This window comes from Equus quagga, chromosome 1 (genome assembly GCF_021613505.1).
Source record: "Equus quagga isolate Etosha38 chromosome 1, UCLA_HA_Equagga_1.0, whole genome shotgun sequence".
NCBI lineage: Eukaryota > Metazoa > Chordata > Mammalia > Perissodactyla > Equidae > Equus > Equus quagga.
This window is the reverse complement of record NC_060267.1, coordinates 65,463,592-65,747,455: the sequence shown is the minus strand read 5'-3', so window position 1 is coordinate 65,747,455 and position 283,864 is coordinate 65,463,592. Positions and strand designations below refer to the sequence as shown.

Here is a 283,864-nt window from a genome sequence, read left to right as displayed (position 1 = left end):
GGGGGTGGGGGGAGGGCACGGAGGGGGAAGTGGTGTACCCACAACATGACTAACAAAAATGTACGACTGAAATCTCACAAGGTTGTAATCTATCATAACATTAATAAAAAAAAATACTAATACTGTATGATTCCAGTTATGAGGTACCTAGAATAGTGAAATTCAGAGACAGAAAGTAAAATGGTTATTGCCAGGGGCTAGGGGCCAGGGGGCATGAGGAGTTGTTTAATGGATATAGTTTCAGTTTTGCAACTTGAAAAGAGTTCTGGGGATTGGTTGCTCAACAATGTGAACATAATTTACAATACTGAATTGGACACTTAAAGATTGTTAAGATGGAGTGGGCCGGCCCTGTGGCCGAGTGGTTAAGTTTGTGCACTTCGCTTTGGCAGCCCAGGGTTCGCAGGTTCAGATCCTGGGTGTGGACCTAGCACCACTCATCAAACCATGCTGAAGCGGGGTCCCACATAGGAGCACTAGAAGAACCCACAACTAGGATATACAACTACATACTAGGGGGCTTTTTTATGTTATGTATATTTTACTGCTATTTTTTTAAAGGAGGAGGGTGGGCCATGTTTCATGTGCAGCATTTCAGGGGAGCTGTAGCCTGGATTCTCACAAAATTCCAAATGAGCAATGATAGAAGAGCTTTCAGAACCTAGTATAGTGTTAGAAGAAATTAACGGTCATATTATGTCTCTTAATTATTTTGAAGTTTTCAGGGATAACACTTATAAGACAGTTACTCCAGACTCTTCTGAAGTCGATACAAATATATTCGTATTTGTATTGATTCATTTATTCAACAAAAATTGATTGCATGCCTCCCGTGCTCTAGGCGTGGTGCTGGTGCTGGGAGACAGTGGGAGCCTTCACCACCCCTGTGCGCATAGGCCTTACAGTCTGATGGGCTAAATCAGTTGGTATGGTGCATAGCCTGGTCATGTAAAAATCCAGACTATCTAGACTTTTCTTTCACATTACTTCAGAGTCTTCCGTGAACACAGCAATAATAACCACCACCACAGCAATCTCTTGGTATTCTTATATACGTTCTCTTATTTGGTTTGATTTGATTCCTGACCTCCACTCTCTCCTCCTGCTTAGATTATAAGTTTCTTGAGAACAGGCCAGTCCTATTCATCTTGTACTCTCTACAAAAGTGTGTCCTGTACAAGACATCTCTGTAGCTAACACAATGCCTTACATACAGAACCTCAATAAAAATTTTGTGAACTATGCTGAAATAACACTAAGCCTATCTCTGTGACCAAAAAAATGACCGCTGGTTGCACAGTCCTAAGACCATCCCAACCCCCAAAGCAGATTGCAATACAATAAGGAAATATCCTACCACAGGTTAGATAAGGTACTTTTAAATGCCACAGTGACCCAACCGTGGTTCTTCCTTGCATTGTGTAAATGTGGCCCCTTTTTATGAAACTTCTTTCTCTATAATATTACTAATCCTACAGTGAGTGTAACTCTACTATACATGCAATTTATTTGCACATACAGTTTGTTTGTGGACTCAGACTTCATACTGTGCATGAATATATTTAACTCATGGCCTGTCGGCTGGCTTATGTAGATCTCATGTTCACATCAGAAGTATCTAGAGTGAGGCAGGGAGTGGAGAATGAATGAGGCAGTTGTTGGAGCTATTGAGAGTCATGATCATGAATGGTATGTTCTTGTTGCCTATTAGAAGAGTCTGCAGTTGGAGGCCTCTAAATCAGAATTACGCATTCAGATCCAGCTATTTAATGCAAACTTACTGTGTGCTAAGTCCTAGTCATATGTTATTTCATTCATGCTCCATAATCAGTTTCTGATGGAGCCCATTTACCAGCCCATTTTACAGATGGTGAAACTGAGGACAAAACAGGTTGGAGGATTTCCCAATATTTCACAGCCTCCAAGTCCCACGGTCTTTCTATGTATCACAATATCTCAATTTTAAACATTTGATAGAGTTAAGAGACTAATAGGAAAAAAAAACTAGCCGGTGGTCTGTGCTGCTCAGGAGTTGCTGTTTCTCTAGCCCAGTAAGCCTTAGCCTTGCTTTCCTGAACTTTGAGTTTCAGTTGCAAACCCTGCAGGTGGCCAAATGCTGATGGCACGGGAGCAGCAGCAGGTGACATCACTCGGGGGCAGGCGTGCTCATGCTCCTCTGACATGCCTGGCTAGTCTGCTGTTCACGTGAAACGATGCCCAGCAGGAGCAGGGCCACCTGGGTCTGCCGACGCATGTGATTCTTCCCTGATTGATGCAGGTTTAAGGTCCAAGGTTGTAAACCACTGGCTGGGGGAGAGAGGAAGAGCTAATCTATGCGGTCTGTGCTCACCAAAGTGTAAACCGCTCTGCTTGAGACCACTGATTGGGAGTGAGACAGACTCTCCGTGTACCTGTCCTGTGATTCTAGGCAAGTTACTTGCCCTCTCTGAACCAGAGATTCCTTATCCAGAAAATGGGGTAATAAATCTTTCCTTGGAGAGGTGCTGAGATTGGAGATCATGTGTCAAAAAACTCAGATGCATCATAGAACCTCACAAAAATCTGTTATTGTTATTGTTGTCATTGTCATAACAAGAATAATGAGTACTAGTGGCATAAGTAAAATTATTTCTACCATGCCTCTCTCAGCAGGTGGAATGTTTTAGTCACAGTAGTGAGCCCCCAAGTCCTGACTCCCAACAACTGTCACTGGCTCCAGTCTCCATTCTTTCATTGCCATCCACCTCTCCTTCCTCCATTCTCCTTTGAACAAAATCAAAGCTGATGAAACTTACATGTCCTCAGATGAGGTCATCTCGGTCTGATGAATGAAGCCCCAGGTTGAGAGGGGGACACCGGAAAGTGTGACTTCGGGTGGCAAGTGGAGTCAAGAGTGCTGATGGCACCTTTACCTAGTCTAGCCTCTGCTATCCTCAGCACGGGCCTTGGTCAAAACTTCCCTAGCCAAATGAGCCTCAATTTTATGTTTCAAACATTTCGATTTCCTTTAATAATCACATCCAATGTCTAACACTACCCACTTTTGGAAGCTATCTGAGCGTAAACTCTATTTAGACAACCTAGTTCTCTCTTTCTTTTTCATCTTATTGACACTTCACTTTTTCACCCATAGATTCTAGCGTTACACTCTATTCCGCTGAGCACTTTGATTTTTGCCCCCCATTTTATGAGTTATTCCAAAAGAATATGTTCCTGGGAATTTATACTTTCCTGTGATCATGGTCATTTCATTACTTTTAGATTTCCCCATAACTTTTATTTGCCTCATTCATTGTTTGCCTCGGGAAGCATGCTATATTTTTATTTATCTTCTCTTGAATTAGATTTTGGTTGAATGCTCAGGAGAAAGCCCTGTAGAGTGAAGCCATCCCCAGACAGTACCATATCTAGGGGAGCTGATGGCTTAGATCAACCACTTTGAGTTTCATTCTGGTTTTTGCCAACTTTGAAGACAAAAATGTAAAGATTGAGAAAGAACGAGAATAGAGTAAAAGACAGTGTGTAAAAGACATCAGGGAGCCCAGCTTGGTTTTGGGACACTGGGGAGGATCTTTTAATGCCTATAGTAGGCGGGTGCTTTACAAACTCATTTAATGCTATTATGAAGTTGAGATCCCACTTTATGGAAGAGAAACTTAAGGCTCAGCGAAATTTAAAAAAAACACCTTTGATAAGGTCAAGTGTCTAGTAAGTGCTGGGGCTAAGTCAACATTCTTCCCTGTTTCTCTTAGTGGACTCCAGAGCTCAGTCACTCACTAGCTGCATGACCTAGGGGAATCCCCTAGTCCCCTGTGCCTCAGTTTCCTCACCTGTGAAACGAAGAGTCTGGATTAAGAACTATGTGGTTTCCAGGTATCCCTTGTAGCTTTAACATTCTGTGAGTGCGATGAGTGTGTGAGCATGATTAGAAGGATTGGCTGTTTATGAGCCAATCAGAGGTATTGGATAAACACCTCCCTACCAGGCCAAGGTGGGGAGGGGAGGGCAAAAGTTAAAAAAAAAACTTTGATGAGAAGTCTATAAAAACTGTGAGTTCCCCAAGGTTCGTCCTACTTGGCAGCTGCTGCCTCATCCACAGCTTCTGACATCTAAGAGCACTCTCCTCTCTGGAGCTGTAAGTAAAAGATCCTCTTTTGTCTATCTGGACTCCCCGGGGAGTAAGTGGTTAACGTAGAGGGGAAAGTTTGTTTGCTTTTGTTTCCAGGAGAGATGTGATGATCTGCTGCAATGATTGCTTTTCTCCCTAAGCATGAATGCTCACTCACCCCTTTCCTGGCTCTGAGTGGCAGCGAAATGCTCAAGATTGCTGCCAGTTACCAGTGTTACCTGTAAGGGTTCGTCTGAGTCTTTGGCCTGGGAAAAACAACTTGAATACTCCTTTTTGGTTAGGTTCCACTCAATTTTTGAGATGGCTGCTCGTTTCTACTTTCTCCATAACAACTGCTTCGTTCCATGGTGTATTTAAATATCAATCACCTTATGTCATTTTCTTCCTTCTCTTCCCACACTGACTGGTACTAGCTCTGAAGTTTCTTTGTCACAGAAATGAACTCTTGGCGCGTGATTTGCCCTTAGCCTTCACCCACAGCTCAAACGAGACAATGGAAACATCATACAGCATACAGTCGTCATTTGATTATGAATTCTCAAGCTGTCCATTTGTTTGGTACTTTCTGTGACATTTTCTACTGGCACTAAACACTTTGAAGACCCTACAGCTTAAGATATTTGCAATTAAAAACTGCTGATGTGTTTTGGCACTTTTGTTCGACCATCTGAAAAATAGGCGTGCTGTGAGGATATGCTGTCTTTTAAAATAAACTTCTCTTGGGGCCACTCTGGTGGTGCAGCACTTAAGTTCGCACATTCTGTCTCGTCAGCCTGGGTTAACTGGTTTGGATCCCAGACACGGAACTGTGCACCACTTGTCAAGCCATGCTGTGGAAGGTGTTCCACATATAAAGTAGAGGAAGATGGGCACGGATGTTAGCTTGGGGCCAGTCTTCCTCAGCAAAAAGAGGAGGATTGGCAGCAGATGTTAGCTCAGGGCTAATCTTCCTCAAAAATAAATAAATAAATAAAATAAAATAAACTTCTCTTTAAATAGTTACCTAGGGCTCCATTAGCCAGTTTGGATCCAGCAGAGGCTCAAATTCCGCTGCCATCATCACTTGAGCACCCTTGGGGTCCACTCAGGCCCAGGCTAGACCAGAGGTCCTGGGGCAGGGAATGGGGTGTAGCTGCTGTAAACCTAAGCGATCCTTTGACTTATTTTCCAGTTTAGACAAAAGAGCAACACTCAGGTCTCTTTCTGGGCTGCTCCACACATGTTCAAAGGCGCCAGGGATCAGGCTGTCCTAAAGCGTCTCACCGCCCTTGTCATTGTGGCATTGGGGTGGGTCATGAAGCTATGGGCATCTTCATGCATCCATATATAGGAGTGCTGCATACAGTGGGTGGCAATCATAGGCTCTCAATGATTAAGACCCTCACGTCTGCCTTCCTGAAAATCCATCTGCCTCGCACATGGAGAAGCACATGGACTCGCCACTGCCTTTCATTTCTCCAGGAGTTAAATGTTCCTATATTACAAATTATCATCTTTTCACAGAACCTCTTCAAGGAAGAGAGAAAGAACCACACTGTAGGGTTCTCTCTATCAATATGCTGAAGAAGGATTGAAAATAGGATTCCAAGTCATAAACCAATAGGACGTGACTTACAATTCTAGCACATCACAACTTAGAAGGGGCATCAGACATATTCTTCCTGGGCCTCAGTTTCCTCATCTCTAAAGTTGGCAGGTTGCTGCAGATCTGTCTGAGGTCATTTGTAGCTCTGCTTTTCTGTGGTTATCTTCTATTTATATATGTTCATACTCACAACCTTCCCCCAGATTTGTACACATATTTCCTGTTAATAGAGTATGTATAATAAACCAGGCAATATATAAACCTGTTCACTAAGAAATAAAACATTATAAAAAATCCATAAAGTGAAAGGTGAGAGTCCCTCCACTCCATCCCATCCCCCAGAGGTGACACATGGTGGTTATTCTCTGCTTATATAGACCCACAAACAGTATATATTTTTAACTTAAAGAATGATATTATATATTGCCTACTTCTCTGAAACTTGCTTTTTCACTCAGTAATATAATGTGAACTTAAAGTCACACTTGAAAAAAAAGTTGACTTGAGAGCTCCGTGAGCAGAGGTCTGGGGGCACAGAAATCATTCTCTCCCATTCCCCACTCCTGCTGGCTTCCTGTCTCCCAATGGTGAACATTGGCCTGTGACCCTGTTTTATGATTAACAGAGGGGCGCTGTTTGTGCTGATGTGGTACAGACCTTTAATCCCTCTGTAGAAGTTTAACTTCCCATAAGCAGTATTGGTTCGATTTGACCTTTCCTCTGTTCTTCTGGTTGAGTCAGCACACTCGGTCTGAAGAAAATAGCTTGGTAGTAAACAGAAACATGGAAGTCCCTTAGGTAATTTTTTTTTAAAACATTAAAAAAATAGTAATACCTTACATTTTCATAATGCGTTATAAAGCATCTTGCTATTTATCATGCGATTCAACAAATAATTAAACTCTCTTACATTCTTTCCTTATTTATTCTATGGGAGGGGGGAAATGCCAGGTTGCTTTCTGGGATTGTTGCGAGGAATAAATTGTGTAGTGCCTGTAAACCAATTAGCAGAGTGCTGGCAATAATTTTGAGCAACTACGATGAGTAGCATGCTCACAGGTCACATTTGACCTATTTGGCAATGAGACAACCAGAGCAGACATCTTCACCATTTAATCCATAGTAGCCTAAGACTCAGAGAAATGACCGACTTGCCCATGGTTCCAGCTACAGGAGGCAGACTGGTCCGTGACCCCAGGCCTGTCTGATCTATTAGCAGCAAACCTCTGTGTGGACGTGTCAGATGGCTATGAATTGGTGATGTCAGTGGTGTGTGGATAATGATCAACAGTCCAAGGATTTGGAGTACTCCGGGGATGTCATCACAAAGTACTCTGGGGGAGGTATCATCAAGGACGTTAGAATCATCCAAAAGTCAATTCCTCCCACCAAGTTTACTCTTTCCTTGACAGAGGAGACTATTGCCCCTTATCCCACTTTTGTGCCTTATTAGCTATTTGTCCACGGACAAGTGATCAAACTCTCTTACCTTCTTTCCTTATTTACTATATGGGAGGGGGGAAACGCCCAGTTACTTTCTGGGATTGTTGTGAGGAATAAATTATATAGTGCCTGTAAAGCAATTAGCAGAGTGCTGGCAATAAATGATAATTTGCTATTATTATTGGGCTATGTTTTCTTTTTGTTTCATTTAAGGAAACATCTTTACTTTTCCATTGCTGACCACACTACAGCAGTGTATGACTTTATGAGGGAGAGGAAACTGAGGAAAGGAGGAGGCTGCAGGATTGGATAGGAGACTACTCAAGATAATCCTTACTATGATTTGATTTCTTTGATAGCTCAACCTATGCAAAATCACTCTTTCTAAAACCCAAGATGTGAGCCTGTGGGCTTGCATTTTCAAGACTAGCCCAAAGCAGGAGCTGAATAGGAGCGATGACGCTCTTCAGAGGACCACTGCTGAGGAGATTGTTTGGGTGGGGGCTCTACGAGCCAGAGTCTCTCCTTGATAAGGCAGTGAAGGCGAGAATTACTGGAGCAGGGATCGCCATACGACTTTGACACCCTTAGAGCCTGTGAGAACCTCCAGCCCAGAGGCATTTAGGAAAAATCTTCCCCATCTGCCTCAAATGGTCTCATAGGTGGTTGACTATAAGAAAAACGACCTTCCCGCCCCCTCCTCATCTCCCCCCAACTCCAGGTTCCAAAGCTGAAGGAAAGTTAACCTCAAGGCCAAGTGGTGGTTTCTCCTCTCAAGCTTGTTGCCTGGAGAATAGTCTGGACTATAGGCTAACAGAGCAAAGTGGAGAACGGCCACAGAGGTCAAAATCCTCACTGTCTTGGCCTCAAGTCATCTAGGGTACCCGATGGCACCAGGAATCCACAGAATAGAGAAACTGTCAATTACTGCAGTGCCGTCTGTTTGTCAGATTTCAGTGGGTCACTAATCAGTTGGTTCAGAAGCAGGATCAGTGATCCCAAAGTTTTCCTAGAAGGCACTCTATTTAGGATCACCATTTGGCATCCTACCCTTCATCTACTATGGCTAATTGCAACTACTCAGGCAAATGAGGAAAAAACCCAGACTTCATTTGTTTATCCAGTTGTGGAAATAGGCCATAAATGTCAGAGGGCTTAAAGGGTTTGTCTCAATACCCTGGCTATCTTGGTCAGGATTCCATCAGGCCACCCACAGTTCTGTTCACGCCTCTCCTGTACTCTTTTCCAGTCCTGCCACCATGGCCCACCGATTTCCAGCCCTCACCTCAGAACAGAAGAAGGAGCTCTCAGAAATTGCCCAGCGCATTGTTGCCAATGGCAAGGGGATCCTGGCTGCAGATGAGTCTGTAGGTGAGTGCAAGAAGCACCAGACAATAGGCATACTCTTGTTTCTACACTTAGCAAAGTCAACTTGATAGTTGTACTCTCTTTCCTCTCAGAAGAAGTAAAGGTTTCTGTATACAGGAGTGGGAGCAGAAGAGTCAGTAAGCGTGGACCTTTGGAGTCCTGTCATTCCAGTAGGCAGATTTCCAAGAACCAAGGGAAGAGGCGCAAACCTTCCATTTTAGGGCCTCTTTCCAGGAGTCATTTGAATCCAGTTGTAGCAAGGCCAGGAGGGACCCAGTAACCAGAATGTGGTCAGATACATAACCTTCTGCTGTTATGTGAAGTCAGTGTAGAGTCAGCCAAGGAAGCGGAGGGAGGGCAGGGAAATGTCCACACGTGGAACAGGGAAGGGCTTGTGGCAGAGAGAAGCCCAGGATGGCATTAGGGAGAGCAGTGGCAGGCCTGTGTGGCCCCATCATAAAATATAGAAGCCAAGGAAGTCAAGAGTCTGTCCCACCTCCCTCCTTTCATGGTATGTATCTCCAGTCAGATTGAGAACTGGACCAGAGGCCTGAGGGTCTTACCTAGCCACTTGGACCCAGTTGGTGGCTTCCACCCTGACCCACACATGCCCAGTCCCTGCACTTACTAACCAGCATCCTGATAGCAACCAAGGCCTTTCGCTGGGGAGACAAAAAAAAAAAGAGGCAGGAGCTTTGAAGATCTGAATGAAGAAGAGAGTCTTGCTGTCCATCCTGGTGAGGGTCACTGAGCTGCTGTGGAGGACAGTGGCAGCAAAGCCCCAGCTTGCTCCTTACACTGCCTCGGCTGCCCACCATAGGCACCATGGGAAACCGCCTGCAAAGGATCAAGGTGGAGAACACAGAAGAGAACCGCCGGCAGTTCCGAGAAATGCTCTTCACTGTGGACAACTCCATCAACCAGAGCATCGGAGGTGTGATCCTTTTCCACGAGACCCTCTACCAGAAGGACAGCGAGGGAAAGCTGTTCAGAAACATCCTCAAGGAAAAGGGGATCGTGGTGGGAATCAAGGTGAATACTTCGGTTCCCATCTCACTCTGCCTCACCCCAGCCAAACTCCCAGCACGGTGTCTGGGGCAAGGCCAACATTCTGAACATTCTCATCATCTTATTTCTGTCCTCACTCCTTTCCGTCGTCATCTCTCCACTGAGAACCAGATCATCTTCTAGACTTTTCATCCAGTGCCCTCTTCTTTCAACCCAAGTTTTCTACAAGGTACTTAATCTCTTAGAGTCTCAATTCCCTCATTTCTAAACTGGGAATGATAGTACCTACCTCATAAGGTTCTTATAAAGATGAAATGAGTTTTTAAAACAGTTCCTGTTGCATGATTGTTATTTAGTTAATGATAGCTATTATCATTAAAGCACTTACTGTTCTATTGTAACTAGATCTTCCAAAATTGCATGAACTTCTCCAGAGTGAGCGATAGTATTCGCTGAGTGCTCACAACTCCAAGCACTCATTTGATCCTCTTCTCTGGAGGTAGATTCAATTATTATCCTTATTTTAGAGATGAGGTGGGAAGGTGGAATTACAAGGGGTAGCATGCCAACAGCAAGGCAAAATTGGAGCCAGTTCAAACCCAGGCTGCTTACCTCTTGGGCTCATGACCTTAGCCTCTGCTTTACTGAGAGCAGAGCTGCGTCTTTATTCTCTTTATCTCCTGTAATAACGCAGTGCCTGGTATGTGCAGGTGCTTAATAAATATTTCTTGAATAAATAGTTTAAGGGAAGCTGCTCTTCTACGGCACCTCTGCATCCCAGGAACTGTCAGATCACTCCTTCCTTCCCAAGCTCCAGGCCTGTGCTTCCCATCCTCTTAGGTTGACACCGTACATGTTCCTTCCGGGTAACTTCCCTTCTGCTATGGACTGGATTGTGTATCCCCCCCCACCCTCACCCCAAATACACCTTCCTAATTCAACTCCTCGGTTTGTGAAACATAAGAACTGTTAGCACCAGGGGCTCTGCTTGTGTTTTACTGGGACATCTGACACCTGCTAATTACGTGTTAATTATTTGTATTCACAGTTAGACCAAGGAGGTGCTCCCCTTGCCGGAACAAACAAAGAAACCACCATTCAAGGTAAGGTGATGACCCACTGATATGTTTCATGCCCATACATGCTAGAAATGAAAGCAAGCCAAGAAGGCGAGCAAGGGAAAACAACATGGGCCTATCACACTGGTTCTAGAGCCACACACCTGGGTTTCAATCCCAGCTCCTCTAGTTAATAACTGCATGACCTCAGGCTACTCACTTAAAGGTTCTGAGGCTCAGTCAAAACGGGATAACAATATCTACTTTGCAGAACAGTGGTGGGGATTAAATCAGGCAATGTACATAAAGTGCTTACCACAGTGCCTTGCACAGAAAAGATACTCTGTACCTGGGAATATTATTTTTAGAGAAAAATCCAGGAAATGTCCCAAGCTTTGGGATCAGACACACCTGGGTTTGAATCCTGGTTCCATCACTTACTACTTAGATAATTTTGCAAGGTACTTCACTGCCAAAGTAGACAAGTATAAACCACAACATTAGGTTAGCAAAGCAGAATTTGCAGCCCAGCTCTGTCACTCTTTAGCTACGCAAACTTGGTAAAGTCACTTGACCTCTGGGAACCTAGTTTCCAAATTTGTAAAATGAGTATACAACTATTAGGGTTGTATGATACAACTGTTAGGTTGCAATAGGATAACAACTATAGTAGTCCCCCCTTATCCATGGCTTCGCTTTCCACAGTTTCAGTTACCCATGGTGAACCCAGTCTGAAAATATTAAATGGAAAATTCCAGAAATAATTCATAAATTTTAAATTGCTCACCATTCTGAGTAGCATGATGAAATCCTGTGCTTCGACCTGCCCAGGACGTGAATCATCCCTTTGTCCAGTGTATCTACACTGTATATGCTACCCACCCATTAGTCACTTAGCAGCCATCTCGATTATCAGATCAACTGTGGTGATACGGCAGTGCTTGTGTACAAGTCACCCTTATTTTACTTAATAATGTCCCCAAAGTGCTAGAGTAGTGATGCTGGCCATTTGGATGTGCCAAAGAGAAGCTGTAAAGTGCTTCCTTTAAATGAAAAGGTGAAAGGTCTTGACTTAATAAGGAAAGAAAAAATTATATACTGAGGTTGCTAAGATCTGCTGTAGCTTGTATGACGGTATATTGTTATAATTGTTCTCTTTTATTATTAGTTATTGTTGTCAATCTCTTACTGTGCCTAACTTATAAATTGAACTTTATCATAGGTATGTATGTATAAGAAAAAACAGTATACAGAGGGTTCAGTACTATCTGTGGTTTCAAGTACCCACTGGGGGTCTTGGAACGTATCCCCCTGGGATGGGGCGGATTACTGTATTAGGGCTATGATAATTAAGTGAAATCAGGTGTACAAAATGCTTAGAACATAGTAAGTACTAGACAAATTTTAGTTCCCTCTATTTGTCTCATGAAGTATCCTCTATACATCAAAACCAGCTTTATTAAATCCAGGCCTTTTGGCTCAGTATTGGGATTTATGTTTATTTGCTTGGATGTTTTTGGTCCTCAAGCTCTGTGACTGAAAGCTAAGCCAAGGGAGAACTTCTTCACTTTATCAGTGGCCCCATGGATGAGGGACAGGGATGCAAAGAAGCCTTTCTGTCTTTTGTGACTTGCAGGGCTCGATGGCCTTTCTGAACGCTGTGCTCAGTATAAGAAAGATGGTGCTGACTTTGGGAAGTGGCGTGCTGTGCTGAGGATTGACAACCAGTGTCCATCCAACCTTGCCATCCAGGAAAACGCCAATGCCCTGGCCCGCTACGCCAGCATCTGTCAGCAGGTGCTCTGCCTTCCCCTTGGGTTAAAAAAAAGTAGGCAAGAACTTTCTTCAGAGCCACTCTTTCCAATTTTTCCATAACTACACACGAGCCTTCTCTCATCAGTGTATCCTGGTGGCATTTATCACCACTTTTGCTATAGTCAAATGTTGTAGAGAAAGATTTGGTTCCACAAGTCAGCCATGAGCCAGAAAGGCCCATGTCATCAACTGCTGCCATCTGCCAAAGCTCTAGAAGCTGAGTCTTAAAAGTGATTAGGTTCTTGAGGCCGGGGTACTTGCTTGTCTATGCTCTACCATGTCTATGCCCCACCATGTCCAAGACATGACCCTCTTAGATCTCCAGCTTGAAGGTGATAATTCTGATCTAGTCCCAATCCAAATAATTTCTTGAAGGATGGTGACTTGATGCTAAGGTTTTCAACGTAAATTGAAGTGTCTCTGGGATCCAAGTAAGTCTGATTTGCTGTGTGGGTGCTATGGTGGGGTTACTTGAGCTGTGGGCACCTGGGAAGTCCCAATTAGAACCGTAAACGCTACTTAATTCCTTAATTAACCCACACAAGAGGCATATTTCTTAGTGATTTAAGCTTGACTGGCCTAAAAGAGTGACTGCTAGGTTCTGAGGTAGCTGAAACAGTCTCCAGAATAAGATAGAGAAATTAAAGGTTTGCATTTATTTTACCTCCTTCCCAGGAATATATATTTCTTCTTTTAACCTCACTGTTATTTTTTGGCTAAGCCACAAATGCTCACTATTCATCCCATTAAATTTCTTTCACTGCCTTTAAGTTACTGATATAGTGTTTCTCCACAACGGCTTCACTTCATACCCATTGCAACTGCTGACTATCCTCCTAAGGAAAGGAGCCCGGTGAGCAGAGCTTCACCTTGTCTCCCCTCGCCTTTTCCTTTTTAGAATGGGCTGGTTCCCATTGTTGAACCAGAGGTAATTCCTGATGGAGACCATGACTTGGAACACTGCCAGTATGTCACTGAGAAGGTGAGTCTTGAACATAAAGGTCCCAATTCCAGTTGAAAAACCTTGTTTTTAAGTAATAGCTGTTACTTAACCCATATCAGCTGTTATATATGAAATATTCTTCAGCTGTAATCATTATGTAGCATTGAGAAGGTTAGGAGGTGTTATGAAACCTTCCAATTTTTTGGCACATAATATGCTCCTTATGGAAAAAGCATAGGATTTACAGTACCAAGACGAGGGTTTGGGAATCCATGTTCCCAGCTGTGTGGCCTTGGGTAAAGTCATATTATCTTTTTGGGCCTCAGTTCCATTAAGTGTAAACTAAGAAATTTTAAAATAAGAGGTGAGACTCCCATGAGAAAATGTAATTAAAAAGTCATTTGTTCCCATGTGACTTTCTAAATTAGCCACAGCATATCTGTAAGAAAGTAAGAGAGTCATAATGTAACCTGACCTCAGTTTCTCCACTTGCAAAATTGGGTGGACTGAAGTGAGATCTGAAAACACTTCTGTCTCTAAAACGTATGTTTTATGACCACTTAGCTTCTATGGGGATGGGGAGTGGAGGCCAATTTAGATGCCCCCAGCTGACTAAATCAAGGCTGTCTCAACTGACCAAGGGGAGGAATGGGAAGGAGTGAAGGGCCTCTAGGAGGCAGAGTCATACCAACAGTCCACGCAGTGAGCGTTTGGAGTAGGCGAGGCAGGGATAGGCCAGCTGGCTGTGCTCAGTGGCTGTGGTTTGCAATGCAGTACCCTGATGAGGCCTAGAGGCTGATTGGGAACCTTTGGCCAAGCAACATATGGGAGTTCCTTTATCCTGTGTCCCTGTGGTATAAAAGGACCAAGGTCAGGTGAGTCTAAGGCTGGCTCTGGGTTTCACCTGTTTGGACCTCTTGTCCTTCAGGTCCTGGCTGCTGTCTACAAGGCCCTGAATGACCATCATGTTTACCTGGAGGGCACCTTGCTGAAGCCCAACATGGTGACTGCTGGACATGCCTGCACCAAGAAGTATACTCCAGAGCAAGTGGCCATGGCCACTGTCACAGCTCTCCACCGGACCGTTCCTGCTGCTGTTCCCGGTAAGGCTTTCTCTCTCCTCTAGTGTGAAGTCTTAGCCCTCGTCCTTTGAAGGAGTGCCACAAGCATTTGTGTTTGTCCAGGAGTCTGCCTCTATCGATGAAACAGACCTCTGCTTTCTCACAGGCAGCCAGCACTTCCCCCTTGCGCTCCGTGATACCATGCATCCTGAGTCTGTCCAAATGCACACAATCCATTGATTTCCTCAATATTTTACCATCCTCCTTATTTATTAAAGCCCTTCTCTCCTTAGCCCAGCTTCAGCAGAGGCGAATTAATTTCTCCGACCCAGTCTCACACAATTAAGTAGAGAAAAGATTGAGCTATTTCTTTTCCTTTAGGCTCCTTGCTTGTTTTCTGAAGCAGGGTGCATATGCTAGGATTAGTAGAGTGGAATGGCTTCTCTCTTTCCAGGCATCTGCTTTTTGTCTGGCGGCATGAGTGAAGAGGATGCGACTCTCAACCTCAATGCAATCAACCTTTGCCCGCTCCCAAAGCCCTGGAAACTGAGTTTCTCTTACGGACGGGCCCTGCAGGCCAGTGCCCTGGCTGCCTGGAGTGGCAAGGCTGCAAACAAGAAGGCTACCCAGGAGGCGTTTATGAAGCGGGCCCTGGTAAGATGCCACTCCTCTTAGCTCCTTGATCAAGTGGATACTTGGGGCCTGGCTCTCTCACCTGGATAAGCACTGCTTTTTCAGGCCATGAAGCTATCTCCAGATAGTGTCTACTGGGTGTTTGAAAATGTGGCAGTCAAGCTGAGCAGGAAGGTTAGGTCTAGAGGGAGTTCTGAATTACCCACACTGGGAGTGTAGTTGACGACAGTAGATTGAAGGACAGTTTCCAGAGAGACACTTAAGAGGGAAGATAAGAGGACCAAGGGCTGAACCCAGCACACCTTCCCTTTTGGGAAGATGAAGAAGAGAAGCCACCAAGACAAGCAGCAATAATATGACAGGAGGAAGCAAGGTTTCTGAAACAAAGAGAAACAAGTTTCAAGGAGTCAACAACAACACACTACACAGAGATTCAGAATAAAGGCTGAGAAATGGCTGAGATTGGCATGTAGGAGCATATCAGTGACCCTCAACAAAACAGTTTCAATAGAGAGAGAAGAGGAAAGGTGCCCACTCAAGATGTTTGTCAGAAGAAGACCCAGAAAAGTTACCAGGAGAAATGAGGACAACAAAGGGTTTTATTCAAGTGGTAACCATTCCTTTTTGAATTACCTACTGTGAGCTGAGGACTGGGGTGATCAAGGGAGATACAGCCACTGCCTTCAGGGGGCTTAGTGTTTAGCCAAATAGGAGAGAGCTTGGCATGTTTCAATGCAAAGCAGAAGGAGCCAGAGGTGAGATTAGAGATGAGGAGAGTGGACATCATTCAGAGGACAAGGACTTGGAGGAAACAGGATTGCATGACACTAAATATCAAATAGAGGTGGCAGAGTTGGTCTTAGAAAGGAGGGAAGAGACAGCAAAGAAGAAAGAGAATGGGTTTGGAATCGGATCTGGAGAAGTGAAGAGATGTAGCGGTTGGAGGGCCTCTGTCAGAGTGGTGAGGGATTGCAGATTTCGGTCTGAACAGTGGGGAAGCCTGGAATCGCTGTTGAAGTGGTCTGCTAGGAAACTGATCAAATGCCATGTCCAAGCACCAGGCAAGCCGAAGCTGAAATGAGAAGGATTTTGTGGTATATTAACTTAGATCCTCAGTTTTCCCAATGGCTCTCTTAAGCATGCAGGAAGATTCAGATCAACCTACATGGGAAAGAGCAGGCTAGAAGAATAAAAGATTAACAGGGAGATGGAAGAGTAAATCTGAGTGATAGCCTTAATCAGCTTGCAGAGCACAGAGGAGGCTGGGCAAGGAACCAAGTGTAGCCAGAAGTTTGGTGACGAGGCGCTAAAGAAAGGGAGGCCCCCGGGAGGCTAAAAAAAATCATCTCAGGGACATAAGTGAAGTGTGAGATTTTAGAGGTAGTTCTTTACCGTGTGATGATGGAGAGCTGGTTGTAGTGGTGGTTCTCAAGCTTGAGCGTGTGTCCAAACCACCTGGCGGCTGTGCTAAGATGAAGATTGCTGGGCCCCAGCCACCAAGTGTGTGATTCAGAAGGTCCAGGGTCAAGCTAGAGAATTTCCATTTCTAACAAGTGCCTAGCGCCATTAACACACTTTGAAAATCACTGTAGATGCAGAAATAAGTCCTGGAGAGAGCAGACAATAGCCACAGTGACTTGAAGATGTGGTACCTCTGAGTGGCATTTGGATATTATTACAGGGTTCATAGTTCTGAACTCATTTTTAATTGGAATTTACACAAGGAATCAAGTGATATAACAACTACATAAAATTACATGTTCTTATGGACAAATATAGGTAGAAAACGGAAAATTTTAAAAAATAAGTTGTGTTTTTGTTACAGCATAGCTTCAGCTGCATCTTGCCTGATGCTTGGCCATGACATCTGGCCAGTTTCCTAGCAGCCCACTTCAACAGCAATTCCCGGTTTCCCCACCGCTAAGACTGGAATCTCCATTCCTCTATCACTATACTAATGAGAAGTTTCTCAACTTTAATTTCTAGTACTGTTGTTGCAATATTGCTCACACTAAAAAGAAACCTTCCCAATAACTGACACAAACCTCAGGCCTGCCAAAGAAATGCTCAGAAAACTGGGATAAAGAAGGAGATAACATATTATATAAGGAAGGGAATGGAATCAGCAGCAATGTTGTGCAACATCACTGTAAGGAGGAAAATACCCAAGTAAAGGTGTAGCTGGTTTCAAAGGAGCAGCAGAGAGGGTCAAGCACAGGGTTGCATGGCTCTAACTCGTTCTCCTCTCTTGTGCTTGTCTTTTAGGCTAACTGCCAGGCAGCCAAAGGCCAGTATCTTCACACGGGCTCTTCTAGTGCCGCTTCCACCCAGTCGCTCTTCACAGCCTGCTACACCTACTAGACCCTGAGGCTGGCCAGCCTGGCTCTCACCCTTCTAGGTGTCTTGGAAGGAAGGCTGAAAGGCAACAACTTCTTGACTGACCCTGGAAATTACACAAAATTAGACTGAAACTGTTGGAAACAAAATGCATGTTAAATTCCTGGAAGTAAGAAAGAAAATCAGTTATTGAAACATAAGTCTGAATATTAAGGATTTCAGGAAATTTCACCTGTTTCCTAGCAACACTTTCATCTTCCCATACCCCTGAGTTTCCACCCAAGGCAAGAACAGACTTTAAAACAAAATCAGCTCTCCAGCTAAGTAACGACCACTGAATGAAACACCTCAGAAGCTGAGTGCAGAGAAGTACATCGTCTTAAACAATCTTAGTGGTAGGTTATGAAGGAGACAGCTGCAACTACAAAAGAAATAAAATGTTCTATGAACCTTCAGTTGGTATCAGATTTTACTTTCTGCTCTTGCTTTCAAACTGTTCAGTATATTTCATTACCTTCAACTCTACTAGACGTGACTGACATTAATGGTCAGGGTCTTCAACGTTGGCTACTCATTGGAATCACCTGGCAAAATTTTAACCACCACCCCCACCTCCACCCTGCCCCCTAGATGGTCAGGCCACACTCCTGCCCAATTAAATCAGAAACTCTCAATGTGGGATCCTCTAAGTATCAGGGTTTCTTAAAGCTCCCTTGATAACCCTGATGTCCAGCCAAGTTTGAAAACTACCAAGCTAGATTTCAATTTTGAGGATATTTAAAATTGAAAGCCAATCATAATGTGAGGCAAGCTAAAACGTAAAAAGATTTCAAGCAACATGTGGAGTGCAACACAAGATTCAGTTGACTTTGATGCTTGGAGCATTCCTCCTCAAGAGTCCGAGGTTTGGTGACACAGGACTACACCTTTCTCCACACATCCAAGTTCACTAATTTTTGCAGTAAATAATATTCCCATAATTATACTTTATTGACTTTCAATTTTCAGAATTACCTGCAGAAAAAACATTAAAGACAACCATAGTTCCAATAGAGAATTTAAACATTATAATTTTGGACAATATAAAAGTAATGATTTTGAGGGCTGGCCCCGTGGCCGAGTGGTTAAGTTCGCATGCTCCGCTTTGGCGGCCCAGAGTTTCACCAGTTTGGATCCTGGGCATGGACATGGCCCGGCTCATTGGGCCACACTGAGGCAGCATCCCACATGCCACAACCAGAAGGACCTACAACTAGAGTGTACAACTATGTACTGGGGGGCTTTGGGGAGAAGAAGAAAAAAAAACAAGAACCATCCCATGGGTGTATTATGCTCAAAAAAAGAAAAAAGTAATGATTTTGGTGAAGAAAAAAGTAACGATTTAACTGACAGAAGCTGAGAAATGGAGGGAAGTAAAGGGAGCACTAATTCACTTAGCGGGAGTCAGCATCTACTTAAAATGGATGGGTTAAGAAACAGTGCTTTGGGGCCGGCTCCGTGGCCAGCGCTGCAGCAGCTCAGGGTTCGGATCCTGGGCGCAGACATGGCACCGCTCGTCAGGCCACGTTGAGGCGGCATCCCACATCCCACAACTAGAAGGACCTGCAACTAAGATATACAACTATGTACCGGGCAGGGGGATGTTGGGAAATAAAGCAGGAAAAAAAAAAAAAGATTGGCAACAGTTGTTAGCCCAGGTGCCAATCCTTAAATTAAAAAAAAAGCAAGATTGGCAACAGTTGTTAGCCCAGGTGCCAATCTTTTAAAAAAAGAAAGAAACAGTGCTTTAAGTCCATTAAAGTAATAAAGGAAATGGATACAAATGATTAAAATATTCATAGCTATATTTCAGATATAGGAGAAGGGAGTAAACTAAATTCCCTCTCTTGAAGAGCGCAAGGATGAACGATATTGCTTAGAGTAGATAAAGTGAGAAATAGAGGAGGCCGGCCCTGTGGCGCAGCAGTTAAGTTCACACCTTCCGCTTTGGGGGCCCAGGGTTCGCCAGTTCGGATCCTGGGTGTGGGGACCTATGCACTGCTTGTCAAGCCATGCTGTGGCAGGTGTCCCACATATAAAGTGGAGGAGGATGGGCACGGATGTTGGCTCAGGGCCAGTCTTCCTCAGCAAAAGGAGAATTGGTGGCAAATGTTAGCTCAGGGCTAATCTTCCAAAAAAGGGAAAACTTGAGAAATAGAGGCCTAAGCATATAAGTTAGAGGAACAAGACAGAATTAGTCCAAAGGAGCTTCTTTTGAGGAGAAAGACCTGGGAGTGGGGCGTGGGGAAGGAGATTCTTGCTTATTATATGCCTCTACAACAGTTGAGTGTTGATTTCCATGCACCCATATTACTTTTCTAAAGACAACTATATTCATACAAGCAATTCAAACCCATCTTAGAGGTTATTCAGCCCAAGATTTTTATTTTACAGACGATAAAACGAAGCCTAGAGCAGTTGAATTACTTCCTAAGTCCACACATTTAGGGGTTTAGGGTAGAGCTGAGAGATTAAAATTCAGGTCTCTTTACCCTATAATGGACACACGGTCAGGAAGTGAAGGGCAGGGGACCAGGCAGCGCTCAATACCTCTCCCCTAGTGTGGTAGGTCCTCGACATTTTGTACTGCATTCACTCATTCCATCAGCAAGTACTTGAGCTCCTATAATGTGCTAAGCTGTCCTAAACGCTGGTAAAATCTGGTGTGACAAAGCTCTTCTGCCAGGAAATTTTTATCTACAGCTTATGCAGCATCACTGACTGACCCTATGTTGTAAAGAAATCTCTTAGATTCTCGTTTACAGGTTGAGCGTGAATTTATAATCAAGGCTGAGTTATTTATGCCTTTTGGTTAAGGTTGAATTACATTTCACTGGGTGTGAGGATCTATATAATGCATTTTCCCTGGCTATCATCTGATATCTTTCCTGAGTAAAGCACTAAAGTTGTCTTTGAAATCTCCATCCCAGTAGTTTCCTTCACTCAGAGTAATTTGAAGACAAGTATTACAAGTCTACAGACTTCAATTTCTATCAACTGTAGGAGGCTACAGACTTCCATTTCCATTAACTGAATGAATATTAGTGGCTTCCTAGGTTTTCTTACTCTGTCAGATTTGTTCTAGTAGTTATTGAATACCTACTAAAAACAAAACCTCGTACTAGGCACTGAAAATAATTGAGAGGTTTCAGCTTTAGGGTAGCCATGACATTTGCAAGCCAGACAATTAAGCTTAAGTAGCTAACCAAGAAACACAAATGCCATTGGCCAGCTTGGGAAGGGGGGAGGAGAGTGGATATGTACAGCTGGGTGCAGAAAAGGAGGAGATGGCACTTAGGTTGGACATCACCAGATGGCAAAGGGGAAGCAACTCTTAGAACGGCCTTTGTGTAAGAAAACCCTTCTATAATTCACTGGGAGAAGATGAGACTTTGAAGGCATAAGTATCAAAAGCCAAGCCACAAAAACATTACTAAATGCTGGGAGGAATAAAAAGAGGAATTTGTTTTTGCTCCGAAGAGGAAAGAGGAGAGGAAGGAGGGAAGGGGCAGGGAAATGAGCGAGGAGAAAGGAAGAAATGAGAAAAGAGGGGAAGACAGAAGGCAGGGAGAAGCTAGGGCAGTATGAAATTGTGGGGAGGTGACTAAAGATCTCTTCAGAAGTGGGAGAATTACCAAGCAATCTAAAGATATTTGTCTTGAGAGGAGGAGCTGAGTTTCACATATGCAACTATATCATGCTTTACAAAAACAAGACACTGATTCATAATGTGAATTAATTTAGCAGAAGCTGACTGTGACAATCAAATTATAAGCCTTTAGAAACTTGCAGAAATCTTGGAGCAGGCTTTAGACAGAGCAGGAATGGGACTTCAAGTCCATCTGACTTAGCTTTCCTGGGGTGAAAGACTCCAGTTGACATCTACATTTCACTCAGAGCGACAGCGGGGTATCTGGGGTCCAGTGCACTGTGGAAGTTGTCCAATGTCACAACCTGTAGGTGAGACTTAGGTTAGTGTGATTTGCAAAGTCGTCTTGGGAGGGAGTACTCGTGGTGGTGAAAAGCACAGGTTCTGGAGTCAGACAGTCTTGATTCAATTGCTGGCTGTGCCACATACTAGCCATGTGACCTTGGACACATTATACAGCCTTTCTGTGTTTCAGTTTCTTCGTCTCCAAGATATAGACAAGTACAGTATTGTAAATTATTGAGAGATTAGATAAGTCAATACATTTCAATAATAGGTTCATAATCCTGAAATCCAAAAAGCTCTGAAAACCAAGTTTTCTCGTGAGTCTGTGGCAGATTATTTGGTGGCAAACCTGACTCAAGGCTGTCATCTTTATTCCACTTGATGGGACACAGAGATATTAATGTGTCTGATTGGAGGTGCTGGCTCAGACCCTGCAGAAGGTACAGCATAAGCAATACATTTACTCTCTAAAATCTGAAAGATTTTGATTTCCAAAACACATATGCCTTCAAGGATCTCAGATAAAGAATTGTGAACCTGTTCTTAGAATAATATCTGCCACAATTCTAGGGTAAAAGATGAATTACCCACGCTCAATAGAGCCTGGAGGCCTTATGTAATGCAACCAATTCCCTAAGCCCATTTTCTAGAGAGGATGAATTAACAGACAGGAGTAATGGCAGACTCAACACAGCCAGTCACAGCTCGTTTTTCATGACTCAAATCAACATGGTTTTCTGGCTGTAGCACAGTCTGGCCTAAGCCTTCTGGAATAGTCTAACAGTACTGGCATCACTATATATAAACGTATATAAAATCAGTCCACAAGTATTCATTCAGCACCTACTGTATGATTGGTGATATAAAGATACTACATGGTCCTTGTATGTTCACAATTGAGATGATGACAAGGATACAGTGAAGAAACAAAATGGACCACAACAATGTGCTACCTTACAGTGGCTTAGGCTGGGAGCTGAGATCAAAAGGGCTTTAGAGACGAGGTTGGGTGAATTGCAGACAGTTTATTGATAGTTATGTGATCTTGGGATCTTGAGCCTCAGTTTCCTCATCTGTAACATATGGTTGCTGCGAGGTTAGCAATATTTAACGTATGCTGCCAGATACGTAAGTCATGAAGAAATATTGGTTATATTTTTTTTCCCCATCATTTGGCTCTTGAAGATTGGTAAAGGCACTGGAGTGGGAGTGAAGATGAATTAACTGGGTCCTGACTGCAGTACAGATCGGGTATGTTGAGGAAATTGTGGGAAATTAGATCAGAATGGTGAGGTCAAACGGAGCAGCACAGTGGAGGGGAAGGGGAGAGTGGGCAGGAATATTATGGAAAGTCTGGCCTTGAAGTAACGAGAAATAGAGACTTGCGATTAATTTTTCAGCAGGGAATAACATGATAAAAGAGTTCTGCTGAAAATTACTTTTTACGATGTAGAGGATTGGGAAGAAACTGGGAGTGAGCTAAGTGTGTATAGTAGCAATCCAACATAGGGCCTAGTCTCTTGTTGGTGGAAGTCAGTGAGTGGACATGACTTTAGACTGGAGAAAACAACAAACTCTCCTTATGTAGCATAGCTATTTACCACCCTAATAAAGTCTCTGTTTTATTGCAACCCGAGAGGCAAGCACTGGGAAAAATGAAAATTCAAAATTCTCCTACATCAAGTTCTCAAAAAGAGGCTTACATACATGCACAGACTCAGCCCTTTGAGTATGGGACACAGTGAAATATAGAGCATCATCTAAACATTGCACTATTTCTTCCAGCAGTTTAGAACAGACGGGGCTAAGCTGTAGTCCGAGGTCTCAGGTGTCAGAGAAATCTACCCTACCCTCTTAAGATAGTCAAAGTCAAGGGATCTTTCTGCAGCCACTTCCGACTTTTCCTTCCCTGTCTTGCGCTGGTTTTACCCCGGGGGAATTTACAGACCAAAGAATTTATGATGCACTTCTTGGTTCCAGGGACACAATGACTGTGACGTGATGTGGAGGTTTACCTTAGCCATTGGACTGACATAAATGTATTCTTGAGAACACAGTTCCTGGGCAGGAAATAGCACAGGTAGAGAGGTACATGCTATTGCATACTCGTGCAAAATGTATCAAAACAGGATTTTGGAAAGTTAGGTGATTTTTCCCGTCTTTACAGTACGGAATACACATGGCTTACTATTCACTCCCAAAAGTCTCCTTGAGGATAAAACACTGCTTGATGTAATTAATACTTACAGTATTAACACAGCACCTGGCAGGTATTTAAAAAATACATAACTGAACTTGTACCATTTGTGCAGTAAAGTAAATGTATGCGTTCTTCTTCTATTTGTCCATGCATCATAGAGATGGCCTTAATTAAAAAGAAACCAACCAACCCACCCCCACCAACCACCCAAAACCACAAAATACTTTTGAAGGAGATAGAGAAGTAAGGTGAAAGGTATCAAATACTGATTAGTAACAGTAACTTTTAAAAATGATTGGAATATCTGGACTAGATTTTTTAAAAAAAGAGTTGGAATTTATTCTCCAAACACGTATCATGCTCAACTGGGTATGCTGTGTACGCCCCTAGGTTTGCTGATGACATCCTCCTTTAGGAAGACTGATGGAAGTGAAAGAGCTCACTCATCAAAATTACATAGAAATAGAGTAATTACAGTGATTTCCAGTTTTGTTTTTGTTTTTTGCCACCAAAGACTCCTTTTACTTGCTCGTTTAAAAATGTTTTCTACTGTGATGACTAATTTTATGTTTCAACTTGACGGGGCTAAGGGATGCTGGTAAAACCTTGTTTCTGGGTGCTCTGTGGGGGTGTTTCTGGAAGACATTTGCATTTGAATCTGTAGACAGAGTAAAGACTGCCTTCACCAAGGCTGGTGGGCATCATCCAATTCGTTGAGGGTCTGAATCAAATAAAAAGGTGGAGAAAGAGCAAATTTTCCCTCTGCCTAAGCTGGGCCATCCATCTTCTCCTGTCCTTGAACATCAGCACTTCTGGTTCTTGGGCCTTTGTACTATGACTCAATTACACCACTAGCTTTCATGGTTCTCCAGCTTGCAGATGGCATATTATGGGACTTCTTGGCCTCCATAATCGCAATAGCCAATTCCTATTGTCTGTCATCTGTGTATGAAACCATCCTATTGGTTTGTTGTTTCTCTGGAAAACCTGAATTCATCTACTAATTAATATTTTGCTTTATCTACTTTAACCCTAATCTTCTTTCAAAATTGTTCCATGTGTTAATTCCCACAAAGAATTTGAGTAACCCCATTATGAGTTCACAGCCTTCTGCTTCAGCTGGGCCCCAAACAAAACCCCATCAGCCCTCCCCAAGTTTTCGTTTGGTTCTCTCATCCATTGCTACTCCAGATCTTTACTATTGCTATTGACAAGGCTTCCAACTCTACGCCTAAGGGTGTCCACCCCTCTTTCTTCCCTGATTCTCAAAATATGAATCTGACTATTTTTTCAAAATGGGTCAGGGCCAGCGCCATGGCTGAGTGCTTAAATTCTCATGTTCCGCTTTGGTGGCCTGGGGTATGCTGATTCAGCTCCTGTGCGCACACCTACACACAGCTTATCATCAAGCCATGCTCTGGGGGTGTCCCACGTAGAAGTAGAACGACTTACAACTAGGATATATGCCTATGTACTGGGGCTTTAGGGAAGGAAAAAAAAAGAGGAAGATTGGCAACAGATGTTAGCTCAGGGCCAATCTTCCGCATCAAAAAGAAATGAGTGGGCTGTTTCTTTAAAACAGAAAAAAGAAAGAAAATGGGTCATCTATAGTGCATTTTATTTCTTCCCCTTCCCCTGACACTAAATCTGTCCTCTTTCCTTTTCTCCCAAATTGGAGGAAGAAAGCCTCCAAAGAAAATCCTTCCCTTAGTGCTAGAATTCATTTTTGCTTATCTAATAATTTAATCAACTTCCACCTGGTCTCCTTTATCTTCACCCTCTCCCTCAACTGTCTATCTTTTCAGAATGGGAAAATACTCACTCCATCTATCTTTATACTCACAGACAAGTAATCTACTTTTTATTCCCTTTTATAGACTAGTAAAATTAAGATGTAAGAATAATTGAAAGAAGGCTGTCCATTTTTTCTTTTCCACTAAAGACATACATTCAACAGATCATTCCCTAAAATTACTATTATTTCATAAAAACTTTTTTATTTAAGAAAGGAGGTGCATAAATTCAGAATAAAGTAAGGTCTTTAATCAATTTAGCTTTTTTAAAAGATACTACATTGTCCTTATTTTTACCATTTGAATGTAGAACAGCAAACTTTGTCATGAATTGCTGGTACTTGGGAACTGATGATCAACACTCTCCAGACACTACTTGACCCCGTGAAAACTGGCTCTTCCAGATTTCAGAGCTGCTCTTACAAAACTCATCTAATTACTTTCTGATGATCAAATCTAAACCCTTCAACCTTTCCTTGACGTCTCTGCAGCACTCCCCCTGGTCACTTTCCTGTAGCAGTTACCACTTTGTATTGGGTTCTGCATACTTCTGGCTGTTCCTCCCTCAGTCTCCTCTGCATCTTGCCCACTCATTACACAATAGTAGGCCTCAGGATTCCATCTCTAGATTTCTTTTCTTAAGCCTTAATTCATTTCCATGTCTAAACACTGGTGAACTCCTAAGTCAATTTCTAGCCCAGATCTCTTCCCTGGGTACCATATCCACATCTCCAATTACCTCTGGACATCTCTACTGTCTCAGATAGATCAAACATTTCAGGTTCAAAAGCTTTAGTAATTTCCTTACTCCACACAAGGTGCACTGACCTCCCCAGCCCATCTTAGTGAATAAGGGCACCAACCACCCAAACGCACCTTGACTCTTTACTCTTCCTCACTTTCCTCATTCAGTTACCAACCCTGACTCTATTTCTCAAATCCATCTTTCTCTCATTCCCACCACCTTACCTGAAAATGCCATAATCTCAACTGTACTACTCTAAGAGCCTCTTGAGGTTAACATGGAAACTACAAGTCCTTGAAACAGTACTTCGTGCAGTTTTCTGAGGATAAGATCCAGAGATCTAAGAAAGGTTAAGAACCAAACTTTTCCCTCCTATTCACTTCCACATTGCCTCTTGATTTAAAGTGGAGGCACCACAAGATGTGTGTTGTGTGAGTAGTATTTGGAAAGGTATGCAAGGGGAATATCTCGGGTACCAGTAACGTTTCTTAAGCCTCGTGCTAGTTTCACAGGTGTTTGTGAAAATTCAGAGCTGCACACATAAAATATGTGCCCTTTTCATGCACATACAATATACTTTTAAATATAAGGAAAATGTTACCACAGAAGTTTAAGCAGAAGAGTAAAGTCCTCTCTCTCTAGCATGACAACTCTCTTCATCTGCCCTTGTTTCCTGGCAGCCTTACCTCCTGCCACAATGCAACTGGGAGTTCACTCTATAGTTACCAGGTCCTCCCACAACTCTCCCGCTTCACACAGTATTCATCTCTCCTGATACTCCTCTTTTAGTCTCATCTTAAACGCCATCTCCCCTCTTGAAATTTTGCTTTCTCCTTCCCTCCTCTTTTAGGCACTTCATATCCCTTTCTAAGGCCCTCTCCATACTTCTATCATTTTCTTGGCAAACAGCAGTGAATACGCCAATGAACTTGCTTTAAAAAAAATTCACCTTTTTGGCTATGCTTTTTATAAGCAAGGAATTGTAAATATAGTCAAGAATTGTTCCACTGCTACTGGTTTTGAGCTCTTGCTCCAGGTTCACATCCAAGGATGTTAAAATTTATGTAATTTTAATAGGAGTATCTCATATGACCATGGCCCCAAATTACAATAACAGCAGCAGCCAGAGCTTCTGCTAAGCAAGATAATCATACATGAAACAGATGCAATTCCAGCAAAAAGCCAAGAAATGTTTTAGTGTGCACGCAGCAAAAACATACACCTTGCATTAGGTTTCTCAAAATACAGAGAACAGGTCTAAGAACCTCATTATTAGTTGAGACCTTGGCGTGGAAACCATGGGTGCAGAGTAAGTAAAACTGGGGAGATTTAGGGCAGGAGAATAATTTGATTGACTAATCAAGTGCATTTTCAGTTACTTCCCCTTTTTTGTACTTTTAATTGGGCTACAAACTCTGTTTTGAAAACTCAGCTGTATGCTGTTGAGTAGCCAACCTAAATACAGCAGTGCATGGAGAGGTGTATTCTGCACGTGTACCGTAACAGCCAGATTGACATGTGCACACACATATTCAGAGATGGAAGGTGAAAGTTTGGAGGTGACGGTTACAATGTCTAAGGTATAGGAGAAAGGGAGGCCTTTTGCTCAATTAAGTTAGAATTACAGAGTTCTGGTTATTTGGATTCTGTACTCACAAACTAAAGAACCTGGACTTAACCTTAATTGAACTATCCCAGAAAATGTAACTAGTCATAGGTAGAACAAGTGAGAGCAATTTCCCTTAAATCCTTGATTCTAATTTTTAAAGGCAGTAATATATCAGAGGATAGATTTTACCTTAAAGTAACAAAGAACGCTTACACAAAGCAAAAAAAAACCCAAACAGGTTTAATTATTAAAACAGATGAATTAATAGGTTTATAACAACCATTAACTAAGGGAAGCCCTAGAGCCAGAAATAAGGATTTTAAAATTGCATGCAAAGTCTAGTTACCATAAAAACCAAAGCAATACCAAAATATCTCAGCTTCCTAGCATAGACTCCAGTTCTTTTTATTTCGAACTCTTGGTAATCAAAATATGTACACTTTTACATGCTACCGGCAGGGGAGGAAAAAGATTATTTCATAGGACTACAAATATCTTTCATAGATGGGAGGGCATAAAAAGAACACTGCCTTCCTCCACCTTTTCCAGCCCATCTTGGGGAAAAAAAAAGGCACTCCCAAAGGTTCCTTGGTAACACCTTTGCTGGGTTTGTTAATTCTTCAATCTTTACATGTAATGGTCCACTCATTTTACAGATCTGGGAACGACAAGGCATTGGAACTGCCTTTCTTTAACTCACACACCAAATGACTGGCTTTCTTAAATAACAAAAACTTTGGATACCAGTTTCAAAAAACAAAAACATTCGGGCTTTGTTTCCTTGAAAATTTAATCATATGCTTAATTACCAGACTTTGGCATGCACAGCCAAACATATCATAGAACTGAAATAACCACCATATAAGATGGTGGCAGAGAACTCTTTGAATAATTAGTTTTCTAACATCAGCTGCTTCCAGCTCCCTTGTACCAATGCAACTTTGTCCTTCTCCTTTTATTAATTACGACCAAGTGCTCTGAACCTGGGTTTAACCTCTCTGCTGAAAGATTTGTTAAAGATACTTAAATTACTGAGTCTTTTTTTATGATCGTCAAAACAAAGAGTAACAGAAGTCTTCAACTGCCTGTGGATAGCTGATCACTATTCACAGAATCTTTAGAAACCATTTGCCTGAGGCCAAGGAGAATTTGCTTTATCACTCAATCTGACTCATGTTGAGCCACACTGAAACTTGGGTACCTAGTCTCAAGTCAAACTAAGCTTAAACATTTCTCTACATTTACTGCATCCATGTAGTGTGCAATTTTTGATGCTGAAGAAGAGAGATGCGGCAATTGAAGGCTTCACCACAAGCATCACATTCATGGGTTTCTTGGGTTTTCACCTCTGCATGGATCTTCTGATGGTTGACAAGGCTGCGCTGTTGACTAAAGCTTTTGTCACACTTCTCACACTTGTAAGGTTTCTCGCCTGTGTGTATTCTCTGATGCTGAATAAGGCCTGAGTTCCGGCTAAAGGCCTTCCCACATTCATCACATTTATGGGGTTTATTCCCTGTGTGAACACCCTGATGTCGAATCAGATTACAAAGTTGACTAAAGCTTTTGCCACACTGTCTGCACAGATAGGGTCTCTCACCAGTGTGGATTCTCTGATGTTCAATAAGAAATGAGCTCCGACTGAAGCTTTTCCCACATACAGTACACAGATAGGGCTTTTCACCAGTGTGGATTCTTTGATGTTGTACAAGATGAGCACTGACACTAAAAGTTTTCCCACATTCATCACATTTATAAGATTTTTCCTTAGGATAGACTTCCTGCTGTATAACAAGACTGCAATTTGGATCAAAACTTTCCTTAGTTTCATTGTATGAATAAGTCTTCTCTCTGGTGTGGATTCTTTGATGCTGAATAAGACCTGAGCTTCTACTAAAGGCTTTTCCGCATTCCTCACATTTATGGGGTTTGTCTCCTGTGTGAATTCTCTGATGACGAGTAAGGTTGCAGAGTTGACTGAAGCTTTTCCCGCACTCTTTGCACTGATAAGGTCTTTCACCTGTATGGATCCTCTGATGTTCGATAAGAAATGAGCTCCGACTGAAACTTTTTCCACATTCAATGCAAAGAAACGGCTTCTCACCAGTGTGGATTTTTTGGTGTTGTATAAGGTATGTACTTAATCTAAAGGCTTTCCCACATTCACCACATTTATGGGGTCTTTCCCCAGTGTGAATTCTCTGATGTTCAACAAGTAATGAATTTCGACTAAAGCTTTTCTTACATTTGGTACAGTGATAGGGTTTCTCACCAGTGTGAGTTCTCTGATGTTCAATGAGGTGTGATTTCCAGCTGAAGGCTTTTCCACAGTCACTACATTTATGGGGTTTCTCACCTGTGTGAATCCTTTGATGTTTAACAAGGCTCCTTCTCTGGCTGAAGCTCTGTTTACACTGATTACACTGATATGGTCTCTCTCCAGTGTGTATTCTCTGATGTCTAATAAGGGTTGAGCTCACACTAAACGTTTTCCCACAGTAATTACACTCATATGGCCTTTCCCCAGTGTGAATTCTCTGGTGTTCAATAACGAATGAACTGCGACTAAAACTTTTCCCACATTCATTGCATTGAAAAGGTTTCTCACCAGTATGGACCCTTTGATGTTGAATGAAATGGGCCTTGCGCACAAAACCCTTTCCACATTCTTCACATTTATGGCATTTCTCTTCTGAAGTTGGTCTCTTACGGATAATGTTAGTGTTTCCTCTGAACATTCTCTGTTCCTGGGTCAAAGATTCCCTTGGAATTTCCCATAAAAAGATTCCTCTCTGTTTATCTAACCTACCAACAAGTTCAAAAGTTTCTCTACCCATGGGATCCTGGTCAATTTCACTTTTGATTCTTGTAACTATTACACCCTGTGGTTCCACTTCTTCCTCAATTTCCTCAATTTCTTGTTTCACAGTTGGCTCCTCATCCTTATCTCTGTTCAAAACATCTGGAATAATACAAAGAAAACAGAAACATGAGCCAAGCTCTTTGCTAGCAAGGAGAAACTGTCAGAAAAATAAGATAAGATAAATTAATCTACTATGTCTATAAAATGTAGTTTACTACCTCACCGTACTGTTGAGAGAATTAAGTTAGTTCATATACATAAAGTACTTAGAACAGTATCTGGCAAAGAGTATAAGCTATATCAATATTATTATTTAGTATTAGTTATCTGATGAAATGAAACGTTTTTCTTGGAGAAGGGGTATGAAAAGAGTGATTACTGGGCAAAGAATGAGTTAGTAGGAACAAGTAGAGTTGGGAGGAAGCGCTGATAAATCAACAGTGAATTATGCGAGGTAAAATGGGCAAACAAAGAAATAAAACAAGTAGTGGTAGGAGGAATGCTATCCAGGAAGAAAGAACAACATAGGAAGAAAATAGTAGGTACTGGAAAACTTAGGATGAGACAGCATTATTGGAATGTGAGTACACCAAATAACTGACATAAAGGAACACATAAAATGATGCTGACAAGGATAAAAGACAAAAACCAAGGGAAGCAACAATTCATTCACTAACAATAACTTATTGCAATCAAAAGCATTCCAGGCATTGTGTAATGATCCCAGATTCAGAGATAAAACATGAAGCCCTCTACCAAATGGAATGGATGACAAGTACAATGGAGAAAGAAAATAACATAACAAAGAAAGAAAATAATATGATAAAGAAAATATTAAGTAAAGTAGTCCTTTATCAAGAGATAAAATGGCTTAAAAAATAATAGGTTGAAGTGACATGGAGTCTATGATAAAGAAAGACGGAAAAAAAATAAAGGAACATGGTCAGAGCTAATGGAAGAAACAAAGACAGAGAACTTTGCAGTAGCTTATGACTTCACCTACCACAAATCATACCACATTCTTGAAGTATACATGATTCTCACTCCTCTAAAGATGTAAGACCCAAATTGGAACCACCCAATTCCAACTGACAAGTCAGCATGACATCTAAGATATGAAAATCCTGCATGTGTTGGAGGAAAGATAACATAACAGTCTATGATGTAAAAGAGTGGCATATAGGACACTTAAGTCTGCCTCTGACTCCTTTCCTGATTTTCTATCTCTTGCCGCCTGTTGGATAACTCCACTAGAAGATTCTATCACTACCAAATTTATATTTGGCCCTAAACAATTCCCTTTATCAGACCTCCTCTTTTCTCTCAATTTTCCAGTCTTGTAACTGTGAAGTCATCTTTGAATTTTCTTTTCACTTACTTCAAACCAGTCATTAAGTTATTCTATTCCAAAGAAAACCTTCTCTCATCCCCTTAAGAAACTAGTAGAAACTTTATTTCTATGTAGGCTACAGTCATGTGTCACTTAATGATGAGGATACATTCTGAGAAATGTGGTGTTAGGTGATTTTGTTGTTGTGTGAACATCATAGAGTGTACTTACACAAACCTAGATGGTAAAGCCTATTACACAGCTAGGCTCTACGGTACCAATCTTACGGAACCACCACCATATATGTGGTCAGTTGACTGAAACATCATTATATGGTGCATGATCGTACTTACAGTGGTCTGTCTCAAATTCACTTTCAGTGGACTGGGTTTTCTTTCACACGATAAAAAAGAGTGAAAGAACTCCCTCAACTTTATGCCCCCTACCTGTAAAATTATCTACAATGGTACACGAAGATATATCCCATTCCTATCCAAGGCTAATCCATCTACCCTCTCTTGATCCCACTTGTTCGTCTGGGTGCTTGTTCAGTTATTACCATTTTTTCCTCTTTCTTCAATCTGTATTCTCCATTGACATGTCCTACCAAAATACAAATATGCTCAACTCTATCTTGAACCTGAAATCCTTCTCTTGATGAAATCCAAGCTTTGAAAGAAACCTTAACACTGTAGCTCTCCATTTCCTAACTGTTTTCCATGCCCAACCTCTTCCCATTCAGTGTATTCTACAACCTACTGTGAAATCTGGTCTCCGTTTCCAGCATCTAGAGAAACTTCTCATTAAGTTACCAATGACTTTCAAATAACAAACACAATGGACATTTTTTCAGTCCTTATTTTACTCAGCAGCCTCTCACACCGTTGACTACTCCCATCTCTTGACACTGTTTTTGGTTTCTATCCTATCATATTCTTCTAGTTCCTTCTCTACTTCTTCTCTGGCCTTTTCTAATACTGCATTTCTCTCATGTATTTCTCTTCCTTGGTCAACTGTTTAAGGATATTGTTACCCATATTTACATCCTTATCTCACTCTCTGAATAGCACCACTTAGAGATGTCTCAAAAAGGGTTCACAATTAACATGATCACCATCATCTGCTGTCATGTCTGTCTCCAGCTCTAATCATCTTCTCTTGAGAGGCATCACCAGCCATTACATTGAAGTCCTAAAGCCACAAATCAACCTGGATTTCTCCCTTTTTCTTACCGTTAATCAATCTCCAAAATCAATGATTCTACTCTCTAGCATCTCCCTTCTTTACATGATTTCCCTGGATGATTGCAAAAGCCATCTAATAATCCTTAGCTCTGGTCTTTAGGCTGCCCCCACACTACATCTACTTCATTGAATTCAGAGATATCTTCATAAAATGGAATTCTAGTCATATTACCACCTGTAGATTCATGAGCACTCCATCATCTCTAAGATCAAAGCTTTGATTTCAAAGCTCTTTATACAATGATAGGCAGCAGTTTCTGACATGGTCTCTAAGCCTCAATTCACTCTCCTACCACTCCCTCACACTTTAAGTGGGCAAATTCCTTGCGTTATATAATCTTTTATGCCATTTCTTTGCATATCTCATTTAGTAAATGTCCCCTAATATTGTTTACCTGGCAAACTCTTGGTTTCTCTTTAAGACTCAATTCAAAGCAACAGTTCCTCTACAAAGCCTTCACCAGATAGATTTAGGTGTTGTTTTTTATCACCAGCCCTTGTCCATAAATGTGTTACAGCTATTATTACACTGCACTTTTAACTGTTTGTGTTTGTCTCCTCCATTGGATTATAAATTCCTGTGACAAGGGCAAGTCTCTTCACAATGTTTACTCAGTGGACCTTGTCGCAGGGCTTTTACTCAAAGGAATAAGACAAAATTATCATTATTTGCAGAAGATATGAATTTCTATCAAAAATTCCTCAAAGAACTAAATGAAACAGCAACAAAAGACTAATATATAAAGTAAATATTGATTCTTAGTACCAAGAATAACCAGTTAGTAAATAGTCCAGAAAAATAAAATATACTCTTCACAATAACAGAAACCATAAAACCTAGGACTAAATCTAACAAGAAACATGCAAGATTCACCAAAATAATCATAAAATTTTTCTGAAGGACATAAGACAGTTAAGTAGAGTCAACCAAATTGCTGAAATGATTCAGTACTATAAGGACCTCAATTCTTCCCAAATCAATCTATGAAGCTAACTGTATTCCAATCAAAATTCTATGAACCAATTAAAAAACCCCAACGAGTCTAAATTTCAATTGGAAGAATGCAGAAATCCAGTTAAGTATTCCTGAAAAAGCATACAGAAGAACGACTTATCTTACCAGACATACAGTGTGATATATTGCTAAAGTAAATAAAGCAGAGGGGCAGTGGCAAGAAAATAAATAGGTCAAACAGTTAGGTAAAGAAAACAAGTGAGTCTGGGCTTCCACACAGAGCAGCCTAGAAATGACTACCCATTATATATCTGGGCCTGACAGCTAGAATCAACTCCTGAGATGTCTGCAATGCTTCTATTACATGTTCCCATCCTATGATCACAGAAAAGTTGCCTAGATAGACAGTTGACTCAAAATGCATCTCTCCCAGGAATCAGGAACTGAAACTGAAATTGCTAGTTATTCTGAATGTGACTAGAATTGTAACCTATCAACTCAGAAGCTAAAAGAACAGCAGCATGTGGACACAAGGAAGAAAGACTAGTGTGCAAAGAAGAAAGAAACAGAGTACAAAGAGTTAATTCCTGATTTCCTGAGAGTGAGCCAATTTTTGATTTTAGTCCTTTTCTGATGTCCTGTTGCAATCCTGCTCATATTTTCCACGAGCCATCTCTGTCCCTATAATAACTTCTCTTACTGGCTTAAGCTAGCTTGAGTTGATTCCTATAATCTTTAATCAGTTTTAATAATACAGTAGCTGAAGGGAGAGAGAGACAGCAAGGAAATGGTAAAGTGCAGGGGCCTGAACTTTAGGACAGAACAGGAACTGGCACATATTTCCTAAAAAGGGGCAGACAATAAATATTTTTCGTTTTGTGGCTTTGGTCTGTGCTGCAACTACTCAACTCCACCACTGAGGCATGTAAGCAGTCACAGATAACACATAAAGGAATGGGCATGTCCATGTTCCAACAAAACCTTATTTACAAAAACAGGCAATGGGCCAGATTCGTCCTGTGAGGACCACAGCTGCCAATCCTGCTATCCAACAGAGTATAAAAAGTTTTCTCGGTAAAAGAATGAGAGAATGGGGAAGAATTTGCATTCCTAGGGCTAGGACAGTGCTTGATAACAATTTATTCAATGGATGAGCAGTGGAACAAATAATTGAAGAGAGACAATAGTTAAAGAAAAGAAACAATGAGTTTAAGGTTTTGTAGGTATACCAATTTCCAATTCTGTCAAGGTCCAACATGGCTCAGGTAGACTGGAGAGAAGTCACTAAAACTGAAGAAGCTGATTTCCATTGAAAGAACTGAAAAATCAAGAACTGAGAGGGCAAGCTGTCAGCTGTATCACCACTGAAGTTATTAAAGTTTTTAAAGAAAAATTAGCATGAAAATGAAAGTTATAAATAAAGAGCCAAAATTTACACAGCTAGAAGAGCGTTGTGTTAAGTAAAGCAACACGATGAAGTGGAGGAAAACACTACAGCGGAACAGTCGAGTAATCATGCTCTCTCATCAAGGAGATGGAGATACAGTCTACAGAGAAGGATGAGAAGATTGTAGAGGAAGAAATAATAACTGATGAAAAGCTGTATTTCGCCAAAATAAAGAAGAGAGCCTGAAAGCAGATCAGAGGTGGGCTCACTGCCACACCTCTGTCCATATGGTACTCACATTTTGCAGTATCAGGGACAGGCAAGGCTGGGCATTTGCCTGGTTCTCTCTACCACGATACCATATGTGTGGATAAAGCTGGCAGTGACTCAGAGACACCACGGCATATTGGAAAAAAAAAATTAGCAGCTGATATGGCTGAAGATGGAAGTACTGTGTGGGAAATAACAGATGAAGCTAGAAAACTAGGCACGAGCTATATAGGGAGGTCCTAGTATGTAGGAGAAGCAATTAAGATTTTTATCCTGTAAGCTATCAAGAATCATCAGAAGCCGTAAGTCGTTAACTAACACAAAATCAGTTTGGTGGCAGTAAAGAGAGTATATTAAAAGAAAGGGAGACTGGTGGCAAAAGGCTAATGCAATAATCTAGTCAAGAGGTAGTGAGTCTTAAGTATATTCACTCAGTCATTCAAATATTTAAGAAGCATATAATACATGCCTGCTCTGTACTAAGTGCTAGAGAAATCAAATGAAAAAGATATAGTTATTGTTCTCGTGGAAATCAGTCTGGTTAGAAAAATAACACAAATGATTGTAGTACAGTGTGATAAATTCAACAATGGAAGTGCACACAGTAGCACAGAGAAAGGAGTGCTTAATTCTGAAGAGGAGGCCCTTGAGATCTTCATGGATTATTTGAGATTTGCCAGGTGTGAGTTACTTACATGGTTTTCAAAAGGAGGTGACTAAGAATTTGGAGTTCAAGAGAGAAGACAATGACAATGACGATGATGATAGCAGTCAACATTTATATTGTACTTACTACATGTTAGTCTGTGTCTTAAGTGCTTTACATATATTAACTCAGTTAACGCTCACAATAGCACTAACAGGCAACTGCTATTATTACTTCATTTTATTAAAAAAGAAACAGGCACAGAAGCGTGAAGTAATTCACCCATTGTCACAAGGCTAAGTGGTGAAACCAGGATTTCACTTAGGCAGTTAGGCTCCATAATGCCTCTCTCAGGTGGAGGTAAAGATTTGGCACTTACCATCACACAGTGGTCGCCGATGCCCCAGGTGTAGATATGGTCCACCAAGCAAAGTATACAGACTGACCAGAAGCCTGAGAATGCAAGACAATGGAAGGCAGCAATAAAGAGTTTCAAGTTATCTATAGAGAGGCGGAATAAAATAAAGTCCCGAAAGAGTCTACTGTATTTGACAACTGGGTTATTACAGATGAATGTTATGCAATTTAAGGGGATGGCAGAGGCAAGAAAAGGGGCTTGGAGATAATGGGAGGTAAAGAAGTAGAGAACACACATTAACTACTCGTATAAACTTTGGCTGGGAAGAGAATGAGTTGCAGGTTACAAGGAATAGCAAGAGGCAGACTGGCTCAACGAAGAGTTTTTTTCCCCCTTCTCCTCTCCCCAAGTGGAAAAACCAGGAATATGCTTATCATCAGAATAAAGGCACCAGGGGAGAAGGAATAGACACTGAAGCTGTAAAGTGAAAAAGAAAAAGATGACTGATGAACAAGTTCTTGGAGAAGTGAGAAGACAGGAGGAGCCTTATGTGTGCAGATGAGGGGCAGAAAAGTTGAGAGTTCATGTCTAGAGGCCTCTGTCTTCTCTGTGAAGCCGAAAGTTAAGGTCCACAACTGAGTGACAGACCCAAGCAAAAAACTTTAAGTTTTTGAAATAGTCACTAAATGGAACAGGGGAATTAGCAAATCAAAGATAAGAAATTTGATGAGATGCAAAAAGCCAGTGGAGACTAGAAGGAAGAAAATCCAGGCATATATACAGGACATGAATCCTTTCAGTTAAAGAATTTCTCCTGCTGTGTTTAGCAACTCAGGTAGGAGAAAAGAAAGGCACAGTTTATAACCAATATAGGATTTGAAGTTTACAGAATGGGCAGAGCATAATGACAAAGCAAGAGAGCATGCTGGTGATAATTCACAGGTCCATGGATTAGATAAAGAGGCAAAGTCAAGAAGAGATGGATAGCCTGGGAAAAAAATCAGAGAAGTGGAGGAACAGGAAACATCATTAAGAATGAAAGTAGGAAAGGAGTAGGAGAGGTAGAAAGGTAAGCAATTATAGTAAGCTCCACAAGAGCAGAGATCATGTCTGCTCCGGTCACCCCTGTTTAGTCAGTCAACAAATACCTATTGTCTGAATAATTGGTCAAAGACCAAAATATTGGGGTTTAAGATTTGCCTTAAACAAAATGATAAAATTGAGGAAGATGACCATTGATGTGAACTGCTGAATAAAAAGGGAAAGCAGGGTCCCTGAAGACAATACGGTTAAGATACAGTGAGGCTTAAGGATTGACTGCATCATCGATGGTGTGGGTTACCCTAGAGAAAACTCTGGAACACACGACAAAGTCTATGTGTGAGGGACCAAAAAAAAAAAGTTGACAGATGATAGTGAAAAGGAATTGAGTGGGTAGAATAAGACTGCTGAGGCCTCAAAGGAGAAAGATTTGGTTTGAAGATGGAAAACTAATGCTTTGAGAATAGCACTGAAAAGCTGGGAGAACAATAACTTCTCCCTTTCAGCCTTGAGACAAAGGATGGGGAAGGAAGAGGAAGTGGGAGAATAAGCAGCCCCTGCCAGAGAAATAGTGTCCTTGGGAAAGTGCCAGGTTTCAGTCAAGGCCAGGAGGGGTAGGGAACATTATGTGAAGAGGAACAGGGGCTCCAGAAGGCAGAGTGAGAAGGGGTGGGAGGAAAGCAGTGGGAGGATGAGCTTGGAGGGAAAGTACAGAGCAATATGGGAATGAGATTATGAAGATAAAAAGCCAAAAAGGCTTGTATTTTGGTCAGTGCAAGGATGTTAGGGATGAGAGTCATGGAAACAATGACTGAAAAGGTTGAATCAGAACTTTGGAACAAAGCAGCTTTGGTACTGGTACTGGTCCAAGTGTCCTCTGAGTCTGGTATCTAATAGCCCCTTAGATATTGGATTCAGAGAAACAGCAGATTCTTACCCAGTGACACCAGGTTTCCATAATTCTCCATCATGACATCTTTATACAGGCTTCTCTGAGCTGGATCCAGATAATCCCACTCCTCCTGGGTAAAAAACACAGCCACATCCTCAAATGTCAGCAACCCCTGAAATAGTATGATTTCTGTAGTCAGTTCTTGTTGTCTCAAGGACAATTCTACCACTGAAAGTAGCAGAAGCAATCACTTATCAGGGCCGAGTAGGCTAGGAGGAACATGGTAACTTCGAGTTCCAAATGGGGCCCAATTCCGGGAACCGACTGTAACAGACAGGCACCTCAAACTACAGGATAAGTGAGCTGGTTCCCTGTCCCCCGTAACGAGGGGCTTAAGGCTAAGGCTTTTCTGGTTCAACAATCATGCCCTAATATTTTCATTTGAAGAAACTGCCCCCAGGCCTCCCCAACCTTCCTGCTCCTCATTGCCCCGCTCCAATTCTCTATTTGCACTGGCTTGAGACCCTGTTTAATTCAATTCCATGAAGTTGTGTAAGCGTCTACCTTGGCTCCAGGCATCGTGAGAGGCACAGAAGACACAGGGGAAGGTCAAAAATGGTGCTTTACCTGGAAGAACTCACAAACGAGAGCACTAGTTGGCAGCATTGCTAATTTTCTCCAGCTGATTTATCAAGTCGCTCTTGAGAAAAAGGAGCCAGTGGGCAGTCTGGAGGCGAACCGCACCCAGAGCACTAGGGGGTACTTCCTCGCACCGCGCTGGCCCTAGAGACCACGGTCGGGGCGCTGGGGGGGCGGTGGCGCGGCCTAGCTCCGGTGGCGGCGAGAACGGGGATACCTGGAGGGGCGACTCACCTTTGGCTCCGGCGGGGGGCTCGGGGAAGCCATCTCCCGGACAGAAAATCAGGGCAGGAACGCGCGGCGGCCGCACGCAAAGTAGCCTCCGGTGAGGCCTACCCGGCCGCGGGAGAATAGGCCCGACGAACGCGAGGCCTCCAGAATGGGTCTGGCCAAGTCCTGCCTCGGTCCCCGAGCGGTCACGACCCCAGCAGCATATCACACGCGCTATTTGGCGTCCCCCTAACTCCCAAACCCCCTCTCCTGCCAGGTTACGCAGCCTTCCAGGCCTTGCTGGCGCCTCCTCCCCGTTGCCAGTTCCTTCTCCTTTCAGCCAAGAAGCGCTATGACCGCCCGCCCCCGGACCAGAAGGCGTCACCCGGAACCTTCCCGGGACCCCCACCAACTACAACTCCCGTCACGCTTTGAGAGAGCGCCTCGGTCCGGCCTCCGCCGGCAATGGCTACTGGACTACATTTCCCGGCATACAAATGGAGAGGGAACCCCTGGTGAGTCAAGAAAAATGGAGCGCCTGCCACTAAGCTTACACTCGATTGGCTAGTCTTGGTGCGTCACTGCCGGCTGGGGGCGGAGCTGTGGTCTGTAACTCCCCTCGGAGATGGCGGCGCTCTGGGTGTCCGGCGTTACCCGAAGAGGCCTCACGTGGATAGTCTCAGGGGCGCCCCGCAGAGAATTTTGGTCTCGATTCAGGTAAAGCGGAAGGGTAGTCGGTGGGTCACATTTACGGAAAGTAAGGAGAGAAAGTAAGCAGGATGAAGGGACGAATTAAAAGGGAGTGTGGTGCTATTAAGACAGGACCCTGGGCTTGCGGCTGAGAAAGTGCGTTAGGATTTTGAGTGTTGAGATCTCTAAGATTCAGGGATGAAGTGCAGCCTCCTCATTTTGTTCGTTTGTTCATTCGTTGAGTCGCTCGACAGAGTTGTTACACGCCTGCTCCGGCCCAGCATTTCCCTAAGTAGGACACAGCAGCGGAAACAAAGTCCCTTCTCAGAGCTTAAGTCCTCTGACTTGTGAGGAAACTGAGGCCCCACAAAGAGGAATATTTTGCTAAAAGCCACGAAACAAGTTAATGGCACAGCTCCATTTAGAACCCAGGTCTCTTAACTCGCCATCCATTGCTTTTCCCACAGCGCTGTGTGGAAGCTTTTGAAGGTAAATCTCTGATTCAGATATGTTAGGATATCAAAATTTGTGGGAACCTCAGGGAACAATGTACACATTCAGATTTCAAACAAGAACTCCTTTAGTCCAGAAGGATTTTTGTTATCAGCTCAGGTATTTTTTAGCTTCCCCCCTTTTTTGGTCAGTGTTTGTTATTATTTCTCAAAGCTCCTTCAAATGTGTTCCATTCATTCATTCCGCAAATATCTGTAGAGAGTCTACTATATGCTTGGTATCTGGGTGTTAGAGATACAGTTATTAATGAGACAGACCAAATCTTTGTCCTCTTAGGGCATATGTTCTGGTGGAGGAAAAAATGAACAAATGTAGAATATAATTTCAGAAAGTGGTAAGTTATGAAGAAAACTAGAGCAGTTTAAGAGATTACTGAGATGGAAGGAATGGATTACATTTCATTCTGACGAGATGTGACTGGAGTAGTTTGAGGAGAAAATGAAAGGTGAGGAAGTAGAGACTATAAGTATACACAACTAACTCTTTTGATAAGTTTTGTTGTAAAGGAAGCTGGAAGGAATATGAGGTCCATGAAGAATTTTTTTCTTTAAAGATGGAAGATATTACAACATATTGTGTACCCCGGGGATCCTCTAGTAGATGGGGAGAAGCTAATAAAGAATCGGTGCAGAAAGAGGGATACATTTCTGGAAGAGTCTTTGGGTAGACAAAGAGGAGTAGCATTACAAACCATATTCTTGTCCAGACATCGTGCATTTCTGGTGCTTCCTCTATCTGTGCAGATGACCAGTCCCAATCCGATGCCAACTCCTTGGAAAACGGGAGTCAGTTCATGAGCAAATATTTCATTAAGCACTGAAATGGTGTATCAGGCAGATTCCCTCACGTTGGCCCATGTACTCAACAATAGTTATTCAAGCACTTTTCAAAGGACCTTACAATCAGTAAAACAGGTCTCTGTATTCAGGACTTCTTAATCTGGCACAGTGGTTCTTAACCGGGGACAGTTTTGCTCACCAAGGAACATTTGACCATGTCTTTTGGTTATCATGACTGGAGGACAGGAGGGCTACTGGCATTTAGTGGGTAGAGGCCAGGGATGCTGCTAAGCATCCTACAATGAACAGGACAGCATCTCGCAACAAAATTATTTGATCCAAAATGTCAGTAATGTTTGGGTTGAGAAACCCTGATCTAGTAAGACAAGTAGAATGTAAATAAAATTAAAACTCAGGTAGAATGCGATATGCTCTAAGAGCAATATAAAGTGCTATAGGAAATCAGAGGAACTTGCAGTTATATTTGGTTGGGGAAATCAAGTAAAGCCTCTTGAAAGAGACTAGTTTTGTCCTGGAACTTAAAGGGGAAGTGAGAAATTGGTGGTGATGGAAGGCATTTCAGACAGGATATAACTTGAACTAACACATGACCTTAGGAAAATGGGAAACAATATAGTCGACGTTAGGAAAATGGGAAACAGTCGTTTAGTTTGGGTAGGGCATAGAGGGTGTATAGATTAGGGGGAGATGAGGTTACTGAGGCGGATTGGGTTTGGATCTTGGAGGACTGAGAATCCTAGACAGACACCTTACTTTCTTCACCCATCCATGGGAATTCTTAGAGCGTGTAGAATCTAATGAGCTTTTGTTTTCTGCCTGTGCCAGTTCAATTCAACTATAAGCTTCCAAGGCCTGGAACCCGTCTTATTCTTTCTTCTCTCCACAGTGCCCAGAAGAGTAGTAAGTGTGCAAATTATTTGTCGATTTAGATTGATGGGCAAGATTAAGTCTGGTGTTTGTCAACTTGTTAACTTCATTAATGCAGTGAACTAAAGATGCACATATTTGTTTGATCATTTCAGGAAAGAGAAGCCAGTGGTGGCTGAGAACACAGAAGAAGTGAAGGAAGAACCTATCTTAGTGTGTCCACCCTTACGAAGCCGAGCGTACATACCACCTGAAGATCTCCAGAGTCGTTTGGAATCTCATGTCAAGGAGGTTTTTGGCTCATCTCTTCCCAGCAGGTGGCAGGACATCTCCCTGGAAGATGCTCGTCTGAAGTTCAATTTCTTGGCGCGTTTAGCTGATGACTTGGGCCATGCAGTGCCTAACTCTAGGCTTCATCAGATGTGCAGGGTCAGAGATGTTCTTGATTTCTATAATGTGCCTGTTCAGGATAGGTCTAAATTTGATGAACTTATTGCCAGTGATCTGCCTCCCAATTTAAAAATCACTTGGGGTTACTGAGCAATTCAGAAGAGGAACACATTGAGATCATTTTTTTTTCCCTCTGAGTGAGGGGGCTGCTTATCAAACCTTTGGATACTTGACCATGTGAAATCCTATCAGAACTGTTCTCTAAACCCACATTTTCTGTAGAAGAAGGCATTGTCTCTTTTTTCCCTCATATTATCATGAATTGACAAATAACAGGATTTTCTTTTTTCACACTTGCTGTACTTGTTTGTTTTTTTATGGAATCAAGTCATTAATATTTTATGAAACCTTTCTTCTCCAGAAGACACTAGTTAACTTGGGTTTAAGATATGAGGCCATTATGTGTTCGGGTGTGGTCTCTATTCTTCATAGGCATAAAAGAGTAGATGCAAGAAAAAGTTTTAATTTTGTTAGAACTCTTAAATCTAAGATGGTATTATATATAGTACATAGACAAAGAAACTGAGATATTTTAAAAGAAACATAAAAATCTATATTGTATATTATAGAAAGTTGTTTCACTGTTGGCTTTACTGCACGAGGAGAAATAGTAGAAAATGATACTGTTCATTCTGGATGAGTCTCTTGGAATTAAAGTAGATTTCTTGAAGTGAGTTGTATGTTTTAATTTTTTTAAAGGTGAAATTTGCTATTCTGCCTTATCATTTCCTTAGTTTAAATATTATAAATAATGAAAAAATTAGAATATATGCCAACTATTAAGTGCTGACTCTTTTAAATAAGAGATATGCCAGATTCTATATCTCAATGAATATTCTCTTCAAAGGAGATGATGTTTATTTCAAACCATTTATCTTTTCTGTAATTTTTTAAAAGTGGCCTTGAGTACCTGTGAGTATCCACTAGGGTAGTAAGTCTTTGCAGACTTTGGTGTACTAATTTTGTGGATATTACTCGAATACCAAGTTACCAGATGGTTCTAAATCACAAAATGATTAAATGAGGAAGTGATTAGGGATTATTTTTTATCAGACTTTAGATACGGCTACAGAGTAATGAGACAAGAAGAAGGAATTTCTTATCTTGGCTCTAATAATTCTGAGAGAAAAGTGATAGGTTTTAAACAAAGGAAAATTTCATTTATTCTCTTTGCCAAGGTGACTGCTTTGACGAGGGCAAAAGTCAGTTAGGTATATAATAATTTATTAGAAAAATTAGGTACAATACAGTCATGCTCTATAAATGTCATCAGCAGGCAGTCAGATTTTCAATAACCTCTACATTTAAGAACTTCAGAAGTCTGGAGTGCCAGAGTAGAGCCCTGGAGTTGAACGCTGGAGCTGTTAGATCTTTTTTGCTTCTGTGCAAAGGGTTCAGCATGGAAACATTTGCATTTTACGTACAGGATTTGGTTATCTCATTTCCCACACAACTTTTACTTCCAACCTGGAGACAGAACAGTGTGCAAAGGGCAAGATGGAAGTAAGGGATGGTAAGGGCAGGATGGAAAAACACTTGGTTTCAGCAGGAGAACTGCAAAACCGGGCTTCACATAAGTGTTAAGTTGGAAGAAGGTACTCCTTTGTAGCCTGGAGCAGTGTTCCTCAAAATTTAATACATAGATGAATCACTTGGGGATCTTTCAAAAATGCGGATTCCGGTTCCACAGTCCAGAGTGGGTCCTGAGTTTCTGCGTGTCTGAAAATTTCCTAGGTGATGCTGATAACGTTTTGAGTAACATGTCCCTTGTTAAAATCAAAGGCAGAGGGAGACCAGCCTTGAAGCTTCCCTGAGCAGACAAAACTAGTTTCAGTCCTGAATTTAGCATAATTTCCAGTCACTTTGGAGACACTGTCTTCTCGCTGTTCTGTTTAAGCTCCTTTGTAACAATATACCCCTGAACCTCATTCCATGTTTTGGTTTGAGTGCTCCTGGTTTACAAACTGCCTTTTTGGTGTGTGGACAATAAATTTTTACTAATTATTTCTTCGCTGGTTCATTGGTTTTATTTTGGCTGTTTCTGATCCTTTGACACCCTGGATTCTGGTATTGAGGTGGGAGATAAATACTGCCCTCTGCAACAGGAGTTAGTCCTGGAGAGTTTAGCTAACAGGTGAGGGAAACTGCACACCCCTCAGGAACTCTAGCGGGCGTCGCTGGTTCACAGTCCAGTACAACAACTAGGTCAGAATAATGACCTCTAGTTTTCCTGAAAAGATTAACTTAGATTTTCTAACTGGTTTACTGAGGTAACCAAACGTGTGATGTTATTATAGAACGTTTACATTTAAAAAAATTAAGTGATTGCTATGTAAAAGTTATCAATAATTTTTACTTAGTTGGGCTTTTGAGTTCAGCAAGTATGCTTACATAAAACCTGCTAACAAAATAGACATTCAGAGTTAGTAGAAATTGGTCTTCTATAAACAGTATATATATTTCCAGCAGCATAAAAAGGGCTTCTCATCTGGTTTTTTTTTATTTTAACGTGATTTTTCTGATTATAAAGGTAGCACATTTTTTTTTAACAATTGGGAAAGACGGAAAGCCAAAAAGTAACATTTCTATCCCAGTGCTCAGATAATCACCTAACATTCTGGTATATTTCTAAATGAAAAAAACCTTTTTTCCTGTATTTTAAAATTTTCTGTGACATCATGTCCCCTTGCCCCATTCACATAACGAACATTTCTGCTTGTCTTTAAATAGTCTTGAGAATAACAAATTTGCTTAATAGCTTATTATTTCAAAACTGGATATTGTATAATTATTCAACCCATATTTCTGTTATTGGATATTTAAATGATCAGTTTTTATGTTCTTTTTTTATCTGGCGTTTCTAGTTCATTGAGTATTGGTCTGCCATAACACTCCCTTCCACTCAGAGATGGAAGTCGTTCCAGTGTAAATTTAGTGACTGTAAAGCTGGGAATGGACAAGTTGGTCCTGCTGCTTTGACTGGTAATCCCACTAGCATAGGTTCTGTGTATCCTAAAGTATAAAGTGACAAGTACCTTGAACTCAATCGTATCTGCATGCTTGAACTTAATCTTACCTATAATTACCTTTTTTCCATTTCACTAGCTTGTTTTGCAGTGCAAAAGTCCTCAAGTTTTTACTTGAACGGTTTCTGGAATCAAAAGTAATCTCTCAAATTAACCTCTGATTCCACAGAATTCCAATGTTATTCCTAGTTGTACAGTAGCAGACTGCAGCTACCGTCACATTTCTGCTTTTTCCATCGTTGAAATGTTAAATTCAAAATATTTAACACTGATGCAACACTAATCATATACTGTTCATATTCAAATGTCACCAATGTTCCAGAAATAACCTTCGTAACAATTTCACCCCAGATCCAGGATTCAATCCTGGTTCATGCTTTGTGTTTTGTCGTTATTTCTACTTAATCTCCTTTACTTTGAAACAATTCTTCAGTAACTTGTATTTTTACAAGGAATTTATTCATTTCATCTAAGTTGTCGAATTACTGGCATAAAGTTGTTCATGGTATTCTCTTATTTTCCTTCTGATGTCTCTTGGATCTGCAGTGATGAGCCCGCCTTCGTTTTGAGTATTTGTTATTTGTATTTTATCTTGTTTCTATTTGATCAGGCTAGCTTGAAGTTTATCAATTTTGTTGCTCTTCTTAACTAACTTGTCTTTGTTAATTTTTTTCTATTGTGTAGTGTCTATTTCATAGATACCTGCTTTTATTTCCTTTCTTCCATTTACTTTGGGTTTACCTTCCTCTTTTTTTTCTAGCTTCTTAAGGTAAAGTCTTAGGCTATTGATTGTAGACCTGCTTTTCTAATGTAAGGCATTAAAATTATAAACGTCCCTTTTTAGCTTTAGCTTCATCCTACAATTTCTTTATATTGTATCCCTATTATCATTCAGTTTGAAATATTTTCTAATTTCTGATGTAATTTCTTCTTGGACCCATGGATTACTAAATTACTAAAAGTGTGTTTGATTTTCACATGTTTGGGGATTTTCTAGCTCTCTTTTTATTAATTTCTAATTCCACTGTGGTCAGAGAAAATATTCTATAATTTCAATATTTTTACACGTATTGAGGCTAGTTTTATGGTGAAGTTTATGGCCTATCTTGTTGAACGTACCATGTGCACTTGAAGTTGTTGGGTTCTACAAATAACAATTAGGTCAAGGTCATTGATAGTATTGTTTAAATCTATGCTTTTACTGATTTGTGTCAAGTTGTTCTATTAATTACTGAGGGAAGGATGTTAAATTCTCCAACCACGATTATGAGATTGTCTATTTCTCCCTTTAATTCTGTCAAATTTTACTCCATATATTTTGAAATTCATGATTAGGATTTATGAATTTTTTTTTTTTCCAAAGAAGATTTGCCCTGAGCTAACATCTGTTGCCAGTCTTCCCCTATTTTGTATGTGGGTTGCCACCACAGCATGGCCATTGACGAGTGGTGTAGGTTCATGCCCAGGAACCGAACCTGGGCTGCTGAAGCAGAGTGTGCCAAACTTAACCACTAGGTCATGGGGCCCGCCCTAGGATTTGTGATTTTTGTAATCTTGTCATCATTATGTTTTATCTCTGATAATATTCTTGATCTTGAAATCTACTTTATCTGACATTAGTATAGCCACTTTGAGTTTCCTATGCTTACTGTTGCATGCTATGTTATTTTTCATCCATTTACTTGCAATCTATCAATGTGAATTATATTGATACTTTTTCACCACAATCCTGACTCTTGGTAATTCCTTCTTTACTTTTGTTCAAAGATTTACTCTAAAAGTATGCCTTATGGTTTTAGTTTAGCACATATAAATTTATAAGATTCATTTATGTGAGTTCATTTATGCCTGTCATCTAACAGTATTGTGTTTGTGAGACTCATCTAGATTGTTGCATGTAGTTGTGATTCATTTATTTTTATTGCTTTATAGTATTCCACTGTATGCATATGCCAAAATTTATTCATTCACTTTATTGTTAATAGATATTTGGTTGTATCTAGTTTTTTAATATCTTGAAAAATGCTGCTGTGAATATTTTTGTACGTATTTCCTGATGTACTTGTGTGCACATTTCTGTTGGGTATATCTCTAGAAATGGAATTGCTGGGTCAAAAGTTATTCATATTGTCACATTTAGTGGATAATGCCAAATTGCCTTCTAAAGTGATTGCATCCATTTACATTCCTTTAGCAGAGCTTGAGTCTTGGTGACCCACTTCCTAACCAACTCTTCTTATTTTCAGAATTTTAAATTTTTGCCATCTTATAGGTATAAATATACCGTATGATTTTAATTTGCATTTTTCTGATGACTAATGAGATTGAGCCTTTTTTCCATATGCTTATACTTGTGTTTCCTCTTCCATAAAGTGTCTGTCTTTTTCTCATATTCAACTGAGAGTTTTATAAATACAATTTTTTAGGAATTCTTTATGTATTCCGCTTAATAATTCTTAATCAGTTTTATGGGTAGCAAAAGTCAATCGCAAGTTAGCTGCTTATGTTTTCAAGTTTTTTATGGAGTATTTGGCTGATCATTTTATGGAGATGGTGCTTTTATTTTCTTGTCGTGTAAAATCTCACTAGCGCTCCATTCTGTAGCTGTCTCAGGAGCCCCTGTGAATTAGTTGAGGAGCAGGAGGGAATCGGGGGAGATTTGGGGTTATCCAAATTCTGAAAATAGAAACTGTGCCCAAGAAAAAGTATTTGTTACCCGTTACTGTGGCCACATTTGTAATTCTCAGCTAGTTCAGAACGCTTGGGTGGTAAATCCAAGCCCTTGACTTTATTTGCAGAGGAAGGATATCCCCAAATGGTACCAACAGAGGTCAAGCAACTTGTTTATAATGAAAACTAATAAAATATATGAGTGAAAGGTAGGGGCTATCACCAAGGGCAGGAGATTTAGAGAACGTAGAGAATGAAAAGAGGGAAAATAGGAGAGGACTCAATAAATTTCTAAAGTTAATAGGAAACTAGAGTAAGAAGTGGGCACTAACTGGTACTTCTCTTACGTTAGCTCGGTTAGACTACAAAAGACATCTTAGAGGTTTTGACCATCAGAACAACTCTAAGTAGTGTCATTCTTCCTTTACTGCTAGAAATGAGGGCTCAAGAGGAAAAATTCAGGTACTTTGGCTTGTTGTCATAGCTCTCTCTTCTCGGTTGATTGGAGATGGTTTAAAATCTCAGCTCCTGAATGAGAGATAAATCGGATTATTAACTCCAGTGTTTGGAATTTAGCAGGTCATGAGGACAAACAGTCTTTCTGCTCATTTTATAATCTCAGAGAGCTGTGGGGTTCCCAGAGTGCTCAGATAAGGGTATGTCTGTTGACTCGGATTTTGTTTAGAAAGGACATCAATAGTGACTTGTGAATATGAGCATATCAAGCCAGAATTTATATTTCTGAGGGAAAATGAAAGGCTATCTGAAGTTACTTGTTAACCTTTCATTATTCTATCTTCCCCATCCCCATTAATATTTCTCCCTCTTTTTAAAGACTATTTCCTAGAAAATTATAGAAGAAACTCTCTTAGTCTGGGAAGCTGAATTATGTTCCTATTTTTATTTTGTTTGAAGGATGATTTTAATTTAATGTAAGTCTAATGACAGGTTAGAGTTACATTCTGTGAAAATATTTCTTGAAAGTTGACTATGTAGGGACCTGGAAATGGCCACCCCAAGATATGTCTCTTTGGCATCAGGATTATTTGAGGCTGATTGCTTTTGATAAACTGGGACAGGCAAGGAGGCTCTGAGGAATGGAACTTGCCCTTCATTAGGACACATTTCCATTTGTAAGGTAAATCTCTATCTGTAAAAGCTACCTCCCTCTCTGTACCAGGAAGAAGAAAGGAGATGACCTTCTCTCTAGAAACTCTTAATCAATACCAAAGGCAAGGACTTAAATCTGCATTTTATTGTGCTTGTCTGGTAACCTCCTGTAACTGACTTCCCTCCCCCTCCCAACGTTGGCATTTCTTTAAGGATTAAGCATCTTTCCTTAGGCTAGGAACTGATTGCTGCGCTCACCTGTGACCGCCCAGCTCCAGACAATCGACTTGCCTTCTGCTATGCCCACCGAGATAGCAGACCACTACCTGCTGTGTCCATCAAGCACTGTGCCGACAGGGCAATCTCGTGACTATTGTGCGAGGGACATTTCAAACATATGTGAAACACCCTGTTTGGGGGTATATAACCACTCTGTGCACCCCACTTCTTCAGTGCCCTTTCTTCCTTCGGGATGAAAGGCCCCGGGCCATGGTTCCTCATAAAGCTTTGTTTAATTTTCTCTTGCTATTCTGTCTCGTGTGAATTTAATTCATTCTCCAGCCAGACAAACCCCCATTTGGGAAGAGGAAATGTCTTCCTCCCCTACAACTACATGTCGTACATATTTGTACAGTTCAGTGATGCTTTCTGGTGGTGAAATGTAATAAACCAGGGATATTAAGGAAAAAGTGATGTCATTTGCAAAGAAGTATAAGTGTGCTGGGGAGAAGGAAATTACCTCCCTCCACCCCTCTTGAGTTTTTATGGCTGGACTAATAATAAAATTGACACAAGACCAGATTAACAGGAGAAAAAACAATTTCATATGTGCACATGGGAGATCATAAAAAATGATGTTCAGAGAGTGAACAAAGTAGGCATTTTACATATCTTTTGTACCTGAAGAAATGATACATTTGTGAGGATTTGACAGGACAAATAAAATTAGGTTTAGGTGCTTAATTAGTAAATAATTTAAACATAGTTTGGGTTTGGGGTAATAAATTAGTAAAAAAGTAACAAGGTTTTTTATACAGGCTTCTTGGTCCTGGATTCCCTGGCTTGGGTGATAAAGGTGTCTCTCTACCTCCTGGTGCAGGGAGGGTGCCTTTCACATGGGAAATTTATTTTCTGATTTTAGAGGGAACAGAGAATGGAGGGTCAAAATGCCCTTTTTGCATCAGCTGTTTCTCACGTAACTTGAATTCAAAATAATCAATATGCCATTATGAGATATTTTGGGGCAGCCTGTCCTAGGCCCCAACAGTTCCCTCCTCTGAAACTTCCCTGGAATTTTCATGCATTGAAAGCTGAGCTGGCAGCTGTGGAGAGAGAAAGCAGGTTAGAAACTGAGTGATAAGAGAACTGCAAAGAGAGAAGAGAACATACATTAGAATGAGGATGAACAAACAGAAGAGAACAAATTGAAGCACATTTCCCCACATCCCATTAACCAGTCCCTCAGCCCTGGGAATAGATCAATCCAACAGAATGTCTGTGCTTCATTTATCTGATGAAAAATATTAATCCTTTCTTTTAACAGATTTAAGTCAGATACTACTCGTCCTGTTTGGTTTACATAGAAGCAACATTTTCCACCAATGATTGCATAAGCTTCTCCTTGCTAGGCAGTCAATGTATCTAGGAACGATGATTTTGGAGTACCACAGAGGCTAAGCTGTTACTTCTGCCTGGAGTATTTCTTTTCAAAGTTTGCATGGTGCTATTGAGCTTTTGTTCCATTACCAGGGAGAGATTTAAGATAGTTTTTTACAATTCACAATCCCTAAAGCTTGGGAATAAGACCCTCAATGCTGAAAAGAACTTGAAGTTGTGATGCACAAGCAGGTTTTCTGCAATTTCTCAACTGACACATTTATGTGGCACAACTTTATGAACAAATGAGCCCAAGTTTGTGATTTGGCTGGTGTTTATGGTGGAGTATTTGTCAGCAGAGGGCACCAGGTATCCAAGTCCACTCCATCCTGACCATTTAGGTGGGAACCCTTTATACACTTGGTCACCATGTAAAACAAAAAGACCAGTGTGACTCAAAGATGGTCAGAGTGGAGGGGGAGGGTGAAAGGGCACATATGTATGGTGATGGATAAAAACTAGACTAGTAAGGGTGAGCACAATGCAGTCTATAGGGAAACTGATATCTAATAAGGTACACCTGAAATTACACAATGTTATAAACTAATATGACCACAGTAAGATAATTAAATTAAAAAAAAAGATAAGGTCAGAGTGGAATCTGTAATTATTTCATGACCTTTGTTAGTTTCCACACACTTCCACTTCCCACGTGCTTCTGTCAATCTGTGAACAGAACAGATTGTGAAATTGCTGGTGTAGGAGACCTGTGGTCTGCTTTTGGCAGCTAGGAGGCTTGGTTCTGTCACCTGGCCAAATAAGTTCACATTTTTGGTTCACTCCCATATCGTTTGTGGTATTAGGCAGCTTAATCAGGGGAACAGCTGTGATACCCCAAGTTGTACAAGGGTGGCTTATGAGCCATCCAAAACATCTGGTGATTTGGCAGATGTTTGTGCCAAAAAGGGTAGTGTTAGAGTCACTTATAATCTCTTTGAAAGATTTGAAGATGCCACCCGTGGAGTCAAACCACCGAGTTCATTGCACTATTCTCTCAGTATATCACCCAGAAAAAGTCCAGTGTCATGTCTATTTTCAATGCGAAATGAAAAAGTTTCACCTATTGTCTTTATCCAGGCAAGGAACAGTCCTCGAGCTTCTATAGCATTTTTCCCAGGCCCAAATGACATACCAAGAGAGGCAGAGTAATGTTTGTCTTGTCGTGGATACCATACCCTGTTACTCATCCATCTTCCATACTGATAAATAAGTGAAAAGCAATAGGATATATCGGAGTATATGAGGAAGCCATTTGGTTTAAAACTAATTCAGCCTGACCTTGTTTTTCCAGAAGGGCCTGATGTGGTCTTTTAAGCAGGCATTGTACATCTGCTTTAAACATTTACACGGTCCCAAAGCCAAGAATGATGCCCTCAAAGATACAGATGTTGGCTCCCCCATATCAATATTTCTTTAAGAATAAGCATTTCTCCTCAGAAACTGAGGATTAATTACTGACCTGCTTTGAGTCATCTCATGACCACTGACCTGCTGACCACTGACTTGCTGTGCTCACCTTGTGACCACTGACCTGCTGTGCTAGCAAAGCATCTTATGACAGCAGTAAAAGAGATATTCCTGTCATATGTGACATATGCTTTTTGTTCCAAGATAGTGTATAACCATTCTGTGCACCCTGCTTCTTTGGAGAACTTCCTTCCTTCGTGGAAAGGTTCTCCTGGGCTATAGTCCTCAAAATTGGCTCACAGTATGGGGCTGGCCCAGTGGTGTAGCAGTTAAGTTTGCATGCTCCACTTTGGCAGCCCGGAGTTCATGGGTTAAGATCTTGGGTGTGGACCTACACACCGCTCATCAAGTCATGCTGTGGTGGCGTCGCACATAGAAAACAGAGGAAGATTAGCAACAGATGTTAGCTCAGGGCCAATCTTCCTCACCAAAAAGAAAAAGAAGAGAAAATTGGGTCATAATTAACTCACCCCAATTTTGATTTATAGATTGATTATGGATTATTTGCATTGACACTTCTTGGCATTATCATGGCAGGATTTCAGAGAAATCCACCAGAGACCACCTGGAGTCTACACTGAACTGGAGTTTGGTACTAGTAGGGGCCCATTGAACCCCCCAATCACTGCATTCTTCAGGTGACCCCAGTGAGTTCTCCTGAAACTCAGACATCCTTATTTTAAGTCAATGGTCCAGAGTTTATATGAGCTGTTTAAAGCCTTAAGACGAGGTGTCTTAAGGTGGTACCCATATGTACCCTAGGTAAGAAGAACCTAGGGAGAATTCCCAGGTAAGAAAAACTTAGGGAGAATTTTCTAGCCCGGGGGAGCACAGGGGGAACTTTGGAGTAAATGGGGCAGGCTGACCTTTTTGATGTGGCTTTAAATTGGAAAGAATTGTGTCTACAAAGTTGGAACAAATTGTTAGACAAATGGGAGTCTGAACTTTTCATCTCTGAAGAGAAAGGACACCAGCTCCTTCCAGCTGAAAGGCAATCTTGGGTGACTGAGAATCTTGTGGAACTGTTGGCAGATCAATCCTTGTGTTGTGCAGTGATCCTACAGGGAACTCTATTTCATGTTAATTAATTAAAGTCTCATCCAGGGATGTGCAATTGAGGAGTGGTCTTCCAAGGCTCCAAGCCTCTAAGGCAATTTTAGACTGCTGGCAGGAGAAACTGACGCACATAAGAGAGTGTTCACTACCTTTCTTTAGGGAGTAACACTCACAAGCAGCACATTTTTGACCTACTACACTGTTCCTAGAAATTGTTCAGATTTTATGATAAAATAAAACTAAAAGAAAAATGGGAAATTGTGCTTCTAAAAGCTTACCAGTTCCCGAATGGGCACCCTCCCCTCAGAATTCTGGCTGACTTCAACCTGACACTTGCAAGGGCTTAACAAAATGAGGATAGCTGTCAACAGCTGGCAAGATAACCCAGGATCATTTAAAATTGCAGTGGCCTCTTTGGGGCTCTTTTTTAAGAGCCGGGTTACAGAGAAATCTTTAAAAGGTCAAGCTCATTACCTTTCAGCATGATTACTCAAAAACTAGAGGTTCCAGAAGCTGTAAATATTTATCCAAATCTTACTAAGCTTGTTTCATGTCTGAGTTCTTGACTTGTTAACCATCAGGTTGCAGTCTCAAAATACAATTGGATAAAAACATAGTTGCACCCTGTTTTGTGGTCAGAGATGGTTGGACAGAAAAGCAGGTTGTACTCCATATATGGCTAAGGGTCCTACCAAACTGCCATCAGCCTCAGGGGAATTACATTGGCTATTAGAAGGAATGTTCTGATTAGATAAGATCATTCAAGATAACAAAGACTTCGAAATTACAAAATAAGCTTATTGAATGTTTTCTTGCTAAAAGCTAATAAAAATCAGCTATAAAATGTACTTAAATGAAAAATATATTAGGTTATGGATTTACAGATGCTCCCATAATCTACCTTCAAGGGAGGGCACAAAATGAGCCCCTCCCAGAGTTAGCAAGACTCAGAGATTTTCTGGGAAACTGCTACGTTAAAGATTAATGGAGCTTTTCAATACTGCCAGGTATAGTTACTGCTTGTCCCAGCTGAAACCTGACAAGATATTTGAACGGATTTAGTAATTTATGATCAGAATTCCAACCAGACTGAAAACTGATATTCAGAGCCAAATAAGAAGGTTTTTTTTTTTCTTCCAGGACTTCTGCCCTAAGTTAAAGTAGAACTAAGAACCTAGAGGGAAATAGCCAAATTAGTGATGATGTAGTTGGACAGGTAGATTAACCTATAATGTCACTTAAGTTACAACTCAAATTTCTGAGGAATTAAGAGCAACTGTCCTCAACTTACCTATTTTTGCAAAACTGGAAATGCAACTCCAGGTGGTTCAGATTCCACTTATTTCCTTTATTTCAAAAGGCTTATAGCCTCTCCAGAAAGTGTTATCTAGCCCATCACCAATTCCTAAGACTGAAGAAAAAAAAGACGGGAAAAGGGAGCTTTGTATTAGTGTACCTGATTCCTGGCAATAATTTTAAAATGATAGCTGTGAAGTTTCTATGCATGTGTGTCTCTCTTTGTGTTATATATATGTGATTTTGTTTTTACCTCTGGATGGTATAATTTCAAAAAAATCTCCTTTCTCTCCTGTTTTTCAAAGGTTTCTTTTATCATCTTCTTTACCAGATTATCAATAAAAAAGTTTAATAATTTAAAAAAAGAGCTCTATTTAATCAGCTTAAAGTAAGCACTTATATAAATGTAATGGAAACTGACCCAAATGGCTTTCAAGATAGTGTGATACAAAACAATCTTTGGTAATTAAAAGCTTGTTTAAGTTTGTAGGTTTGATTAAAATAAACATATTTTCAGAGTTATTGTACTGGATATGATACAGACTCATTATCTCCATTACAAAACTTATCAGAAAAGAAAATAATTTAGAAAAATAGCTGATTTTGCCTAATGTCTCATGAAGTTTTGTAGGCAATCTAAGTAGTTATTGGAAATAGGTAAACTAAATAGCCACGAAAAAGCAAAATTTTTGGATGAACTTTTTAACAATAATTATGTATTAGGTGTATGTACTTAAAATAACTTCAAAACTTTTTTAACTTAAAACCTTAGAGTGTTGCTAAATTAAGTGACAAAATTTACTATCTAGGTTTTTTCACATAAGATAAAATATTAGATATTAATTACTAAACATAGATTTATCTACCTTTGGCTTGTATTACACAGGAACTGGAAAAATACTTGGGTTTTATTGACAAATATGTTTTGTACCATGCTGAGAAATTTTCTATGAGAAAGCACCTGTTTCTAGACAGTATTTGTGGATCTGCCAATCCACAGGATGCCAATATATAAAAGATTAAGGAAAGTAAGATAAGTATTTTCATTAAAGAAGATTTAAGGAATGTAGATTTTTTTTTGTTGTTAAGAAAGTTAAATTTATCCTAAAGTACTAAGAGGGAAGACAGAAGGCATGGGACAAATTCTGAGTATAAAAAGAAAGTCATAGAAGGTTTGTGGAAGAGGAACCCTGAGGAAAGAGTTTTGTGCATGGTCAAGTTGGCTAAGATTAAAGTGAATTTAATTAAGTGAATAAGCTTTAATATCAAAAGTAAGCTTATTACTTTTGTACTTAAGTAAGTACAAAAATTAGAATTTGGTTTTCTCTCTCCTAAAGGATAATTTTCCTGGGCTTTTAGTTTGCTTTCAATAGAGGGATTATAAAAGATTTTTTTTATCTTTGAATAAATTTACCTAAAAGAGAGAAATTCTTTGATTTGTCAAAGTAATTTCCTGCATTCTAAAAGGCTGAAATCTCTCTCTTAAGAGAACTAAGGTGTTTTTTTTTTTAACTGTTTAACGATGTGTGTTTGCCATGATCATCTTCTGTTGTCACTTTGGTTAAATAGATAACTCAGTATTGTTTCACAGTGAGCTATGATTCTATTTCACCTAGTGTTTTAAAACTTTTAGATATTTTTGACAAACTTCCCCCAAAATTCGAATCCTAATGAAGTTTTTCTTTTGCCTTGAAAATTTCTTTGATAATTTCTAGCAGGTCCCTGCAACTTCTCAAAGAATTTGTCCTCTCTTCCTATAAAGAGGGAGATACTAAACTAATTAGGTTTGTTTGGTAGGCTAAATTGCATGGGAAGCATTGTCAAGTAAATGATGATTCTTTGGTTATATTGCATAGACAAATATTATTCACTATCTTAACCCTGCTACCTTTCTTCCAGTACTACAAGAGGAAAACAGCCACAACTGCCTTTTATTATCTAATTTGGTTTACAAATGAATTTTACTTAAAGGATGAGCAACACTATCAAGCTGGATATGCTGTCCAGACTCAAGAATGCCTGCTACTTCCTATTAAGTCTGCTAACCCAGCAAAAAATTTCCTTCTACAGGCTCAAGAAATTACCATGTAAGAAGAGAAAAAAATATGGCAACAAAAGGGGAATTTTTGACACTACCATGCCTATGTGCCTTGGACCTGATAAAAAAAAAAAAAAAACCAATAGTGCTTTTTGGAGCACAATTGCCACTGCTCCAGCATATACACCAATTAACACTGGGCACCTGAAAAGCTGATTTTATAGGGAAAACAATACTTCTGGAAACTTTCTCCCACGTGGCTCATAAAACCTATACTCATTGTGCTATATGCCAAAAAACATGATCTAGAGAAACCATTTCATGGGTCACAAGGCCTCTTTCCCTCTTCTATGGGACCCTTTGAGGTATGGCAATTAGAATTTTTTTCAAATGCCACCATCTCAAGGATATAAATATATCTTAGTAGTGATCTGTATGTTCTCATATTGAGTAGAGGCCTTTCCCTGCAGAAGAGTGATGGCTTTCGTAGTAGGTAAATTATTATTGGAAAGGTTAATTCTTGTTTTTGGAATTCCTACTGAGTTAAATGGTAACAGAGTAACTTGTTCCACTCTGCAAATAATTAAATCTATTTGTGACATTTGGTGAATAATGCACATTTTAGCTAATGACACAATCAAAACTGAATTGGCAAAGTTTTCAGAAGCATTTAGTCTCTCATAGCTCAAAACTCTTCTGCTTGTGCTCCTTAATCTTAGATCTACACCCTTTGGTAAACATTGGCTATCTTCTTCTGGAATAATAACTGATGACCTATGCAATTAGATGAAGAAATGTATGACTTCAACTGCCTATGCAAATCTCTCCAAACCAGGATGAGAAGAAGAAGGCGTCTGTTGTAGACAGCTGTCCCAAGACTCTGGACTGGGCCTGTATTACCAACATTATATCTCCTCATTTAAACCCTTGCAATGCTTAAACCAAATACCCATTTTATAATTATTCCATTTAAGGTTTTCAGAATACTTTCATACTTGAAGAAAGTGATTAGTTTGGAACAGGCTGGTCTTGAAGGCCAGGCATTTATTGGGTGGCTCCTAATGGAACTCAGTGGTTATGTGGAACAAACCTCTGGCTTTGGCTACCACCTGGATGGCTAGGACACTTCATCCTGGGTTTCCCTTGGATGTGGGGTAGGATTCTCCCTGAGCTAATATCTATTGCAAATCTTCCTCTCCTTAAGGACAGATGACTGGTTCAGTGTTCCACTGGTATGGCCACCTAGTGGCTACATTTGTTCCTTTCTTAGTACTAGAAGGTGTTATATCATGTATAGAAGCTCTGACTAGATTTACTTAACAAGTCCTTAACCATAGTCAAGCAAGAATAGCAAAATACTGAAAAGTCTTGAATGAGAAAGTCTGTTCTTCAAAATACAATGGCCTTAAATAGTCTGACAGCATCCCAAGGTGGTACACGTGCAACCATTCAAACTGAATGCTGTGTTTCACTGAATTCAGTTTTCAAACTGAATACCTGTGAATCTTCCAATGTGTCATCTTTGCTAAAGCACATGAAAAAGCAGGTGAATGCCTTAAGCAATCCTACACCCAATCTTGATCTGTTTGGTTGGCTCCATCCAAGTATTTGTTCCCTTTTGTGATCTGGATTGCAGTTCCTGTTTCTATTACTCCTTGAAATCCTTAGTACTGGTTTTTTACTCAGTGTTATAAGACTTGCATGCAGGCTAGAGTAATGATTGCTCAGCAACTTGAGATAGTCAATCAATCTTACAACCCTGGATGAGTTTCCATTTCTGATAAAGACTATGCCTAAGAACTCATTTTAAAACTAATCTTTTCAGATATTGGGTTATTATTATTGTTACTGTACCTGTTCTATAATTGTAAAAATGTAAGCATAAGGAGCTGCATAAAAGCACATGTGCAATGTTTGTGTGACAATCTAAAATTAATTGAAAAATTATGTAACCTATGAAATGCTTCCCCTGTTAATATATACCTCCATGTTTGTCCACTGTATCCTACTATTTCCCCCCAACATGGATAAATGGGTGAATCAATGAGATAAAAGCCTAGCACAGAGGGACACGATGGACCCAGGGTGGGCAGCAATCACCCTGGTGCTGAGGGACAATATTTTGATCATCAGTGCTTTCTATCTAAAGATTATTGATCAAAATGGAGAAAAAGATAAATAAATGACAAGCAATAGGATATATTAGAGTATATGAGGAAGCCATTTGGTTTAAAACTAGTCCACTGACTTTGTTTTTCCAGAAAGGCCTGATGTCACCTGTTAAGCAGGCATTATCATCTGCTTTAAACATTTACATCATGCCAAAGCTAAGAATGATGCCCTTAAAGATAGGAATGTTTCCTCCCCCATACCAGCATTCCTCTTAGGATAAGCATTTCTTCCCAGAAACTAAGGAGTAATTGCCAACCTGCTTTAATTTATCTCGTGACCACTGACCTGCTCACCACTGACTTGCTGTGCTCATCTTGTGACCACTGACCTGTGTGATAACAAAGCATCTTGTGATAGTGGTAAAAGAGATATTCCCATCATATGTGATGTGTGCTTTTTGTTCCAAGACAGTGTATAACCACTCTGTGCACCCTGCTTCTTCGGAGAGCTTCCTTCCTTCGTGGAAAAATTCTCCTGGGTTATAGTCCTCAAAGTTGCCTCATAATAAACTCATGTCAATTTTTGATTTATAGATTGATTATGGATTATTAGTGTTGACAGTATTTAGCCACCAGGTTTCACATGGGCAGGAATGAAGACGAGTTCAGGTTCTTTTGCACTATTTAGATATTCACATAATCAACAGTCAGATTGATTAGTTAACGTGGCCAGGGTTTGGTAAACTGGCATGAGGAGGTGTTTGGTCTGTGCCTGACTTGTTGAAAAAGAGGTTAATAAGAGCAACACGCAAGTTAAAAAAAAAGTCCATAGTGGAGACTTAGAAAGAGGAAGTAGGACAGATAGAGTACTCTGCAGTCAGCCTGCTAATAAATGGTTAATAAATGTGAGAAAATGTTCATTAATAAAAGAAGGTTCTTTTTTTTAATGTGTGCATGAAGGGAGTCTTAAAAAAAGGGAATAGATGAAAGCGAAGTTTCTTGATCGATGATGTTGGGAAGAGCTGTCTACGTCATGGTGCCATCTGCTTCTGGGGCCTGGGAATTGACCCTAGGGACTGTCTCCAAGTTGTCTTGAGAGCAACAATGTGGGTCTATTTTGGCATGGTTTGCATGGATCCATGAGGGTTTTCTTTTATTTTGACAGAGGTGTGGGTGGTTAGCAGAACCTAAGGTCCTTTCTAGTGAGGCAACAGTGTGTGTTTTCTTCTAAAGACCTTGACATACATCCAGTCTCCTGGTTGAAAAGGAAGGCAAAGCTTGTCAGTTGGTAGAGGCCATGATCCTTTTATTTGTTGGTGATATGCTTCAAGTATATTTAGTTAGTTCTTGTATATAGCTAGTCATAGCATCAAATGTTCACTTAAGTTCCTATAATGTTGACTTAATCCAGCAATGGAAGGTTTAGAGTTGCCAGGAGGCACTGGGTGTCCAAACACTATTTTGAAAGGATACAATCCACATCCCCAATCTGAAACATTCTGGATCTTTAAAAGGGCCAGGAGCAAAGCTTCCGGCCGTTTAGATCTGGTTTCTTGGCAGATCTTTCCTAAAGTCCTTTTTATGTCTAGAGTTTTACGTTCCACGCACCCTAACGATTGAGAATGGTATGAGGTATGAAATTTTAACGAGTATCCCAGCATTCCTGCAAGCAGGTGCTTTATCTCTGCTGTAAAATGAGTTCTTTGGTCTCATTACATAAAGAAATGTCAAAATGTGGGGTAATCTCAGTTATTAACTTCTTTACCACGGGCGTGGCATCAGTTCATCTAGACGGATAGCATTCATTCCATCCACTAAACATGTAAATAGTAACCAAACAGTGAGAATAGCCTAAAGCTGGGGGCAAGTCTATCAAGTTCATTTTGAGTGCTGCAAAGGGCAGTGTGGGCCTAGGAGCACTTCCCGGGGCATGTTGATTTCTTCCAGAAGTTTGATGAGATTTGCAAGTAGTGCACTGGGAAATAATTTGGTCAGAAATCTTGTGGATGCCGGTGCAAAACCAATTGTCTTTTAGTTCCTTATCTATCCTGCATCTGCACATATGGCCCATTTGATGAGAGATAAGTACAAGCCAAAAACCAAAAGGAAAAGAGCTACAGGAAGTCCATTTGGCCCAATATGTAATCCATCGGATCATGGATTTGTACCTTTTTGTACTCATTTATCTTTTTCAGATTGTGGGGCATTTGCCTGATGATTAGTAATATCAGTCACGGATAAAGCCAAGTTTAAGAACTGGGTAGAGAAAGGATAATTGGGTCTGTTTTGAGCTACATATTTAGCATCTCTGTCAGCCCTGTCATTTCCTAAAGATATAATATCAGTCTCGTTAGTATGGGCTGACCAGTGAACAAGAGCGATTTTATGAGGGAGGTGAATCACTTGAAATAGGGCAGCAATCATATGTCCATTAACAATAGGAGTACCTGCAGAAGTTGAGTCAACAAGATTTCCACATTGTGCCAACAGCATGGCAGACTCCAAAAGCATATCTGGAGTCTGTGTAAATAGTGGCAGTTTTTCCTTTTGTTAATGTGCAAGCTCTAGTAACAGCTATGAGTTTAGCAGCTTGGGGGGAGTTTACAGTGGGCAAAGAGTATGCCTCAAGTGTTTCATGTGGGAAGACTATGGCATAACTAGTTATCATGTTTTTCCAGAAATTCTATTTACAGGAGCCATCACAAAATAGAGGTAAGTCTGGGTTATCTAAAGGAATGTCTGAATGACCCTTTTGTGGCTTTGAAACCATTTCTATAGTTGCAAGATGGTCTGGGGGAATGGAGTGAGACTCTCCATCATCAGAGAGGGTAGTAATGTAGCTGGATTTAAAGTGCTACAGCAATGTAAGAAGATGGAAGAGTTAGTTAAAAGAGCCTGTTTATAGGTCACCTGTCGCTGTGTAGAGAGTTGCTGCATCTCATGAACTTATAAATTAGCAGACACAGCATGGGGAACGTAGAGGTGAATGGGGGAGTCTAATGTTAGCATTCTGGCTCTGTCAATCAGGTGGCAGATGTCACAGGGTCTAATTGGTATGAGAAATATGCTGTAGGACATATCCGAGAGGCAAAAGACTCCTAGAATGCCTGCAGCAATCTCGTTATTTTCATGGCAGTATGACTGAAAAGGCTTATCAAAATTAGGTAAACCAAGAGCCAGAGATGAAGACAGAGCTAATTTTAAAACTTCAAAGGAGGTTAATGCTCTGAAGGCCAAGAAGCAAGCTTTGGGATGACTTCTGGGAGAAGGGCATACAGAGGTTTAACAAGGGCTGCAAAATGAGGAATCCATTGGCGGTGTTATCCCACGAAGGGCACGATCTGCTCGCTGTGAGGCAAAAGCCAAGTGTCAAGAGGTGAGATGGTGGCAGAGAAAGGGCATTTTATTATAGCTTGCTAGCAAGAGGGAAGATGGCAGACTAAGTCCAAAAGAACCATCTTAAGGGAGCACAGAATCTTGAAGCAGTTACATAGGCCAGTTGGTTATATGGGAGGGGGTTAGGAAAGTTGACCCTCTGGTGTTGCAGACTGGGAGTTGACACACCAGATCTCTATTTCAGTTTTCATTGGTGATGGCTATCAGCATGGACTCTCTGTTCGGGGTGGGAGGGGCGGGGTCATCACATTCCTAAGGAATTCAAAAGAACCAAGTTATCATCTTATCACAGCTGGGAGGTATAAGCACTAGCAGGGGTCATAAAATCCACAGAGAAGGTGGATCTCCTGGAGGGTGCAAATCCAGCTGGCTTAGTTAGTCAGAGGTCATTCAAAGTTACAACATGGTCTCTTTTCTACAATATGGCTTCCCTTATGTCAACCTTGTGTTGTGCTGGTTTCAGTGGCAGCAGAGAGTTGCCCCTAAAAATTTGCATAACTGTTTTTTTGTTTTGGGGAGAGGGATGGACAAAATTGATTCAAGGAGTTTTGGGGTGAGCTTTTGATGCCCTGAGATATGTCATGTCCTAAAGAGGTAACAGTTATTTGTACCTATTGAAGTTTAGATTTCGAGGCTTTATGACCTCATTCAGCCAGTGTCTTTAGGAGGATGAGGGAGTCTATGAGAGCTCCCTACTTGGTTTGCTTAGAGTAAAAGTTCGTCAACATACTGAACTAGTGTGGAGCCTGGGGTAAAGGCTACAGAATCCAAGTTGGCGTTGGGAAAATATTGAGGGAGACTCAAGATATCCCTGAGGTCCTGAGTCTGTGTTAATAGTCTCCTTTTAAATGTAAATGAAGAAATAAATTGGAAGTCAGGGTGCGATGGGATGGAAAAGAAAGCTGAGCAGAACAAGCCTGCATCAGGAGGAAGTGAGGTGAGAATGGCAGCCGGATTGGGGACTATGGGCTGCCAAGGGATTACAAAAGAGTTTACAGTTCTTAGGTTTTTGTACAAATCGATGGATCTGGTTCTCATCTGAGTTAAATTTACCTTCGTTCTTTACTGGCAAGATTAGAGTGTTACAGGGTGAGGCAGTAAAGACAAGGATACCCTGCTGTGAGAGGGAGTCTATTATAGGATTAATTCCTCACCCTGCATCCCTGGAGAGAGGGTATCAGCTACTGATGGAAAAGGATTATTTGTTTTCTAGGCAATGCCTGTGGACGCTGAGCTCAGTAGCAATCCAACTTCATTTGCATGTGTGGCCCAAAGAATAATTGCAACATCTCTTAAAGATCCCTCCTCTTCAGCTGAATTTAAATTGGGATGAGTTTCCAGTAAAGAAGGTAGGAAATTTGGGGCTTGGGCTGAGGGCAAGGAAATAAAACTGCCTTTCTCGTTATAATTTATAGCGGCATTCAGTCTCTGCCAAGTAGGTTTGCTGGTGAGTACTTGGAAACCAGATAGTCATGATGGGTGTTAAGAGAGCCTAAAGGTATTGGAGTGGGCAGAGATATGGGCAATGAAACAGGCTGCCCAGAGACTCCCACAGCTTGAATAGAATCAGAGGTGACAGGTAGAGATAAACTCTCTGCGTGGATAGTAGAGAAAGTTGCACCGGTGTTAATTAAGTAATCCAGCTCCCACTCCTCTATTTTAAGTGTCATGGTAGGCTCTGGGGTATGCCTGAGGATCCGATGACCCTGTCAGTTAAGAGGGAATTGCCCCTCAGGAGGAGAATAATGAAACTTCTGGGGCTGTCAGGGTTTAGAGGGACAGCCTTTTAAATTTTCCTTTTTCTTTAGTGTAGGACAGTTTCTCTTCCAATGTCCTGATTTCTTGCAATATCTGCAACTGTCTGGTGACAAATAGGGAGGGCTTTGAGTGGGTTTTAATTTACTTTTAGAATCATTTTTCTGTCTCCCTAAAGATTCAAGTCACAAAGCAAGAATTGTAGCTTTTACCTCTTTTTTTCCTGCATTCTTGCTAAATTTTTTCAAAGAATTGTGTTGCTGCCTCCATTATTACACTTAATAATGTAATCATGCTCAGGCCAACCTACCACACCATTCTGAATTTGTTTTTTAATAGCAGGGGGAGAATTCCCCACGAGAGCAGACGTTAAGAGATTCCTATGTTCTGGGGCTTCTGGGTCTAATGCAGCGTGCTTTTGGGAAGTTTGTGTAAAATGTTCAAAAAGCTTTGGGATGTTCACCTTCTGCCTTCTTTCTGAGTACTAATTCAACCTTTGACCAGTTTACATTGAGAAGAAAGGCCTCCAGTGTCACTACTATTAACCCTTGAATACCAGCCTCTAGCTGAGCTACTCTCTGGTCGTTTGAAGGAGGGCCTGGGGGAGATTCTGGCCATCTGTTTCCCCTGCGTGTTGGGGGGATGTTCTCCAGAGGGTCATCTGGCCTGTCTGACAACTATAGTATAATTGTGATGGGGAAGCATACCCCTTAGCAGCCAGTCCAGGTCCCTGTAAGCGGGGTTGTGAATAACAGCTAATCTTTCTAATTCCTCTCTGAGTTTTGTAGGATTCTCTGAGAGTGGAGGTGAGAGGGTTTTGTAATTTGAAAGATTGGCTGCTGTCCAGGGACATGAATTCTCTGCAGTGGACGCCCAGGATATGCCTTCAGGGGACATTGCATGAGATATTGCGTAGGAATGTATGAAATTGGCATGGCCTATTTATTGAGCCCTGGAAAATAGGAGGAGTCATAAGCGACAGCAAAGGGAGACTTACTGCCCTTCTCGATCTGCTAATTTTGATTCCTGGCTTTCAGCGTTTACCTAAGTGACCTGGATTCTTATAGCTTGGCAGTCAAACTGCAGTGACCCCTGTAAGTCTTGTAAAGAGAGGTAAGTTAAATTAGGAAGCTGGGAGGTTAAGGGGTTTTCTGGGAAAGTTGGAGAATTTTTAGGAGTTAAGAGAATTGGCTGAGGAGCTGGAGCTGGGTTTTGAACTGGGTTTTGAGGGAGGGTGTTTAGATGAGGGGCCCAGAGATCCCAAAGATCTTCTGGAAGGACACAGGGACAGGAAGCTGTGGATGAAGGGGCGTATAAGAGGGAGGAGTAGGGGGGATTTACATCAGATTTGGTTTTTAATTGTTGTTTTAAGTCTGATTTCTGCTTTTTCATTTTATCAAGGGAATCTCTAAGGCTAGCTGTTATTACGCATTTTTGTGTCCTCCTTTCAACTGGATCCGCCTATTAATATCAGTAAGGCAGCTGCTTATGATGAGAGCTCTCTAAAAAATTTCCAAATATAGAAGTTTTTTCAATTCAAAAGACTCATCATCTGACCATTGACAAATAGGAGCTCCCTTAGTATATTTATTCCAATAGTGACTCAATCCAACAAGCCTTTTGATGGAAAGACCCAGAGGTAGCTTTCCAGGCTTAGAGCAAATCTTTACCATGAACATCTCAATGAGGAAAACTTCACTACAATTCAAACAGCAGGTATTTATTTGGGTAATTAGAATTGCAAATTCAGGAGACACAGATTCAGGTAGAAACCCAAAATGTGTCCTGCTAGGGGGTTAAAGTCAGGGACTTTTAAAAGCAAGGAAGAGAGACTGTATTACAAATAATTTTAATTGGATTTGGAGGCAGAGAGCTAGTCTTGGCTAAACATTGATTGACTACTGATTCTATCTTCAGAAAGTCTCAGTCTTTGTGATCAGAATGTCTGTTTTCCTGCTGACTTCTCAAACAATTGCTTGTAAAACAATTGCCATTTTGGCCCAGTCAAGGGTTCAAGATAGCAAACAATTTCTCTGGAAAAGTGGCTCTGGCTCCATTTAAAATGGCTCCACTGTAGTAAATTTTGATATTTCCCCATTTTGAGAGAAATCTTTCTTGGAAAGCATCGCTGATCAACCATTTGAAAGGATTGTTGATCGACTATTAGAAAGCTTTGCTGATCAACTGTCAGAGCATCTTCAGTCCTTCATCGTAAGGAAGGCTCATTCTTGATATATTATATCCCACATAGGGGAAAAAGTTGTTTCCTTAGGAGCTTAGGCCACATTTGAGCAACAGGAGTACCAGAGCAGAAAAAAACCTTGCTGTCAAGTTCCTTCAAGGGAAAACATTGTAGTTTCCTCTAGGTGTCTCAGGTGAAGGCTCATAAGCCCTAGCAATCATTTTAAAGCACTGAATGACCATTATCCAAGTGATATTTTTATAACATTGAGCTATGCAGATAAGACAAAGTCTTACGACAGTGAGAATTCCTACAATAGTAAAGTTCATATTGGAGAATAGATCTGATGCAGGAGGCCATTCCTGAGGGTAGCCAGCTAAAGAGATCAAAGATCTTTTATGGTGTCGGTGGACACAGCATTTAACCATTTGACCTATGCTCAGATTTTGGCTAGTTCAGTTTTTACGTTGCCAGAGTTATTTACCCAAGTACAGCAAGAGGTGTTTATTACAGAACAAACCCATCTTGTTCAGCTAGGAGGTAATCAAGAGCAATTATATTATCTAATATAGCTTATGTAAGGGAATCCAGATTGATCTTGGGCAGCTATTGCTTTAGTGGCAGATTTAGCAATATTCCCCAGGGTTTTAGATAAATTTCTCATGACATATTCATTCACAGCAGTGCCTACTGAAGGAAAAGCATTTTTCTAAAACTGGTAGCTTCACTGAGGTTGATATCATCAGGCATTAAACACCCTTGACTATGCGTGCAACTAGTTTCACATTTTAGTCTGTGAAGTAGATTCAAAGCTGATGCCTAATGCTGAGTTTCTGATTGACCATACAACAAAATAGGTGAAACCCACAATCCAATTGCATAATAACCTCTAGTACGATAAGAATTTGAACAGTGTGTTCCCCGTAGGCCTTTCTGCCAAGTACAAGTGAAATTAGACCTGAAGGGAGCACAAATTACAGAGTCATTATAATGAAATCGATTAAACCGAGGATTTGGTTGTTTAGGTAAGGAGTTCTAGACACTTAGCACAAGGAATTAGGGGAAGAATGGTGGGGAGACTGGTCATTAAATGTACTAAAGGATCTTTAGATTCATGTACAGAATGAGGATTCTGATGAGAAACCCAATAGTCAGAAAGATTTTCCCCTTTTGTAACAGATTGGGAGATGCGGATAAGAGATTTTTCTTTCCAAGAAAGAGAGGGAGAAAATGAGGTAAGAAGCAACAGTGAGTAAAAGGAATACAGGCCTGGTCTCACCATCTGGGGGAAAGCTGTCTGCCTCAGATGTCGATTGCTTCTCTTCCTAGTCAATTTGATCTGCAGGCCTCCGGCATTTGCACAGCACTAGATGTCAGGTGGGGACTTCTTTAGCTGTGAGATGTATCTCCAAGGTTAAATGCCTTCTGTTTCTGCAGCTGTGTCAGTGGTCATGAGCACTTTCCAATAAGCCTCTTTCCAATCTGGCTTGAGGACTGTCTTCCTCTGATGACATTTACAGAATACCTAGTCACCAGTCTCTAGAGTGTGACTGAAAGGATCCTTTAAATTGGAATCCAAGAAAGCTTTCTTAACTCGTTGATGATAGGCTTGAGTATAAGACATTAGAGATTTACAGTAGCTGGTCATACCAGCCTAAGACGAGAATCTAACATCTGCTAAGGTGCAAACGTAATTTTTCTCTCTACAATTACCCTAATTTTTTTCCAAAAGATAATCACAGTAAAACAAATTTGTTTATATTAAAATCTTGGCCTGATTAAATGAAAATAAGAATCCTCAATGAAAGTTTCCAAATTCTGGAGGAATCAAGTATGGAGAAAAAGCAAATGTTTCCTCTTTGTTCAGAAAGGTATAATTTACCAAATTGTTGACAGCTTAAGAGAAGAGATTTCTTTAAATCTAGAAAAATGAAATATTAGAGTACCCTTTTCAGCTCATGTAGTCCCAGGTAATTAATATTTGTTCTTGATCTTTTGTTAGCCGTTTTCTGAAGCCATCAGTGTCTCCATTAGAGTTCTGTAATTTCTTACCCAGTTCAATATCATAATCTAGAAGTTTATCAGAAAACTGTGTTCTAGAGTAAGTGTCAGAGTCTTTTCCGTGAATCTCTCTGAAGGTGAAATATATTGCAAAGGCATCAGAATAAAACTACAACTATCTGCAAATGACAAAATATTTAAAATAGCATGGTTAAGGATCTGATTACAATACAAACGACTAGTAAATTTGGTTATTTCTGTGCCACACATTTTAAGATAGTGATTAGAAGTATGGCATACTAGGATGTATCAGAATTTTGGGAATTTTATATAACTTTTTAGAATGTAGAATATAAATTAATAACATTTACTCACACAATATAACCTCAAAAGTTTATCATCATTTATTTGACAATGTTTCTCATGCAATTTAACATACCAGATAAGTCTAATTAGTTTAATATCTCCCCTTTTATGGGAAGAGAGAATAAATTCTTTGAGAAGTCCCAGTGGTCTGCTGGAAATTCTGAAAGTTACTTTCAGGTCAAAAGAAAGATTTTATTTGGGATTTGAATTTTGGGAAGTTTGTAAAAAATATCAAAAAGTTTTAAAACACTTGGTCAAATAGGATCATAGGTCACTGTGAAACAATGCTTAGTTATCCACTTAACCAAAGTGACAACAGAAAATGTTAAAGACAACACAGACAGTTAAACAGTTAAAAAGAAAAACTTAACCCTCTTAATAGAGAGACCTCAGCTTTTTGAACAAAGGAAATTATTTTGAAAAAACATAGAACCTCTGCCTTTCAGGTAGACTTACTGAAAAGTAAAGAAAAATTGTTCATAATCTCTTTATTAAGAGCTGACTAAAAGTCCAAGAAAACTGTCCTTCTAAGAGAGAAAACCAAATTCTAATTTTGCACCAGCTTTCTTTTGATATTAAAATTCATTTATTTAATTAAATTCATTTCAATCTTAGCCAACTTGACCATGCACAAAACTCTTTTCTCAGGGTTCCTCTTCTACAAACCTTCTATAACTTTCCTCTTACATTTAGAATTTGTCTCATACCTTCCCCTCTTGTTAGCCTCTCTTAGGACGAAAATTCCTTTCCTCTTTCCCATAACCAGTTTTACTGTAGGACAAATTAATTTCTTAACAAAATAAAAATATCTCCATTCCTCATACCTTTTTTACTGAAAACATATATCTTAATTTCCTTGTATACAGAGATATTTCCTTTATTAATTTTTAGTAGTTTTAGTCACATATATTAATTATAATTCTTAACCCTTAGAAACCTTAATTTTTACTGAAAACTAAGAAGTAAGCAATTATGAGGTAAGAAACTAAAAAGTAAGCAATGGTGCTTTTACCTTAGCATTCTGTGGATTAGCAGGCTTATAAATATTTTCTAGAAATATGTACTTTCTCACAGAAAATTTCTCAGCATGGCATAAAATATGTTTACTAATAAATCTAAATATTTAAAAATTTTCTGTAATAAGAAGCCAAAAGTATATAAACTTATGTTTAGTGATTAATGTCTAATATTTTATCTTATTTGGAAATGATCTAGATACTCAATAAATTTCTATCATTTAACTTAATCTATCAAAACTCAAAGGTTTCAAGTTACCAAAAAGATTTTGGAAGCTGTTTTTAGGTACATATACCATAATACATAATTATTGTTAAAAAGTTCACCCCAAAACTTTTTATCTTTCTTACATCTATTTAGTTTACTTGTTCTTAATAATTATGTTTAGATTACCTACAAAAACTTCTTGAGACATTAGACAAAATTAGCCATCAGTTTTTTTTCCTGCCAACTTTTGTAACAGAGGAAACATGAATTTGTTTAACTTTTGGCAAACCTATTCACAACAAAAGTTTTATATTTAAGGCTGATAACTTTAAAGACATGCCTATTTTAATTAACCCAACAAACTTAACTTAGCTTTAATACTGAATAGTTTCCTAGATCACATGATCCTGAAATTCATTTGGGTTAGTTTCTGGATTTTTTTTTTTTGAGAGTATACTTGATTTTTATTGTGCTTGTTTGTTTTTAAGCCAATTAAACACAGCTCTATTACAAACTAGTCTTGATAGTACCATCCAGAGGTAGAAAAATATCACATATTTATAACATACATGCATAGACACACAGATAAACACATAGGCAGATGCAACCAAAAATCTTATAGCCTCTGTTTTTAAATGTCTTCCTTAGATTTTTGGATGAGAGTGCTTGCGTATCAGTCTGCATCTCCAAATACTTCATATATCTTTTTTTCCTTCAGTCTTAGGAATTGGGAATATACTCAATAACAGCTTCCGGAGAGGTTACAAGCCTTTTGAGATAAACAGAGGAGGTTAGTTGCTTATCAAGGACCGACATATCCATCCAATTACATTATCCTTAATTTGTTTTTTCCCCACTAGGTACAAAGTTTTATTTTAGCTTAGTGGGGAGGAAGCCTAGAAAAAATTTTCCATCACTTTCTGATTATCAGCTTCCAATTTGGTCAAATTCTGATCATAAGTTATTAAATCCTTTCAAATATCTTGTCAGGTTTCAGCCAAGACAAACAAAATATTTCTGGCAGTATTAAACAACTCCATTAAATTTAATTTTAGTTTTCTTTGGCTGCGTGAGAGAATAATGTAGCAGTTTATCATAAAATCTCTCAGAGTCTCATGAACTCTGAGAGGTACCCATATAGGGCCCTCCTTTGAAGATACTTATAGGAGTGTCTGTAAAGCCATTAGCTTAAGGTTTTGTGTAGTCTTTTCTTATATCTTAAGATATAAGAACTTAAATTTTCATTAGCTTTTTCCAATGAAAGTTTCAATAAGGCTATTTTGGAATTTTGAAACCTTTGCTTTTAAGTGCGCCTCTTAAATGATCTTATCTAATTGGACTGTTCCTTCTAATGGCCAGTGTAATTCCCCTGAAGCTGGCAGCATTTTGGTAGAATCCTAGCCACAAATGGAGCTTAACCTCCATTTCTTCTCAGCTATATCTGGCTGCAAATGGCGTACAACCCACATTTCTGTCCGACCGTATTTTGGGCACTGCATACTGATGGTTACCAAGCCAAGGTCTCAGCACACAAAACATGCTTTTTTCTTCTTTGTAAATATTTTGCTGCTCTTTGTAAATATTTACAGTTTCTGGGACCATAGTTTTTAAGCAGATGTGCCAGAAGGCGGCATGTTTGATTCTTTAGAAATCAAAGATTGCATTCAATTTGTCTAATCTGTGGTTCTCAAATCTGGTGTTCAAAAAGACAAGTTTTAAAAGCTCAAAAGAACCCCAACTGGCCACTGTAATTTTAAATCATCTTTACTATTATCAGTCCACCAGGACAAAACTTTATAGAGGAAGGACCATAATTCTTAAATATAAACCCAGCTGGAGTTTCTGAGGGAGGTTGATCATTTATTGTTGTTCTAGAACAATCGTTTTCCATAATTTAGAAAGGGCTATTCTTGGATGACGAAGAATGTGTTTTAGGTTGACTATGTGTTTTAGGTCGACCATGTGCTGCTTGTGAGGACCACCTCCCAAAGGATCACCAATGGGCCTTTGGTCTCTCTTCCCTGTGTCTTGAAGATTCCTGAGCACCAAGTGGTGTCAGGATGCTCGAGGTACTAGGATGACCAACGCTTTATATATATTTTTTAGATGACCTTATAAAGTTCTTTCTGAGCCGTGAATGGGGAATGTTCTGTAGAGAGACCATGTGAGACTGCTGCACATCATAGAGTCCTGACACTTCTGCTACTTTCTAGTCACCTAGAAACAACCCCAAAAGGGTCAGAAAGAACAGCAATTCTTTTCTTTTCAAGGTTTATCCAATTTTCTTTCTAGTGTCGTCATGTTATATTATTTTTACCTGAAGAATTTTCCTTAATATTTTTTGTAATACAGGTCTTCTAGTAAGGAATTATACTAGTTTTTGTCTGAAAAATGTTTATTTCTGCTTTATTTAAAAAATATTTTTCTTTTCAAACAATTAGAGACTCAGCAAGTTACAAAAGATGGATACATTCTCCTTCGTTTTTAAGATATAGTTTTGCTGCATATAAAATCCTGGGTTTATAGATTTTTTTCTTTCTTTCAGCAAGATTTATCATTCCATTTTCTTCTGGCTTGTACAGTTTCTGATGAGAAGTCTGATAAAGCCCTTGTCTTTATTTCTCTGTATGTAGTGTGAGTTTTTTTTCTCTAATTGCCTTAAATTTTTTTTAATCTTTGATTTTTATCACTTTGAATATGATGTCTAGGCTTTTTTTCTTTTAGGAAGATTAGCCCTGAGCTAACTGCTGCCAATCCTCCTCTTTTTGCTGAGGAAGCCTGGCCCTGAGCTAACATCCATGCCCATCTTCCTCTACTTTATATGCGGGACGCCTACCACAGCATGGTGTGCCAAGCAGTGCCATGTCTGCACCCGGGATCCAAACTGGCCAACCCCAGGCCACCAAAGCAGAACGTGTGCCCTTAACTGGCCACTGGGCCAGACCCTGTTTTTGTTTTTTATTAATTTATCCTGCTTGGGGTGCTCTGAGATTGTTGTGTCTGTGATTAATATCTTTTATGATTTTAAAAAATTCTTGACCTTTATCTCTTCAAATATTTCTTCTGTTCCTTTATCTTTCTCTTCTTCTGGATTTCCAAGTACATGTATATTACGTGATTTATTATTATCCCACAACTCTTGGATGCTCTGTTCAGTTTTTCTTTTCACTCTTTTTTTTTCTTTCCTCTTTGTTATGCAATTTGGGTAATTTCTATTGACCTAGCATCAAGTTCAATGATTTTATCCAAGCTATGTGCAATGGATGAGCCCTTTGAAAGCATTCTTCATCTGCATTGCTATTTATTATTATTATTATTTGTAGCTTCCCGATTTGATGCTTTCTTTTGGTTTCCATTTTTTTTTTGTTGAAATTCCCTATTTGTTTGCTCATGTTGTCCATCCTTTTCGCTAGAGCTTTGTTTTAGTCAGTTTGGACTGTTCTAAAAAACTATCATGGACTGAGTGGCTTAAACAACAGAAATTTACTTCTCACAGTTCTGAAGGCCGGAAGTCTGAGATCAGAATGCCAACATGGTTGAGTTCTGCCGAAGGCCCTCTTCCTTGTTTATAGACAGCCTGCTCCTTGATGTATCCTCACATGGCAGAGAAAGCATGAACTCTGGCCTCTTCATCCTCTTATAGTGGCACCAGTCCCATCGTGGGGGCTCCACCCTCATGACCTCATGTAAATCTAATTACCTCCCAAACCCTACTACCAATTACCATCACAGTATAAATTACAACTTCAACACATGCGTTTTGGAGGGACACACACGTTCAGTCTATAGCAAGCTTTAATATAGTAATCACAGTTATTTTAATTTCACTGTTTGATAGTTTCATCCGTATCATCTCTAAGTCTAGTGCTGTTGATTGCTTTGTCTTTCGCCATTTTTCTTGCTTTTGTTGTGTGTCTCATAATTTTTTTTTGGCTAGGTTATGCAGCAACTTTGGCATATAGTCCATTTCTTCCTTTGTCAAGCCCAGCATGGTCCTAGCTAGGTTATGCTGTGACTCAACTTTTGTTATAGGCCTCTGAGCCAGGATGGGGATGGCTTCCAGCAGCACCTGTTGCTTTATGGGACAAAGACCTCTATACTATCTTTTCTCATGCTATTAATATGGAGGAAGGAAGAGAGGATAATTCTAGCTCTTAGTAGGGGAAGGGTGGACATCTTCAGCAGGCCCAGAAGGTTCAGAAACTTCTAGGGAATCAAAATTGTTGGAGGCAACCACCAGATATCCCTATCTCATGTTCCAGGTCTGGTCCTGACCTTGACATAACACACCTGGCTTGGTCAAATATTTGTTGGCAGTTATCTACTTTTATCATCAAATTCTGTGCTTGACCTTCAGCTTTTTCCTTTTTATTGATATGTAATCGACATACTACATTATATTTGTTATAGGTGTACAACATAATGACTTGATACACATATATATTGCGAAATGATTACCACAATAAGTTTAGCCAATATTCATTACTACACATAGTTACATAGTTATAAATTATCTTGTGATGAAAACTTTTGAGTTCTACTCTCTTAGTAATATTCAAATATACAATATAATTACTAATTATAGTCATCATGCTGTATATTACATCCCGAGGACTTATTTATTTTATAACTGGAAATTTGCAACTTTTGACCCGTTTCACCCATTTTGCCAACCTCAGACTGCCCCCCACCCCTCACTTTTGACAATCACCAATTTGTTCTCTGTATCTATGAGTACATTCCCCCCCTTTTTTTAGATTCTACATATAAGTGAGTTCGTATGGTGTTTGTCTTTCTCTGTCTGACTTACTTCACTTAGCATAATGCTCTCAAGGTGCATCCATGTTGTTGCAAATGGTAGAATTTCCTTCCTTTTTATGGCTGAATAACATTCTATTGTGTACATCTACCATATTTTCTTAATCCATTCATCTGCCGATTGAACACTTAGGTTGTTTCTGTGTCTTGGCTATTGTAAATAATGCTACAGTGAACATGGGGTTATTGATGTCTTTTTGAGTTAGTGTTTTCATTTTCTTCAGATAAATACCCAGAAGTGGAATTGCTGGATCATAAGGTAGTTCTATTTTTAACTTTTTGAGGAACCTCCATACTGCTTTCCATAGTGGCTGCACCAATTTACATTTTCACCAACAGCACACAAGTGTTCCCTTTTCTCCAGATCGTTGCCAACACTTACCTCTTGTCGTTTTGATAATAGCCATTCTAACAGGTGTGAGGTGGTATCTCATTGTGATTTTGATTTGCATTTCCCTAGTGACTGGTGATGTTGAACACCTTTTCACATACCTGATGGCCATGTGTATGCCTTCTTTGGGAAAATATATATTCAGATCATCTGCCCATTTTTTAATCAGATTGTTTGTGTTTTTGCTATTGAATTACGTCTCAACTTTCTAATTATTGTCAGACGTAATATACAGAACAGTAAAAACTGATATAAATATTTATGTCTGGAAATAGAAATTCCTCTTCTGCTGCTGGTCCGTTAGTGGGGTCAATCTAGTGAAGACCTGAGCTCATCTTTTGCTGTTGTTGCTATGGTTACATTCACCTTATCACTACCTTCAAAATCTTTTGGTGTTACTTCGCCTTTAGAACGGAGGTTTGTTTGCTAGAGAGTTTTTCTCAATGTTCACTTTCTACCCTCAACTTTAGACCTTCCCTGTGTGCCTGAACTTCAAAAAGTGTCTCTTTCCATGCTTTTGCCAGCCCTAAGTGGTAGATTGCTGTTACTTGTTACTTGGTGCTCCTTAGCCTGGTGGTGGGGAGGCCATGATGCTTTCCATTGTCCTGGTTGAGCCTCAGTCTTTGGCGGGCCCTGTATCCTTAGGTCTGGGGGTGAAGGTTTCTCAGAGATCCTGCCCTCTCCCAGTGGTGTGAGACCTCTAATTATTTGGGTCCAGCATGGTTTCCTGCCTTCCAGGAATAGTTTTTCTTTTCCATTCATTTTTCCTGTTCCCAGCAGCAATGGGTCGTCTCCCATGCCTTGGGAGTGGTGGAGTTTGGTGCTCTTTCTCCAATAGGGTGACCAACCCCTCTTGATTTTTCTGGGACTGTCCTGGTTTTAGCACTGAGAGTCTTGCATCTTGGGAAATACTTCAATCCCAGGAAACGGCTCAGTTGATCATCCTCTCCTCTAATGGTTTAAGGCATTTATTTCTCAAGAAAAACACATCTAGGTGGGGCATTGTGCCTCTCTTGCAGTAGTGGCTGCCACCTTGCTCCAGGCCTGCACGAGTAAGGAAACCTTTTTCCAGTCTCTTCTCTACTCAAATCTTTCTTATAACTCCCTGGTGAGGTCCGTGGAAAAGAGTCTCCGACTGGGTGCAAATTTCTCATGTGTCTGCAGCTACCAGGTATTCACACTAAGCCTTTAGCAATTCACTGAAAATTTAGCTGAATTATAATTATCTGCTTGTATGTAGGCCCCATCTTCCTCCTGTGCTCTGCTGCAGGTGTATAACGTTAGGCACCTGCCTTACTTTATATAAAGGCCTGCGATGCCTCAGATGGATTGCTCTCAGCTCACATCTCTGCTCTCCATCTCTGATTCATTGTCCCAGAGCACATGGTTAAGTCCTGTAGAAAGAGTTGATAGTTGGCGAAAGACTCTGGGGCTGGACTTTCTCAGACTTCTAATCTATCAAACCAGCCCACACACATCCATTAAAAGTGCATTAAATTTTCTGTTGATTTCCACTTATTTTTCTTTATGGGGTTTCTTTTTTGCTGTTTTATCATAAATGAAACTCACTGTGCAAGGGAGAAAGTTTCCTCTCTACTATGAGGAGCTTGTCACTCGCTGGCATTCAATTCACTTAGATTCTTTGCATTTTTTGCAATCTAATGAGTTTATAAAAACAGAAAACAAATTGATTTTGTAGTTTATCCAGATAATCTTTGTTATTAGACTGAGAACAATGGTCATTTTTGTGGCTTTCTCCACACTAACCAAAAGGAGAAGGGCATTTCTTAATTTTTAGGAAAGAGGTTATAAAAAGCTCAGCAAGACTTCTGTGCACCTGAAGGGCTTGTCAACTCGTAGTTTGGCTTAGGACTGGGTAAATCCTAACTGTGAAGCTATAAGTACTTTTTTCTCTAGGGAGCAATACACATGTCGGCCTCTTTGTTCTCCTCAAAGATTTTATTCTCATTCTTTTGAGAAGACCCCTCTATTTTTTGCACTCTGTTGGAGGAAGATTCTTATATGCCAGAAATTCTGCTTGCACGACTTGGAGAGGGGATTAACAGTGGAGTCACCTGTTCCACATACATAGACATTGAACAAAGTCCCCTGTTTTCAACCCCACATCACACACCTATCCTTCACCGCATCTGATTTTCCAAGCGTTCTGGGGGGCAGATTGTGATATCCTTTTTGGATGTGTTGATAATATTCATGCATATTTTGGCTGCTGCTTTCTCCACCCTGGTTCATTATTACTATAAAACATATCCGCTTGCTTTATATCTTCTAGAAATTTGTTGAAAGCTCTCTGGCCTCTTGCAGTCAAAGACTATAGCAGGATATTTGCTAAATAACTGGAGAGTTACAGCCAAATCCCAAGCATTCCTGATCCAGTTCACTTTTCACTAACCTTATCACTGCCTTATTTCATTCTCCCACATTCCTTTCTATTTCAAGGTTTTGCTGAAGGCATTACTGAAGAATCATCCAAGGTGCCATACTATAACAATGATTCAGCTGACAGCTACCCCTGCAAGTGCCCTTGTCGATGAGCCAGTGCATATCCGAGCTACAGGCCTGACTCCCTTTCAGATAGTGCTTCTTCAGGCATCACTAGAAGATGAAATGGGAAACATGTTTCATTCCCAAGCCTACTATAGGGCCAATGAAGTTGGCGAGGTGGACCTGGAGCATGCTTCTTCACTTGGAGGTGACTACGTAGGAGTCCACCCGATGGGTCTCTTCTGGTCCCTGAAACCTGAAAAGATATTAACTAGACTGTTGAAAAGAGATGTGATGAATAGCCCCTTCCGGGTTCAATTAAAACTGTATAATTCAAATGTAATCTTAATCAACAAGGCCACCGCTGCTCCAATTGTCAGCCTGACTTTGGAGAGATGGTACGTAGCACCTGGTGTCACGCGAATCCAAGTCCGAGAAGGCCGCCTTCGGGGAGCACTCTTTCTCCCTCCAGGTGAGTAGAATTACCCGACTATTGTTATCCTTGTTTTTCCTCTTTTGAATGCCTTATCCTTCTAGAAGTTTAACTTGGACATGGATAAAATATAGAGCAGTTCTTTCTTGCCTTAGAATCAGGGTTAACTTTGGGTCAGAACAAGAATGTGGTGATACTCCATTCCAACTCAAGTTTCATCTCAGCACTTCTAGAGTTTATCTAAGGCTATGACATGTAGCTTTCATCACATATGGAGAGGCATTATCTACTAGAATTGGCAATGTGATGTCTCACCCAGATGGGTGAGTTACTTCACACCCCTTGGTGAGGGAGAGCTACTCAATCTTCACTGGGATTCTGTTGTCCTGCTGCAAGCTGGACCTGTTGAAATGTGCTGTACCTGGAATGGAACATGCACCATTGAGACAGGGGAGAAGGTGGGAACCCTGGTCTGTCATATCCCCCCCACCAGTTCATCTCCTCATGCCTGACAGTGCTGCCTCCCTCAGCCAACATGTATGGTATGCACAACCAGGTCAAGTTCTGAAAGCTGCCAACCTCTGTCTCCTCACCGCCAGATGGGCACATTCTGTTTTCGGCTGGTATGATCATTCGACCGCCATCTTTGTCCCCTCCATTGGCCTGGGAGACATGATGGCACACATAGAAGTCCTTACTAAACTCACCCAGCAAGTCTTAAATGATAGTCAACAAAGTCTGTTCTTACTGAACACTGAAATGTCTCTAATGAGAAAAGCTGTCTTCCAAAATAGAATGGCCTTGGACATTATCACTGCCTCACAAGAAGGCATCTGTATCACTATCCAAACAGAATACCTGATGAGTCTGCTAATGTATTATCTTTATGAAATCATATGAAGACACAAGTGAATGCCCTGAGTGATCTGACGCCCAGCCCAGGGGATTTAATAAATCAGTAGTTTGCATAGTGGGGCTCTCAGTGGAAAAAATTGTTACTTATTTTGGGAATCATTGTCTTAATCCGTGTTTTCTCTCACATGTACCTATACTGTTGCTGTATCTACCTCCAGTACAGCCAGAGAGCTGCCAAACTAGCCATGTCCATGCTAGTGAAACCCCTTGCTGACCACCTAGGGCACATTGCGGAAGGGTGGGGTGGGGGAATATAAGATTGTAAAAGCCAGTCACCAGGGGTGGAGTGTTGGAGGAGGTCATCCAGAGGACATGACTGTCTTTTGACCTGTGAGCTGGACCCCAGCAATCAGAAGCTGCTCACTTCCTCCTCTGTCCTTGGAATGTGTGCTCTGCCTAACATTCCCACAGTAGGAGCTGTTCCAAGCACACAGTCTTGAGAGAGTAAGCTGTTGTAGAGATCCTCTGGACGCTATACGTGCCTGAACCCAGCGAAGGCTTCTCTACAAACTTTTAAGATTCTGGCAGGCAGGCGCAGAGATCTACTTGTCTTGCGGCTGCCCAAGACAAGCCTCATAAATAAGTTTCCTTAGCTTGTTAACCCTGCCACCTACCAATCTGGAGTGGTCTGCCTCTTCCTTTGGTCTCGCCTTGCTCTCTGTGTGTGGGGGGGTTTGCGAACCAACAATAATCATTTCAATACGTTTTTCTTTGAAGCATTATGCTTCGGAAGCCTTTTTTTTTGAGCCATATACTTCTTTGAGAACCAATTAAATCTGTAGACCTTCTCATCACTAAAATGTACATGTCAACATACATATGTTGCACGTAATTTCAAGACCTCATTGATTTTCTGAAGCCTATTAGTGTTTCTCCTTGAAGGTTAAGAAACCCTGCCCTAACTATCATGGCTTTCTTTACTCCAGGACTATAGAAAGTCCCCACTTTTCCTTGGCTACAAAGATTAAACATGTCAGTGAACATGGTTTCCAATCAAACTTTTGGATATTGTGTTCCATTATATAATCAATCAGTTTTAATTCTGCTGCAGATACGAGGCTGAAAATTTGGGGATTCTATTGAAAATGTACACATTGATTCCAAAATTTATGATGCATTTCTTCTTTATGCTGTTGTATTTTTCTTCTCTTTTCCTCATCTTCCCCTCATACCCGATTCTATTTTATTTTTATATTATGTTTTTCAGGAGAGGGCCGTTTCCCAGGAGTAATTGATTTGTTTGGGAGCATCGGAGGACTGATTGAATTCCGGGCCAGTCTCCTGGCCAGTCACGGCTTTGCTGCCCTGGCCTTGGCTTACTGTGACTATGAAGATCTGCCTTGCCCACTAGAGAAAGTAGATCTGGAATATTTTGAGGAAGCTGCCAACTTTCTCCTGAGACATCCTAAGGTAATTTTTGCCGTTTCATTAGATTTCAGTCCCTGTTTTCTAATAAGCATAATATTCTGTGACTTCCCTTAACTTCCAGGTATGGCTCTACCCCAGTGAACCTGAGAGTCTATTACATATCTATATTATGCACATGATTTATTTTGCATCTAGTGTCTTTTGCCCAGAAAGACAAACTGCGTAGAAAGTTAGTCTGTGTCCATCATGGAATCAAAAGGCATTGGCTTTGGATTCAGACAGAAGTGGGTTGCATTTCTGGCTCCACCCCATCAGGCTGTGGGAATTTGGACAAGTTACTAAGACCCTCTAGTGCTCACTTTCTTCATCTGTTAAACAATATTGCAGTGATACTACTTTGTAAGGTTCTTGTGAGAATTAAAGGGGCTACAGCACAGTGCTTACTAAAATAACTGGCAATACTAAACGCTCAATAAATGTGAGCAATTATTATTACTGTCATCTTCTCTGATAATTAGTAGATCACCACACTTAACCAGACAGATAATCAGTATTTCTTTGAAGGGTGGGTCTAAACTTTTAGTTACTTAAGAGGCCTTAAACATAATGCTTTAGTAGTTTCCAATCCACATATCCCCTTAAATTTTAAAGTGTGCTTTGCTTCTATAATAGGATGATGTGTGTTATCCCTTGTTAATTGCTAATATTTTTTTCTTAGTAAGATTTTATCTAAGTAAAATTTAGTGTCTTTAGGGGCCTGCCCAGTGGCACAGCGGTTAAGTGCACACATTCCGCTTCAGCGGCCCAGGGTTCGCTGGTTTGGATCCCTGGTGCGGTCATGGCACCGCTTGGCACATCATGCTGTGGTAGGCATTCCACATACAAAGTAGAAGAAGATGGGCATGGATGGTAGCTCAGGGCCAGTCTTCCTCAGCAGAAAGAGGAGGATTGGCAGCACATGTTAGCTCAGGACTAATCTTCCTCAAAAAAAAGAGGAAAACAAATTTAGTGTCTTTACTACATCTTTTTTCATGTAAAGATCACCAAAATATGATCAGAATTGCAGTAGTAAGATAAGCAACATTTGCTGACAATCTACTGGTGCATTGAATTTTTAAACTGCTATTTTTGATGCCTATAAAGGAACTATCCTTGAACTATCACATAGTCTTCCCCTTACCCTAGGCATTTCTCATATTTCTGTAAGCTGGATACCAGTGGTACATTAATTCATATTTTTCCAAATAGTAAGAAAAAACCCCCCAAATATTCATTAATAAAATTCTGTTTTCCTAAGAAATTATAGGGGATCAAGAAAGGCTATAGAAGAGAGGTGACTCTCTGAAGCTCTCCCTTTGCGTGAAGTCACTGCTCAAGGAGAATCAAGGCTTTATTTTGTGCCATTAAAACCAATCATCTTTAACTCCTTCTTCTCCTTTGCTCTCCCATACCCCGTTGATGACTGGGAGCTGAACACTCATAAATAACTCATGAACACATTTTTGTCCCCACTGGTGTTGCCTTAGTTCTGGGTACCATCATTTCATTCCTTAAAACCTGTCCTAATTCTCCTGTGTAGTTAGGAAAAGAGTCAAGGCTGCTTAGCATGTCCTTCGAAGTTATTCACTATCAATTTGCTGTTTTCTTTTCCAGCCTTATGATGCTACCTCTCATTTTATACTCTTAACTCAAGCAATGAAGAACTATCTGTGGTTCCCTAAATGCATTGCTTCTGAGTTTTTGCACATGCTCCTCCTATGGTGAATCCATTAGGAATGGCTATGTTTCCCAGAAGAGTGGCTGATTGTGGCTTAAATGACATCAGCATAAGGCATCTTATTCTCTCACATAACAGTTCTGGAGATAGATGGTTCCAGCTTTGTTTCAGAAACTCTGTGGAGTTTTTGATCGAGGAGACTGGTTTGACATTTCTGCAACTTCTTGGCCTTCTCCTCAAGGTCACAAAATGGCTGTAGCAGTTTCAGGCATCAAGTCAATATACCAGTATCAGAAGCAGGAAAGAATGGCCAGGAATCTAGGCTTTCCCCTCATAATTGTATGCCATTTTATGTGGGGGAAAAATCTAAGGCCTTAGGTCAAAGGTAGTGGCCTTATAAGAGAGTCTGAAAAAGGATGTAGCTATAGGGAATAGGTTCAGATGCATCAGAATTTTATCCTTTGGGACTGGGTACATTGCTATGCCCCACAAAATCAAGGTCATGTTAGCCTTGAAATTGTGAAGCATGGTTCCTGTGTAGGCAGTTAACTGTGTCTACTTCACTCAGCATAGAATACCATTCCTTCTAGCTTGTGCTCATTTTTTTATACAAAGACAACTCATAGCCCATTTCCTCTGAGAACCTTTCTTTGGTCTTGCCTTTATTCTCTGCCAATCTGGGTTTGCTGTCTTGCCTATTGCACTCTTATATTGTAGAATTGATAAGATCCTCTGATCATCTGTGTTTTCCCTCCTGTCTCTCTATCTGGCAGTGAGGTACTTGATGATAAGAGATTATGCTTTTCCTTTCTGTCTCCCAGTGCTTGGTACAGAGTGAATGCCAAAATGTTTGTTTGATGACAGACAATGACAGAGGAAGCTGAGCCAAGCCTCTTTTATGAAACCTTTCTCTAAAGGAGAAACCTTTGGAGAAACCAAAGCAAGTCTGGAATGCTCTGTTCAAGTTTCCATGCTCTATCTTACTAATCTCATCTTGTTTTCTCAATCTTTTCCTACAGAGTACCCTTTTGTTTGAGCTTCTAGAGAGCTCAGAATTGGTGCAACAAAGCTGACCAATCAGTTATACCCTGACTTATATTATTCACAATAGTTACATGCCTTTTTCTTATTTTCCCTACTACATTGGTGTTTCTTTAGGGCGTTTTAAACTCAGCACCTACCACAATGCTGAATCCATAGGATTCAGTAAGTAAAGTCTGACGTATTCTTGAAGAAGTATTTCCTTTGAACATACATTGTATATTCCAGAACTCTAGAACCGGCCAAGTGAGTGGGATTAGCACTTAGTTTGTCCCCACTGGCCACTGAAGTTCTTAGGTTGTTTGAGATTGTAGGGTTTTGCTAAATGATGGATAGAATCAACATCTCATTTCCATTATTTTCAGGTCTTTGGTCCAGGTATTGGGGTAGTCTCCATATGCAAAGGAGCAGAGATTGGACTCTCCATGGCTATTCACCTAAAACAAGTCAGAGCCACCGTGCTTATTAATGGGCCCAACTTCATTTTTGATGCTCCACAGGTGTATCGTGATCAGATATATCAGCCTTTGCCCCACTCTCCACAGTTACTATCCATCAGTGCCTTAGGGCTATTCGAGTTTCGGCACATTTTTGAGGAAGCTAGAGTTGAAGCCAATCAGACTTCTTTTCTCCCCATTGAAAAAGCCCAGGGACATTTCCTCTTTATTGTGGGAGAAGAAGATAAGAACATCAACAGTAAAGCACATGCTGAGCAAGCCACAGAACAGCTGAGAAGAAATGGGAAGAACAATTGGACCCTGCTATCTTACCCTGGGGCTGGCCACCTGATATACCCTCCCTATTCCCCACTGTGCTGTGCCTCAAAGCTCTCCAACTTCCACTTCTTCATACACTGGGGAGGAGAGGTGATCCCACATGCAGCTGCACAGGAACATTCTTGGAAGGAGATCCAGAAGTTTCTCAGGAAGCACCTCATTCCAGTTGTGACCAGTCAACTCTGAGAAAAGTCAATATTCCTGGAAAACAGAAAAGCAATATGGCTTTACCAGATCTTCACCTGATTTTCGTGGAACAATGTCTCTTATCTCTACTGTAAGAAGGAAGCTATAGCAGGAGAAGGCAAGAGGACCGAGAATGGTCAGATTTTGACTTTGGAGAGGGAAAAATTTTCCCATTTAATCCAATATCATATACTGAGGGCTTTGCATTTTTAGAAGTAAAATTAGAGCTCTACCTGCCTTAAAATATTCCAGTTTACAATTATAGCAATTCTCTAGGGAAAAAAATGGCCAAAAAAGAAACAAAGACTCCCCTGGTTTGTAAAACAGATATGAATAGAACAAGGTGCAGATATTTGTGATTTCTTAAAACTCAAGTTATGCTTCGATCTCTCATATTTGAAAATATGATCATGATTCATGGTTAGTTCATTGTTTTTGGAAAACTAGAGCTGGGTAACAAAATGTATTATTTTAAAGGAATATGGAAGCTGATATGGAGGTAACAACATTCAATCAATCTACAATCAATAATTCAACAAACACTAATAAAATAAAATAAAGTCATTTTTGTGTCTAAACATACAGCATTTGAGAGAGGAACAATCTGAAACTCAAGAATTGTGATTTAGTAAAGCAGACAGGATGGTGTGGATTGTGTGCTTCTAGAATAGGGGTTAGCAAACTCTTTCTGTAAAGTACCAGATAGTAAATGTTTTTGGCTTTGTGGGCCATAAGGTCACTGTTACTATTATTCAGCTCTGTCATTGTAGTACAAAAGCAGCCATAGACAGGTTATAATGAATAATCGTGGCTAAATAAATAAACTTTACTTAAGGACACCGAAATTTGCATTTCATATAATTTTTACATCAAAAAATAGTAATTTTCTTTTTATTTTTTTCCAAGCATTTACAAATACAAAAACCATTCTTAGCCCATGGGGAGCAGAAAAACAGGCCTAAGGCTGGATTCCCTTGCAGGACATAGTTTGATGACCTTGGGTGTAGAGCAATCCAAATTACCTCGTCCCAGGTCAAATTTGAGGTATCTTCTCTAAGGGGTAAGTCACAGCCCAAATATTCCTGAGCTACTGAATTTCAATGGATGGAAGTGGAAGATGATTGGTGGATAATCAAGGTGAAGATGAACCAGTAGAAAAGTATTTTGAATCATTTCGTGGGTATGATGGGGAGCCAATGAGGAGTTAGATTAACAGAAGTAACATGACACTTCAGTTGTATCTGCCTAAGCTCTTTTTTCTTCTTATCCACTTTCTTATATTCCCTCTGTTTAGAGTGAAATCATTCCATTCAATAAGAGTGGAGCTATTAGCCTGTGTCTTCTCTCACTTGTAAGTTTCCACATTTCCCAGACCTTGCCAATCAGAATACCTCACTCCTTTGACTATAATAATCTTGTAATTACAACTGTAATACCTCCTATGCTATATGCTATGTAATAGTTATGTATGTTATATGCTATATGCATTAGATATACAATATGCTATATAACAGTTATCATAACAGATATAATGGGTATAATTTTTCTTGTTTCCTGTTTTGAACTTTAGGAAGAACAACTCTGTGATATGTGATGTTGGTGCTTGGTCTGATATGTATCCCTCAATTTATATTTTATGGCTCTTCCTTTTAAACCAAGAAGGTTTTGCATTCTTTTCAACTGTTTTGTCAGCATTGCTAGAAATGATTGTGTGGTTTTTCTCTGTAGATCTAATTATATGATGACTTATTTTTCCAGTATTGAATCATCTTTATATTTATAGAATAAAACTCACTTGGTCATGATGTATTCTTCGTTAAGATTAATAAATAAGATTGAACCATTTTTGTGTGGGTTATTTTTGGTCAAGTATTATATCAATGTTGTACTTGTTTCATAAAAAGAATTCAAAAGTTTTCCTTCTTTCCTATAGAAGGTTAATTATCTCTTCTTTAAAAGCTAGTAGCTCTATCCTTGGTATTCCATTGTTCCTGGTAATTTTTTTAAAAGATAACCTAGATTTTTATTGACATTTAGTATAGCTTGCCTATATGATAGTGAATATTTTCAGTCCAAACCAGTTCTTTATATTTTTTAACATTTTATATATCAGGAAAATTGAAATATTTAAAATTAAATTAAACTATATGATAAAATCTAAAAGAAACTACCCTCCCATTCTGGCACATTATGTTGCCAGAGTTAAAACAGAAATGAATTCCATATTAATTTTGTTTAATTTTTAAAATTATATGAACAAAATTTTGTAGAAGTTTCTGGCATATTTGCTTATTGTGGTAAAACAGAAAAAACATAAAATTTATCATTTTAACCATTTTTAGGTGAATATACACTGAACAATATAGTGTCATTAAATACTTTCACATTGTGCTACCATCACCACCATCCATCTCCGGAACTTTTCCATCTTCCCAAATTGAAACTCCATGCCCTTTAAACAGTAACTTCCCATTTCCTCTTTACCCCAGTCCCCGGAAACCACCTTTCTATTTTCTGTTTAAATGAATTTAATTACTCTAAGTGCCTCATGTAAGTGGAATCATATAATATTTGTCCTTTTGTGTCTGGCTTATTTCATTCAACATGATGTCTTCAAGTTTCATCCATGTCATAGCATGTGTCAGAATTTCCTTCCTAAGACGGAATAATATTTCATTGCATTTAGAAATACTTAGAGTTTTGTTTATGCATTCATCCATCAATGGACATCTGGGTTGATTCCACCTTTTGGCTGTTATGAATAATACTGCTATGAATACTGGTGTGTAAATGTTTGAGTTCCTATTTTCAATTCCTTTGGGGGTATGCCAGATCATATCGTAATTCTTTTTAATTTTTTGAAGAACCACCATATTGTTTTCCACAGTGGCTACGTCATTTTACATTCCTACCATCAAGGCACAGTTGTTCCAACATCTCCACATCCTCACCAACACTTGTTATTTTTGTTTGTTTTGAAAGTAACCATTGTGGCGGGGCATACTTTGAGTGAGGGGGCTTTATTCAGCTGAAACAATCTCTGAAGAGGGCTGACAGCTGAGAGCAGTACTCCCAGCAGCTGAATCACAAATCCTTTATTCCTGAAGGAGAGTCTGCATGCAGAATCACTGTGTTACCATCATGGCTTTTTTTTTTTTTTTTGCTGAGGAAGATTTGCTCTGAGCTGACATCTGTTGCCAATTTTCCTCTTTTTTTTTTTTTTTGGTTGAGGAAGATTAGCCCTGAGACGACATCTGTACCAATCTTCCTCTGTTTTGCGTGTGGCTTGCCTGCCACAGCATCACTGAAAAGTGCTGTAGATCTGTGCCTGGGATCCAAACCCACAAACCCGGGCCACCAAAGCAGAGCACACCAAACTTAACCACTAGGCCACAGGGCCAGCCTCACACAATGGCTTTCTGAGTTTCACCTCTTATGGATCCCCCTCTGTTCTAGAAATTTCTCTCTGCCTCACCTGGAGATTGACCTCTTCAAAGCCATTTCTCTGCAGTGGGGCTGACTCTTTCTGGGAGTGAATATTTGGTTTGTTAGATTTAGCAGTCTTCTAGTTTCACTGAAAGTGTAGTGCTTTTTTTGTTGTTGCTCCCCATTCTCTTTGTAACACTGATTTTCAGGGGAAGGGAAGATTTAGAACTAAACTGCCACCACATTCCTGTTGAAACTAAAAGTTAAGAATATTCTTATAATTATCTTTGACTTTTTTCGAGTCTTTCAAATGAATCTTCCTGATAGTCAGATTGTTTTCAGAAACTTCTGAGTTCATAATCTGGTAGTACAAGAGATAAGGAATCCACTATGTCATGATCCAGGGGTTAGTTCACAGTTCCAGTTTTGGAATTGCCATATGCATGTTGTCTTGCATGGAGAATACTGACTGCTATAACTTTGATTCATAAGGATAAATGAAGGTTGCTCAAATAATCATGTCAATCTGCAGGATATACTAACATGTACATCCAGTCCAAATCATGCACACCATCATGGAGGTGTTTCATCACTTCTCTCAAGTTTTTCTTCAAATCTCACATCCTTAATGAAGGTTACTCTGACCTCCTAACTGATATTGCATGACCTTCCTCCCATCCCTACCCCCTGCCCTTTACCTAGTTCTGCTATCACCTCTACAATATCCTGTAGCTTACTATTATGATCATTGTTTATTGTCTGTCTCCCATGACTAGAATGTAAGCACCATGAGGGCAGACATTTTTGTTTTGTTCACTGTCATGTCCTCAGTGCTTACTCTACATTTGTTGAATAAATGAATAACAAAATAACACCAGCAACCATTTACTTAGTGTAGCTGGAAGATGATTTACCTGTTCTCTCTCACAACCCTCATGGCAGACTAATGAAGTAAGTAATTTAAGACTGACGTTTGTCCAGAATTACTGAAGAAATTCCACTTCTGAATTAGGGGAATGAGTTTTCTATGTGGAAACAAGTGTGCTTCGGAATAAAAGAGTAAATATTTGCTATTGTTCCTTTCTCTTCACCAAACTAAGGAAAAAAAAGGTAAGAATTTCAGTAACCTGCCTTCAAACTGATTGGCAATTTTAACAACCTGATTCAGAATTTCTCTAGAATCGTTATGCATCTCTCCAGCAGCTGGGACTTTCTTTCATACATTCAATAAATATATTTCACTTCCATTGCAATAGCTCCAATGTGTAGGACAAATAGTCTTTTGTATGCTCAATAATCATCAGCTCCTGGAGGTAACATTTAGATGTACTACTGAAAGAATGCTCAATTCACATGGAAATTCAGTATATAAGAATCTATACTACTTTGTCTATCACTTATATTTTGTGTATCATCTGAACTTCAAAACAGTAAATTTAGAAGTGTTAGTTCCAAAGGTTTAAAATATTGATGGCTCACCTGAACATCATGCCCAGATACCATGCAGGTGCTATGCTCCTTATTTTAGTCTCATCCTGACATATCAATGAAATCAGGGTTGTGTGTGTCCTTATTCAATTTTTTCCCCTAATATACAGTGCATGCATGTCCATTACAATAAAATTATTTGTACCATAAGAAAATCATATCACATGCACTGTTTCCTAAAGTGCGGCAGACATTGTTGATGACCCCCTCGTATCCCCTTAGATCATACTGCTTTGGGACACAACCGGCCAACCATGGCTCACTGCCTGAGGGATGCCTCTGTTAGCCAGAGCTACCTCCACCTGTAGGTGTGATAGGACGAAAATGCCTGAGAATTAACGCCTCCCCAGCTCCACTTTATGAACAGTCCTTAAGTCATTAAGCAATGAATGGCAGAAGGTAGTAAATTAATATCGGAGGTCTCCTGTCCTTAAGACGGAATGACTTTAAGGCACATGTTCTCTACTGATTCCCAGAGTTCCCCAGTGGGTTGAGTTCCAGTGACCCACAGTGATAGATAGCTGATTTGACTGTGCACCATTTTTGACTTCTTTCCCTGTCCCATCTCACTTCCCCAGTCCCCTGTTTTTGGTTTCTGGGATTGCTTCCCAAATTAACAACTTGGGTTCAACTCCTTGCCTTGAGTTTGATTTGAGGGAGGCTTGAATTAAGATATTGGTATAAGCTGTTAGCAGATGGGCTTCTGTCATGTAGCCATGAGTGCTAACACAATATGTTATATGTATACTATCTTTCCTCCTTCTAATATGGGGAATAGATTAGAGGAGACTAGCCTGAAGGCTGCGAAAAATCAGACCAGAGAGAGAGTCACTGGGGATAGAGAGGAGGGGGGCAGATCAGAAGGACATTTGGAGGTAGAATCTATAGGACTTTGTGATTATTTGGATGTAGTTAGAGGAAGAAGGAGGAATCAGGGGGTGAATCCCAGGTTTTTGATTCAGGAGATTTGCTGTATGGATATCATTCACTGAGATAAGGTGTGTGCGAGAACGAGAATGCCTCAGAAAGTGAAGAATTTGGTTTTGGATATAAGTTTGAGATACTTGTCTGATGTTCAGGAGGAGAAATAGAATCTGGTCACAGGAGATGTATCTGGATTAGAGATATCAATGTGGAAGTTCTCAGCAGTTAAATAGAAAATCACCCAGGATGAGTATGTAGTACAAGGAAAGATGAGTGTCGAGGAGCGACTGCTGGGAAAACAATACAATTTAATGGACAGGATAAGAAACAAGAACCTAGAGAGAGGGCTGAGGCGGGCTAACCAAAGAGGACGAAGGCAAACCAGGTAAGAATCACTTCACTAAAACTAAAGATAGAAAGTTACATGAAGCTAGATATGATTACGCTACAGTGTAAGAAACCAAATTCAAGATGAAGACTGAAAAGCGACCATGAGATTTGAAAATCAGGACATTCTTGATGAGCTATTTTATTGGACCAGAGAGCAGAAAATAGAGTGCAGTTGGCTAATGAGTAAACAGGAAAAGAGGAAGTAGAAAACGTGTGTGTCGCAGAGAACCCCGGGCAAAAACCAGTTGTGGTTTATGTCTTATATTATGGTGCCCGATTTGTTTTTGTTACTAATTCTAAGTTAATATTGTCAGCTCTGAGCTATCTCAGAACAGTCACTGAATCCCAAATTAAGAAAGAAGAGATGATGTGTTAATGGATATAAGCTTGATTTATTTAAATCAATTTAAAAAGCCTTTCTTACTACTACCTAGATTGGCACCAGCCTGGAGGTACTGTTCGGAAGAAATCCACAGATTCCCCAGTCAAGTGCATATTTATTATCTCAAAGTTCTATCCCCTAATCCTTGATATTTGACCCAAGTCTAATCATCAAGCTTTGTCATAAAAAAATTAACTAAATTGTATTTGTCATTTAGACTTCAATTTCACACGTATGTAAGAGACATTATGTTAAAAAAGTTTATCCAAATTTTTTCTAATGATTTGGTATCAAGACTTGTATGTTGTTTCAAGTGACCCTTGCCATGTTGTCCACTTTATATTTACTGGAGACTTACATTTTATTTCTAGAATCAAGAGTCAAAGAGTTATAATGCCAAGGACAAACATACCTCTCCTTGGCTTTCAGCAATGCTGGGGTTGTATGTACATAACATCATATTGAGCAGATGTTTACTAAAGATTGTTTCTTAAATCCTACAATGCAATATTTTAATTTTTGCTTTAAGGAATCAGAAGTATTTTAAAGAAAAATGGCTTTTGTATTTACCCATATATTTATCAGTTCTAGTGTTCTTTATTACTTGCTGAATATTTTAGTTTTTATTGGTATCATTTTCCTTCAACATGAAGAACTTCACTTAACAGTTCTGCTGGTAACAAATTCTCAGTTTACTTTCATCTGGAAATATCTTTATTCTTGAATGTATTCACTGAATACAGAATGCTGGGTTGACATTATCATTAAAGGTGTAATTTTACTGTCTTGTTGCCTTTGTTTCTGATTAGAAGTTAGTCATCAAAGTGTTGTACTCTATATGTAATGTGCCTTTTTTCTCTGGCTGTTTTCAAAATCTTCTGTTTATCTTTGGTTTTCAGCAGTTTGAATATAACCTTCCTAGATGTCAGTTTCTTTGAATTTATCTTGCTTGGCGTTCACTTCTTGAATCTGTAAATTTACATCTTTCTCCAAATTGTGGAGATTTTCAGCTATTTCTTCAAATAATTTCTCTGCTCCTTTCCGTCTCTTTTCTTTTTCTAGGGACACAAATACATGCATTTTAGATATTTCTTTGGATATTTTCCCAGAAGTCCCTAAGACTCTATTTTTCCCTTTCTCTTTTCATTTCTTTTCTTTCTGTCCTTCAGATTGGTAATTTCTATTGATGAGTTCTCAAGTCTTTAACTCTTTTTTCCTAACTGCAGTTGTCTATTAAACCTATCTCATGTTTTTTCCTCCAAATATTCTATTCTTTTAGTTCTACCGTTTCCATTTTTTGGGTGTAGTTTTTACTTATTTGCTGACATTTCCTATTTTTTCATTCCTCATGAGCATATTTTTCTTTACAAACTTGAGTCTAATTATAATGGCTGCTTTCAATAAAATCCATGTCTGCCTAATCCTAACATCTGGATTATATTGGGGTTGGCCTCCATTGATTGACTTTTTTAAAAAATGTGGGTAAATTTTCATATTATTCATATATCTCATAATTTTGAATTGTATTCTACACATTATGGAAGAGACTTTGCAGAAACATTGGATTCTGCTATATTCCTCCTAAGAGTACTAATTTTTCTTTTAGGCAGGCAGTTAACTTGACTGAACTCTAACTCCTAACTCCAAAGTCTCAGTTAGTTCCTTAAGTCTTAGCCTGGCTACTAAACATAGCTGTTCAGCTGAAGGATCACCCAGAAATATGGGCAGAGTCTACATAGAAAGCCTACAGCTCTTCTTCTCTGTCTCTGTATTTTTGAGATTCTCTTCCTAACTTTAAAACTCTCATGATTGCTCCAAACTCTGTCCTCTGATTCTTGGAGCTGGTAAGACTGAAGATGTCTAGACATGTTTGAGTCATTGATCACAGTCTATTGGTGCCTACCTTCAGGAAAAAATTCATGAAAAATTGGAAACTTACCTAGTGCCTTCCCTACCTCTAGGTGTTGATTCCTCACCGTTATCTACTTGCTATTCTGGCTCTCTGATAGCTATATTTTGTCCAGAATTTATACTAGAGGGATGGTCCCATGGGAGCTATTCAGCCATCACCAGAAGCTGAACTCAGGTGCCTGATTTTTAATTCACGACTCTTTTTACTGATTCCAAAGAGGACTCCAAATATAGTGGATAGTAACAAGGCCTTTGTTAATAAATTTTTTTTTTAATAAAACCTCTTTCTTTTTTTTTTGAGGAAGATTAGCCCTGAGCTAACTACTGCCAATCCTCCTCTTTTTGCTGAGGAAGACTAACCCTGAGCTAATATTCATGCCCATCTTCCTCTACTTTATACATGGGACGCCTACCACAGCATGGCTTTTGCCAAGTGGTGCCACGTCCACACCCAGGATCTGAACCAGCGAACCCCGGGCTGCCGAGAAGCAGAACGTGCTAACTTAACTGCTGTGCCACCAGGCTGGGCCCAGTAAATTTTTTTTTAGGTTTACAGAACAGTTGCAAAGAAGATACAGAGACTTCTCATATATCCCACATTCCGTTTTCTCATCACTGACGTCTTACAGTAGGATGGCACATTGTCACAAAATTGATAAATTATTATTAATTAAAGTCCATCCCTTATTCAGTTTTCTTTAGTCTTTCTCTAATTTTCTTTTTCTGTTCCAGAATCCCATCCAGGATACCACATTACATTTAGTTGTTGTATCTCCTTGGCTTTCTTGACAGGGACACTTTATGACTAACTTTTTATTAGAGATCCATTCAGGATACAGCCATAACAAACTGAAAACCCCTTAATGATACATGTGTTCTTGCTTTAACATGAAAGTACACAAAATAAACATTTGTTTGAAAGTACATAATATTCCATATTATTTACTTTTCTGTGACATAAATGCTATTATTTAAACAATATAGCAGTAGGAGTAGGTAACAGCGGCAATTAATAGTAATTAATAGTAGGACTAATTAAACAGATAATGTGTTACCAAAAGCAGAACAATGTTTTTTAAATAAACTTTTTATTTTAGAATAGTTAAAATACATAAATAAAATTTACATAAAGATTGGGAAGGGCTGCTGTCCTGTGTTTAGAGGACACCCCGCTCCTCATCTCTCTCTTGCTCTCTCTCACACACACACATAAACACTTAAAAGTTTATTCAAAAATATAAGAGTGTCTCTGTCACTCAGCATCCAAACCTTAGTGTTAGTGGAATGCATCTTCACATCTGAAATATCCACTCTCATGCCTAACTCTATTTCAGGTCCCATGTCTCTTGCCCTTTGTTTCTGAAAGGGGAATGACTTTCCAGTGCTGAGAAGGTTTATGCTGTGTCACTGTTGATGTGGTGGACAAATACCATTTCCAAGTATAGGGAGAATTTACCTTCGGACTTCCTCTATAAGAGAAAAGGCAAAATAATTAACATGGCAATTCTTTCCTCTCAGACAGCGACAGACTCTTAGATAACAGAGTGTTGTTCCTAACACGGTGGAATGTACATTTTTCTTTTTTCTCTTTGTTTGAATTTGTAATCCAGGAGATAGGCAGGATGAGTGTGATATTTGCAACAGTTGTACTTGGCACCTGAAGAACATTTTGCATATTATTTATATTAATCTTAAATTTGTGCATTTATATGTTTAGATACCATAGCTGTGAAGTGTGATGCTAATTCTTTAGTGTATTGATCTTGATACCACTTAAAGACAGTGAACATCACAATGTAAGTGATGGCAATTCACGTGATGAAATTAAAATATTTTGTAATGTTCTCTACGATTCTGATAATTTATCATTTATAAGCTATTTTAACATTTAATCTTGATATGTAAATTCATAATTTATTTCTGAAACTTAATGTAATCATTAAGAAACATATTGACCATTCCGGATCCTATTGCCTCTGCAGAGCAAAATTTCTCCAAATTGAAATGAATAAAAAACCCTCTAAGAACTATTATGACTCAACGACAGATGTCTATTTAGAAATCACTGTCAATAGAACAGAAATTTTGTGAAAAAAAAATTTTAGTTCTAAAACCATAATGTTATTTTGCTAAAATGAGGGCACAGAATAAACATATAATAATCTATGAATGATGAAAGTCTTTATTATATTACTCATTTGAAACATCGCTGGCCCATAGAAAGAACACCTAGATATGTACTATAATAATTAAATTCAATTGTCTTTGATATTTGTCAAACTAGTCATAGAAAAATATAGTTTTACAATTTTTTTTATTTTGTCATTATGAAGGTATATTTCAAGGTAGGAGGAAAGAGCATGTTTTATTAAACAGTTTGCTCCTCTAGCTTACAATTTTAAGTATTCATAGTATTGCATGTAGGTCTTAATTGTTCCTCTTGCTCCAGGTCCCACAAATGTAGGGGCTAGGCTTGTACATTACAAATGCCCATCTTCTGTAGAAAAGTTCTCAGTAACTTGGCTCTGGATAGTTGCAAGGAAGGCTGGGAAATGTACTCCAGCCCAGGAGGAAAGAAAATGAATGATATTTGTTGAAAACATCATGGTCTCTACCACACAGTCTCATTATATAAGAAACCTTAAGAACTTTCAAAATTCTTTAACTACTTGGTATCATTGGTTATGTGCCTTATTTGCCTTAAACTATCGAGTGAGCTTTCAGAATTTTAGATGATCTAGTGCAGAGTTTTAAAATTTTATATACGTTTTACTCCTGACACACAAGATGATTTTAGGTGGTTTGAAACATTTTTACTTTAACAGTTAGGCATTCATGATAATGCAAACCAGAAAAAATTACTATCCCATCAAACCCATGATTTCATGAATGTTATTATTTAGGATGAGGTTAGGATAAAAAGGAAATACGTTTAAAAAATTAATTCAACAAAGCAGACTCTACATTTACTCACTACAATTCATATATTCAAAAATGTAATTTTCTGTAATAGAACCAGGCTTTCAAATACCTGTTTCCAATGATGGTGGAAGGGAAAACAACAACATAAACCAGCTCATTAAAGATATCTTAATCTTTTCCTGTTTAATGTAGCCCATATTCAGGTAAATTTAGTCATTCTGAAGCTCAGATAATAGCAAAGTGTTTATCTCCTTCAAAAGATATTTTCTACCTCTTTCTCCAAATCTGGGTGCAAGAGGACTTGTGTATTCTCAGGGCAAGAGCGAGGGGCAGGAATCCCAGATCAAATAACTATTCTGGGCCAGCTTCTCTAACCTGGTGGCAGTGTAATTTGGTCTCCAGGCATTGATCTCTTGTGTACACTGATGGAGTATTTGCACCTGGTATAACTCATGGTTCGTGCTCTTGGCATGGTCAAGGTCAGGCAGCAAACCCATTCTCACCCTCTGGGTCAGGCACTCAGACTCTCTTGGTTTGTCCCACTTGGCTTTCATTGTCCTTGCAAATTCTCCGTCAGTTGTGTATTTTATTAGGTCCCTGGTAGACCCATATGCCCCCTATCCTCTGCTAAAGAGTCAGCTCAAACGTGGCCATCATGATCCCAGAGGAGACTTACTGGCCTTCGACTCTCAGCTGCCTTCCATGCCCATCACTGAGAATTTGGGAACTTCCAGACCCCTTTCACACAACAGGAGTTCAAAGAGAGACTTGTGTGTGCTATCTCTGCATCTGTCTCTGCCTGAACACACAATGTCCCTGTTTACTCTGCTTTCCAGAACTCCAAGCAAGAAGCAGGATGAAAGCTTCCTCTGGGGCTTCCAGTTTCTCATAGTCCAGCCCCACCTTTGTTAAGGCCTAGGCTTTCTTTCTAGGCAGGCTTCTCATTTTTCAGCTGAGTAGTAAAGGCTCAGAGAAATTTTTACAATGAATCAATAGCAGGGCTGGGATCAGAACTCATGGACTTAGCCCAAAATTCTCTCTGTTACTCTATGTTGAGATTTTTTCCCCGAAAGGTTGTTAAACTCTATTCTCTGAAAATTTAAAATAAATTTAAGTCTATGCACTAACACTGTTTTTGTCTTAGGAGAGCCGGAAACATTTCAATTTCTGTATTGACTGTTACTATGGAGAACTTTTTTTAGGTTCTAATGATGATTAGGAACATTGTTGGGTCTGTCATTGAAAGGGAGTCACAGTTTTCCACCGATTATGCTGCAGTTATCTGGAAACTCAATGAAATCCTTTAAGTATACTTGGTGACTTTAACCCATTAGAATAGTTTTCATTCTATAATCACTTATTTTTGCTGCTTTCTTCCCTCTCCTTTGAAAGGAACGAGAATATGTCACCCCAAAATATGCCTCTTTGACACAAAAATTATTAGCACTTAAAAAAAATAGCAGATGCCAGAAGGGTCCTCTGACCCTCTCCTTTTTCTTCCTGAGCAGGAGATTAAATTCCTAGATGGAAGATGTCCTCCCTAAACCGGAAGGAAAGTAATGTTCTCATCATCAAGGACAAGAAGCTGAGATGGAGAGACTCCTATAAAATCAGACCTTGTTAAAATAATTCTTATCTTCCCCCGGACTCTCCACATAGTTTACTTTTCCACAATTGCTTCTCTTTGTTCAACCTAATATAAAAGCAAGTAGGTTTCACTGTTTCTTTGGGTCTTCATTCCTTATGCAGTTTTCTGGGTCACATAAAACTTACAGTAAAAAAATTTGCATACTCTTCTCCTGTTATCTGACTTATGTCAGTTAAATTCTCAAGCCCAGTCAATATACCCTATCATCTATCTCTATCTATCTATCTATCTATCTATCTATCTATCTATAGCTATATATTTATTCTAAGGAATTGGCTCATGTGATTGTGGGGCTGGAAATATGCAGGGCAGGCCAACAGGCTGGAGACCCAAGGAAGAGTTGATGTTGCATCTTGAGTCTGAAGGCAAACTGGAGGTAGAATTTCCTTCTTCCTTGGAGGACTTCAGTCTTTTCTGCATGGTTCACATCTACTATTGACTACCGCTACTGCCTCCTTTGTACATCATTGTCATTTTACTATACATTGTTCCCACCAATGTCCCCACTTCTCATTTGCTACATCCCTTAAGGGCCAATGAAGTGCCAGCTTCCTTGATGTTTTCTGTCCTGGGCTGCAGAGTGGAGAAGGCCTGGCCCTGTGCAAATGTAACCTGCACCTCACTTTACTACCTGGGCACTGAGCGTCAGGACTTGCCCACCCTCTCCTGTGCTCCTCTTAGAGTCTTAGAAACACAGCACTCTATTACTGCTGCTCTCCTCCCCCACCTGAGCTCTCATCCTTGGATCTGGTCCTAGGAATTAGTCACTAAGCTGGGAGCCTTGCTACCCTGCCAAGGACCCTCTCCTCCTGTGTAAGAGCTGGGTGCAAAACACCCCTCTCTTCTCCCAGACATTCCAATCTGCTCATGACTTCCAAGATCAGCTCCTTCTCCTCAAGGCTTATATTTCACTTTCAACACATTTTATCATATCACTCCAGTTTCACAAATTAGAATGCTGAAGCACAAGGAAAGTCAAGTGATTTGCCTGAGGTGAGTCACACCAATAGATAGTAAAGGAGTCAGGGTTCTAATCTAGGCCTCTGATTCCACAGACCAGTGGTCCCCCAACTACTCCTCAGTGTCTGCAAGAGATGCAAAAATTGAAAGATATGGTTCCCTTCCTCAAGGAATTCACAACCTGGAAGCACAGTCTACAATTTGTAGGTCGGATCGTTTGTACTTTTCGACAATGGACATTGACTGATGGGATGAACAATGAGGCAGATTTCAGAGGTTCTTGTCCCAAGGGGGCATTTTTCAATGGGAGAGCTTCTGCTGTCCCTTGGTGGAGTGGTTCCAAACTGGCTATGCATTAGAATCCCCTGTTAAAAATACAGATCCCAGATCTTACCCAAGCCCTAGCAAGTCAGAATCTCCAGGTCCAGGGCCCAGGAATCTTTATTTCACAGACTCCTCTGGTGAGTCTTAAACCCATACTGCTCTGAAGATGGATATCTAAGATTCACTTTCTTAGAAACCACCAAAAAGTCAACTGCCTCAGAGACCACTGACTTAGGGGAAGAGACATAGAAGGAATTGAAGCAAAGGAGACTAGAGCCAGGAGTTGAGAAGAGGGGTCAAGGGAAAAGGTTTAACCAGGGCTATGTGATGAAATACGACATTCCATTATGAAACACCAGAACTGAAAGGCACACCAGCGAGACCTAACCTTTGCCCAGAGCTCGTGGCAGCATTTGCTGATAGCCCTGTCACTGGGGACTTAAAAACCGGGAGCAGCTGACAGTTTCTTTGGAGACAATTTCAGCTTTGAGCAATAGGCTGGGGTGTTTTGAATGATATAAATTAGCGAGCAACAGGCAAGAGCCCGGTGCTTCCAGGTTGGAGCTACAAGCCATCCAGCCCCAGACTACCTCCTGCAGCTGAATTCAGGTGAGTGTTCTGGGAGTCAGGGATGTCACTGCCTAGTAGGAAAGGTTGCTTTCTGACTTCAGCTGGCAGGGCACCTGGGAAGGCTGCTTTTATTTTGTTGAATGTGTTTCTCTCATCTCAATGGGTAGCACAGTTCTCTGAGGGACCCGCAATTACCTTCCTGGGTGGCTTATAATACTCAGGAACACAGAATTATGTCAGATGCATCAACCAACCAAGAGACTGTTTAGACACTATTTTGGAGGCAAAATGCATACTTGGCTGCAGAAGTCAGGGTCCTACTAATGTGAACTTATGGAGAGACTGTTTCTTGACTCAAGAAGTTTTTGTCTGGGATTTACTGCTTGGGAGGAGAGGGAGGAAGTCTTGTGATGAAGAAAGAAAAGCAACAGGATCCTAAAGGGAATGGAATTTTTGTTTCTTGATCAGTAATTTTAACTTCTACGGGTGACCTTTTACTCTCTTCTAGTCTTTTGTTTCCTGCTCCCTGCTGTTTTCGTGTCCTAACAGATCAAGGCCTCCCAGTGGTGTAGGCTTGATCCCCTTCACCCTGGGACCTGGAGGTCTGGAACCTGCTCAACAATGTGGCTTCCAGTTTCAGCTCCTATCAGGTTGCATCCATGTTGCTGAGGGCTCCTTCTTCACTCCTAGCTTCACTACAAGCTAATCCTGCGTGAGGCAGGTGCATTCTTGTGTCCTGACCTCTAGTTGCTTTGTATCCTTGGTTTCATGGACACTGCAGTGTGCAGAGTCCCACCTTCTGCTGAAAAGAAGTGAGGGAGCCAGGAAGTTTTATTCCATTGGACTTTGAAGAGTCTCCCATCTTCAGAAGCAGCCTATAAAAATTCAACAGGGCTTCTGTTCTTTCTTCTTCATACTCTGAGAAATTCCACTCAATTTTTTTTTACTTTTTCATCTATCACTTATTCTTTCATTTACTTCCTCAAAGACTTACTAACTAATCACTTTGAGTCAGGCGCCATTCTGGGAACTGAGGAATAGAGCGTTGAGCAAGGTATAATTCCTGCCCTTGAGGAATAATTTACAATCTAGAGTAGTGCTGTCCAATAGAATATTCTATGATGATGGAAATGTTCTATATCTACATTGTCCAATGCAGGAGCCTCTAGTTACATGTGGCTATTGAGCAATTAAAATGTGGTTAGTGTGAGGAACTAAACTTTTAATTTTATTTACTTTTAATGAATTGAAATTTAGTTACATGTGGCTAGTGGCTACTATATTGAATAAAGAAGAAAAGGAAGAGACAGATCAAGCAGCAGAATTTTATAATATCATATGCTAAATTTAGTAGTGAGATGGTTGGTTAGTCTAGTAAATAGATGAGGGTTAGTTTTAAAAGGCTTTGCCTGGATGAGATTATGAAGAGTGTCAAACAAAAGGGGAGTCCAAGTCCAAGATGACAGATTCATCTGGTAAGGAAATAATGAGCCTCTTTTTGATTTAAACAGTATATGACTTACATAGATAGTAAGGCAAGAGAAGCCAAAGGTGCCAGCTCTTTGGCTCCTTGTCTCACACTCCAAAAGGATGGCACTGAAACAAAAGGAGCCAGATGACCTCAACACAATTGTAAGATGCCCTGTGGCTGAGAAGCCACCTCTAGACAGCAGCAAAATGGTCAAAGAGCTGCAGCTCTGCCTTGAAAGAGTGTCGGGGTGAGAGGGAAGGTTCTATGCCTTTCTGGAAGCAGGGAGGTGGATGGGAAAATTGCCTCATGGCAGCCTCCCACAGGATAGGGAGAGACAGATGAGAAAACAATCTCGTGAAGCCTCCTCTGAAGATTGCCTATCTTGTCATGTTCCTGGGAGGATCGCAAGGCATTCCACCAAGATTTAGGTCATGTGGTGGTTCAAGTTTGCCTGTGGATACATGGAAGGCCTCCAGGGTGCTATGGCAAAGTCATTCCCCTGCAAAGGGTCTTAAATGCTAGGCCAAAGGATTTAGACTTTACCCTTAAATGGATCTGGAAGCCATTGGAAGTTTAAAGCAGGAGAGCAATTCAATTACTTTTGTGTTTTGTAGAGATCTGATGACAACATTGCAGAGATTAGACTGGGGAGTGAAAAACTGTAAAGGAGTAAAAATTAGGTAAAGGATGAGAGTTTATGGGAATGGAGAGGAGAGGATAGTCCATAATCATTTACAGACCACATGGAATGTGAAGGCCCCATGTGCAGTGAAAGTGACAAAGACAAATCAGACAGGGTCCTGCCCTCCAGAAATTTAGAGATTAACAGGAGAGCATCAGTGACTCTAATACAAGGTTCAATAATATATCAAGCGCTTTGAGCGGCGTGGTGGAGAGCCCAGAGAAGGGAGAGCCCCCTTTCACTGAGTGTCCTGTGCACAGTAGGTGCTTTATTGATGATGATAATATGGCGTTGGATAGGATAAGCTTTAAGATTTCTTACAACTTAGTCTGAAAATCTGGGAGAGACTGGACTTTGAGTTTCAAGAAGCCTAATGGATGAAGTGAATTCCAAAAGTCACAAATGGGTGTGTTTTGTTTGATACAAACTCTGGGGTTTGTTGTTGTTTTTGGGTTTGTGCATATGTGGGTTGGTTTGTTTGTTTTTTATAGAATACATTTGAATACCCTTAGACTGGGCAGATAGTCTTTAGTTGACTACAGTCTTATATTTCATTCATGTCTGGCCTTTATCTACAAACTTATTACCTGCCTGGCCTGTATAGGTATCTGAATTTGGAACCCCTGGTATACATTGTAAAATAGGTTTAGAAGAATACGTACTAACGTACGAGCAGGGATCCCCAACCCCAAGTCTCTCAGTGCTGTCACAGTCCCAGGGAACTTACTTGGACTCCAAGGAAAAGCAGGGTGCTCTGAATTTGGTGAGTACATCTCTGCCACCTGGAGGAACAAGGGCTCAAAACAGAAATTACTCTGAACCTGAAAAATAGAAAAAGCATTACCTTTTGTGCACATGTTGGTCTGTCGACTAAAATTTGATCGTATCATTCCATTATCTGTCCTGCCAAACTATGCACCAGGGGGGGTTTAACTAAAAGCTTCAGAGACAGGGAAAGGAAAAGATGAAGTTAAAAGCAAGAAGGCAGTGGGGAAGAAAACAAAGGCGGGCAAGGCGAGGAAAAAAGAACGAGCTTTTATATTTCCACCCCCATTTGGGGGAAATAAGTAAGGTTTATATAATGGGTCACATGGCATGGGTTAAAATTCTTGCCTCACCATTAAGGACATAGCAAACTTAGATAAATCACTCAACTTGCTGAGCTCAATCTCCTGACTTGCAGTGTAAGGATAGTAATGATTTTTCATTCCCACAGGGTTATTACAAGGGTCAAAAGGAATAATGGCCACAAAAGGGCCTTGAAAAATAGAAAGGCTTTATTATGGGAATCCATAGTACATTCTCCAGTGGCTAGCTTTTAGCAAGTGCTCAATAACTGTTTGCTGTTGGAGGACAAAAAGGGAACTGAGGGGGGAAGAAAATTCTAATAACCATTTAAAACAGCCTGTCCCTAGAGTGTCAAATGATTGTGGTATACAACTGTCTGTTCAATTTTCCTGGAGGCACTTTTAAATAGTTTATTAAAGACTATGCACAGTGGAACAGGACAACTTGTATTCCCATCTGATGTAAATCCCACTGAAGTAGCTTCATTGTTAAGATGGATTTTTTTTCGTGTGTGGTCTCTCCTGAAATGATGCAGGAGATGGTGATTCTCCATTACAACTGTTATTTATTTATTTATTTACTTTTGCTGAGGAAGATTTGCTCTGAGCTAACATCCGTGCCAATCTTCCTCTATATTTTAGTACGTGGGCCGGGAACACAGCATGACTGCTAACAGAGAGATGTAGGTCCATGTCTGGGAACCATACCCAGGCAGCCAAAGCAGAGTGCTCCGAACTCAGCCACTAGGCTACCAGAGCTGGCCCTCTCCATCACCAGTCTTATGAGGCTTGTCCCTAGTCCTTCAATCCTCTTCTTTCATTTTAAATTTATCTTCAAAAATGACCCTATTGGACCATAAAACATATTTGCAAAATGCAAATGCTTTCTAAAATACGAAAGAGTGGCGTCATAAATAACAAAAAGGGAAAAATCCCCTGAAAAACACTAATTACTAATTACGATGCTCTTCTTACACTGTCCATATTTTGCAATGTTTACAAATATAGCAAAGGTCAGGGGGGAGCTGAGTTGCAGTGGGTAAAAGTTCATTTTTTAGAGTGAAAATTTCCCTCTGACTTTCTATTACACCAGTAGAGTTTGTTCACTCCCTTACCGCATTCCATGGAGCATAAGGGGAGTTTGGGGTAGGTAATTCAGGAAGCAGAGGCAAACGTTATCAGCCTAGCATCCCCCTCTCCATGCAATGTTAGTGTTCACTAACCATCAACAGCCTCCCTTATCTTGCATCCAAAACTGAGAATAGACTCAACCAATTGAACAAGGTCTTTTTGCACACTGCCCTGCGGGGATAAAAGACCTGTAAAGAAATCACTAATAGGGTTACTCAGTCCCTATCCATCATTGCGTATGCTAGCATCACATGACACTTGAAGTTCAAAAGCTTAGTTTTTTCCAAATTTAAGAAAATCTTGTGAAGACATTATGCAGAAGCTTAGTGTTCCACAGAACCCCAGACGAGAATCCCTGGTGTAAAGGTACAAAGTCTTCTTTCCTGTGTGTGCATGCATGCAAGACACATGTGTCGTGTGTGTGTATTTTAATCCTGGACTTTTCTTGTTTCTTGAATATATAAGGGAGTGTCATATAAGGAACAGATGCCACATAGGCCTGATAAGTCTGAGGTCTGTTAGACTTAAGGCCAGTTTTTGAAAAGGCAATCTATCAAATTTTGCCTTAGACACTTACAAAATCTACATGAGGGCACACCCTGCCTTGTGAACTTGTGAAGGAAGATGACTTTATTTAGCCCGTATTCCAAGGGCAATGACTATAGGGTCACCGATCATATGGCCCCTTCCTAGTCTTTTTTTTGGTGGGGAAAACTGAGACACTATTCACAAACACACACTGTTGACTGACCAAGTGGCCATCTTTCTCTCTCTCTCTTTTTCTTTTTGTTTGCTTCATGGGTTTGATTATGTCAAAACCACGTCATTCACTTGGGAGAACTCCTGCTTCTTATAGGAAGTTTCACTATAATCTAATCGTTTGCATATGCTTTGATGTAAATGGCAAAAATTTAGACATAGAGTAATAATGATCATCATGGGGAATTTCTGATAAGTCAGAATCAATAAATTAATGCATTTAACAGGAGCTCCAGAAAAATTAGGAGACGAAACATCAAGCATTCAATAGTCAGCTGAGTGCTGAGACCTCAAAACAAAATTCTGGCTTTAAGCTAGATTCTCCAGAAGACTGAAGTCTTCTGAAACCTATCTTTTTGCATCGCTTTCCTCTTACACTTATTACATAACCTCCTACCTTCTAACTGAGCTATCCTTTCTTCAGGATTTTCTCAGAATAAGAATAATCACATTTGTTTCTGTCTCTGTCTCTCTCTCTCTTCAAACTCCCAAACTCTACCCCAAGACAGGCATTCTGTGATTGTCTAGACACAGCTTCTGAATTTTATGGATTCAGCCGCATGCAGAGTCAAGAGCCAGGACTAGTGTGAGGCTCCTAGGGTGCAAAATTTCAGGAGGACTTCAGGGTCTTGGTCATGCAAGTAAATTTTGCAACGTAGGTGTCCTCTTGCCTCATCTTTAGTTTTGACCTTGATAGAGTGGCTGGTGATCTCTGGGTCCCACTTCTAAACTGGCAAAGAGAGAACGTCCCTGGCACATCTTGAATCAGGTATCCAGCTCTGATCCAAGGTGCAATGGCCCCAGGGTTGAGGTCACTTGGTATAAACATAGCTGCTGAGTGTCTATCTCTGGGCTTTTGGGGGCAGTTCTCAGATAAAGAGGAACCATGGCTTGGGAAGAAACCTCAATATTTTATATTACAAAAGCACTATATATATAAGTAGCATATTTTTACTGCATTTTGGTGCTATTATTTTCTACCCCTGTTATGAATCTCATAACTCCTAAGCATGTACATTGCATAGTTTACTCTGTGAGGAGCGCTAGGACCCTTAAAGTTTTCTCACATAGTAGCTACCCTTGAGGAGTTTGCAGTTCCCTCAGGAGAATGAGACCCGAGCAGGATGCATGCTGCAGAGTGGACATGATAAGCAATTCTAATCAATTCAACTTGAAAATAAAGTCTGTATTGAGTCAATACATCGCATAGAAGACTTGAGAAGGAGAATAACAGCAAGAGCTGGGAAAGGATTCATGAAATAGGGGAATCAGTTATCCCTTCTTAATGATCTCTGTCTTGGGGACAAAGGAAACAGCAGATACAGAGGCTTACAGGAAGGATTAGATCAGAAAATACTTGAGCACTGAAATGTTGCATGGGACGCGGAACGTTCTTTTTTATATTCCATGTCCCATCTCCCTAACATGAATGAAAGACCCATAAAGTTTACATTGGTGCCACTTTCTTCTGTGAAGAACTTCCCCAGCATTGAGGAAAAACAGTCACAATCATTCTATTTACTTAAAATGATTCCATCGACCATGAGTTTAGGTTTCTGTAAAATGGTCAGTAATACGGATGTGGATGGGGGATCAGGTGGGGAGGAGTGTGTCCTTTGCAGAAAATCACTTTTTTCAAGTAAGCGAAAGGCATTTTTGCTTTGACTCTCTCCTACCGCCAACGACCCCCTTTCCACAGTGAAGAACTGGGCATCAAGAGCCCCTCCCTGCCCCTGCACTGCCAGAGCCAGTTTATGTCTCCAGAAGTTTTTGTGCTCACAAATCTAAACCCCAAAGCCTTTATTTGGCATTCCTCCATAAAATAAAACTAAGGACGCCTTGGAGAATTAAGCTTTTTGAGGAGACAACTGTTACTACAATTTATGTGAGGAATTGTTGAAAACATGGTGCATGGCTATGTTAAAGTCTCATACGAGAAATTTCTTTTAGAGCTAAATTTTGGAAGGACCTCTCTTTTTCCTTTCCCCTGAGGAACTGGTAACTTTTTCTTTGAGAATAATTAGAACAATGGAACTGACCAGGTGGCCTTTTTTCCTTTTTCTACCACTAATTCAGTGCCAAACTGACAGTCCACAAAATGCTCTACTTTTCATGTTCCAGGTTTTCTTTGACCAATGCCTCTGATTCTAGTTTATATTTTCCTGAATCTTATTTTATTTTACTCTGAATCTGTTATCTGTAAACAGGTTCAAATCTTTGGTGGAACGAGATATAGAAGAAAGGAAGCAAGGAAAGAAGACGAGAGAGAGGGAGGGAGAGAAAGGAGAAGGGAGGGAGGCAAGGAGGAAGGAAGGAAGGAAGAAAGGACGAAAGGCCTCAAATTTTGCTCATAATGAGCAGAGTACGAAACAGCTGATCAAATGTGTATTACTGTCTCCTTAATACAAACAACCTTTGACATTCATCACTCCATTGGAAAGGCATCAAAGCAGAGACAAGATCTTGAAGTTTTGTTTTCCCTTAAAAAGAACAAACAATGAGAACTCTGAAAAGAGCTGGAGTTTGGTCTTACAATCGCAGGGAGGGATTAGAGACTAAAAAACATTAAACACCGCCATAATAAGTTTCCTGTTCATATAACTCTACTCCAGGCTGCTATAGGGTTGAGAAGCAGCTCCGATTCTTCCTATAAGCCCTTTATCACGCATTACCCCCTTGGATCCTAACAAACACTCTGTGAAATAGGTCACATGGGTATTGTCTCAACTGAGGAATTAAAGCTCAACTTAAAGCCCTAAAGTAGGATTTACTGCAGTGTTATAACGGGTAAGACAGGAGGCTGTGGTGTCAGACCTAGCTTGAATTTCCAGTTCTACCATTAATTATTTATGAGACTTTAAGCAGGTCACTTAACCTGTTTCCTCATTTGTAAAATGAGAATAACAAGTACTCTCTGCACATCTTCTACCCCTCCGAAGGGTCTGTGTATTTTGCATCAAGTCTCCAGAAGTCTAACTTGGCCAGACCTCATGTAAGTCTTACCTGGACCCTTTCCTTGGAATTTAAGTTTCCAACTCAAGTCTCCTTTCCCACTGCAGGACACCCCGAAATACTACTTGGTCCCTTCGCCAGTTGCCAATGATCCAGCTGACAGCCACCCCAGCAAGTGCCCTCATGGATGAGCCGGTGCACATCCGAGTGACAGGCCTGCCCCCGTTGCAGACAGTGACCCTCATGGCATCTCTGAAGGATGAGAAGGGGAATCTGTACCAGTCCAAAGCCTTCTACAAGGCTAACCAGGCAGGCAAACTGGACCTGGAGCAGGATCCTGCACTTGGTGGTGACTATGTAGGGGTCCATCCGATGGGCCTCTTCTGGGCTATGAAGTCCGAGAGGCCTTTTCGTAGGCTGATTAAGCACGATGTAATGAACAGCCCCTTTTGGGTCACTCTGGAGCTGTATGACTCAGTTTGCTTCCAAGATTCAGTCACGATTGAGCCCAGGGCCCGCCAGACGGTGCAGCGCTGGTTCTCGGTCCCTGAGGTGCAGCGGGTGCAGATCCGAGAAGGTCGCGTGCGAGGAGCTCTTTTTCTCCCTCCGGGTGAGACTAATGTGTGGTGGCAGAGAAAACACTGTTGATGGAGACAAAAACAAACGGCATCGTTTCACTGGAAAATTAGTATTTCCCACAATGTTTTAAAACTAACATGCCATTGGGGGTGTCTGTGTGTGTGTGTGTGTGTGTGTGTGTGTGTGAAGGTGGAATTCATTTTGCTCAGCCTGCACTTTCATTGCTTTCTATCTCCTTGACCTTCTTTCCACTTTTTCTGATCCCAATCTCTTCTCTCTTTATTGATCTCAGGGGCAGGCCCTTTCCCAGGCATCATTGATTTGTTTGGGGGCATTGGGGGTCTAGTGGAATTTCGGGCCAGTCTTTTGGCTGCCCGTGGCTTTGCAATGCTGGCTTTGGCATATTTCGCCTATGAAGACCTGCCCGAGCAACTGCAGGAGGTGGACCTGGATTACTTTGAGGAAGCTGCCAACTTGCTACTAGCTCATCCCAAGGTACTGAAAATACTCTTCACTTTACCTTGCAACATTACAGGAAAAAAAACCCCCACAAATCTCTGTTCTGCCTCTTTCATCATCTGTTTAGACTTGGGCATCGCACAGTTAAACACTTAACATGGGGATGATAATAGCTACCTTGTAGGATTGTTGGGTTGGTTAGTGATCAGCTTAGTGCTTAATGGCACAAAGAAGACAATAAATGGTGGCTATGTTATGATTATTCAACAGAAAAAAGCCAACGCTGCTTACATTTGAAGTGCTTGTGACATTCATCAGCGGCTCCTCAATTTTTTATCAGCCACTGATCTCCAATCATGAATTCTCTGTCTTGACACATTTCCAAACTTCAGTGATTATCTCTGCATAAGGTTAGGCTAGAGTAAGTCAAACGAAAGAGTCAGATTAACAACACGGAGGTTCACTACTAAAGCTGGGCCGTGAGATCAGAGCAGAATTGTCAGCAAAACTCACGTGGCTGCACCATCTGATGAGCTCGTAGCTCTTTAGTTAAGTTTTCAGATCTAGGGACAGAACTAGCCCTAAATAAGCACCCAATGCCAGGAGCCAGGCCAGGGAAAGGGATCTTGAAAGGAAGGGTCATTCTAGAACTCTTTGTCAAGTGTTGTACTGTTGAAAGTGTGATCCATGGACCAGGGGCCTTGGTACCTGGGAGCCGTTTGAACATAGACTCCCAGGCCCCATCCCTGAAGCAGCATCTGCATTTTAACAGCATCCCCAGGTGATTCGTGTGCACATTTGAATTTGAAAAGGATTGGAATAACACATCTCATAACCCAGCTTTCTGCTATGAGTTAAATATCAGATGAATTATGATTTAGTTCTCTTGAAGAGGTCCCATTGTACTGATATTTGTGTTAATGACTAAAAAAAGACACATCAGAATAGATATCACATTGTCAGGCGTCCGGGATGACATTCTATTAAGTTGGACCATATTAACATTGGTTCCACCTTTCTGTCATCAGAATCACCTGTGAGCAAGATAAACCTATCAGGTCGCTATGGATTTGCTGCTTGCTGTCCAGAATGCTCTTCCTTTCTTCACTCAGCTCTCAGACATCTCTCCCTCGGCTTCCTCAGCCTACCACAGAATTAAGGACTCCCTCCTATGACCTCCTACTTTTCCTATTGGACTGGGTACAGAAATTCAATTGTTTATAGAATTCAAGTCTTTCATCTTTACACTCCCAATGCTTTCACGATTAGCCCTTTGGATTAAGAGATGTGCAAAACCTTTGTAGCTGTGAAACGCTATTTAAATATTAATTACACTTACAAAACATTTGACGGAACCTGGGAAACCTCTTTTCCCAGCTGGAGAGAATTTGATTCTTCTGAAAGCTTACCTGCCTCCACTCAGGATGTGGAATGTTGCTGGTGCATTCGACCCTTTCGCTTTTGGTAAAACTCTTCCTTTAGCGAGGAGTTTTATTTCTACTGTTTCACTTGATCTTCATAACAATCCTTCAAGGTATGTAATATTATCACCCCCATAAGACAATAAGGCTTAGAGCGGGTAAGTAGGTAATATTGACAGTCACAGAAGCTGGTAAACCAGAGCGCCAGGACCACCCCACACCGTCCTGGCGGCTCCCACCTCCTGCCCATTTTCTGACACTTGCCATCATACTAGCGGGTAGGACAGTGCCCTTCTCAGAGTATGGTCTGTAATGAGTTCCCTTTATTTTGTGCTTCAGATCCAAAAGCCAGGAATCGGAGTGCTCTCGACAAGCAAAGGTGCAGAGATAGGGCTGGCCATGGCCTGCTACCTGAAGCAGGTGGTAGCCACTGTCTGGATTAATGGGACCAATGCCGTCTTTGAATTTCCTCTCAAGTACAGGGATATGGTTATGAAACCCATCCCCTCGTTTCTGGAGCGCATGCAGATGGACATCTCAGGGGCTGTGCGACTCCGCCACTACAAGGGGGACCCTCGGGAAAAACTAAATCAGCAGAGCGTGCTTCCTGTTGAAAAGGCCAGGGGTCCGATCCTCTTCATTATATCAGGGGACGACGAGTGCTTCAATAGCAGGCAATATGCGGAGCAGGCCCTGGACCAGCTGCGGAGCCACGGGAGAAGTAGTGGAAGGATGCTGGTCTACCCAGGGGCGGGCCACCTCTTAGAGACGCCCCATGGGCCCTCGTGCTATGCTTCCTGGAGCTACAGCCTTTCTGCCCCCATACTCTGGGGAGGGGACCGTGTTGCTCATGGTGCAGCCCAGGAGCACTCCTGGGCAGAGATCCAGAAATTCTTCAGGCGACACCTTATTCTGACCAGGGGCAAATTCTGAGTAAGGGCTAAGGCTAATGATGGAGTCAGGGGAAAAAAACGAGGATGAGGCCGGGATGTGGTGGAATGGGCAGGCTCTCCTGATTCCCTAGATTCACAGTCATATTGAATCAACTGGAAGGAAATTGGACGGAATCAAAGGACCAGGGCACAGGTGAATCTGAAGTATTTCTAACAAATTTGTATGTGCTTTGAATTTTTGTATATCTAATCGTAGTCTATATGCACCAGGGTATTTGGCTGTTTCAAAATTGTGATACCCTTGCAATTAAATGATCTTTTGTACCCAAGTTAGGGATACCTTGATCCAGCTCTTGCCAATCTAGATGAATTCCCTGAAACTTCCAAGTTCCTTGTGGAAATACATTTTCTGCTTAAACTGTTTTGAGTTGAATTCTTGACATTTGATATGAAAAGGTCTAATACGATCATCAAGTGTAATGCTTGCTATAGATTTCCAGTAGATACTTTAATTTTTTAGAATAGTGTTGCTTCTTTTTATTCCTAAAATATATATCTTTTTACAATTTTAATCAGGGATGAGATTAACTTTAATCAAATACCTTTGTAGCATTTATTGAAAGTCAGTGAGGTAACATATTTAAAGCTATTAGAACAGTACCTGGCACATAGCAATTGCTATACAAGAGTTAGATATTATCATTTTCATAACACTTTCCTCCTCCAATCTGTTAGGGGGTGAGTTACATTAATTAATGAACTAAAATTACTCAGTCATCTAACTTTAACCGATGAATTTCTCATATTAACTAATTTGGGGTTTACAATTTCTTTTGGAGCCAACCTGGTCATTTATATTTTCTGAGAATTTCACCCATATTTTCTAGAACCCATTTTGCTATTACAGTTTTTCACATGTTCCCTATTGTTTACTCAAATGCTTTTTTTCCCTCTCCATCTGAATTGCCAAATATTTTTCTATTTTATTGATCTTTTCCAAGAACAGCTTTTGGTTTGTTTATTGGTCAAATCTATTTTTTCCTCATTCATTGATTTCTGTTTCTTGAAAATAAATCCATTCCTTCTGCCATTTTTCTGTTTATTTTTCTGGCTTCTTGATACACAATGCTCTCATTTTATGAATTTCTAAATAGTTTCTGATTTACTTTTTTTTCTTCCTCTTAAACACATGAGTAATTTTACAGAAGTACAAAGTATCAGCCTGCAGATAACTTCCTGGTTGTAAGGGGGAGGGAGGAAGAACGTCACTTTGCAATGGGGGGATCAGATCACCACCTGAACCCACTGATCAAATATAGCATCTCTGAAAATGATCAGTTTGACGTTGTGCTTCATGATAAGATTTAATGTGGAGTGTCCAGCATTACCTAGACAATGTCTAACAACACTGTTTAACTTGAACCTGATCAAGCCTTTCGATCAAACTTATTGATACAGTGGCTAGAGAACAAGTTAAAAGGCACTCCAAGGAGACCAGCAAATCCAGATTGTGGGTCGTTCTATGTTCTCATCTCTTTACAAGTTAATCACATGAAAAACTTGGGATTTTTTTCTTTTTTTTTTGCATTGGAGTGAGCTGGCGGACTGTTCAGAATTAAAGGAGACATATCAACCAAATGCTATGTGTGGACCTGGTTTGAAAAGAATAACTGTAGAAAGACATTTTGGGGGCAATTAGAGAAATCTGAATATGGACTAGATATTAAATGATATTAAGGAATTATTATTATCTTGTTAGGTGTCATAATGGTATTGCGGTTATGTAAAAAAGTCACCATTTAGAGATGCCTACTGATATATTTAAAGGTGAAGGGTCACAATATTTGGGAATTATTTTAAAATACTACAGGAATATGGCAAAATGTGAGCAATGATTACATCTAGATGACGGGTATAGTGACATTTGTGATAACGTTTTCTTTTATGTGTGCTTTCAATTTTTCATAATAAAAAGTTAAAAAAATAAAAGACATAATCAATATATTTACCTTTCTGCCCCCAAAGGCAAGAACTTTAGCATATACTGCATCTTTTTCTCCCATTAATTTCAGATTATTCATTTTTTTATAATCAATAATTATTTAAATAACTATGCTTTAATAGTTCCTTTGCTCCTCACTTTCTTACAACCTGTCTTTTTAATTCTCGGCTTTATCTTCCATTTGGCCATTTCTTCCAAGTACAAACTCAAGTAATTATTCAAAAATGATTAATATTCATCTGAATCTTTGTACATCTGAAAATTTTATATTTTGCTCTCACTCTTCAGTTATAATTTTTATACATATAAAATTTGATGTTAACAATTATTTTCCCTGATCTTTGGTCTTTTATTCTGGCATCCATTGTTGCCAACAAGAACTCTGATTCTTGTTACTTTGTGGAATTTTTTTTCTTTCTCTGAAAGCTTTTTACAATTTTCTCTTTGTTCTTAGTGTTCTGAGATTTCATCAAGAAGTGAGTAGGTGTGGGACCAGCCTGGTGGTGCAGTTAAGTCCGCACATTCCACTTCGGCAGCCCAGGGTTCGCTGGTTCAGATCCTAGGTGCAGACCTATGCACCACTTGTCAAGCTACGCTGTGGCAGATGTCCCACGTGCAAAGTAGAGGAAGATGGGCATGGATGTTAGCTCAGGGCCAGTCTTCCTCAGCAAAAAGAGGAGGATTGGTGGCACATGTTAGCTCAGATCTAATCTCCCTCAAAAAATAAATAAATAAAATTAAAAATTTTTAAAAAAAGAAATGATTAGGGGTGAGTTTATTATTACTATTTTAATTTATTTTGCTTGGTACTATATGGGCGATTTCAAACTAAAGATGTAGCTATCTTCAGCTTTAGGACATTTGTGTCTATTATCTGGTCACTTCACCTTTTTCATTTTTTCTGTTCTCTCCTTCTGGAACCCCAATTAAGAGGATTTGGGAACTTCTGGTTGTATCCTCCATGAATATTAAATTTTTCTCATACTTTCACTTCTTTTTGCTTTCTCCCTGTGCATTCTTGGAGAACTTCACCGTTTAATTGTTCAACTCACTAATTTTTCCTTCAGCTGTGTCTGACGTGCTATTTAGCTCATTTCTTGTGTATTATTTAGATGTTGATTATTTTTAATTTCCATAATGTCTAATTGGATCTGTTTCCTTAAAGCCTGTTCTCATTGTTCCATCAGAGGTATAATTGACAACATTGTGTAAATTTAAGGAGTACGACGTGATAATTTGATGTATGTATATATTGTGAAATGATGACCACAATAAGGTTAGCTAAGACCATCATCACGTCACATAGCTATCAATTTTTTCATGTGGTAAGAACAGTTACAATCTAGTCTTGCAGCAAATTTCTGGTATACAATACAGTATTGTTAATTACTGTCACTGTACTGTACATTATCCTGTTCTCATTTTATAGATAGATCAATACATCATCCTTCCTTATTCTTCCTTTCACTTGTGGGTTTCATGAACACACTCAAATTCTGTGCAGGATAATGTCATTGTATTTTTTTAAAAAACAAAATTAACCAGGGTCTTCTTATTGAGATTAAGAAACCCACTTCTCCCAGCACTACCCAGCTCTTTTAGGGATCTGATTTCAGCAAAGTGAAACATAGCTTCTTCATGGCCTTCTTTGCAAGGCTTCACTGGGATCTCAGCTCCCAGCTCCATTTAGTCTTTTAGACATTTAGTCTTGCCCTATTACTTGGTTAGAGAAATCTAACTAAAAGTGACTTACACAACTGGGCAATTACTGTCTCTCATAAAAAGAAATCCATAGGGCAGAATGGTTTTGGTTTATTCCACATTCGTTTATTCAGTAGCTCAGCAGTGTTATTAAGAACGAAATTCCTGGGGCCAACCCACGGCCCAATGGTTAAAGTTCTGCATGTTCCACTCTGGCAGCCTGGGTTCGCAGTTTGGACCCTGGGCAGAGATCAACTCCACTCATCAGCCATGCTGTGGAGTCATCCCACATACAAAGTAGAGGAAGATTGGCACAGACGTTAGCTCAGGGCTCATTTTCCTCAAGCAAAAAAAAAAAAAAAAAAAAAAGAGGAAGATTGGCAACAAGTGTTAGCTCAGGGAGAATCTTCCTCACCAAAACAAAATGAAACAACAAAAAAGAATGAAATCCCTTCCATCTTTCTGCTCTGCAATCCTTATCATGTTAACTTATTCTCTTAGGCTAGCTCCCTCTATTGTTCTAAGATGTCTACCACAGGCTCCAGTATCTCATGAAGACCTCCCTTAGATTTCCCCATGTCTCAGTGGCCAAAGCCATGTCACATGTTCATGCCTAAAGTATTCACAGGCAAGGGAAATGAGACCACCATAACAACTTGGACAATCAAGATTTACCCATGGGTGTCCATTTGGTGGACAGTGAACAAAAATGAGCTCCATTAGTAGCTGGGGCTATTGAGTTGGCAGTTAGCATGGTTTATCTCACCTGCTTTTTCTGTTTCCCCTAACTATTTTCATAATAGATGAAAACTGCAGTGGAGAAGGTGCTCTTCTTGTTTCTCCTGCATTCAAACTGTCTTCTGTAACTTCTGGACAAAGATTACTACTCAAGTAAGAGGGAACTCCTTCTGCCTGACTGTTTGAGCTAAGACATTGGTCTTTTCCTGCCTTCAGACTCATACTGAAACATCAGCTCTTCTTGATCTCAAGCCGGACAGCTTTCAGACTGGAACTTACATTATTGGCTCTCATGATTCTCAGGCTTTCAGACTCAGAATAGAATTACACTATCAGCTCTCCTGGGTTTCTAGCTTGCTGATTGCAGATCTTGGGACAGCTCAGACTCCATAACTGCATGAGCCAATTCCTTATAATAAATTAATTTCTCTATATATTCATCATGTTGGTTCTGTTTCTCTGGAGAACCCTGGCTAATACAGATTTTGGTACTGAGAGTGGTTCTAAAGAAAGCAGAATTTTAAGGATGAGTTTTCTGTATTGGTTCTGGGATTTCTGGAATTAGCTCTTTAATCCGATTAGATTGAAAGATGCTAGTGACTCTATTTCCAGTAGTAAAGAGAATACTAATAGTTCATGGCATACTCTGGCCATAGAGATATGCAAATATCACCTTTGGATACTCCTAATCAACCACTTCTAAGAAGCAGGGTCTAGGTGGCTTAGTATATACTACTTTTGAATTTTCTTGGCAAACTAATGAATATAATGAGATTGGCTAGTTGCTCTTAATGTCACTGAGCAAAGTGGGGAAAGAAAAGGATGAAATCAGGGATTTAAATTCCCAGCTTATGTGCCCCATAAATGATCTGAAAGCTTCTATGTGTGCTTGAAGAAAATCCTTATCTTCTGTAGCCTCAGGGATGAGATTGCTAAAAATCAAACCCGGAATCTTACCCTGTGACTGGCTGAATTACAATGCAAGCTGAACTCCCAGCCTCGCAGGGTGTCTACTGTTAAAGTAAGGGCATTGTTTGGGACGGTATGCCATTAAGGTGATGTGAAGATTAAATTAGATAACTCATGAAAAGCTTTCAGCAGAGTTTCTAGTATACAGTAAACACTCAATAAGCATTTTTGTGTCTGTGTTTCTGAAAAATAGGTGGCTTATTTTCAGCTCATCTCTAATCACAAAGTAACTCTACTCACCATAGGAGGTTTCACTTCTTCCCACTATCCCATTTTCACAAAGAAAATGTAATATAATCACCTCTAGCAATAATACATGGTCCTTGGGTTATGCATGTTATGTGGGCTTATGAAAGTTAAAAAGTTTAATGAATGTCTCATGAAGTTCAAGATGGTTATTAATTTTTAATCCATCTTGCTCAATTTTCTTTTAAAAAATTAGGTTGTGCAATTTGTCCTTCTACACTACCTTGAGCCAGATCCAAAAGAGGGTGGGCTGCCGTGATGGGAGAGGTGTCCGTGATCATGACAGTCTTCAATAGCAAAGAGCAGAGAATCTCAATGTAAATGGCTTAAACAAATAGGGAAATTTATTGAATCCAATAGAAGAAATTCAAAGATTGAACAACTATGGAAACAACATAATTAGAGCCCCAGCTCCGTTTCTCTGCAACTCATCTGGCTCAGATGTTGTGTGTTCGTTTTATCCTCAGACTTGCTCCCCTCCTGAACTCAATATATCCGTAGCCTCAAGAAAAAGCAACATCCAAAGGGGAAAGTTGTCATCTCTTTGCTTTTTAAGACAAGGAAAATTTCCTCCCAAATTCCCAAAATCTCTCTTTCAGACAATCTCCATTCTCTCCAGATGTCTCTGACATCTCATTGGCCAGAATTATGCCACATGTCCATGCCTACACTAATCATTAGATGGAGGGGAAAAAAAAAACCATGACTGGTCTACACTAAAAAGAAAAGATCCTCACAGATGTACCCAGAATAATATTTGGCCAAATGTCTAGGCACTCTGTGGCTCAGTCAAGTTGACACATAAAATTCACCGTCACAGCATGGGTAGTCACAAGAGTATTTCCATTTTACAGGTGAGTAAACTAAGCCGTGGGGAGCTTAATTCACCTCAGCTCACACAAGTATACATTAGCTTACAATAGGATTGAATTTACAGTGTTCCTCCAAAACTCATGTAGCTATTATTTCACCCACCTGACAGCAGTATCCACCCACACTGCAGGAGCAAGGGATGAAATAATTCGGTCGTCTCTTGTCTGTTACATTATGGCCTCCTCTATAACTGAGGTTGGATGTGGTAAGGGTCCTTATAATTTTTCAATTTGATTAGCTCAACACATAATGGTGAAAGACCTTCTCTTAGTCCAAAGTCACAGGGCCCTGAAATACTTTAATTGCTATTACTACATGTAAAGAAAGAAAAATCAGACCAAGCAGAGCTACATTCTGGCCTCAGCGAGAAAGGTTGGGGGAACGTCCAGCACTGCCCTGAATGAGAAAAACTGGGGCAAAGGAAGAAGAAAGCCCTCCAGTGGAGCAAATCTAGTGGAGTCAACCACCGAAAAGTCATCTTGGCCGTGGGACCAGGGCCACATAGCAGGCTTTTCCCAGGCTCATTGAAATATCCATTTACACTATTTGACTTTTTTTTGTTGGGATTTCATGCTCACCAAGCAACATTTTAACTAATGAAATGGTTTTCTAGACATCCTGATTACAAGACGGGGTATGGGTAAGGGATGTCAAATTCTGGATACTAGAGAGTGATGTTTCCACCATCAATTAATTAATAAACTGTTTTTAGTTTATTCATGGTGTGATAGAGAAATATTTTCAAATGCAAAATGTATTTACATGCTTTTCTCTTTGCATTTTCTTGCTTCATTTTTACCCCCATTTCTATCTATTTGCCTTGGGGGTGGTTTTGTTACAAAAATAATGTCAAGATAAGGAAACAACTAATGTCTCCAAAAGGGACTGATTTTACCCTAAAGAGACTGGTTTAACTGCAAGAGATGAAATCACACTTCATTGGTAAGTTGATTTATTTTTTCTCTGTACTCACTGGCATAGAGAGGCTCCCTAGTAAGTTTATATTGGTTTTAGAAAATATTTAGGCAGAGAAATGGGTTAAGTTTTTTATCCTGCTAGCTTCAATAATCAAGAGGCCATCACAAAGGAATGGGTCCTCTTTGAGGAACTCAGAGCCTGGCTTCAAGCCAGCAAGGAAGAGGTCCAGACCTGGCGTGTGGTGGCTTCCATCCTGAGAATCCTGCCTGAGGAATGAGGTAGCATCAGAGACTCTATCCTCCTTGCCCTGACATCCTCCTCCCCTTGGTTGTGGTAAAGTTACTAGAAAAGCTATGGAAATACAGGTGGTGGTGGTAACAATTCTGTCCTCGGTATCCAGGGAAAGCCCCACAAAGGATACAGCATTTGAACTGCATCTCAAAGTAAGTGATTTTTTTCTTTCGAAGTTCCTAGATCAAAGATACTAGGATAATGAGAAGGAATAAGTCTGGTGAAGGGATATATTGCTAAGAATCCTATAAGAACACATATCAGGGCCAGTTAGCTTTATCCTTTAATAAGGGCGTATTTTGAATAGACTCCAACATCATACCAATGAGGCAAAAGTTATGGTGGTAGAGCTGGTACATGTTCACCAGAATCAGTGACTTCAACAGGCAGTGTGAGGTTCCTTAACACATAGCCAGTGGGTCTTGGTATGACTGATTGTACCAAAAGTACAAAAGTCTATTTTCATGGTGTTCAAATATCTCAAAACTCCTCCAATGGAGACTTAATTCCATTAACTCTGGTGAGTATTTAGTCAATTAGCTCTGTATGTGGACCTCATGGGACCCAAGACCCGAACCAGAATCGAGCTTCACCAGACAACGGGCAGCTGGGGTGGAGGCGCACCTGCCTGTCCTCACCCTCACCCCTGCAGCTGCTGAAGAACAGGATAGAAGAAATGCCCAGATGAGAATGCACCTGACCATGTGGTCCCTGCAAAGGCAGAAACTCTGTTGGCTATAAAGAGGGAGAATGAGAAGAGGACATAAATATTTTGTACAGAATTATGTATAATGAGTCTATATGACTCTAGTGAGCCTGGATTTACTCAATTCTGAAGTACTGCAGAACATTACTTGAAATTGAAAAAAAATTGCTTTCCAGGACAATGCAGTGGAGATATGACTTTATGTAATAACATTAAACATCATTATCCCAAAAGAACAGCCGTACTCCGTTCCAAAGTATTTGAGATCAATTGATGGATGTTCCACTAAAGTTAACAGGGCAAAGTAAGCCCACTTTTCCTTTCAAGAGATGGCCTTCGAGGAAAAGAGCGTCAGCCTCACCCTACTCTCCACCCTTCACACAGATTTACTCGGTTTCATGAGAAGGCCACAGAGTGTGATCTTTTACAGATGCTGACACACAGGATACCAAAATGAACAAGCCAGGCTGAGGACAAAGGCACCAGAGTCTTTCTAATGTCAGAGGTGCAAGTGGAGTTACCTGAGCTCCACAGGGATCAGAGGGCTGGAGAGTAGAGTCAAACTCAATTTCTTTTTTTTCCAGCTTTTCATCCATCACCAGGCTCCTGTGAGCAGAGATGTTAGATTTGGAAAAGTTTCCTTAGGAAGAAAGTGTTACTGAAAACTATCATCCCATCGAGCTTCAAACCCTGTTGAGCCTACTCCTAGCTATTGTGTATATCCTTCCAATCCACTCTCTCTCATTTCTGCCAGTACCCTCGTGCAAATCATAATCATGTTTTGCCCAACAGAGTAGCCTCTTAACTGATAATCTCACTTCTACTCTTGATTCCTTTTAACCTATGGTACACACAGAAGTAGCCTAGAAGGATCTATTAAAAACACAAATCTGATTATGCCATTCTCCTGCTTATCAAGGGCTTCCTGTCACTTTAGGATAAATTCCGACATCCGTAAGAAGGCCTCCAAAGTCTCCAACATGCTCTACAGAATCATCAAGTGTCTCTCACTGGGATCCAGCCATTCTGGCCTTCACATGTGTAAAGCTCTTTCCTGCCCCAGGACCTTTGCACAAGCTGTTCCCTTGGCCTCATATACTTTTCTCTGCTTTCTGTCTAGTCACCTCCTAATCATTCTAATGTATATGTCACTTCTTTAAAGAAGCCTTTCTTGATAATACTTTATCTTGCTCTCTCTAAATCAGGTCTCCCTCTAAAGCACTAATTATATATTAATTTTTTTGTAGTTGTTTTCCTTTTCTTCCACTTGACTCTAAGTTTCATGTGGGTAAGAAGTAGGTCAATTTATTTTGTTGCATATTGCCAGTTCTTAGCATGATTTTAGAGCTCATTAAGTACTCATTGAAGGAATGAATGTATCAATTCATCTTGGACATCTGGATCAAGAACTAAGATGCAAGCAAGAGGTTGGGTGTTCACTACAAAGTTCCCATGGTAGTCAGGGGATGCTGGCAAATGATAGACTAGGTCTAGTGCTCATCTTGAATTAGCAGGGCAGGAACAGTATAATAGTGTTAATAGTTCCTACTTCTTAAAACAAACTAGGGCAATCTGGTAGCCGATGTGTCTGCCTCCAAGATATTTAACGCTCTTGAGAGGTTCTGGGAGCTGCAGACAATAGGGAAATCAGGCCAATTTTTTGAAATGGAAATGCTACTCCTGCTATTCTGCTCTTTAAATCATCCCAATGGTAGCCCCTCCCTCTCCTTCTGAGGATGGGATTACGCCTGTTTGTGTTCTCTGATTCGGATACGCAGTGTACAGCCCTTCTGTCTATCACAGCCCTAGGGGGAGATGTTTGGAACCTCCCGAGAGGCCTCACATGTTCATAACTGATGTGTGCAGCTTTCTCACCCTTACCGTCTCCATCTCTAAACAGCTACCTTCAGGCCCCGTTCAAATTCTCTTTATTTCCAAATGAATCGCAGTCTCCTTCAGCCAAATTAGGAGAAAGCCTGGAATCCATTGATCTGACAAACTTTAACTAATTGTTTGCTCTGTGACAGGCCCTGTCCTGGGCGCAGAATCAAAGCCATGAAAGATGTCATCGGCATCCTCCGGGGCTCACAGTCTCCTGAGGTTCCTTATGTCAGTACACTTTATGAGCTGTTCTTTTGTTCCTCTCACAGTGAGTCAGATTTCTTAGGCTTCTCTGGGCTTTCCTTAAAAAGAAGAAAAGCTCATTGCAGAATTCATCCTCTCCGAGGCTATCGTGACCGCTCGTCCTATTTAGACAGAGGGCTTTGTCCTTGGTAGGAGACCCATGTGGGAAGGTCCTGAGCCCTAAGAAATGAATCTCAAACGGCAGGCTGGAAAGGTCAATGTGAGGCCTGTGAAGAGACGTGGGTCTAAAAGGGGCAACACTCAGGTTGCCATGGCAGAATGGAAAGATCAGACTGGCTCAGTGATCCCAGGGATGTGAGCCCAGAGATCCCCCTTAGCTCCGAGTGCCCCAGTGTGGTGTCCCGTGGAGGAGGACTCAGTCATGTACCAATAGCCCCCAAACCCAAGGCCAGGAAATTGGGGTCTGTGGCCAGAGCTTTTGGGTCACTTCTGATAGGCCCTTCCAGATCAAAAGGGGAAAGAAGTGTGGAAGGATAACACTTCATCAACTTGACTTGTGTTCTTGGAAATACATCTGGTAGTCAGACATTTAAATGGACTCTCGTTGTGATGGGAAATGGGTAATGTAAAATCAATATAGCCTTCCAGCATTTTTCAGAATGTCTTATCATGAACATTGAAATAAAATTGAGCTCTCAGTCCCTTCATTAAAATAATTTCAAGAATTCTTTTATTTTGCTTAAACACACCCACCCACACACTCTCTCTCTCAAGAAATGATGATCTGTCATGCCTCCAGGATTTATCTCAGCAGGCATGCAACTGAAAAGTATAAACATTTATTGAGGTCACTTCATTGTGACTCTCCAAATACCTTTGCCCCGTGGATGAAACGTAAACAAAGGACATGAGCCAGAATACATTTTGTGATAACTTTTTTTCTTCTCTTTAGAAAAAAAATATGTACAAAAAAAGCTAAGAAGAGCCAACATGGAAGTGTCAGGAAAACATTCTGATCGGTACAGACAAGGGCGCTCCTTCTCTCTGAGGACTTACACATTAGTTATTACCATGCTAGAAAAATGAGATGCAGTTAAAATTCTAGAACAATTAAAAGCCACAAAGTCAAGCTGTTGCTCTGGGGCTCTAGGGTGTAGATGCTCTGATAGCCTTTCTGTAAAATAATACTGTGCAAACTGTAAAATATTCATTTTCATATAAAGTCCATACAATATGATATACAAAACTGTTGAGTTGACATGGGAGGCTGGTGCTGGCTACTTTTTGGAAAGAAGGCCGCAGTGTCAGCTGCTTGTCCAAGGACATAATTCCAGAAAGATCTGAAGTTTCTTAGATGGGCGAGGCCCTGATCTCAGAAAGAATCATATAATCCCAACACCCCTCAAATCCAGGATTCTCTGCCAATTGTTTGTGTCACTAGGTGACTTCATTAATAAATTACTTTAACTTAGAATGCAATAACATGTTAAGAGATCAAAACACACAGTTCTTTTTGAAAGTAATTATTTCTTTCTGCACAATTGATTTTGAGATTTACCATTAACCAACATTCTCCTCCCTGCAACTCAAAAGTTAACTTCAATTAAAATTCAAAAATTCTGGAGGAGGCAGAAACTGTGGTAATAAAAGGTTCAAATGAGTTGTTATATTAATTTTATTTCCGTGTCTATAAAACCAAGAAAAGAAGGTTTGTGTACAAATATCACAAAACAACTTCAACCATTGAATAAATGTGGTTCTTCAATGCACACTTGAACAAGAAGAAAATTTTGTTGGTTTAAAATTCTGGCATAAATATATTAAAGCTGACAAAAAAAAAAAATCAGAGCAAGCTACATCACTTCCTCATACAAAAATGTACAAAACATTAGCCTCTAACTAGATAAACATAATACTTGTCTTCACAGTTTGACATCGCGTAACTGTGTCTTGAAGTATTGAATTGGAAGGTGATTAAAAAAAAAACATCTCGTGACACGTCAGCGGTCTCAGGTAACTTCGGTCATGGAGGCAGAGTGATTCTGCAAACACAAGCAGATAAAATCTTAGGTTTGGTTGATTAACTCATGCACACCCTCATTCTTCCCTGAATATCCCCTGTATTCTTCTCTCCTCGAGTTTGCACAGGCTGTTCCCTCTCCCTGGTATGCTCTTCCAAGGCCTCTCCAATTGCTACCTCTTCTATTAAATCTTCCCAGATTTTTCAACCAAAATCAGATCCTTTCTTCATCTAAACTTGTTCACTATATAACTCTGTCTTACATTATACTTACTCAACTATTTTTTCTTTTTTGAGGAAGATTAGCCATGAGCTAACTGCTGCCAATCCTCCTCATTACGCTGAGGAAGACTGGCCCTGAGCTAACATCCATGCCCATCTTCCTATACTTTTTATGTGGGACGCCTACCACAGCATGGCATACCAAGTGGTGCCATGTCCGCACCCTGGATCCGAACCGGTGAACCCTGGGCAGCTAAAGTGGAACATGTGCACTTAACCGCTGCGCCACTGGTCAGTCCCTCAACTATTTTCTAATATAAACATCGAAGGATCTCAAAGTAACTATAGCTATATCATACATCTTTTTTAATGTTGAAGCTTTAATTTCTGAAAATTTTCCATATGATTTATTCTTTGAGTCATGAGTTACATAGAAGGGAGTACAACATTTCCAAATATTAAAAGGAGTAGGGTTTTTTGTTTTTAGGTATCTTTAAATTGTTTTTTAGAGAATGTGGTCTGTGTGATATAGATCTCTTAAAATTTCTGGAGACTTGCTTTTACAGTCCTGTGGCACGTCTATTTTCATATACTTTGAGGAGGAGTACATACAATGCACATTAGATCAACCTTATTAATCATCGATATCTTTACTATACTTTCCTTATTAATTACAAAGAGAAATGTCTTAAAATCTCTTACTATGATTGCAGCTTTGTCCATTTTTCTTTGTGATTCTATCAAATGTTGTTTATATGGCTTGTTTACATAACCCCTACCTCTTTTGTCTATGTAACTTGTATATATAACCCCCATCTTTTACAGGCCCAAGGATTTCTCTCTTTTGTTTCATCTTAAAACCCCCAGTCCATGGAATTGGCAAATCACCTTAAGAAACTGTGGCTTTAGATCTAACTGATTATTGTGGGTTTCCTGACTCCAGTTTGTTTTTTAGCACACTAGAGATTTATGTTATTTTCTTGAGAGCTACTCTCAACTACACATTTTAGAAACTGAGTATTTGGTATTTGTCAAGGTACTTTCACCCGCCATATTTGTGAAAATCAAGGTTTGATGCATTTCTTGCCATAATGTGAAAAATAACTTTCCTTTTTATGTTTTTATTCTTACAATACGCTTTCTGAAGATTTTTTTCATCAATACTTCAGTCATTTATATGTTTATAAGATCCCATTTGAGAGTTGGTGGTAAAAACAAAGTAACTCAACACGCTAAGTTAGCTAAGTGGGTGATTTGGGGCAGATTTCTTTAACTTTCCAAGTCTTTTTTCCTATTTATAATATGAAACCTATAATAGCACTAGTTTTGAATCAAGGGAGCCATTAGAATTCCTCTGGGAATATTTTCTTAAATATAATTTTTTTCACCACAGAATTGCTGAATCAGAATCTCCTGGAGTCAGGTTCCAGGCATCTAGGTCTCAGCAGAGACTGGATTCTTCTTTATTTCTGTTAAAGAAAAAAAACGTCTTCTTTCCTCCCATCCAAGACATAGGGAGACTTTGTACCGCACCCGGAGTGAGTTAATTGTTTCATCTCTAACTTAACTCTTTGTTAACATAAACTGTGTTCAACAAGGACACCCATGTTCAGCGCTCAGCTTGGTTGCTCAGGTGACTGTGAGGTGGGGATGCAGAACGCGGAGAGCTTGAAGCTCGTCTCTTTAGGATCACAAGGGCTGTGGAATCTAGAAGGCGGTCTCTACGAGATCACAATAATGCCAGAGGAGCACAAAATAATGCTATGGAAACTTGACCATTTTTGTTTTGTTTGGATTCTATAATTATTTACTTTTTGGTTTCTCTTAGTACTTGGGAAAGATTTTAGAAAACGCACTCTGTCTCAATCAACCATACTAAGGGGAATCATGGGAGGCAAACACTCAAATCTGAGCTGAAGTTTCAGAGAGGAAGAAAGAGCACAGTAGCTCTGGGGGCTCCACGTGGTGAAGGAGAAAGAACATCTCAGGAGAAAGGCAAGGAGGGGACTGGGGACCTTCCGCATCCAGACAGTCTTCTCTCCGAGGTATTTTGAACAGTGGGATGGATCTCCCATGGGTGAATGTGTGCTCTGAAGAGAGGGTCATATCTTCTCCCAGATCCCAAAAGGTCCTCTTCCTGGGAAGATGCTTCTATCCTAGAAATTACAAAGGAGCAGCTTCTAACAGAAACCCTGGCTGTTGGAGTTACACAGGCAGCTCCTGCCTGCAGGGGAAGACACAGGCCACGTTTATCTTGGAAGAGCTGTAGCTCAGTTCACACTCACCAGTTCGGTGCAGTTCAGTTCAAACACACTCTCCTCCATAGTCCATATTCAATGCTGAGAGTTGCAGATTTCAAAAAGGAATTTCCCTTGAATGAAATCTCAGGCCGTGTGGCGTAGTAGAGCAAGCAGAGCCTTTAGAATTAGATGGGCCTGTGTTTTAATTTCCACTGGGTGACCTTGGGCATGTTACTTAAACTCTCTGTGCCTTGCTTACTTCATCTATAAAATAGGATAATAATGCCAATTCCAGGATTATTATGAGGATTGAATGTGATGACTTGCAATAAATGACCATTTTCTTTTATTGACCAACAAATAAAGGTATATCTTCGTAACTATCCATATGGAAACATTTGATACTAAAAGCAGATGTTTGGCTTCTTGACTCTTCCACAACTGGGATGGAAGACATCACTTGAGAGGCAACACTTTCCATCCAGCTTCCTGTAGCTTCATTTTCATTGGCCTACAGAAGTCCTGTTCATCGTTTCGCATAAATTTCTATTTTTCATGGAGGTTTAGATAGTGTCGATGCTTTGATTTTAGGTTCTTGGTTTTGACTAAAGTGTCCAGTTCAGGTTCGGGTTCTGGGCTGCATCTATCCACCCATTAAACATTTATTTCACATCTAGTGGATGCCAGGCAATATAGAGAGTGACTAAGACATGATTCATAAGGTCTAGATCCTCAAAGATCTCCAAGTCCTTGGGGGAGGCAGATATGAGAGGACACTATTGGCATTAATTTTGAGGGGCAATCACACGAGTGGCCCAAGCCTGGTATTCAAGAAAGGCCTCAAATTGTATCCAGATGAGATGACACACATGGAAACAAAGATACATCAATGGATTTGAAAGAAGTTTAACTATTGCCTGTAGTGAACAATGAATTAATATATATTTTTAAAGAATTCTTTATCTATTTTGTGAACAGCAGTTTTTGAAACTCTGTTTGGCATTTCATTTTTCAAGTGGAATCACCCAAAACATGGTCTGGACATCTCTTGGCCTAGTCAACCATTAATCACCCTGAGGGAGAAGAGAGAGAGAAGTCTGGAGAAGGCTTCACACAGAGGGCAATGCTTGAGCAGTGCTGGGCAGAAAGATGGGGTGGAAAGGAATATTCTTAGGGCAAAATGGACAGCATTTATAAGGACACAGAAACTGACACGTCTGTGAAACTCAGCAAATATTTCAGTTCGCTTTTTAAATTCACCCTTGTCTCAGTTGCTTCTCCACAAAATTAGAGGGAACCACTCTGGCTTCACGTGGTACAGAAACATAATTAGGGAAGAAAAACTAGGGAGAGCCTAGTTTACAATTTCATTACAAAGTGTCATTATTTAGCTAATTTGTCATTCAAGCTGCATCAATAGGCTATATATAAGTAAACCAGTAATCAATTCTTCAAGAGGTTATTTCTAATTAAACCAAGTCAAAGTTTTCACCTTAATACAGGTTAAGGGAAAACAAACAAATAGAAACATACTTGGTGCTGGCTTAAATGGAGAGCCCTAAATATTTCTCCCAAGATGAAAACAGCTTTATTTTTTGTTTTCTGGTTCATTAATGAAATTAGAAAGACTTCATTAAACGTGAAAAGAAATAGTCTATCTCAGAGAGATGCCTGGCAGTTAGTAATCTTTAAATAATGAGAAATATTTTATAATATACTGGTATGAAGTACATGATAATTCCACTGGGAGGTGATTGCTTTCTCCTTGCACCATCTATTAAAACAGTTTAGTAAGGAAATGCCAAATACAAACAAAATTTCAAGATAAACAGACTGTTACAGAAAATAAACACTTAGCAGGACTCAGCTACCTGAAAAAAGTGGCATGATAATAAAAACCCTGGTTTTTTATTAGTTAGCCCTTTCTCTGTCTTAAAGAAACACTCATCCCAGTTCTCACCCATGCTAGCTATGGGTGGCCTCGGGCAATTTAACATGGCTACCTTCGTACCTATCTTTATCTGTGAAATGGGAATTTACTATCGATTCAATATGGTTTTTGTTCAAATAAGAATATATTTGTAAAGCACCTAGCAACTGTCCGAGGCAAACTAAGTGCTTAATACCATCTTTTGGGCTCCTTTCAGCTGGCAAGTCTTCTCCATGGCTTTCCTGTCTTCTCAGACAGAATAGATTTTTTTCTTCATTTGCATTCATACCGTGCTTGGTGGCCCTCTGATTTAGCACATCCTATTATAATTACTCATTGATATCCACTGTTCCTGATCATCTCTGAGTTCTCTGAGGGCAAGGACAGTGTGGCTGATTATTTTCTGTATCCCTGGCATGAAGCAACGTCCCCGTGTAAATACGTGATCATGAGGTATTGTTGCATTGAATTTTTAATAGCTGTCATCAAAACAGCTCCCAAAACACACTGAGTTAATAACCTCTTTAATGTACTTCCACTTTACATCTTTCACTGGATGCAACAAAACCTTTTTCTTTCCAAGTATTGTCCTAGTTACTAAATCAATTGGCTTCCCACATGATTGGTCCAAATTTCATAAACGTGGTATTACCCTAGATGTCAAGGTATGTTGAAGCAGCTGGGGTTTAAGTTAATACTAAGAACTTCCTGAGGATTCATGATTGCCAAGCCCTAGAATGAATGCAGGACTACTCGAGGGAAGCTGTGACGTTCTTGAGGGACCTCACATCAGACTTTTCTTGACGCTGAGTGGATTCAGCAGTTTCGTGCTTCCAGTAGAGGAATGCATTCGTTGACCTCCCAAGATCACAGGCCTTGAGCCTGTGCGTTTGACTTGCTAAAACCGCTTTACTATACCTGTGCACTTAAGGTTTCCAGAGGGCTTTCTATCCTTGGGAAAGCCATGAGGGGTACTCCACGGGGGTCCTCGGGCTTGGGTTTGGAAGGAGATCCTTGTGTTCCTTTAAAGTTGTGGACCACACACATTCCCTGCAGGATGAGGGGAAAAAAGACTGAGGTCAGACTGCAGCCATCAATGCCTGGCCATCTCTGAGGCTGGCAGGCCTTTCCCCTAGAACATCCCCACCATAGTGACTTTTTTCCTTTGAGCCAGCGGTTAGGGACCATGGAAATACCTGGAACGTCACCAAGGGTGTCTGCTGAGCCCATTCTAAGTGCTGAGGAAGCACCTGTTTGATCACCAGATGGCCAGTGATAATCAATCCACCCCCTGAGCCTGTGTCCTGTAAAATGGGGATAATAATACCTACCTTGCATTTATAATGAATAAAAGACACAATGAATGTAAACCACCTCATAATAACAGCTCACATTTATTGAGGGCCGCCACCTATCTGGCACTGTCCTGAGGGTTTTATCTTATTTCATTTAATCCACCCAACAACCCTACAAGGGAGGTGATCATCTCCAGCTTAGATAAGGAGGCACAGAGAGCTTAGATATCTTGCCCAAAGTCACACAGAGATTTAAATGCCACAGCCCCTAAATTACACCACTATAATACTTTGCCTCTTAACAAGTGCCAAACCTATAGCAAATACTCAGTCAATGTTAGCTAGTCTTTAACTCCTACCTAAGGTGATCTTCCTTAAATTATGTGACTACTATTTGCTTGAGATTAAATAATTCGTTAGCGGCACATTTTTTTGTGTGTGTGTCCATTAAAAAGCTTTCCCTATAAATTGTAACTCACTTTTCTTTCTTTCCTACTGAGGTCCTTTCATAACTGAGTCTGTTTTTACCATCTTCTCTGCTTCTTTTGCCCACGTAGAGTTTATCTCCCTTTCCATTCTCTCTCTTCCATTGTTCTGTATCTTTGTTTCCAGATCCAGACCTGTGAATCTTTCCTGTGACTCTTCAAACCCTGCAGAATATTTACATAAACATTCTCTACCTGGCTTTCCTCCACCTCACTCTCCAGCTCTCTCTCTCTCTTTTTTATTTTTTTTTAGGAAGATCAGCCCTGAGCTAACATCTGCTGCCAATCCTTCTCTTTTTGCTGAGGAAGACTGGCCCTGAGCTAACATCCATGCTCATCTTCCTCCACTTTATATGTGGGGCGCCTACCACAGCATGGCGTGCCAAGTGGTGTCATGTCCACACCCAGGATCCAAACCGGCGAACCTGGGGCTGCCAAAGCGGAACGTGCGCACTTAACCACTGTGCCACTGGGCCGGCCCAAAGACATGTTTCTTCTTGATTATTTTTTCTTGATTTTTTTTTTTTTTGAGGAAGATTAGCCCTGAGCTAACATCTGCTGCCAATCCTCCTCTTTTTGCTGAGGAAGACTGGCCCTGAGCTAACATCCATGCCCATCTTCCTCCACTTTATATGTGGGACGCCTGCCACAGCATGGCTTGCCAAGCAGTGCCACGTCCGCACCTGAGATCATAACTGGGAAACCCCGGGCCGCCGAAGTGGAATGTGCTCACTTAACCACTGAGCCACTGGGCTGGCCCCTCTCCAGCTCTCTTAAACTTCCTCCATTCAGGGAATGGGAGTAGAGGGCACAGGAGTTCTGGAGTTGGAGCGACCCTGGTCAGATTCGTGGCTTACTGGTTGGGTGGCCATTGGGCAAGTTACTTATCATCGAGACTCACTTTCCTCATCCATAAAATGAGGACAAGAATATTGTTAGGGTTGTCCTAGAAGCACATGATTTGGTGTGGACAAAGTGCAGGGCATGTAGTAATTGCTCAACTACAAACTTCCTCTCACTTTCATCTTCATAGGAAACAGAAATAAAGCGATAATGAACATGTGCCACAAGTATACACCCATTCTCAGACATTGCTCTGTTCTCTGTCTGCTCTCCAAGTCTCTGCTTTGGAATGCTGCCAGTCTCTTCCAAGACATCCTTCCCCTCCCATTCCCCAGCTTAGTGTGTGCGAATGTGAGGTGTGTTCATGTGCACATGCAGACACAGTGGGAGACAGTGTGGACTGTCTCCTGCCAGAGTGATTCAATAGCAGGACTGGGTCTTACATAAAGATCATTTATGGAAAACAAATTTTGACATTTGCCATCCCCTGGGAAGGCAATAACAGACCAAACAGCAACTGAGTGGTAGGAAACAGGGCTGCAAGTTACTGAGAGAAAACAAGTTTAATGTTAAACCAGAATTTGGATATGGGCCTCAGCAAAGAGAGGACAGCACAGATTTCATCCCATGAGACTGCTCGGGACAGTCAGCACTGCTCTTTCTCTAGGGCTTGGGGTGGCTGGCTCCAGGATGGATGGACAGCAAAATTGTTTGGCTCTTCTTTGAGCCCCAACCATCATTTATGTACCACTGATCTCTCTTTGAAAACCCTCTCTTCTCCTGAAGTCACCTGTATTCTTTCCTCCTTTTAAACAGCAATTTTAGGAAAATATCCCTTACGAGATAATAAATCTCAAGATCACCTTAGCACCACTTTCCTGCAGCTTCACCCAGAGAATTTGCATTTAAGTCCTTCATCTTTCCCTCTAGAAACAAAGCCTGGATCCATGAAAAATAATTTTGAATTAGAGTGAAGCTTGCCAATTAGTGTTCTGAGTAAATGCGAGCATTCTCCGTGTACATCTTAGCAAGTAAAAAAGTTGGGAAACTCTGAGTTAGAGGTAGGGAGAGGCATATGTGGATTTTGTGTTGGGGAGGGCCAGAAGGAGGGATAGGACAAAAAGAAGTTGGTCATAGGACTGTGAAATCCATCTGTGTGTGATGCCAGTTGTAATGGGTGCTCTGGACCAGAAAGGGCAGAATGGGAGGAGGGATGCCTAGATTGTGACGGCTTCTGTCTCCCAGGGGAAGCTTGCTGAATATTATTAGGGGATTAATTTCATGTGCAATACATGAATCTCCAGGCCTGGTGATTTACTGTAATTCTTTCTGGCTGTATTTTAAATCCTTGAAGATAATTAAAAACCTGCACCTTGATGGTATGCCCATTTGATGAAACACTACACAGCAAGCAAAAGGAATGAATTATTGAAACATGCTACAAAATGAGTGAATCTCAAAATAATTATGCTGAGTGGAAGATGCCAGAAAAAAAATGATTTCATTTATATGAAATCCTAGAAAAGACAAACTAATATAGAGTGATGGAAAGAAGGTCAGTGGGTGGCTTTGGAATGAAGGGAAGGGAAAGGTGAGAGAGAAGGATGCATCTGCATGTCAAAATTGATCAAACTGTACACCTTATGTGCCATTTATTGTATGCCTTTCATACCTCAGTAAAACTGTGAAAAAATAAAAACAATACAAAAAACAATAAAAATTAACTTTTTCTCTTTCCGTTCAACTCAGATTAAGGGATCTCCTAGTTGAGAAGGTGGCCAGGCCCCCACCTATTTGAGGAACGAAAGCATCATCAGAAGTGTAAAGATATGGAGAAAACTATGTTAACCAAAACTCTTCTCGAGGAAGAACATTATACATGGTTGAGAAACAACTTGTGGAAATAAGATGCCCGAGAGCCCTGTTCAGATAAAAAGAGAGGCCTTCTATAAGGTCTGGGTGCACTTAGCTGAGGGTTTTCATATTTCTGGGTGGGACATGCAAGTCTGGGCCAGAGCCGAATTGCTTGGGATGCTGGAGAAGGGGCAGTCTGCTTCCACCAGGGCTCTTAGTTCTCTGCTGTTCCCTCAAGCAACACTTAGCTTCTGCTCCTAATACATCCTGAACAAATATTTAAAGAACATTGGTTTGAAGGTATGCCAAATTACTAGTCTGCCCAGCCCCAGTCCGAAGTCCAGTGTTGAAAGAAGTGGAGCGAGACGTACATCATAGGCACTCCTCCCCCTGACCCCCAGAGGGAATGTGCAATCATATTTCTGAAAGAAGAAGAGCTTTAGAAATCATTCCTGCAGCAAGAGAACGCATAATACTCGGAGAATAATTGCACCTCACAAGGCTGGGGTCAGAGGCACACGGACTTAGACTGTGAAGTCTTCAGAGGGCATGAGAGGGAAGCTGACCCACCAGAAAAAGGGCGACAGCAGTGCCCAGGATGAAGCCCGCGATCACGTCGGAGCAGTGGTTCCGATACTCAGACACCCGGTTGAGGCCTGTCAGGAAGGCTGTGCAGAGGGTCCCGAGGCACAGCACCGGCTTGGCCAGTCGACTGCTCTTTGTCTTGATTGTGCTTGTGATGTACATCTGCAGGAGGACAGAGACAAGTGAGTGACTGGGCAGCCTCTTCACACGGTGCATATGCACACGTGTAAGCACACACGCCAGCACATGCAAACAGGGGCTGTGCCAAAGCAGCCATGCCAAATACTTGAACAACTCCACTCAGCTACTTGCTAACGAATGTGGGCAGGAAACTAGTGCAGCAAAACAATGAATACATATACATGAATCAGGGTGTTGTATTCTAATGGGCATGTGAACAGAAATTACAGTGAGAAAAAGATTCAGAACATGCAGCTTTTATGCAACAAATTACAGAAGCATTTGGGGTATTAGGAAACCCATGTAAGATTCTCAGATACCAAATAAACCTTCTACGAGAATGAATTTTACAGAGAAGGCCAGGTAGGTGAGCGGCTGCACATTTTACTTTTTGCGTCCCCCACAGTTCTAGCAGCTTCTTCACACTTTCAGTCAATGAATACAAAAGCATTGACTGAGCAGTTGATTGACTGAATTAGAACTTCAAAACCAGTGTGTCACACAAAGAGGTTTCAGTTGTGCTGGGAAGTTGGTTCCCACATTCCTGGGGACAACTGTGATCAGCTCTATCCATTCATTTAGTCTAGTGTGTTTTAAAATATTAAACTTTTCTGTATTTGCTAAGATATCCAAAAGGTTGGGAAGACCTGAACCAAGTAAAGGATGATGTAATTTGTGACCCTTGAGATGCAGACTGTTCTTATGTCATTGTGAGGGGCTGGGTAAGACTGAAGTTTCATATGCTCAGTTATCAAATGAATCCTGGTGGCCTGGAGTTAGGAAAATGTGCTTCTTTCAAGAAAGTACTTTGTTAGATCACCTTTGAAGATGATTACAGGAGACCACTAGAGGGCATTATTGATCCATCATTTCTTAACAAATGTGATAAATGAATTTGCGACCCTGAGAAACAGTATGCGGATGCTTAAATTACAGTCTACAGTGTGGCTGGACGGCCTGAACACATCCAAGTTCAAATAGGGGCATTTTACAATGTTACAATGGAAACTTAACTTCCTAGAGTGATGCTTCAACACTGGTGTGAATACAAAAAGATGGGATTCTCTTCACTGTATGTAACAGACACCCTACAAAACTGGGGTTAGATCTGTTAATAAACGACAGCATATCATTAGACCATTCCGAGGCTGTGTAGGAAATGTTACTTAACATTTATACTAGATATATGTAAGTTTATTTTTTTACGCTTCTATATTGTTTTTAAATTATATCCTTTATAAATCTTTCCTGTAAGATTAAAAGCTATTAAAAGCCTGGGCCTATGGTTAGTTAGTATTCTCCACAGTATCAACTAATACTCAGGAGATATTTGTTGAGTAATTTCTGAAAGCACTTCACACATAATAGGGGCTCAGAGAATGTCCACACAATTGGAATCTTGTATTGGGGTTTATCTGATTATAGTGTGTCTGTGGGGCGTGATCTGAATTGGATTATATCTGAATTCTTGAAAACACGTGCTATAGCAGCATTTCTTCTGACAGAGCTGACCAAACATACTTCTTTCTTCCTAAAAGAAACCTATATCTCATTTGATGAGACATTAGTTTTTATGAGTAACAGATCTATTTTTATAACGGTGTTGTAAAATTAATTTCACACAGCAATGACTTGAGTTTGATAAAAATTCAGAGAAAGGGGCAAGAGTACACTGCTTCATATAGCTTAGATTCTAGATAATTTAGGACAAATCGATACTTTGAAAAATGGAAAATACGCTGAATGTCTTAGAGGACTTTCTTTGTTTAAAAGCTATCTTGGCATAATTTTTTTTTTTTTTTTTTTTGGTGAAGCAAAGAAGCCTCATCGAGCTACTACTGATCTGTTTTGTAAGTTGAAGCATCTATATTATTTACATTCATGTTTCCTTAATGTGGGGGCAGCTGAAATAACTTTTATCACGTATTCATTAAAGAGTAGATTTAAAAGGAATAGCTAGGAAGACTTATTTTGGCTAACTGATGGTTGACAAGTTTATCATACAGATGTGATTCTGTAAATGGGACACACAGGAACCATTGTTTTAAAGAGAATATTCAGCAATTTATTTTAAACTCTACTAAATAGTAGTCCGTCACCTTTCTTCCACCCTGAAGGTAAGTATTCGGGGCGATGGCCCGGACACTCTTCCATCAGAGCCCAACTCTCAGTAGAGAGTAGTCACTCCCACGGGAGGGGATGGGAACAAGTTTCCCTGGGGGTGGGGCAGGGGCGTGCTCAGAATCTCTGGGAAGAGCGGATAGTTTGAAAGGAGTCTTTCCTCTGCCTTCTCCTTCCCTCAGCTTTCATTGAGAATCTCTAGACTACTCATATCCTGAACATAAAATAAGTTGAAGTAAGGAAAAGGGTGTTTTCAACCAACAGCTGCTCTTCCCCAGGTAAGTACACCTCATAGCCAGCCTTTGCGCTGATCCCACACTTCTCACACTCAGTTCTGAGGAAGCATAGACCAGAGAAAGGTGAAATTGTTTCCAAAATGCATGCAATCTAAGAGTGGAAAAACAAGAGGGAGACCATTGTTTCTTCTTGCATTTTAAGACTGTGACACAGTTTAGGTTTTCTCTGATGAGAGCAAAAAATTTAAAGAGAAGATTATGAGAGGTGGGGGCAGCCAAATCCTGTGTGATTTGGGGAGCAGAGAGACGTGAACTTTTGGGTGTTGGGGGTCTGGTGGGATCATCCATGTCTCCCGGCAGAGTGACGGAGAGGAGTGTGAAGAGCTGAGGAGAGCTACTTCATCCCGGGCCTGCTGCACTGCCGGGCAGCCATTCACATACACACACACACCTGCAGAATTACAGGGAGGTGTGAGAAAGGTAGGCTGTTCTGGAACCAATCAGAAAGTTGGCAAAGAGTGCTGGGACAGTGAGAGAATCCCAGACATGGTGCCGGAGCCTGGGTCCCAGCTCTGACTGTGTGTTCTCAGCTATTCTCTGGGACCTCAGTTTCTGTATCTGTAAAATGGGACGATTTGACTAAGTGATTATCAGCATTCTTTCCAGAACGAATATCCTGTGGCAGGCAGGATATGACATTGGGATGTTGGGGGTGCGGACAACAGCATGATATAATACAGGAGAAACATGTTATAAGGAGGCTTTAAAAATCACTATAAACGACAGTGATGAAAGAAGTGAGGCGAGGGGGACAGAGAGACACAAATCTCAGCCCAAACTCGACTTGGGCGAGAGGCAAGGCTCGCATACTCACCGTGGCGTATAAGGCGGAATAAATGCTCAGAGCAGCGTGTTTGGAGGGAAAGGATCTCCGAGCCTTTTCTATCACATCCAGGTCCCCAGTACAGATGTTCCCGTTGTTTATGAACTGGTGGTGCGCTCGGCAGTCTGTGCTGTTGTAGTTCGGCTTGCACACTGTCAGGAAGTACGGCGTTAGGTGTCCGGTGACCACTTGTCCGGCGTTTACAAAAATGTCAGTAGCAAAAAGTCCAAATGCGAACACCCCTATAAGGAGATTTAAAATAATTAGGAATGGCAACATGCACCATTGATTGGTTTTGTCTCTGAGAGGGGACACAGTGGTGAGCGTCCACGACAATCTATCAAAAAGGTCCTCCTCAGAGTCAAATCGTCCCCTCACCTTGATCTTTCCAGGGAGTGGTGTCTGCTTCCCAGACCACTATTTCTTCCAAATTGAGGCATTCTGCTATTAGCATTTTATTGTTTTGCATAAGTAAACTCGAAGCAGCACGTTCTAATGGAAAGAACTTGGATTTTGGAGTCATGTAGATCTGGGTTCCAGTCCCACTTTTGGTGACTCATTCACAGTGTAACTTATTTATCTTCTCTGAACCTCAGAACCTTCAGTTACAAAATGGTTGGGGGGAGCGAAACCTCAGAAAAGAGTTGGAAAGATGAAATAAGACAGGTGCAAAATGCCTGCTATGTGGCCCAGCTTTAAGTAGTTACTTATCATCAGTTCTCTTTCTTTCTACAGAAAATATATACTCCCTGGTCTTGTTTGGAAATGCAAACCCTCCTCAGAGGAGTTATCTACAACAGCATGGCCGATGAGAGTGAAAGAGGTTGTTAAGGAGTTGCCCATAAAAGAGAGAAACAAGGTTATTCCAGAAACCTTGATTGAATTGGATGTTTCATTTGATGTTGGAAAGAGAAAATGAGAAGAAAGGCAGAGTGTTAAAGATGAACATTGTTGACTATATTGGCTTCCTATTACTTCCGTAACAAATTACCGCACACTGAGTAGCTGAAAACAACACAAACTTATCCTCTTATAGTTCTGAAGGTCAGAAGCCCAAAACAGGTTTTACTGGGCTAACATCAAAGTGTTGGCAGGGTTGTGTTCCTTCTGGAAGCCCCAGGGTAGAATGAATTCCTTGCCGTTTCCAGCTTCTAGAAGCTGCCTCATTCCTTTCTTTGTGACCCCCTTCCAGCAATCATGTCATTACAACCTATGTTTCCATTGTCACATTTCCTTCTCTGCCTCCCCTGCCTCCCTCTTATAAGGACTCTTTGATTACATTGGGTCCACCTGGATAATCCAGGACAATCCCCTCCTCTCAAAGTCCTTAATTTAAGCATGCCTGTAAATTCCCTTTTGTCACATGAGGTAACATATCCATAGTTTCCAGGAATTAGGATAGGGACACTTTGGGATAGGGACACTTTGGGAGAGGGAGGAATTATTCTTCCTACCACATTGGCTTTGCTGTTTGGCTAAAAATCCTGTGGATAGGCTACATTTCTTAGATTTAATCTGTTCTCTGGTAAATTCCACAGGATTAGGCCCATTAAGCTTGAACATGGATAAGCAGAATTCCTTATAGTAAGCTTCACCGTGAATTCTTCCAAAGCCTACACGGTACATCTATAGATTATCTGTGGACTGTTCTGTGAAATATATCAGGAGGGGATGCGCAGAGCCAAGGTATGTGCAAGTCACTTAAAAGGATAAAGAAGACTTCAAATGCAGCTCAATTATGGAGGAAGTTGGCAAGTGTGAAAGGCAGAATTAACCCTCATAAATGTCAAGGGTCGGGTAGAGTTTCAATTAAATTCTTCCCAATTTTGACAATATTCAATGTCCTGAATCTGAAAATTGTGCTGATGTCAGCGCCCAGAAGTTAATCCATTATAGCAGAAGTGAAGACAAGTTTGGCTGAAACCTTCATCTGGTTTTCATTCTGATCTGTATTGATTGCTATAATTTTCTTTTTTGTGGCTTTGCCAGGATGTGCTTTATCACACGAGAACTGGCTCTTTTAATGGCTTCAGCCAGCTCACCCTCATAGGGTCTGACCTCTGAGAGGAGGCATTCATTGATCATTCGTGGCGATTTTCAAGCCCAGGTGCTAGAAGTCTGAATGGATAGGGATTCTTTTTACGTCTTCAATCAAAGACCAGGTCTCTGGTATTTTCAAGGGGTAATAAGTCTGTCTTCACACTTTTCCAGGAAACTAGAGTAATTTATGATTGAAAAGGGGAAAGCGACAGCATTTTCCTCTGGCATTTTATTTGTCAGAAATGCTTCCAATTAGGGCAGGCTTGTTCTTTCTGAGACCACAGATTTCTAGGCTCCTTGCAGCAGCATCTGAAGTGCCAGCTCTATGGTCAGAGTCACTCTGTGACGGCCAGCTTTCCTCTTCACTGTCATGTGACACCTTGGCTGAAAGTTGCTCTCCTTTCTTCTGTCTGCCTCTTCTGGATTATGTCTGCTTCTCCTGATGGCTTAACAAGCATCTTCCTTCCACACATTTCCTCCTGGTGCATTTGTTCGCACTTCAGAAGGCCACTGTGGCAGCCTGGGGAATCCACGTGCCTGGCCCAGGCCATGCCAACAAAAGGCACCGGAACCTGCAGCAGTGACGCACAGACCTCAGATCCTACGGGGCTTTTGTAAGGAACTCCAGCCATTTCTCTGTTCTTCATCCTGAGCTCCTTGTGTGTGTTTCACAAGCCTCAGAAGCTAAAAATAGCTACTTTTGTCCTGAGATTCGGGTGGAATACCATTTATGCTCTCCTGTATTGCAAGGGATGATTTGAAGGAGATGTTTTAAAAATGTCTATATACCCTAAAATTGGTGACTAAAATTCTTTAAGTGAGATTATATTTTTGACATTTTAACAGACACAGTTTTCATTCCTGTAACCCTTGCTAATGGGTTCTATTTATCTCATGGCTGAGCGCCCCACAGCTTCAGGGGAGCTGGTTACATTTCTGAATGGATTTACAGCAGACGCAGAAGTCTAAAAGCAAAGTGCTCAGGGGAGGATGCAGCAGACAGAACCCTGCCTGGTCTGGCTGAAGGAGTGAAGGGGCACTGCCACGCTCCCTGCCTCATGCTGGTTGTCAAACTCCAGGGGCAGGCAATAGAAATCTCCAGATTGAATTTTGGAAATCCAGTTGAAGTGTATCCTGTGCCTCTTAGGCTGTAGCTCAGGAGCCCTGCAAGCCTTTTAGAGATGTTTCGCATCCAGCATGGTATCAGAGCAACAGGGTCCTGCACCAGCAATGACAGAGGGAAGGTCAAACTGGTTAAGCCCACCAGACCCATACATTCTGGCATGGGATGGAGTGGGCAAGTAGTTGGGAATTCCCACATCCCTAAGGGGTGAGGGGCATTAGAACGCTGAGAGGACCACGAGGCTAGAAGAATCGTGGAATTAGGACAAAAAGACTAGTATCTGTTGATGATATCTGTGGTCCCTGTCATGATGAGATAGATCAGCCAAGGAAACCTTTGCGGCCTAAAAGAACCTGACCCCCATCAGGCAAGTCAAAGGATGAAGAAAGAGGAACATGAAGGTGTTAAAAAGTCCTTACGTTTTTCCTTGGGATTTTACCTGGATCCATCTGACCTCAGATAGAATGTCTCTGGACAGGTTAGGATCTCTGACCACTAGTAATTTAGGACATGGAGGTAAGACTCTGTGACTTGGTCCCTGCTACGGAATCAGTGCAGGGTTCCACCCTTTTTCCCACAAGAAGGTAGTAGTAGCACAACCAGGAAATGTGCCTCGTGAGGATCTTTGTAGCCAGAGATAACCGGTGTGTTTGCAAAGGGTAATAAGGCTCATACCAGGATACCTTTAGGCCTCCCAAACAAAGAAGCGGTCAGAACACATAACTGCTCATTGCCGAGCAGGATCCTGTTGCTTTCCGCACAGGAGACCTTCCTTAGGAAGCATAGACCCGGAGTAGACCCAGCTTAGGTAGAGTGATAATTAGCAGGGACTGGGGAGTGAGCAAAGGAAGGACTGACTTCCTTTTAGGCACAGAGAACCTGTGACTTTAGGGGGAGCCTCTGAACTGAAGGCCCATTGTTCTATGTTAAACTATAAATGCGTAATTTTCCAATTTAAAATGGCACCTTGCTGACAGCCTCTGATAGAGCATCTCGTAAGTGTCCACTACAATATATATGAAGACAGTGAAAAAAGATGGAAACTCCTAATTCCAATCCAACGGGAATCAGTGAGAGGTTTCTTTCTGTCACACACACGCAGCTTTACCTCGTGGAAAACTCAAGCTTCTTCTCAGAAGACAGAGGTCACTGGAGAAAATCTAGGGAGAGATTTCCTGTCTCTCCTACTGTCTGGCCCCCAACTCAGAGATCCAGAATTTAGACTACTTAGCAAAAACGATTGCTGCCACTCCACTGGATGAGTTGTGCTCTTTGAATTTGGCTGGAGCTGTCTCCTCTCCTCCCTCATTCTTCTAAATGTATGTAGAGACACACCGCTGCACAATGACTAGGCAGGAAACGGCAGGGGAAAGGCCTTGGCATCCTGCTTCAGAGAGGAAGAGAGGTGCACGCTCTAGAGAGCAGTGCATGCTGAGCACTGCAGCTTTGTGTGCACCCATCTTTATAGCAGTGGGGGTAGGAGGAGAGGCCAGACCATTGGATTTGATGAGCTCTAGAAAGCCTGCTAACTTAGGTTTGGACTTGGTGCTCTGCACACCAACCTGCTCTCAAGCTTAAGCTCTGAAAAGAGGGCCAAGAGCAGTCACACACTTTTATCTGTTAATGAGCACTGAATGTGTATAGATCTTGCCCCACTGAAGAGTGAACAGGGGTGGTTGCCAGAGGCAGGGGGTGACAAAGGCAGGGGGGTGGGCAAAATGGGTGAAGGGGGTAAAATTCCAGTTATAAAATAAGTCATGGAGATGTGATGTACAGTATGGTGACCATAAACAATAAAACTGTGTTGCATATTTGAAAGTTGCTAAGAGAGTAGATCTTAAAAGTTCTCATCACAAGAAAAAAATTTTTGTAACTATGTATGGTGATGGATGTTAACCAGAATTATTGTGGTGACCATTTTACAAAATATACAAATATCAAATCATTATGTTGCGCACTTGAAATTAATATAATGCTATATGTTACTTAAAGCTCAATTAAAAATAGTGAATAGGGAGAAATAAACAATCACGTATTACATAGGGTCTTGGAAAAAATACTCCTATTTTAGACTAGTATGGTACCATTATACCTCTTTTTTTGCATCCCTTGTCCTAGAAGGAATTTTACATTTGTGTGATTATTCAGTAATGTCCATCTCTCCCATTAGAATAGTAGAACACATTAGGTCTATAAGAGCAGAGAACACATCTCTTTTTGTTTAACATTGTCTTCCAAGCACCTAGTGTCAAATGTGGCACGTTGTAAACATTTAATAGCTATTTGTGGAATCAATGAATGAATTGCTTAAGAAACCTCAGAGAAGGTTAACAGGAGAAGAGGAAAAAAGTACAAAAGAACTTGGGTAAATTTTCTTACTCATGTCGATGTCTCACGTCCCTGATGCTACTGAACACAGTGTTGACATCAAATCATTTAGCATGTAAGCTGTCAGAATCCTGTCTCTTTTTTATAAACTTCACAAAATCCAGCATACTGCTAGGCACCTAGCAAATAAAGAGAATAACTGAAAACTGGGACTTTGTAAGTGTCTCATGAGGCGGGAAACTTTTAAGTCGTAATTTGGGAATCGAAGTAGTCTCGATTGTCAAGAGAGTAAGAATGAAAAAAAAAACCACCTTTAAATTGGAGTATGAAGATCCACGCTACACACGTGGAAGACTTTTTACCAGGGACATTTGTGAAGCACGATGCGTCTGGAAGTGATAACGAACTTGGGAAATACTGATGGGTACAGTTTTACTTAGACAAGCATGTCTTTGAAAGAAATATCCCCGTTTCTGAGAAGTTGCAATGGTTGTCAGTTCAAATATTAACACATAGGCACATTAAAGCATGTCTTCTACACATTTTTATGTGGAGAAACTAACACATAGGACTTTAAAAAAGAAAAGGATAGTGAAAAAGACATCAAAACCAGCTATCTGGGTTAGGTTGGTGACGGTACTCTCTGAAAAGGGGAGGAAAGTCTACTTCCTCAACCTATCTTCTCAACCTCTTATCAAACACTTCTAAAAGGACTGCTCTTGTGTCTATGTATAGCCAAACAATGCAAGGAAAGAGAGAATCAGAGAACTACTCTGTTGTGTGATATTGAGAATGCTTGAACATTTTCTTGTTTTCAAAATTTAACCAGCTTTGTGAATCTTTTGTGGTAGCTTTTCTATTATGATGTTGAAGAAACAAGGAAAGTTGCCCTCAGTTCAATTCCTGGCCTTTGTTTTAGGGGGAAAACTGATGCAAATCTTACTCCACACAAACAAGTAGAAGCAAGTGGCATGGGTTCACCAGTGCCATTGATGACAGCAGAAGGGGAACTCTGAAGGGGTTCTTATTATCAGTTTCCTCAAAGTACATTCTGATTCAATCACCAACTCTTAGTTCTAGGTCGAATCTTTTGTCAAATCACCATTGTAAATAAAATACAAGATACAAAGAAATGAATACAGTTCATTTTTTCTTTTTCTTTTGCCCCATCAAGATCCTCAGTGGAAAATTTCAATGGAGGAAGTCATTCAGCTGTTGCAAATGTGTTCTCAATTAAAATGTGAACACCATCCCTTCGAGAAACAACCATTTCTTAAGAAAAAGATGGTGAAATGTTTTCTCAACATGCTTTATTCAAACTGGAAGTTTCCTAATGAAGATATTTATCTGCAGTTATGTTCATCCCATTTCCTTGTAAGCTGATAAGATATTTGAGTAAGACTGCCATGGATCCTAGGTAATAATAATAAGATAATAATAATGATAGCCAATGCATTGTGCTTCGTATGTACTAGGTATTGTTCTAAATGCTTCGAAATATTAGTTCAAGTCATCCTCACTACAACTGTGTGAGGTAGACACTATTATTATCTCCACATTTCACAGATGAGGAAACTGAGGCACAGAGAGGTCAATTAACTTGACCAAGTTCACACAGCTGGTAAGTAGAAGAGCTGGGGTTAGAAACTAAAAAGTATAGTTCTCAATCTATACTCTTAATCATAACTCTCTAAGCTTATATTTTCATGTACTTAAAAAATATGGGTAGGCATCAGGCCATGAAAAAAGCATTTTAGCTCTGTATGCTTGGTAGCACCCACACGTGCACACATGCATGCACACACACACACAGAGGCACTATGAAGAAGCAAGGATTTAGATAGAGCACACCCCTGATGAAATGTATGGCATTTGTCACAACAGAACAAGAATTCCTGTTTTTTAGCCGAGAATTTTCCAACAAGAATATGATAGAACACCTATGATATCATCAAATGAGGCACTTTTCTCATCACATTGGCGATTAATCTGACTTTTTTCCTGGTATAATACAAATGTCATTGTTGCAAATTGATCGCCGTACATCAAATATTATCTAATGCGTCAAAAAGAAGTTTCTGACAGAATTGAACACATGGGTTCCTCAGACAGTTCATTTCAGGGATTCACGGAACAACATTCTTGTGATCTCTTTCTCCTACAGATATTGTGAAAACACCGAAGTCTGACAGCAGTATACTTGTCTTGATGGCAGGGTTTTAATCCTAAGAACAGATTGTATTTAAATCAATTAATCTGAACTTCATTTACTTTATCTGTAAAATGGGTTTTAAATAGTCCCTACATCACAGGGTTATTCTGCAAATCACAGAAAATAGTTCTAAAAATATTTTGTAACTTGTGAGCTCCATAAGATATTAGTTACTATTATTTTTATAACTGAGGGATGTGGTTGTCCTCAGTATTTTAAATAAGTTGATTATAAATTAATTTTTAAATAGCGGAAAGAGATAAGAACCCTATAATTCTAACAACCTCAAACACGTATTTAACTCTGTATGTTATTCCCACTCTGCAATAATAAAGCACCTTTCATAATATGATGAGCTGGTGTTTTTGAAAATACCCTATATTTGTCATTATTATAACTACTCATCATAAGTGAAAATAAAGGATAATTACTTAATAAGGATGATGGGTAATCAGCTAGAAAACCCCCAAATATTTTTACAAGTGAAAGAACAAATCCATTTCTACTTCCCCAAAGCATAAAATTACATGATGTCTTGATGACATGGTTATATCTCAACAGGAGTGTCTTCTTTACTCCTCCTTTCTCAGGACAGCTCCTCCACGCTTTCTCTCTCAAATGTCTGACTCCTCCCTCATTCCTGCTAGTTTTTAAATGTCTGGTTCTCAGTTCCTCCAGGCAGCGTGGTCCCAATGCTGATTGACAGAGACAAGCATCCTAAAAGTCTGCCAGAGGCAATGATACTTTTACACTAAAATGCATGGAGGATGTGGATGCAGCGAAGTCTAGGAAGTACACACGAGACAAACTAGATGTGGAGAGGGAAGATTCTGGATCCCTTGCTTACCAAGGAATCTAAACGCAGGCATATCAAAGCTCGAGGACTTCCAAATAACAGACTTCAAATCCTACCCGTTCTGATTTGTGTTTCTGTTTCTAAAGCTGAAGCTGATGATCTGAATCCACTCCCATTCCCACCACCAGACCAGCACCAAGTCTCGAGGGGCAGCTGCCAGCCCTGTTGGTGACTAAGGGATACTGATCTGGGGAGCTGCCCTCTGATCTGGGCATTTCCTAACCACTTTTATTATGTTCTGATGTAATACTTTAAATTGTCTCCAAAACACATACTGCTTTTTTCTTCATTATAGAAAACTTTGAAACTGCCCTTAACCAATTGTTAGGAGCCATTTCTGATATTCAGATAGTATTCTAGCACCTCACAGTGTCTAATTTTATGTGTACAATATCTTGCATAGCAAAAATATTCAAAGAACTTTTTTTAAAAGTCTTTGAAATATACTTGTTTTCTTAAATTTTTACAGCACTGGATCTGAACTGAGGGTGATCGTGGCCCCAGGGAACATTTTGCAATGTTTGGAGACAGTTTTGATTGTCACTAATGGGGGAGGGGTGCCACTGGCATCTGGCGGGTAGAGCCCAGGGATGCTACTAAACATCCTACAATGCACAGGACAGTCCCCTACCCTTATAGAGAAAAGAATGATCTGGTCCAAAATGTCAATAATACTGAGGTTGAGAAACTCTGCTTTACACCAACTAAGTTACCTGGAGTGCCATGAATTTGCATTGGCTAACCTGCAAAGTGCTAGAGAAAGCAACAATCTGCTCAGTTCATCATTTTATTTGAGTTCAGCCCCTAAACACTAGTGCTCGGGAAGGCCCTTGGAAAAGGGTCACTGGAGTCTCATTTGACTAAATAACTTTCCTCTTGATAATCAGAGCAACCTGTAGAGTTCTGGGCCAGGAGTCTCGTCCGGGTCTGTAATATTCTGCTTCACGGAGGATGACACTCAAAGGGGAGCAAATTTGTCCTCTGCACTGAGCAGAGCAACCAAAAGCAGCCTCATCACAACTTCTTGAGACCTGAGCAGCCTTGATCCCTGGCTGTGCCTTTTAGGTCAACCAAGGCTCCAGCTTCGGCATTCCTCCTTTCCCTGCATCCTTGATCACCACCCACAGAGCCAATCATGGCCCCTCGTAGGAAGTACCAGACATCTTAGTCTCCAGGTCTGGTAGCTTGGCTGCTTATGGGGTCCAGAAACTAAGGTTCCATTTTTTCCCTAGGATCCATCCTTGTTTTCTCCTCCTGATCTATATACTTGATCTTCAACTCTGGTTCTTGTTTCTGGGTTGTGGAAATATCTCCATCTGCTTAAAGGTCCATGCCCTGCCTTGCTCTTGATATTTTTGTTTTATGGTCTACCTCTTGTCTCAGAACTAAGGTTGGGTGCCTGGGCACTGCAAGTTATTTTTAGACTACCTAGCCAGGCTCACCTTCCTCTGTCAGCACATAGAGCTGGCCTAGTTCACCGGGCACCTGGTTTCCTGGGGTGGTCATCATCCTGATCGCTCGGCCCCGCTATGAAGTCACTGCCAACTCTAGACGATTCTCACTGTGGGACAGCCTCCCCCCACCATTTAACATTGTATGTCTTCCTCCACAAGCTCCCTATTTCCTTTCCCTACATTATTTTTCCTCCATAGCACTTATCTTCTAACAAACACTACAATTTATTTATTTTGTTTAATGCCTGTCTACCCGCACTAGAATATAAACTCAGTGAGGGCAAACCTCTTTCTGTTTGTTTCACTGAGATATCCTCAACACCTTCATCAGTGCCTAGCGTAATGGTAGATGCCCAATAAATTATTCGTTGAAGGTTGAATGAATACGAGCAGTCCCCCAGTTCAAATTTAATTATAAATACCAAATGCAAATAAAAATGGACTGATTGAATCAAAGTCTCTTCAGATAAAATGGATTTAAATGACTTTCAAAATTGAGAAGGATTTTCTCATTCTGGAAAAGGCTGACATTAAGCTTGTCTCAGGGTATCAATTCTTACAACCATAAAACACTGTGACCTTTGAAACTGCATTTAAAATATTCATGCTTCATTTAGATCACACTTAATTTATGGCAATTAATTAGTGATACATGAATTAACTGTTTACCGTGGCACTTTCTATTCTGTCTGGTGTTACCCAGTCCTTAGACCTGACCTAAATGGCATTAGACTTGCCTGGAATTTAATTAAATTTTTATTAGAAGTAATAATGGAGCAACTATGCAATCTCAAATGGAAAGTCCATAATAAATAGCTTCTGGATGACAGGCTATTTCAGGTGCTAATAGGCAGTCTAATCTTGCCATATTTGGATCTGTTTTTTCTTTAACCTAAAAGAAAGGAGTTAGGAAGGCAAAGTTAATTTAGTTTTCCTTCCATATGGCAAACAAACCAAAATCCCTCATTAAATTCTAATGCTTTTTATTCATTACTCTTCAATATTAAATTTAAAAATTCCTATTTAATAATTTATATTTACAAGAATATGTTCACTCAGGTATATTTGTGAATGAAAAGAATTTAACTGAACTTATCTTCATGAATTTATGGGAAAATGTGACTTCCTTATTTTGTCTTTGTTGCTGAAAAAGGAATGCAGGGTTTTATCTTTTGACAACATAAATCTGTGTATTGTTGTTGCTATTCATTTTCATGCAATACCAAAGGGAATGATATAAGAAGGGAAAGGATGGAGAGGGAAACAAATGAGGAAAGGGAGAAATCTAAATACATGTCACTAATTTGGCTACATTTGTTTTCATTAAATATTGGTCAAATTTGTTAGTTCAGCCAATTCCTTTCCTCCCTTCCCACATCATGTAAACAGAACTGAAGAATTTATACAACAGTTTAGAAATGGGTAGAGGAGTTTGGCTATGAAGGATTATACCTAAAGCCTGAGAGGAATCTTTCTTATAACAAGAACTGTGGGAAAAAATTGGATTTGTGAATTAGAGGAATTTAATCTTCTCTGTCAAGATCAACACAATTAGCATTTATCAACAGGAGGAGATGGTTTAATTTGAATATTTTCTCTTTGATTTCACTTGTCTTGCCATTTTCTTACTTAAAATTTAATTTGGATGGGGCCAGCCCTGTGGCCTTGTGGTTAAGATCAGCACCCTCCACTTCAGGAGCCTGGGTTCAGTTCCTGGGCACAGACCTACACCACTCAAGAAGCCATGCTGTGGCAGTGACCCATGTACGAAATAGAGGGAGATTGGCACAGATGTTAGCTCAGGGTGAAGCTTCCTCAAGCAAAAAGAGGAAGACTGGCAACAGATGTTAGCTCAGGGAGAATCTTCCTCAGGAAAAAAAAAGAATTTAATTTGGATCTCTGAGACGAGGCAAGGAGTGCTCTGTTCAAGTCTATATCACACAGACTAGAGAAGACAAGGAATTTGGGAGCCAAGGTACCATTTTAAGCTCTGCTTTCTACATTGAAGACCATGTTAAAGAACTCAGCCAACCTTCTGGAGGGCCTCTATTTTGACAATCCTCCCCCTTTTTAAAAAAAAAAAATGATGTTTAGCTCTTTTTCTAATTTTAAAATTATATGTAGTTATGATAAAAAATTGGAAATTACAAAACAATAGAAGGCAAAAAATAAAAATTATTCATCCATTATCCTACAACTCAGAAGTGACAACTGTGAACTTACAGTATATTTCCCTTCAATCTCTTTTCTATGGGATACACGCACATCCACATCCCCAAACACACACAAATACATACACACTTATATAATGTATCCTTTTTATTTTGAAATAATTATAGACTTACAGTGTCTTGACTTTCTTACATAACGTTGTATCTTGAATATTTCCTCTTTCACTAAAAATTCTTAAAAATACCATTTTCTAAGGTTGAAACTTACGGTGGCAGCATTATTTTTTTTTAATTATACTATTACTATTAATTTTTAATAATTATTATTAAATTATATATTATTACTTCTCATTTACATTTTGATTAAATAATTTTAGTCGATAAAATTAATCTGCATCTCTGATCATTTCCTTAGGATATATTATTTGAAGAGGAATTTTGGGTTCAAAAGGACAGTTAGGGGCTGGCCCAGTGGCATAGTAGTTAAGTTCACATGCCCTGATTTGGCAGCCCAGGGTTCATGGGTTCAGATCCCAGGTGCAGACCTATGCACCACTCATCAAGGCATGCTATGGTGATGTCCCACATACAAAATAGAGGAAGGTTGATACAGATGTTAGCTAAGCAACAATCTTCCTCAAGCAAAAAGAGGGAGATTGGCACCAGATCTTAGCTCAGGGCCAATCTTCTCCACCAAAAAAGAAAAAAAGTTATTTTTAATGTTATTGAACTATACTGTTAAATTGCTATGCAAAAAGAGTATACCAACTTAGTCTCACCAGAAATGTATTAGAATCCCAAGTTTTTCTCATGCTTGACAGCATAAAGCATTATTTTCTTTAAAAACATTTTCTCTCTGAGGCCAGCCCAGTGGCATAGCGGTTAAGTTCGTGTCTTCTGCTTCAGCTGCTTGGGGTTCATGGATTTGGATCCCGGGCACAGACCTACACACCACTCATCAAGCCATGCTGTGGCAACATCCCACATCCAAAATACAGGGAGATTGGCACAGACGTTAGCTCAGGGACAGTCTTCCTAAAAAGAGGAAGATTGGCAACAGGTGTTAGCTCAGGGCCAATCTTCCTCACCAAAAAAAAAAGTATATATATATATATATATTTTATTACTTCATTGGCCATTTTTGCAATGATGATTGTATTCGTTGGGAAATACCATTTGTAATGGATTCTAGAATAATTACATAAACTCCAAAAGTCATGCCATTTCAGCTTAATTAGCATAGTTAGCCGAAAACAATTGTCATTTTCTAATGCCAATTGCATAGGATGTATTCTGCTGGCTACTGGGCTTGAAAAAAAGACTGTTAAACTCCTTACAATAATGTTTCTAATACATTTTGATTACTGCCTTATTTTACTTTAATTTTTTCAAAGGAAACATCTCTATTTAAAAGATCTTTGTTTCAAGTAGTACTTTTTTTCCTCTTATGAAAAAACATTAATTCAGATACTCAGAAAAAGTACATTACCTTTCTCAAGATAAACAGACTCCTTCCCCACCTCCAACTCTCCTCTAAGAAAAGTCATTGTAGACTTCTCTGACTTTCCCTTATAAGTTGCCTTATTTATGCACTTTAATTTCCTAGAACTAAGCTGAAGAGTGATAATAAAGTTAATTAAACAGGAGGCAGTGAATATTTAAGAATCAGCATTTATGGAAGCAATTTTAGACAGATCTGTGATTTAACTAAGTATATCTTTGATCTTTGCTCTTTCAAAAAAAACCAAAACAAAACATTTATTAAAAATTCATTATATGCCAGGCACTTTGCAATATGCTGTTGATATAGAGTGAAAAAGATACGGTCTCTGCTCTCCAAGGGATCACAAACTAATCGAAGAACAGACTTCAGTAATTACGGTAATGTGGTAAGTGCACAGAAAAGACATAGGGGGAAGGCTCAGTGGGGACCTGGAAGAGGAGGTGGCTCCCTGTCCAGGTTGGTAAAGAGGTGCTGTGGAGCAGCATTCGGAAGGATGAGTAGGATTTTTCAGCTTTAATGGTGAGAGGGTGGCAATGGGATATTCTGGGCAAAAGGAGCAGCACGTGAACAGGAACTGCAGTGGGGCATCACACTGCCCTTCTGAGGGCCTGGAAAGCAGTATAGCTGGGTCAGAGAAGAGGTCCTTCTGAGGGAGTAGCACAAGATGAGGCTGGAGACATGAGAAGACCTCAAATCATGAAGGGCCTTGTAGGTTATGTTGAGAACATTAGAGATACATTGAAAGATTTTAAGCAGGGAAATGACTTGATCATATTTTTTGCTCTAGAAAGATCTGCAAAATGGTCAACAGATGGCATTTTTGCAGGGCTGGGGTGAATGGAGGCAAGTTGCAAGACAAGATTTAGAGAGACCACTTAAAGGGGTAAGAAATCGAAATGACCCAAACCAGTGGCTCTCCAACTTTAGCACGCATCAGAACCGCCTGGATAACTTGTCATCAGATTATCAGGCTCCATGCCTAGATTTTCTGATTCACTAGGTGTGGGGTGAGGCCTAAGAATTTACATTTCTAACAAGTTCCCAGATGGCTTAGGGTAACTTCTAAGTTTTTGATTTAAGAAACTGGACAGATCCTGGTGACATAAAACGAAAGCATGAAGCAAGTGTTTCTTTACTCAGCCATCCTCCTTCCCTTTCACTGCTGATTCCACTAATTCTCCAAGACTTACATGCCGCCTGCTGGCTGCCTCCCTACTCCAGCATCCTCTCCCTATGAGCAGTAGCTCAGGCTGCTGAACTCCTACTGATCTCAATTGAATGTCCCTGGCTTATGCTCTCAGGATCTACCTCTCTGCTAGCTTATGATGGACCCTAATGGACCAATGTGCCATTGATTATGAAAATAGGAATTTGATACTCCTCCAGGATGAGAAATTTCTACTTTAATAGTTGTCTTCCTGAAACCATGCCTCAGCCCAAGGCAGCAACCAAAGTGGGAATTTCAGGTACCACAATAGGCAATCTGCAGGATTCATTCCTGGATGGTGGGGATCTTCTGACATTCCTTGATGAACAGAAACTTGCCCTGTCAATCCATATAGGCAGACCTATATAAATGATAGATGCCAGTTAAAATTTCCATTCTTTGGATTCTGGCCCAGCTGGACTGGGTCACAAATAGGTATGACTTATCCTTGCCAAAGAAAAATAACAATGACTTTTACATGGAAAACAGTATGGAAATTCCTCAAAAAATTAAAAATAGAAATACCATACGATCCAGCTATCCCACTACTGGGTATTTATCCAAAGATCATGAAATCAACAACTCAAAGAGATTTACATACCCCATGTTCATCACAGCATTATTCACAGTAGCCAAAATGTGAAAGCAACTCAAGTGCCCATCAACAGATGAATGGATAAAGAAGATATGGTATATATATACAATGGAATACTACTCAGCCATAAAAAAGACAAAATCATGCCATTTGCAACAAGATGGATGGACCTTGAGGGTATTATGCTAAGGGAAACAAGCCAGACAGAGAAAGACAAACACTGTATAATTTCACTCACATGTGGAAGATAAACAAACACATGGGTAAGGAGAATAGATTAGTGGTTACCAGAAGGAAAGGGGGTGGGGAGAGGGTGAAAGGGGTAAAGGGGCAAATATGTATGGTGATGGATAAAAGCTAAAGTATTGCTGGTGAGCATGATTCAGTCTACACAGAAACTGATATATAATAATGTACACCTGAAATTACAAAATGTTATAAGCCAATATGATCCCAATAAAATCAAAAAGGAAAAAGAAAAGTGACTTTTAAAGATATTTCCATTTAACTGTAATCTAATACGCCCCTGCTTTGAGACACTTGCTTTAATTACGTGAGCAGGAAGCAGATCAGACAGTGGTCACAAAATCTTCTTCCCAGAATCAAATTATGTACGTGTGTGGAAACATTCTTTCTCTTTCTCTCTCTTTCCCTCTCTCCCTCTCTCCTTCCTTCCCTTTGGTAAAAGTTACTTTATCCCATTTCGAACCAGATTCTTCATCTGCACAAGTAGGACTGCAACCTACCTTACAGGGTGTTCGGTAGATTAAATGAAATAATGTATATAAAGCGTCTAGTCCAGCATCCTGTATAATAAATATTCTATTCTCTCCTTCTCTTTTCTCCTTGATGATTTATTATCTAGCCACTCTGGTGGGAAGTGACCAAACTCTGGACATCTTTGAAAGGCATCACTGTTAGGAATGAGTGAACTAGACAGTGGTGACGTCATATTGATTAGGGTATACCCAAGGAGCTGACCACAGATTTCCACAGGTCATTCTGCAAATACCATCAGTAAACGTCGAAAACTATTTTAATGTTGAGCTTTGCTTCTTTTAAATTAGATTTTCTTAGGCTTCCCATTCTACTGCTTTCCTCGTTTCACTCCAATCATATAAGTTATTGCATATTTGCTTTTGACGTGCTCTCTTGCTCATAACTTGAGGAAATTCAACCCTTTTCTATAATAGGAAAAAAAAAAAAGGGATCAAGGATAACCAAAAGAGCTGAGAGCATGTTGTATTCTGGTCCTCATGTTCTCAATAGTCAGTTCTATATGTTCTAAATGGCACCATGGCTGGTTTGAATCCCAGCCATGTTCACACTTGGGGAGTTTTATCCTGGCTCCCAAGAAGCAGGTATTTGCAGGATCTCATTAGAATGCTGTAGTACTTGTATTCGTTGAGTACTTACTGTTGGAGAGACTGCAAGATCTATATTCGTACCTATACCCATGTATACATTCATTCCCATATCTATAATCACCATCCATATCTCCTCAGAAGATTTTATAAAAGTCCTAGAAGGAGGGACGTAGAACATGCCTTCATTATTCCTTGTCATGAACCCTAATAAAAGTATTTGTTTTCCAACTTTGGAAAGGCATTATTTTCAAGAACCTGATGGGCTAGATTTCCCATACTTTGTTAAGTTCCCTGCATAACAAAATTACTGGATGGGAAATCTTTGTCAGGAAATTTGATTATTTCTAAATTCATTTTATTGGTCTCCCATGCTGTCCCTGTCCTTGTCTAACTTAGCTAAAGGGTATATAGCAATACCCAGGCAATATTAAAATATACGTCCAGAGAGAATCTCATATAAATGTAGTATAGGGGAAAAAATCAAAGCTGAAATAATTTGTAAGACAATTTAATAAGTACTGCTTCACCTCAAGGATAAAACATTCGACTTGGTACTAGGATCAGGCTCAATTTCTGCACTTCCTGGAAAATCCCCAAAGCAACCCTTGCTTTTAAAGTTGATACTGCCAGAGCTTAGTTTATTTTATCGAGTGTGTTCATCTTTAGTAAATTTCACTTGTAAGTAGGGGCTCAGCTCAGCATGCTCTTGTACTCACCTATGAATCTTATGATCCTTCGGAGTAAAGGGTTCAGGTAACAGCATTCTCCGGTTAGAATTGTTTTCTCCTGGGCAATCAGAGATTCTCTGGTTGACTTTATGAAATACATGGATATCTCACCAATAAAAATCTGGGGAAGGAATGTTTAAGAAATGTCAAGTTGGAGAGCTGTCTAATACAAGAGATCAGTGGCTTTAAAAAAATTCTTTTTTGAGGCTTCAAAATCCTTTCAAAAGATAGCATGTTGGAGAGATGGAGAGTTAACTAGTAGATTGCATTTAACTTTTCAAAAGAATTGGAGAGAGCAATAATCGATAATTTCAGACAGATTTTAGGCTATAATATTAAATTCTAAGGTTATATAAAAACATAAGTTGAAACAATAAATTGTAATAATTTATGATAAGGCTCACTCATGCTGAGATTGAATTTTTTAACTGAATGTGTGAGTTGCAATAATGAGGAATGACTGGGACAGTCAATGTGCCCAACAATGCATTGCACATACACATTGTAATAAATTATTACTTCATTATGTGGCAATACTACCATCATTTAGATGATAGATCCTTATTTTTGAACACATTTGCCTGAGCTATATTTCTCCTAGTCTGAACTGGTTGACTATCCCTTCTTAACGACTGGCACCTCTCTCCTGTTATCTTGAACTAATACATGTATATTACCATTTAAATCATAATGCCTTTGCAGAGATTGTAAGCTCCCTGATAACAGGGACCACATCTTATGTTTCTTCACTATGCTTAAGCACCCACCACAGGGTATTCCCATTTAAAATGAGGAACTGGCATGAGGCAAGTTGTCACCAACTCTAACACTGCCACAACTGAAGACTGAAAATCATCAATGAAGAATAAAAAGTTAATAATTACCATTATCCATTGAAAACCGGGTGTCAGGCACTTTATCATAGTATTTTTCATGCTCGCAAGATCCCTAGTGTATGTATTACTACCCTCGCTCTACTGGTGAAGAATGAAAGTTCATCAAGGTTAAGTAACTTACCCTCCAGAGCATACAACTGGCATGTGTCTGAACTGAGATTGGTACCCAGGGCAACTGGGTGCCAAAGTCCAAGCTTGCCACCACCTCGTATGCCATTTTTATTTTCCTATCCTAATCTCAACATTTCCCCAGAAGAATGCAACCTTATAGATGCTCTTCTTTGCTATGCATTTGCTGGGGTTTTAGATAAACTTTATTAATGTTTTATGAATTCCCATGCTTACATTCCTCCTGTCATCATGGAATATCTGCTTAGATGGATAAAGATGACAACATCATGAACGGCACACGGGTGATGGAAATTAAACTATAGAATTTTAAAACTAGAATCATTTATAGATTTTTCCCCCCTTCCTTTTATGAGTGAAGAAACTGAAGGTCTCAGGGACATGGCCACACACAGTCAGATACTGTCTGAAGTGGCTCTAGAATGTGACCTATAAGTAGACACTGTTATCCTGATTGTATAGATAAGACACCTGAGGCACAGAAGGCTTAAATAATTTGTCCAAGGCTGTCAGAGCTAGGAAGTCACAAACCCCAGCCCTGAAGCCAGGAAAACCTGGTTCCAGAGTCCTTCTTCTCAACTAGGACATTTTTACATAGTAGTGACTCAATAAAAATATTTATTGAATTTGTGTTTAAGATTGAGAACATAGAAAACAAGTTAAATGTAATATGCTTTAAACACTGAAAACTCATGATACTCAAGTATAAGATAGAATGGTGTAGTGGAAATAGAACTATGGGCAAGTCAGAATGGGGTGGGATAAGAAGTCAGCAGGAATAGACAGAATTCAGGGTTGGACAGGCAAACAGTGAGCCAGCATAGATCACCTTGGCGGGTGCTACGTAAGTATGGCTGTGCAGAGTTAGAAATATTTGGTGCCTAACATCCCGTGGAATCAACAATGAGTTGATACTCTGCTGTGTAAAAATATTGGATAATTTGAAAAACTCAGTCCTCCCTCTTAAGGCCTATTTTTGCCAAAATAAGGTGCCAAGGGGCTTTGTTTGTCCCTACTGTACAGGATGGAACTGCAATACTGTGCTTTATCTTAGTGAACAGATGGGGATAGATTCAAGCAAGCTCAGATACGTGAAATACTATTTTCTTGAGGGAGCTCTCTCTGATCCCACAGACCAGCTTAGGTATTCTCATTGTACATGAATCTCTTACCTTGTGTTCCTCCTTTCTAGTTCTTATCACAATTACATATTATTAATGTTATTCTTTGTTATGGGATGACCTGCCTGTCTTATTTTCTTATACCTGCAAGACCCAGCCCAGTATAAGGTTCATAGCAGTTATTCAATGTTGAATGAATTAAGTATATCATATTCATGAAAGTGTTTTGGAATGCAGGTTTAATCAGGTAGACTATAAAGAAGGAAAAATGATTTCCATTATTTATCCTTCCAGACTCAGTGAAAATGTCACTGTCTTTCCCAAAGCCTTTGCCAGGTCCCCTCAGGAAAAGGGACATCCTGTCTTGTCATTGCTCCCACAACACATTACACAGATCTATATCCTGACATCTATCAAATTAATGACAATTATGATTTGTATGTGCCTCTTCATTTGACTATGATGTCCTTACAGGAAAGACTTTTGCCCTTCTTTGTACAGTGCCTAGAACAGGGACTGGTATATAATAGCCTCAATCAATATTTGTTGAATAAATAAAAGAGTGAATATTTAGAGGATCTATTCACGGATAAAACCCTATGAGCTTAATTTCTCTGAAGATGAGCACTGCAGGAAGTCCTAATATAGGCCAGAAAGCACGCAAGTCTTGGGGTATTCCTTAAGAATAAATAAAAACCAAGAACTAAGTAACAGAAAGTGAATTCTCTCTTTTGAACTAAATTCACTCATGTACTCATTTTGTATTCAACATTTTTGGATTGGGAGTACCCATTCTGCCAGGAATTGTTCTAGCACCGGAGGCATAGCTGTGAACAGCTGCATGGGGGGGAGGGTTACACAAACTAATAAATATATCATGTAATTTTGTAAAATGACATATGATTAAAAAGTAAATCAGGAAAATGGAATGGAGAGTGATAAACACATGAGAATAAATAAGAAATAAGCATTGTTTGCCTCAGCTATTTCAGAAGCCAAAAACGTTATATTCTATAGGAAAGAGATGTGCAAATTCTAGAAGTTCTCCATTCAGTGAAGCTTTCCACTACTCACACAATAGGACGCAAAGCAAGATGTGTGAGAAAATCTACACATGACCTATTCTTGTTAAAAACACAGGTGGCACACATAGGTACATACACACAAATCTAAACAAAATCATTCCCAGGCATACCAGACCAAACAGAACTTGTCACACAAAAGGGTACAGGGCTCAAATACATCCATAAGTAAAACGTCCTAAGACTCTCATGTCAAAGATAATAAGCAGTACTAGAATTATTATTATTGGCCAGCAATATTCAAATCACAATTGAGGTATGAAGCAAAAAGAAAAATGTGAGCAAGGATATATACTAACCTATATATCTAGTTACTGACATAACGTGTGGAATACATTAAGTGATAGTGAATCTCTACATAAGGAAGGAAGGAAGAGAGAGGGGAAGAGGGTCATTTTATAACTAACAGGTAGGAAGATATTCCTGGTTCTTAGTTAAGACTGTGATGGACATAAAGCTTGCTGACGAACAATCCAGCTCTCAGACCCCAGTGAGTGGGCTTCGTGGATGTTCATTTTCCGCATTTTGCTGACCACACATAGGGTGCTATTTCTCCATCCACTGGATCCTATAGTCTCATTCAGGGCCTGATTCTGCTTGGAGAGAGAGAGAAGATTCTGCTCGACAAAGGAAGGGGCCTCTCTTCTTTCCTGCCGGGCCTTCAGCCCACATTGGATGCCACTATGCACACTGTGGCAGATTTATGACTCTGGTTTTGGCAATGGCTGGGTTCTTCCATCTGTATCTTCACCACACACACTCTGCCTCTATCTACCACTCTATTTGGAGAGCAGCTGGGACATGTGGGACCCTCCATGTGTTCGGCCCTGGCTGCCCTGCCTATTAGGACCTTTCGATTGTTGGCTAACAAACACCATATCACTCATAGCAAATGAGAGTACCCTCTGGTGAGAAACGATCAAGGCCAAACCCTAGATCTGACAATAAATGAATTGCAAATGAATTCCACTGGTGTATTTCTCATCCCAGCTATGCCAGCTACAATCCCAAGTGACATAAGACATTGAGATACAAGTAAATATACTTTAAGTAATGGAAAATAAACAAGTTACCCTGGAATATAGTGAATCAGTTTGGCGTGTTATCTTTTAGACATCATTTCTTCACAAACATTTTACAGGAGACCTGGTAAGTGGTAAATAAGTGGTATATATGTAAAATATTTAGGGGACAGTTTTTAGATCTCAAAATATAAACAGTCTGCATAAAAAAAAAGGTCACTGAAAGATGTATTATAATTTCACAGTGTAAGGGGGATTCACTGCATGTTATATATGGTTGTCATTAACAAGTGCATCTAGACTTCCTGGAACATATGATTTGGGTTCACACATAGGCTAGTTGTGGCTCTGATAGTTGCCAATATCAAAGTTATCGCTGTTTCTTGAATGTGGGCTGTGGAGTTGAAATCCCAGCTGTCTCCTTTCTTGATGTGTGACTTTGGGCAAGTAATTGAACCTTTTTGAGCCTCAGTTTTCCTTTTTTTCATAATTTTGAACATGAGGAGAATAACTGTATCAGAAAATTGTTTAGAGTATTAAAAAAATGTATGTCGAGGCATCTATTGGTGCTCAAGAAATGTCTGTTGCCTTTACTTCCTGGTCTATCTAGGCAAGAATGTGTGTTGAAGTTGATTTAAAAAAATCAAGCCTAGTCCTGGAGTAAGGAAACATGCTGTGACTCTAGCTTTGCTCTGCTGCTAAGCAGGTGTTTGATCTTGGACCAGCCTCTTGACTTCTCTGGGCCTCAGTCTCTCGATTGTCAATCTGTCAGTTTCCCATCTGTTGGACTAGAAGACCTCCAAGGTGCTTTTTCAGTTCCCACCTCTTTGCCTTTACAATAGGAGCTGACAAGAGAGGACTGATTAAGGGAAACTAAAATCACATGACTGGGCTTTGATCTCAGTTCTGTAGGTTAAGCTCTCCAGGGCCAGCATGGTTTCTTGTGGTGCTTCTTCCTTCAGCCTTCTTTCACTTTTAAAATCCCATGGGACTCGGCCCTCACCAAGTACTCTTCCTGTAAAGCAAAGTGGATGCAGACCTCTCCAGAGTCATCACATCACCTGATATCTCTGTCACCTGGGTTCCTAAAGGACAGCAGAAGCTGGTAGCCCCCCTCTGAGTTGTCTGTGTGTCATGCTTGAGGAAGAGGAGAGGGTTCTTTGCACACTTCCCAATATTGGTGTCCAAGTAGCTTCAGATCTTTTAGTCCCAGGGATTCTTAGATGCTTCCAATAGTCTCCCTGGGAGGCTTCACAGTGCTCAGCATTTCCAAGAAAGACAGACATGGTTTTTGTTGTAGATTTTATTTAAATGTGACCCAGGAGATTTTTAATGTACACACTATGCTGCCAGTCCTGAATGCCAGTGTCCTTGCATTCTGCTTTAATCTCTCCTGATGTGTGCCATTGACAACCCAGATCTGCAGAGGGGTTCTGGTCCTCTCACTTGCTGAGCTTTGGTTGGTTCAAGGGCTCTTGACTTCTGCCTCATCACACCTCAGTGTAAACAAAGAAATTCAGCCCTAGACACTTCCTATGCCTTTCAAAGCTCAAGGCTGCAACAGAATCAAAGCCATTTGGATGACAGCATTTTAAAAATCGTTCAGCAGCTAGAATAATAAGTGTTTTGTGGGTTGGAGCCTCCTTACTGGTCTTAATCCAGGGGCTGTATCTACCCATTCAGAAGGCTGTCTTAAGCTCACACTTGATACAGAACGTAGCACCCAGGTGGTATGCTACATTCCAAAGCACAGTAGTTTCTTATGCTTCTATTTCTGGACAGTGGATATAAGAGAAATGGGAATTTAAAATGAGTTAGCTAAAATATTGTTCTCAATGAAAAGGTAAAAAGTATCGTGATCACCAAGTAAGGTGACCATCACATAATTCTAGGCAAACAATAGTCTTTTCAAGAAACAAATTATCTAAGCTCTTAACGCAATCACGTAGTCACCAGTCCTGAGAAGGGGCATCTTAAAAGTGGTAAGCAAGTGTCTCTGTGGGATGATGTCAGGGGCAAAAACAATCTGTAAAGGAATTCAGAGCACTCATTTGCAGCATAGACAAAAATGGGGAAATGGATTTTTTCCATCAATTAAAAAAAATCCACAACAATTAAGGGGGATATCTATAAATCTTTCCCAGAAAAAAATGTAAATTCTAAAGACTAACTACATTAGCAACGAAGAAAATGTGCTTATGATAAAAAAAAAAAAAAAGGAAAAAAAAGGAAGCCACGAGACAATGTACAAAAGGGAAAAGATGTGAATTACAAAGTGTTCAAAGGGGTTTCAACAGATGAGGTTGTTCAGAGCCTGGAAGAGGCAGCTTATGAGGCAGTACAAGGTCCTACAATGTCTCCTTTGCCTCAGCAGCTGCGTCCCTGGTCAGCCAGCCAACGGACGTGCATTTATTGAGAGCCCTCTCTGTGATCACACTGCGCTTTGGGCTTTCACAGTCACTGTAAGAGCTTACAGCCCAGAAACCCCCCAAATGAAGATTCACAATTTCCTCCAAACTGTGTCTTTCTGTCAAATTGTGTTTGTCTCTTCCTTTCCTAGGAAATTCTAGATGAGTCTTGGATAAGCGTGCGTGCACACTTGCATGCCAACTGAGAGCTGTTTCAACTCTCTCGGGCTGGGTGTCAAATGTTCTGCTGCTTCAGTACTAAATACTCCCCTGCCACTCTGTGGTGAGGCCAAGAAAAAGGTTTATTAGCCATTTTCTCATGCCTTGTGGCACTGGGGCTGAGATAAAATGAGGGTGAATCAGACTCTCCGCCCAGTCATGCCCTCTTCTCCAAACAGATTCTCTGCCTTGGACTCTGAGTGTGTGCCTTTATTCAGGAAGGGTCAGAGGCAGTAGTCAGCGCAGGGTTTCCACTTTGGTCTGAAGCACCCTGCAGATTTCTTGGGAGTGTGGGCCACCACTTTTGGGTAAACGGCTCTGGATGCAATAAATCTTCCAAGCTCTAACCATTCCTAAGATCTGGGACAGCAGTGGCCTGTCCCTGTGCAGTTTATCCCATGTGGCCTTGCCTCAACATGATGCTGATGTTTTCTGACGGCAAAGCACCGAAGGAGAAATAGGAAATGACAGGTCAAACACGTGGCAGAGTCTTTTCCCTCACGTCTCCTTGTGCATCCCTGCAGTTGTGAATACGGCTGGTAATGCCTATCCACAGAGACAGCAATACGGTGCTGGGTTCTTCTATGGTTAACGTGCGTCAGAATGCACAGAAAACCAAGGACAAGTCCAGGTTGAGCTACTTTTTTGAAAATTGCCATTTGTTAGTGTCACATAAGTCACCCCAGAGTCTTGCCTTCTTTCTACTCCAGGGAAACGGGTTTAAGGAGGAATAATAAAAAGCTGCAGTTCTGTGAAACACTTGACCAGTCACAGAGGTGTAAAATCGATCTCTAGAAAGAAAGTCGAGACTTAGAAGTTGGGAATCTGACATTTGTAGGCTTCCAATCAGATTGTTCTTTTCTCATTTCTCATAGAATATTAGAACTGGAAAGATCTTGGAGACCATTTAGCCCAACCCTTCCTTTTATTTCCAGATGAGAAATTGAACTCATAGAGGGAACATGACTTTCAGGCAGCAAAGCCATGACTGGGACCCCTGCCTCTCTTGAAAGAGCAAACCTGAGAAAGGACGACTCTGCACTGTGAAGAGAATGAAGGATGCACACTCAGAAGTAGGGGGTGTGCTGAGTTAGGGCCTTGGGATCTGTGTCCCAGTTGCCCAACAAAGGCTGCTCTTAGACAAGCCATACCTCCATATGATGGGGCAGAAGAAATGAACACAGCTCCTTGCTCCCAGGAAATGTCCCTGAGCTTCAAAAGGGTTCTTCTGCTTTCTGTCCTACTGCTGATCACATGTTTTCAGGTCTTGGGGGGAAGATCAAGCACCATCAGCAGGGTTCCAAGGCCACACAACGCTCTGCCATTCACCCATCAGCTATTAGACGCCCTGGTTGCTAGCAATGTCCCTCATTCAGGAGGAAAATAAAAGTGGAATCCAATGGGTGGCCATCTGTCCAGTCACCTACAGAGCTAGCTGGGACCTTCAGCAAATTAACGTTGTTAAGTCTCAGTGTGCTCAACTTAAAAATGAAGAGAATTGGACCATACATTTTCTCTATGTTCTTTGGGATGTCTCTTTCCTATTTCACTGGGATGTTGTGGGGATCAATTAGGCAAGGATTGTAGAATATAAGTGAATTAAAGATGTTATTCTTATGATCATCATTTATGGAATATTCCTCAGCACATATCTTAGGGCCCTGCCAGCATTATTGGTCACATTTTTCAACCAGAGAACAAAGGGATGGAAAGGCTGGATCAGGGTTCTATACTTCAGAGCTAGAGTAGAACTTTAGCTTCTTAATACTTAGTTTACTGTTCATTGACTATATCCCCTTGGCTTCCCATTAGAATATTTGACTCTCAAGTCAAATTTGTGTGATTGGAAGAGATATGGAAAAGATGGAAGAGATATGATCAACACCTGTAGCCTCAAGAAGAGTTTCTACTGAACATGTTAGAATGAAAGATCTATCATTTTTGCCCACAGAGAAGAGAAATTGTTCACAAAGTTCTGTTTTTCTATTTTTGTTTTTTGGCCATGTGTATTTTTGTTTTTTAGAATGGCCATTTCCAAGTCTTATTTAAGATTGGTCATTTCATAATTATTGCCAGAAGAACTGGAGTACATAATTTGTTTTTAAAATATATCTTTCTATTTGAAAATAATATCCATTCATGTAGAATTTTGAACGAAATACATAAAAGTATAAAAGAAAAGAAAAAATTAACTGTACCATTAGTATTCAGAGACAATAGCTATAAATTTTTAGTTTGTTTCTTACTAGTCTTTTTTTTTATGTAATTATACATTTGGGATTATACTTGCAACATACAGAAGGTATCTTCTTAGGGTCTATTAAATACTCAGACCCACAAACAACCACATGCTACATTTGGCACTGGTCCACTTGGAAGGAACCATAGCTTGCCAACAGGGTAGCATCACATGCTTCTCTTCAGCAAGTGTTCTCACAGCAGTCCAGCAGCACAGTACAGCTCAGGTGCAAGGAGACCTCAGACATATCAGCAAATGCAGGAGCCACCGTGGCTTAAAAGCCTCATGCCCTATAGAAGTCAATATATGGTGAAGCAACTCCATAGGTACAGCTTCTAAGGCCCCACAGTGGACATCCCGAGTTTCCAGAGTCACTGCACTGGAAGTCATAACATGGTACTTTCTTGGGTAATTATGGTTCTCTGAGTTCAGATGCAATTCACCAATCAGGGGTTAACTTTGCCAAGCAACACAGTTGATAGATATCATCTTTTTCTTTTTCTAGCGAAACAGAGCCAGAAAATTAAGAGACAGTCAGATTCTCTTGTAGATGCGAAAAAGATTTTACTCATGATACTATATGCAGTACTTTAGCCTTTAAAAAAATCTTAACATTAAATCACAAGCATGTTTCATTGCTATTAAAGGTCCTTCAAAAACATGACTGCCCAATAATGTACTTATACGGTCCTCTACTATTTTTTCACTACTAACACTATTGATGAGATGAACATCCCTACACACAAATCTTTGTATATATATAAAACTCTGATTATTTTCTTAACATAAATTCAGGAAATGGAATTAATGACTGGGTCTGAAGTTTATAAAACTCTTAATACATCTTTGACAAGCTTCTCTTCAGAAAGAAAATCTCTTTGACTAGAATTGTATGAAAGTATCTACACCTTCAACAACATGGGCTATGTTTCTTTAAAACATTTGCCAATTTTATATGGGGAAAATGCTGTGTTTTTAAAAATTAATTTTCTTTGGTAATTGATGAGTTTAGAAATGTTTATATGCACAAAATTTATTGTTTTGTTAATTGTCTATTCTTGTCCTCTCCCATTTTTATTTTGGGAAGCTCATCTTTTTAAGCGTTAAGGATATTTACATTTGAGCCTCATATGCTGCAAACTTTTTTACAATCTTAATTTACTTTTTATTTTGATAGAAATGCTTATTTTTAGGTAGACAAATCTATCAATCCTTTCTCTTCCTTACATCAATATTCTTAAGTGAGATTGTTGCCATTCAGGGTGCTTTTGTGGATGTGTAAGTAGACTTTCTAAGTGTTTAAAATCCATATTTTTCTTGCTTTGTAATGTGCATTGAAAAGCTTCCCATTTATTTTTAGACTCTGGAACATTTTATATATTACAGATTTTCTATTCCTTAAAAGTTTGAAGAATTTATACTACAGCTATGTGTCTGCAGCCAATACCATTTTGTGAGATAAATTTTAGATACACTTAAAAATTTATTCTATTGTTATTCATCTATTTATCTTTACTACATCTTTTTAAGGCATTCTTAGTAAATTATCTCTTCATAGAATGTTTTCAATTTTATTGAGATTCAAGCATTTATTGGCACAAAATTGTATATACAATTTAAATACAAATACAGTGTAGATTTGTAAAGGTTTATTTATTTTTGCTTATACATTCGTTTCTTTCTTAACTTTCTTTTTACTTCTGCCTTTCTTATAGTAGACTAGACTTGCCAGGGGCTTGTACATTTTACTTTTCAAAGAATTAGCTCCTGATTTTATTTACCACTTCTATTGTTTCTGATTCACTACTTTTTTTTTTAGGGATTAGGCCTGAGCTAACATCTGCTGCCAATCCTCCTCTTTTTGCTGAGGAAGATTAGCCCTGAGTTAATATCCATGCCAATCTTCCTCTACTTTATATGTGGGACGCCTGCCACAGCATGGCTTGCCAAGCGGTGCATAGGTCCACACCTGGGATCCGAACCGGCTAACGCTGGGCCACCGAAGCCGAACATGATTCACTATTTTTTTGTTCATAATTTTTATTAATCTGTTTCCCTTGCTTTCCTTAGTATTTTCTTAATGGAAAAAAATCTCTATAATTATAAGAACTAGTTATAGGAGAACCTAGGCAATGATATTTCCTGGGACTGGGAAGAAGAGAGAAAAATATGTTAATAAGTCAACAGATCACTCAGAGATTCATGTCTGAATACACAGGAAAATGATATGCTTATGAGACTGGAAGAAACCAGGATCTGATTGCAGACTAAGCCCACTGCCTCCAGGCCGAGCCAGCATTAGGGTCCCAGGTAGAACCCAATGTGGCCACCAGGTTTTATCTGGGGAGTGAAGTGTCAGCTTTTGAGGAACAAGGAAAGGTGTCTTCCACACTTTCTCTTATTCCTCAGGCTGGTGAGAAAGGATAAGGGAAAGGTAAGAGGGATGGAGAGATTAGCCTTCCTCTCAGAGAGGGCGCATCACCCATCACTCTAAAGGGGAGGTGTTACCAGGGTTCTAGCGGAATCTCCTTGTCTTCACGTAGAGGAGACAGGTCTGTGATCCTGAAGAGGGCGAAGAACCGTTTCCAGCCAGGTTCTTTGCTCCCCTCCTTCTAACCACTTAGTACATGCCAGACACTGTGCTAAGTCACTGGCACAAATCATCTTATTTAAGTCTCATGACAACTTTATGAAGTAGGCAGTCACACTATTCCCATTTTTTATGGGAGACGGGGACAATAGAGTGACTTGCCCAAAGTCATATAGACAGGCTGAGAATGCAGGTATCTCGGACAGCAAAGCTTGTGTTTTTAACCACTCTGATACATCAGGTTTTATCACTGCTGACCTTGATTTCGACAGCATAGTCTCATCATTTAAGGGGGAGCTTGTCAACCTAGGATCAATGATCAAAATGAACTTAAAGTAGTATGACTCATTATGTCCCTATTATTTATCCTCAAAATTCTATTTAATTTCTCACCTTAAAGCAAGCAAAACATTTGCACAGAAAACAATACTTGAACTGAACGTCTGAGCAATCAGTATATTCCCCAGCATGCCAGTCAGTATTCTTATTACCACCTAAAAAAGAGGGGAGGGGGAGGGCGGGTGGGGGAGGAGAAAGAGTTGGGGGAGGCAGCTATCCGAAGAGAAAGGGGAAAATGATAACTGAGATTACAGCCCAATTAATCTGACCTTGTAGCATGTTTAGACACAGAAATGTTTATTTAAAACAAAGTCATTTTTAAAATTAAAATATCTAAGTGTTAAATCACTTTTCCAGATAACACAGATGTGTGAGCTTTATGCTTTTGAAACAGTCTCCCTAGAGGATTGTCTAGCCAATTTTTTTGCCTCACGAGAGAAAAGAGTGAAGTAAATGAAGGTAATGTTGCAACTTAATTGAATGTGATATAACATGAACAGAGCCAGAGCCACCAAGAACGAATCATAGCAAACTTCAGGTCAAGCCATTTCTCTCATCTCCGCCTCTCTGGAAGTTCAATCAGAACAGCAGTTCAATACAGGCCTGGGGGTGGGATTTTATTTCACTCTGATCTGAGTCTTCATATCAATGACAGCATTTACATTCAGGACCTCTTCTGAATACACACAACCCACAGTATATATTTTTAAGAGCACGGCAGCTGTTTCTAATACATTAGCCAATCATGTCTGTTGATTTGTGACATTCACACGTGCTTTAAAATATATATATATATTTGAATTCAGATGCCAAAAAGCAAAAGCCACATATAAAAGCAAGACCTATTTTAATGAGATTTCATGCAAAGTTCCGCTGACTCTGTTTTGGTTGAAACAGGACACCCTGATAAGGCTGCCGGTGAATGCCCAGGAAGACAGAAAAGAGGAGAAAAGGCAGACAGGAAATGTCGTTTAGTATCTGACAATAAAGAAGGAAGTCTAATTCTGTACTTACAATAGCAGTTGGGGTGGCAGCCAGCACACAATAGAGCACCAGAGGGGTGACGAAGCTTTCTTCCTCTGTCCCCGGGTAAGGCTTCATTAAGTCTCCGTCCTGACAGAAGAATCCTTGGATATGCACCTGAAAAGTGTCAGTGCATTCGAAGTAGTAGGCAAGCAGCACTGTCCCAGCCATGATGACAAGCTGAAAATACAGCATGGTCACACAGAGACATTAGCAGAGCTTTGGAGCAGCGCTGGCCCCCACAGCACACTCCCTCCATCGCCCCGGCAGCTCTCCTTGTATTGGTATTGGCGAGTGTGTGCGTGCCTGGCTCGGCGTGCTCCAGGCTCGGGGAGTGTGCGCTTGCTTGTCTGTCTTGTAACATCTGTTATAGAAACCTTCTAGCAAATAATGAACAGCGCCCATCTGAGAGGCAGACTACAGCAAGGCTTGTGGAGAGACCCAGTTTCTGCTGCCATGCTCTCAGAGGATGCAAGGCAGTATTTCCATTCAGGACAGAGGTGAAAAGTCAAAGGGCACTGGCATAAGAATTGGCAAGATGTAGATGGGAGATGTGTTCACGAAAAATTTCATAAAATATTAGAGACAGACTTACCTTATGATAAAATATTAGAGGTAGGTAAGTCATGAATGAATGAATGAATGAATGAATGAACGAACAAAGAGGAAAGTTAAAGCCTAGAAAGATTAAGAGAAATGTTCAGCACCACACCCTAAATTATTGGCAGAGATGAAAATATGGTACAGTTATCCTCTATCAGTCATAACTGTTATCCTTTTCCAAAAAGGTGTTGCCTTTATTCCAAAATATCTTCCACCAGCATATCAAGGACTTTGCTGATGATCACATATGATTACAGACGTATATTCTTCATAAGATTTGGATATAAAAAGGGACACAATCTTTCTTTAATTTTGATTCAGAAATGTTTCAAATACTCACCTTTAATAAGTATGAGGAGTTGTGGGAATATGGAAAGGCCATTATTTTTTTTCTCACTCAAATTTGGAAGACACAAAACGCCAAGACAAGGTGGTGCTAAATGTAGTCAGAAAACTGGTCTTTGAGCTTGTGAAATTACAGAAAATTAAGCTGGAAGAGATCTTGGAGATCTTCCACCTAAAACCTTTATTTCATAGACGAGAAAACTGAGGCCCAGCAAGGAGACGTGACCACTGCTGGATCATCCAACAAGTCAATTAAACATGTGCTTAGACTGAGCATCAGCAAAGCAGGGAAACTAAAATGGAGAAAAAATACGTTTAAATGTTGATTTATTTAAAAGTATCCATGTAATCATTGTGGAAAAAAAAATCACAACTTGGTAGGACGTCTCTGTACATATTTTATGGCTTAAAAATGTTTTTACTTGGAAGGACATATGGGGCAGTGTGGAGAACTCACACTCTCTTCACAATTTAGGAAGTCTAAAGTTCTTATTCCAGCCCCAGAATGACTAACCCAAGGGTTAGTCACAAAAGCCCTGTGCATGGCAAACTTACTTTGATTCAACCAGAAGCACTCAGTGCAAAAAAGAAACTCAAGGAGCTGATGCCCAACTGAGAATCTGAAACAGGAGACAAACCCTCCCCATTTACCACAGCGTCCTTGCCTGAGCATCTCATCACATTGCACCTGAATTTAAAGACTTTCCCAGGTCAGAGCTGGCTTCCTAACACTCCAGAATAGAGGCTGAGCAGATGCAGGGATGACCCACTTCTCCCACTACGTTTCTTTCTAAAGATCCAGTGGCTGCTGGTGGCTTTCAGGGAAGAGATAGGGGTGGCTCCATTGGCTTCCTATGTCCCCTCCCTCTAAGCTACATCCCCAAGGCTAAAGTCATACCTGTGCCAGCTCAGCATCCCCAAAGCAGGAGGGAGAAAGAGGGCTTTCCATAGTGGTGTTAAAACTGGGACTAGAAACCCACATTTTCTGATCCCCAGGAGAAAAAAAAAAAAAACACCAGTACCATTGGCATCAAAACTGCTTCCTACACAAAAGTGTGGAGAGCTATGAGGGGAGGCAAAATAGCTAAAGCCTAATTCAGAGAGGCACTGTTTGGCATTTTCATCCATTTTTTTAGCCACAACATTGAAGCAGAGATTAAAACTGCCCCCACTCTACCCCTCTCTCTGGGACCAGGCACAACCTCTACTTCTGGAAAATTATTTCTGCAATTCCTCCTCATCATAGGCAAAGGCATAATTTTCTATAAGAATCATTTTGATTAAGAACCCTCCCCTGGTCTTCCATTTTCCCTATATCAAAACCTTTCCTCTCTGACTTGAGAATCTCCCAGTTGTAGTGTCTCAAGCACAAACTCCTAACCATCATTCTGTAAAGGTCTTTACCTTCTGGCTGTATCCATCACCACCTTTCTTTATATCCAGGTGAGCCCCAAATCATACTTTCCATTCACTATCCCTCATACATGACTTGTTTCTGGCTCTACAAGAATCATATTCTATTATCTGGCATTTTCTATGCCCCCTCCCCAGTGGACCTTCTGTCACAACTTCTGACAATCCAGTAATCTCTTGACACTCTTGCTGTTCCTCTGTGCCTGAAGTTGTTTATTAGCACCACATGTAATCACCAATGTTCATGCCGGCCATCTCCACTGTTTCAAGCATTTTGTTTCTTTCTTTCCTTTTTAGCAAGAGAGAAGAGATTTAGATAAGTACATTTCCTGTAAGAATGAGAGACAGGTGCTCCAAAGCTGGCCTTGCTAAGGGGTGTTCTTCTGTTAGCTAGTTTATAAAGTCAAGGCCATGAGGCTCCTATTTCTTCTGTGCTTCACTGGTCAGCTGAGTTGACCTGATTGGAAGGAACCTCACCAACCAATCTGAATATTTTGGAGCTGAGATAACACTAGGATTCCAACCATGTGGGGGCTCTGCCTCTGGGGCTGCCTCAGTCTCCTGCACAGGGTTGATCTGGGACTTCTGTGTATTTCATCCATATAACTGGAAACACATTTCTCCCTCTCAGCTTCATCAGCCCTTGAGATATATCTGCTTCGAGAGTAGGCAAGATCTATGGGGGCTTTTTGGATAAAACAAAAACGGCATCTAGCTTCCTCTGTTGGGAAAGAGTATTATATTTTATTGGGTGCCGAGTATTATATTTTATTGGGTGCCTTTGTGCTACCACTTCCATTTGAAAAAGGGAAAGGTGAGGGGCCAGCCCCACGGTCTAGTTGTTGGGTTCTGCACACTCTGCTTCGGTGGCCTGGGTTTGGATCCTAGGCAAGGACCTACATCATTTGTTGGAAGCCATGCTGTGGTGGTGACCCACATACAAAATAGAGGAAGACTGGCACAGATGCTAGCTCAGGGTAAATCTTCCTCAGCTAAAAAAAAAAAGGGAAAGGTGAAAGTGAAGTAAATAAAAGCAAACACATATATATAGGGAAAATGATTCAATAGAAAAGCAAAGAACAGAAAGTCACAGAATATAGAACCGTCTTAACATCAAATACATAAAAATCAACAATAACGACAATAAAAAAAGCCAACATCAACATGCCTAAATTTAAATCTATAGAACAAATCTTGAAGAGATGCTTGGCCAATTTAATCCTGGAAGCAGCATTCAGAGAGAAGTGAATGAATGAATCAATTGCAAGGCATAAAGTAAAGACCAGAGGACCTTGGAGACCCAGGGTGGAAGAGGCAGGTGGGAACTTCAGCAATCTGCAGGACAGAAATGACCCATCAGCATGATCAACATGCCTTGGCTCCTCCCCTGGCAGCCAGAAACCCCTCCCTGCCATTTTTAAGTAATCCTCAAACTCCCTGGAGAATCCCCAATAATGTCAATCAGAGACACACAAAAGCAAAAATGTTTCTTTTCTATTGAACATTCTCATGTGACCACATATTAACAAGAAGCTTATGCATTTGCTGCAGGAACAGAAACACCATATTGATTCTGCTTCCATGAGCACAGAGATCCGCCCTGGAGTACCGATGACAGTACACAATTAGCCATCAGCGTCCTCCCTTCTTCCTCCCTGTCCTGGGCCCTGATTCATCACTGTCTAGGTTTGTGTCACTGATGCCAGCTGGCACACTTGCCATCTCCATTGCATTCTCCAGCCCCATTTAGGGATGCATGGAGGGAGGCCATAATGTTGGTGTCATATGAGCAGATGGTGAAGCTGTGCTGGACCCAAGTGCTGGTGGAAGGGTTGAAGACAGCAGTGTGAAAGGAGTAATTAGGGCCGTGGGGGGATAACAAGGTGTAGGGAACTCATGTACCAGGGATTTTCCTCAGCCGTCACTTCCCAAGAATGGCAATCTGACATACGAAAATGTGTTAAACTCCGATCATTCTACAAGGATTCAGAAGGCAGAGGCCAGATCTATCTGAAATCCAGCCTTTCAGGGTGAGAGCCCTGTGTTTCTACCCAGGCCCTCTGCTGAGCAAAGTGAATGTCAGAAAGAGTGATAACTGGGAAGGTCACAAAGCTGAGAGAAGAAGCTAAGATGACAAGTACATTTTCCACTGGTCTGCTAAGTCTGGAGCAATTGTAGACCATTGAATTATATGATCTGATACAAGCTGCGGGAGCAGGGGACGGGTAAAGGTGGTATGATTCTTGTGAGTGATAGAGAAAGAGAGAGAGGGGAAGACAGAAAGAGAGAGAGAGAGAGAGAGAGAGAGTGTGCGTGTGTGCGTGTGTGTGTGTGTGTGTGTGTGGTGTCCAGGCAGGTAGAGGCAGACAAGTGAGGTTGGAGTGAGAGGACTGGTATCTGGTCTGGAGCGTAAAGGACATATTTAAACGAGGGAATCCCAGTGCTAGGTAACCAACCATCTCAGTTTGCCAGGACTGAGGGGTTTCCTGGGCCATGGGAACTTTCAGTGCTAAAACCAAGATAGTCCCAAACAAACTGGGGTGCTAGGTCACTCTACCTGGGACAATGAAGGTTTCCCTCTCCAAAGGGGTTTCTCACTCTGGCTTGGTCAGGAGCTATCAAGACCAGTGCAAACTGATCAGTCCACCAACAACTGTCTGTGGGTGCTACCTCTGTGCTTGGTCCTGAACTAAGTGCTGTGAAGGCGAGGATTCTCAGACATACTCTCTAACCTCAAGCAATTTGTGATCCAAATAAGGAGTGCTCAGCAATACAGGCAACAGACAATGATCTGTAGGAGGGTGTCAGCTGATCCCAAGGTGGGGTCCAACATGGTTGCGTGTGTCTGCGAACTGGTGGGGATGCGGGTTAACAGAAGGAGAACAAGGGAAGAGGAAGGGAGTGCAAGGGGATGAGAGGGCAGCACGGTGTCTGTTTAGGATTTTGGTTTTGACTAAGCCCCAGAGACATATGTTCAAAGCCACAGAGAGATGGGAAAAAGGAAACTCCGAGCGGAAGGAACACTGCGTCAGAGCTTAGCTGGTAAGATTTGGCATGATGTGACACAGAAGCAATGGCTTAGTGAGGGCTCCAGGGATGAGTACGCTTGAAGGATTTGCATGTTCTTCAGTATTGAGAAACAGCATGCTAGGCACAAGTGTCAGTAGCTGCATACAAGGGCTAGGTGGGAAATCCTCAAGCAGCACTGATGGAAGCGGGAACCAAGGTAAAAGACTGAAGGGGAAATATGTGAGAAAATTGATAGCGAGCCCTTGTGAGGCCTCACTGGGGACCTTTAGGAATAAGTGTGACCCTTTGAGAGGGGCTGGAAGTTCGCCATAAAAAAGAGAGGCAAGAGCCAAGAAGAAGGAGGAGGAGAGGACGGAGAAGGAGCAAGAGGAGAAGGGAAAGCCGATGGTGACGTAAGAGCGATGAGGTACACTACCCACACGCGCGTCCCAGGAACGGCGGTGTGCACTTTACATAAATTAACTCTTCCTTGGCCCAGTCATCCTGTGTGGTGGGTATATTACTACCTCCATTTTACACATGAGGAAACAGAGGCACAGAGAAATTGCATGAAATGTATAAGGTCACACAACTCATAGAGGTGAACCTGGGATGATTACTTGAAATATGATGTATTTCTCATAGGTGGCCTGGGGAAGATCAGGTTGCAGATATAAGTCAGCATAACATTAAGGGCTAAACTATGTGCCACAGACTTGAGTACTTTATTCAATTGTCTCCTACTGTCAATTTCCTCATCTGTATGAAGGTTAATAATAACTCATAAATACGCAATGAGGCGGGCTTGTGTATTCTCATTCTGTTCCAAAAAAAGAGTTATATCAACTTCCACCAAATAAAGTACGCAAGTATCAGGGGGAAGTTGGAACAAAAGAAGAAAATAAGTATGGAAACACGAATTACATTCTTGAGTATAAGTTGTCTAAAAATCAACACAATAAAGAAATACTGGTCACTTACACATTTCACAGAATCTATAAGATAAAAACCAACCAATGGTGGAAGATAAGTAGAATCTTCTGATATATTGACTGGACAGGTTCTCATAGTGCGGCACGATAAACAATGACTCAATACTGAGAATGATGGCCTTGTTCTTTACATGGCCCTCATATCAACTCTTAACATAGGCTGATGACATCACATCAGAGTGAAATGCACAAAACAATATTGTGGAATAGAATGGAAGAGGTAGGTACCTGGATTCAGTCTAGGTTGAACTTGAGAGAGACAGCACAATGAAAGGTTAAGAATGTAGGCCAGACTGCCTGCGTTGGAAACCCACTCTGCTGCTTACTAGGTATGTGACTTCAATACTGTGCCTGTTTCTTCATTTGTAAAATAGGGCCACTAACACCGTAGCACCTACATCTTGAGGTTACCACGAGGATTAAATGAGGATTGTGTGTCAAGTATTTAGAAAAGTATCTGACTCATAACAGTAAGAATTTTCTGAAAGAATGGATAGGTCATATTTTCTTCAAGCTCTCCTTGCTACATATAGTTTGTCTCAGCTTAGGTTTTAAAAACTATTGAGTAGCAGTGGATTTGATATTATCTTCTATTAAGTACTCTGCTAATGAAATACAGACCCGTGTCTTTTCTTTTAGTGACTTAATTGTTTAATAATACTTAAATGTTATTAGAGTAGATTAGTGGAAGGAACCTTTGGTTAGGATTTATCTTCATAGGACAAATCTCTTAACCTCTCCACATCCCAGCTTCTTCTGTGAAAAAATATTGAGTTACCTGTCAGGGGTGTAATAAGAATTGAGGATATTATACATAAATATTGATGACAGTATTTTGGCCCATGGTAGATGCTTAATAAATGGTATCTCTAGTTATTATTAGCCTCACTTAGTGTTACTGTGTCTTAATACGCCCCTTATCATGGTGGTTTTCCAAACTGTAGGTCTCAAACCACTAGTGGATTGTGAAACAAAGGTACACAATTTTGAGGTTCAACTAGAATTTTTCCTAGTTATCCAGAGAATTCCAAACATAGTAAAAGCAAGTGTTTTTATGTGAAACTTTTTTCAGTATATAACAGATAGGCAGAGGGAGTGTGTATAATACAACGTGAAATGTGTTTCTTACTACGTGTTGTAGTAAAAAAAAAAATCCTTCAATAAAATATGATTTTATTAGATACTTGTCTCATAGTGTGCAAGTTCCTTATACTAAAGTGACTAAGATACATAGGTTCAAATCCCAAATCCACTAATTACTAGTGTGTGACTTTGACCCACTTGCATAATCTGTCTATGCCTTAGTTTCCTCACCTGTGAAATGGGTAACTCATTCTTCACATAAGAATTGCGTTCTCATGAGAGTGGTACGAGAACTATATGATTTAGTTTATTGAAACCACTTAGTTGTTCAATAACTGTTAGCTGTTATTTTATTAAGACTTGAGTATAATAAAATTTTTTTCTGAATAAGCAAACAATACCACATGTGCTAAAGTATATAGAGAGTATAAAGTCATCACATTAGGCACGACTGAATAATCAGCTAGTTTTTCCATCTACAAAATGATGCTTATTGATAAGCATCTTATTTCCACAAATATGAATTTTCAAGAGTCGTGTAACTATTCTTAGTTTTGCTATTTGCAAACAATATTAATTCTCAAGATATGAAGGAATAAAAATAAAATATTAAGCAATTAATTAGTTCTCCTTTGTGAGTATATTCAATCCTTAATTGCCTATGATATTTTCGTATTTTCTGAAAGACAAAAAAATTACTTTATTGTGGTAAGAACATTTAAGGTGAGATCTACTGTCTTAATAAATATTTAAGTGTACCATACATTATTATTGACTATAGGTATAATGTACAGCAAATTGCTAGGACTTATTCATCTTGCTTAACTGAAACTTTATGCCTGTTGATTAGTAACTGTCCATTTCCCCCTCAGACCTGCATCTTTTAATTAACAGGCAATTAAGCTGTGGTTAAGAATGATATCCTTTTGTGAAAACTGAAAATTTTCTTTAAATGAGAGTAACTCATCTCACACTGTGGCAAGATAATGCATTTCAAGTTATGTGACTGGTCATGTGGTCAGTCAATAAGAGTCATTCTCATCATTTCTTTGGGCTTGCTTTTAAAGTATCTGTCTCCCCCGAGAAAGCCCTCTGAGTCCAAAGATCATATCTGTTTTGTTAACAGTTTTGTTATTTGTTATTCAAATTTGTTAACAACTGAATACCCCCAATACCTGCATGTAGTAGGCACTCAATAAATATTAGTTGAATGACTGAACAATCTCATTGCTCAGCTCTTCAAGATGACACTGAGAACTGGAAAAAGGAGACAGAAACTGTGCCAATCTCTTCTCAGTTGAGTGCCAAAAAGAGGTGGCACTGGAAACCATTTATAAGGGCAGCTAAATGTGTCCTTGGTCAGGATGCTCCACATTCAGTCATCATACTCAGATGACACAAAGGAGGGTCAAAAAATGGGGGGAAACCCCATAATTTGGAAAGGAAGGCCTAACTTTTGTTTTTTCTTCTGTCACTGACTGGCTTTTTAATTCTAGACAAATGGCTTTAGCTTCTCTGATCCTCTACAAATATACAAATATTCCACAAATATGTTTAATAAGTGAGTAAATTAATAAAAATAAATCAGTCCAATATAAGAGATAAACAGACAAAAATACACATAGGAGGAATAAATGCTTATATTACTGGGATTTCCTTTAATTTATGAATATATTTAGGCCCACAGTCTAATTCTCCCTCATGCCAAGGGATGATGACTTTAAGCCTAGCAGAGGATGAACCAAGATCAATCCTCACTCTTCCTTCTTTTCATTGGATAGTAGTGGGCAGAATTCTGACCTGGTCCTCAAGATTTCTGACCCTAGTGTTCATGCATGGTATGCTTCTGCTCTTTGGGTGTGGGCAAGACCTATGAATATGTATAATGGGATGTCACTTCCTTGACTATGTTACATTATATGGCAAATACATAGGGATTGTGATGATGTAATTAAGGTCCCGAATCAGTTAACTTTGAGTTAATAAAAAAGGAAATTATCCTGGGCAGGCCTGACCTGATCAGTTGAGACCTTTAAACAAAGTCAAGAGATTCAAAGCAATAGAGATACTCTGTTGGCCTTGAAGAAGCCAACTGCCATATTGTGGAGAGGACCACAGGAATGGTGGGCTGACTCTAGGAGCTGAGGGTCTCAGTCCTACAGCTGCAAGGAACTGAATTCTGCCGACAACTAGCGAGCTTGGAAGAAGACCCTGAGCCTCAGCCCATCATAGTCCCAGCTGACACCTTGACTTCCACACAATAAAACACTGAGCAGAGGATCCAGCTAACTAACACACAGACTCCTGACCCACAGAAACTGTGAGGTAATAAGTTTGGATGGTTTTAAATGGCTATGTTTGTAGCAATTTTTACACAACATGCAAAACTAAAATAAGAGGAGAAGCTCTCCAGTGATCTCGTGAACAGGACAGCCCCACAGGGCAGCAGAATTGCAGCTTTTATGCTTTCACTGAAACTCCTGCATACACAGCAGAACCTGGAGCTGGCTTTCTTCTGTTAACGGTGAAGTTCTTGAGCTTCTCAACACCAAAGTTCTCTACTATTGTTTTCTTCTGATGGTCCCCAAACTTGAAAGATGTTGTTTACTCAATAAATTGTATTTGTTTCAGAATAATTTGATTTCTAATTTTAATTAAATAATTATCATTAAGTTAAATATAATTGCAGAGATTCTGACTGGTGTGAGATGAACAGAGGAAACAAACCAGTTTGTGATTTTTACCCCAAATCAAAGAAACCAGATATTTTGGTTATTCCTTATAGGCTTAACATGGATAAGTGTACATTTTACTTCCACTCAACCTTTTTGAAAGATAGAAAATAGTTCACTGACCCTAGGAGTTGATATCATTTGAGATGTTCATCCAGACTCTGGTTGCCCTTCTCTGAGAATTATACCCTTAAACCCACACTCCTGCTTCCACTGCAAGACTGGTTCCCTAGCTGGAGCTGACTTGACTAAGGGTAGATACCTGGCCCAAGCTAGGCCTATAAGCTTCTCTCTCAAGACTTTGATGTGAGATTCATAGATCTTTGAGTGTCTTTGTTGACCACTTGAACTCAGGACACAAAGATCCAGGAGCTACAGAGCTGCATTGTGTGGCCATCTGAACCTGGAAAAGCCATGAAATCTAATGGACAGATACATAGGAGAATGAAGTAGATGTGCAAAGTCAAGAGACCAAAAGGCCTGGAGAAAAAGAATAAGTTTGGTCCTGATGGTTTTCCAGCGTCTCATTTAATTTATGCTGAGGCCAGTCTACGCTTCTTGGGATTCATAGGATTCACTTTTATTCTCATTAAAAAATTCCTCTTTGGCTTCACATAGTGCAATTGGTTTTCTGTTATATGAATCCAAAGAGCCATGGCCAAACAACCTACCCTGTCCTTAAAGGAGTTGGTCCTTTAAGTCCCTGGAAGGGGACCTCTGCTCTAACCCCACAAGGACGCTTGGGTTTGACTGTCCCAGCGCCTGACTTCTTGATGGGAATGAGCATCATTGGGTAAGCTATAAGAATAACAAGCGGGCTATCTGAATGCCAGTCTTTAGACACTAACACCAAAGCCATCACTTTCCTCTTGTGAAGGAAGGGGAGGAGGATGCAGATGTGAGAACACAACCTTTGATGTGTCACTCACTCCAGTCAAAAACACTGAAGAAAATCTTTGGGAACATGATTGCCCAAGCATCCAGAATAGTTACCCCTACTCAGAGGAATGAAGACGTGTGTCATTTCTGACAGTTGAGACATATGCAGCAGACTTATTAAGTGAATAAGTAGGTCCAAGAGGGTTCGCGTGGGAATAGAAGAGGAAAAGCTCATTAATCTATGAAGACGAGGCCTTCTCAATTTTTAAAGAGCCAGTTGAAGAAACTTCACTTACACTGTAATTTCAAAAGGAAATGTAATTTTCTTGCCATCTTTAAAATTTCCTTCATTAATAATCGAAAGAGGTTTTCAGGAAAAGAGATATGGACTTAATCAGCAGGCACAGCCTCTGTGTGAGCAAAACCTGATACTGCAAGTGAACGCACGAGCCCGGGATTGGAATCAGAGTCACTGCAGCCTTTGCTTTCTGACTGAGCACTGACTTAGCTTTGGGGAGGCGGGTTTGACTTTCTGCCTAAAGAATGACTTTCTAATGTGTCCTAAGAAATCATTTTGAGTCTTGTGCCTAGTCTGAAGAAGAAAGAGAACTTTGTTCTTACTTCCTTTGGCCTATCCATGCTATAATAACATCCACATTAAAATCCTAATGTAGGATGTTCTAAGTAATCATAACTTACTTAAACACTTCAACAATCTAATCCACTTAATATAAGGAAAATATGATACAATAGGATTTCAGCCCAACAAAAGAAATTTGCCCAGTCATTATGGATCCTTCTATAGTAGAATTAAGTTCTATGGGGCTTCATGGTAAACTTGATCCTGTACTTTTCTTTATTTGGAGGTGGAGGCATGTAATGCATATTTTTATCATTAGGGATACTTTGGTATAGACACGAGGTATAGAAGCTATAAAGAAGAATCCAGAAGTGAATGGACACTAAACCCTAAAGCTCCTGAAATTGCTTCAGAAGTCCTCTGTGACCACCTTCACAGTGTGATGTGATCGCTCCCTGTGCAAACCTAACCTGATCCCAGACCTTACGGTATTGCATGGCCATCGCTGGTTTTCCTGTATCTCCCTCTACCAAGCTGTGAGGCCCTAAGGGAAAGGATCCTTCAAACTTGGTGCCCCAGCTTAGCAGAGGTACATAATGGGTATTTAAAAGACATCAGTTGAATGAATTGATGAGATTCTATAGTTTGTTTTACTCATTCACAGCAACTCTGCCATCTGTTCTAGGAAGATACGACCTGAAACTGTTTGGGATGTCATATTAATATATTGGTTAAAACTAAAGTTTTTAAATATAAACCAGCATATTCCAAGTAGTGATCTATGGTATCAAGATGTAAATATGTGCTTTGGAAAGAGACAGAGAGATCTGTGGTCAAAAAAGAAAGTTATAGTTGTTTTGCTCTAAAAAATAAGGGATATTTTCATGGACCTACTGTTTCATGGTTTTAAAAGGATATTAGAGATATAATAGGTTGCTATTTAAATATTAAAATCACACTGATATCTCTTAAATAAAAAATTATTGAGATTTCCTGTTCGTTATTTAGAAGAATCCTTTTCTGATCATGAGCTTTTAAGTTACAGATCTATTTGGGGAACAAAGGCATTGGAAAATTATTTTATGACTCCAAATTAGAATGAAAGCATAAAGCTATCACTGAATTTTCTCCATGCCATGTAGAACAAATATTAAAAATTCCAACTGATAGAGAAAACTAAGGAGACAAGCTTCTTATGCTTACTTTAAAATCATTTTAAACAGAAGTACTTAAGATACCATTTTAATTTCCCTCCAGAAAGGAACATGATTCTTCTTTCTTCATATGCATCGCTAAGTTACTCAGGAATTAGGCAAATGAGAAGAAAAGGACAAACATTCTTTTAAATAAACCAGTTTGTTTTTCTTTCTAATTAAAACAGGTAAATCTCAACATGGCAAGAGATTTAGATGTTCTCATTTTCCTTTAAAAATTACTGGGTAGGGATTTTCCTTATTTCCCTTAAAATTACTGAATAAGTTAAAGATAGCATCTTCCCCAGACACATCAGAAGATGCAGCATAAATGAACACAGACCCGAACCTCACTCAAACTCCCCGTGGCTGTCAGTTCACAGGCGCTCAGGCCTGCACCTGCTTCACTCTGGCTGCATCTAAATGAAGCCAATTATCCTAGTGAAAGCAATCAGGTGAGCATCTAGGGACATGTTGCTTACCAGGTGTTTCCCATTGTGGGAACGTTTTGCATTGATGGAAATGTTCTAAATCTGTACTCTCAACATGGTAGCCACTATCGATGTGTGGCTATCGTGCCCTTGTAATGTGGCTACAGCAACTGAAGGATGACATTTTAAATTTTATTTCAACTTAATTTATTTAAATTTAAATAGCCACACATGGCTAGTGGCTACATACTGGATGGTGCATGATGGCTTTGCATTAGCAGGGTGGTACCACGAACCATGCATAAATTTGAACCTTTTTAAAAATTATAAGACGTTCTAATACATAAGAGTATACATTGAAAAATATATCATCATAATTTTACTCACTAGAGATTAATCATTATTAACATGTGGTGTGTATTTATTCTTAAGTCCACATGCTCCCCTTTGGCGGCCCAGGGTTTTACCGGTTCAGATCCCACATAGCACAACCAGAAAGACCTACAACTAGAATATACAACTATGTACTGGAGGCTTTGGGGAGAAGAAGAAGAAAAAGAAAATTGGCAACAGATGTTAGCTCAGGTGCCAATCTTAAAAAAAAAAATATATATATATATATATATATATACAAAGTAGAATCACACTATACATGCTGCTCCATAGCTTGCATTTCTCTTAATGTGTTTTGACCCTCTTTCTATCTTACTACATAGAAAACTTACAGTTACAGGAGCCAATATGCTCCCTTCTTTGCCAAGCAAGTCTCATTTTTGTCATTTCCAGCCAAGGAGTTCGGATTGACACAGGTGTGTTCAGGGACCAGAGGCACCTTCAGGGTTAGCATTTTGGGTGTATCAAGGGCCCTAACTCAGGTCAAAGAATAGAAGTAGGTAGAAACTTAAAAGAGGAAAGCTTTGCATGGCAGGCAGAGGAACATTTTAGTACACACTTTAGTACACACTCAAAAGGAAACTGAAGGGTTTTGAGCAGGGAAGCAATACCATCGAATCTGTCACTGAAGAGACCTTGCAGTAATCTGTATTGAATTGGAGCAGAGGCCCTGACAGAGAAATCAGAGCTGGTACCAAGGCTTGTTTAAAGGTCAGTTACCAAGTACTCAGAATCCCACTAACCCTGCTGTGCTATTGCATTTCCAGAGCAAGCTCACAAAATCCTATTTAGCTCGCTTGCTCACAATAGAGTAGAAGTAAATATTGTGTAATTTTAATTTTCAACTACTATTGTGAAGATAAAGCAATTGATTTTTTAAACTTTTATTGATAAACTGCTATGTGCCAGGCATTAGGGAAATAGCAGTGCATAAGATGAAGTCTCTGTTCACATGGGGGAGGCTATAAAAGGAGATTTAGGGGCTGGGGAAAATAAGAAGCTTAATTTTGAACACTTACATTTTGAGATGTCTATTAAACATCCAAGTGAAATGTCAATGTGGCAGTCAGATACGTGAGTTGAGAGACATTTCGGGAGTCATCAGAGTATGTGATTGCCTAGTGAGTGAGCATAGAGAAAAGAGGAGTCCAGGAGATGAGACGGATGAGCAAAGGAGACTGAAGAAGGTGGTTGCAAGAATAGCATTGGAGAGAAAATAACAGTGAGCCAAGAACTACAATCTCCAAAGAATGGGGGAGGTGGGTCCAGGACTTGGTATTACAGCACCAAGGAGGCAGAGTGAGTGGTATTGACTCATGGCATGAGTTTCCGAGCTGAGTGATTTCTAATGAGAGTAGGACAATAGTCTAGAAGAGGCAACAAGGAACAAAAACAACACCTACCCTGTCTCCAAGTCTAGTAGCACAAGGTGTGTAGGAAATAAAACACAGTCACTTCAGAGGGCTGTAGGGAAGCAATATAATTAAGAAAGCCAAGTGCACAGTAAGGAGGGGAAGGAACTGCTCAGACAAGGTTAAGAAGATAAGGACTTTACTGATAACAGACTTGTGAGTTTTGGAGTTTATAGGGCAGCAAGTTAGGGGTTGAGGAGGGTGGGAGATGAGATCAATTAGAGATGCATGGAGCTGTGGACCCCAGAGATGACCTGAAGTCCTTGTTTTCTAATTGTGGTTAATATAGACAGGGACAAAGGATATGACAGAATTAACCCCAATGTTCTCTGAGGCAGATTAGAGGGCTGTATTGAGAAGGGAGGAGGAGACAGAGAGAGCTCTTCTGTGTTGTGTTGTGAATTAAAAAAATAATAAGGCTTTGGGTGCTAACGTAGGAATGTGACCACTTAAAAAATGCTTTTATGGGGGGCTGGCCCCATGGCCGAGTGGTGAAGTTCACGCACTCTGCTGCAGGCGGTCCAGTGTTTCGTTGGTTCGAATACTGGGTGCGGACATGGCACTGCTCATCAAACCACGCTGAGGCAGTGTCCCACATGCCACAACTAGAAGGACCCACAATGAAGAATATACAACTGTGTACCAGGGGGGTTTGGGGATAAAAAGGAAAAAAATAAAAAATCTTTTAAAAAAATGCTTTTATGGTAAAATATGCTTCCTAAGTTGTGGCAGTTTAGCATTAGGCACCTCTAGGGAACATGGATCCAACCCTTTTCACAACAAATATGTGTGGAATGTCTGCTATTATACTAGGCTTGGAGAAGGATGGAGAGAAAGGAAAGCAGTCATCTCCAAGAAACAAAGTCCTCAGATGTGGCTGTGCCTCTTGTCTAGCAGGCAATAAGAGAACTGGCAGTTTAAAAAACCTTTTCTTGCTCTTTGGGATTCCAGGAGGTACATCTCCTCTGTCTCCAGAGCAGAAAGGACCAGTTGTCCACTTCTCCAAGCACTCCTATGTTGGATATTTGTGGCTCAGAAATGCCTGTACCATTTTATAACAAGCACCTAATAAACTATTAGAGAATGACACAAACATAGGATCAATATCTTCATTGTTCAAAGTGTGGAGGACCTAAACCCATCCCTCACACTCAACCAGGGTTCCTTTTCCTCTGTGTTTCTAAAGAAATGAAAAAATGCAAGAAAAAAATAATAGTTTGAAGTCAACAGAACTAGCAATGACAAAAACATGCCAAATATGCCATGCTCCTCCATCTGTAATTAGGACAGACGGCACCAGTAATTCTTGGGACTCTTTCCTGTTGAACCAAGTTAGGTCTTCAAATCATTTTCCATATGGTGTTCCAGACAGTCATTACCAACTGATTACAATTAGGGCACCCCTGATTACACAAGGAGTATCACCTTTTCAGATACATGAATGGGTCCTGAATTGGGGTAGAATACCACAACATTTTCAGTACCTGCTTGAAGGACTCCTGTGCTCCTTCAAAGTACTGCACGTTCCTGAGACAAGAAAACTCTTGTTCCAAAGTATCCTCTCCAGAGGAGAGGCACATAAGAGGCAATCTAGCATTGGGTATTGCTAGACATTTGCTCATCAATGGTTTATTTTAATTTTGGAGGAAGGCAGCAGCAAGGTCCCAATTCTGTCAGCTGATAGTGTGCCATATCACAGAGTTTGGCATGGAAATTGGTGTAATCACGGTGATTCTTCTAAACTCAGAGCATTGAACAGAACAAAGATTTTTTCCCCTCTCTAATATTAGGTTAAGTTATCCCCAAACATATCTCATTAGGCAGAGGTTATTATACCCCCTAACAATCATAAGACCACTTTGTAATTTGAGTCTTCAGCTGGGAGAGGCTTTTTCCATGTTATCTTTGGAAGGAACGTCCAGCTATGTTAACCACATAAGCTCAGAGCTTGGAGCATTTGAACAGTTTCATTTAGAGAAGCAGACACTGAACGGATACAGCATTTTTGTTCTCATGTTCTCTCTAAATTGAACTAAGATAAGAACAGGCATTAAGCTACTTAGAGATCTGAATTAGAGGAACAATTATTCTAATATGCGTGATAGGGGAAAGGCTCTCAGAGCCCATAATCTCCCAATTCTTAAGAAAACTGTCAGTCTCTGGAAATCCATGCTTGACTGAAGGTTCTGAAAGTCATTGAAGCCTCCTTTTCTCATTTTTATCCTCTAGGATTGATTTTTGTTCCTTTTGAAAATGATTGTTCCATTTTAAAACCTTCTGAACATGGCACAATACATAATCTATATCATTTAGCACTCTAAATACTCTGCCATTATACTAGGGTCCTTATGACTGAGCATGCCTTGTCAATGGAAATTTATTCAATGAAATGTGAAATTACTTTAGAAGACAAATTTAGAGTATTTGATTTTAAGCCGGGCATGTTGAGCTGAAAACGTTCAGGAAGTTAGTTATATTCTTAAGTAGTTAATAATTGTTCAACACAGGGTACCTTTTCATTCTGGACTGCTGCCTCTGTCTTTTGACCTCTTGCAATGGATACCAGAAGGTAGGGAATCCAGTATGTGAAAGATCATTTCAATGGTGTCTTCACATTTCGTGACATCTTTGACATCAGAACTGTGATAACCAGAGTGTGTAGTCAGGGTGCTGGTCCAAGCCCCATCAACTGACACCTTACACCTGGCATCATCATCTTCTTACAGTTTCCATAAGCAGATTCTGAAAACTGTGAGTATTGCTGTATGAACTAACCCAGGCTTAGCTTAACCCCTTCCTAGGCACAAGTTACTTTGTTTTCTATGAAGGAGGATAGGAACTCTATTCCCTGGGAATGAGGAAAAATATTTCTAGCTCGATATATTGAAGTGGAGATTATAGTCACTCAGCATGTTCAAAAACTGAGAGGTGTGGGAGGTAGACTAGCAATAATCATGCCACTTTAATTCCTAAAGCTATCCCAGTGAGTGCCCTGGGTCTGGAGGACACATTCTCCCACCTGGGAGCCTGTGAGAAATCAGTGCACTAGACTAAGAAGTCCCCAGGGATTATGAACACAGCACAGCTACTGTGTTCCCAGAGCTTCGTATGTGATAGGTGCTCCATGAGTGCCTTTTCAGTAAATGGATGAAAGCCAGAGATGAAGTGCAAGAACCAGACACCAGCCAGATGGGTGTTGACACACAAACCACTGCTCCTACACCCCACGTTCTCTCAAGGGCCTCAAGACAACCATTAATGACAGGGAATGCTCTGTAAATTGCCATATAGTAAATCTAAACCCCTTAAGAAACTGAAAACTCATTTCCTCAAAAATCTCTCTTTAGGTTTCCTTCTGATGGCTGTAAAAGTCCTCTTCTCAGATGTTACAGATGAAGGACAGGTGGATGCAAGTATCCAGGCAGGTCACCTGGAAGTCTGAGAGGGGAGGAGTGAGAGGGAGCTAGAGTTGCCCTGGTGTTGCTGCTTCTTTTTTTCTCTCTCTCTCATTGGAGAATCTCCTCTGGAGGCCAGATTTATGAATCCAGTTATCTGAAGCATTTGGCTCTAAATGACATAATGTTGGGCTCTCCTCCCTTCTGGGAGCTGCCACCATGGCTTCAGGGAAGAGCCCTGAAGCATCTTGGAGAGTTCTTGTTGCTGCAGCAAAAGCTTCACTGGGCCCCTTTCAGCACAGCTACTGTGGTAATTAATGGCACTCAAGGCCCTAAGTCTTCTCCCCTCCCTGCGCCCATGCTCTCCATCTTGTAGTTCCTCTCACTGAAGAGCAGTGACTTACTTTGGCCAATGAGACGTGTGCAGATGTGGCTACAAGCAGAGGTGTCAAAAGCACGTGTGTGTTCCTGCTTGCTCTTGCACCTCTACCTTTGCCAGGAGAACGTGCCTGGGTTAGCCTGCCAGAGAGATGTATAAGATACATGGAAGAGAGCCAAGTCACTCTAGGTGACAGCCAACTAACCCACGATGTGTGAGCCCCAGGCATTAGCTAGTCATCTCTGAGATCTATGAATGAGCCCAGTCAAGACCAGGAGATCTGCCCAGGAAGGTCTAAACAGCCAACCCACAAACTCCTAAGCTAAAGAAATGCTCACTGTTACATATCACTGTTACAATCATGCTTTGGAGTGCATCACTATTGTGGCCATAGACACCAGACACAGCTACTTTCTTTTGCTGTTGAGGGGTAGTCTGTTCAGTGATTAAGGGACTGGACTCCAGAAGCCGGAGTTCAGGTTCAAGTCCTGCCTCTGTTACTCATTGACCTGGGGGAGTCACTTAACTCTTTATATCTCAGTTTCTTTACCTATGAAACGGAGACAATAGTATCTATTAACCGATAGCTGATGTGAAGACTAAATGAACTAATTACATATGAAGAGCTTAGAACAGTCTCTGGCATATAAGTAAGCACTATAAATGTGCTGCCGTCATTTGCTGTTATGTTGATTTGTGTTGGCGGAAAGAGGGCCGAGGAATTTGATCCCACACATCCCCGTCTGCCCCTGTCCTAATCAGGGAACATCAGTGGGATTTTTGCAAGGATTTCTCTTTTACTTCCCAGGATGCTGCTGCTTTCTCTGGGGGGGCAAGAGGTTTTTGAAGTTGGCCTCAGTGTCTTCTCTCTTCTTCAGAGTCAATGTGTACCGTATCTGTGGACAGTTATTGACATTTTCGTCATTTGAATGTCATTTTTCCCTAGATTTCAGTGTTTATGCAAACTTTTTCTTATTCTTATGTTGTCTGAAAAACTTTGAAAGGGATACAGGGGGGGCGAATAGGAGACTTGTGGTCAAGTAGCTATGTGACCCAGAGGTAAGATCATCTTTAGATTTAAAAAGTTAGAGTGGCATTAGTCCCAAAGGTAGGGAGTGATCAAAGAAGAGCAAAGTTGCTTTAAATGAGTTCAAATATGCTTTCCAAGAGAAATCACATCCAGGCCACTAAGAAACTTCCAAATGAGAGTTTTAAGGAGGAAGAAAGTTAGAAATTGGCAAACGTAGTTCCAAATTTCAAAAAGGGAAGTATACAGAATTAAAAGCATTACTAACAATGAAGAATAAATGTTACATTTATCTTAGGCATAATTATAGAATGAATGCTATAGGGCAACTTTCCTTGCTCTTAGAAGAGGGAGCACTGATCAAGCTGAGCCAGGATGAGTTCCTAAGTATGGATAGGGTCACGTCAGACTGATCTTATTTCATTCTTTATTGTAGTTACTAGATTGGCATAGCACAGAAATGGGTTATTTGTGGTCTATTTAGATTACACCCAGGAATTTGGCAAAAGGTGACCTTGAGAACCTGATGGACAAGATAGAATTATGGACTGGATGATAAGTATACTGAATATTGGATGAACTTAAAATGAGTTTATTAACGAATCAGTAGTAATGTTAATGGAGGAATCTAGGTGTGTGCATTCCTCTGTCTTTTGCAAATGAGTTATAAGTCAGCCTTATCATATCTGTGAATGATGTGAACTTTAAAGGGATAGTATACATATTGAAAGACAAAATCAGAATCCAGCAAGTTCTCTATAGTCTGGAATGAATGACTAAATTTAACTTAAAGACATTTCACAGAGGTAATAAACAGAAGCCCTAACAGTTGGATCTAAAATAATTGCTCAAATACCGGGTGGTGGTGATGAGAGGGGCATAAAAGTAATAGGACAGCAAAACTTAAAGACCACGACCTAAGGGAACAAGCCTGTTCACTCTCAGCTGTTAACTAATTTGTCTTTCTTGGAAACGCTGCTCTCCATTATTTTTTCCTCTTTCTGAATCTTGAACTTCTCCATCTTCACTGCTTCCGAGCACATCTTAAACATTTAAAACAAACAAAAAATAAAACACTCCCTTGATTTTATTACTGCTGTTAGCTACTGCCCAATCTTTTGATTTTCCTGCCCTGCAAATCTACTCAGGGGTTAACTTCATGTGCTCTTCTCAAATTGGTCCCATTTAAGTCATCAATGACCTCCTAATGGAAAAATCCACTAAACACTTTTCAGTCCTAAACTTATCTGATGTCTCTGCAGCATTTGACATTCCCAGTCACTTTTTTTATTCTTGAATTTCTCTCTTCCCTTGGCTTCCTTTCTTTCATGGTTATTTTCCTGGTCTCAGAATTCCATCTGGAGACTCTTTCTTCAACTCTCCTCATGTGCACACCTCCTTCTACCATTAGCTTTGTTCTTTCTTCTCACTGTTTGTGCTGGGGGATTTCATGTATTCCCAGGGTTTCAACTGCCTTTTATATGTTGAAATCTTTATTTCTTACATAAACCCCTTTCTTGAGGTCTAGATTTTACTTTCTACTGAACTTCTCCAATGGCTTCAATTACCACCTATACTTTGATTATTCACAGATATACAATTCTGGCCCAGACCACTCTCTTGAAGTCCAGACTCATATTTCTAAATCTATACTCAACATCTTCCCTTAGATGTTTCTTAGGCATCTCATACTCAAGAATTTCCAAGTTGAACTGCAATGCCTCCTCCTTCCACTTCCTGAAACCCTCTTGCAGTATTTCCTTCTCTGAAAATCCACCACCCTCCATACACTTATTCAAGCCAGAAAATGAAGAGTCGTCCCTGATTATTCCTTCTTTCTTTCTTCTACTCCATATTTAGGCAGACTCAAAATCTGATTGATTCTATCTCCTTAATATCACACTGCCACAAAAGCACTTTTTTAAAAACAGAAGTCTATTGATTTCTTTTTTCTAGAGGATAAATATGCCAATTCCTTAGCATGCCACCCAGGATCCTATGAGCTTGGTCCTCCTTACCTTTCCAATCTCATCTCATAGCTCTTCCCTGCAAGTATCAACAGACTAATCATACATTTCTACTAAATGTAAGGCAACCTACATATGTCTTGCTAATACCTTTGTACCTATTCATATGTTTTTCCTTTTTCTTCAATTATTCTTTCTTCCATTTCTCTGCGGGATGAATTTCTTTAAATCGTAACTCCTTGTTTTCTCTAAGCAGCATTTGAAACTTTCTCTTCTCTATTCAGATAGAGCCTCATTTTCCTATTATAGTGCACACCACAGAGCAGCAATGAATTGTTTTGCATGACAACCACTAAACTGTGAGCTCCTAAAGTAAGTGACCTGGTTCTGCTTATCTTTAATAAGCTTAGCAGTTAGCTCCTTCAGGGTCTACCTCATATTCTGAGCTGTGGGCTTGCTCTTATCAGGAGGGGCCCCAACCAATGATGGGGCAAAGCAGAGGTAGCCAAGGCCATGTTCTTCTTGGACCATCCCCAGTCAATGGCTAAACAAGATGTGGTCTAAAGGCCTAGCCATTTCTGTCCAACTAGAGACTCCTTAAATGAGCAATGTTTGCTCTAAGTGCCCCACTGGGCTGGCAGAGACTTCTTCTGGTCTGCATCATGGGCTGATGCCTCCACCTACCCAACTCTTTTCATGTGTTACTCCCCACTGAACCTTTTGCACTCTTATTCCTTCTCAGTGTCTGCTTCCTAGAGAATACAACATATACAACTATATTGCATTATCTTAAGGAAATTATAACAGCAAAGAGCAACTTTTAGGACTTAGTGGCAGAACAAGCCTAGCTATACTCATGTTATATTGTCTCTTGGCTTAAGGTCATTGCTTGCTTTATTATTGTTTAAGTAAATCATGGCAATAGCCTTGGTTATTGGCTACTCAGACAGAAAAATTAAGACTGCAATTAAAGGAGGGGAGGAGAAGTTTACACAGAGAGCACCAGGAGTCTTGATTTTGCATCTACCTGAAGAGAAGTGGTAGAACTCAGTGGAATGATAAGCATCTCACAAAGATCCAATTGGCCTTGTGAGGCATTTGCTGATTAAAAAACCTCAGTCCAAGTTCACTAATTTCTCAATCTTGTCACAAATCCTCATCTGACATTGCTTGCTTAAGAATATAGTCTGAGCAGGGAGGTCTAACAATTCCCAGGCAATTAGGAAGGAGCCCTAAGATTAGATCTTCTTGGAAACATTCAAATCACACCATTACAGAAACTGAATTTGTCTCCTGATTCCTTTACTGAATTCAAAGATGGCCATTTTTAAGTGTATTGTGGGAACCAAGAAGAGTGTACTGTGTGTGTGTGTGTGTGTGTGTGTGTGTGTGTGTGTGTATGAGAGAGAGACAGAGAGAAAGAGAAACAATTAGTGCATGATTTGAAAACAGGAATTTTATATCCTACTGACATTCTGTCCTCAGTCTTTGTCCCTTTGGTCTCACATTTATAGAAATATTTGCCTTTTCTCTGACAGTTGACATTATTCTTCCTGGGGAAGATAAGAATGCCAGGAGAAGGACATGATATTTCTGTTTAAATATTTGAAGAACTAAGAGGAATTAGATTTGTTATAGCAAAAGCTATTATAGCAGCCAAAGGGTAAAAACTGGCCCAATATTTGAAAGCTGAACAGAAAAAATCTTGCATGAACTTTTTGTCAGAATTGTCCAGTGATGCAATGTGTTGCTTTGATAGGTGTGTTCTCTATTGCAAGGAAAAACCAAGCAATTACTTAATGGAAACGACATTAGATGGGATTCAAGTAAAATCTGGAGGATTAGGTTTTAAAGTCTCCTTATGCCAGAAATTCTATAAATACTGAAGAAACAGGAAGACAAATATGAAAGTATTTTGAGGGACTTTTCCCATTAACTATAAATATAATGTAACAGGAATTACATTACCATAATCAAATGTTAGTTCTGGTTCTCATTTTGTCAGGTATAAAGCTCTGCTGATACCTTTAAAATTGTTTTTCTAATAAAGCCAGCCAAGCATGAAATAACTTCTAGCTGCTTTAGTAAAGACTAATAGAGGAAATTACACTAATGGGAGGCTAATAAAGCAGACTACGATGACCCTAGAAGCACGTCCTTTTCAGACAAGGCTGGTGAATATCGTGCCTGTGTGAAGGGTTTATGTTCTCATTTTCTAAGGGATTTTGGGAAATTTATCAGTAGGGGGCATTGGTGTTCTATCAGCAGGAGAACTTGACTCAGAGAGTAAGTGCTCTTGGTAATTCTGAGCACTTTAAAATGATCAACAAATCAAAGCAGATAGGCAACTATTTTTCTTAGAAAAATCTGCATAGAAATGTCATCTGTTCTAAATGAAACTTAAGGAAGTAAAAGTACACCATGTACATATTTGTTTTTTCCAAGATAAAGGAAAGAAGCTGGAGGCTTTAAAAAATTTTTTTTGAGATAAAAAATATCGCAGCAGCTGCAAATTCAGCATTCCCAAGTCCTAGGAATTGAGAAGACAGCTGAATTTGCATCATGGTGAACCAGCATCACTAACGCTTACGGCTCCCAGCTAGCTGTAATGAGAGGGAAATTAAACAGTTCTCTCTGTGTTAGAAACCTCTCTAACAACAAGTATTGGTCTGTTTCTCTCTCGCTTTCCACTGGTACAGGCCAAGGCACACAATCCTGAAAGGAATTGGGGGAAAAAAGGAAAATATGTAGATTTGGAATGCACCGTATATGAGTTAAAAGCTGCCTTTCTTCCCTCAAAAGCACACATAAGCCCTGCAATGTGTCATGGACAGAAAGATTATTAAACACCAATAAAAATAAATGCAATTTTTTCCATATCTACCATGACATAAATGTGAGATGGCAGATATAATTACTTATGAAGTATACTTTATAAAAAATTTTTGTATTCCAGCTTTCTTGTCCTCTATCCTCAAAAATACTTTTAGCTTTATGTCTTAGAAGTCTAGGACTTTAAATTTGAGATCTTAAGGAATAACACAAAGGAAGGATACATCAAAACACACATACATACACCTATAGATTTCTCTGATTCGGTTCCATTTGAAGCATGAGAAGACTGCCTAATTCCCACCCATCCTTAATGATCATCCAGATTTTTATCTTCATTCATTGAACACATATCCACGAAGCCCCTTCTAGGTAAGTGGCAGACATGAGCTAGGTACTGGGACTCCTCTATAAAATTCGCCTTGACCCCTGGGGCCATACTCTGAATTCCTGGAACGTGAGCTTCTAATTGGTTCTATTTTTCTCAACTTAATAGGCTCTTATAGTATTTCTCCCGAGTGCTGCCTACAGTAACAGGAAGGAAAATAGCACTACTCTATTTACAGCAAGTGAATCAACAGTGAGAAAAGTTCACTTAAAAAATAGTGTACACTTGGATGTTTCTCTAAAATATGGGTTTTATTATTGTGGTGACATAAATAAACCTTAACCTTCTCAGAGGCAAGAATTCCCTGAGTAATAAACTCAAGAAATTTTGACTTTTGTAGTGACATTTTCAAACCAGTTGAACAAATCTGGGAAAAAATTCTCCAGAATCATTTTTCAATTGCAAAGAATTTTGGTTAGACCAAAGCAATCAAAAGCATGATCAAGTAAGACATTTTTAAAAACAATGCGGAATCTCCCACAAGGTCTTTTTCAGAAGTACCTGGGAAAATGAAACTCTTGCAATGGGAGAAATTTGGCTAAATCTCTGTTTCATATATATATATGGCTTAACCTTTTGGGGGGCAGAAAGAAACCAAAACTACCAAAAGAGGTTCAATTTATAGCCAGGAGACTGTAGGCTAAAGATGGCTCCCAAGCAAACCATTGCCCTCTTTCAACAAGTGTTCTTTATTAGGGCACCATTTTCTGCCCTTCTCCTAATGGCCATGACAGTGAAAGGATAGGACATCAGGGTTGTAGGGAGAGATGTAGTGAAAGCTTTCCTGAAGAAAAAGCTCTGGCCTTGGAGTTGGACAGTTCCATTCCCTGCTCTGCTGCTAACCAGCTGTGTGAACTAGGGAATGTGACTCAACCTCATGTAGCCTCAGTAAAATGGAGAAAACAATCCCTAATATAACAGAGGAAAAAACCCAATGCATGAAAAGCAACAGCTTCCTGCCAAGGAAAATTCTAGCCTTTAACAGCTAGGTCTCTTTCCTATTCGTCCTTTTCATTAAATAGATTCAGAATTAGTTAGAAGGCAGAGAGTATAGCAGAATTTACACTGAAAATTCAGAACAAAGAGTGACTAATTAAAAAAAGAAAACTCCTTAAAAAACATGCCTAAGAAAGAGTGGTGTTTTTGTTTTGTTTTGTTTTTGAATTACCAGCCTTTGTGTTTGGTGGTGCTGACTTTTAAGGGAGCTGGTAAATAGCACCCAATCTTACCCACCAAGTGTTTCGAATCAATTAAGAGAGAGAGAGAGAAGGTGTAAGAGAGATCAAGATAGTCCCTCACAGTCCCTTCTAGAAGCTGGGTTAGAGGATGTGGCTGAGATGGATCTCCCAATACTGAACCACAGAATTAGATGGACTGACTTAGTCATAGACAGTGCTAGAAAACCACAGGCCCTCCCCACACAGTAGGAACAGACTAGAACACATGTTTCCTGTGGTACCTGGCTCGCAAGAGGAAGGAAGGAGGAAGGAGCTTAGCCATGCATGCCCAGTTCTTCCAAATTTGCCAATGATGAAACTTATTCCATCCCAGGGAGGGGGGAACTGAAGGGGTGGAGAGAGGCCAGGGTTTGTACCCTCATTGATCTCTCTCCATACGGAAGGAAATACTAGGAGTGGGAAATGTGCTTCTGAGAGCATAAATCATATCAATTTATTCTTCTTCCATGGAATGAATTGGATTTTACAATAACGAAATTTATTATAAGTAACAGAACTCTGCATCCATATCCTTAATGTTTAAACAGAATACAATTCATCACCCTGATGAATACATTCTGGTTTTATTCTGGAAGAGCTTGACTTGAGACATGGTATGTCTGGATTTTCCTTTCCTTCATTAAACCTTTTACTGCATTTACTTTCCAGAGATGACTGGATGGTTTCCAGGGGAGGGGGGTGGAGAAGCAGGTAGACATCTGTAATGATCTCTGACAGTGTGACACGGAGCGCTGATTTTTACAGCAGCAACCAAAATTACAGTAATTAGAGAAAATATCCACATCTTTATAAACAGAGTGTTAACTGATTCAAAAGGGACTAATGAGAACGTACAAGAGGAAGTGTACTTTTGCCACTGAGTATTAAACATTAATTAAAGTCAGAAGGCAATAGTCAAATTGCCTCTCCACTTCAGTCACTTGGCAAGGCACAGAAACTGGAGAGGCTTTAGAATCTGCTGACTTTGCTGACCGTGACCCTCCAAATGGGTTCTCTAAATTTATGGTCAGTTTTGATGCTGGATGCTGCTGCCTGTTAAAGATTTTGGTAAGATCTTGTTGCACAAACTGGGAAATGAGAGCTTGCAAATGCACAGCATTTTAGATTTAGCCATCTTATTTTGAGAAAGTATTTTTAAATTCCCTTTTTATTATAAAGATAAGTAAAGGAAACCATATGTGAAATACAGTAAGATCACAATTACAAAGTAAAAGATGCATAGAAAATATAGAAAGGACGTACATCAAATTATTGGTGGTGAATTTCTTTGAATGACTGAACAATGCACGATTTTTTCTTCTTTTTCTTTTCTGCATTTTACATGCATTGCTTTTATAAGTGGAAAAAATGAAATAAGTTTTAACTTCTAAAGGTCTACATATTCTCAGGGAAGAGCTAATCAGTGTTTCCCCCAAACTGGCTATAAGGTACTTAGGAGAACTAGCTTTTGTTTCTGTTTCTAAGATCTTGGGGATGTGGCAAATTTGATGAACTGGGAAATAAACACAAATAACATATGAATCTTACACTGTACTTTTTTTTGACCGAATGATTACAGACACACTTTATTTTCCTTTCAATATAAAATTATGCTTAAGAATTAATGTATCATTGTGGCTTTGATCCAGTAACAAACAAGACAAACTTCTGGAAGCAGACCTAATCATTTTTTTCATTCTGAGTTAAGAACTGACTGATTTTGACAGCACAGGTCATGGAAATGGCCAATTTGGTCATACAAATCTCCTTGGGGGCTGCAGCTCAAAACACTTTATATTGATTCCTAGGTAAGTAATACAGTGACTTGCGGAGACGGATTTTTCCTCGTGCTTTGTATTTCAGCTCACGTATTTTGTATTTTATCCCCTGCAAATTTCCATTAACTTTCTGATGTCCCTCCCCAGCCAACTCACTGTCCCCAAAAGTTACTTGCTACCCTGTCCAGTCACCTTCTACGTCTCCACTGAATTGACTATTTTACTCTTTTAAATTATGACTTCCCAGTTCCTGTGTAGCATTTATGGTGAACTTAATTGGTTCTGCTTCTAAATAATCTCATCTCCCCCAATATATCAAATCCCCATGGTCCCACTGGAATCTACTGTCAACTTCAACCTCTGTCCAGCTTCTCTTCTTCTTTTGTGTTTAAATTCACTGACTAAATAGACGTTATTTACCCTTTCTACTTCTTTATTTTGTATCTTCTCCACCCCATTCCCTGACATGTTTTATATACTTATTCTTTCTTGACAGCATCATTTTTTTTAACACTGCACTTTTAAGTATGATATAGTCTCATCAAACCTCTGAGGGAAATATCACATCCACTTACAGATGAAGAAATGGAAATAACTAAGACCCAAATAAAGGATTTGAACCTAACCCCTTGCTTTCAAAACCCTGCATTTGTATCACTGTACCCCTAATGTGAGTGCCTGGCGTGGGTTGGCATTTGTACCAGACCTCAGGCAGGCAGGCTCATGTTAGCCTGGAAGGGGCCCCTACAGTGGGTATGAGGGTAAGAGAATTTGCAACATGATTTTTCCACCATTTAGATTGGTTTTGCCTACATCCCCTAATAAGCTGTGAGCTCCTTGGTGGAGAACACATGCGGGCACATGCGCGCACGCACACTTCCTCCTAGCACAAAGTGCCCCAAACATACTAGACACTCCCCTTGAATTGACCTAAGTTGAAAGCAAAAACAGCAACAGAATTAAAAATCTGGAAACCTCACACCTTCTAAATAACTTTGGGCTCTCCTGTTTTCTTTATGTCAAATGAAGAATGCATAGGTTTGGGGGGTTTTGTTTTGCTTCACTTTTTTTTAAAATTTCACAATGAAACTATGTGTGGCCTGAGCTGTTGACCCACAATTTGCTCTGAAACTCTTCTGAGGGAAAATGCTACAGGAAAGCCACAGCTCAGACTGCAGCAGTAGACAGATGTACTGATGGTCTCCTAGTGCCTGTGTTCCTGCTGGTTCCTGGGGATACACTGAAGAATACGGCGCAGATACTACACGTAATGAGCTCACAGTCTAGCAGAGGAGAGAGTCCTATACATGAATAATTACAATGCAGAGGGTCACATGCAATTACAGATGCATTTCCAAGAGACGGTAGAGCCCAGAGGAGGGTGAGTCTGGTCAGGAAAGACTTTACAGTGCAGACAAAGCCTGTACCACACCATAAACCTTTCCAGAACAAATCATTAGTCTTGAAGTTGGGCCTTTTTATACACTTAAAAAATGTTGCTAGGATTCCAGTTGTTGAGGCAAATTTAATACTCATGCTTTGATATAATTTTTAACTCAAATGTAGCAGGTAAAAATCTTGCCTATAAACTAGGGTGTTAAAAAATCCCATTTCTTTGTTTTGTAAAGTCAATTTATATCTGAGTTTGAGCCACGATCACACTGGGCCACAGGAAATTTATTCTTTCATAACTATTGGAACTCTCCCACTGGATCTTACCAGCGCATCCAAGAGGCCCTCGGGCTGTTGATCTACACTGGGCAGCCCTGAAGCCCTCGGTATCCAGCTCACACAGTTCCTTCAAGTGCCAATGGCTCGGCTGCTTCTGTGCCACAGTTAGGGCACAGGTGTCTTTGCTAGGGCTTGGAGCCCCAGGGCTCAAGGTCCAGCCTCCTTGGGGGCCCCATGTGGTCATCACCTTTGAGGTCTTGTCACCTCACATAAGTTCTGCCACCCAGTAGGACATATGTCCCATTAATTGAAAGACCCACCTATTTTGTTCCTCTTTTCTAGCCTTGGGGAATATCCTCCTTCTCTCTCTCTCCTGGCCTTCAAAGACACCCCCTTTCTCCCCCTGGCCCTCCAGGTCTCCTAGCATAACCACTTTAAGGAGTATAAGCTTTGATAAAAGACATGAAAAGCCAGGATGTTGAAGTAGCTTCAGCTGTTCTTCCTGGCATATATCCCTGTGATTAAAAAAGCACACTGAGCCCCTGGCTACTTGCTTGGTGTTGAAATGGAACGGGGTGGGTGAGGGAAGAAATAAACACGTATGCACGCATGCACATATTAATATCCAGAATATCGTTCTGCCACATAAGCAACATGTTGTCCAGGAAATTCACCTTTAGGCAAAGCTACCACGACACCTGCCCAGAGTGCAAGTGGTTGAACCTCAGGACAGAGTAAATACAGGAACTGAGATTATAAAAGATGAAAAGAAGCCATGGGCTCTTTGGTCCTGTAGAAAGAACAGTGAACTGGGAGTCAGGAGACATGAGGTTGGGTCTTAGTTCTCTGATTAAATTTACTGCGACTCTGGACAAGTGGCTTTAATCTCTCTGTGCCTCAGTTTCCCCAGCTGCAAAATAAGTGGTATTGATGGATTGATCCTAAAGGCCTTCCAAGTCCCAAAATTTGTATCTGGTTTGGTGTAACAGGAGTAGATCTATTATTTTTTACAAAAGCATCTCAATAATCACCAAATCATTGTCTCTCATATTTGGTACTTTCGAGTTATATTGTTTGGCTAGACAGGCACAGGGGACAATGGGGGAGTGATGCTAAGTGGGGGTGTATGAACCCTCCGAAGGCAAATGTAGCACAGAAGTAAGCATGGGGTGTGACAGGTAGTGTCAGAAGTATCTCACTCCCACTGACTGCTTGGGCCTTTCTATTATTGCTCATTCCCAGCTATCTTCACTGCATACTTCTTCATGTTCATCTGTACAGGCAAATTTTGCAATTGGAATGAGAAGTTCTGGAAATCTGGGAGTTTATGGGTGAATCCTTGTATGGTAGTGGTCTGGCTCTTACTCTGGGTGAGCTGTGTGGGACCAGAATGAGCCCATCAGCTTGCACAGCGAGGTGAGGCACGGCCCTTGTTAAATCTGTCTGTGGTGCCTTCTATTTTCAGGAAGCTGTGGTGTGAGCAATGACAATATTTCATTCCACAAATGGCCCGTAAGAAACATTAAAGATGTCGTGTGCTCTAAAAGAATTGGTTTAATGATTCTTTTCACTTAAGGAGGAATTACCGGTAAAATTCATTCCTCAGATGACTCCAAATGACAGATTCCTGAACAGGCACAAATTCAGGCCCAGTATGCTAACATAGTCTTTACACCTGCCAATCTTCTACATGGTGTCTATAAGCGCCAACCCTAGGCCAGTTACAGGCACTTGGAAAGAGCACATTACATTTTCTCTCCCAAGTAAAACTGCCACCAGGATGCCTTCTTTAAAAGGAAGAACTAAAACATACTCCCTCAAACACTTAATGACAGAGGCCTGAACATCAGTAACTTTAGGTTCAATAAGAAGGGGGAAAAAATCAATCACCAAAATGGAAACTTTTAATTATGTTCCCTATTATGAACTGAAATGAGTGTTCAAAATTCAATAGTGAATTGTATCTTTTTGGATACGGCCATGGAATCCTCACTATTTTCCTGGCAGAACATTTTTAACCATTGTTAGTGTGCAATCATCAACAACAGCAAAGACACCACTGGATTTCTAGAGAAAATTCTCTTTGCAGAATCTTTCCATTTTACTCAGCTTCTTACATTGTCAACTGTCAGAGGCTAAAGCACAATGGAATCTTTTTATTAGTCCTCACAAAAGCTCTTCTAGGGAGGTGAGAGAATTCGTTATTCCGCCTTTATAAAATGGGGGTGATTTAGACCCAGATATCAAGCGAGCGGTTCCAACACATTAATAGGACCAGGAGAGGAATTCAGACAGTGGTTGCATTTTGTTACACAACTTGCTGAAAATTTTTAAAAATACAGTCTAAAAACTGACTATTTGGTTTCTACAATGAAGAAGTACTGGTTTGACTAGATACATTTAGACATTATATGTTTCACATATAATTTTCTTTAAATTGATGGAACTAATTGGGTGTTTTATTTTACACTAGAATGTCATTTCATCATTTCCCAGAGGAGCTCGTTACCTCAAAATATAACATAATTTTCCCAAACCATGTCTTAAACGCATTCCCTGATGCTCTCAGGTTGCAGGTCAGGCGGAAAATAGTCTGTGGCCTCCTTATACCACCACTAGTCTGGATGGACAACCCAAAGGCTGAAGGCCCTGTGCTTTACTTACTACTTATCATCATAGCGCCTTATTGGCTGCGGGTGAATTAGTGAAAGGATTTAATTCTCATTGGGAGGGGATGTCTCAGAATATGATGAATGGTCTCATGAAGGTTCTAGAAGTTCTATTTTCTGGATGTCGTGACCAGCTCCTATTATATACCAGGTAACACGATCCCACGCAAATTCAGGAGAGACTTGCCCCCAGTAGCTGGCATCCTCCATAGCTGTTGGCTTTTATATTGTTCTAGTACTTGTCATTCTGAGAATATCTCAGATGTTTCAGAGGCAGAAACATGGTGTTCTCTTCAAGGACCACGGCTTTTAAACCTTGGATGGTAGTGAAATGTTGTTTGCAGACACAATCTTACACAGGGCTCCAGTATTAGAAGCACTGCAGTGCAGGCGCCTGGGAGAAGGGGCGGAGGGAGGAAACACACAGGCTTCTGCCTGCCCACACCCGTTGCCATCTTTGAGACTCTCTCTGAAGCCTAGTTCTCTGCAGAACCTAATTTGAGGGCTCTTGCTCTAGGCTACCTACAGAACAAGCCAAATCACACACAATTGCCCATATTCTCTGAGATCTGTAATGGAGAAACTGCTATTCATGTTGGTGCCATCCTACTGCATATTATGGATCATGGGCAAAGGAATGAGTTTAACTCACAATCCTTCAAAAGTTTACGTAAGTTTAGGGTGCAGGTATAAAGTATATGGAGACTGAGTTGGATAATGGCTGGTTTGTTGCATTTTGATGTAGCTAAAAGCCATATTCTTGCCGGAGCTGAAAAAATCCACCTAATACCCTATTAGATGAAGCGCACACAAATTTTATGGCTACGTTGGCTTCTCAAGGTAACCCCGGAATGAGCAAATGCTCTTTCTGTTTGTTCTATTCCAGATTGCAGAGGTTGAATGTTAGCAGAACCCATTCTCATGTTTATTGGTGTACTATCTTTCTCTAACAGCAATTCCCTGAGGGCATCCCAACCTGGGGGCACAGCTGAAATACTGCCTAATGGGACTGTCGTAGATGCTGCTGGCCTGCCCCCTTTCTCAAGTGCTGCTTTGGTTACCACATCACTGCAAGGTGGCCCCAGCTGCTGCTAATTTCTCTGGGGACTTGATGTCGCTGCCTAAAGAAGTCATGCACTACACCTCTGCTGAAGAAATTGCTCCCCATTGCTGTAGATGCTCTTGTTATTATATGTTGATGCTGATTTCCTAGGCACTGTCTGCACCACTAGGATGGCTAAGGATTCTCTCATGACACCAGGCTTTTATCTTTCCTACTTTCTTTCTCTCTTCCATTCATTTATTCCTAGGGAAAAGGGGAAACACTTTGCATTCACTCTTATGCAAGCCATGTTGAGCATAGTTCTTGATAGATAATAGATTTTCAGTAAATATATATTCATTGATTGATCTTCTTCTGGAGGGTTCACTTTTGTTGATAAAAAGCACAGGCTTTAGAATGAAAAACATGTTAGTTTGAATCCATGTTCTGCTTCTTATAGGTGGTATGACTTTGGGCAAGATACTTCACCTCTCTGAGCTTCCATTTCTGCCTCTTTAAAGTATAATAACAATACTCACCTCCCAGGGTGGCTATAGGAAGATATGACACAGTGTATGTGATTTCCCTGGTATACAGTAGGTGCTCAAGAACAGTAAGTCCCTTTCCTTTGCACTCAAAGAATGAAGTGCTACCCTACTTGCAGTGAGGACAGTCTGGCACTGAAGTCCAGATGACTGAGAGAGCTTCTGCTTGAAGGATAGGGACTGATGGGGAGGTCTCTCCAAGAGGCAGTGGGCTGGCCGCTAACCTAGCCCTGTCCCAGGCTAAGATCTCCTCCATGGGTGTTGGTTCACCACACTGGTCTACTGGCTACGCCTGGGCACTTGTCAAGGAGTTTCCAGCAATGCCAGGTAAAGGATACAGCTCTATGATAAAAGCTGTGTGATAGAAAGAGGTGGGTTGTTAAATAAGGGAAACTACCAACTGTAGGAGGCAGATTAACGGAATTGGCATAGAAGCATATTATTTGGCTCTCCCTAGCATCCATTCTCCCACCTTCTAGGATCATATTCCTAACTTATCTTGAGAAACCACTTCTCTTCAATTTTGATCTATGATTTGAAGGCAACTGACTCTACCCATAGTCCAGAGTTGAGCCTTGATTAGCTAAAGCAAATCACACATCTGACCCTCTGGCTGCAATGATTGGTTCAGGCATGAGCCTATGACTCAATGAGAGTCAAATGACATATTGTCTGGGGCTTAAGAGAAAAAGGAGTTGACTCTCTCTCTTTTGTGGGGCTACCACAAAAGAGTCTTTCTTTTTTTGGATGGTATAATGTGAAGCTGTTAGGCTTCAACTACTACTATAAAGGGAGAGCCTAGATCTGCTGGCCCACAGTGTGAATCCTGAGGATGAAGTTGGCATTAAGAAAGGCAACCGAAAGATGGAGGGGAAAAAGTCCTTGGTGAAAGTCTTTGAACCCCTGGATGAAGCCTTACCTGAAGCCAGAGCTATAGCTGGACTTTCCAGTTATGTGAACCAATCAGTATGAAATCTGTTTTACAAAGCTTCAGCTGAGAGACCCAATATGCTTGTGGAAAGGAAAACTCTGTGAATCTAACTACCCTCAAAGATAAATTACTTACCATTTAATTAGGAGGCAGAATTTTAAGAAAATTATTTGTTCAAAAGGATATTTTGTGCTTTAATAATGCAATGCCAGCTGAACTGATATAGCTCTTTGATGTTTTTCTTTGCTGCTTTACTGCTCCATATGCAATATGTATATTGTTATGAACTGAAGGTTTGTGTCCCTCCTAAATTCATATGTTGAAATCCTAACCCCCAAATATGATGGTATTAGGAGGTAGGGCCTTTGGAAGGTGATTAGGTCAAGAGGATGGAGCCCTCCTGAATGGGATTAGTGACCTTATAAAAAAGACCCCCGAGTTCTTTCGCTTCTTCTGCCATGTGAGGACACAGGGAGAAGACAGGCCATCTACGAACCAGGAAGTGGACCCCTCAGACACCAAACCTGCCAGCGCCTTGATCGTGGACTTCCCAGTCCCAAGAAGTGTGAGAATGAATGTTTTTTGTTTAAGTCACCCAGTCTGTGGTATTTTTGTCATAGCAGCCCAAACTAAGAACTATATGGTTAAATACTACTCTGGTTTGCGCTGTCAAGTAGTAGAAAAAAAGATAAGAGCTGTAGTTAGAGGATCTATATTCAAATCCAGATATTACCATTTATTAACTGTGTAACATTTCGAAAACAGAACCTCAATTTCCTCACTTGAAAAATAGATTTAATAATAACTCCCTTTTAAATTACAAATGAATAACGATACTTAAATCACTGTGCTCATTTAAATGGCAGTTAAGAGTAACGAGGAGGTTGTACAAAAGCACCATGTGGAAGAGTGGTTCTTAAATAGGAGCTGTTTTGCCCCCAGTGGACATTTGGCAATGTCTAGAAACCTTTTTGGCTGTCACAACTGGAGGGGTGCTGCAGTTGGCATTTGGGGGGTAGAGGCCAGAGATGCTGCTAAACGTCCTACAATTCACAGCACAGAACCCACAGCAAAAAATCATCCAGTCCAGAAAGTCATGAGTGCCAAGTTTAGGGAACTCAGATCTGCAAGACATGTCCATTGATGTCAGTGGAGTGCTCAAATTGGAGTTGCATTATTTCTGCCTAAACACTAAGGGGAAATGAAGGAGGGAAAAATGGCACAATGAGCAAGTACATGAGATGGTAGAACCAAGAGGAAAAATGGAGGGATTCCCCACCCCTGTGCCAAGGGAGAGAGATGAGAGCTCAGCTGAGGATATGTGGAGATTATGTAGCACAGGAGAGTGCAAACTTGAGTGCCCAGCTAGGGCTTCTGAGAGTGCTACAGTCAGAGGATAAATGTCCCTCCCAGTGGGTACGGGGCATGACACAGCTCTAGACTGGAGTGCTCCCCGCATCTGTAAGTATTGTGAGGTGGAGCACAGTGAAAGTGAGAAATTGGAGTCAGGAGGAATAGGATATCTTAATTTCATTAACCAGCTACTGACCTCTAGATTCTATATTGTTTTATACTCCTAAAACATGATATGATATCATATCATATTATACTGTATTATGTTGTATTATATTATGTGTGTGCATATGCTGAGGGTGTTTGCAAATTCTCGCATGGTGGGGAAACAAAACACTGCCTACTTCAGTCTAACAGATATTCCCAGGTGTAACTCAGAGAAGAAGATGGGACAGTCCTATAAATCATAATCTGGCTCTTTGTGGCAACGATAATCACCATGAGGTTGCAAAATATGTCTAGATTTCTGCATCGAATGCTTCTTTTCTCATGAAGGTTCTTGGCACCAAATGGCTGGAGTGAATTCAGTGATGTGTACCGAACCCCCCAGACCTGGGCAGAGCTGCTGAGAGTAACCCACTGGGAACTCCTCCAGACCATCCAGCTACGTGGTATCTGGAAGCCCCATTCACCTACAGTGAGAGGTGAGGTCAAGGACAAGGACCAAGCATGAATAGCAAAGCTTCCTGGCAGTACTGCGACGCTGTGGTTCTCTACCCCTTTCACGATGGGGGAGAAGCTGGGTGGAGGGGACTGTTCACGACGTGACTGGTTTAATAATCACGCTTTTCTCTGCTCCTCTGCTGACTTAATCAGCTTTCTAAAGGACACATAGATGTTTGCATGTGTGTGTATCCGGTGGCAGCTTTAATTATCATCACCCATTACCCTTCCCTTTGCTCATTCTAATTGTCTTTGTAACTTTCCTTAGCAACTTATGTTAAGACATTTCAACACTTCTTTTCTCTTTTCTATTGGTGAAATCTTTTAAGAGTCGTTTTATTATCCTTGCTTTAATAGTTTTAGTTTGCTACCTGCTGAGATTGCTGTAGTTTTAATCATTACATTTTAAAAGACAGCTGTTACAAGATTCTTTAACTGCACAAATAACACCATAACAACTGAACTAAGAATGAAATAAACTTTTAATTTCCCATGCTTTGCTAATAATAATAATAGCTAACATTTGAAAGCTTACCATGTGCACTGTGTTATACCATATATATTTTTTCACTTAAGCCTCAGAACATTCTTATGAGATAGGAAGTATAATGTTATTTACATCTATTTTGCAGAAATGAAAATTGAGTCTTAGAGAAGTTAAGTGACTTGCCCATGGTCATGCCAGATGATGTCTTTTGTCCTGCCAAACTGGACAGGGCCAGGACTCCAGCTCAGGACTAGACTGACGCCAGAGTTGGAACTCAAAGATTGTGCTTCTGGTTGCTTCTTCATTTCTTCCCAGCATTTATCATTATGCATACATCATTTTTACATTTCTGCAAACATGGCATTGACAGACTTTGTCTGCTCTTTTCACTAAACAGAATACTGAAATACTTTCCAAGTTGCTATATTATATTCACAAGGTGGGTTATTTTTATTGTTAGTGTATTCTTTCATAAAATCTATAGATGACACTTGTCTTGAGCATGCTTGCACTGTAGCATATTTATATAGTTTTCAGTTTTTCATCTTTTAACAAGAAATCTCTAGTGAACATCTTCATGCATGTATTTTCTAATTTTGACCTATTTCTTGGGATAAATTCCTAGGAGAGAAGATACTGAGTGAAATGGTAGGTGCTTTTTTATAAATCTTTCAACATTTTCTTCAAAAACTTTTCCAAGTTATGCCCATGTGAGAGTTTCTTGAGGCCTCTCAGTTTATCATGATATTATCAGTATAGAAATTCATCATTATTTTAAGTTTGCATTAATTCGACAGCTGTCTTCTGTTAATAGGCATTTTTTATTAAATTATTGAGGTAGGACATTGATTTATATATGGTTCTTTTTTACCAATTTCTATAAGCTTTCTGTATAGTACAGACAAGGGCAAACTATGGCTCATGGGCCAAATCTGGCCTACTGCCTGTTCTTATAAATAAAGTTTTATTAGAACACAGCCACAGTCACTCATTTATGTATTGTCTATGGCTGCTTTCATGCTACAACTGCAGAGTTGAGTAGTTTCAACAGAGACCCTGAAGCCCGCAAATAGAACCAACTACGTAATTTGCAGGGTTCAGTAAAAAAATGAAAATATGGAGTTCTTTGTCAAAAGATCAAGAATCTCAAAATGGCAACAACAGAGCATTAAAGCAAGTGAAGGTCACATGCCCATAGCTGACACTGCCCACAAAGCCTAAAACATTATCTAGCCCTTTACTGAAAAAGTTTGCTGACCCTTGCCTAAATGCTATAACAGGTTCAAATACTTTTCCTTGTCTGTAATTTTCATTTTTTAAAAAAAATTATGTCATTTATGTCAAAACATTGAGGTTTGTCTTTATATGCAATAGAATCTTTAGATACTTTCCTTCAACAATCACTGCCCTAAAGATCAGATGGTTAAATCTAATTTCTACAAGTTTCTTTTAATGCTATGATTTCTTATATTTAATTCTATTCATAACATTAATTTTTAAAAATATTTTTTTAATTGCAGTAACATTGGATTATAACATTATATAGCTTTCAGATGTACATCATAATATATTTCGAATTCTGTGTAGATTACATCATGTTCACCACCCAAAAACTAATTATAGTCCATCGCTCCACATGTGAGCCTAATCACCCCTTTTGCCCTCCTCCCTTCCCCTATGGTAATCACCAATCCAATCTCCATTGCTATGTGCCTGTTTGTCATTGTTTTTATGTTCTACTTATGAGTGAGATCATACGGTATTTGACTTTCTCCCTCTGACTAATTTCACTCAGCATAATACCCTCAAGGACCATCCATGTTGTCACAAATGGCCAGATTTCATAACTTCTTACGGCTGAGTAGTATTCCGTTGTGTATAAATACCACATCTTCTTTATCCATTCATCCCTTGATGGGCACCTAGGTTGCTTCCAAATCTTGGCTATTGTGTATAATGCTGCAATGAACATAGCGGTGCATGTATCTTTATGCCTTTGCATTTTCAAGTTCTTTGGATAAATACCCAGTCGTGGGATGGCTGAATCATATGGTAGATCTATTCCTAATTTTCAGAGGATACTCCATACTCCTTTCCATAGTGGCTGCACCAGTTTACACTCCCACCAGCAGTGTACAAGGGTTCCCTTCTCTCCACATCCTCTCCAACACTTGTTGTTTCCTGTCTTGTTAATTATAGCCATTCTGACCAGAGTGAGGCGATATCTCATTGTAGTTTTGATTTGCATTTCCCTGATAGCTAATGATGTTGAGCATCTTTTCATATGCCTGTTGGCCATCCATATATCTTCTTTGGAGAAACCTCTGTTCAGATCTTTTGCCCATTTTTTAATTGGGTTGTTGGTTTTTTTGTTGTTGAGCTGTATGAGTTCTTTGTATATTTTGGATTTAACCCTTATGTGATATATGGTTTGCAAACATCTTCTCCCAGTTGTTAGGTTGTATTTTTGTTTTGTTGATGGTTTCCTTTGCTGTGCAGAAGATTTTTAGTTTGCTGTAGTCCCATTTGTTCATTTTTTTCTTTTGTTTCCCTTGCCGGGTCAGACATCGGACTTGAAAATATGCTGCTAAGACCAATGTCAAAGAGTGTACTGCCTATTTTCTTCTGGAAGTTTCATGGTTTCCGGTCTTACATTCAAGTCTTTAATCCATTTTGAGTTGATTTTTGTGCATGGTGTAAGGGAATGGTCCACTTTCATTCTTTTGCATGTGGCTGTCCAGTCTTTGCAACACCATTTATTGAAGAGACTCTCCTTTCTCCATCGTATGCTCTTGGCTCCCTTGTCGAATATTAGCTGTCCATAAATGTGTAGGTTTATTTCTGGGCTCTTGATTCTCTTCCATTGGTCTGTGTGTCTGTTTTTGTGCCAGTACCATGCTGTTTTGGTTACTATGGCTTTGTAGTATATTTTGAAGTTAGGGAGTGTGATACCTCCACCTTTGTTCTTCTTTCTCAGGAATCCTTTGGCTATTCGGGGTCTTTTGTTGTTCCACATAAATTTTAGGATTCTTTGTTCTATTTCTGTGAAAAATGTTATTGGAACTTTGAGAGGGATTGTGTTGAATCTATAGATTGCTTTAGGAAGTATGGACATTTTAAACGATGTTAATTCTTCCAATCCAAGAGCACGGAATATCTTTCCATTTCTTTGTGTCTTCTTCGATTTCTTTCAACAATGTTTTATAGTTTTCAGTGTACAGATCCTTCACTTCTTTGGTTAAGTTTATTCCTAGGTATTTTATTCTTTTTGTTGCAATTGTAAATGGGATTGTATTGTTAATTTCTCTTTCTGCTACTTCGTTGTTAGTGTATAGAGACACAACCAATTTTTGTATGTTGATTTTGTATCCCCACAACTTGACTGTATTCCTTTATTGTTTCTAAAAGTTTTTTAGTGGATTCTTTAGGGTTTTCTAGATATAAAATCATGTCATCTGCAAAGAGTGACAGTTTCACTTTTTCTTTCCCAATATGGATCCCTTTTATTTCTTCATCTTGCCTGATTGCTCTGGCTAGGACTTCCAATACTATTTTAAATAAGAGTGGTGACAGTGGACATCCTTGTCTGGTTCCTGTTCTTAGAGGGATAGCTTTCAGTTTTTCTCCATTGAGAATGATATTTGCTGTGGGTTTGGCATATATGGCCTTTATTATGTTGAGGTATTTTCCTTCTATACCCATTTTATTGAGAGTTTTTTTTTTATCATAAATGGATGCTGTGTCTTGTCAAATGCTTCCTCTGCACCTATTGAGATGATCATGTGGTTTTTATTCTTCATTTTGTTAATGTGGTGTATCATGTTGATAGATTTGTGGAGGTTGAACCATCCCTTCATCCCCGGATTGAAACCCACTTGATCATGATGTATGATCTTTTTAATGCATTGTTGTATTCAATTTTCTAGAATTTTGTTGAGGATTTTTGCATTGATGTTCTTCAGTGATATTGGCCTGTAATTTTCTTTTTTTGTGTTGTCCTTGTCTGGTTTTGATATTAGGATAATGTTGGCTTCGTAGAATGAGTTAGGAAGCCTCCCCTCCTCTTCAATGTTTTGGAAGAGTTTGAGAAAGACAGGTATTAAGTCTTTGAATGTTTGGTAGAATTCACCAGGGAAGCCATCCTGTCCTGGACTTTTATTTTTGGGAGGTTTTTGATTGCTGTTTCAATCTCCTTACTGGTGATTGGTCTATTCAAATTCTCTACTTCTTCTTGGTCCATTTTTGGAAGGTCGTATGTTTCTAAGAATTTATCCATTTCCTCTAGATTATCCAATTTGTTGGCATACAGCTTTTCATAGTATTCTCTTATTATCTTTTGTATTTCTGAGGTGTCAATTGTAATCTCTCCTCTTTCATTTCTGATTTTATTTATTTGAGCCTTCTCTCTTTTTTTCATGGTGAGTCTAGCAAAGGGTTTGTCGATTTTGTTTATCTTTTCAAAGAACCAGCTCTTGGTATCATTGATTTTCTCTATTGTTTTTTTAGTCTCTATTTCGTTTATTTCTGCTCTGATTTTTATTATTTCCTTCCTTCTGCTGATTTGCAGCTTTGCTTGTTCTTTGTTTTCCAGTACCTTTATATGCACTCTTTAGACTGTGTATTTGGGATTTTTCTTCTTTGTTGAGGTAGGCCTGAATTGCTATAAACTTCCCTCTTAGAACCTCTTTTGCCATATCCCACAGATTTTGGCATGTCGTATTTTCATTTTTGTTTGTCTGCAGGAATTCTTTGATTTCTCCTTTGATTTCTTCATTGACCCAGTCGCTGTTCAGTAGCATTTTGTTTAATCTCCACATTTCTGTGGCTTTTCTGGTTTTCTTCCTGTAGTTAATTTCTAGATTCACACCTTTGTGGTCAGAAAAGATGCATGGTATTATTTCGATCTTCTTAAATTTACTGAGACTTGTTTTGTGGCCTAATATGTGATCAATCCTGGAGAATGTTCCACGTGCATTTGAAAAGAATGTGTATTCTGTGGTTTTTGGATGGAATGTTCTATCTTTACCTACTAAGTCCATCTGATCTAATGTGTCCTTTAAGGCCAGTGTTTCCTTATTGATCTTCTGTTTGCATGATCTATTCATTGATGTAAGTGGAGTGTTAAAGTCCCCTACTATTATTGTGTTACTGTCTATTTCTCCTTTTATGTCTGTTAATAGTTGCTTTATATATTTAGGTGCTCCTATGTTGGGTGCATAGATATTTACAAGTGTTATATTTTCTTGTTGGATTGTTCCCTTTATCATTACATAGTGCCCATCTTTCTCTCTTGTTACAGTTTTTGTTTTAAAGCCTATTTTGTCTAATATAAGTATTAATACCTCCACTTTCTTTTCTTTTCCATTTGCAGGGAATATATTTTTCCATCCTTTCACTTTCAGTTTGTGAGTGTCTTTAGCTCTGAAGTGTGTCTCTTATATGCAGCATATATATGGGTTTGTTTTTTTATCCAGTTGGCCACTGTATGGCATTTGATTGGAGCATTTAGTCCATTGACATTTAAAGTAGTTATTGATAAATCATAACATTAATTTTAATGAGTAGAATGAAATCTGGTTATAGCTAATCTATTTAAAAATTGAGTCACCAATCCAATTATAAACATTTTCCTTATTCATTTCCTCATGATGCCTACTTTATCATAAATGAGCTTCGTATATATAATTGGGCAATTTTTGAGCTTTTTCAACATGTTTCATTAATTTCTGATTCTATTTTTTGTCTTTTAGCTCAAGTGGCTCTCAACCAGGGGTGATTTTGCCCCTCAGGGGACATGAGCCAGTGTCTACAGATATTTCTGGCTATCACAACTGGAGGAGAAGGTGCTACTGGCATCTAGTGGGTAGAGGCCAGGGATGCTGCTAACCATCTTACAATCACAGGAGAGCCCCACAACAAAGAATTACCCGGATCAAAATGTCAATACTACTGGGGTTGAGGAACCCTACTTTAGCTATGTATTTTCTTTACTGATGTTTTATAATCTGTCTAAGTGCATTAAATGTAATTTAAGACCAGCTACCTCCCCCATTTCTCCTTCTTTTCAAAATACCAATTGGTCAAGTGAAACTTTCCCTATTTGCAGTTGATATGATTTTATATATAGAAAAGCCTAAAGAACCCACAGAAAACTACTAGAAATAATCAACAACTACAGCAAAGTTGCAGGGTACAAAATCAATTTAAAAAAAAACAGTTGCATTCCTATACACTAACAATGAACTAGCAGAAAAAGAAATCAAGAATACACTCTCATTTAAAATTGCAACAAAAAGAATAAAATACCTAGGAATAAACTTAATGAAAGAGGTGAAAGACCTGTGCACTGAAAACTATAAGTCACTATTTAAAGAAATTGAAGAAGAGATAAAGAAATGGAAAGATATTTCATGTTTATGGCTCAGAATAATCATCATAGTCAAAATGTCCATACTATCTAAAGCAGTCTACAGATTCAGTGCCATCCCAATCAGAATCCCAAGGACATTCTTCACAGAAATAGAACAAAGAATCCAAAAATTTATATAGAACAACAAAAGACCCCGAATAGCCAAAGAAATCCTGAGAAAAAAGAACAAAGCTGGAGGCATCACAATTCCTGACTTCAAAACATACTACAAAGCTATAGTAATCAAAACAGCATGGTACTGGCACAAAAACAGACAGAGAGGACAGTGGATCAGAATTGAAAGCCCAGAAATAAAACCACACATCTACGGACAGCTAATCTTTGTCAAAGGAGCCAAGAATGTACAATGGAGAAAGGAACGTCTTTTCAATAAATGGTGTTGGGAAAACTGGACAGCCACATGCAAAAGAATGAACATAGACCATTATCTTTCACCATATGCAAAAATTAACTCCAAATGGATTAAAGATTTGAATGTAAAAACTGAAACCATAAAAATCCTAGAAGAAAATATAGGCACACTCTTTGACATTGGTCTTAGCCATATCTTTTCGAATACCATGTCTACTTGGGTAAGGGAAACAAAAGAAAAAGTTAACAGGGGCTGGCCCCGTGGCCGAGTGGTTGGGTTCACACGCACTGCTGTGGGTGGCCCAGTGTTTCGTTGGTTTGAGTCCTGGGTGTGGACACGGCACTACTCATCGAACCACGCTGGGGTGGTGTCCCACATGCCACAACTGGAGGGACCCACAACGAGGAGTGTGCAACTGTGTACTGGGGGGCTTTGGAGAGAAAAAGGAAAAATAAAATCTTTTAAAAAAAAAGAAAAAGTTAACAAATGGGACTACAGCAGACTAAAAAGCTTCTACAAAGCAAAGGAAACCATCAACAAAATGTAAAGACAACCCACCAACTGGGAGAAAATATTTGCAAATCATTTATCAGACAAGGGGTTGATATCCAAAGTATACAAAGAACTCACATAACTCAACAACAATTAAAAAAAAAAACTCCATCAAAAAGTGGGCAGGGTATATGAACAGACATTTTTCAAAGGAAGACATACAGATAGCCAATAGGCACATGAAAAGATGCTCAACATCACTAATCATTAGGGAAATGCAAATCAAAACTTACAATGAGATACCACCTTACACCAGTCAGAATGGCTGTGATTACCAGGACCAAAAACAACAACCGTTGGAAAGGATGTGGAGAAAAGGGAACACTCACACACTGCTAGTGGGAATGCAAACTGGTGCAGCCGCTATGGAAAACAGTATGAAGATTCCTCAAAATCACTAAGAATAGGGGCCGGCCCTGTGGCCGAGTGGTTAAGTTCACACGCTCTGCTTCGGCGGCCCAGGGTTTCGCCAGTTCAGATCCTGGGTGTGGACATGGCATCACTCATCAGGCCACACTGAGGCGGCGTCCCACATGCCACAACTAGAAGAACCCACAACTGAAATATACAACTATGTACTGGGGGGATTTGGGGAGAAAAAGCAGAAAAGAAAAAAAGATTGGCAACAGTTGTTAGCTCAGGTGCCAATCTTTAAAAACAAACAAAAAAACAAAACTAAGAATAGAAATACCATATGACCCAGCTATCCCACTACTGGGTATCTACCCAAAAAACTTGAAATCAACAATCCAAAGTAACATATGCACCCCTATGTTCACTGCAGCACTATTCACAACAGCCAAGACATGGAAACAATCCAAGTGTCCAGTGAGCGATGATTAGATAAAGAAGATGTGGTATATATACACAACGGAACTACTCAGCCATAAAAAAAGACAAAATTATCCCATTTGCAACAACATGGATGGACATGGAGGGTATTATGCTAAGTGAAATAAGCCAGACTGAGAAAGACAAACACCAGATGATTTCACTCTTATGTGGAAGATAAACAAACACATGGACAAAGAAAATAGCTCAGTGGTTACCAGGGGAAGAGGGGTGGAGGGTGGGCACAGGGGGTGAAGGGGAGCACTTATGTGGTGACAGACAAGAAATAATGTACAACTGAAATTTCATAATGATGGAAGCTATTATGAATCTCAATTTTAAAAAAAACAACAAAATGTCAATTGGTCTCCCTGAATGTTTATGTTTACAAATGAATTTTAGAATAGCCTCTGTCAAGAAAAAAGAAAATTCTTTTCAGATTTTGACTAGAATTGAATTGGTGTTACAAATTAACTTATATTCCCAGTCAACCTTCTATTATAGCTCTAGTTTGTAAGTAGCAAGTCTTTAGCCAAGGAAAATTTCCAGTCAAATTTTCTAGTTTTCTTACTTTGTCATAAACATCTGCTATGTTTATTCCTAAATATTTTACAAGTTTCTTGCTCTAAAATGGGATCTCTTTATCATTAAATGGCTATTTCTGGATACCACTTTTTATGTCAAACAACATTACTAAAACTCATAATTTGAGTAGAGTTTGGCTGGTGTCTTTCTCTTTTCAAGTCATAAAGTAACACAGTTTGTAGATTCTTTCCAATGTTTATCTTATTTTTGTTGAGTTCTTACAGCATAAGCTTGGACTTCCAAGCTAATTTTAATAAATAATGTTGATAGATTTAAAAATGTAAAATATTTCTCAATTAAGTGAAATCTTCTTGACTTTTAATATTGATCATTTATCCTTTTAAGTTAAAAATAACAAACAACTTGAAATAACCCTTTTTGTGAAAAATGTAAGCTACAGATCTTTGTTTTAAAGTAGTTACTACCGGTCTTTTGATATTATCACACAGTAAGTACATGTGTGTATGTGTACGTATATATCACACACACATATGCACATATACATATAATAGACCTGTAAAAAATTAATGTGTCATGGCAAAGAGCTGGATGTGCTAGCTAGGTTAGGATATGTTGGCAATGCAATGATGTGCTTAAGCTCCTTGAAGTACAAGGAGTTATTCAGGAGCCATCAAGGGTAAAAGGTATCTCTGTAGCAGGTCAAATTGTAATTTCCCCTGGCATCCCTGCAGAATAACATGACTGATTCTTGAATGTACTTGAACAAAAATACTTCTGACCTAATCTTTAGTCCTTCAGTGATAGCAATCCCTAAACCCCTCTTTACCAAGATCTGTTTTGTCACCTCATCCACCTCTTTACAGATTTTCCTGGAGGCTTCACAGGGCAGTCAAGAGTGACTGAGCTGCACATTCTCTTCACAGATCAAAACTGTACACAAACACTTCTCTCCAAACGGACTCACATTTCTGGCTCTCTCTATAAATATATGGAGTCATAGAAGTTTGGAGTAAGAGATACAATACTGACAAAATAAATTATTTAATCAAATGATCACACACTTTTTTTTGGTCTGCATTTAGCCTTCTGTGAATACTATTAAAACTATGGTACATCTGCATTTGAGGTGCTTATGATCAAACTTTTTCAGTGTGTTTCCCTTCTTAGGTACAAAGTATTAGACTTAGAATCTGATTGGCAATAAGGAGCGATGGAAGGATTGTGAAAATGAATTGCAACCCAAATGATACAAGGTAGAAATTGATAAAGAATATTCTATATACAAAATTCTAAGAAATATTTCCCCAAGGTTCAGGAGGTCATAGGTTTCCCCTTGATTGCTTCACATAATAGACAGGAAAGCATACCATAATCACATATCAACCATGACTTTTAATTTGTAAAGTTGACATTGATAAGCGACAGGAAGGTAATATCTGTTTATAAATTTTATATTTCTGTACACTTACTATTTTAATATTAACCTTAAAATTTCTACAATGTATATATAATGTTAAACAAGTCTTATTTGAATTTAACATCGTGCTTATTAAAAGTATCTGTATGGCAGGTTGCCCAGTAGCATAGTGGTTAAGTTTGTGTGTTCTGCTTCGGCAGCCCAGGGTTCACAGGTTTGGATCTTGGGCGCAGACTACACACAGCTCATCAGGTCATGCTGTGGGGGCATCTCATATACAAAATAGAGGAAGACTGGCAACAGATGTCAGCTCAGGGCCAATCTTCCTCGCAAAAAAAAAAAGTATTTGTATGGATCGTATCTTTTTCTGAGTGCTTACTTTAAACATTTTATGTATTTTTGGGCATTCAAAGAAGCTCTTGATTTATTACCATTAATAAGAGGCTTAAAGGTTTGAAGAGGTGTAAAACTGGCTAAACCATTAAAAAATTCTGACAAACTGTAAAAGAAATGGCACGTTGATGTTAAAGGAGCGATCAAGTAGACTATGAGTAATAAAACCCACTGTGGCTAAGACGGACAGAGAACTCAGAAGATTGAGAATAATGACTGGATAAAAGAAGAGTAAAACACCCTAGGACAAATCGAATAGCTCCCTCCAGGTATAAATAGCCAACAAGCCATTATCATTGAGGAGGGAATTACCCAGGAAACGTGTTACAACTGACAACATCATATTACACTTGTAGTCTGTCCTCATGTTACACATCTCTCTCCTTCCTTCTGCTACAGGTATGTCTATCATATTCAAAGAACACTTTCCTATATATTTATACTTTACAGTGATCCTTGATACTCAGAGGAATGTATTTTTGACAAGATTTGCTTACACCTTCTGAAATCTGTAGTTATATAGTGATAATAGTATATGGCTCTCCAAAAGTTTGACCATTGGACTCATAAACTATTGTAACTGAGAAGAATGAAGTTGGTAATTACGTTTATCCTAAAATAAAATACACCAACACTTTAATAACTATTATTATGTTCTCCTAGAATTGCACATGTTGCTTTGGGTAAAGTTGGCATTCTGAATTACTACCATTTAGATTCTAGGGAACAGAAGAGGTATCTCAAAGGCCGTAGAAAGTAAAAGGTAAGAGCAAAGGATGTGGAGTTAGACAACTTGAATTAGAACCCTACCTGTGTAATCTTGGCCAGTTAATTTACCTCCCTGTGTTTCCATTTCTTCATGTGTAAAATGGGGGTAATAATACCTACCTCACTGGCTTGTTGCAAGGATTAAAACAAGCTAATTTAGGAAAAGCACTTAGCACAGTTCCTGACATGCAGTAAATATTAGATATTTACTATAATAACATCTACTTCATCTGTCTGTCTGTCTGTCCATCGTCCATCCATCCTCCATCGACTCACCCTCTTGGTTCTGTTTCTCTAGAAAACCTGACTAATACACATTTTCAGTTTGGATTCTAAGGTGATCCTCTCTGTCCAAAGGACTAAAATCTTTTCAGCATATGAACACATTAAGAACAAATCTCCCAGAAGAATTGAAGTCCGAGAGGCACAGAGCCGCTGCATCAGCAAGCCATGCCCAGAGTTAAGGAGGTAGACATAACTAGCACAGTTCAGACTTGTTGTCCAGAATGGACATAACCAAATAATCAACCCACTTATAGAATAATCTCTAGCCACAGACCACAGAACACATCTGTAGGTGAACAAGTTTGATTTGTCACCCGTTGCAGCAAGCGAGAAAACACACCATGGGTAACCGCCAGGTGTCTCAGGAAGACAGGGTTAGCAAGAACTTACGGGAGTGGGGCTTTGACTGAGTGATTTGAGGAGGGTCCAAGGAAGCAGGCTTCTCTCTAGATTGGGTACTTTCAGAAAGCAGGGAGAATTTTATGATTTTCTCAATAAATCTCATCTAAGGGCAGGCAGACTAGTGAGACTGAAGCTACAATTGGTAAAGAAATAGCAGTCACTCCTATTAGCTGAGAGAGGGGGCTGTTTGGTATTTTGTGGCTTGGACGATGCTCATGTTTTGCCTGTGTTCAGATGCGAATTCAGAGTGGTCTTGTTTTTGTCTTGATCCATCACAGTCAGAGAATGGCCTTGTCTGATGTTGATGTCCTGTGAGATTGCCTATGTTCAACAGGAGAACACCTTAGCTGACAGCACTAGGCCAGCTCCTGGGAACCAGGGCTTCTTTTCTCTTTCTCACCATCTTAACGAAGTTCATTTCTGACTGGGTGGGTGACCCCTTGTGAAATCTCCAGTCCTATCTTTTCAATTATTACTTTCAGCAGCAACATCCGAATTCTGAAATGAACCAGGGGCTCATAAAACCACAATTAAAATTATAGCATGAATATAAAATTAAATTTAATTAAGATTAAAAATGATCAACGAGATGACCAAACAAAACTGATCAACAGAAATGTGTAAATTTCATTATATTCATATGACACAAGGTCAAATTTGGGAAAAAACTCATGGGAGACTATGAATTCTCTTATAATCAAATCCATTATAAAGAACGAGAGGAAGAAAGAGTAAGAGTCAAGCAGACCCTGCAGAGGGCCCCAGAGAGTGGGGTGGGAATGGGCTGCAGAGACTAGTCTTTCCTGTCTGCTCCTAACCAGTAGCTACTTCCCACACAAACCCCACAGAGCCCAGGGATCTCCTGTGCCCCTGGATTAAGGATTGAGGGGCCCCTGAGCAGCCTGAGTCATTATCTACAATGTCCTTATCTTCTCCCAGATGACCCCCTCGGTGCCCTAAAGAAGTAGCATGGGTCACAATAACTTCTGCGAGGTGCATGCAATTCATATCTCAGTACCCTAAAGTCAGCAGTACGTTTGCCTACGTCAGAATGCCACTATCTATTTGATTGCAGCACTAACCATTGTTTGCGGTGTTAGCAAAGTGGGGTTGACGATCATAACTTAAATTGTCAGGACAGCAAAAAGTAATTACAGGACAGCAAAATACATGACATTTGGTTTCATCACTCCAAAAATAATTCAACATCTGAAGGAAACTTAAGTGGTTATGAAACTAATCCATATACTTGCAGGAAGTACCACACATTCTTCACATCTAAGGCTCCACTATTCCTGGGCTCACACCTGGGTTATCACTGCCTGATCAAACTGTCTGCAGGAATCGGTGTTAATCTTGAAGACAGAGCAAATGATTCAATGGGCAAGGCTGTGATCCAGAAGATAGTTGATGTGCTATTTTTAAAACTTCTCACTGATAAAATAATCCACATTTGTAGAAATTTCTTAGACTATCTCAGTAGCTAAAAAATGGACAAATCTGGAATGGTCAGATTCCTTTACATTGATTAGACGTGGAAATCAAATACTGGCTAGCAAGAAAATTACACTCTCAACTGCTCACAGTATGTTGTCAATTTTACCCTATACATCTTCACAGTTTGGACCAAACATAAATCCTTCATCATGAGTTGGTTGATCCTATCTTCCTAATCAGTAGAAAATGGAAAGGAGATTGTGTAAAGGGAAGAAGCACAGATTATCGGCCTGTAGATGTGCTGGGGGACTGAATGTGCCCAAGAAATCTGAGAAAGGACCCTAAACAGAGACCGACAAGGAGCAGATGTTTCATTCACTCCCCAGTTGCCTTAAAGGTCGGTCCTGTCTATAACATATCTACGCTGAAATACCCACGCAGCACACATCTCCACTGGACAGGAAAAACTCCCAGATGAAAAAAGTCTGCCTCTTTGACTACCATGGACCTCATACCTTAGCTTATTTGATTCATTTCAGAGAAAGCCTTGTGAAGAAACTCGGACTGTCAAACTTTCTGTGTCTCAGACTCACCTGGAGGGCTTGTTACAACACTGAGGACGGGATTCATCCCTAGGCTTTCTGATTCATTATATCTGCAGTGGGAGCTGTGAATTTGCATTTCTAACAAGTTCCAACGTGATACCAATGCCACAGGTTTGAGACCGCCCTTGGGAACCACAGATGAAATTCTTTACTTTATTATTTCCTGGGCTCTCTGAGGGCAGGCCTCTCTCCTCGCCCAAGGCTCTCACAGTTGTGTTCAATAAATGATTGTTAGTGAGTGAACGAGGAAACTAAGGCAGAGAGAGACTAAATGGTCTGCCCGAGTTGGATGTTTCTCTTCTTAGCCCAGCCAAAGGGGGAACAGCTAAAGGGAGTGGTGGTGGACAGAGAGGTCTATCATTGGAAATGTGAATGGTACCAAATGACAGTTCACAACGAATTAGAATTTGTGTGGATCTTTTAGAAAACCGCTCCAAAGAATTCATTAGAAATTTTCTATATCTTTTCTCTGACTGCTGTGGAACAAGTACTTAATGGAATTACCTTTACAAATGTATTAATTTATTCTACCCTGAGGATATTATATTCAGTGATTTGGCAAAACTAATGTGAACTAATAACAGACACACATTTACAGAGACTAAGCAAATTTTCCAGTAGAGAGATACTTAGCCATTTGGAACAAATGAAAGTTGAGGTATAGAGATTACAGAAGAGCTGTAATGTCCAAAAGAAGTACTAGTGTTTACAGAGAGAGCAGCACAAATTGATGAAAATTCAGAGCTAAAATGCATGCTGACAAAGGAAACTATCACAAGGGGGTGGAAAACCCACCAGCACCACCACTAAGAAATTCTCAACCACTGACAGATGCTCAGGTTCCAGAGACATTCTCCATATGTCTCTTCCCTAAGGATGCACGAGCTACAACTACACCTTCTCAGAGCACTTGGTTCTCTCCAGTGGAGTCAGGCAAACAGTGACTGCCCACTCACTTCCATCCTGCCAATGAAATATCCCGTGCATACTGTCCCTTTAAAAATCCTAAATCTGTTCCACAGACCAAAGCTGAAATCTCACAGCCTACAGGGACCAACATGAGTAAAATTGGGAGAACTTAAGGTAACAGGTAGCAACATAACTCGGTTAACCAAGAATTCTATGCTCTGTTTAAAGGGGAAGCTGTTTCCCAGCTTCACGAGATTGCTGCCTTGTGGAATGTGATCCCAGTGTTACCAGATCTGCCAATCTTTCAAGGAGTGTCAGAACGTGGATTTGCAAGTAAAGTTTCCTGTTAAAAGTGTGTAACCCAAACAAAACATGTTTGTAGGTAGGACGGGGCCACTAGCCTTCATTTAGGACCTCTCCTTAGACTCCAGGAAGTCCTTCTTGGGTCCTGTTTTCCTGGTTATTGCACCACCTCCTTCTGGAGCTGTATTCTGCTCCTCCTGTGAAGAGCACTCTTTCTGTTTTCAAACTCTATCACAGGCTCAGAATTCTTCCTCCCCTAATTCCTGAAGGATAAGCCAGGTGGATCATGGTTCCATCAGGAATTCTTTGATCACTTCACATGCTGATCTTTAGTGATGACATTGCCATTGGTGGAGAGTGGGGGTGGCCTGCTGTCACATAGCCTGGATCTAACTTAAGAGGTGGAAGCTTGGGTTCTATTCCCCATGCTTACACTTAGTTTCTCTTCAGCCCTTACCATTCCATCTCAGGCCCCTGGTACAGTATTCTGAAAATGCACGTGGGCCCCAAGAAAGGGAGCATTCTGCCCAGTTGCTCAGAGTATGAAGACTGTCAAACCACAGCTAGAGAAAACCACAGCATTGAAAAAAACTGAATCAAAGAATTAGAGGATGTGAAGACAACTCTGCTTAATTCTCCCAATTTGGGTACAATTACAGGATAGAGCGCAGCCCTTGTAATAATTCTGCAGGTCAGAATGGTCTAATGCTTCTAATTCCTTCTCTAGCACTGCCTTCTTCATTTCTCGTAAGAGGAAAAGTGAGAGGAAGGGAAGGGGGTTGTATATCCAGGTTTTTCTTGATGGTTTACTTACTCATACACTGAACCAATATTTATTATCTTACATTTTTTATACATGGAGCATACAGTCTTGAGTAGACAACAATAGAGAATCAAACAGATAATTACAGATTGTAAAAAGTGTAATCTGGCAAATAATCAAGATAACGCAAATAATCACAGAGGAAAACTTAGCACACATGTATTTGCTGTGTGTCCATACTCCTGGCCTGGGATAGAAGAGGGTAGGTGATGTCCCCTTTGGGAGGGATTCCAATGGGGAAGGGCTATGTTCACTCTAAGTCCTAGGAAGGCCATAGAGGGGCTGCTCTGATGGCCCACTTTATGCTCTTACAGGAGATGTCAAACCCCAAGGTTCTGTCCACCTAGTGATGCCAGGACCCTCTTCTGCCTGGTGGGCTCCTATAGCAGCTCTGAGCTCTTGAAGGAGAGATCAATTACAGGCATTGGTGGTAGTTGCAGGGAAAATATAACTAGCCCACAAACAATCAGACATGTGACAGTTTAGTAGGAAAATCTAAATGTCATAGCTGGCAGCTGAATCAATGCTCATTTCCAACTCCTTTGAAGAAGATAATATGCTGGCAAAGGATCCAAATTTAAACCTACCCTTTCTCCATCCCCACTTCCACCTCTTTGCTGTAAGCAAGAGAACCTTGGACAATCTGCTTGCAACACAAAAGTATGGAACAAAAACGGTACCTGAGCAGAGAGCTGAGAGTGCAGACTAGAGGACAAAGCTTAGCCTGTAGAATGGAGTAAATGGAGTCACAGGCTAATGTGTCAAAGCAGCAGGTGTCTTACTAAACATCCTCAGATACACCTCCTTGGAAGGACTGTACTCAAAGTGAACTTCCAGAAAGTTAATCAGAAGGCTAAGGGTGTGGGCCTTGATATTGCATGTGTTTGTTGTGTGTGTGGCCAAGTCTGATCTGCTATCTTCCTTCCCAGGGCATGGATTCAGACATTCACAGAGCGTCTTTTGTTATACGGACAAGTCCTAAGTTAAAAAGGCCTCCAGGTAATCACTCTAAGTCAGTAGTTCTTAAACCTTTTTCGGCCTCATCACTTTTGAGAAATAGTCTAGCTCCTATAAATCCTTTGGTCACTGTGACTTGACTTCTCACACTTGCCAGAATCCCTGAGGAAACATGTTGCTGTAATTTGTGGGCACACTCCCCCTGGCCCCCAGGACTATCCTACCCTCTGCCAACAATCAGTTGAGATTCTCTATAAGATGACATAGAGCATCTCTATGTCTTACAATTACAGGAAAGATTATGATTCCTCAACTGAGGAAGCAGCAACTCTTTGCTTAAGCAAAACTTATTTTTGTCTGAGCCCATGTATTTTACACAAGCCCGGAAGTATAGGACACTCACATAGAATTTATGGGAGAGTTCAAATGTGACATCACTTTAGTGCTGGCATAGGGCCCAGCACAAAGAAAAATGTCAATAAATACATATTGAATAAATGCTGATAAATATCTGATAAACATTTTTAAGGTCTAAGGCCATGATACGATAGACCTTTTAGGTGGCTATGTTTGTCATATCCAAAGGGCATTGTCAATGTGAACTTAATAAACATTAAAAATTAGGTGAAAATATAAAACAAAATGCTTAAATGTGTATTTGTCCCAAATAACAATGACTTCCAGGTGCACATCTCATACCTACCGGCTACTTTCCTGCAGATGGCAAAGCCTTACTTATTCATGACTGACTTCTGTTTAGAAACACCCAATTTCTGGCATTGACAAGATCTCTTCTTGGAAAAGAGATTTTTCAAAAACACTTATGATACGAGCTTCTCTAAAATAGTTTTTCTTAAAATAAGATCCACCTGCCAACTGCATATAGCATCATGTGGGGTAATTGTTTAAAATGTAGATTCCTAATCAACCGTCTTCTCTGAACCTAATCTCTGAGGAGCCAGGAATCTTCGTTTCTAACTCTTCTAGTGATTCTCATACATAGTGAAGTTTTAGAACCACTGCTAAGACCTTGAGAATAGGGAAAGATAATTTTCAAAAAGAAAAAAAATGAATTGAACATACGAAGGCTCCTTGCAGATACATAGGATTTTGCAAGCATTAATGACTCCATTCTTTCTTCCAATGGGGATTTAAATATATAATAACCACACTGTGTAGGTAACAAAACTATGGGAAATGTGAGTACCTTAAAGGCTACAAAACTAGCATTGTAATTATTAAAATAAAATCCACAAAAAACTAGAATGAGCACACTTCTTCCCACCTGTAACACATACACACACAAACCTTCTCTCCAAAGGTAGAATCTAAACTTCTTTCAGAGACCCTGGTGAAAGTGAACATTACCAGTTTACCCACATTACCCACTTTATGATTTGTGCAGGACTAGACTGAACTGGGGCGATCACAGATACCCAGGTGTATCCAGTTATTAAAAAGTTCCAAAGTTGAATTTGATTCAAAAGTCTGTTGGGATCTCAGACATTCCTATTAGCCCAATAAGAAAATATCAACCCCTCCAGAGAAGCTAAAGAAGCTTAGAAACCCATTCAATACAGTTGGCCCTCCGTATCTGTTCCCCAACCGCGGATCACCTACTAGTGTTTACGAACCGCGAATGTGGAACCTGGAAAACAAAGGACCAACTAAGGGACCTGAGCATCCACAGATTTTGGCACCGTGGGGGGTCCTGGAACCAATTCCCTGTGGATACTGAATGATGACTGTACTTCCATGGCCCTGAAGAGCCAATCTGGAGTAGGGCTGGTCTCCAGGGAGAAGAACAGGTACATACAATGTCAAAGGGCTAACAGAAGGGCCTGGCTGTGGCTTTGCTTTCTCAATATACGGGGTGAGCAGCTGCCCATAAACTTGTCTGGAACTCAAAACCAGAGCTAGTAACACTTTGCATCCTTAGTTGAGCATCAGCCAAACCTAGGCACTCCCTTCAAAGACTCAAATGGGAAGGTCAGAGCCAGGGACGATTAGTGCTAGCATAGAATGTGAATCTTCCTTCTTTTTGACATCTTAATCACAATATGCTTTTCACTCTTATCCTGAAATACCAGATTTCCCTTATTTATAGTGTGATATAAAGTCCTCAAAGAGATAGGGATTGGGGCAAATGAGCCCTACAAATCCCTGAGGGGCTTGAGCCGGTTGCTACCACCGCTCACACACCACTGTCTACCCCTTGGAACAAAGAGGATAAAACCTTATCTTTATTAGGGCATGAGGTTAAATTAGCAAAAAACTGCAAGCTTGTTGTTTTTTTAATATTAAGAGACAGGGAATCTTTTTCTACTAGTGTATAATCCTGCTGAGTTTATGAAGACAGATGGGAAATTAGGAGAAACTTACTTCACATGGGGAAGCAACCTTAGGTTATTTTCACATAAATTCTCAACTGACATTCATCTCTATAGACAACTTGATCACATCAGTCACAACAAAACAAACATATAATTCTCTTTCTCAAACTCTTTTCCCTGTTCTGATCCTACATGGAAAATATGTTCTCATTTGTAAGTGGGAGAAGAAACCATTTGCTTTCAGGAGAAAAAAAAAAATCATTTGAGAAGGACATATTCTGAATGCCATAATTTTCCCATTTTTAGAGTAAAAATAACTATGGAATAAATAGATACATACAGATGTTACAGAAAAAAAATGTGTGCTTGCACATGTGTGCAAGTCTGTATTTTTTCTCCCAATCTCTGCTTGATCCACATCACAGGTACAAATCCCACTGCCTTATTTCATAGGATAATCATGCTTGAGCTGGAAGAAACCTTAGTGTTCAATCTGTACATTTTACAGATCAGCAAAATGAGACCTAGAAGGTTGAGAGTGGTTTTTGCAAGGCCACACAGATCACAAAAGAAGCAAGATGAAAATCTAAATTCTCCAACTCCTGGCCTCGTGCTGTTTCCAAAGGACCATGAAGCTTTTTCCCTAGGGTCTCTACTGAGATCCCATATAGGTTGGTTAAAAAGTGTAAAGAGTACTTTTATTGTTCCATCTGTAACCTGTCTGGGTGTGGAAGACATACCAGCAGTGTGATGGAGTCAGAAGAAAAACTGGCCTGCTGCTGCTTTTAGAGAAAACGTAGTCCCCAAGTCCTTCTGTCCTGACAAAGCTGATACTGTTGAAAACATGTATCTGCAGGAGGTGAGTAAAAATCAGTGATTTCAGGCCTTCGGGTCACTTGACATTTCTTATAGCTCTTGGAAAATTCCGTTCAATTCTGCGCAATACAAGTTTATGGAGCATTACAGCAAAGGAGGCCAGTGCCCTGCCATAGTCCCTTGGCACTCTCTGTTTTCTTACAAGGCAACTCTCAGCCTAAGGGCTTTCTGAGGAGCAGGAGTACACTGGCTGCATGCAGGACTGGGCAAAGAGCCCAGGAACCAGCGCCCCATGGAGTCAACCTCAAACAACGATGTCACTACCATGTGATAAGTACTTCAGCTTCCTCGCCCCTCAGTGGGGAGAATCTGAGGCACATTCCAGGCAGCCTCCCAGAAGTCTCCAGCATGCCCTGAGCCTCAGTTCTACACCATGGGAACCTGCTCTTTAATGCACCTTGTGTTAGCTTCATTCCTTTCCATTTCCTGCTCTCCACAGGTACTTTCAAACTACTTGCACTCAAATCTTTGTTTTAGGGACTGTTTCTGGAGGAATCCAACCTGAGACAAGCATACACTCTGTACAAATCACTTTTCTACACTAGGTACCAAGAGATATGAAGATGAAAAAGATATCACCCTAGGCCTCAAAAGTTTGAGCCCAGGGAGGGATGGGAAGACTCCTCCGTATGTAACCACACAGGGAAGACAAGAGAAGACAGTTTGGGAGGAGACTAGGAATATAGACAATAAAAACATGTTCACTAATGAAAGATTCTCACAATGAAAAGTGGAAGTTGCCATTAAGAACTCAGCATGAAATTCTCTACAGCAGGAAGGAGTCAAAGAGCCTAGGTAGTAACAACAACTAAGGTCCCGATTTCACTTGGAAATACGTGTCAGAGAATTTGTCATTGCTTCTACAATGCAAACCTGAAGGTCAATCCAAAAGAAAAAATTTCATACAACCCAGCTTTGTTTATTAGTGTCAAGGGCAGGCACAAAACCCCCCAAACTGGTTGGCCCAAGATTAATGGGCTATTTTGCATCCTGTGTTTGAAGAATGTCAAAACTGTCTTTTCATTCAAAATAGACTAATTTCCGTGGAAAGCAAACACATTAAACAAATTTTGTGTATGTCATCAGGTTGACAAGTCAGCCATTTGAGTTTTCACTTGAGCTGGCGGCTGTGCCACAGTCAGCCAACTGTTTGCAGGTCACAGACATTGGTGACACAGAATCCTATAAATAACTCTCCTTCAGCCCGAGATGGTTCCTGAATAAAAATGACAGAACAGAGCAAGTGGAATAAAAGTATACAATCGGACACCCCAAGGGCATTCCTGAGCTGATAAAATGCTGGCTTTTTCATGGTGTGTGGTTCCAGCTAGGTTGTCCTGTGAGCGAACGAGCAGTAAGCATCTACCTGCCGTGTGCTCGGTACCTTAAAAACTCTATTTAATCCTCAAAGCACCCTAGTGAAGCAGGTATTATTATTATTACCCTTTAATAGATAAGAAAATAAACTTAGAGATGCTCACTAACTTGCTGAAGGTCATACAGCTATTTTGTCGGACCCTCAAATCCAAACCTTTCCCAAAATATCATGCTGTTTTCCTTTAGGGCGGAAAAGAAAGCACACCAATTTCACCTTCAAAGTCATTTGTCTTAGGAGATGATACAGATGAATCTGAACAATTGTCAGCTGAGAGGAACTATGTTTTAGTATCACAGAGCTGAAATTCTTATTCAGTCAAATAACTTCTAGTTCCCGGGAAAAGGAGTCTTTAAAGGATTCTTTTTATTTTTTGGCTAAGCCATTCTTTTGTGTACTATCAAAAGAAAATTAATTCCTAAGTTATCTAAATTCCATGTAATACACACAAAATTAATATTAATCTCCAGAAAATCTGAAGATTTTTCTCAAGGCATAGCTGCAGGATTTAATATCAAGTGATGAGGATACTTTGGGAAGGATGGTGAACACATTAGATTTCAAAGAAGGATGAACACCCACACAGAAATGATAGCAGACAATGTGAAAAATAAAATTGCCTAAATTGACTCAATTTTCATTAGGCAGATTTAATAAAATTTCCTTCATCAAATCTCTTTAAAAATTTTTTAGTGCTCCATTCTTCAAATCTTATGCCCTAATTCACTTGGAATAAAGTTTTTCTATTCCATAGTTATCGTCTGCTTTAGTTCGGGCTCCCCTCAAAATGGACCTTGAGACAATGATGTGGGGGCAGGGAGTTCATTTGTGAAGCGATCCTAGGAAGCACGTGAGAGAGTGGGGAAGGGAGACACGCCAATAAAGGTGCATTGATGAGTAGGTTATCACTACAGGCAGCTGGCATTCTGCCTTGCTGGGACTTCTCAGAGACTATAGCAAACTTCCTTCCGAATGGTCCTGCTAAGGAGTGAGGAAGTGAGACTGTTTATCGGCCATCACTCTCCTTCACTGGGGTGACTCCCCAGCAATCATGGCCTACTCAACTTGTTAGGCTTAGTATGTTCCTCAGCTAGAGAATGGCCTCAGACAGAGGACGGAGAAATATGTATGTTTTTTTCAGGACTGTTTGCAAGTGCCTTTCAGATGGGTCAAGGGAAATAGGCAGGGCACTGCCAGCATCTGCTAAACTGTCTCTATTGATGTACATTTCCACAACGAGCTACTCCATTGATTGATTTTGTTCTCAAACTTTACAGGACATGAGAAGGACCTGAAAAACTTGGAAAATGCATACCTCTATCCCCACTCTCCATTCTGATTAAGATCAGCAGTTGGTGAGCCAGCCCTGATGGCCTAGTGGTTAAAGTTCGATGTGCTCTGCTTCCATGGCCTGGGTTCAGTTCCCAGGAGCAGAACCACACCACTTGTCTGTCAGTAGCCATGCTGTGGCAGTGGCTCACATAGAACAACTAGAAGGACTTACAAGTAGAATATACCACTATATTCTGGGGCGGGGGGGGGGGGGGGGGGGGGGTTGGGGGGGGAAGACGAAGATCGGAAACAGATGTGACCCTGGGGCGAATCTTTCCCAGCAAAAAAAAAAAAAAAGATCAGTGGTTGGGCTCAGGAATCTTAACTTTAATGAGCACCCCAATCATTCCAAAGCAGGTGATCCCCAGGCCACAGTGTGAAAATACTGTGTTGCTGGAGCCAAAGACCATGAATTCATCCCCATGTGGGCTAAGCAGTGTCTCAGAGAGAAAAATCTCTAACTTGGCCACAGATGCACCTTACCTTCCTATGTCCCATTTTTTTCAAATATAAGCTGTTGTTTACAAAAAGAATATAATGAGAATAATATAATGATGGGTTAGCATTTTGCAGGTCTAATTCTAGAAAATCACTTTAAATATGAGTATATCCAACTGATCATGGGTCAGGAGAAAGATGATCAGATACCCTTATGCTAGAGTGAACATACTTTTCTAACACATGGTGTGATAAGCAGGAGTGAACTTATGGGGAAAACAGAAGAGTTGACATCAGGATATAAGATGATGTCATTGTACCTATATATGCTGGCCAGGAATCTTAGGAAAAAATTATCTTCAAGCTTTTGCTTCAGGAAACCAGCATATAAACCAGTGCAGCTTTGGGAAGCATCAAAGCTAGTCCGACGGTTGAGATTGTCTTTTTCAAAGTTTCCTGGGTTATGATAAAGGGTGACGTGGTAGGTCTAAAAGCCATTTGCTATGCTCAGTTTTTTGATAAGACAGCATCCCTTTCACGTTTTTCTTGTCTACTACTTATTAGGGAGAGTGAGCAATGAGGGCCCTAGGGCCATGACACGTGTTTCTAAGAAGGCTATTCCGCAGTCTGGGGAGAGATGGTATCCATTGTAAATAGTGAAAATCTAAGCTTGTCTCCTCTCCTTGGCTCCGGGTTCTCATCACTACTTCTCTCTGCCATTTCATATCACCAGGTGAGGTATAAATGTAAAATATCCAGGAGTGTTCTGGTTTCCCAAAGCCCTTAGGGTAAATAAATTGCTTAATATGGCCTACAAGGCACTTCACTATCTGGCCTCCGTCTGCCTTGCCGTCTCCTCTGTCGCTACTCCCTATCTTATCCTCTAAGCTCCAGCCTTATTAAAACTCTTTCAGCTTTTCAAATTCTTGGTACCTTCTTAGGTCCAAGCTGTCCCTTGCTCCCATGAGCCTACCCCTTCACTTGAGTAGCATCTCACCAGTCTTCAGGTTTTCGTCTAAATGTAACTTCCTCTGGGATGCTTCCCTAACCCTTTGGAAAGGTGAGTCAGAGCTGATGCAGAATCTTTGCAGGCCTTGGGATCTTCTACTCTTGAAGGCTCCTCCTCGCATTATGTTAAGTATATTAAGACATATCGTATTGTATGTTATTGTGATCATTCTTGCTGCAAACATGTGGAAATAATTTTTATAGTTCTGCTTTTGAAATTATTTGACTACGAATAACTAATTTAATTTGCTATTGATAGGACAGGGTTGACACTTACAGATTACAGGCTACCAACTCAGTTAATAATCAGCTGCGTGATCTTAGACAAGTTACTTAACCTCTCTGAATCTGTTATCTGAAAGAAGAAGGATTTGCCTAAGTGACCTAAGACTCTGTCCCCTGCCCCCCCCCCAACATTTAGCATTAAGATTCTATGCCTTTATCATTAACTGTGGGGAGAGATGTTTTTGGTGGTAGTAAGTACATGGCGGTAGGAGTAGGGCAAGAATTCTTTACTTCACGGGTATAGTTGGAGAAATATAAATTTATTTTATACAATGAACAATGTAATATATCAAGCTATAAGCAGAGAAAATAAATTCAGAGCACTGAAATATATTTTCCTAAATAAGACTGACAATTGAAGCATAATTAGATTTATAGTAATCCCCCTAAGGCTTGGTGTTGGAGACGACCACATTAGTTCGTGCTGTAAAGATAATCAATGTTAGAAAGAGCAACTCTCACTATTGTTTCAATTAATTCTACTCTGAGAAATGATGTGAGATTTTGGACGTTTTGTGAATACAATGAGTTTTCAAATTATGAGAAGTAACCAGTTTCTGCCTTTCTATAAAGAATTATGTATTTCATACTATACACATCAATAACTTAGTGCAATCTTAAAAAGCAGTTAGTTAATTTTTTCTGATGGAAAAAGTAATCAAGTTCCATGTAAAAAACATACATTTAACGTCAACACTCAGAGATTAATGCAGATTTCTGTGCATACCTTTTCTTCGTAGGCATACAGTTGTATAGGCACAAACACACATTTCCATAAGGACATCACATTTGACACCTGTGTTGCAGAATTTGAATGGAGAGGCTATCTGGCTTGGGGGCTGCAATATCTGCGGCTGTGACCTTAACATGCCTGGCATATCTGAGAAGTTAGAAGCTGAAGTTCCACAAAAAACAATTTCCGTAAATTAATCTGCCTGGAGAAAGTGGAAGGAAAAACAAAGGTGAGGAGACAAGTGTGTCCGGCTTAGGTAACGGTCTTTCCACAAGTACATGGATTCATGTCTGAGTCGTGTGAACAGAAGGGCTGTAGACAGCAACATAAGACATAGCAGCACCCCACTGATGCTCAGGTGACGAAGTGAGACACGAACTTGGGGAAAAGAGCTTCTTCCCACCCTCTGTGTAAAGAAAGTACCAGTGGCTTCGATCTTAGCACCTCCAATATAAGCAACGCCAGCAACTGCAGGGTGAGACAGCTTTATGTGGCTTCTTTGCTTGAGGAAATGGATGTACATGGCTGGAGTTGATGAAGAAAATTCTCTAATTCTCTGGGTAGCAAAAGCCAAGAGACTGCTTCATGAGCACGGGTGACAATCCTGGGCTTAACCGGGGAGACCATGGGGTCGCTGGAATCCTCTGTGAGCAGGTGTGTGCAATAGACAGTGAAATTTTGGTTCTTATCAATAACGTCACTGTCATCTACATTCAGTCTGGTGAAGCTGAGGGAAACTCAGATTATATGCTGTTTTGTACTCATTTTTTCTCTCCCCATCCCCTTAACTATCTAATTTGAATATTTTTTCAGTGGATTAAATATTTTTCTATAATACCATTTTTATGGATGCATAGCGCTCTACTTTTTGAATGGATAAGAATTTTTTAATCCCCTGTAGGTCAATATTAGGGGCCTTTCTTTTCCATCATTAACAATTTATGATAAATTACCTTACAGCAAAATCTGTCACATCCATGATTACTTCTGTAGGGTAGATTAAGAGTGTATTTTTGGGGTCAAAAGAAGAACACAAAGTCTTGAAGATTTTGGTACACAGTGCCAAGCTGCTCTCCTCACAGATTGCTATTTTATACTTCATCCTCTTATAAGTGTGCATTCTTATAAATTACACTTTTATATGCTGTGAGTTAGACTAAAATACAAGACTTGGGTTCTTTTTTTTAGAATAAATGATCATAACATTGCATTAGCTTAGAAATCAGGCTTCATGTAATCTGGGAATTAAGATTCAAGAGAAATACAAATAGCTTGGCCAGCCAAACATATCAATGACAACTTAGACTAATTCATATTAAAGGATGAATTTTATGAAAGAAAAATGCACCACAAAGCAAACAATGGATCACCTACAGCCTGTGCAAAATAGACTGCAGGAGGACCAGACGCTATCTTTCAGAATTCTCTAAAAATACAACAGGTTCATTCCAGAGTCTGCTATTATTTTGGTACACTTGTCTGGGCTCATGCTCCGTAGAAGATTAATGTAAAATTCTATTGAGGATCAGAGTACTAGTGCATCCATTCAACACGCTTGGTTTAAGGTAGTATAATGTTAATTCTCAGGGAAACTGATAGGGAGCATGTTACCGTATGGCATACAGCATGGGGACAAGGTCGTCTGTAAAGTTACACAAAGCAGGCAGTGGAATTAGGAAAGCATTCTAGGGTAGAAACTGGGAAATGTCACCTGGGTGTAGATGGTTCTTGCTAAGACTGTCGTCTTTGGATGGTCTCACTAGGACGAGGACTTAGGGTCACAGGGGAATGTTAGCGTCCCTTCATCCAGTCACTCATGTGACTAGAGTGCTAGAGTCTCCTCTTCAGCCTCCTACCACTTGGCAAACTGGTCTCTACTTGAACCCTCCAATGACAGGGAGCTCTTCCTGTCAGTGCCATTCACTACATAAATCATTTAACAAAGAAAAAACTCAGCATCACATGCAAATGTCACTATTAATCAGAACACAGCTAAGTAAAATCTTTTATTATCTGGATGATTTAAGACAATTTGTAATATGAAGAGACAAATCATGAGGGCATTGTGATAGCCATGTAGGCTATAAAGTCTCTCTCTCCCTTAGATACTTTTGTAGGATGTACTTCCCCACCACCCCCTTCGAAGTTGGGCATGACCACATTTCTGTTGCTTTGGCTAATGCAATGTTAATGGAAGTGACCTATGTCAACTACAGATGAACCTTTAAAAGAACCTTTAAAATTTCCATGTTTGCTCTTCTTTACCAAAGTGATCATGGAAACGTGTTGAGATGGAGCCTCCAAACAGGATGGGTCCCTGAGTTCTTGTGATGGGCAGAGCCCTCTCACCAACCTACACAGGACTTGCCCTATGAGAAATCAGCTTGTGTGATGTTAAGCCAGTGAGCTCTAGGCACTGTCTGTTATTGTGGCAAATCCTATCCCATAACGACCATTAGAGTCGGTTTTAGCTGGGACTGTTGAAAAATGTCAACTTACCAGATACAGCCTCGGTCAATATATGTATTTGGCACAATTGCCTATAGATCTATAGCTACAGTAATATGTGCATAACCCATGTTCAGATACCTTAACATTATAAAAAGAAATTTAATTGCTTTCACCATTTTGAACTTACTAAGGCACAAAATGAACATATATTAGAAAACTGTTCAAATCTTAGGAGACTGTGTGCTCCAAATTCAGCTTAGTGGTTCCCTTCATTGAGGGGAAGAGGAAAATGGGATCCTATAAGGAAGAGTACATGAGAGCTTCAAGTATATCAGTTACGTTTTACTATTACTTATTTTAAATCCAAACTTAAAATGTCAAAATTTTAAGATTTTATATAGCTAGATTGTAAGTACATGAATGACTTTTCTATTATCTTCTATTATAGACTATGCTTGAGCTTATTCAAAACACATTTTTAAAAGAAAGTTATTGAGCAATTATTGAAGTCAAATGGGCTTTCTGATTATTATCAGCTAAGCTAAACCTCTAAACAAAATGCCCTATTTCTCAAAGGGTTCCAGATAGTTAAGATTTACCTGGATTAAAACACAATAAGACTCTTTGAACTCTTACAGGATGGTAGATTGTAGAAAGGGAGATTCACATTTCAACACTTCTATATGTTTGAATTTTGGACTTTGAACATATCAGAAAGGACTTCCTCATCCTATGTTCTCCACTAGAGAAAGTTCACTTTTTGAATGTCACTATAAGACCAATCACCATGCCTACATTTATGCAGTGGAAAGAAAAGATTTCAATTTATGTTAAAGTAAAATCCCAACCTTAACACCTATCGTCTGTGTGGCCTTGAACAAGTCAACTACCTTTACTGTATCTTAGTTTCTTCATTTGAAATTTAAACAGCATAGGATCAATATGACCCTCTTGATGCTTTTCAGTACTCCAGTTTTATAGTAAAATACCAAATGCAAATGTCAAATATGTTGTATTTAACGGTATAATAGCATTATTTGGGAATTAAAAAAATCTGAAATTGGAATAACTTACATCTTGAGATGTGTACGGAGAGCTATATATTTCATTAAAAGTTGACAAAAGCAAAGGTACTCTTATTCTGACCTCATCCCAGCCCTATTCAAAATCTTTCCGGGGTATTTTATAGCTATTATCATTACCATTTTTAGAATACTAGAGAAGTTGCACATCTTTTCTTTACTCACTAGGATTTGTATTTTCCCCCAGAATCAGGCTGGGTCTTTACTATCTTTGAAAGGGTAGTGGGGGAAGAGGGTAGGCCGTTAAGAAAAACAGAAGGAGGGTGTGCTAGGGGCTTTACAGAAAGAGGGGCTGGGAGGTTCCCAGGCCCAACTCCCAGTTCTTCCCTTGGAGTGCAACCACCTGATTTCCCCCAGAGCCATATTTCCTCCCCTCATGACTTTTTGTCCTCCCGGGCCAGATCCATTTTCTTAGTCCTAGCTTCTCTTCCTCTCATGATAATTGATTGTAACTGGGACCTTGATCCCAAAACATCCAACTCAGAGAGACTCAATGCTGAAGAATAAAGAGCCCTCACTCAATTGGAAGAGCAACTGAGGACAAGGATAAAGGGTGATGGCAACCACCTCTCATTTCGAAAATAAAGACCAGTGTTTTGATGCTATGAAAAATAGATACCTAAATATTAGCATTGTCCTTTTGCTCCAGTATTGCAATCACTAGTCAAAATGATGATTAAATAAGAAAATGCTTCAGAAAGTACTGTACAATTTGCATTTGTTATTGCAAATTAAAAGACGCACAAATTTTTCATCGCTTTGTTTGAAATCTTATCCAATAACACCGCAATATATATTTTTAAAAACATTGTTGTTTTTGTTATCTGTTTTATATTTGGTAGGACCTGTTATTTTTAATTATTTTTATGTTAACACTTATTAACTACTTATTAATTGGCAAACACTTCTATGTGCATTACCTCATTTATTTCTCAAAAGTGCCCATGAGGAAAGTTTTAATTTCCATTTCACAAATGAAGCAATTGAGATCCAAAGACGTTACCCAAGCTTTTACCAGCAGTAAATGGCAGAGCCAGCACTCAAACCCAGTGCTTTTGTCATCAAGTTATTTTCTCCTTCTACTCCCCATCTATGAGGATAAGTTTTAACACTTTCTCCTTGGCAAAAATCAGCAGAGTTTTTTTAAAAAGGAAAAAAAAAGCTCTCAGTGTGACTTAAATATAAAAATCTGAGCTAGCTGCAATCTAAGTCTCAGGAAAACAAGGTGGGCAGAGCTGCTAAATCTCAGCATCTGCAAGCAAAGAGCAGAAACCAGGGCCAAGACTCACTCTTCTTTTAAAAATTGAGGCACACAAAATGAGAACGGCATTGAAATGGCACTCGTTGTCCACAAATGATGATGTGGCATTTCTTAATTTCTGACCCCAGAAAGACACTCAGAATCAAGTTCTTGCAGAACTTCAGGAGATAATTTATCTTCAGACTGGGATTTCTAACAATCACCTGTAGGTTCGAGCTAAGAAAAATGAGTTGTCAGAAACAGGCAATAAAAATTGCAAGTATAAGAGACCATCAAAATGATAAAATTGTCACATCTATACACATCAAGCCACAACTACATTCATTATCTCCCAACTCCTGGTACTTAATATTGTCTGCCAAGGAAGCTGAGCTCCATTTCCAGTTTTGCTGTAAGCACAACTATATTTGAAAGACACTTGACTATTGGAGTTATTCATGATTTTACAGAGAAAGCATGCAATTGTCTGGAGAGGAATCCACCGGTATCTGGGAAGATTTGTCAAAAGGGATATCTCAGTCCTAAGCATTTTGGGAAATTACACTGGTATTGATTGAGGGAGCATGGGGGATCTCTGACAGCTCACACTCTTATTTTTAGGGAAAAAAATGATTTTTCAATCATGAATTTGAGTGTATTCTTCCTCAGGGAAATCCTCCTGTTGGAGATCCTCAAGCATGAGAGGTGTTGCTGAAGTGACAGAGAGAGAAAATGAGAAAGGATAAAAGCACGGAGAGAGGTAGAGGGGATCAATATATTGTGAGAGTAAGGGGGAGGTTGGGAGGGAGGGAAGGAAAGAGAGAAAGAAGGATTAAGGACGAAAAATACATAGAACATTCGATTATTTTGATCATTATTTTTATTTTTTAACTACTTTGTTGTAAGTACCCTTATCCTCACCAAAAATTAATACTGTTGACTTCAAGGAGAAGAAGTGAGAAAGCAGATATCCTCACGTTCATTTAAAAGTTCTTAATTTCCTACTCCCTCTGACTTCTCCAGCTTCTGTCTACTTCAGCATTTGCTATTTTTCACTTGCTCTAATAGAACCAGATCAGTGATGAGCTGAAAGCTGTTGGTCAGAAATATTGTTGTGGACCATCCTGGAATTTTAGTGGTTCTGGATTTCCCTCTCATTAGTGATAGAAAAGTTCATATTCTGGCTCTTAAAATCCTTATTCTCTTATCAAGGGCTTTCCATCTAAGAGGCTCTGGCCAGCATGGCAAAGTACATTTAAGGACGAGCTGACACTGGGAGATGTACAAAAGAGACACTTTCTAAATATCTAACATTCAAGTGCTTGGCTTCTAGAACCACCTGTGTTGTCCACTACGTTTATTTCTCAATCCACGCTGCTGTCATCCCACTGTTAATCTCCTTTCTGCGCATCACCTTCTATATGCAGTCTCTTAATCTACAAACTTTGCTCTCTCTCCAGTGACATCTTAACCTCTCATTTTGGTTTGTAACATCAAGGATTACCCAGAGCAATGCTCTCCTAACTTGTTACCACTGTAAGAACTTTTGTGCTGCATGCTGCTTTGTCAGACAGCTTCCCTACCACTGTTTCAGCTTCTGGGTGGGTCCCAGGCAGGCTCCTACTTTGTCAGCACGTTTGAATTTTAGAGGCTGGTTGGCATCTATTCTTCTCACCAACTTCCACAAATAAAACATGCCCCAGTCAAAATTCTGTGCATTGGTAGTTAAAATCACCAAGAAAACGCACATCAGTACTCCACTGGGGCCACTTACGTGCCTTTCATTCCTACCTTGCCTCCCCCACACAAATTTCAACCACAGCCCAACAATTCTGGCTCTATGACAAACTTGGTGAGATCCAAGTTACAGAAGCCTAGTCAGTAGGTTAAGTATACAAGAAGGCAACACACATACTGCCTTGAGGGGAAAAAATAGACACTGAATAAATATGTGTTGAGTGAATGAATGCATTCATGGAACAAAGATGGTATGAAAACATTCCACTGCAAACTTCTACAAACACTGGCTGGCAAGCCTTTTTTTCTTTCTTTTAATTCACATGAGCTGAATCAAAAAAGCTAGTAAAAATTAGAGTGGTAATTGAATAAACTGATGATATAGTGGACCTCGATGGGAGTAAAGAAAGGAAACATGCCAATCTTAGTAACATGAGCACTCAAGTTGGAACCGAGACTCCTGTGTAAAAGCCAGAATTCCTTTTCACTGCAGAGAATGAGTTGTTCTACATAAATCCACCTGCTGGCATAGGAAGACTACAAGGAAGGCGAACTTTGACTAATTATACTTTGTGATTGTGCAAGTTTGGGTTCTGAACATAGAAGCCTAAGCCTAAGAGAAACACGTGTGTAAAATCCCTCCAAAGAGGCACTCTTAAAACCTAAGGCCCGCATGAATCCTACAGAAGAAGCAAGCTCTGCTCAAAATGAGATAAAAACAAATCATAAAAATAAATAAGGAAATAATTCACCGTGAGCTAGAGACAGCAGACACAACATACAGGAGGATTAGAATATCAATAATTTAAGATATAATAATCTGAGAGAACATAAAAGAAAAACCACAAGCATAGGAACACTATAAAAACAGCAGATGTTTTAAAATGCACATAGAACTTCTAGAAATGAAAAAAGAACAAAATGGGTTAAGATACATCAAATATAAAGAATGAGAAGGTCTGACATATGAAATAGATGTTGCAGAAAAAGAGAAAATAGAGAATGAGAGTATTTGAAGAGGTGATGGCTGAGAGTTTTACAGAATTGGTACAAACATGACTTTTTATATTCAAGATGCACAACAGGCCCTAGCCAATATAAATGCATGCTTAGACACCTGATACTGAAACTGAAGGACACCAAAGAGAGAGAGAAAAATTTAAAAGCAACTGGAGAGAAAAAGTAGATTACCTATTAAGAATAGTAATAAGAAAGAAGAGTTTTTACAGTGACAATAAAGGCCAGTGGGGTAGGGAGGGGAAAGGAATAACACTGAAAATCCTGAGGGAGGAAAATAAACCCTTCAATCTAGAACTTAGTGTCAAGCTAGATCACCATTCTAGACTAACTGTAACATAAAAACAACTTCAGACAAATATTAAGAATGTTTATAATTCACTAGACCCTTGCTGAAAGAACTACTAAAAGACAAATTTCATGAGGAAATAAACCCTAAAGGAAGGAGAGGAATAAAAGGAGCAATGGTGAGCAAAGAAACTGACAAACACAGTCATGCATCACTCAACAACAGGGATATGTGCCGAGAAATGCATTATTAGACAATGTGGCTGTTGTGCGAACATCATAGAGTGTACTTACACAAACCTAGATGGCATAGCCTACTATACACCTAGGCTATATGGTACCAATCTTATGGGACCACTGTCATATATATGGTCCATCATTGACCGAAACATTGTTATGTGGAATGCGACTGTATGTGGATAAATTCAAACAAGGCAGGGATGTCCTCTACCCCCGCCTCTATCCAATGTTATACAGGAGGTCTTAACCCAAGCAATAAGACTAGAAAAACTAATTAAAGTCATAACAATTGAAAAAGAAGAAACAGCTCTGCTACTACTTGCAGATGATGTAACCGTCTGAAAAAAGACTCTAAGAAATATACAGACACACTCATAAAACTAATAATAGAGTTTAACAAAGCTTCTTCAAGGAAACTGATATAAAAATATCAATATTGTTCATATAATGCAGCAACAAATAATCGGAAAATGTAATTATCCCCCAGCAATTCCACTGCTGGGTATCAATCCAAGAGAAGCTCTTGTACACACGCACACGGAGACAGAATAAGAATATTTTGTGCAAAAAAGTTGTAAGAGTAAAAGAAAATTAAGAAAAACAGAAAAATCAACCAAACTTCCCCTTGCTACGTATATTCACACAATAGGATAAAATGGAAAAATTGAAAGAATGCATTGCCAATCTGGATAAATCTCAGAAACATAATGTTGAATGAAAAGGCAAGTTGCGAAAGGCAAGTTCAATATGATATCCTTTATGTAAAATCTTCCTAAATATTACTTATGAATCTATATGCATGTAGGAAAAATATGAAAATATGGATGAGAATCATGCAGGGAGACGAAGCCTCTAACTTCACATATACAATTACTTCTGGGTCAGTAGGATTTGAACCATATATCTACAATATTTTATTTTCCTTGAAAAAGATATTTAAAGCACACATGGCAAAATTTTAAGATTTGGTCTACATGGTGGGTGCTGGGATGTCTGTTCTATTATTTTCTCTGATTGAATTCTTTCATAATTAAAAAATAACAGTGAAAATATACTCATTGATCAAATTGACATTTTAACCAAGTTATTTTTGACCAAGTTTTCTGATATCCCTGTTATCATGCCTGAAAGAGTATTGGTAAACAATAAGTGTTTGATGAATGAAATTCAAGAGAACCACGAGAGCACGCTGAGCTTCACCTCCTCCCCTCTCAACTTCCACAATATTCCATTTAACTTCCTTTTCCCTGCCTGTTTCTGAGAGAAGCCACTGATATATCTTAAACTTTGATGCAAAGTAAGGATGACAATATAGCAAGAAAAAGAATAAACTATCCTTTCCTTTCCTAGAATTTTTCACTTATAATTCATGTTCGTGTCAAGTTAAGGCACAGAAAGACTGATTTATGTCGCTTGTTGCCTCTCCAGCAGTCAAGCTCATCACCCACACATTAGAGGGATGAAAATCCTCAGAGAGAGAGCTTCCAGCTATAAATTAAAACTCTTACTTTGAGGTTTGGTTCCTGTTTGATTTTTAAGAAAATTTAAAGTAAAATTGCTACCGGGGGATAAAGATAATGACAGATGACTTATTCCTCAATTTCTTCCAGCTTACTTTAAAAATTTATTTTTCTTATAACAAAGAGAAAGGGTTTTAACGTTGAAAAATAGTGCCATAGCCTTCTATCCTTTCTGCATGAGCAGCAGGAGAAAGGACTCCTCTTCCTTCATTACAATTTTAATATGAACAATAGTAACTAGAACCCACAATATCCACAGTGTATAGTATTGTCCAAATGGAGTTATCCCTGGTCTTGCATAGCAAGTGAAAGGAAGAGTGTTAAGAATATGTGTTTGGGAGACGAGTTCTTTGTTACCCTTTCAGAGATTCAGCTTAGCTTGAGTCTACGTGTATCTTGACATATCAACACCTCTGTCCCAACCTAATCTCCTATTTCCACCTGATTCTGCAATACAAACTGGTTCACAAATATCACCAGAAAATAAATCATCAAGTAATATTTCTTCATCTTAACTACCGAAGGATGCCTATAAGGTGAAACTCAAGCATCGGCCAAACACATACATATTTGGCCAAAAATCAGAATGCTCAATATTATCCAACAGACTATATAGACAGCTAAAGTTATTTCAAGAAGTAGAAGATAAAAATATTTGTTGCATTGATTCATAGGATGTGTTTAAACAACATATATACCAAAAGTACATTTTGCTAATATAAGCAGTAGTTTAACCCAAGTCTCCGTTATCACGAGGATAATAAAATGGATCAACACCCATGCTCCTGTCACTCTCAGCCACATAGATCCCAGGACAAAAGAACATGCGACAGCTGATCCTTGAGGTGTAGAAACTACCCAGGCAGTTACCCAGAAAGGAAATTCAGACATTTGCTTTTCAGTTCTCTGCATGGTCCTATTTTAAACTGGATCTTTAGGATAAAAAAAAACCCATTCGATTCTCTACCTCTTGATAAGGCAGAAATAATATCATCTCTGGCAAATCAAAATTTTGAGATAACTTGTAGCAGCTTTTTGATTTTTCTTTGTATCACGTGATTCCAAATTTCCTAAAATCTCCATGTCTTTGTCTCGTCTATAGTGAACATTACCGACAGGGAGGAACAGCGGGGAAAGCGTGCAAGAAATTTAACCAGAAAAATGCTGGAGAAACTCTTTTCTGGTGCAAACTTGGAGCAACTCAACAAAATCATTCATGACCAAAAAAAATGCACATTACAGAAGCTCTTAATACACCATTAAAGAAAAAGCCCAGTGGAGATTGTAAACTCTAAGATTCTTTTTCATTATTTGGGCTCCAAGGCAAAAAAAATCACCTGTAAACCACCTGGTTTATTGAATTCCTGAAACATGATATTGATTTTTAAAAAATAATTAAAATGCTGTACTCATAGTTAATATATTGAAGTCATCACTGAATATAGAAAAAATATAATAAAACTATTATTTTATACCCCATAGATGAAGTTTATAAACTTTCTTGTATGGCTTCCTATTCAAGAAATATTTTGCATAATTTATTAATTCTTTACAATATTTGTGATATTGAAATTTAATTATCATGAGATTAAATAATTTTACAAAATAACCCAAGTTCTCAGCCCAAAAACTGCTACTATTATTTCAATGGGTCCATAAAGGTAAAAAAAAAAATACACATACCTCAACAAATATAAAACACGGGATGATGGAATAACTTCGTTGAGTGTTGTTTCCTACAGCCATTTCTTACACCATGTAGCAAGGCTGCACTGTCTCAAACTGTCCAGGCTGAAATAGAAATAGGTAGCATAGTGTAAGAACCATATGCTCAACAGTCCCTTTGGTGTTTACATAAAAATATCAGTTGCCCTGTAGATAAGCAGGCTGTGTACAAACAATGCAAAATAGTGACCTACAACACAGTCAAGTCAAACTAATAATCACCCCAGGAAAAAGAAAATATATACTAGCCATGAACAGTCTTAGAGCCAAAACGACCAGATAGGGAACCTCTCGTACATAGCTTTAGTCAATAGAATTCTGTCTGGAACTGCACGGATCCCTAACCCAGCAGATGGCCTTCATGCCATGACACAGTTTCTGCTACAAAACATGTTATTGTCCATCCTGGCTGGATCTCCTCTATCTGTGCCTCATCCTCCTGGTTTGCAACCTACGGACTTGTGTGTTTCTGCCCTTGCCTCTCCCTTTGGAGCTGACATTTAGTACTGAGGCACTAATCCCTGACTTCCTTCCTTGACCACTCTCTGCCCTTGCTCCCTTGACTACATGGCTATTAACAACGCTGGATTAATACATCAGTGATCTCTCTCACGGGGTTCCCTCAGCCCCGTGTGAGTGTCACCCAAAACACAAAAGGTTGACGCAATAATACATTCTTGCAATGCTGAAGAATGGAGGAGCTGGGCAACAGCAGACTGTCTTAAATATTTTATTAGAAGATCTCTGTTCTACGCTTGCTTAATCCAAATATCTTATAATTCACTTATCAGTCTTTATCATTTAGATGAGTCCTCCTGTTAGCATCAATTAAATACAGTGCCATATATCTGGAAGGAAAATTAAATTTTAATCACCTCGAAGTAGATTGGGGCACCAGAAAAACCAAAGGCATCAGACATGTGAAGGTGGAAGTCCAGGCTCTCCGCTCGGCCTCCTATGATACCTGGTTGGAGGTGGGCCCCTTTTACTGAGCAGAACTGGAGTTCAGACTCCCCAGTATGCCTCTACTGATACCACCCTGGTTGGGAGAGAGGGAGGTTCCTCTCTACTGCTCCCCATGTGGCCTCCACTGACACTGTGGGAAGGTGGCCTTGTTATTGCTGAGCAGTTGGTAAAACCCCTGCCTTTGCACTAGGCCTCCTCTGATACCATTCCAGTGAGGAGGGAGTCAGGGTGCCTCATTACTGCCTGCTGGGAGTGAGAGTCTGGGCTCCCCACAAGTTCCCCCCGTGAGAAATGAGGGCTACTCATTACTGCCCAGCATGAAATAAAGTCCTGGCTCCCCATCTGGCCTTCTCTGACATGACCCCAGCAAGAATTTCGGGGAGCTTCCTTACAGCCTGGCAAGGGTTGAAGTCCAGGGTCTCCACTTGGCCTTCGCTGGCAGATAGAGGTGGGACTGCAGTTTTTTTGTGATGTTTGGCTGGAGTCAAGGGGTTATTTTCTAAAAGTTTTCTGCATATTAGGCTGCAGTTTTCCTGGCCCTTGGGCTAGAGAGAGCAGGTTTTCCTTGGGGCTATTTTGTCTGAGAGTTACCAGTATTCCGGGGTGGTGAGCTTCTCCGATATCCAGAGATATGAGGCAAAAAGAAAGTCCTGGAAACTCACTATTGTGTTTCTTGTGTGCTGAGGTCCCCCGCCAGTCCCCCTTTTATATCTGCCTCTCAGAGCTTTGTTTGTTGTATATATAACATCCAAGAATTTTAGTTGTATTTAGTGGTAGAAATAGGGAAAAATACATCTTACTCCATCTCCCAGCACAGAGGTTGTCAGAAGTCTTTTTAAAGGAATACCACATATGGCAGTGACCAAGATTCTTGTGACCCCAGCCCTGCTGTGTTCTCATGAATCTGAGCCTCTTGGTGTCAAAATACCAGAACAAATCACATCATTTGTTCACTCATGAGTCCCTAATTCAGGGCAGCTATCCCATTAGGCACAACTAGAAGCAACGAGTTAGCCAAATACCCTGTATTCAAGGCACGATGGCTATCAAGAAGAGATTGAAAAATAAACAAACAAGTAAACAATGAGTTATAAGAGGGATAACAGCAGCACAAATGAATGATCAATTCTAACTCTTGAAGTCAGGGATTTCTTATCCAGTGGCAGAGTAGAGACGGTACCTAGGACCTGCAAGACTTTTAGGGGTTGATTAAAATATTTCAATTTATTTTAAGATTTAAGAAAATGAAGTTTTAGGTAGAAAAATATTTTAATATATTATTAAATTCAGATTTATACCAATTGTAAAATATAAATTTTTATTTTTATTTTAATAGAGAAAGGGATCCACAAAGGCAAAATTGCTTAGAGTCCACAAAAAGTCATAATAGAGCCCTAGCTGGGAGAAAATTAAAGAAATGGTTCTTAGAGAAGATGGCTATTTAAGTTGATTAAAATAAAGGTAGCTGCTCCTCTATCAGGAGGATGAGAGAAGCATTTCAGCGAAAGGGAGCAGCAGGAGCAAAGGTTCCAAAGATATGAGTCGGCCTAACATGTTTGAGAAACTAAAAACACAACCAATCTGAATGCATGAGAACCAAGGAGGAGCTATAGATGCTACCAAAACGTGTTTATGTCCATGTGCTCTTTATGCCCAAACTCTCACAAGCAGAATACCCCAAGGATAAGAAATACAAGATTGGTCCATTTCCATACCAGATAGGAACATAGGGGGAAAAAAAGAATATTGAGAATGCTTTTTTTTTCCCCCCTGGTAATTAACTCAAGAGCTCTTCATTTCTAAGCAGGTAAGAATACTATGGATCATACTTGTCCAATGAAGGAGTCAATGCTATTTCATGTGTTTCCAATGAATTTTCCACATAATCTCTTCTTGCTTATGAGAAGCATAATCATTCCTAATCAACCCAGGACAAACACAAAAATAATTACTGCTTACCAAGTATCTGTTTTAGTGATACTGAAAATGGATGGTGCTGGAGAGTGATCATAGCTGGATGGGCATAAACCTCTTCATTTCTAGGTTATGCAAAGTTGACTCTGGCTGACCAGTCAAGGAAGCTGCAAAGAATAGAAATGCCCTTGAGAAAGAGTCGCCACGACTCAGTGGGCCTTTCTGTGCCACCTTGATGTGGATCTAACATTGCCAGCGGTCAAAGTCATAGCCTGTGGTCACTCTCAGGATCCCAGAGTCGATGATTTTAGGGAAGCTAGAGCTTGCTCTTTGTATAGAGAATAGTTTGAGCTAATTTTGTTAAAAATGTCATGGTGGTTCCCTTTAAAGATAGGAGGATATGAATTAATAGAGTTCACTAAAACAAAAATCTAACAAATAAATAAAAAATAAACAACAAGTCCACCAAAAATTGTACCCTTCCTAGTGAGCCCAAGAACTCTTCACTTTGAGCTCACGTTGATTCAGGACAGTGTTTCTCAGCCTCATCACTGTCAATATTTTGGGCAAATGAATCTTTGTTGTGAGGGGGCTATCCTGAGAATTGTTGAATGTTTAGGTATATCCCTGGCCTCTACTCAGGAGATGCCAATGGTAGCAACTCCCCTTCTCCAAGTTATAACAGCTAAGGGAGCAGAGGGACATAGGGTGGAGATGACCACTAATTTAGGAGGATTGAAAGCAGAGCCCCCAAGACATGAGAATTTTTGAGCGGTGAAGAACTTGTTTCCCCTGGGATAAAGGCCACAGTTTTGCCAAAGGGAACAAACTATGCCTGCTTAGTACCTAACAGAGGGAAATCTGGAAATTGTTGAGGTGCCTTCTTGGCATTTGGGGAAACAAAGGGCATGCCAAGCTCAGAGACCATGATTGGGGAAATAGCAAAGCCAGTATAAGTGGTAGTTACTACCACTTGAACCCCAAAAGAAAGCAAGGCTGCTTTATCCATTAGGTACTATAGGCCCAGTTCCTAGGGCCTGTTAACTATTTAAGATCCCATGAAAATATACAAGATATGACGAAAAAAGACACCAAAACTATGCAAAACCAAATGAGTATGTAAAATTCTTTCAATTTCATTAATTACTCAATTTAGTGTTTATAACAATTCATTTGAAAATGATTTGTAGGTGACATTTTCTTAATTCTAAAAATTCCTTTGCAGAGCAACTATAGATAACTGTAAATTAAATTAGGCACTCAGAAAAACAATCTCAAGAGAAAAGCTATAAAATTTTTTTCATTTTGCCACAAAATAAAAATTTACTGTCAGATGTAGATTATACTTTATGTGTTTATGATCATCAGGAGTAGGGCCTCAAAAAGTGAGTGTTGAAAACAAGCTTAAACACCTTAAAATAGCCCTGGAGGGATTTTGCTTCCAACCCAGAGAAAGTAACTGGGACTGGATTTTACACTTGACACAACTAAGAAATACAGACAAAATAAATGAGACAATGGTATTCAAGGCATCGGACGTGGAGGCAATGAAGGGCAATGATTCCTGAAAGATGAGGAAAAACAGATGTGTGCCCTGCAATTGTCCTGGTTTACTGCCTGGAGTGAGTCTCCAGATAATGGCAGAGAGAGGGGAACCCAGAAAAGTGGCTGGTAGTCTCCCTGAGTTGAGTAGATAGAGCTGGGGTGTGGGACAGCCCAAGCAACTGTAGTTCATAAGGCAGAGTACCAGAGAACGCTGCACAGAGAGAGAGAGAGCTGGGATGCTCTGCAGAGGGTCCCCCTCGAGTCTTCAGCAGAGTTACTGATGAGCATGGGAGGAAACTACCCAAGGCCTGGGAGAGAAACCATCCAAAGAGATTAAAGCAAATAATTGTTGGGGCTCACACAGGGGCAAGAATACTTTCTGTTCCCACCAACCAAAACGAAAAGACTCCTAACTCACCAGACAACAAAGAGACGACTTCAATTTTGGTTAATTAATAACTTGCATGAAAACATTTCTCATCCAGGGACCACAAGTGGCACTGAGAAGTGCTCCTTGTAGAGTATTGCTGGGTTCTTTTTTTGACTTTTCTGTTACAGAATAGTGAATATTTATTGAGATTCTGGGCCAATGAGCCGTGAGCTTTTCCCTGGTGTCAGGAGACCCCAGAAGCAAGAATGTCTGACAGCACAATCCATGACCCGGGTCACATCAAGGGCATCTCTGACATGAGTTTTATAGCCTTCAATGTGGTGAAAGTTTCTAGAAGTTCCTCAAAATGAGGTTGGTGTAAGACTGAAATGAGATTGTGTATAGAAAGGGGAAAAATAGGGCTTATTTCTACGTGATCCAAATCCTAACTGAACGTAACAGAGGTTAGAGTAGAAAAGGGAAAATTACAAAGAAAAAGGGAGTTGTGAGAGTTACATTTCATCTTATTCCCCAGTCCTCAGGGTGAGCCATCATCTCAAAATCCAGCTCATCTTTAACACATGTTAAATAGGCATTAACTTCCTTGGTGGCGCTGAGCTACCCCTCACTGTTCTGGATCATTTGTATTCAGCACATTATCTCCAGCCAGGAGCACAGTTTGCATTTAATTTCCCAAAGCTGGAAAACTGAACTATTTCCCTTTTTTAAAGCAACAAAGACATTAAGGGATAGGAACAAATCGAATGGGATTGTACTTAACGCTTCAAGAGAACTACTCTGTTCAATTTTAGAGAAGCTTTTTAAAGCTTGTAAAGAATGACAATGTGAAGACCCATACATAACAGGGTCGCATCAGCACTTCCTTCTTTCTCCAGTGTCTCATACTCAGATCCATGGTCCAGACCACAAGCTAGCCCAGACCAAGGCAGAGACATACAAAGAGCATAAAACCCACAATCCAGGGAAGTCTAGAATTGAGTCAAATGTTTACAAAATACACAGGACTCAGGGGCCCCATGAGGACCCCTGGGCCCCCACATTGTTCTTGAGTGGCTTTTCAGCCCCATGGATCATATAGCCAGGCAAACTTCCGCATGGCCACCAGAGGATTATTTGATATCTGGGGTCCACACTGCTGGGCCTCTCACAACTGAGGCAGAAGTTTGCCTAGCTAATCTCTGAGCTTGCGATAACTTTTTGACTATGTTAAACCTCTCCAGTCCCATTTTGCAACAATGGCCACCCCATGGCCACCCCCAGCCTTTCTGTACTCTAGTCACTCACTCAGCTGTGACTCACATGCCAAGCTCTTTCTCACCTCTGGGCCTTCCTGCATACTGCCTCACGGAGCACTCTTCTTTCCTTCCTATTTGCCTAGCCAGCATCTGTTCCTCCTTCAGATCTGCAGTTAAAAGCCATTTTCATAGGTACAGTTTCCTTAACTGCCCTGACTATTTAGTTCTCTCTATCATATGCTTTCATCACACTCCTTCATAATATTTATTACGCAATTGTTTAATATCTGTGCCTTTTCTAGACGGTCAGTCAACTTTGTTCCACGTGGCCAGGGCCATGTTTGTCCCACTCAGCACTGTAACCTTGGCACCTTGCACAGTACCTAGCATATAGCAGGTACAGAGTAAGTGGCTGACACTAACTATGTGCCTAAGCTGCTCGGCTCCATCGTTCGATTTCACATTTGCCCTGGTTCAGTTCCTTAGCTCCTGACCTAGTCCTAACCTGGGTCTTGGGTCAATCCTTTCTAGGTCTTGCTTGAACTCAACAGTTTGGTACTAATGTAGGTCTGGGGTCAATCGCTTCTGCCCACTCCTACGAGGTTAAGACCCACTACACACTTGGACCCAAAGAACAATGAAAAACAGTGTTTGAAAGTCCTAGAAATAAAAATATAAATCAGAACACATTTCAACATATAAAATTGAAAGGAGAAATTATCCCATTGAATTCTACTTATGAATTTTTTAATTGTAAAAAGAAAAAAAAAACCCACTACTTTAGATTGCTGGTTTAAAAGGTGTACGCCTTAATTAAATATAAAAGTTAAAAGTTAAATTGAAAAAAAAAAGAGTCTAAGTCCACCTAAAAGCAAGCCATCTCTGTTAGGGACTACTCTTTTAAAAACAACAAGAAGCACAAGGACGATGCCAACCACAGAGTTCAGCAGTGACCTGAAGCAGTTAGGAAGGGAGCAAAGAGCATGCTGATTTGTAAATGACTGATGGATACCCTGGATCATCTTATGGCCACCACCAGAAGAAGTGCTTAATAGGAGAATAATGCCCAGACAAGCAGGGTATTGCCCTTATTTCTCTAAATTGTCGATATTATTTACCCCTACTTTTCAACCAGGAAAGAAAACATAGTTGGAAAAAGTAGCAGGGCACAAAGAGCTCTTCTTAATTATAAACTAGTTAATGTTTCCTTCAGTAAAATCAAAGCCTGGAAGGAAATGAGGTTTGATGCTCAGTTAACCTGAAACCTTGAAGCTCTAGAGCAAGAACCTGAAATATGCACACAGGAACACAAGAGAGAAGAGAGAACGCACACCACACATACACACACCCACCCAGAAGGGCTTAGAGATTGGGAAAGTTCCAGGAAAAGTTGTGCTCAGCTTTAATCTAGGAAGAAGATAGGCAGAGAATATGTTGCAATTGCTCTCAAATGAAAAGCAGTGAATGTCTGGCTATGGTTATAAAATTTCAAGTGTAATTTCAAAAGCAATTGAAGTTATCAACAACAATATTGTCATCAATATGATGTTGTTATCATCATGATGTTGTAGTACTGACTATATTAAGGGTAAAGAATTGTTTGTGGTCTCTCACATCCTTCCAGTGAAAAATGCCCAATGATAAGGTTTAAGATGAACTATGTTAAGTCTATGCTAAAATGAGCCATATTTTATGAAGGCTTTGGTGTTCCTAGCATCACAACACCTTTTACTAAACTATTTTGAAGACAGGCATTGAGAAGAAGGTGCCATTTTGTCCATCCACCCATCAATAAGGCTTTATCAAGTACCCACTAGGTTCAAGGCCTTAGAGGCTTTGAGTGATGCAAATATGAGTCAAATAGCCTCTGACAGCAGGAAAGTTACAACCTAATAAGAGCACAAATGTAGAGTCTCTTTAAAAAAATAATGTAGATGATATGAATTCATCAGAAAAAGAAATTATTTCCATGGATGATATTTGAGGTGGGCCTGTGAGGACAAGTAAGTTATGAACAGACCCAGGAGATAGGAGATGGATTTCCAGGCATTAGGACTAGAATAAGCAAAGTATGGAGCAGAAGAGCCCAGACCATATCTATGGTGTGGAATTATGGTTAGGAAGTTTGACCAGCACACAGAAGATACCAAGAAAATAGCATTGGGTATAGCTAGAAGATTGGGGCTGGGTTTTTGAATGCCACGTTAAGGATTTTAGATTAATTTCCTTTGGTTTACAGCATGTAAGATGGATGGTGGTGGGTGAACAGCAGAGTTAGGAAGACTTATTAGGAGTCACTATCATCTAGGTGAGAAGTAATTAGAACCACACAGGAGCTGGCTTCAATCCAATCTTTGTATTTTTGAGATGAACAGGTAGGAGAGGTGGATGGAAGCCCCTTTTTGAATCTGGGCCTCTCTGAAGTGGCCTAGAAGGGAATTTGTTATGTTATTATTATTAAGGTCAAGGGAGCCAGAGTGCCCTTTCAAATGTCCTAGCCATTGGTTCCTCTATATTTCCCTTTAAATTCTGTTCCAGTTCTTATCTCCAGGCCCAAAGTGGTTTCTAATGATCCAAGAGATGGGATCACTAATTAAGTGGAGAGAAAAGAAGCAAACGATAAAGCCCTGAATAAGGAGTTGCTGGAGAAGAAAGGAAATGTCCCATAGACTAGAATTGTAAAGATGCTGCACAGGAAAGTCTTTAGGGGTTGGTGGTTCCAGGATAATAGACAGCCCGTTATGCTCTTGCCTGCAGGGGTGTGTGTCACGAGCTGTTCTGAGCAGTGGGGAGGCTGTGATACTGTTGTTCTGCCAAGCAAGGCTGCATTTTCCAATTTAAAGCTAAGCTGCCCAGGAGCCAAGCTGCTTGTTTTGAAGAGAAGAAAAGACAGGGAGAGGGAGAGAGAGAGAGAGAGAGAGAGGGAGGGAGGGAGAGAGAGAGGAGGAGAGATCCATCCATGAGCTGAGATACCAAATTTATCCTCATGCCAACTCCTTGGAACAGAGTGTGTTCTTTTTTGTCATCAGATCCTTGATCCTCAGGCACCCTCAGAAATCACCCCCCAGGAAGTCCCTATGTCCTCATGACAGAGTAATTAATTAGATCCGTTGGACCCTGTGAGGGTCTCACAGGAGACAGGAAAAAGCAGCGAAAGGAATTCCCTTTCACCATGGAGATTTCAGAGAAGAATTAGACAACACTAGTGTAAGCCTAGGTTTGCCTGCACTGCTGCGCAATCAGGGGACAATTGCGTACATTCTGTGACTGAACCAACCCTAGAATTTTGAATGACTATAACAATAATGATAATATTGCCCACTAGTCTCCTTGATAAACATGTATTGAGGACTTACTATTCCATGCCAGGCTTTGTACAAAGTTATAGCTTTATAGTTGTAGTTTTTACATTTAACACTCTAATACTTCTGGAGTTAATTTGCATATGATATGGAGACATGCTATTATTTTTAATATTGCAAACTGCTTCCTTCATCTAGCATTCCTGATCCTCCTTACCTATATCTACTTTCTCTTTTATCTGTACCACTTGTCGTCTAACATATAATTTATTATATTTATTATATTCCTCCAGCTGCCAGAATGCAAGTTTCACAACTCATTGCCTATTTTGTTCACCAGTTGTATGTGAGGTATCTCTTGGAAAGCTGACATTAAGTATTTACAAGTGAGATAAAAACAATGTCTCTCTGGGACTTGTAATAGGGGACCAAACATAGTCTAGGGGACCAGGAAAGTCTCCCGCGAAGAAGTGACCTTTGGATGCCTAGGAGTTAAGAGGGTGGGTGGGAACTGTATTGCTGCCAGAGGGAATAGCATATTGGGAGTTCCTGAAATGAGAGAAAGCACAGTCACAGCTGAAACAAAGAATGCAGGCAATGGACATGTAACAAGGCTAGAGGAGAGAGGGCCCAGATGATACAGGGCCAGGTAGGCTATGTTAAAAAGTTTGGAATTACAGTTATGTGTCACTTCTGAGAAATGTGTCATTAGGCAATTTCATCAATGCACGAACATCATAAAGTATACCTACACACTCCTAGATAGTCCAGCCTACTACACACCTAAGCTATATGGTACTAACCTTAGGAGACCACTGTCATAAATGCAGCCCATCATTGACTGAAACATGCAGTGCATGACTGTAGTTCTAAGAATAATATAAACTATTGAAAGGTTTTAAGGAAGAAAACTGCCATGCCCTGATCTGCTCTTACTAAAAATTGCTAAGAGAAAGTGGTTTCGGAGAGTGGGACATGGATGAATATGGTAAGGTGGCCAGTTGGAGGCTCCTGCTGTCATCTAGACAAGAGGGCAAGGTGGCTTGGGTTAAGGCTAAGGCAATAGAGACAGACAGGGGAGTGAATTCAACAGAGAATTAGAAGAGCAAATAAGATTTAGTAACTGATTAAATTGGGAGTGGTGGGAACATCAAAATGTTTTTCCTTATTTAAATCCCTCGGACCAAAACATACATCTTTCTAGTACTGTCTCCAGTAGTGATGAATAGCTTCTGTTTATTCCACTGTTAAACTTCTGCAGCCTCCTCTTCAGTCTTTCCTCGTGAATCCCAACTGTGTCCATTCAGCCTTCACCTGGCCCTGAATCAGGCACAGTACGGAACAAACGAAGAATCACCTCACAATATCTCCTTTTAAAATACCACGCATAAAGCAAAACAGCAAAACCAATATCTTATTGCAAATTTATTCCCCAAATAAGTTGGGGTCTCTAAATATATATGAATGCCCTTCCTTATTTTCTTTTTGCCTTTCCAACTACTACTCATCCATAAAAAAAGATGAAATCCTGCCACTTGTGACAACATGGATGGACCTTGAGGGTATCATGCTAAGCGAATTAAGTCAGATGGAGAAAGACAATTACTGTATGACTTCACTCATATGTGTAATATGAACAAACAAACCAATACACAGCTAAGGAAAACAGATTGGTGGTTATCGAAGGAGAAGGGAGTGGTGGGAGGGTGAAAGGGATAAAGGGCCACATGTATATGGTGATGGATGGAAACTAGACGTTTGGTGGGGAACACAATGCAGCCTACACAGAAGTTGGAATGTAACGATGTATACCTGAAATTTATATAATGTTATAAACCAACGTGACCTCAATAAAATAAATTTAAAAAAAGACAACTTCTGCCTCTGCCAGGAAGCCGCCTTAGTTCAGTTAGTCAGTCAGTCATGCAATCATGCTTCGGCCCACCAACAAGCCATGAACTCTTGCTGTCTGAGCCACTGATTTGGTGTTTAATGACAGGTAACATTAGGACATCAATGACAGGGTGAGGTGAGGCAATCTCTTAGCCCCTTTCCAGTCTATGATTTGCCTTCTGTATTCTCATTTTGTCTTTCAGTCAAACTCCAAAGTTCTCAGTGAACTTTCTCTGGGCACATGGGTTATCTTTCCTTCCATATGGTGAATATTCATGGTTGTTCTGAAGAGAACTGTGGAAGAGGTAACTGAAAGTTTGCTTAGCTCCAACTCCCTTCTCCTCTCACTCCATCAACCTCTACAATAATGCCCAGCTTGGCATCGAGCGGCAGTCAGCAAATGCTGGCTATATTAAAATGGTCATATCTACAGAAGACCCTCTGATTAGAGCATAGTCAATTCATGGATATTCATAATAGAAGGAAAATGAATGAAATCAAACTAGCAACTCAATTTTGGATCAATAGTTTCACCTGTTCTTTTACTAAAATAAACAAAAAACATTAAGTACTTTGAGTTTTCCTTCCTTTTTCCCTTTTCGTTTTTAGTGGAAACATTTATAAAGGTGTCAAAAGGCCAGGATCAAGGGATGAAGGCAATAGCAAAATTTATATAGCATTTACTTACTCGTGTAACACTTACAATAACCCTATGAAATATATCCAGTTATGACCCACATTTTGATGAGAAAACAGATAGTTATAGAGAGTTTAATCAGAGTGCCCAGGATCATATAGATGATAAGTGTCAGAGCTGGATTTGTAACTTAGGCGTCTGACCCCAAAGTCTCATACTTATTCACATCAATTTATTCTCCAAAAAATGAAAAAGGAAGCACAGGGCTTAATCCACATCCCTAGCCAGTAGCCTTCTGGCTAATGGTCAGTTCACCCCAATGCACTGGTTCTTTTCAGATGCCAATTAAGCATCCATGGAGTGATTCCCTGATACAAGGCTTGAATTTTTCCTAATTGTAAAAGATCTTCCACCAGTCATGGACCAAGATATATTCAATTACTTTATTTAGAAGACCTCTCACACTTTTCTCGGTCTCACTGAAACTCCACACATCACAGGATGGTAAAAGTTATTCCAGGATTTGATGTTATTTTGTGGCACAACCTGGAATTGGTTAAGGAAGCAAATTAGCCCCCCCAGAAGGCACATGTTTGCTGCCTGATCATGCTGCTATCTATAAATAAACTTTGGGATGAAGTTAACACCTGTTCCATTGTTCTCACCAATGTGTCCTCCTTTCTCTCTGGACTTTGCTAGCTTGTAACCTATAGAGTGAAAGCTGGACAGGTTCACTAACAACCTATGCAACAGCCTAATGTCACTAGAACACCATTAGAGTGGCAGAATAACCTTCCTGGGTCAGCGTCAACTTCATCGCATGAGTTAATGAAACTTTGCATCTAGATGAAATAGCCCTAGTTCCATGAACTTGCACTAGTTTTAGAGTCTGACAGGTGGATCTGGATCCAGGTCACAACTGGAACCAAGTAGGCAAATTAGATTACGTCCCTGTGACTTGCTGTGTTTCTATTTCTCTGTATAGTTGTGGTTGTAGGGGGGCAATTGTTGTGAGGGGTAAATTATATGATGTGTGCAGTGGTTAGCATAGGCCAGGTGTTCTGCAAACATTTGTTGAGTGAAAGCTCTTTACACTCAGCACTTGCAGTTCAGTTTTCTACTTATGCCCGAAAGTGTCCAGACACAGCTGATTAGGGAAACCCTACTCTACTATTCTGCTTAATAAGCAGTAACTGTTTGCAGAGAACATTAGCAATACTTATTAAACATTCTCCTTATTCACTCAGATAAAAAGATTATTAATTACTGAGCTTTGGCTAATTCCCAGGACACCTAATTTGTTCATATCTATTTTCAGAAAAGCTTCAGATTTAAATATGAGTTAATTTCACAATTTTTTGCCCCTCACAGAAAAATCACATGGCAATCAAGCAGCTAGCAGAATGAAGGCTATATTTCAGCCCACGAGGCTTTATAAGGAGGAAATACATTCTTGAGAATGGAGAAATGTGGGTAATAAGATAAGGAGAGGGATGATCCAAGAAGCAAGAAAAGTTAAAAGCACTGGTGGGTTTTGCCTAAAGCCCTTAATTAATCACATTCTCCACGACACAGAGCAAACCCATCTGAGCAACTATCGAAACAGTGTATGGAGCTCCGTGATGGGTCAATGCTAGCAAAGTGGAAGGTCAAGCCCCAGAGATTTTAGAAGCACCCTAAAACAAAAATCAGAAGCAATGGTGAAGTTAAGCTGGAATGCTGTCAACTTAATAATAAACAAATGAGTCCAATTCCCTCGAGTTTAGCCCATCATGCTAAGAAGGCTTCACCATAACAGCTCTAAAAAAGGGGAATAGGCGGCTGCAGAAACGTGTACGCACACTGTTGGCACAAAACTCACAAGTTCTTCCCTAGGTAAAGAAAGCCAGTCACAAAGTCATTTGCTTTGCCCTTGGGAAGCCAGGCACTTTTGTCATTGATTTGTGGATGAGCCAAAACTGTTTCTAACCAAAGCATTTTATTTAAGGCCTTTATATTAACACAATCTGGGTAAAATCCAAATTCTTACATCAATTGTGTGTTAGGACAAAGGCAAGACAGAAGATATTCCCTCTGTTTGGGGCGGGGTTAAAAAACACTCTCTGGCTGGATTTAATTACGCAGACACATCTGACTGAAAAGTGAAGACTGCATTCAACAGAAAGATTGTTTGCTGGATGCCCAGTACTATATGATAGAACAGGGACTGACTCATCACATCTTCCCTCCAATTCTCTAAGGAAGATATTCTTTTATCCTCATTTTACAGTTGTGGATACTGAGGCTCAGAGAGGTTAAGTGCTTGCCTCGGATGGTTACCAGGATAAGAGGTATTGAAGCAAGAGCATAAAGTAGGTCTACTGGGCTCCACTCCACTATGCTAGCTTCTTATGCTACACAATACTTACCCAGGATAGCCAGGCTATTGATATTCTGAGAGAATATCAAAATATTTACCCTATGAATACAATGAAATGAACACTCAAAATAATGGAGTCTCAGGGTAGGAAGCTAACCCATGAATTATCTAGTCCAGAGACCCATCCTATGCTTATAGTTTCAATAAAGGACTTTTACACTTTGAAATAAAGTAATAATTTTCCAGAGAGGCAAACAGTCTTGGGGTCTAGAAAAATCCCCTTATAAGACGCTCTTTTCTCCTTTCAGTAAATAGCTTATATTTTAAGTACTTCCCATGTGCTAGGTGGTGCTAAGCTCTCCAGCATTGCCTTAAGAATCTCCACAATCATCTCATAAGGCAGGCACTATTATTAATATCCCCATTTTATAGATAAGAAACTGAGGTTTAGAATGGTTGCATAACTTGTCCAAGGTAACACAAGTAAGCTTTAGTGCAAGGATACAAACCTAGTTTATTAATGTGGTTTTCAAGGTATAGGGAAACAGTGAAATATAAAAGGAAGTAAATCTAATGAGTTCCTACTATTCTCTAGCTTGACATCAGTGGACAGTTGTGCTTATCTGCATTTGTGGAGAGGTGTCCAACAACCCAATACCTTCTTCAATCTAAGGCATGCCCAAATTCTTCTCTTTGGTTTCCTAGAGTCAGAACATATTGGTCACTGAGGTAACATGCTGACTACCATGTATTGAGCCTATATTTGAACATTTGCAATGAAAGAAAACACTCCTACAGCATATTCCATTTGTGCGCAGCTCTGATGATCAGAAAATCATACTTAAATTCAGCCGACAATGCAATTCAGTTAGGGACCTCCCACTTGTATCTCTTGTAGGTCAAGGGCAAAAAATCATGCTGATGAAGTGATATTACCAAAAGCAAAGAGGTTTAATGCTATTCATTGAAGCACAAGTGATCTTGAAGGAAACAGAGAGAGATTCTTTTTCAAGGACAGCTTTAATAGCTTAAGGGGAATAATGTTTTATATCCAGTCAACAATTCAGCTACAGACAACTTGTCACACTAAAGTGGTTAAAAATTTTTTTAATATTTCAATGACATCTTGAATGCACATAAGAGGTTAGCTAACAAGGAAGTTAAGGACTTATTTTAGAAATCATATTTGCATTTAGCTTGAAATTCTTTCCAGCCCTATGATTTTTGCATAAATATTTATGGAATCCTGATGGCTAATTAGATCATAAGCCTTTTATCCAGAATTTGTCCAATTTTATGCCCTCCGTGAAACCTGAGCTCTTTACTGATCTTGGTTTGGTCCATGTTAAATAAGCAATTGTTCTAACAGCCTTAAAGGCTACATGTTAAATTCTCACATTTGTTATGCATACTACATCATGGAATTTATAATTCTTATTTTTGGACAAAAGTTTGAAGACTCAAATCCCATGATAAAATGGATTTCTCAACTGCAAGCTTTCATTTTGATCAAAGAGTAATAAAGTACTAAATGCCCCAAAACAAAGAGCAAAAAGCACAAATTGGCGCTTTGCATCATCAGCTAGGCAGCCTTTTACATAGATGTCCTCATGTGGTCCACACAACAACCCTTGGAAGTGGAGATTACTGCTCTATTTTACTGTGAAAGAAACTAAGGAGTAGAAAGCTACGTTCTACCTATTCAGTATCTTGTAGCAACTAAGTAAAAAGTAGTTCTCAAGTCAAATCCTCAGATATAACACCACTTCTTCACTTACAGAAGAAGTTACAGTTTAACTTCACTCCTTAAATAGGTAGACTACCTCATTGATGATTTTGAATTCCTATGTCCTTAGTCACATAAACTTGATTTTTCACAGTGAAATTCCATTTCCAGATGTTCTTCCAAGATCAATTACGAGAAATCAAATAAGCCTTTCTACTTGTATTGAAAATGTAGTCAGGCATCATCAAGATTATCAATTAAATATATAAAATGTGGAAAAAAGGAAGTTTTTACCTTATAGATTCCTATTTAGACACATTTTTAACTCTTAAAATTGAGGATATATGACAAAGATATGAACTAAGTTTAGCATAGACACACCTATTACCTGAAAGGTAATGAAGAGTCCATTCAATCTCACGCCTCCATTGACTCAGCAGAAGAGCCAATCTTCCAAGCTGTAGGAGAAGCTGGTAGGCCCAGCACTTATCTCTTGAGCCTTACTGCTTCAGTTGATCTGGTCCAACTCCCAGTTCTGCAGTATTTACAATACCTCTTCACCTGGGAACATTTTACCTGAAGCAGAGGATAATTGCTCAGCTACCTGCAATGCAAGCTGGAAGTGCCAAGGAATTAAAACTGGAAGCAGCCCTCAACTAATGTCTGATGGTAGTTGGAGTGAAAATGCCCTAGTTCCCCCACCTCTTGGATGAGAAAACTCTGAGGAGTGCATTTTACACTGTTTCCCAGACTTTCCCCAGGGGGGGTAAGCTCCAGTCACTTAGTGGTAGCAGGCATGAGAGTTTATCCTTTATTGGCTGTCTTCATTCCCTGTCCCACTTTCCCACTCCCATACTGGTATTTCCTGCACTTCCCAAAGAAACTACTTGTACTTGCCTTGTCTCACAGCATGTTTCTAGAGAGATTCAAACTAAGATGAAGGCCAGTTCTTTTGCTTGAATTCTATCATCTCCCATCTCTCTCCTCCATTGATTCCTCGTCTTCCCAGGAGCCAATCTTCACTCACTCTATGAAGAAATCCTCTTGCACCACTTTCTAGCTATTTTCCTAACTCCTTCCTCTTTCCTTTTCATCCAATCTAAAGAGGGCTCTATATTTTATAATTTTCTCATCTTCACTAATTGCAACCTGTCTTCTTTATCCATCTCTCTATTGGAGTTTTCACCAAATGTCAACACTGACCTTCTAAATGCCAAACCTAACAATTTTCTGCCCCAACTTTAGTTGATTGCTCTACATTGAAACCACCTGCTTTCAATTTCATTTACCTTGACTTGTGACATCACTCTCTTGATTTTCCTCTTATATTTCTGACTATTCCTTTGCAGGCTGCTTTGCTGGATTCTATTCTTATGCAAACTATTTAAATATTGCCGATGTTCCCCAGGGTTTCTGTCTCAGATTCTATTTTCACCACACATGCTCATCCTGGCTAATTTCATTTATCCTCATGGTTTTAACCACCATAATATGCTAACAATCCATCCTCAATACTGATACCAAATGATCTTTCTTAATGAGTGAAACCAAGTCAAGCCAGGCCCATCAGTACAAAAAAATTAGGTTTAAATTTCTTTATATGTCATGAATAGGGTCCTTACCATCTTAAAGACTATCACTTGCCATTCAGAATCACTTATAGTTGTCTGCAAGTATGAGCCAGTGACTCTCCTTTGCTTTTGAACTCCAGCTATTTCCTCTGTCTGGAAAGCTGTTCTCTCTCTTTATCTGTCCATTGACATAATATTCATTCATTAAAACCTCCCTCAGGTGTTACCTATGTGTACCTCCCTGACTCTACAAGACAGAATTAACCATTATGTCTTTGGCACTATTTCTGCTCTTTGTACATAACTCTTGTATTGTGTGTGTCAGCCTGAGTTATATTTGCTTGCTTCTGTGACTATTTCTATTACTAGATGGCAAACCCCTCCACCCACAACAAATTCAGAGCCCCTCTGTCAAATGCAGATAGTAGCAACCTCTACGACTTTGAAGCACTTTATGTACTTGTAATTAGCTAGCCATTATATGTTTTGAATTCCCATCTTCCCTTCTAGACTATAAACGCCATGGGGGCAAGGTTAGTGTCTGTTTTGTCACTGGGATCACTGCTGTAACCCCAGTACTAAGCACTGTGCCTGTCAGAGGAAGTGTTTAACAAATATCTGTGGGGGCCAAGTGGTTAAAGTTCTGAGCGCTCCACTTCAGGGGCCCGGGTTCGTGGATCTGGATCCCAGGTACAGACCTGCATCACTGCCCAGCCATGCTGTGGTGGCATCCCACATACAAAATAAAGATTTGCACAGATGTTAGCTCAGGACTAATCTTCCTCAAGCAAAATATTAAAAAATTAAATTAAATTAAATTAAACAAATACTATGGACTAATTGCCTTACTCCTTGAAGACAGAACCTATATTTCATTCATCAACTTACACCAATTAATAATAGCACCCAGAGTAGGCATCAATAAATGTTTGAACTGAATGTCAGTCACCTTAACCAAACAGCATGGGAAACAAGCAAACAGAGTGTTTTCTAACAGTTAGGAAATCTCATTTTCTTTGCATAATTTCATGTTTCTGCCTGCTCATCATTATTTTGGGAATATCATCAAATCAATAACTCCAGTGGTGAGTTAGACCAGGGGTGGCAAGCAGATTGCTTTTGTCACATCATCTTGAATAAATGTTTAGTCAATGCTCTAAGTTTTGCACTGGAAAAGATCCTGAGGCCATGTTTGATCTCAGTGTCAAATGCACACAGTGTACGATGATGAATATAGTGATGAATTAGCACTCAGTCACAGACTCAGCAAGAGGGGAGCAGCAGCTACATAGTTGCCAACCCTTTGTAAACCAAAGTGGGGGTGACAAATAATTCAGCCACACAAAAGGCTTCACTGGTACATGCGTAAGCATTCATCCAGAATGTGTGAGAACCTGACAATTAGCTGATTACTTATTAGGATGTTACTTGGCTCTTCAGTCTGTCTACTATATTTTAAAGCAACAAGTCCTTAACTTTTATTTATGCAACAGCTGATACTTTCTCTTTCTTAAAGGTACTAACGTATTTTCCTTTTAAAATAAGTACAAATATTTGAAACCAAATAAATAAAAAGGCCTTTGGGTATTCCAGCCAGTCAGTTTCTCAGGATGACCCAGATTTGTATAAATTCTGCTCTTCAGGGAATATTATCACCTTATACATAAACACGGTCATATTTTTAATGTTGTTTCCCATCCATTATTCCATCTGAGGATTCCAAAGAATTACACAGACAACTCATAATGCTAACTGTAGGGAAACAGAATTTGTTACCCCCAAAATGTGTCTTTTTGCCTTGATTATTTTCAAGAACAAAAGACTCAGGAGAACCTTTGACCCCTCCCCTAACTGCCTAAAAGAACTTAAGATAGAAGGCTTGTCCCACAAAGGAGCTATCACTATATATAACTATAGTGTACTATGAACTACATGTGGTAGACAAGGAGGAACCTGGCAAGGCCCATTTGATCAAAGTCCTCCCAATGTCCCACTGTTTTTGCAAGGCATGGCAAATATTTGTTTACCAAACACTTGCTTTCCATCTCCATGTGAATTGCCTCCCTCCCCTCTGAAGTCTGAAACCACTACCCCCAACATCCTCCTCTGTCTTTAGATGAAGATGGTATTTAAGGTGGTGGCTTCTATCATTTTACAGGTTACTCAGCTTTCCTGGGTTTCTCCCATGTACACAAGTTATTAAATTTTTTTATTTTCTCCTGTTATTCTGTCTCATGTCAATTTAATTCTTAGACCAGCCAGAAGAGCCTAGGAGGGTAGAGGAATATTTTTTTCTCCCCTACACAACAAATACCCATTATTTCAGTGTTATCTAATTCATAGAATATTTTCTATTAGCCACACATAGTTTTCTTTTCATCTGATTTGACCTTTCAAAACATATCATTTGGGCCTTTGCTTAAAGATGTAAAGTTGTTTCCACTTTTTTCTCTCAAATACTACACATAAAAAAGCTACTACAGAAAAAAAATTCCATTTAATTAGAAATAGCAATGCTGCCCCAACTGTGAAGCCCAGCTGATCAATACTATGAAATCTGTAGGCACGACCATGAGCACATAACCCCCTCAGAACTCAAGCAGGAAGCAGGTTCCACCAAGAGCAAGAGCCACTGTCCTAAAGGACTATTGAAAAGTCATTTTGTTTGAAGCAACAAGATCTGGGGGCACAGGCAGGTCATAAAGGAAGCAGGGCATATCCCTACAGATCTGTAGGGAGGGGATCTGAAGAGGAACCAAAGGTGTGTGGCTCTTCTTGTGGTCCCCAGCATAACCACCTACTTGATAGAGACTCTAAGAAGAACAGAGTGATGGGTGGATAAGAGGCAGCAGTCCTCAGATCATGACACTGACAACCTCAGACTTAGAGGTTTCGCTGAGAACCACATCAGCTTTCTGAATGACAAAAACTGAAGTCAGATGCCTGAGAATAAGGTCAACAAACACAAAACATAACAGATTTTGTGAAAAGGTGTTTGAGACAACAAGGCTTAACCAAAACTGTGGAATTCTCCAACTTAATTGCTCTCTTTCACCCCACTCTGAAATAGTCTTCTGAAGAAAGAAATCCAAAAAATAAAAATAAAAGCATGACAAGTGAAAGTCTCATTAAAAGCACAAATATAAAATAAACACAACTGAAAACAGAGCCAGTGATACAGTTAAGAGGCTTGAAATGACATAAGGCAAGGTAAGAAAGAATAAAAATATTAACATGATTATAAGGGAGATGATAGATGTGGATGACAAATGAATCCGACATACCTATAATTGGTGTTCCTGAAAAAGACAACAGAAAAAATGGAAGAAAAATAGTCAAAGATATAAAAGAAGGAAACCTGGATTAAAGATTTGAAACTGCAGATAAAGATATATCCTTTCCTAAGAAAACCTGATGAAGTACCAGTGAAGTTGCTGAACTTGAAAGATAAAAAAGATTCTACAGATATCCAGTTATGAAAAACAAAGAGAATAAAAAATTATGTTGGCCTCTTCTTTCTAGCAACTTTAAATATGGAATATAGTAAAATAATGTGGACAAAATTCTAAAGAGAAGAAAACAAGACCTAAGAATTTCATAACCAGCCAAACTTTTCTTGTTTTCCTAGCTGCCTCTAGTTCAAGCCAGGTAGGGGACTCATTGTGGGGAAGGGAAGGCAAGGCCATCACGAGTCCAAGACCGAATACACAAAGAGGTATCCGCAGACAACTGGAAGACTGTGAGGCCTTACAGAATTCTGGAGTCCTCACAGATTAGCCCAGGAAGTATATGAAGTGGTAATGGTTATGAGTAAGGTCAGGGCTTTTTTAAAGGCTGAGTTCTCAAGAAATTATAATTTGCTAATTTATCCATTCATTCATTCACCAAATATTTTTGAGTCTCTGTTATATTCCAGAGTCTATGCTTTACATGCTTAATTCTGGACATATGAGCAACAGTATTTCATAATAATTACTTCTTTTAACCAGAACTCTGATCAGTGCTTTTCCATCATCTCAAAAGTATGGAGGAAATATGGGAAACATGTGTTAACTGGTCATAATTCCGTGAAGCAAACTCCTGGAAAAATCTGTAACTCAAGCAGTACTTATTACCTAAACATTTCTGATACAAATTTTAAGATGTAAAGATCCTTAACAGAGTTTAATAAAACGTGACAGGAGTTCAGTGGTGGGAGATAATCACTTCAGACAGGATGGGAGAAGGACTCTAAAGGAAGGTTTTTGGCGTAACTAATACTTGAGCCAGGCTTCGAGTTACAGGTAGATTTGGACATTTGGGGAAGAAAAGAGAATGACTTCCAAGGTGGGGGAATTGTGGGAACAAAGTTACAGAAGTAGGAAAACTTCTGGATATGTTCTGGAACACAGAATATTGGGTAGGGATCCTAGGAAGTAAGGTGAGATGAGTCTCCATAGAACTGACAGAGGGCCTTGAAGGCCAGACTAGGGAGCCAGAATTTCATTCTATGATCAGTGAGGAGCCATTGAGTCAACATACAGCAAAACCAACATTGTGCTTAGGGAAGATTAATCTGGCAGAAAATCTTTTAAGATGAATAATAGAGGGACCACAGGCAGGGGGCCATTTACAAAGCTAATGAAGGGTTTAGCAAAACACTGGGAGGGCTTGGCCTGACATAATGGAAGTAGGAAAGGGGAGCTGGAGGGAATGGTAGAGATTCATACAGGGGTAGAAGTAACAGAGAACCAAGTTTGGCAAATGGCTAAAAATGAAGATGATGGATGAGAGAAAGTGGGGGTGGAGGAGTGGAATCCAAATCTCAGGTGGTTACTTGGGAGCTGCTACCAATATTTTCATCGAGGAGGCAAAGGAGCCCAGGGCAGGGCTTAACGTCAGGTAACCAGGAACACCTGAGGTGCTTCTAGTCTAGCGCAGGGCCCCTGGGCAATGAAATACAAGAGAGGAGAAAAGATCAGAGGCATTTGCTGGAGGAGAGCCCAAGGGAGGCCCCCGAGGAGAGAGAATGGAAGACATACTACTCCCTTCACAGTTACACCAAGGTAGGGACCCTGAGCACCTCGGACTCCGTCTAGTCCACACCAAGCAGAGGTCACTGGGAGATTGTGAGGTGGGTTGGTGCTGGCCTAACTGCACATGTGTAGGACCCTCTCTTAACCCCCTCTCAGGGGAATGGGTATCCCAACCTGACTGCATTTGTGACCATCGTTGAAGAATGCCCTAAACCAGGAAAAAGATAGTGTCTCAGATTTGGTCATCTTAAGAATGGGCTTTTGGGTCAAAACACACCTGGACTTACATTCCATTTCTGCCACTTCCTGAGTGACATTAGGCAAGTGACTTAACTTCACTGAGCTAGCCTTGGATATTAGTGTTTCTCAGAGTTCTTGTGAGGATTTCACAAGGTAAGAGTAAAGTGGATGGCAAAGAGCCTGAGACCCATAAACACTCAGCAAATGGGTACCTGGTCCCCCTCACCCCACACTCCCAGTGTACCTGCTGCACCAGCTGCTGGATTCCTGCAAAGTCACCTCCAATTCCCGAAGCTACATCTTCAGTCTCATTCCAGGATGTCCTCCTCTGTCTCCTTCCCTGGAACTCCTTTCTCTTTGTCCTATTTCCTGGGAATTCAGTTTCTTTTACTCCTCCTAAATTTTGCTCTTCATTCTTCTTAATGTTGAGTATTGGTCTCTTTATGTTTTTTACTATTCTGCTCCTCCCTCCTAAGAAACTATGACTAAAAAGACTCAGGAGGAGCCAAAAAAGGCACTTATTATAAAAACTCATCTAATCCTTCACTGGCAGAGCAGTTCCAAATAGCTTACCTTAGCATCATGAAGAAATGGATGCCTTCATGGGACTTGAAAGTGACTGTTTTTCTAAAGCCCACTCAGAGATAGAAAACTGTGGTAATTCCCACAGAAAGCCCTTACTGTGGATGAAAACATTCCTCACAAATTATAAATATACAGGCTTTGGAAATCTACTAGACCACTAGGCACTGGGTAGGATTCTGCTCTGAGCCACAGAGAGCAACTTTTGAGTGAAGTTCACATGAGGCCATGGTAACCAACCAATAGGCAATTCCAAGCACAGAGCCTCTCTTGTGGGGTGAGGATGGAAGCCATTCTCAGCCACACACACCGCTCCTACTCACTTCTAAAGTTATCAGGTGGCTGTGCTGTGTCAGACCCACTGAAGTGAAGTTTGGCCTTACAACATCCTAATCCTTTCTTATTAGGCAACAAATTAGAAACAAGTCTCTTATAATTCTTAATGCCACAGGGAATTGAAAGAAGGACTTGAAAATCGCAAAATACCAGTTTCAAAAAACATCTCTATCTCCACCACATGCTAATGTCATGTGTTTGGGGCAGCATTTTAAGTTTCTTGGAGGCAGGGACCTTTCCCACGGACCCTAGGATCAGCGTCTGTGATCACTGGGAGCTCAGAGCTCACAAGGTGCTCTGTCCTGGTTTGGGGGACGGGAAGATTAGGAAGGGACCATTTTGTTAATGCTCCTCAGGCTCCTGCTGGAAAATAAGGGAACTCATTCCCTCTGAGCCTCAGGCTTGGAAACCGTTTCGCTAGATTATTCAGCTGTACTCTCACTGGCGATGATGCTGTCCCGGTTTCTAAAATTCCCACATAATTCAAGAGGAAGACATTACATGGAACACCTAGATTTTCTAACATTCTCCCTTTCTTTCTGCATAATTAATAGATCTCTTCTCTTAAATTGGCTTGGTGGATGGGGCCGGTGGTGGGGTCTTCTGAGGGACTTTCATTTTCTGCCCCATGGGCTCCTATCCATTGGCCCATTATCAGGTATTCTTCCTACTCCTTTATTCCAGACTCTGCTCTGAAGGGCCTTCTCTGACAATTCTAAGCATCCACCCACCTACCCAGTCATTTGTTAATCAACATTTATTGAGCATCTGCTATGTGCCAGGCCCTTTTCTGGTCAGTGGGGGTACAGAGATGAATAAACTGTAGTTCCTCAAAGCAAGAGACATAGAAAGAATTATGTTATGTTATGAGAAATATCAAGAGATATAAAGAAAGTGCTATGGGAGCCCAGAGGAAGCAGCAATTAATTTTCCCTGAAAGGTGGGATGAGGGAAGGCTTCGCAGAGGTGGTTGTGTTTAGGCAGGGACGTGAAGGATAAGGATTTCACCATGGAGAGCAAGTAAAGAGAAAATTCAAGGCAAGAGAAAAAGCGTGAGTAGAGGGAACAGATGAGAAGGTACTTAGGACATTGAAATGCTCCAAGTAGTCCGATCGGTGACCACACTATTTATGTAAGTGAATGAGAGGTGGGGAAATGAAATTGGAAATAGGCTGGGTTAGTTCACGAAGGACTTAGCAAACTGTTCCTCAGGCCAGTGGTTCTCAAAGTGTGGTCTCCGGACCATCAGCAACAACTGAAAACTTGTTAGAAATGCAGATTCTTAGACCCCACCCCAGACCTACTGCATCAGAAACTGAGGGCTAGGGAGGTGCAGAGAAGGAAGGAGGGGATTGCATGTCAGTTTGGTAAACTCTCTAGGTAATTCTGATATACTAAGGTTTGAGAACCACTGCTACAGGCAAGGGGGCATTAGAGATTTCTAGTCAGAGCAACATTATAATACACCTGCATTTTACAAAGACCACGCTGGCCTCAATAAGGAGTTGTAGATAGGTGGCAACTGGAGGTAAGGGGACTGCTTAGCAGGCTTTTGCAGTGACCTGCATAAAAGATGATGAAAAAATGAAAATTCATCCATCCACCTTTTCCATGCCTCGTTCGAGCAGGCAAAAGTCACAAAAGAGGAAGAAAAAAGTCACCCAACTAAGATCTCTGGTTTCACAATAAATTCATGAGTACCCATCTCACAGTCTTCAATATCATCAGGCCAGCCCACTACAGCCCCGACCTCGGGTTTGCTTTTCCCACTCATACTTGATGCTCTTCATTCATCACAATCTGGATCTCAGAGGACAAGGACCTTGTCTCTATCGTTCCTCACTGAATTGTTAATGCCAAAAGATGTGCTATACACAGGAATTAAGGGAGCAATAAATAGAAAATGAGAGGAGTCATATTCAAGAGATAAAGTTTTGTGAGAGTATGGGAAGGATTCTAGACTATTCCTGAATTCTTATCTGGGAGACTATCCTTAAGTGCAATAGGGAATATGGGAGACGAGGTAGCTGAGGTAGGGAAAGGGTGAGCGGAGCAGCCATTCTGGCCACATAGGATGCCAGGGCAAAGGGCAAACAACATCACGGAGGAGTTTCCTGATAGGAGTTCCTGTGATCCCTGGGGAAGTGATCAACCCAGTAAAAAAAAAAAAAAAAAAAAAAAGGCATGTGGAGTCAGGCCACATTTAAGTACAAGCCTAGTGTCAAAAGACAAACAATTTAGTAACAAGTTTGATGCCTTTATTGAAGAGAAAACAATGCATGGATTGGGAGATTGCAGTGCCTCAGAAGCAGTAATGCATTCTTCCCGAGAGATTTTGAGCAAGAGTTTTAAAGAGCATTAGAAGAGGCAACGTGGAAACAGGGAATAACTTGCCGGGAGGTCGAGAATTTCCTTATGATGCTAGTGGTCCTATGTTCTCCGGTATAGTAAGCCAGCTAAAGCTGAGTTGGAGGATTGTGATTGGTGTATGTTAGGTTTCCTGGACAGGTGTTTCCCATACACGCAGGCTAATTTTGGTCTACTTTTGCGATGTGGGCCAGGCCACTGGGGCAGCCTCCATTTTGTGGGTCCAGATATGCGAGGTAACTTTATCATTAGCTTCAGAAGTGCAGGCAGAGCTGACCTGGCCACTATGGGTCAGGAGCAGCCCAAGTTTCAAGTTTTAGTCTCTCTTTAACCTATCTATTTATTGATTAATTAATTCGTTCAACATATATGACCAGAGAGGCAATATAGCATAGTGGTGAAGAGGGCAAAGTCTATAGCCAGGTTGACAAGGTTTGAATCCCAGCTTTACCATTATTAGCAGTGAGACTCTGGGCAAGTTACCTAAACTTTCTGAGTCTCAGCTTATTTACATGTAAGATAAATTCTAATGAGGTAATTTCTTGGTGAAGGAGGAAGCTTGGGGATCATCTAGTGAGATGGATGTTCAGTTGAAGTTGGATTGAAAAACGTGGTAAAAGTTTGGAACAGCCACTTTGGGATAGAGAACAGAATTGCTGACCAATAGGGAGAACCAAATTGGGGCTGGGAATGATAAATATGTAGTGATGTGGCCAATTAGCAGGGTTATGCTTTTTCTTCCCTATACTCTTAGGCATCAAAGGAACAGGAACAGAGAAAGTCAGCAATGGAATTGATCTCATGTGGGGGATCATGGAGTGGATACAGGAACTGAAATTCCAGAGAGCATAGGAATAGAGGGTGCTGGTGACAGAAGTTCAGGAATCAGGTAAGAATATATGTCTCAATGCACTTTCCCAATCTCAGTTACTTACATGCTTACTCAGGGCTTTCCCATGTCCATCTTATTGCTAGAAAGTTATCTTTAAATCAACTACTTTTACTTAGTCTCATTCTAAGAACAACAATGATGAAATCATGGGTTAGATTCTTTTCTAATCCTCATTCAATAAATACATAAGTTTTAAAATGCTAATCCATACACAACCTAGAATCCTCCTGCTCATCCTGTGCTAGGAAAAATCCATTGTTATTGAGAATTTGGGTTTTGACCTGAGTTCAAGTCCAGCTTATAGGGAGTAGTGAGATTTGCCACTTACAAGTGTGATTTTTGGCAAGGTATTCAACCTAAGCCTCAATTTTCTAATCTGAAAACTGGGAACGATACTATCTACTTCATAAATCATGAGAATAAAATAAGGTAATTCACACAAAAGTCTTACTCCAGTGATTGGCACAGAGTAGAAGCTCAATAAATTATGGCTATATTTGTTATATCAAGCCCCATAGTGCCTAAGAGCTTATGATGCTAGTGATTAAATAACACGAGACAGAACAGCTAATACTTTTAGACTGGAATCTTCCCGATTGCCAGAGATTTCCACAGGTTCTCTTAGGAGAACCATCTCTCCTCACAACATCTAATAGAATGTCCTTTGTAGTTGATAATTAATGCTTATCCTCTATTCAAAGAATTCTCATTCCTTATGACATTCCTACACAGGGATACACGGGAGTGTTATATTTTCTTCCTGACAGAAACTTCCACATTCCGGTCCTTTGCTCATGGGATTCCTGCCAGGTGTCATCATTGTGACTCCTCTAAGCAGAGTGTTACCTACTGACAGACCTTGAGGTCACTCATCTGTGGAGCATGCTCTCCACTTCTTTCTCATGTTTGTCCTGTGTCTTGTTATTACTGCTTATTTTGGTCTCTCATCTTAGCACTGTGCTGTCTATCCTCCCTCTTTGGCTAGAAAGACTGCATACATATCAAATTGTGGGAGTTTAGTAAGTCTTATTACACCTTCCACCAAAACAATCCTCCCCCCAACACATTTGCCAAATTCTACTGTAGGTAATTGGCTGCTATCTTCTTACTGCATTCTCCCTCAGCGTTTGAAAGGGGTATAACAATCTTGTTGGCTTTTTCTCTGTTATGTCATGTTATTATGTGCTATTAAACAGCTGCCACATCATACCTTCTAGAAGGGGCCATTTATTCTTCTACAACAGACAAGATGATAGGGAGCTATTTAAATGGTGGGAAGTCTCCGGAGAAAGAGGCTGTTCTGTAATACATAAGGCACCCTCTCTTGCCTTTTAACCACTTGCCAATGCGTGTAAAAGGCAAAGAACATTTTACAAACCTAACAGTTTCAATGCTGTTTCATTCTTGTTGGCACTTCAAATACCTGTATCTCTTATGTGTGGTACCAAGCAGAGATTCTGGTATATAGTAGACCAAAACAAACGTGTTGAATGAAACTTAGACTTACCTTCAGTCCATATAGGGAATCTTCATCTACTTATTAACCTTGTTTTCTGTAGGGAAAGCCAAACCCATTCATCAAAAGCAATTTTTGTGAGAACATTTACAGCCCTAGCCCTTCAGGTGACAAAAGGAGGGGAGCGGAGAGGGGGACAATGACACCATTCCAGCTCCTTTTGTTCTCACATCACCCCTCTCATTTGAAGATACTGCAGATTCACAAGTTTTGCCTCATTACTTCTACCACAAGTGGAAAACGTTTGGCAGACGTTTGTTCCACTTGGTAGCTGAGGCAGAGGAGGAAAAGCTCTCCAGCTGATTCAGATCTGGATCTCGATTCCAGACCCTCAGCCCTCAACTCTGGCCTCATACCCACTTGCATCCTTTGCTTCAAAATGGCCATCCTACTAGCCAATTATACTTTTGTTTGACATTTCCATACCTGTAAAAATTAATATAATGATGCCACCCCTAACATGATGCAACACACTGACTCTTCACTCTCTTTGCAATCACCTCCTGCATCTTATCTACCACTTGCCACACTGTCAGCTTGGAGGGGAAAGGATCCATCTTCACAGAGCTCCCATTAGGCCAGGCATTCTGTCAAGTCTGCTATATCTCCTGCCTCCTTTAGTCCTCAGAGAGTGCCTGCAAAGCAGGAATTGCCCTCAGATGAGAGAGGATGGCTAAGGCTCAGAGAGAATCGTATCTCACCTAGGATGACAAAGCTAGGAAGTGGGAGGGCTAGGATCCAAACCTACCAATTTAATTGCATTTGAAAGCTCATGTTTTCCAGGCTCTCTCTGTAGATGGAGTTTGGTAGGATTGGAGCTCCCTCTTTCTATGAATAGTGGTCACTTCTGGGTTCCCATTCTATTGCTGGTCCACAGTTGTCTGCTTTTCATATTGAGGAGGTGGGGGGGGGGGCTCTGGTAACTCTTTTTATCATTAGAATTCATTATAACTACTTAATGTTTTTCAACTATCATTTTTCCCTGTTTCTGAAAGGTGAAGAAATATAGATTATTTATTTCATAACACATAGATGAAAAAACCCTACCAATATTAATTGCTTTACCACAGGGCCTCTCGGGATGAATACATTACAAAGACAGAACTGTGTTCACCACCATATGGGATGTTAGTCACTTCTGGCTGCTCCTTTACACCCTTGGAAAGAAGCCAGTGTCATTGTCTTCTGTGCTGAGACCTGTGAGAACACGCATTGCCAGAGCTAATGAGGGGTATGTGTTTAAAGGAGAAAAACTCATCAGTTGGTACCCCCAAGAAATCGTCATCACAGAAAGCCTGATGGTGAGAAAGAATCTGGCTAGCCAGTCTTCAGAAATTGGGCTTCCAATTCTTTATCAACTAAAACCTTTACATTTGTTTATTCTTAAGACATTTTAAAAGTGATCATGAATTCTGGATTTAGAATGGGAAGGAAAAAATTCTCATTAACCGAGCATCTCTGTGTTACACACTGTGTTAGGTCGAATACCTAATTTTACTTAATCCTTCTAACAATTCTAATAGCTAAGAGCATAAGCTTTAGGATCAGACAACCTGTGTTTGAAACCCAGCCCTGCTTCTCATTAGCTGTGTGACTTCTGTATCTTGACTTCATCTGTAAAATGGAGGTTATCATACCCAGCCCACAGGTATGTTGTGAGGAATAAATGAAATAACATTGGTCAGGCATTTAGCCCAGCACCCAGCATGCAGTAAACAGTCAAATTCATCAATTCTTTGAACAAATATATATTGAGCACCTATTTGTGCCTGGTATTGTTCTTGTCTTTGGAGATACAGTGGTATATGAAACAGAAAGAAATCCTGCCCCCTGGAGCTTAATATTCAGAAATATAATTAGGAGTATTAACAACCCAGTGAGTTATGAGGTAGATATTACTGGCCTCAGTTTACATATGAGGAAACTGAGGCACAGGAATTCTTTTCTTCAAGTTACATCAGTGGCAGGAACCCACCAGTCAGGCTGGTATAGACAGGATGACAGAGTTGTCTCAATTATTGCACATTCATAACTTAATTATGCATATGCATGAGGAGTGGTAATGATAATTCACAAATACAGCCTCATTTATTCTATCTGTGGGCTGTCAATGTGGATAGCCTGATATAGCAGAAAAGTTCAGGATTTACAGTCAGAGGATCTAGATTTAAATTATGACTCTGCCACTTACTTGATGTCATGTATCCTCTGCAAGCAACTTGATCTCTTGAACCCGTCTTTTCATCTACACAGTGGGGATAACAGTACACTCACAGGGCTATTTGGGGGATAAAACAAGGCATGGATGCTCAGGAACTTTGTAAATCCTACTACATTATGGAAAAGAATGTTATAATATGACCATTTCAGAGGCAGACTATTCTCTCTAGAGGTAACACACTAAAAGTTGTACCACTGCTCGTTAGCACATATTCTTGATCAGCATACTTAGAGCTGCCACGTACAGTAGGCAGGCTATGCCTTGCACCAGGCCACCAAACTGAGAAGACAAACAGTAGCTAAAGTACAGCCTACTCTCTGCTCACCAAGCTGTGCAGCGAAACACTGGACAACCTCCACCCAGAGGAACTGGCACCTTTTTCTAATTTGCCCAAAGGCAGAGTGCGGACTAGCAGTGTCCCTGATTATACTTTGTGTTTGCCTTTAACATTCTTCCATCTACTTCTGTCCAACTAATTCTTATTTTTTATCCCTCCAACTTCCAGTCCTTCTGGGCTGTCCTCTTTTCTCTTCTCCCCAACTTATTTTCTCACCTGGCAGTCCTTCCAACAGCTTGTTCAAACCAGCATGGTGCCCTGCTCTTCCAGTTGCTTCTTTTCTTGCTTGCGTGTGTTACCCAAGCCCAGTGCGCAGAACATCCTTCCATTCGGATCTACTACTCAGTCTGCCAAAGAATGTCACCTCGAAGACTTCCCTTAAGGCTCAAGGCAACAGGTGCAGTGAGGAAAGCATCTAGACTGTAGGTCAGAAGAACAGGACAATGCCACCGAGAAACCAGGTGACCACATTCAAGTCCTCACCAAGCGGTTATAATCCATGACAACCACGTGACATATTTTCACACTTAAAAGTACCTGAAGCTCTTAAAAGCAAACAGACAGAATAAATGAAATTCATAAAGAAAGACACATAAACCTAGTTGACCAAAAGTTGAATGGGGAGGAAGGGATTTATGAGTGAACACAGTAACAAGGTAAGTAAAGGCAGAGAAATTGGAAGCTTCACCAGAGAGATAAAAACAGGTTAAAGTCAGAGGAAAAGAGAACCTTGTCATGCAACCCATTTGTTGAATGGCATCAGATAAGATCGGCAAAAGAAAACACAGAAATCTATTTTTGTTCACAAATTTTAACATATCCAGTGAAATGGATCTCTGATTTGATGCACATACCTGCACTATGGTCTCAATTCTAATGCTGACGGCATAGGCTGGTCCTATGAACGTTCTGTTTCTTCCGGGCACTTTGCAACAGGCAAGCAGTATCTCAGGTTTTAAAGGGAAGTGGGCTGGTGATAAATGGTGAAAGAAGACGACGAGATAATTATTCCCCCACTAATTGATTCACCTGCCACTAAGGGCTGTGAAGGGAAATGGAGGGAAAGGGAAGAGGAGGAGGAGGTGAGGGTGGGAAGAGAACTCTGAAGTATTTTACACCTACTCAGAGGTGAAGGAGAGAAATTAGAGCTGATGAGAAAAATAGCACAGAAACTTCCCTAAACCCCTGTAACCTCAATCACAGCACATACTGAATACTTTTGCAGATAAAATGCTCCTCTTCCCAGCACAGCCCTGTGAAATACACCATGGTTGTGCTAACATACAGGGTTGACCTGACTCTCCTGCTGCTCCTTTCCTCATGGAGAACCCGCCAGGCACACAATGGCAGGAGGGGAAACTGAAATGTGAATGTGAAAACAACTCCACCAGAAGGTAATGGCAAACAAAGATCTCCAAGGGATGAGAGTGTCCAGCTTTTATCAATAAAGGACTCACGCAGCAACCTTTAAGCCAGTGGTGACTCAGAGTAGGAGGGAAACATCTTTCTCATCTAATGACCTACATGATTCAGGAACACAATCCGACAGAATATAAACTGCTAATCAGCAGATTGCAGGGAGCGACAGGGAGAGCAATCCTGGAAGCCCCATTTAAGTAGATGATAACGTTTCATTGATCTTGAGAGAGTTGGTAAAAGCGAGACACAAAAAGAAACACACGCTGGAGGGAGAAAAAACCTGAGTCATTTAGCCTGGGAGGTAAAGAAGTAAGGAGATCCTTAAGAGTTTGAAATCATAGTAAGTACAAGTGGTTTGATACAGGGGAAAGCACTTTACCCTGGGGATCAGAACTGGGTTCTACGCCAGTGCTCCAATAATCAAATGACCTACTTAGGGCTGGGTGTTCCCAAGTGGGGACTGATGAGGCCTTTCTTTGGGTGGCCTATGAATTAATATTTGCTTCTTTCACTTTAGGAAATATGGGCAGAAAAAAGAACATCAATTAATCTACAAAATTAGAATCATGAACATAGGGGAAGCATCAAGGGAATTTTCCAGTCCTTTTAGGTTCTCTGTATCTGACCCCCATAGAGTGAGCAGTTGCAAGTTCACTAGCCAAGGAGTCAGGGCTGATGGGGCCTTACACTAGCTGACTCTAATCAGTAAGCGTGACTTGGTGAAGTAGTTCTTTATGCCTTAGTTGCCTCATCTATAAAACAAGATGGGGTGTGAGTTGAGCCATAAACTTGACCCTTCAGAGGTTTTCCGTTACCTGGTATGCCATACCCAGCCTCGATTCTCACTATTTGCTCATAGATACCCTCTGGTTAATCCTGGGGGGTTATCATTCCTCTGCCTCTCCCCTCCACAAACATCACGACCTGTCCCACCACCTCTCCTTTGCTTTTGTTGTCCACTTGAACTAGAACTTGAATCTATTCCTACTCCCTTCCAAACTCTTATTCATTTGCCATACTCTCCATGAATTATTCCCAGCTGCTCTGATACTCATCATTCTTTCCAATTTTCCTGTTTTTACAGACCATAGCATCTCTCTTAATACTGACTATGGTATCTGATGCTGTCCTCAAATTATTCTCTGTGACTTAGGTTTGTCTCTTTAAATAGCAAATTCCTTAATTCTTCAACTTCTATATTCTCTACAGTGCATAAGCAGTCAATAAAGGCTTAATACACAGAAATATAGTCTTTTTGGCTTGAGAACAAATAGAAACTATTAATGAAGGCCAACCTCATTTTCACAGAGTAGAACAAAACTCCTGCACATTTCCTAGAACCCCAAACACAAAAACTGAGTTATGTTTTTCATAATTTGCAATTTCCTTGACTATTCTTGAATATTAGCAATTCAAATATCTGAATGCTTTCAGTTTGCTGTTCGAAATGCCTTATATGTATCAGCTCCTCTCAGATATGCAGTATAAAATTAGACATGTAAATATCATGTATAGTACATATATTATTCCTTTTTTTTTTTTACAGATAAAGTAATTGGAGCTTAAGTCAATTTATCCAATATCAAAAGTTTTTAGAGGGTAAAGCTAGAATTCAAATTCAGTCCATTTGATACTGGAGGCCAAATTCAATCTGTACGCTATCCTGTTTTCTCATATTATTATCTATTATAGTGCTTATAAAATTAAAGCAAATGTTTTTATAATTGACATAAAATCAAGGGGAAATAATCAAATCTAGGTTCTATCCAGCAATTGAACACTACATTTATTAAAGGAAAAAGGTATTAAAGTACAAAATAGATTTTAAACTCACGTGTTATGTAAGGAGACAGACATCATATGCAGTAAAGGGGGTTCAGAGTGGATCAAAGTATGGGCCGATGGGGAAAATTCTATACATAGGAAAAGAAAGAAAAACTCATGCCATTCCTGAGACTGCTACTCAACTTATCCTTCTATAACACAGAGTTTCCTAAATGGCCTGATCCCAGGGGATTTCTATCACATCTAAACACTAGCTCAGATGCACAGTTTTGTGGCACGATTGAATCTATCTGGTGGCCAAACTTCAACATGAGATAACATGAACCATAATCCCTGGTTAATCACTTAAGACATAAGAAAGTCCCAGAGACTGAAGAAAAAAGAGCGAAAAAACCCACCTACACACTGGAATTCCCCAGTGCAATCTTTAGGGCCTTTGCCCTGCTCACTCTAGGGCTTTAGTAGAGGAATTGACCTTAACCTCTTCATAAGCCCTTCAGGAGTTCTTGGCGTACGATCTCCTCAGTTTCCAAACTACTTCTGTTTTAAAAGCCACTACGATGTCATAAGATGCTACTAACCAATTGGTCTAGAAAGAATATAGTTATGGAAAGCCAGAATAATCCCAATACACCAAAGCTTTCCTTGTGAAACCTCCCAGCAAAGGTTCAAAAAACAATAACCAACATGGACATAGCCCCTCCCATAAGTCAGCAACTGTTCTGGGCACTTTGCTTTAACTCACATCATTGTGTCAACAACCCCATGAGGTGGGTACTATTATTACCACCATTTTACAGATGGGGAAACCAAGACAAAGTGAGGTTAAAAGTAACTTGTCCCAGATCACACAGCTAGTAAGTGGCAGAGATAAGAGTTGAGCCCAGGTAATCTGAGTACAGAGTCTATAGTTTTAATCCCTTTGCTAAATATTTCTTCCAAAGCAAAGTTCTTCACTACCTGTTTCTCTAGGACTCAGTTCTCCATTTCCCAAATTTGGTTAAAATGGGTACCTTTTTCAATCTTGCAAAACTCTGCAGAAAGTGAGCTAAGAAAAGGAAGGCAAGTGGTGGCAACGTTTTCATATCCATGAGCAGATGCTGATGTCTGAGAGAAGCACTCAACAGAGCTATCAAGTGGCTTCCCACCTGGAGAAGAGGCCACATCTTTGCTGCCTCTGGCCTGTTCTCTGCCTCTACCTCCCTAACAAAGCTTCTGAGGCCAGCTCCTCTTCAGGTGGTCCCTTTAAACCTGATGGAGCCAAATCGACACACCTGGCCAAGGAACGTGTGCGTGCCTTAGGCTTGGTTTGGGTACCTCCCTTCACTACTTTGAGACAAAAATACTGCTTTAGTTGTCTTCCCGCACTTAGAAGATTTTAATATGCCAAGAATTCTCTCCTTACAATAAATATTAGTGGGAAGATTCAAGATATCAGGTAATCTTATTTGCACACACACACACACACACTATTATCCCGAATGAGTTTAAAAAGGCATTTTAATAAGTAACTTAAAAAATACCATTAGGGTGAGGTTAAATCATGTGTTTATCATTAGTAGATACACAGTTGAACTTATCCAGAATAAGAAAGGGACTAGGGGCCATTACACATATATTTATCCTTGAAATTATTTCTAATATTAATATAAATATTTGTCACACCAATTTGTGATGTGTGAACTGTTATTTACATTTCACATTTGAGAAAATTGAGCATCACAGAACTTTAATAACCTGTTCAGGCCTTCATATATAAATAGAAAGTGTCTGAGCTCACATTTAAACTCAGGCTTGTCTAAACCAAAACCCATGCTCTTTCAAGTACCTCTCAGTGCTGCTCAGTTTGTCAATTCCCACTTTGCCCTGATACACATTCTCTGTATTATCCTATTCTCCACTTAGAACATCTGAACACACTTACACATATGCTGCAAAGTCAGCTGAATACAAATGATGGAGAATTAAGTAGATAGGTGCCCAGAAGTGATTTTGTATTATTTATATTTTCGAACATGATCTGCTCTTTTTCAGTTGTTTTACTCTCAGTAATTGGTTGGAAATCAGCAAGAATTAAATCCAGCTGAGAAAGTTCTCAATAAATGTGTGCCAGTCTCATCAAAAAAGAAAGGTTCTTAGCAATGCATAATATATAATAGCTACCATTTATGAAGTGCCAGGCCCTTTTAAATCTAATTTAATTTTTATAATATTCCTCTGAGGTTGGTATATTATTAGTTCCATTTTATAGAGGAGGAAACCAAGTCTAAGGACACAGTAACTTTCCCAAGTTTACGCAGCTGGTAAGAGGCAATTCTTGCATTGCACCAGCTCCGTCTGACATAATGCCCCCATCTGCTCAATGTTGTCCTGCATGCTGGTCTCAAAGGGGAAGCTTCTTGCCATGGAAATACAAAGGCAATGGAATACTCAAAGGAAAATGACACTTGTAGGACAGTTCAGCACTTGTTTTTTTTGCCTTTATTTCAGCTTCATGAGGTATAACTGGCAACAAACTGAACATCTTTAAAGTGCAAATCTGATGAAACTGACATATGTATGTATCCATTAAACCACCACCATAATCAAGGTAATGAGCATACCCATCACCCTAAAATGTTTCCTCATTGTCTTTAGAATCTACCCTCCTGCCCTCCTATCCCTGGGCAACCATATGATATTTCATCACTATACATTAGTTTGCATTTCCTAGAACTTTATATAAATGGAATCATACAGTATGTACTCTTTTTTGTCTGGCTTTTTGCATTCAGTATAATTATTTTGAGATTTATCCATGTTGTGTGTATCAATAGTTTGTTCATTCGTATTGGTTAGTAGTACTCCATTGTATGGATATATCACAATTTGCTTATCCAGTCACCTGTAGATATTTTGGTTGTTTCAAGTTTTGGACTATTACAAATAAAGCTACTATGAATGTTTGTGTATAAGGCTTTGTGTGGATATATCCTTCTAGTTCTCTTGGGTAAACAACTAGGAATGGAATGGTTGGATCATATGGTGGATGCATGTTTAACTTTTCAAAAAAACAACTTCCAAACCATTTTCTAAAGTGGTTGTACCATTTTACATTCTCACCAGCTGTGAATGAGAGCTCCAGTTGCTTCATATCTTTGCCAACATTTGGTATAGTTGGTATTTTTCATTTTTGACAGGGATTTCTTGGGCCTCTACCATGCTCCGCACTGTGCAAAAGGGCATGTGGACGAGGACAAAGAACTCCACCCTACGGAGCTCAAAGTCTACCTGGGGAAACAATGAAATAGAGCACCTTTAATACAGATGCATATCTATATCTATGAAATATGATATGCATGATAAGAAGGATTAATATAAGACAGGATATCTAAGTATGATAAAAATGATTTAAAGGGGGAATATAAAATAAGAGCATAGCATTATTAGGTATAATTGGTCAGCTGTAGCTCCTGGAAACAGATAAGTTTTGCACCAACCTTGAGAGACCAACAGGATTTGTATTGTTAGAAGAAAAAAAAAGCGGTGTTTCAGAATCTTCTATTGACTAGGTTAACTTGAGTCAGTTATTTAACTTCTCTGTTCCTCATAATGAGGGGTTATAATGTGAATGACCCATATCAAACCATGAGACAGGGTACTATGAAATCCTTTCCTCCCAAAGTTCTCACTGGAGAAGTATGTCAATCCTGCAGATTACATGGACTTAGGCAAAAACATGAATAATTACCTACATATTTTGAGAGATGGCACCGATTACTTGGGTCCATCAAGAGAACAAATGCTACCCTCCTGTCACGTCCAACTTGAACTCTGCTGAGTGCCAAACACAATATCCAATCACTGCTTGTAAGGGAGTGCAGGTGACCATGCCTTCAAAGCAGCAACTGGAAACTGAGTTTGGTGCTCAGTAAACTGTCTGCCATAGATGGACTCAAACGATACAAAGATTTGGCAAGAGGAGATATGATCATCATTACATCTCAAAGGAAAAATGATTTCTATTCACTTTTTTTAAAAAACATTCATCCTTTTAAGAAAAGAACTTCTCTGAATTTAAATAAAAAGCTATAAGGATAGGTTGGGGAGAATCATGATTGCAGTGAGGTTTTTCTTCCTTGGAATTTCTCTCCAACTGGATGTTCTGGTTGTTGTTCCACATAAGTCACCGACCTCTAGGTCCTTCGATACTAGAGGTCTCAATTTTTCTTTAAATGTATCTCAAGACACAGCACCCAGGTTCTCAAAGAAACCTCCCACTATCCCAAAGTGCTTATTCTTTTCTAGATCCCCACAAAAATCCCTATACTACTCTTTGCAGATACTGCCACCCCTAATCCTCACCCAACCTTAATCTCTACTGACACCCAGCCCAGTATCTCTTACATCATGTCTGAGTGGTTTTACTCTTCCTCTTCTCCCTCCCTGCTTCTCACTGACCTTCTTGAAATGATCCTTCAACCACCTACTTGCTCTGGTTCCACTCATACTCCATCCCTCCCGATAGATTCCTTCATATTCTAAGAGCACCCAGCCATCACTGGGCACATTCCATTTATGGTAACCCACACTTGCCCTTACTGGCAGGACCAGACCCAGGCTGTCTGATCTCCAAGCTTGAAAATCTCACCATGAAGAAGTTCTACTTCTTAGTGCCTGAAAAGCCTCAGAACTGACTTACAGATTGAGCTATGCAACATTCCTAATTTGGGGGGACTTTCAGATTTATAAGGTTTGGTCTCATTTTAGAGCACGGAACCCTATTTAGGATTTTGGAAATATAGGGATACGCTGATTTGCCTTAAGGGGGAACCACCCATAACAAAGTCTTTGAGGGGTATCAGGAACACTAATTTCTTGGCAGAAACCCAGGTGAATCTACCATATTGAAATTAAATTCAGGTCTAGAGGAAACAATGCTAATATGAGGACCTAAAACATTGCACTTGAGACAAAGCCATTTATATTAAATGTCACTCTGCAAGTCTGGAAACAGATATAGAAAAATACTGATCTAGCTTCTCCAGACAGACCTGAAAGCCAGCAGTCTTTGAGAGCAACCAGGTGCTAACTAGGCATTAGAAAGAAGACAGGTTAGGGGTTGATGGAGATGGAAATGGTATACAAAAGGTAACACCTCCAAATCAGAGTTTACCCTGGGTCAGTTTTCAAACAGGCTATTTTTTCATAGGAATACCAATTGTATCACAATCTATTTAATTAAGTGGATCTATTGATTCTTATTAGCTACAGAAATTGTTAAACAAAATTGAAAACTAAGGTGAACAGTAAATATGACTCTACAAATAAGTTCTAGAATACACTTCTTTGAAACTTTTTGTTTTGTTTTGCTTTAAATTAAATATCCACTTTAAAGCCTCCAGGGATTTTTATTTCCACCTTTTTTCCCTAGTCTGTTAAGGAAAAAAAGATTAAGCTTGATATAGTTTCTTCCTCTGTAAAATGAGAATCATCACAGAGTCATGAGAGAAAAAGCTCTTAGAACAGTGCTGGACACGTAGCAAGTACAATTAACTGTTTGCTAGTAAAATCATGAAAACCAACAGTTGTAAACAATGTCAGTGTTTGTACAACAAAGGGAAGATAAACAGGTTTCAAAATGCCTGGAAAGAGTATATATCTTTATGATGTATGACAGTGTTCCTGCGGTGAGATTAGCTTTCAGTGACAGTTCAGGGAAGACTGCCAGAGAAGATTCCTTGTTATGGCTCAGATGCTCCTTCTGAAAAATCCCTCTATGCACATTCAAAGCAAATTGCAAGACCTAACCTGGAAGACAAATGAATACAAAGCAAGTTTCAGTGTCTGTTTTTATATAAAAGAAATAAATACCAAAAGGCTGACTGGCTGTGCTCCAGCTTTCCAGACAGCAATGGGAAATGCTATGTCCATGTTCCTTGGGAAGACTCTGGCCTCTCAGCTCTTCAAACCACAAATTAGTGGATTTACTTAACCATACTGTTATGGTCACATTTATGATCAGTCCTCAAATGGCTTGCCTGGTGCATATTCTATATCTAAAGAAGAGGCGATAAACACAACCAGCATCAGCATTGGTAAAAACTGGAAGAATTCATTGTTCCGCCTTGCTGACGCTCACAATTCTCACAATATAACCAGTTGTAACAACCCTGCAACTCCTATAGATGTAAGGTAGTCAATTATTTTTCACCTTCCTTGAGCACCACGTCCACTACAATTGCAGACATGGAGCATGAGAACTCCCTGACTGTACACATGTTCCAAGGCGAATGTGGAACGAAGCTGAGTTATGTCCACCCTACAGCCATTTATTAAAAAAATTACAAACTGCTTCTTGATCACAAATTACTACTGTAAATGTTGTTCCTTGTGACTAAAATGCATGATATACTCAGAAGGACAGAGCTTTGGCAAGTGTAGCTTCCAACTGTTTATTAAAAGTGGCCTGGTGTGTTGAAAAGACAGGACTTATATCTGGCTGCAAATTTGGGCTCTGCTACAACATGAGCTTAGACAAGTGACTTAAATTTTTTGAGTCCGTTTCTTTACCTGTGGAATGAAAAGAATAAACCTTGCCTAGAAGGGTTGTTGTGAGGATTAAAAGATACAAAATGCTTGGCACAGTATATAGGAGTTGGTATATAGGAGTTCAATGAATGCAAATATATTTGTCATCAGGTAAAAAGGAACTAGATCCTGTTTCCAGATGCATTGCACCATTCCATTGGCTAAGACTCAAGCATCTGTCAGAACTTGTAGGAAACTCATTCTAGAAGGCCATAATCATTGTGTGTCCTGAATGCCATAAAAGACTTTAAAAACAATCTGAGTGTCAGAGATAGAACCATGGTTGATAAGTGGCCTTCAGCCTCTGCCTAAACCCCCAGTGATTGGCATTCAGCCCCTTGTGAATCAGCCTCGTCTGTCTTTGGGCAGGTTCAACTGTTAGAAAATACCTCTTTAAATTGAGCCTAAATTTATCTCCCTTAATAATCACCCACTGATGGATTCTGATTCTGTCCTTTAAGCCACCAAGAATAATTCCAGTATGTCCAATGCAAAGGATGTGATTGTGGTGATGAGATGGAATAGCTCCTAGATATTAACATTAAATCCTAGATATACAGAATAGGAAAGGCTTCATTGGGTCATATTCTCTCCCAGGATACAGAGACTCTGAAGCCAGGTGGGATAGTGGCTGAGCTAACTGATCCTCAAACGTTTCCTTAGGTAATGACCCCACACTTATATCTATAAAAGAGGGAAGAATATGATGGCAGCTATTTCCTTTGTTCACGTGAAGAAATGGAGTGGTCCTAGGATAAAAGACGGTTACGGTACTTATTACATAATAGTACCATTAGTACCAATAGTACCATCTTCCATCCATTCATTCAGTAGCACCTGTTGCTAACCAACTAGGGAAAAAAGGGTGAGGATAAGTCATTTAGAAAGACACCTTACCAAGCAATGAGGTTCTAGTTAATAAGGATATGCTTCTTTGAGGAATAATAAACTTAGATGATAAAAACACAAAGACATTGATAAGATACACTGGCCAATGAACTTGGAAGAACATTCAAACATTATCTTTTAAATAAGTCACAAATCCCAATGTCAGTAATCCTAACCATCAAGGCCAATAATTGGAATTCACAAAAATTGATTCCATTGGTTGTTACAGGTAAGGTGGAAACAAGAAAAATTGTGAGAGATTGAGTACATCTCATTCCATATCTTTCTCACACTTTGCAGATGATTATATTTATTATTGCATGTGTAAAGATTTTTTTTCTCCTACAAAGCCATAGTAAGAGGAGGCTGGAATACTACCTTGGATGTGAAAATGTGGAACTTAAATTAGCCACCAGAAAGAACCAAGAACTCTTTTAACCAGAGCAAAAACTTAAAGCACAGGCTAAAAGCAGGGAGGGACATCTCCTAAATTCTGCTAGTCACGGCAGTAAACTGCGAGTAGACGGCCACTAGTAAGGCTGCTGAGTTGCCAAGGAAAACCTGAGTTTTTACTTAAGTGTAGGATAGCCTCCACAGCTGGCTATAGAACAAACAGATGGGACAGAAATGGGTAATTTAGGTGGAGAGAGATGTGGGGAAGAGAAGGGGAAGGGGATTTTTCCAGAGCCCAGAGCCACTGCATTCTCTAAGCAAGTTAAAGGCCTAAAGACTAACTGAGGTTCCATTTGAAGTCCTCTGGAAACTGTCTCATCCAGCTCACCAAGGACTCTGGTGGTCTGCAAAAGACAAAAGGAGTGTGTAATGGTGCTAAGCTGATCCTTTTTCCACATGCTCAGCCACAGTTTCTAGTTTCCCATTGGTAGTCCCCAGTCTATTTCCAGGCTTTCAAGGGGACAGTTTCCCAATTTCTCTACAGCCCAACCTTTCTCCCATGGGGCTATTGGCTGCCTAAGAGCATTTCCCTGTCAACACTGCATTCTCAGTTCCTCCCTCCAGAGCCATCTCCTGGTAGTTCAATGGCCTCCAGAGGGAAGTTCCTTTATGAGACACTGGACCTTGCTCTGTAGCCCTCTGCTGCCCTCCACTGGCCACATCTTACGGCCAGGGTTTGTTCTTCAGCTCTGGGCAGTGCGATGTGAAATGGTTTTACTCCAAGCATCTCCCAGGAGATCAGGTGGGCTTCCACACTGCCAAACCAGCATACTACCAAGGATACCATAACATAGGGGAAAGCACTGCTCTG

General features: G+C 40.1%; 6 protein-coding genes and 1 long non-coding RNA gene across 13 annotated transcripts; 5 read left to right on the top strand and 2 right to left on the bottom strand.

Annotated features, from left to right (window-relative positions):
* Positions 1-4,025: 4,025 nt before the first annotated feature.
* ALDOB (aldolase, fructose-bisphosphate B) lies at positions 4,026-17,835 on the top strand. Its single transcript, XM_046652332.1, has 9 exons — positions 4,026-4,135; positions 8,407-8,528; positions 9,346-9,557; positions 10,582-10,636; positions 12,228-12,388; positions 13,305-13,388; positions 14,278-14,452; positions 14,865-15,064; positions 17,309-17,835. The coding sequence occupies exons 2-9, from the start codon at positions 8,417-8,419 to the stop codon at positions 17,402-17,404; spliced, it is 1,095 nt and encodes a 364-aa protein (XP_046508288.1). The 5' UTR covers positions 4,026-4,135; positions 8,407-8,416; the 3' UTR covers positions 17,405-17,835.
* Positions 17,836-27,923: 10,088 nt separating this feature from the next.
* Positions 27,924-39,879, bottom strand: ZNF189 (zinc finger protein 189). Of its 3 annotated transcripts, none has more exons than XM_046682650.1 (3): positions 39,560-39,879; positions 38,732-38,858; positions 27,924-30,662 (listed from the first exon to the last, which is right to left on the bottom strand). In XM_046682650.1, the coding sequence occupies exons 1-3, from the start codon at positions 39,590-39,592 to the stop codon at positions 28,942-28,944; spliced, it is 1,881 nt and encodes a 626-aa protein (XP_046538606.1). In that variant the 5' UTR covers positions 39,593-39,879; the 3' UTR covers positions 27,924-28,941. The 3 variants fall into 3 exon arrangements, with proteins under 3 accessions (XP_046538606.1, XP_046538613.1, XP_046538623.1); XM_046682657.1 differs by having other exon boundaries at positions 38,732-38,816; XM_046682667.1 differs by having other exon boundaries at positions 38,732-38,813.
* A 258-nt stretch (positions 39,880-40,137) lies between these two features.
* MRPL50 (mitochondrial ribosomal protein L50) lies at positions 40,138-44,862 on the top strand. The gene is made up of 2 exons (XM_046646698.1): positions 40,138-40,252; positions 42,561-44,862. Exons 1-2 carry the CDS (start codon positions 40,161-40,163, stop codon positions 42,943-42,945), a joined length of 477 nt encoding a protein of 158 aa, XP_046502654.1. The 5' UTR covers positions 40,138-40,160; the 3' UTR covers positions 42,946-44,862.
* Positions 44,863-63,920: 19,058 nt separating this feature from the next.
* On the top strand, positions 63,921-86,204 carry BAAT (bile acid-CoA:amino acid N-acyltransferase). 5 transcript variants are annotated; one of them, XM_046652463.1, is made up of 5 exons: positions 65,425-65,549; positions 67,798-67,853; positions 77,879-78,395; positions 80,479-80,681; positions 83,763-86,204. In XM_046652463.1, the coding sequence occupies exons 2-5, from the start codon at positions 67,806-67,808 to the stop codon at positions 84,357-84,359; spliced, it is 1,365 nt and encodes a 454-aa protein (XP_046508419.1). In that variant the 5' UTR covers positions 65,425-65,549; positions 67,798-67,805; the 3' UTR covers positions 84,360-86,204. The 5 variants fall into 5 exon arrangements, with proteins under 5 accessions (XP_046508459.1, XP_046508438.1, XP_046508419.1 ...); XM_046652503.1 differs by lacking the exons at positions 65,425-65,549; positions 67,798-67,853 and adding an exon at positions 63,921-64,030; XM_046652482.1 differs by lacking the exon at positions 67,798-67,853 and having other exon boundaries at positions 65,413-65,549.
* Positions 86,205-99,142: 12,938 nt separating this feature from the next.
* On the top strand, positions 99,143-113,289 carry LOC124237066 (acyl-coenzyme A amino acid N-acyltransferase 2-like). The gene is made up of 4 exons (XM_046656301.1): positions 99,143-99,343; positions 107,474-107,976; positions 108,238-108,440; positions 110,165-113,289. The coding sequence occupies exons 2-4, from the start codon at positions 107,514-107,516 to the stop codon at positions 110,756-110,758; spliced, it is 1,260 nt and encodes a 419-aa protein (XP_046512257.1). The 5' UTR covers positions 99,143-99,343; positions 107,474-107,513; the 3' UTR covers positions 110,759-113,289.
* An 8,950-nt stretch (positions 113,290-122,239) lies between these two features.
* On the bottom strand, positions 122,240-240,914 carry PLPPR1 (phospholipid phosphatase related 1). The gene is made up of 7 exons (XM_046655405.1): positions 240,852-240,914; positions 166,786-166,974; positions 153,715-153,847; positions 136,133-136,383; positions 132,707-132,883; positions 128,578-128,709; positions 122,240-123,289 (listed from the first exon to the last, which is right to left on the bottom strand). The coding sequence occupies exons 1-7, from the start codon at positions 240,912-240,914 to the stop codon at positions 123,257-123,259; spliced, it is 978 nt and encodes a 325-aa protein (XP_046511361.1). The 3' UTR covers positions 122,240-123,256.
* On the top strand, positions 132,773-140,976 carry LOC124236415 (uncharacterized). Its single transcript, XR_006887720.1, has 4 exons — positions 132,773-132,903; positions 134,716-134,751; positions 135,205-135,300; positions 136,877-140,976. It is a non-coding gene; the product is annotated as an uncharacterized LOC124236415 (long non-coding RNA).
* Positions 240,915-283,864: the final 42,950 nt, after the last annotated feature.

Excerpts from the sequence above, each read along its gene's own strand:
- ALDOB (XM_046652332.1), top strand. The coding sequence starts at position 8,417 with ATGGCCCACCGATTTCCAGCCCTCACCTCAGAACAGAAGAAGGAGCTC. Across the intron at positions 9,558-10,581 it reads GGATCGTGGTGGGAATCAAG|TTAGACCAAGGAGGTGCTCC; the intron begins GTGAATACTTCG and ends TTGTATTCACAG. Across the intron at positions 12,389-13,304 it reads ACGCCAGCATCTGTCAGCAG|AATGGGCTGGTTCCCATTGT; the intron begins GTGCTCTGCCTT and ends TTTCCTTTTTAG.
- ZNF189 (XM_046682650.1), bottom strand. The coding sequence starts at position 39,592 with ATGGCTTCCCCGAGCCCCCCGCCGGAGCCAAAG. Across the intron at positions 38,859-39,559 it reads GCCCCCCGCCGGAGCCAAAG|GGGTTGCTGACATTTGAGGA; the intron begins GTGAGTCGCCCC and ends ATACTATTTCAG. Across the intron at positions 30,663-38,731 it reads TGGAAACCTGGTGTCACTGG|ATGTTTTGAACAGAGATAAG; the intron begins GTAAGAATCTGC and ends GTATTATTCCAG.
- MRPL50 (XM_046646698.1), top strand. The coding sequence starts at position 40,161 with ATGGCGGCGCTCTGGGTGTCCGGCGTTACCCGAAGAGGCCTCACGTGG. Across the intron at positions 40,253-42,560 it reads GAATTTTGGTCTCGATTCAG|GAAAGAGAAGCCAGTGGTGG; the intron begins GTAAAGCGGAAG and ends TGATCATTTCAG.
- BAAT (XM_046652463.1), top strand. The coding sequence starts at position 67,806 with ATGCGGATAAGAGATTTTTCTTTCCAAGAAAGAGAGGGAGAAAATGAG. Across the intron at positions 78,396-80,478 it reads AGCACTCTTTCTCCCTCCAG|GAGAGGGCCGTTTCCCAGGA; the intron begins GTGAGTAGAATT and ends TATGTTTTTCAG. Across the intron at positions 80,682-83,762 it reads TTCTCCTGAGACATCCTAAG|GTCTTTGGTCCAGGTATTGG; the intron begins GTAATTTTTGCC and ends CATTATTTTCAG.
- LOC124237066 (XM_046656301.1), top strand. The coding sequence starts at position 107,514 with ATGATCCAGCTGACAGCCACCCCAGCAAGTGCCCTCATGGATGAGCCG. Across the intron at positions 107,977-108,237 it reads AGCTCTTTTTCTCCCTCCGG|GGGCAGGCCCTTTCCCAGGC; the intron begins GTGAGACTAATG and ends TATTGATCTCAG. Across the intron at positions 108,441-110,164 it reads TGCTACTAGCTCATCCCAAG|ATCCAAAAGCCAGGAATCGG; the intron begins GTACTGAAAATA and ends TTTGTGCTTCAG.
- PLPPR1 (XM_046655405.1), bottom strand. The coding sequence starts at position 240,914 with ATGGCTGTAGGAAACAACACTCAACGAAGTTATTCCATCATCCCGTGT. Across the intron at positions 166,975-240,851 it reads CGTGTTTTATATTTGTTGAG|CTTGTCATCATGGCTGGGAC; the intron begins GTATGTGTATTT and ends CTGTATTTTCAG. Across the intron at positions 136,384-153,714 it reads AAGGATCATAAGATTCATAG|GGGTGTTCGCATTTGGACTT; the intron begins GTGAGTACAAGA and ends ATCTCCTTATAG.